Below are 231,624 nucleotides of genomic sequence, written 5' to 3' on the forward strand. Positions count from 1 at the left end.
CTACCAGCCTTTAAAGATGAATTCCATTTCTCATTGAGGGCAGGGAATGGGTCTCTGTGAGAGGTATTTTTTTAAGGCAATTCTTTTTTTTTTTTTAATTTATTTTATTTTATGTGCATTAGTGTGAAGATGTCAGATCCCTTGGAATTGGGGGCATAGACAGTTGTGAGCTGCCATGTGGGTGCTGGGAATTGAACCCCGGGTCCTTTAGGAAGAACAGACAGTGATCTTAACCACTGATCCATCTCTCCAGCCCCGTGAATGGGATTTTTACCTACTCTTTCGGAGAAAACAGAGATTGTTACAATTGTAACAGTTAAGTATCAGCAGACTAATGAGGCAGAACACTGGGTGGGCCCTGGGACAGAGAGTGCTGCTCATTTATCTGTCGCTCCCAGCCCTGCCTATCTGTGCTCCTCACTCCACCATGCATCAGAGAAAGACAAACTGTATTTTCCCAGCTCTTGCCCAACTGCCTTCTACTTAGGTTTTGCTGACAAAAAGGTTTGATATGATTTTTTTTTTTTTTTAAGGAACTTGATTCCCTTCCTGCTTCTGGATTCTGATGGCATCTTTGGTAGCAGAGATGAATGAGTGTCAAGTGTTGTCCCTAGTGACAATGGCAGCAATGGCTCTGGGTGGTGGCTGCTGGAGCAAGAGCAATGGCTTGGAAATATAGAAATTGGTAGTTCCTGTCAACACAAGCCTTAGGGACGCTGTGCCTTTAAGCTTTGGGTAACTGCCTTCCTCCTTCACCCCATGGCTGTTGTGCTTTCCACAAGTACCAACCTTTGAGTGGTTTTGAAAGGAGCAGCTTAAGGGAGGAAGGAGTCAGGTTGGCTCACAGGTAAAGAAAGTACAGTTCACTATGGCAGGACGGGTTGTCTTAGTGTTCTCTTGATGCCAAGGGACACCATCACCATGGCAACTCTTTAAAAAGAAAGCATTTCAGAGGTTTCGTCCATTATCGTGTCTGGGACCATGGTGGCACACGGGCAGATGTGGTGCTGGAGAAGTAGCTGCGAGGTCTATATACAGATCCACAGGCAACAAAAGAGCGCCCCTGGGCCTGATCTGAGCTTCTGAAACCCCAAAGCCCACCCCCAATGAACCGCTTCCTCCAACAAAGCCACACCTCCTATCCTTCTGAAGGAGTTCCACTCCCGGTGGCCTAAGCATTCAAATACATGAGCCTATGGTAGCCATTTTTCCCTGAACTAAGGTTTCTCTCTGTAGCCTTGGCTGTCCTGGACTCAATTTGTAGACCAGCCTGGATTCACAGAAATCCACCTGCCTCTGCCTCCATGAGTACTGGGGATTACAGGCCTGTGCCACCGTGTTCAACTTGGTGACCGTTCTTATTCAAACCACAACAATGGTGGTTGGAATTGCAGAGGACGTAGCTCTTCATTGTGGCTGGGGAAGCTCCGCCTGGGCTGGTGTGTAAACCTGAAGACCTGCCTCTCAGTAACTCATTTCCTTCAGTTAGGCCCAAATGAGATTCTCTGGGATCCCAGAGCAGTTCCACCTGCTGGAGATTTGAGCCTGTGGGGGACAATTAATATCCAACCTGTAACACTTAATACTCGGGCAGCCATTTCACTATTTCTCTCTACTTTTGGGAGAAAGGGTCTCACAAGGTAGTCCTGGCTGGTCTTAAAAAAAAAAAAAATTAGAGAAACCTGCTTGTCTCTGTCTTTGGAGTGCTGGGGTCAAAGGCGTGTACTCCCACACCCGGCAGCCTTCCCTTCTTGGGCATCCTAACTTCAGCATCCTAGACTTCCTCCATAGGCCTAATGAGACACCTTCCGGGACTGTCTTCCATCCCACTGTCTCCCTGGCTGAGCCACCCCTTGAACTTGACTGCAAATGTCCGAAGGGGAGGAGGGCTGTGAGGAACTTTCATTTGAGTAGCGTACGGTGATTTGGTAGGTCTGATCCTGAGCCAGTTGTGGTAGTACATGCCTATAACCTCAGCGCTCTGAAAGCCGGGGCAGGAGGAGTTCCATGAGTTCGAGGCCACAGAACAAGTTAAGTATTGGTTAAATCAGCCAGCAGTACCCAGCAAGACCCTGTCTTAGAAAATGAAATATGACAATGGCTGGAGCTTGGTTGCTATTGTGCCTGCCCAGCGTCCGTGAAGCCTTGTGTTTGACCCCTAGCATCACCCCCTAACTGGGTGTGGTGGCAAATCCCACTTGAGAGTGGAGGGAGGAGTCAAGAGGGTCAGAAATTCTAGGTCATCCTCAGCTACATAATGATGAATCTGCACCCAGCCTGGGCAACATGAAACCCTATCATGGGGTTTGCCTAGACCCTAGGTAACTTCACCAGCACTGCTTAACAAACAAATATATATATGTATGTATGTGTATATATATATATATAATATATCTTATGTAATATATATTATATATATTATGTATGTATGTGTATATGTGTGTGTGTGTGTATATATATATATATATATATTTTTTTTTTTTTTTAAGGGATGAGCGTGGTAGTAACACACACACATCTACAATCCCAGCATTTGGGAGGTGGAAACAGAAAGGTCAGGAGTTGAAGGTCATCTTTGGCTACACAGCAAGTTTAAGACCAGCATGCGCTGTATGAGATCTTGTTTGTTTGTTTTTGTTTTTGTTATTGTTATTTTAAAGGAAAATGAAAGAGCTAGGAGTTGTGGCGCATGCCTCTGGTCGCAGGACTCAGGGAGGCAGAGGCAGGAGGATCTCTGTGAGTTCCAAGACCCACCAAGACTATGCAGAGAAACTTTGTCTCAAAAAATAAGAACAAAACAAAAGGAACAATTAAATAATTTTATATCATTCTTGTAATCAGCTTCCTTCTCTCTGTTTAACGATTTATTTTGTTTTAAAATCGTGTGTGTAGGAAAAGGGGTTTGAACACCTGATTGCCTGGAGACCAGAAGAGGGTTTTGGATCCCCTGCTGTGGAAGAGCATTACAAGCCCTTAACTGCTCCAGCTGCCTTTTCTCTCTTCATAGTATTTCCGAAGCCTTTTACCATTTTTTTTTTTTTTTTGAGACAGGGTTTCTTTGTGCAGCCTTGGCTGTCCTGGACTCACTTTGTAGACCAGGCTGGCCTCGAACTCACAGAGATCCTCCTGCTTCTGCCCCCTGAGTTCTGGGATTAAAAGCATGAGCCACCATGTCTTTAAAGGGTCTTAGTAACAGTAGTATTTGCTTAGTTTAGGTGGTACTCTTACTTTATTCTTATTTTTTGTAGACCAAGCTGGCTTTGAATTTACAGATCCATCTGCTTCTGTCTCCCAGGTGCTGGGATTAAAGGTGTGTGCCCTGTCTGCCTTCAGGTGACTCTTTAAAACTCTGACTGTGACTGGTTTTCGTTTAATACCTTTCCTTAATGATGAGGGCTGCCCTCCTTCACGGCTTTTGATCTGTGTTACATGGAAGCGCTATGCTGAGCCCTCTGGGGAATGCAGTCTAGAGTTAACAGCAGGCTGCCTGCCAAATCCAACACGCCAAAAGAAAGACGGTTTTTAGTGAAAGTGTCCGTTCACCTTGAATGTTTGCCTGGTCACGCAGACAGTCTTTGTTTACTTCCCCACAATAAGGTTATTCTTCTATGCTCTCTTTGCTCTTTCCCGCTGTAGCAGATGTCAAGGTCATACTGGCTCTCCTTGCAGGAGATATGAAGATTGTTTATTCTGAGCTAAGTCTGAGTGAATGTGGATTCAAATTGCCTTGGAAGACCTACCACATAAAGGCTCGGGACATAAGGCCAGGCACCTACGGCCTTACACATGGGGGGTGAAGGTCATGAGGTAGGAGGCTGCAGGAAGACGGAGAAACCCCTAGCATTTAGGTATTGTCCTTAGCTCATTTTTAGCTGCAGGCTAAGCCAGGGGGAGACTGGCTGGCTGGCTGCGTTTGTCTGTCTATTCCAAAAGTTAAGAGGATGCTAGGTCAGATAGAGAAGGTGATGGCAAATGGCTGTCAAAGGGAACAGAAGGGGCTGGAGATGCAGTTAACTTGGTAGAGCCTGTGTTTGTGGAGCCCTGGGTTTGACCCCCAGTACCACATAAACATTTCGTGGTGGTACGTGCCTTTAATCTCAGCACTTGGGACAGGGAGGCAGGAAGATCAGACATAGTTACATAGTGAGTTCGAGGCCGTCCTGGGCTAGGCTACATGAAGCCTTATCTAAGCCATCTTATCAGTCCAAGAATATTTTAAATTAGTCGTGTCTATCAAATAAAATATTAAAAAGTAGGTGTTGAGAACCAAAAGGGAATTCACCGGAAAGGTTCTACTCATGTTTCTGTGGGTTTGAGTATAATTACATGGTTTTGGAGGAAGGCCTTCTGAGCGCCAGCACCTCCGTTACAGCGAGCCCTGGAATCCCAGAGCAGTTGACCCCGTGGGCTTTGAATTAAATTCTACTAATTCTGTCTCCCAGATCCATTTTCAGCCAACATTTCTCCTGAGTCCAGGTAGTATTACAAAATAAAGTAAAAATAAATTCTGTTGCCCAAGCCTTGCACTCTAACATGGAAGAGGACCAAGTTAGGCCCCATTTTTCTTAAGCACTTGCAAGTTGAGGCACCATAATTACGCAACACAATTCCCTGTCACCTGCCAGATGGTGGTGATCTCCCAGCACTTGCTCCTTCCTCCAACTTCTGTCCTCCATTTTCAAAGTAAGTGCTGAAGGGAACGAGCAGGAACAAGCCTGGCTGTGACCTTGAACAAATGACCCGAGATATCAGTTAGGAAACAATGCTAAGACAAAAGTTTATGAAAACAAGCAAACATTTACTCAAACTAAACCCCACAGAGTTAGTCCAGGACTGTCAGAGGCCTGGGCAGGAGTGAGTACTGACCAGCATCTCCTGTCAGGTGATAAAGGGCCCATGCACACTGCCAGCAACCTGAGTGATTTCTGTGAATGTGCCTGCCGTGATCGCTGACACAGATACTTGGCCAGAGGCTGAAGGTTCAAAAGTTTCGAAGACCTGACTACAGAGGGAGTTCACAGGCTACTTGAATTACTTACCAAAACAAAATAGTCCCCATGAACGGGGAACCTCCCCTGCCCCCAAAAACAAATAACCAAAGCTCTAACTCTCTTCATTAAGGAAATAAAATCGCCACCCCCACCCAGCCAAACGTGAGTGATTGTTGTAGCAGAAAACAGAGTCAAGTTACTGTGAATAACACATTCCACCACGGAGAAGGTTAGATAAACTTGTTTGATGAGACAGGGTCTTATTTGAGGTAGCCCAGGCTGGCCTTGACGTCCTGAACCTTCCTGTCTCCAACCCCTGAGTGCTGGGATTACAGGTGTGAGCCACCAGGCCAGGCCTTACATGAACTTTACGTGTTTACAGTAATTTAGGCAAAACCGTTCACAAGTACACACTGCTAGAGGGCAGCGGGCTGGGCGGGAGCTAGGGTACTGCCCAAGGTGATCTTTTACATCACAGAAAAGAAGACCAGGAGTCTGTGAGGAGACAGTATCCTGGGTCCAGTCACCTGAGGAATGAAGTTCCATCTTGCTGGCAGGGTCCAAAATGAGTTCATATTCCCAGGCTCTGGAGCCCAACTCCTATCCTGCTTCTTCAGGATTTCACGTTTGTCTGTTAACCAGTAGAGGATGTAGAGAGGGAAGCTGCCGTTATCCGTTATCTAAACTGAGGCACACAGGTTGTAAACGTGCTGCCTGTCTTGACTTAAAGCTTGCCCTTGATAATGTTCCCTTATCATTCAAATTCCAGGCCAAGGTCCAAGAGAGGATATGACTGCAAACTAGGACCTGAAACCTGGTAACCTGGAAAGGCCTACTCCCCCAAGTTGACTTCCTTGCTCAACCCCTTGTGTCAAAATAGGATTGGTCAGTGCAACAGCCCACCCCACCCCGGTTCCCATCCTTTGAAAATGTCATATAATCTCCCTTTGGGGACACATTCAGATCCTGAACTGGCCATCTCCCTGCTCTCACAGAACATAAAGCTTGCATTTTAAGCTTCTGTCTCTGAAGTGAGTTTTCTCAGCTTCCACCCGAACCCAACAGAATTAACATAGAATATATAGCTGGGGTCATCAAGTTGGGGGGCTACAGCAAGATGGCGACTCCTTTGTGGGGTTTTGGGGGTTGTCCCTTTAACATTCTTAGCTTCGAGATGGGTGGAGAGTGGGTGTGTCAAACTTAGCTATGCATGCCAAAACAGAACAAGGCGTTAGGTCACATCCAGAGGTAGAGAGTAAAGGGCTATTTAAAGAACTTGGAAACAGTCCAAGATGATTTTGGCAGCCAACAGTTGCGTTCCATCCCTCCACACTCAACCACAACGTTCTGCTCAGCCAAGTTCACGCAGTCCGAAGGATCTGTAGGTGCCAGGTTTTCGGAGGACGTTAGTCTGCGTAGGAAATAGCGCTCTATAGTTTCAGCTTTGGGCGGGGTTGGTGTGTGTGTGTGAGTGTGTGTGAGTGTGTGTGTGTGTGTGTGTGTGTGTGTGTGTGTGTGTGTGAATGATCCAGACTTAAGACAAATTGAGCCTAGAAACTGAATGTAGTGTAAAGTTCCATGCCACAGTGAGGCTGCTCTAGATTCTACCACCACATACCCGATGAAGCAGTATATACACTTATGAATTGATTCCACTGACAAGCATTTAGCGAGGGACCTATTGTACCCTGGAGTTGCTGAGGCGAGTAGCATGGCTTTTCTTGTCCATGGCTTTTCTTCCATGCTGACCCGGGGTGAGGCTATGTATATACTTACCTGATGCCCCTAGCCCTTGCTGACCTGTTCCTGGTGTCCTGAGTGTGTCGTGTCCCCATCCCTTGTGTTCTACAGCCAATGGAGTTCTGGGGACCAAACAGTTATCCGTAGTCACTTCACCCTGATAAAAACATCTTCCAAAGCACGCCTAGCTTAGGACAGGATGAACTTCTTCCAGAACGTCCTGCCTATCAGCATGGTGCCAGGAGAGAGTCTTTGGAAACTTTGTGGCCAACTGAACCTGTGATTCCTCACAGGCCTTCCATCTTGGTTTAACCTTCAAAACGCAGGCCTTACTGTTCTTTGTTCTCCGCATTCTCCTGTGTTGTCTCATCCGGTTGCTTGGCTGCTTCTGAGCTTGCCAGTTTTCTTTCTTTTCTTTTCTTTCTTTCTTTCTTTCTTTCTTTCTTTCTTTCTTTCTTTCTTTCTTCCTTTCTTCCTTCCTTCCTTTCTTTCTGTTTGCTTGTTTGTTTTTTGGTTTTTTTTGACACAGGGTCTCTCTGTGTAGCTTTGGATTCACTTTGTAGACCAGGCTGGCCTGAGATCCACCTGCCTCTGCCTCTCTGAGGGCTGGGATTACAGGCATGTGTGCTGCTGGGCCGGCCCCTCATTGTATCTCAAATCGTACATCCAGGAATCTCACCATGATCACTCCTACAGCCATTTTTTTGTTGTTGTTTTGAGACAGGGTTTGTCTGTTTTAGCCTTGGCTATCCTGGAACTCACTCTGAAGACCAGGCTGGCCTTGAACTCGCAGAGATCTGCCTGCCACTGCCCCTCTGAGTGCTGAGATTAAAGGCATGTGCTGCCAGGCCTGGCTCTATAGTCACTCTTTAGGATGATTAGAAATGCTAGCACCTACCCACACTGAGCTGTTTCCCCGCTCTCTCTGCACTTTCTCCAGACTGAGTTCCTTACCTGCCTAACAAATCCTGGCCACCTCTTTGCTGATTGCCCGTCCTCAGCCGCTCAGATGTTCCTGGATGCTGGCAGTGTTTGGTGCTATCACACGGTTGTGGTCCGCCTCTCAGCTGGGTCCTCGGTGTAGCTGCTGTGTCTGTTTTTACTACTGTAACAGAATACCTGACAGAAATGCAGAAGGAAAGGTTTATTTTGGCTGATTGTTTCAGAGGTTCCAACCCACGGTCGGCTGGCTTCACTGCTTTCAGACCTGGGACCTGATATAACTGTGGTGGAAGGACGTGGTAGAGGAAGGAAACTCGCCTCATGGCAGCCAGGAAGCCCAGAGCCATCAAGGGACTGCAGACAAGACCTACCTATCCCTCAAGGCTTGGTTCCGAGGGAGCCCAGCTTCGCCGGTTAGGTCTGTCTCCTAATAGTCCATGAAGCTAAGAATATAATCACAATGGCTATTTTTCTAAACCATATCTGAAACATTGGGGAGAATTTTCCCATCCGATTCTCAACCAATTTCCATTGATTATTGCCAGGGAGTTTGTCTCTATTTTCTATGAAGCATTTATTCTGTTATATTTCCTGCAGGCTGTTGCTTGGATTAATCACGATGCTGCCAACTGTTTGTTAGGTAGGGTCTCTCCTGGCCTGTATCCCCCTAACATAGCAAGTCCTCCTGAAACAAATGGAAAATACAAGACTATCAGAGGAGTTTCTTGAGACAATAATATGACCTAAACCACACCAGCAGGAGAGACTACAGTTTTCACAGGGACATCACCACAGAAAATGGCAACCTAAAGGACCGGTAAGACCTGAATACTTCTTATGCCCTGGCTTGAACAAAGAGAGGCGTTTGTGGGAATTTCACTCCTCTCCTACTTTGGGGAAGAAGCAGGAAGTTACTGCTAACAGTGGTGAACGCCTTTGGTCCCAGCACTGTGGAGGCAGAGGCAGGCATATCTCTGTGAGTTCAAGGCTGGCCTGGACTACAGACCTAATTTCAAGGCTACGTAAGGAAACCTTGTCTCGAAAAGTAAAAAAGAGAGAAATTTTTTATTTTTTAATTTTATATGTGTGGGGCTTTGCCCACATACGTCTGTGCACCATGTGCAAACAGTGGCCTAAGAGGCCAGAAGAGGGCATCAGAGCCCCTGGAGTGAGTGACACATCACTGTTACACAACATGTGGGTACTGGGAATTGAACCAGGGTCCTCTGGAAGAGCAGCCAATGCTCTTAACTCTGAACCAACTCTTTAGCTTCTTTCTTTTTTTCTTTCTTTCTTCCTTTTCTTTCTCCTCCTCCTCCTCTTCTTCCTTCAATTTTCAGTCTTGAGGCAAGGGCTCATGAATCTCACACTTGCTTCGAATTCTTCTTTTAGCCAGGAACTAACTACCTTGTAGTCCTGACCCTTCTGACTCCGCCTCCCAAATGCTGTGATTATGGGCTTAAGCCAGTTCCTCCGTCTGGTTTGTGTGACACATGAGACGAACCCCAGGCTTCACGCATGCTAGGCAAAAACTCTACGCACTGAGTAACATTACCAGCCTTCAAACCATTTTTTTAAATGATTTTGTATCCAAAATCCCCCTTGCATTCTGTAATAGGTGAGACTTCAAGCAATCTGGCTGAGTGCAGGCAAGTGCTTAGCAACCAGGATGGAGTGGGGAGGGATGGACATCCGTCTCTTCCGGGTAATCTCACGCTCGCTCCGTGTGTCTAGCCACTGCACAGAGCACATGCGCAGGCCCAGTCCAGCACACCACTCCACTTGGCACAGAACGTACATGCTGCAGGTCAGCGTGTCCTGGCGGAAAGTTCTCTGCTCTCTCTCTGGAAGGATGGCGGTGTCGGAGGCTCAGGCCTCTCGTAGCTGTTGCCAGGACCTGTCAAACTCTGGAAGAACGAGGAAGCAAACAGTTATAAATAAGATCAAAGCATCCCAAAGGAATGGCGTGCCGAAAATGCAAGACAGAAACTTCATCTAAATAGGGAGTGTTCTTGGTTATCGTATGTGGAAACCCAAATCAGCAATGACGTCTACAGAGACAAGTTAATGAAACAGAAACAGGACATCTCAAAGCCTTTCCCAGGACCAGCCAAATGGTCACCTAAATATAAAGGCGCAGGTTTTTGGATTTGTATCAACAAAACCAAGTTTTCTCACTTTGGTAGCTATACCCCCTTCTTAGTTTCAGTTGCGTTTTTATTTTTAGCATTACTCACAGAACACTCTGAACGTGCAGGCCTCTTACCGGAATGAGTATTCAGAGAACATGGGTGGGAGGGCAGGAAAAGACAAGCTCAGTCAGTTCTGGGCTCGACTACTTACTGTGGTGAGACTGAAGGCCAGGTTCCAAACTGCTCCTTTCTGCCTCAGTTTCTCCACGTTTTCTCTCTCTCTCTCGCTCGCTCTGTGTGTGTGCCTGTGATAAAACACCCTGACAAAAGCAATTTAAGGGAGAAAGGGCTTATTTGGCTTACAGTTCCACTACACTCCATCATTGTAGGGAAACGAAGGCAGCAGGAACAGGAGGGAACCAGTCATATCACATCCTCAGTTTAGAGCAAAGAACAACGAATTAACGAGTGCTTGGCAGTGCTCAGCTAGCTCTCTCCATTCATAAAGTCCAGGGGCCCTGGACTGGGGAATGTGCTACCCACAGGGGGCAGATCTTCCCAGCTCGGTGAGCATATTAAAGACAATCCAACCCAGACAGGTTCACAAAGCCAAGCTAAGTACTCCCTCAGCGGTATTGTTTCTCAGGGGCCATCCACCGTGTTTCCGGAGACAGCTTCTCTCACTGGGACCCCAGGGCTAACGAATCAGACTAGACTGGCTCACTACTGAGTCCCAGGGGTTCACCTGTCTTCACCTCTGGCACTGAGATTACGACGACAGTGGGAGATTGTCATGCCCTTGGCTTTTTAAACGAGGGTTCTGGAATCAAACTCAGGCACTCATGCTTCAATAAGAAAGCACTTTCCCATCTGAGTGATCGCCCATGTTGCCGGCTCCGCCGTTTTTTAAAGATTTATTTATTTATTTTGTCCACAATGCTTTGTCTGCATGTACGCCTGCACGTCGGAAGAGAGCATTAGAGATGGTTGTGAGCTACCGTGTGGTTGCTGGGATTTGAACTCTGGACCTATGGAAGAGCAGGCTCTCCAGCCCGCTCCACCGTTTCTTGAGAGAGCTCACTATGTAGCTCAGGCTTCCCTCCAACTTGTCAAACAGGAGTTTTTCCACCCCCTCCCTACGCTGGGACTACAGGTATAAGTCACAAGACCTTGTTGGTTTTTTCTTTGTTTGGTTGGTTTTTTTCCTACCTTTGCAAGACCTTGCATCTCTTAATGAAAAAAAAAAATCTCAGTGTCTTAACAAATACTGAGAGACAGAGAAATCTCTGTGTGTATGGAATCTCTGATTTAGTTCACCGTCACTCTGCACCCAGGGACCAGGTAGAATAAAAGTCATTGGTTTGTGGGGATGGAATCCAGGGCGTTGTGTATACTAGGCAGGTGCTCTGTCAGTCCACATCTTCAGTTCCCTGAAAGTCACTTTTGGACGGGAGCAAAGTGCTAAGGAGTGACAGGAGGGGTTCTGCTTATGGTCAGCCACGAGCTGGCTGTCTCTGAAAACGGTGCTAGGGCAGAAGCGAAGCTGCCTCCTTAACTCACAGCCCCCTTTTCAGCGTTTATATTAATCACACAGGTAGAATCATTCTCATCTTCTCCATGAGGAAACTGATGATGGTCAGAGAGACCAGGCATTCACACAGGGATGCTCCCCGTGTACCTACTGTGTGCTGGATGCTGTTCTAGGTGGCATGGAATGGACAAAAAAAATCCCAGCCTGCAGTTGAGGATAGCCTGATAGCACAGGAAAAGGAAGCAAAATACAGAGGATCTCTGGAGTGTCTTGGTTTACTTTCTCTTGCTATGATAAACACTAAGACCAAACGCAACCTGGGGAGTGAAGGGGGTATTTGGCTCAAAGAGCAAGGTTACCTTGAGGTCTCCACTCAAGACTAAAGAAAGTCAGGGCAGGAACTGAAGTAGAGGCCCTGGCGAAGGAGCCGCTTGCTGGCTTTCCCAGCTACCTTTCTTACACACCCAGGACCCCCCCTGCCCGGCGGTGGCACCGCCCCACAGCGCTGGGTCCTCCCGTGTCACCCATCAATCAAGAATACGTCCCATCCACTTGCCCACAGGCCAATCTGACCAAAGCGTTTTTTCTCAGTTGTGGCTCCCACCCCCCAGATGATGGCAGCTTTTGTCCAAAGTAAGCAAATACTAAGCAGCCTACCCAGTTCAAGGTGGAGGGGAAGCTGCGATCTGGTAAAAGGTCATAGGGGAAGGGCTCAGGAAAAGACAGTCTTGGGGCAAAGACTTGGAGGTGTGGAAGTGGGCTCCCGGAAGCGTCCTAGAGGAAGGGGGCTGGAAGGCAGGCGCCGGAGTTTCTGTCCTTCCCTTTCCTCTTCCGGGGATCGTCTGTGTGCTGTGGATGGCACCCAGGGCCTAGTGCATGCGAAACAAGGGCACCGTCCTTGAGCAGCACAAATCCGGGGCCTGTTGTGTTCAAGAAGCCCTTCCCCCAAAGCCTTTGAGTACGCTTCTGCAGGTTCGAGCGCGCGCGTCCCTTGGCGCTCAGAGAGAACCCAGCCTTCCACGGACACCTTCCTGAGGCTGAGGCCTCTCACAGGGTGGTTTTCACGGGAAACTGGCAGCTTTTCTAGTCACCCCACCCTGAGCCCCGCACCACATTCCAGCGGCTTTATTTGTGTGCCTTGGAGCCCTGCCAGGCCGGGCCCAGGACGGGTTGCCATGGTGATCGCCGCACATTCTCCAGAGACGTTTTTCAAGGATGTTGTCTTCGGGCCTGAAATAGTTCTCATTGGGGGGGGTGAACCCCGGTGTGTCCGAACAGAACCCGGGAACCTGATCATTTTCCCAGGCTCTGAATTGGCACCCCGGGATGTGGGTGAGAAAGACGGAGGGAAGGGACTCCACAGCTTCCCCCCACAGCCTCCCCCCCAACCCCCGTGTGTTAGGACCAGGACCAGTGCGGCTTTACTTTGTCATGTGGAGAGCTTGCTTTTAGTGGTTAACTTTCGAAGTTTGCTTTGAAGAGCTTGCTAAAACTTAATTTTTTTCAGTTTTATTTCTTAATTTTATTTTTTATGTTATTGGTTCTTTTTGTTTGGTTGGTTGGTTGGGTGGTTTTGGTTTTTGAGACAGGGTTTCTCTGGCTAGCCTTGGCTGTCCTGGAACTTGTTCTGTAGACCAGGCTGGCCTCAAACTCAGAGATCCGCCTGCCTTTGCCTTTGGAGGGCTGGGATCAAAGGGGTGCGCCACTACCACCCAGCCAGATTTTTTTTTTTTTTTTGTAATGGTATGTATGTGTGTTGCTGAGGGTGAAACTGTTAATATTTTGGAAGACAACCTGCTCCTGTGATGTCATCATGTGTCGCCAGCCAGGCGGCCACACCTGGAAGGCGTGGTTACCTTACCCCTTAAAGGGCCTACCCTGACAGTGGTTGCTCTCTTACACTCTTAAACTCTTTCTTTCTCTCTCTCTCTCTCTCTCTCTCTCTCTCTCTCTCTCTCGGCGCTCCCCTTCCTCTTCCCTTTCTCTCTCCCCACCATGTCCTGCTTCCCACTCCCTCCTTATCCTCCTAATAAACTTCTTGCAGAGAATATCGGTTGATACCAGCCTCATTGATTTTTAATAAATAATAACAGGAACTAAGGCCCTATGTGTGCCAGACAAACACTATACCGCTGAGCTACATTTCAGTCCAGCCTGTTGCGTAATTTTTTATGTGTGTGTGTGTGTACGTGTAACACACATGGGGTGGCATCTGCTGGTGTTTGCTCCGTCACTTCTCTCCCTCATTTCCCTGAGACAGTATCTCTCAGGGGAGCTGGAGCTAGACCGGCAGCCGGCAAGCCCCATGGTTCCTGCACAGCGCTGGAGATCTGAACTCAGGTCCTCATTCTGCGCAGCATGCGCTTGTCCTCACTCATCCATTTATTTATTTAATGTGGAGACAGGGTCTCGTGTAGCACAGGTTGGCCTTGATCATATCAGCAGACTTCAAACTTCTGGTTCTCCTGCCTCCACCTCCAGAGTGCCGGGATTATCGGTCAAACCACCAAGCCTGGCGCTAACAGCAGTTTTAAAAACCAAACATTCGTGCACAGTATCATCCCAAGATGGAGGAAGTGGAGGAAGCCCTGAATGAGTAAAGTCCTGAGTGGACTTCAGTGTGTGTAGTTGTCACAGTCATGGCCATGTTGAGGATCCCAATGCCTCAGGCCCATGGGAGTGGCCAAGCTTCCTTGGGTGAGGCCCAGCAGAGATGGCAAACTTTCTTTGGGATTCCATGCATAAAGGCCAATGATCAGTCTGGGCAGAAACTGCAATTCCAGCTTCCTTTTCCTGCATTTATATTGAAAGAATCAGACTAACTTTGTAACCTATGTTTCTTTTAATTGCCTTATAACTTATATTTGCAAGTTTTAGACCCATGTTAATTAAAGCCTCTTAGTGCTTCTCCAGAGAGCCAAGGAATGTACAAGTTCCTGACATTAGCCATCTGTGAGGGCAGAGATAAGGAAGAGAACAAGCAGAGATCTCTACTAAATGGAGAGAAAAATCACCGGCTGGTGCCGGTGAGATGGGCTTTGTTTGGAAACTGGGCCAAATGGCCCCAATCCTTCTCCTGACCTTTGATCCAAAGCCTGTAACCCCCATTCCTCAGAACAGACATGGGATGAGTTAATCATTCTCCCACCTTTAACTGCGGCTATATCTCATATGGTAGGAAATTCCAAACTGACTTGGAGATCAGATATTTACAACAGGGCTGACTGGACCTAAGGGTGACCAGAACTAACCAATTATTTTAAAAGTTAAACACCTCATCCAATCCTAAATCACCAAGAAGGCAACCCCAGGAGATTCCCGCCTTGTGTCTTTTAAAAACCTAAGGTCTTTGTCTCCCGAGGCCACTCCTAGCTGACCAGCAGGGGTGATCCCATTGCACAATGGTCAAGAGGAACCTCTTGCATTTTTTGCATCGATGGATGAATAGTTTCCTGAGTTCTCTTCATACCTTCTTATATTTAGGCTCTTGCTGGGCCTAACAATATACCCTGAGACTGCTCCCCCACAGAGACCTGCTCCTGAGACTAGCCAAGCCCTCCCTCTAGGCTGTGGTTCTGGTTGAGGAGGCAGCCGGCCCCACCTGACCCCATTGGTACCATGCATGTGCCTGTCTTTTCTTCATTCCCCTGCCTCCCCCAGCCAGGGTTCCAGGAGCCAAGCCGTGAGGGCTTGAAACACAAAGATCCAGTAAATGGACACCTACAGGCTGAGGGAATAGAGGCAGGAAATTATGAAAACTCACTATTTTCTGTATTGACGCCGTTAGGTTTCCCAAAGAGCAGATTTAGTAGGTGCAGTAAAGACCCCGCAATTCATTACACGCAACAGTCTCGGATCTCAGCTCATGTGGCTCAGGAAGCACTCCAGAGTGCTGTGATGGCAAGTGCAGTTTGTAGTGCCTGTGCTGGGTGTTTGGAACCAAGGCTGAAGTCTCAGGGTGTGATGCCGGGTGTGTGTGTGTGTGTGTGTGTGTGTGTGTGTGTGTGTGTGAAGGCTGCCGGAAACACCTTGGGGTCATTCTGTTTGCTTCTGAGTTAATTTACTTGTTGTAGAGGCATCAAAAAAACTTGTATGGTTGCCAGAGTTTTCAAGGCCCCACGTTCAATTACAGTCTGTCCTGTGGGGTTATAGCTCAAAGTTTAAGAAGCTGGGTGTTTAGCTGGGCACGGAAGCAGCAGGCACCTTGAATTCCAGTACTCAGCCAGAATTGCAGTACGCAGTCATTGCTGTGGTTTCAAAGCCAGCCTGTTTTACATAGTGAGTTCCAGGACAGCCGGGGGCAATGTAGAGAAACCCTATTTCTAAAGAAAGAAGGAGGGAGGGAGGGAAGAAAAGAGGAGGAGGAGGAAGCTGTGCATTTAAGGAAACCACGGTGAGACTGGGTGAAGAAAGTCTGGCTGGTGGTATCCACTTGTTCTCATTTTTTAAATTATGAGAGCAGATGTTTTGGAATGTCCGTGTGTGAGTGCAGTTGCCCGCAGAGTCCAGAAGAGGGCACCAGATCCCCTGGAGCTATAGTTACCAGCAGCTGTGACCGGCCAGATGTGGGTGCTGGGGACTGAAAGCAGGTCTCTGTCAGAGCAGTATGTACTCTTAACCCCTGGGCCTCCTCTCCAGCCCCATCCCTTAAAAAAAAAAAAAAAAGTGTGTGCTCTGAGTGTGGTACTGTGGAAGCCAGTGTTTTGAGGAGTGGGCCTCAGAGCCTATGCAGCTGGAGGTGGATGCTGGGATTTGAACTCCCACCTTCGTGACAGAGCAACTAGGGCTCTGAAGCACTAGGTCGTCCCGGCCCAGCAGTAGTTTCCTAACCATCTTCTAGCCCCTGTTCCTGGCCTCTCCGCAGTTTGGTGTCCAGGGCATCACTGTTTAGATCTTTCTAGTGGCCGGCCATCCAGTGTGACCTCTGCGGCTCAGCGTCTCTCTGCTGGTTGGTGCCCTGGACACATTAGCCATCCCATGGCTGTCCCCTCTGCCCTCAGCTTCCTCCCCTGGGACACTCTCTTCAAGGCTGACTCTCTCACGTTTCAAGTCTCGGGCCAGAACTTGGCCTCCTCCGAGCTCAGTGCAGACGACATGGCCTGAGACCTCCCACCTCACACAGGCTGCCTCATCCCCTCACGGTGTGTCACGGTGAGTCACAGACCTCAGAGCCACCAGGGTTCAGAATGATTGTTCCCGTTGATTTTTCTTTTTCTTTTCAAACTGTGGCAAAATGTACATAACGCCAAGCTTTAAAGTGTTTTGCAGTGACACCACTTTCTATTTCTAGAAGATGTTTATCATCCCAGGCAGAAACTCTATACCCATGCAGTGAACTTCCCCAGTCCTTCCTTCCCAGAGGCGCTGGCCACCTCAGTTCTATTCTCCCTTTGATTTTGTCTTTTTTAGGTCCCTCATTTAAGTAGAATCATACTATATGTTTTTTTGTTTTTCGAGGCAGGATTCCTCTGTGAAGCCTTGGCTGTCCTGGACTCGCTTTGTAGACTAGGCTGGCCTCGAAATCACAACGATCAGCCTGCCTCTACCTCCTTGAGTGACGGGATTAGAGGCGCGTGCCACCTCACCAGGCTTGTGTGTTTCCTTTTGTGTCTGGCTTTTAAGGTTTATCCCTGTCATATAATGTGTTGGAATTTCACTTCTTTTAGAGGCCAATTAAAATGCAATTACATGTATACATATATGTATATACATATGTCTGTCTGTCTGTATTTCACATGAGCTGCCCATTCATGCGCTGACAGACGCTGGAGTTGCTTCCTCTTTCTGGCTGTTGTGAATCATGCAGCTTCCTCTATGTTGGCCTGTGAGCCTGGGCTCGGCTCCCTGCTCACCATTCTGGGTATACTACTAGGTTTGATGGTGAGTCTTGATGGTTGGCTGGACGACAGGCTCTAGACTCGTGTAGTAGACAGAGCTCTGGATCCCCTGGGATGGAGTGTCTACGCTGAGCAGCACTGTTCTGTGGTCCAGGGCCTCCCTCTGAATAAGAAGGAGAAAGAGCTGGGCTCCAGGGCTCTGCTTCAGGCGGCGCCTACCCACGGGTGGATTGTGTCCTGGAATTGCGAGCAGAAAGAAGCTTCTTCTTCCTTACGTGGCTACCTCAGGTCTTTGTTCATGGCAGAGAGTGGCATTGACATTGCTGTGCTCAGCTGTCCATTTGGTTATCTCCCTCCCACAAGAAAATAGCCTTCAGCGCCTAGAACATGGGGAGAGCAGCAGGAGCTCGGGGTCCATTCTTGGAATGAGCTGAGCGTACATACATACATATATAATACATACATACATACATACATTATAACAGTGCCTTACACATAGTGCCCAGAGGCTTAGGCCAAGTCACCTGAGGCCTAGCAGGAAGCCCCAGGACAGCTGTCATCCCTTGGTGAACCTTCAGCCAAGTTCCTGCTGCCAATAACTGTTTTTGAGCCTTCTGCCCCCATTGTCCGCTACCAACAGAGTGCTCTCTCTCTCTCTCTCTCTCTCTCTCTCTCTCTCTCTCTCCATTCTGCAACTTTCCTGCAATGGGAAGGACACCAGTGTCAGAATGATGGGGACTCTGGTGTGGGAAGGACACGAGGTGTCAGTCACGGGGAGGGGACTCTGTATCTGTTCTCTAGTCATCCAGCGTCTAACTGAATCTGGAATTTGGGCCTAAAGGTAGAAATGAGCAAGGCGTGCCATCACATTACTGTAATCACTGCACTGGGAAAACTGAGGTACCCTGGAGGATCACCTTGTGCTCTGGGCCAGCCTGGGCTACATAGTAAGTTCCAGGACAGGCTGGTCTACAACAACAAGATCTGGATGTGGTGGTGTCTACCCATAACCATAGGGTTTGGGTGATGGGAGCTTGGGGGCCACGGATCCAGGCTTACCTCGGCCGCCTATTTCACCGGAGGCCAGCTTGAGCTGCAGCGACCTGAGAGCCAGTCTCAGAAGACCAAAACAGCACTGTGATTTTTTAATAACACATAAATGCCCAGTGAGTTCCAAAAAAACGATAGACCGTTTAACACAGCGGAAGGTGATAGTGCCCGTGGGCTTTATGTGAGGATGGAAAGAGAAGTTTGCTACTGGGCTTGAGCAAACCCAGCGCTGTGTTTGCTCCTTCCAGTGTGTTAACGGCTCAGCCTCATGAGACCACCGAGGGGAGAGTGCAGAGATTACCCGGCACTTAAGAGCCCTTGGTGCTCTTGCGAAGGACGGCGCTTCTGTTTCCAGCACCCTTGCTGGTGGCTCACAACCACCTGTACCTTTCCAACGTGGCATCCTCGTCTGGCCTTAGCAGGCACCTGCACCCCTGTGCGAGAGCACCCCACATGAACACACACAAAGGTAAACATAATTGAAAAAGAATTTTTTTTGAGAGGGCTTCTCTGTGTAGACTTGGCTGTCCTGGACTCACTTCAGAGACCAGGCTTGCCTCTCCTCCCAAAGTGCTGGGATCACAGGTGTGTGCCACCTTGCTGGGCTTAAGGTTTTTTTTGTTTTGTTTTGTTTTTTCTTGATTAAAATTGCCTTCTACCAAATTTAGCCTCTGCTCTCTGTCCGGCAAGTCTGTTACCGAAGTGAGCCGTGATGACACGTGCTATCTGATGGGCACAAAGCAATCTCTTAGCTAACTCCCTAATTAGCCACAGTTGAAACTTCCTATTGACAGAAACAAAAGACTCAAGTGGCCAACAGCTATACCCAGTCCCAGTCGGAGGGGGAAAATGCAAGGCTATTAATTAGAGCTTGCTACCTTGCCCTCAAGCTGTACGCACTCTTCAGACTAGCATTGATTATATTTAATTGGCTGTGCATACAGGAATGTACAGGCTTGAGGTTTCTCTGGAACAGATAATTACATTAAAAATAACCTAATTATGTCACAGTTCAGCCGGTCATGAAATAGTTTCCCTAAGGGGGAAGAACATGTCTTGTTCTTTGAGAACCTGGCACAGGGGCTAGGGAAATGGCTTAGTAGATAAAGTGCCTGCTTTGCAAGTCTGAGAGCCTGAGTTCATATCTGCAGTACCCATGCAAGAAGGCTGGGCACGTGGCTCGAACCCGTAGCCTCAGCATTGGGAAGACAGCGACAGGAGCATCCCTGGGGCTTGTTGGCTGGGGTCATAGAGGAACTGGTGAGTTCCAGGATCATAAAAGAACCTGTCTCAGAAAAATATGGTGGGATGCAATTGAGAAAGACAACTCCCAACTTGACCTCTGGCCCTCTGCACCCTCACTGGAACATACACACACACACACACACACACACACACACAGCATATAAGTAAAGTGTAAAATAAGTAAAACCCAGTTAAGATGAGAGGATTCAGGCTGTTTCAAACAGAGGCAGCCCTCCACGAAGGTAGGTGAGTGCCCACAGACTTTTTCATAGCCTTGGCATGTGGCTATGCTTCCCGCTTCCATTTCCAGCGATGACCCAACTGTGACGGATGCCAGGAGGCACATCAGCTGAAAGGATTGTCTGCTGCTTGTTCAGGAGAAGCCACTCTTGGGGGTGCTTGGCAAGCCCCTGGACTGTCAGAGCCACCTCGGTGGCCAGAGAAGTGTTTCTGGTAGAGCATTTGTTAGTTACGGCTACAACAACTGGGAAACAACAGGCTCTGTAAGGCACAAGAGAGGGAGCCTGCACTCGCCGGCCCAAATGCAAGACCCCAGACCAGTGGTTCTCAGCCATGGGCCGACACCCCTATGGGGGTCGCAGATCAGATCTCCTGCACATCAGATATTTACCTTATGACTTGTAACAGTAGCAGAATTACAGTTACAAAGTGTAATAAAATAACTGTATGCTTGGCAGTCGCCACAACAGAAGGAACTGGATTAAGGGTCACAGCATTAGGAAGGTTGAAAAGCATTGCCTGAAAATAATTGCTTGATATAAGTAATGTGACGCCAGATGAAAAGCCTGCTGAAGGTTCCTTTCCCCCTGGGTATTCCTTAAGTTCACTATGAAAAAAAAAAAAAAAGTCAAATTCTACCTTCCCATTATCAGGCTTTAAGAATCAGAACTAGGGGGCTGGAGGGATGGCTCAGAGGTTAAGAGCACTGCTTGCTCTTCCAGAGGTCCTGAGTTCAATTCCCGGCAACCACATGATGGCTTACAATGGTCTATAATGAAATCTGGTGCCTCTTACGGCGTTCATGTGTTCATGCAGGCACATAATAAAATAAACAACAACAACAAAAAGAATCAGAACTATGTGGAATAGTGGTGGTGCAAGCCTTTAGTCCCAGCACTCCGGAGGCAGAGGCAGGCAGATCTCTGAGTTCAAGATCAGCCTGGTCTACAGAGCAAGTTCCAAGATATCCAGGGTTACACAGTGAAACCCTGCTCCCCCCCCAAAAAAAAAATCACTATTTTACACACATACACACACACACACGTGTGTATATATATATATATATATATATATATATATATATACAAAAAGTAGATATATATACTTTTTGAGACAGGGTCTGTTCTCTGTAACCTGGCTTGGGACTCACTATGTAGCTCACATTGTCCTTACAAAGCAATCCTCCTGCCTCAGCCTCCTTGGTGCTGGGATTACTGATGTGAGTCACCACATCCCACCAAGAAATATCACTATCTTACCATCTTTCTCATTTCTCTCCTTCTACTTCAAGAAACATCAGATCACTGAAAGCAAAAGCCAAAAAAGGCTCCTTTTCTCATGGACAGTCCTCTTTGGGAATGACACGGCTTTGAGTTTCTTTTTCTGTAGGTTGGCTAGCACAGGATGTGTCATTGGAAAAGGCCCCTTGGGGGCTGGTGGGTTTCTGGGAGGCTCAGGGAGGCAGGGCAAATTCCTTACTGGCTATGTAACTTGTTTAGCTGGGTACCCAAGGCCTTCCTTTGCTTCCGACTTCCGCTGTTAGGTTTTCTCACACGCTGAAAATCGAACACCTGGCTTCCCCTGGCGGGAGACATCTGAGGAACGTCGCTCTAGAAACAATTTTTGGTGTGAAAATGTCACTAACGTTGCTTAAAGCTACTTGGAATTTTTAAAAGTCTGGGTGGGGGAAGTTGGGTATTGGAGGTACTCTCCTGAGGCCTCTGCAGTGGCTTATGCTAATTGTTACACAGGCCTGCTTCCTGTCAGTCTCCTGTACCTGTATTCTTCCTGTCAAATGCTTTAGATGCCTTGGGCCAAGAATTGCAGGCTGTTTATTCTGTGAAAGGTGACATAGCTATTGTGGAAAAAAAAAAAAAAAGAGTGTCTGAGGGGACCCTACCGGCGGGCCTGTGTTTCCTCCAACCTGCCCATCCAGCCTGGGCCTTTGGGAAGACTAACATGTTGGGAGATCTATGTCCTGGGGAATTCTTTGCTGTGTATTGCTGACGGGTTCGGTCATTTAAGACCCAAGGTTTCTTATTTTACTGGGCCCCACACAGGGTGAACTGAGCTATTCCCAGGAGAAGTCAGACAAAGAACAGTAGGAGAGGCTGATGGGAATCCGTAGAGCAAGGTGCTAGGAGGGAGCAGGCAGGAGTCAGGGGCTCCTGGAGCAAGTTGGGAAGAGAGAATGGGGAAGGCCAGGCTTCCAAGCTGCTAGATATGAATGAGGTGACATGGGGCAGACTGGCTTCATGGGACCATGGCATGCAAGGGCCACTTACCCCAGGGACAGTGACTACAGAAGCTGGAGACAGAAAGGACCTGAGGGACGCTGTTGGCTCATGTCCTTCAGAGGGGCTCTCCCCTCCCTGGGTCCTGTCCCTGCGGTCCCGCAGATCTCTTCAGGACTAAGAGAGAGAGGTCAGGGTGGCAGTGCGAGGTCCTGGGGGCCCTGTGATGGCTAGTGTTGATGACCTCTAAAATGACCCGGAAGATGGGCCTGCAAGAATGTCTGTAAGGGATTCTCTGAGCCGGGAAGATCCGCCCACTGTGGGTGGCACCAGTTCCCTAGGCGGGGTCCTGCTGAGCCCTGGCTCACACATCCATACATCCCTCCCTGTTCCTGACTGCAGGTGTGGCGTGACCAGCCAGCGTGCCTTCCCTGCGAGAATGGACTATTCTCCGGAGATGTGAGGTACATACAATGAACCTTTTCTCCTCTAAGTTGCTTTTGTCAGGGTCGCAACAACCAGAAAAGAGCCTTAGGCAGTTCTCCAGCCTTCACGGGAGAGTGGGATGGGGTGAGGGGTGACAGGGTGGTGGTGGCGGGGAGTGGTTTGGGTTTGCTGTTCAGTCTATAAGGCTAAAAGTTGTCACTCCATTCTAACAAGTAACAGACCTCTCTCTTAGGCCCATCTGTCAGAGAAGTTGAGGTTACAGGGCATTTTGCTATCCGTAGTGGTGGAGAGACAGACAGGTGAACACGGGGACCTCACGGGACTCAGGAGCCATGCTGGGGTCTGGGCACACGCTTCAACTGATGACTCACTAGAGACTTGGTCCACCTGGTCCAGGGGAGAACTCGAAGGGAGCCAGCCCTCTGGGAGTTTACCTGTAGGAGCCAGATTGTCCTCACAGTGAAGAGCTGAGAAAAATCCCCCACCCCCGACTCCAACAGGAGGAGGAAAAATTAACCAGTTTTTAATACATTAGGACCCACTAGGGCATACTAGTCCTTAAACCACCATCTTGCCAGGTCCTAATCAGCTGAGGGATAGTTTTGAGAAAAGCCTGAGGGGTGTGAGTGGAGCTTAGGGACAGGTTCTCTCGGGCCAGAGCTGCGGCTCAGCTGGCAAAGGGCTTATTTAGCATACACGAAGTCCTGAATGGACTTCAGGCCCTGTCACTTCCTAACCTGGGTATGTGTGATGAGGGAGGATCAGGAGTTCAAGATCATCCTTGGCTACATAGCCGGCTAAGGCCAGCCTGGGCTACACGAGACTGCCTTTTCCCCAAAGCTTAAGACCCAGTTACACACAGGTCATATTTCTCCTCCCCCACACTTTACACCTTCCCTTTAAAAGTTGTTTATTATTTATGGAAGTTATTTTGACCTTGTATGTCTGTCCTGTCTTTCCACAGTAAAACACAGAGGCAGGCTAAAAGGCAGACCACACCTTAGAGACAGAACAGACACCAGAGCCAGGCTCAGGGAAGCCCAGGATACCAGAATTATCATGTCAGAGATTAAAAAGAACCCCCTTAATGCACTACAGAGACTCTAAGGCAGCATCTGTCCCCAAACTGGTGATGGACAGGCCCATTTTCCCCAGGATAAGCTCTCCCATATTGGCTCCGTAGAGTGCAAACACAAACCTTGTCAACAGGGGGCGCTCACACTACGCTTCTATGTGAAACGTAGAAAATTTCTATTATGGCTAACAGGCTTTTCAAGGTCACTGAAACGGTCTATTTTTTCATAGACACAGGAAGGCAGCAAAGAGTCAAGTCTTCGAGATTTCCAGTCTATGAAGAGGGGGGTGTGCCAGGAGGGAGCTTTTTCTCTACATCACATTTTCATGGCACAGGAAAAGCAATCGAGAACAGAGTTGTGGAAATAAAATGAACATCTAGTGTCAGCTGGAAAGCCCTGGAAACTGCTTTTGATCTTGTTTTCTGTCTGTGTGTCTGTCTGTCTGTCTGTCTTCCTCTCTATCTATTATTGTGTGGCAGGGGATGTGTGTATACTGAGGCACACAGAGCCCAGAACAGAAGCCGCTGCGGGCTGCAGGAACCCGCCTTCCTCCGCTGGGCGACCAAGCTGTCAGGCTGAAGACTGCTTCGTTTTGTCCCTCAGTTCCAAGGTCATTTCAGAAGCCACAGGCAGCCGGTTGATGATGAGAATACAGAGGCTTTATTTCCTCCTTTATACTTTCCAAACCATCTAAGAGCTGACAACAAACAGCTAAAATTTTTGTAACCCCTCCCACATCTTGTTTTCAATGGAGGAAACCAGAAGGCAGAGAAACGTCCTGTACTGAGATCCACCGAGCAAGGCCAGCCGAAGGGCCTGTCACAGGCCACACAGACTCCATGTTGGGAGAAGCCCTGAAGGTCATCAACTGCAGGCCTGGCATCCCACGTCACCTAGGCAGACTCCCTTCTGTCCTTCCTTTCCATCACGTCTGCTCCTGAAGTGTCCTTCTCCCATCTCCACAGCCAAACTGGATTCAGCTCTCAGGGCCTAACTCTGTCCTACCCAGTGTGGACGGGAGATTTAAAGCCCGTGTCCCCCACTCAGATTGGCCGTTGCCCACTTCCTCTGGTCAACAAAGATACTTAACTTTTTCCCCTTTGGTGAGCTTTATGATCTCCTGCCTTGCCCTGGGGTCCCCTGCACTCCACTCCAGTTCCGGGGCCACCCCCAGCCTTGTGCGTGCTATTCCTCTAATGAATGACTCCCATAGAGAGTGGTGACAATCCTATCCTAAAAGAGGATCTACTCTATGCCACAGGAGACATGGTGCTTGCCGGCATCTGTGGCCTTAACCTACTCAATGCCAGTAAATACCTCCAGTGTGACAACCAACTCTGAGCTTTGCCAACCGTCCCCCGCTGACCTAGGTCGATAGAGTGGCTAGGAATGCCCAGCTGCTGGGTGAGAAAGGCAAGGCTTGTGGAGAGCTTTAGTGGAAGCTGAGTCCTGTACCCCAGCTTCCGATTTCAGAGGCCAGTGCTCACCCCACATCCTGGAGTCCTCTGTCACGTCCCTGTCCCTTCCTCTGTCCTACCCCCATAGCCCGTGCTACCTTGTGACCCCATGGCTGGCCTGCTGGCCCGTGCAGGGTGGATCTCAGGCCGCCTCCGAACACTCTCATTACATCTTCTTCAGCTCCTTCGGCTCCTCCCCGTGTTTGAACACGCTGATGGTGACCTGGCCGGTTTCTGAGCCATACTTGTTTTTGACGAAGACTCCATAGCGCCCGCTGTCTTCGCTGGTGACCCTGTCAATGGTGATGGTGACTTCAGTACCCTTCACCTCCATGTGGTATCGGTCAAGGAAGGAGACAGGCTGGTCGTTCTTGAGCCAAGAGATTTCAGGGGACGGGTCTCCTGAGATGACGCAGGTCAGGCACAGGGTCTGTTTTGATGGACGGGAGGGAAGAGAACCATTTTATTTCCTTGTAACCTGAACTAGCCATTCATCTTTATGCACATGGAGAGCTCCTAGTCCAGACAGCTGCCTGGAACAAAGTGTGTGTGTGTGTGTGTGTGTGTGTGTGTGTGTGTGTGTGTGTGCATGTGTATATTTTTGAGTGTGTTTTACAAACAAGGTCTCCTGTATCCTAGACTGCCTTGAACTGGCTTGGTAGCTGAGGATGACCTTAAAATCCTGTCTTCCTGTCCCCACATCCTAAGCAGGGGATACAGGCACAGCAGCAGTTAATGCGGTACTGGGGTTTGAACGTGGGGCTTTGTGGGTGCTAGGCAGGCACTCTACCAGCTGAGCCCCGCCCCAGCTCATCCGTGTGTTCTGCTGCAACCCATAAAAGGAGACACATTTTATTTTAACCCCGCCTTCTCCAACCCTCGACTCTTACAGCCAGGGCTACTAGGTAGAATTTCGGACATCCTCTAGCAAAGGCCTACCCCGAATGACCTGCACCTTGCGTTTTTGCCTTTGGGAGGATCAAGGTTGCTGTGGCATCACCACACAAGCAAGATTATAATTTTTAAACAATTTGTGTGTGATGCCAGGCAGTGGTGGCACACGCCTCTAATCCCAGCACTCAGGAGGCAGAGGCAGGCGGGATCTCTGAGTTCGAGGCCAGCCTGATCTACAGAGTGAGTTTCAGGGCAGCCAAGGCTACACAGAGAAACCCTGTCTCAAGAAAACCAAAATAAAAATAGAAGTGTATATGTTTGTCTGCATGTATGTATGTATATATGTTCAGTGTCCTCAGGAATCAGAAAAGGGCACTGGATCCCCTTAAACTGGAGTTACATATGCTTGTGAGCCACCATGTGGGTGCTGGGAATTGAACCTGGGTCCTCCTAACTGCTCAACCACCTCAGCCCCTGCTTAGACACACAGGCTTGTGAACTGAGTGAGGAAGTTCTTTTGTTTGTTTGTTCCTTAGTTTTTCGAGACAGGGTTTCTCTGTGTAGCCCTGGCTGTCCTGGACCTGCTTTGTAGACCAGGCACAGAGATCCGCCTGCCTCTGCCTCGCTGTGGGCTGGGATTACAGGAGTGCACCACCGTGCCCGGCTGGGAAGTTCTTGAGCGAGGTCTAGGGCAGCACACAGCAAATGCTGACTCTCACAGGCTCTGGAACGGGACACTAGGATACAAACCTCAGCTCTGTCCTTGTGTGACCTTCACCTGTTCCTTACCCACTCTAGGTCTCTGCTTCCTCCGCTGTCAGGTGGGACTAGAAGCAATACCCTATTTCCAGTGGTTGCCTCAGGGGCAAAATCAACGGAGACACATACGAACGTAGGTAGCCAGCACAAAGCAAACAGCAGAACGCTGCAGCTTTTAGGGGTCACCTAGTTAAACTCTTGTGGAAGCCAGAGTCACAGGTGGCAGGCTCGCCACCAAGGCCATCTAAAGATGGGATCGAGCTGGGTTGGGCACAGGGGTCTGACAGCAAGCCCTGGGCCAGCGGTGGCAGCTGCAGCCTCTGGCCAGCCTGTCGCCTTTGGCTCTTGAATCCTTAGCACTCCACTATATTGTGACCCGGAAGGGACCCTTGAGGGAACGCAAGCGTGGGACGGCTGGCTGTGGGCGGGGAGGGATGGTACCTTATCTTCCATGATGGTGGCCACGTCTGGCAGGCCCCTCACCACTTTAGCCCGATCTGGAATGGAAAGAAATGACGTGAATGGTGAAGTTCCTGCCGGCTGCCCTCCCGCTCGGGAGCTTTCCTCAGAGTGGAGGAAAGCTTCTGTCCAGTCCCTTCCTCAACATCAGGTCCCATGCTCCCATGACATGATATGTGAGCTGTTTCCGCCATGGAGTTGAGGTCACTATGATTAGCGGTACCCAGTGTCTGTCCTCAGAAGAAAGAAGGTGAGTGAAACTGCTCTGAACTGGAATTAATGATTCTACCCAAGAAACTTTGTCTCTGACCAATGGAGGGGAAGAACCAAGAAGGGACCAGGGAAGGAGGCATCTTTTGAGACACCCTGGCTCTGGCGGCCACAGGAAGGCAGTGTGGCTATAAATTACAAATTAGGGAGTCAAATGTGTTCCCCGTATTGCATTGGAGGCCTCGGGAGACCTGGAGCATGGGTCCAGTTATGCATAAAGCCTGCTGCAGATGACTGCTGTCCAGTGTAAGGGAGAAGGACCCTGGATCAGAGCGGGAAGTCCCCAGGGTCGGACATGGTCATGGGCAGGAATTTGCAGGAGCTTTCCACAGCGGAGGGAGGTGGACCCAGTTCTCTCACTAACTCCAGTTTCTCAAGTCCCAGCAGACACATGTGGCCAAGTTCAACTTTCTGGCTTCTGGCTGTGCTGTCCCCCCTTTCCCCAAGGTCAGCTGACATTGCAAGGTCACTTGGAACCGTGGATTGTCAGGACTGCAGTTACGTGTCCAATGCCTGCCCTTCATGTCCCACGTGGGGTCCGTAGGAGCAAAGCAGGGACAGGCATCAACATCTCTGTTGGTGGTCCTGCAGGGCCCCTGAAGCTAGGCCCCTCCCTTGTCAGGCAGGTAAGGCTGTGGCTGTCCTTCACTGAAGGCTCTATTGTCACTGGGCACTGCTTCCAGTCGGCTGGGTAGGGGGCTTGCAAGTGGGGCAGATCTGAACATGGATTAGTGCTGGCTTTCCGGGTATCTCAGGAGCCGTGCCACATTCCCCGTACCTGGGGCTGATTCTGGGTTAGACCCACCATCACGCCCCCATCTCCACAAGCCTCAGCTTCCAGGCCACCCCCTTCCTATGGCCACTTGGAAAGGCTGGCCCAGGCTTCCGGGTTCCCACCAAGTGTTGCGTGTGCCTGCCTGGCGCCAGACCCACACCAGGCCTGTACAACTGACTTCAGCCTGAGGTTCCTCATCCATCTCTCTTTCCACACCCAGCTCCCAGCTGTCCCCAGGGCCTGTTGGGGGAGACTGAGCAGTCTTCCAGGAGGCTGGGGTTCTAGAGAAGCCAATCCAGACTCAGGAACATGAGGAACGAGACCACCGGGGACTCACTCTTCTCAATGACGGCCAAGGCCCTGAAAGACAGAAAGGGGTACATGGTGGTCGCGTGTGTCTTCTCTCACTGTGTGAGATGAGGAGGGAGGAGCTGGCTAGGGCTCCCAGTAGGGGTCTATAAACAGTTGCTCTACCCCCAAGGGGCCCATGATTCACAAGGAGAGTGTGGGGAAACTTACTTCAGTCTCTGGTGCTCTGCCAGGGCATCGTCAAAAGCTGCAGGACAAAGAAGGCATGACAGGGCTGAGGGGAGGCTGTCTCCAGTTCCAGTTTCCCTCCCCTTTCCAGGAGCCTCCCAGGGCAGGTTCAGGTTTGGAGGAAGAGAGAGCCTCCCAACACACCTCAGGGGGTCTCATTTTTCTGTCTCTTTTTTTTTCTATGTAGATGAGTGCTCTATCTGCATTTACACCTGCGTGCCAGAAGAGGGCACCAGATCTCATCATAGATGGTGGTGAGCCACCATGTGGTTGCTGGGAATTGACCTCTGGAAGAGCAGACAGGGCTCTTAACCTGTGAGCCACCCCTCCACCCTCTTCTTTATCTTTTGGAGACAAGTTCCCACCGTATAGCCAAGGATGAGCTCACTCTGAACCTGCTACCCTCCTGCCTCCACCTCCTCCGTGTTAAGACTGCAGGGAGGTGCCACCCTCATCACGGAACGTTCCTCTAACATATTTTCTTGTTTTTAACTTGTTATTTTTGTGCATGGGTGTGAAGGCCGGAAGGACAACTTCACTTGGTTGTTGGTCGGTTCTCTTCTTCCATTTCTATGCCGGTTCTAGAGCTTGAAATCAGGGCACCCTGTTTACGCAGCAAGCGCTTTTAACCCCTGAGCCATCTTGCCACCCCTCCCCACCGTCGTGAGATGAGGTTCCAGGTGGTCTGGGCTGGTCTCAGACTCACTATGTAGCTGAGGATGACCTTGAACTCCTGATCCCCCTGTCTTAGGGTGTGGGCTGCAGATGTGTGCCTCGGGGTGCTTGACCCCATGGGATTGTCTAGACCGATAAGGCAGACAGAAAGGCGGCTCACCTTGGCCAGACAGGTCTGCTGAGAGCTGCCGGACCTCCTTCCCGGCAGTGATCTCCAGGGTGTATTTGCCCTTATCTGAGTCCTTGGGGTCCAGGATGTGGAGCCAGATCTCATCCAGGGTGGTGCCCGCCCTTACCCGGTCCCCGCTCTCCAGGCGCTTGTCTCTGAAGGCAAAGACAGAGATGGGCTAGAGTGGACTGTGGGTCTGATTCCCTGTCCACAGCCCCTCCTGTGGGGTGTGGTTTTAGGTGGGGGAGGGAGAAGTGTGACCGCCCGCCAGACGGTTGCCGTAGATCCACTCATGTATTCATTGTTTCGTGTTTCAGTCGCCACCTGACCGTCATCCATCCATTCAGCAGTCAATTGCTCCTTTCCCTCCCTCCCTCTCTCCTTTCCTTCCTCCCTCCCTCCCTTCCCTCCTTCCCTCCCTCCCTTCCCTCCTTCCTTCCTTTTTTCCTTCCTTGCTCTGTCCCTCCCTCCCCTCCTTCTTTCCCATGACAGATCAACTGCCTACGAATGCTGGGTCTCTATCTGTCATGCACACTGGGGCATTCTTGAAGCACTGACCTCCCGCTCTTGGTACTCACTCCCCACCTCTTCATTCCCACTTGAACCCTCCCAGCGTTTCTGCCCGGTCACTCTCTCCTAACGTTAGAAGCCAGCGAAGGTTCATCTCTTTTCCTTCTCTACTCAAATGTCATCCAAGAAGACACCTAGTCCTAGTGTTCTGTGGCTTAACCCCTGCTTGTCTCAGGGCTCAGATATTCTGTCCGGAAAAGGGAATCCCATCATCCTGAAGCTTTCTGCATTCCTCACTCACTCTGATTGAACAGATTTTTTTCCCAAGTCGGTCTGGGTTTCCCTATGAGACGGGTACAGCCGTGTCTGCTCCACAAGGCTGAGGCATGCTCTTGACATAGGGGAGACCCTATTTGCAAATTACCTGGGGGTGACTTGGCTGAATCTCTGTGGAAACCCCCCTGATTTCCTGTCCTGACCTTCCCACAGCTCTCTCTGCCTGGACTTGTCTACTGATCCTGGGCTACCTGGGTTTGCCAAGGCTGCAGAGGCCCACGAGCACACCATCCCTCAAATGACTGGCTCTTCCTGATTCCTGCATCCTTTCCTCCCTCAGTTTCCAGACACTGCTTGGCACCATATCCTTCCGTTGTCATGGAGACCTCTGACAAATGGCCTTACCAGCAGCATTCCCATTTTCCCTGGGGGACAATTCTTTTATTCCCTTCATTCCTGAGGACAGGATCTGTGTAAGAGCGTCACCTATGCTTATCCCTTGGGACTGGAACTTGTGCATGGGAGGAGGTAGCGGGAGGAGGAGAATCCTAAGGGCACAGGGGCTGGGACCTTCCAGCCTGCAAGGCTGGGGCAAGGCCGACCTACTTGTGGAACCAAGCGGTCTTCATGTACTCCACATTGTAGTATTTGACTTTGCTGAAGAGCCGGATCCCCTCTTCAGTGCCCTGGATTTTCAGCGGGGTTGCAGAGAGTGCTGAGGATGCAGAGGTCAAAGGTGAGTCTCCCCTGAGGACCTGTGCATGGTGTGGTTTGGGCCCAGCCTGCCTGCTGCAGCTCCATACTGCACCATACACTGGGGGGTGGGGGGTGGGGACAGGGCTTTCCATCCCCTTCACCAAGGGCAGACGCTAGATCCACCCCCACAGTGAAGCTGCTGGAGGAATCCTTGGAGGCTCCTTAGCAGCAGGCCAAGGCAAAGAGGAGGGCAGGCGTGCTCACTTACCACCGATCCTGCCCAGCTCACTGAGAACTGCGTCCAGGGCTGGAGAGAGACAGAACGGTCAGCTGCAGGGTTCCCTTAGGGATATCCAGGGGTGGAGGCAATGGCTTTGGAGGTGGGTGAGGGAGCTTAGAGCTCCTCTGAGAGAGGAGACTGGAGAATGATTTGGGATCGGGAGGCGTTCTTGGGTGGTTAGTGATAGATGGATCAGGCATAAGCCTAGAACCTGATAATTTTTTTTTTTCCAGACAGGGTCTCTCTGTGTAGCCCTGGCTGTCCTAGAACTCTGTAGAGGAGGCTGACCTTGAACTCAGAGATTCGCCTGCCTCTGTCTAGGGGTGTACTACCACCACCCTGCTCCATCTGGTAATTTTCTTTCGAGCTGGGTGAACCAGCCTCAAGAACAGCTAGGGCCCTCTGTGGGAGGAGGGGCTTCAGGCCTAGATTAACTAGGTCATACCATAGCAGCACGCATACTAGGTCCCTGCAAGTGGGTAGCTATGTAACCTTGGGCAATCCGCTTACCCTCTCTGTGCTTCTGTTTCCCCAAGTGACATGGAGATTCCATGAATCTTAGGCCCTACCCATACCACAATCTCTCGCTCCCGTGTGACCTTCCCACAGTCCTCCTGGCCCGTCTCTGATATCACTCGCTCCTACCTTCACCTGTGAGGTCCAGGATGGTGTCATCTTCCCCTCTGTCATCAGAAACCACGGCTCTGTAGAGTCCCTGGTCTTCTTTGGAAAACTACGGAAGAGGATGACTGTGTGTGCAAGTGTTTCCAGAAGGAGGGGTGAGAGGAAGTCAGGAGGTCCCAGGTCCCAGCCCCGTGTGGCCTCTGTCAGCTCTTAAGTTTGTGGGTCTAGGGAGTGTGTGCATGTGTGTCTGAGAGTGTGTTGGTGTGAATGAGAGTATGCGTGAGCGAGTGTATGTGTGTGAGGGCACTTGTGTGGGTGTACATATGTGCTTGTATGTACGCATGTGAGCAAATGTGTGAGTGATTGTGTGAGTCTATGTGAATGACTGTATGTGTGAGTGTGTGTGTCTGTGAGTGTGGTGTGTGTCTGTGTCTGTATACTGAGGGCAGAAATACTGAACACTCCCTCTGGATTTCCAAGTGGCTCCTTGGAGGCCAGCCCAGCTCATCATGTTCAGCCTAGGCAGAGCTTGTCTGTATAAGACACGAACTCTGACACGCCCCTCTCCCTGAGGCTCCCCGGAAGGAGGCGTGCTTTCCTCCAATCAAATCTGAAGAGCAATCACTTGAGATGAGAACTCAGTGGCACTTTTGAAGGTGTTTGCTTGGCTGTCTCACGTGCAAGGCATCTAAGCTCAGCCTCTGCCCAGGGCCGCGCTTTTGGGGCAAGAAGCAGAGGTCACAAGTGACATCCCATCAAAGGCAACTCCTTCAGGGCTTCTCAAAGTTCCCTCCCACCCACGCCACCTCCACGTGGTGACTTTGGGGCAGGAGCCAAGGTAGAGGTAGGTTTTTCCCTAAAAAACCTTCTGTAGCCCCTTTTCTTTTTTACCTACAGGAGGCCATAAAGTCCCAGTCATATTGGGGGTGGCACCAGAGAGAGCGAAAGTCCCTAGAGCAGGCTCTAGGGTGGACCTAAGACTAGGCATGCCTCGGCCTTGTGGAACAGACATGGCTGCACCCAGTGGGGAGTGATTTCTGACCCTACTCATGGCCTTGAGTCTCATCTGTTGGAGCCTCAGTTTACCCATCTTTGGAGCAGCTTTCATGTCCCTTGCTGCCTATGTGCCCCAAGTACTGGGGGACCCAAGGATCAACACTAGGAAAGCCAGAAAGTTTGGCCCCCATGAATATTAAATGCCCACTGAATGCCACACTCCCTTTTGCAGAGCATGATTGATTAACAGTGGCAAAAGCTGACATGGCACTGTCCCAATCATGGCGAGGGGAAGACCCTGGACCTAACACGTCCTTCCTAGGTAGGAACCCATGATCGATTGTCCAGTGTCCCCAGCTCCCACGGGAGGCTCTGGAACTCAGTAGCAGGCAGGCTCCTGGCCTTGCGTTTCTCTCCCAGCCTGCCTTAGTCCTCTGCGGCTGTGGGAAGGGACCCAGGGAAGAACCCAGCTCCAAGCCTGCTTTTCTCTGGGCCTGCCTCACTGTGGGGGTTGGGGAGGACACGTCGTTCCTGTCCTCAACCCTAGACTGGGGCAGGGAGCCCACAGAGAACACTATGATCAGAGAGGGCCAGTGACTAGCCAAGGTTGCCCACACTGGCACACCAGGCCTGGATCCTGAGACAGGAAAAAAAAAATCAGTAACAACTAATACTGGGCCTGTCTTTGTAGACCAGGCTGGCCTCGAATTCAAAGAGATCATCCTGGCTTTGACTCCTGAGTGCTGGGATTGCAGGAGTGAACTATTACACCTGGCTTTAGCTTTTTTTTTTTTTTTTTAATGCGTGTAGCCAAGGCTGGCCTCGAACTCCTTATGTAGCTTGCACACTTAGTCTATGAGGTGGTGCTGGGGATCAAACACAGGACTTTGCGCGTGCTAAGCAAGCTCTCCACCAGCTGCAACATATTCCCAGGTCCAAGCATGTATCTCCTGAAAAACTATTCACTAAAAATTTTTATGTGAACGGATCGAGTGTCTGCTTGCTTGTACGTTTGCGCACCGTGTGGGTGTAATGCCCGCGGAGGCCAGAAGAGGGCGAACTGGAGCTACAGACAGCTGTGGCGGGTGCCTGGATGCTAAGAACCGGATTTGGGTCTGCAGCAAGGGCAGCAAGGGCTCAGAACGGCCGGGCCAGCTCTCCAGGCGGGTGTGACCAGCTCTGCTTAGGCCCCGCCCAGTGCTCTTGGCACTATTCAGTTGGCAGCTGGGCAGGGTGAACCCGGAGCCCCGGCTGCGCTTACCGACTCAACGCAGAGCTGTCCATCTCCAGTCTGCGGGCTGTACTGCCCGCTGGGCGCCTCTTTCTTCTGGAAGAGCCACTGGAATCGAGTCTCCTTCTTGGTGTTGGTGACCTGAGGAGGGCAGAGCATGAGGGGCCTCCATCAGGCTTTCCATTGTAAAATAAAAGCCCATTTTCTTTTACAGGGCTCCTCCCATAGGGCCCATTGAGACGTGTGCGTGAAAGCCAGCTGCTTGCTCCCTTCCTTACGCCCTACGTCTCATCTGCTGGCCTCTGCGCCCCCGACTTCTGCTCCATTTTCCTTGTAAATACTTAGGCCTCTTAAGGAAATCAGATCTCTCTTCCTCCAGGAAGCTCTCCCGGAAATAAACACCCCAGGGTGCCTCTCCTGCCCCACAATTAATTTCCTGAATGTCTTCAGCATCCGATCAAGCGTGAGGCATGCTGTTTCGGGAATTCTGCCTCGTGCTGTGGGGTTCCACGGAGGCCCAAGGGAACTACGTATGCCCAGGACCTTGCTGAAAAGCCCTGGTGGTTTTCTCCTAAGGGGGTGTGGGAGCGGCTGGTGGGAGCGGCGTCCTCACACGCGTTCTCAAAGGAGCTGCAAGAAGCTGGAAGGGCCTGAGTTTGGGAGTCAGGGTGCCGTGGTTGGGACCTGGCCTGCTGCAACCTTTGAGTCCTCGGTTATTCCCCTACTTGTTTTCCTGTCTCTGCGGTGGCGTAGTGCGGCAGGGGTGACGGTGAGGCAGGTGAAATGAACGCCACCTCGGTGCACAGGGCAGTGTCTGGCAAGAGTTAGAGTCAGCACAGGCAGCGCCTTCCACGCAGGGAGCCGGCACCAGCGCGCAGACCCTCCGAGGCCCGGGGAGCTACTGGGAGAGCTACCGTGCGTGCGTGCGTGCGTGCGTGCGTGCACTCTTTCCCCGAGGGGCAACTTTGCAGGCCAAGCACAGGAGATAGAATTCCCAGGGAGTGGACAGGGATGGGAGCCAGGCCTGGGGACAAGTCCAGGTGTGCCTCACTGGGCTGACGGCAGAGTGGGGTGGAGACTTGCCTTGCACGTCAGGAGCACTTTGCAGTCCTCTGTCACCTTCCATTTCAAAGGCTCCTGGAAATAGGGACCTGCAGGGGGATGAGAGAGCTTTAGGCTGAGCCAGGGCGCCACCTCGTGGCCAGGCAGGAAAACCCATCTAGGCGGGAGACTGACAAAGACCCGGGTCTCTAAGACCAGGGCAAGGCTTGAGGTGAAGCGAGGGGCCTGGGGTCTCCTGAAAAGAAGGGAATTTTAAGGAGGCACTGGCTCTCGGGCCGGGAACATGAAGTTTTGTTCTGTCACCAGGCCAGGACTTGACCAGAGAGATCATGGTGAATCTCCCTGGCTGGGTTGGCGTTTTCCAGCAGGGATCCATGGCGCTCACCTTGCTTTCTCTTCCAGTCCCTCCTCTTCGCGTCCGCTTTCCTGAGGAGCTTGTCGAAATCTGTGAACACATCGGGAGGAAGCGGCGTGAGTGGAGAGAGCCGCGAGCCGCGAGCCGAGGGCTGCGGGAGGGCGCACGGGGAAGGTTCAGTGTGGCGGGGCGTGGGCTTCAGGGAGGAGCCGGGCCAGGCTGACCGTCATCCACCAGGGCGAGCGTGATCTGGTTCTTGGCTTTGCCATCTTGGAGCTGGGCGGTGTACGACCCCTTGTCATCTTCCGACAGTTGCTGGATGATAACCTCTACCAGGCCCTTCTCGCGGTCAAAGTTGATCTTGCGGTTCTGGCGGGACAAATCCCCGAGTCGTTGTTTTTTGGGGGGGCTGTTCCTGTTCTGGGAACTCTGCTGGGGGCACACCTCAGGATATGGTCAGGATTGGGGTGCTCTGTGCAGAACTGTCAACCTCCAGGACTGAGGTGGGGGTCCCTGGTAGCCTTTTCCTGCTTGAACAGACTGGGAATCCCCAGCATCCCGTGCTTGAATTAATTATAATTTAATTATAAGTTATGTACCCGTACCGGGTCACATTGTTGGTCATTTTCGACTTCTTTTGCAATTTAAATTAAAAATTACTATGTTTTAGGGCTGGAGAGATGGTTTAGTGGTTGAGAGCACTGGCTGCTCTTCCACAGGACCTGGGTTCAATTTCCAGAGCCCATGTGGGAGCTCACAGCTGTGTAACTCTGGTTCCAGGGGACCTGACACCCTCGCACGGATAAATACGCAAGCAAAACACCAATGAACAAACAAACAAACAAACAAATAAGCAAGGCTTTACAGCACAGATGGGTTATTTAAAAAATAAAAAAAATGCATTTTAATTGTGTGTGTGTGTGTGTGTGTGTGTGTGTGTTGAAGAGAATGCACAGGCCACAGCACACGTGCGGAGGTCAGTTCTGTGCTCTCCTTCCACTGTGTGGACCCTGGGGGTTCTGAATCGATGCCATCAGGCTTGGTGGCAGGTGCCACTACTCACTGGGCCATCTCTCTCCACCCCCAGGTTTTCATTTAATACATTTATCTTAATCTTACGTGTTTGGGTGTCTGCATGTCCGTGTGCCATGCGCATGCAGTGCCCGTGGAGGCCAGAAGAGGGCATCTGACCCTCTAGAACTGGAGTTACGGACGGGTGTGAGCTGCCACGTGGGTGCAGGGGAACCTGGGCTCCCTTTGCAAGCACGGCCAGTGCTCCTAACCACCGAGCAATCCATCCAGCCCCCAGGGCCCTCATATTTTTTTTGAAGCAGGGTTTCATGTACCCTAGGCTAGCCTCAAACTTGCCCTGTAGCTGAGGATGACCTTGACTTTCTGATCCTTCCACCTCCTAAGTGATGAGATTACAGGCTAGCACTACCCAGCATTCCTCTTACAGTTTAATATGCACTCATTTACAGTTCTTTCTTTCTTTCTTTCTTTCTTTCTTTCTTTCTTTCTTTCTTTCTTTCTTTCTTTCTTTCTTTCTTTCTTTCTTCCTTTCCTTTCCTTTCCCTTTCTTTCTTTCTTTCTTTCTTTCTTTCTTTCTTTCTTTCTTTCTTTCTTTCTTTCTTTCTTTCTTTCTTTTTTGAGACAGGGTTTCTCTGTGTAGTCTTGGAACTCACTCTGTAGACCAGGCTGGCCTCGAACTCTTGGAGATCCTCCTGCCTCTGTCTCCCAAGTGCTGGGATTAAAGGCACATGCTGCCATGCCCAGTCATTCATTTACATTTCTCAGAGCACTAACAGCTTAAAAGTTTTATTCTCTGCACTTAGGTCCTGACTACTCCTGGTTCTATTTGCAAGTCCGATCGAGGGAAGGACCTGCTTGTATTTTTCTGTAAGGGACCCAAACATTGTACACCGAGGCCTCCAGACCAGTGAGTGGTTCTCAACCCTCCTGATGCTGCGACCCTTTAATCCAGTTCTTCATGTTGTGGTGACCCCTGGCCATAAAATTATTTTATACTTTTATAGTTATTTGACAACTGTAATTTTGCTACTGTGTTTTCCAACGGTCTTAGGCGACCCCTGTGAAGGGGTTACTGGACCTCTAAAGGGGTCTCCGCCTACAGGTTGGGAACCCGTGCTCTCTTCACAGTTCCTCTGATAACGTGCGGAAGCTCAGTGCGTACTCTTCACACACGGCTTTCAAGTAAACTTCCTGGACTGTTCCTTTTGCTCCCAGAAATCCTGCCCTGCTATGCAGACAGAGAGGGAGGCAGAGAGGGGGACCCGGCACCTCCAGGGCCTGGTCGTGCATTCCCAGCGTCTGTCTGATATTTATTCTGACCCAAACCATCACCCCTTTCTCTGGAAGATATATTTCCTCCTCCCTCCCTTTTTCCTTCCTTCCTCCCTCCCTCCTTTTTTCCTTTCCTCTCTTCCTTCCTTCCTTCCTTCCTTCCTTCCTTCCTTCCTTCTCTCCTTTCCTCCCTTTCTGCTTTCTTCAGTTCTAACTCGGGGTCTAGCCTGTGCTGGGCATGGCCTCCATCACTGAGTTGCACAGCCAGTCCTAATCCATCAGGAGATGAGGTTCACAAATGATGACAATGTCACAGGGCTGAAATAGATACGCTTTCAGGTAAAAACAATAGAATGTCAGGAGCCCGTTCTAACAAAGTAATTTACTTCCCTCTGCATTAAGGCGAAAACAATGCATTACTCTTACATAAGTCTCATTTAAAACAAAACCCTGCGCGTCTTGGCATGTAGATGCCAAATGCACCCACCAACCTGCTGCCCCAGCCCCTTGTCCTGATTTGCAATGAGAGGGGAGAAAAGCAAAGGAGCAGAACAGGAAAATGGACAAGCGTGGGTAAAGCGGCGGAGGAAGAAACACTCTTTCCTGGTATCTGTTAACCCTGCAAGAAAGTGCTTTACGATTATACCTAAAGCAGAGGTTTAAGCTCAGAAAGATTGTCAGCCCCAACATTGGCTTTCTGTCTTAGGGATGCTGGGAAGGACATTGAAAGCGGCAGCGGGTGTGAAAAGGGCTTTGTGGAAACGTCCTTAGCACCCCCGCACTCCTCCCACCCCCTATACTGAAAGCCAGGAGTCCTCATCCGCATCCCCCACTGCTGGGACGGCCAGAGTGACAACTGTTTCTAAGATGACAGCTGGCCCCTAGCACCAGCTCACAGGTGAAGGCCTGGGGCAGGACCGCCCTCCCAGGGACTGTGGCCGCCTTTACCGGTGAGCTGAAGATCTCCTTCTCGTTGAAGATGAGGTGCAATTCTGCGGCTGGTGACAGCTTCTCCACCTCCAGCCACAGCCGCACCTCGCCCTGCTCCAGGATGTCCACGTTCCAGCCCGAGATCAGCTTGATGACTGGAGATACAGCAGCGGTGTGGGTGGGAGCCCTCTCCTCTCAGCACTGACCCCCTGTGCCCACCCTCCCAGCACCACCCAGCCCTGCCCCGAGACCTTGTCCAGGCCACCCCCCCCATTTCCCACCCAGCCCCGCCCACCCTGCTCCACTCAGCCCACCCCACCCTTGGCAGTGACTAAGGGGAAACTTGCAGGGCCTGAAGGGGCTGGGTCTGGCTGGAGGCCTTCGGGCTCTCTGTAGAATGGACTGAGTTTTTCTCTTCAGGGGACCCCAAACACTGGAGTCTGGGCTTCACCCTGCCCCTTCTGACTTGGCTGGTTGGCTGGGCATGGCCTGGGCACGAGATTTGGAAAAGTGCCCAGGGTGATTCTAATATGTGATCAGTGTTTGACTGCGCTTAAGGATTTTATCATCCAGAGACAAGGTGGGGAAGTGGGGGTTTAGATCAGCTAATGTCCAGCTGTCTCAAGAGCTGGTAAAGATGGTGATGATCCTGGTGATGGTGGTGGTGAGGATGATAATGGTAGCGGTGGTGATGATGATGATGGTGATGATCATGATAATGATGAATGGTTATGACGTTAGTGGTGGTAATGGTCATGGTGGTGACAATGGTAATGATGATGGATGGTGATGATGGTGGCAATGGTGATGATGGCAGTGGTGGTGATGGTGGCAGTGACAATGGTGTTGACAGTGATGATGATGATGATGATGGTCGTGATGCTCATGCTTATAAGAGGCATCTTGTTTCTCTCTTTTGCTCATCTCTGGCCCCCTGCTGGCTGTCCTTTCCCTCCAACACACTTCTGGTCTCTGTCCTGCCATCTCTACTTCCAGTCTCGCTCTCTGACTGACTCAGCTCCGCTCAGCACGTGTTCCCGGACCCTTAGAAACCACAGGACGCCACACCTCAGTGTTTACCTGGGTTTCTGATCTCATGACTCAACTTCTTCAGCTTGTTCAGCTCTGGGGCAAGGAAGAAAACACGCAACGTTAGGTCACAGGGTCCAGCACAGCTGTCCCAGGGCCTCCATGCCTCAGCATGTCCCGAGAGAGTGCCACATTGCCATGAACTTGAGCTCACACGCTCCACAGAGCTGGTGGCAGGCATGGTGGGTTTTGGTCCTGAGGCACCGGGGAGATGCTCTTGGCCACATATGCTCCCCACCTGCTCAGAGAAGCGCCTCGGGCGTGCCAGGTTCTGCAGTGTGAGCACATTACTGCCCAGCTCTGGGCAGGCTGAACTTCAGCATCCCTTGGTGTCTATGGGCCCCGAGGGAGGGGGGCTCGGACTCTGGGTATCTGTTTCCCTGAGGGGCTGTCGGTGAGTGAGGCCGTTACCTTCCTCTGTCAGCATGTGGCTTGCGGAGGTGTCTTCATCAGCGTCGGTGACCACCACCGAGTAGACACCCACGTCCGGAAGGTCAGGTGCTTTCAGGATGACCTTGGACCTGGCCAAGAGAGGGAGCTGATTCTGGGGGTTGTATACACAAGACCCCCTCCCAGCCTGTGGAAGAGGTGTGTGGGGAGGGGGTGGGGGAGGAGGACAAGCCGGCACCCGGAGCTGAGGGGCAGGAGCTGGGGAATCTCCGCTCTGGTGGGCCTGTGCCCTGTCCCAGGTCCTGGCCAAACGGGACAGCAGGGACAGCTGTACCCTTGCACCCTCCTGAGGTCCCACGTGGACCAGAAAATGCTCTAGAACTGGAGTGTGGCACATGGTCTGCAAGCGAGTTGCCAGAGGACTATCTGAGGATTTTAGGCAGCGGCATTCATTGGCTCCTAACCAAAAAAAAAAAAATCCCCAAAGAAAGCCTTCCTTTCTGACCCTAACGGCACCCTCCCCTGCTTCTCTCTGAGCTGGCAGCCAGCACACCCATGGCAGATGGGGCAGCCCAGGCCAACATGTGTGTCTCCCTACTAGTTCTGTCACCCCTAGGTGCTGCCCCGCCCCACCCCTGGCCCCACCCCCACCCCTCGCCCCACCCACTCACTTGTTAATTTCATCCTCCACCTGCACCCTCTGCGGGTCAGGCGGGCCCTTGTAATCCTTGGACCACTGAAACTCAGGGAAGTCGGGGGCTTCAGGGGCTTCGAAAGCCAAGTAGATTTGGCCTTCGTCGTCCACGCCAACTTCAATCTCCTGGGCGTCTGCGGTGAGATCCAGGAAGGGACAGCAGGGATTTCTACGTTATAACTCTGGTCACGTCGCTCCACGGATTAGAGCCTCAGACTTTTTGGGGCCTCCAAGGCCTTTCATAATCCTCGACTCAGAGGTCACCTCCTCTGAGATGTCCTTCTTGACTGACTTTTCTTCTTCCTCCCCTACATCCTCTTTTTCCTCCCCCTTCCTCCTTTTTCTCCCTGCCCCTCTTGACATAACTAACGTCCATAAAGTTTTGCTACATTAGTCGAGGCTGGCCTTGAATTCACTGTGTAGTCCAGGCTATCCATGATTCTACAACCGTGGCCTCTGGAGTTCTACGGTTATAGATTTAGATCGTCACACCTGGCTCCTTTCTCTAAAATTTCTTGTCTGTAAAAATTATTTTCTTTCTTTTCCTCTCTACAGTGCCATGACAAAACCCAGATGTAGGCAAGCCTTCCCCACCACTGAGCTGCATCTCGGCCTCACTCCTGGCTCTGCTAAGACTTCCTTTTGGACTAGCTTGCCTTTGCCCACTGTCCACTCCTCCCCCCACCTCCCCCATCACAACAGCAGGGATCTGCTTCCACATCCACAGCTGTGTCCTCCGTGCAATGTGGACCTCACCAAGTATCTGTTGCTTAAATACTTAATAGATTAGAAAGTGAACGTGCTTTATAGTTAGCCGTGAGGACGATTCTGCCCTCTGCTACCTGTGGGCCTTGGCGGTTGAATTGTTTTGCACTGAAAGTGAGTTCTACTGTGGAGGGGACCTAGGAGCAACTCTAACATGGATAGCTCATAGACCCTGTGAGCCCAATAGAGGCGAAGCCACATGGAGTGGCTGAGATGGAGTCACGTAAGTTCACAGAAAGCACGGAGGAGGACCTCCTCTCAGCCTGTGGAAGAGGCATGTGTGTGGGTGAGACAAGCTAGCGGGAGGGCCGAGATGGTGGAGGGTAGGGAGAATGGCAGGTGGGTGGGCTAGAGCCCAGTGGTCTTCAGGCGTCTCCCATACCCCCCCCCCCCCCCCGAGCTCCTCCTGCACCCAGACCACAGACCCTCAGTGCAGCCTGGCCCTCCCTGGGTCACCCTACCTGGCTTGTCCTCCAGGAGCACGGGGTCAGTGGGCACCGATGGTTGTCCCAGACCAGCTGAGTTCATGGCCTGGACCCTGAACATGTATTGCTTTCCTGGCTGTAAGTCAGATACCTGAGGGCAGGAGAGCAAAGCCTGAGGACAGGAAAGGAGCGCGCTTGCAGACGCTGGCTGGGGATTGAGCCCAGGCCATCATGCACCTAACCAAATACTCTGCCACTGAGGTACATTCTTAACAGCAAAAACAAACAAACAAACAAACAAACAAACAAACAAACAAAAGAGCCCAATTACCTGGATGTGGTGCATACATGCCTTTAGTCCCAGTACAGAGGCACAGATTCTGAGTTTGAGGCTAGCCTGGTCTACATACAAGTTCCAGGCCATCCACAGTTACACAGTGAGACCCTGTCTCAAAATTAATTGCGTAATAAATTTTTGGAAACAGTCTCAGGTGGGCTAGACATGCAGTCAAGAGTAACCTGCTCCTTCTGCCTCTGCCTCTGCCTCCCGGGCTCCGAGATTGCAGGCCTGCACCTCCATGCCTGGCTTCCGTGGTGCTGAGGGTCAAATCCAGGGCCTTGCATCCTGGGCAGCAGTGTACACCTGAGCTGTACCCTCAGCACTAATATTTTGTTTTAATACGTTGCCCAGGCTGGCCTTGAGCTGGCTCTGTAGCCCAGGCAGGCCCCAAACTTTTTACCTTCCTGCCTCAGCCTGCTGGGTGGGTGGAATTACAGGCTTCTGTGTCCACCATGCCCTGATGGAAACCCCAGTCTGTGTTTACCTCTGCCCATCTGACTATGCCTAAGTCTTCCATTGGTCTTCAGGGTCAGTTTCAGGTTCTGATGTTTTTGACCTACAGCCTTCCAATGTATCTCAACCTCTGCCCTCTTACTCCTGTGTTAGTGACCCTCACTCTGCAGCTCACAGAGTCCCTGGCCTTTGCCCTTGCTGAGGTCTCTGCCTAGAGCACACCAGTCCCACTTCTCTCCTGGTCTAACACACTCCAGCTCAGGCTTCCTCATTCAGCTGTGGCCTATGCAAGGATTCCAGGAAGCGGCTCCTTGACCTCCCTTGACCTCCCAGAGTCCCTCCGATCCCTCTCCATTGTAGCGTTTATCACAGAACGGTGTCACCCGACACCAATGCCCAGGGCATGTTTAGCTTAAAATGCCTGGGACCCGGTCCAGATCTGGCGCTGAGTATGTCAAGAAGTGGTTCGTGAATAGCTGAGTGGCAGCCAAGCATCCCAAGGTGGAAGCCAGTGCCAAGTTCCTGAGGCTGTCTGCCCTGGCCTGGACCAACGCACACCAAAGGGCAAGGAGGCCATCCACCGTGCGTCGGCTGACTGTTCCGTGGGGAGACTGAGTCAGAGAATGCCAAATGTCTACCCATTTATTGGTCTCACCTTATATCTACACTCCTGTGTCTAAAAGACCTGATATCATCTAAACATTTCAGCTTCAAAGCCGCTGTGCGGTAGGAACATTTGTTGGTATAAAAGACTTCCCCTGTGTGTCTTTTTTTTTAAATATTTATGTATTTATTATGTATACAATGTTGTGTCTGCACGCCAGAAGAGGGCACCATATCTAATTATGGATGGTTGTGAGCCACCATGTGGTTGCTGGGAATTGAACTCAGGACCTCTGGAAGAGCAGACAGTGCTCTGAACCTCTGAGCCATCTCTCCAGCCCCTCCCTGTGTGTCTTTATGTGTTCACGAGGGTCTTGTTTTCTTGGTGTTCTTTATTACAGTTGTTTTCCAGTCAATTAGCTCTGCAGAGCCAGAAGGTACAATTAACTAATGTTAACTTTATTAATGCCTCATTAACTGTTCTTTTTACTGTGATTCTATCTATCTATCTATCTATCTATCTATCTATCTATCTATCTATCTAGGTTTTGTCATGACAGGGTTTTTTTCTGTGTAGTCCTGGCTGTCCCGGAACTCACTCTGTAGACCAGGCTGGATTGGAACTCATAGAGACCCACCTGCCTCTGCCTCCCATGTGCTGAGATCAATTCAGGCACCACCACCATCTAGAGTGGTGATTTTATTTTTGTTGTAGGGGTTCATGTAGCCCAAGCCAGTCTCAAACTTGCTATGTAGTCCTGGCTGACCTTGAACTCTCCATCCTCCAGTTCCATCTCAAAAGTTCTGGGATTACAGGTATTTGCTGCCACACCCAGCTTAGTATCACTCTTTTTGACAACCCCAGTTTAATATTTCCTCAGGGAAATCAAGTTTGTGTGAATGTAGATTTGACCTAACATAGTCTGGTCGACATTTACTGCTTCTGATTCCTCTTGTTGTTACTGAATCTTGTTGTTACTGAATCTTTCCTATTCTATCTAAAAGTCTCCCATCACCTCCTTCCCCTGAGCCTAACTAGCAAACAGCATAATTAATCATGGCCACTGCACACAGGTTTTGCCTGTATGTGTATCTGTGTATGCCTGGTGCCCATGGAGGCAGAAGAGGCGTCAGATGCCCTGGAACTGGAGTTAGACAGTTGAGAGCTGCTGTGTGGGTGCCTGGAATTCAACCTGGGTCCTCTGGAAGAGCCGAGCCAGCGTTCTTAAGTGCCAAGCGATCTCTCTAGCCCCCTCGTTGTTTTTTTTGATGATAAGAGAAACAATATGTTGGTTGGAAGCAGTCGGAAGCAGTATAGCAGCGAGGACAGGAGCTCTACCTTCTGCCGTTATAAAGAGTGCGCACCACTGTCCTTGCGTCTCTGCACACGTGCCAGACCTACCGCCATGTGACCCTGGGCAAGCAAATCTCCCTCTGCTGCTATGAAGTAAAGAGGTGCTCGATGAGAACTGTGTAGCTTGCTGTGTGCTTGTGCCGAATGCAGTGACAGGGAGGACACGGGGGCAGGAACTCACCCTGAGGTGGGTGCCCGAGGTGGCATCCGGGGTGACCGGTTTCCACTCCTCGGAACCTTTCTCCTGGAAGCTGACGCAGTAGCCTGTGACCGGCCCGGCTCCTATATACAGTGGCGGCTCCCACTGCAGCATCAGGGAAGTGGCCTGTACCTCAGACACCCTCACATCATACGGGGGGCCTGTGGGGTGAAACAGGTTTCATCATAGGCAGAGATATGGGGTTGTTCAGCCAGGCAGCCGTTAGCCAACTGTCCGTCTACACTGCTTTTTAGCCAGATAGGTGGGCAGCGAGCTGAGCAGTCGGTGTGTAAGCTGGGCAGACGGTCAGTCATCATTGGAAGCGCCTCTCTTGGCGATAGTGGGACCTGGCCAGCCTTGGTTGCACAACACTTGACCTTGGACCTGAAGCTGGGTTAACTGTTTGAAATATGCTCAGCATTACCTCCTCCCCAGCCCTATCTGTCTTTTTTTTTTTTTAAGACAGGGTTTCTCTGTGTAGCCTTGGCTGTCCTGGACTCACTTTGTAGACCAAGCTGGCCTTGAACTCATAGCGATCGGATCCTCCTGCCTCTGCCTCCCTGAGGGCTGGGATTAAAGGCATGCGCCACCTCGTCCTGCTCCCCACCCCCATCTGAGACAGCATGGAACCCTCCCAGACTTTTGCCACTTCTATGTCAAGGATGGAGGCTGAGGTTATGAGCTACGGAGCCAGACTGCCAGGATCACATCCCAGCGCTACCCTTCTCAGTGATGGGGACTCTGGGCGGGGGAGGGGAGTTTTTAACTCTGTGTTTCTGTCTCCTTACCTCTAAAGTGAGGCAACAGTGGTTCTTATTATACGGAGCTGTAGAGAGTAACATAGAAAACACACCCACACAGCAAATACCCGGTGGATGTTGGCTGCTTGCATTTGCGCCCCAGCTTGTAAAACCCAGGGCATCCCACAGGCTGGCAGGATGCTGCCATTGCCAGCACCTGGGGAAGGTTCGGTGTGGAACTCAGAATTAAGACAAACAGGGTGATGTGGCAGAGACTGTTTCTTCCTAGGACGCTCATTGGTGAGAGAGGCAGTAAGGTTCCAGGAACAGTGTTCAGGGTGGCCGACTGTCCCGTTTGTCTAGGCCTGGGTTTGTGGACGGGGAGTTGAAAGGCCTGGGTGAGCCGGGAACTAACTGGTCTGACAAGTGCGGCCTTGGGTCTATCTAGTCAGAAAGAGTTCAGATGGTGTCAGAAGGTGGGGGGACAGCGGTGGTCTGGTTAGGGATCCCCTTGGGCTGGCTTACCATAGTCTGTGTCAGGGTTGACAGGGTCAGCTTGTGCAGAATGTGGGGTCTGGACCAACAGAGCAGGGCGGGATGCCCAGGGCAGGATGCCCAGGGCAGGCAGTGGCATCTAGGCTAATGGTGTGATGAGGGAGGGTTGGGGACCAGTCTGGGTACTGGCCCTCAGGCTCTCACCTGGCTCGGGCATTGTCCACTCTTTGCACTCAAACAGGCTGCTGGGCGCCGACAACTCGCCAGTACCTGCCCAGTTCACTGCCCGGGCTCGGAACTCATAGAAATGGCCCTCATGAAGGTTGGTGACCTACAGGGGTAGAAAGTCAGACTCTGGAAGCTGAGGCTGGGGCAGAGAAGGGGGGATTCAGCAGGACAGCCAGGGCAGGAGACCGGTAGGGGCTTCCAATATGGCTGTTCTGGGGGCTCCCGGGTGGCAGAGCCTGGGGCACCCGGGGGCTTCCGCACTGTGCTGTCTGCACCTTGCCTAGCAGTGGTGATGGAGGCCTCGGCCGCAGTCTGGCCTCACCTTGCACACCCGGCTTGGGATGCGCTGGTGGCTGACTGGGTGCCAGTCTGACTCCTCGGAATCGTGCTGGTCCAGGAAGTAGCCCAGGATCTTGCCGCCTCCACGCCGTTTGGGGGGCTTCCATCCGATGACCATTTCATTCTTTCCACAGTTTAGGAGTGCGAAGTCATATGGGGCAGAGGGGGTAGCTGTGGGAGGCAGGGACTGAGGAGAGGGCTCCCTCGGTGGTTGAATTAGGCAGTGGGGCCTCAGGGACCTTATGAGCCTCCCCTGTGGGGGCCCACCCTGATCTAGGCATCCTCTCTGAGCCAGAAGTGTCTGCATCCTTAAAGGGTGTCCGGGAGTCTGATCTCTGAGGCCCGGGGGCCTTTCCACTCCCCACCAAGACTGGTATGTGCTATGGCCTCAGGCCCCTGTTGCTTCCTCCCTGAAGTAGAGGATGCGCAGAAAGCTAAGGTTCCTCTGAAAGAGTGTTGGATGCTGCCCAGGCTAGGCTCCTCTGAAGATTGCAGGCTGGCACGACCCCGGACTCACCCAGAGCCTGCTTGACCCTGACGGGCTGTGTTGCAGCTGAGCTCTCGCCGACCCCAGCCTCGCTGACAGACCTGATGCAAAATTCATACTCCTTGCCAGTTCTCAGCCCTGGAACCGTGAACCTGGGAGGGAAAAGCTTCGTCATCAGGGCTGCCCAAACAGCTGACACTCTCTGAACTGCCTTATGGGATAAAAGGTGGCCAGCGAGATCGGGGTAGAAGGCTCTAGGCTAAAGCACCGCCCTAGTCTCACAGTGACAGATGGAATAGCACATGAAGGATGTTGTCCTTATGCTTGTGAGGAACATCCGTTCTTCTAGAGTCCATCACCCATACGCAAAGGTGAGGGGCTGGGGGGTGACGTAGTTGATAGAATGAGTGTGACACGTGTCTGAGGAAGTGAGCTCCGTCTCTAGGGTGTGTGTGTGTGTGTGTGTGTGTGTAACCTCTGCTCAGGCTGTATGTGCGTGGGCAGAGGCAGGATCCCCGCAGTTCACTGACTGCCTAGTCAATTCATGTCTACGCCAGGTTCGTTGAGAGACACTGTCTCAAAGAATAAGATGAGGTGCTGGACAGATAATTCAGACTGATCACCTAAGCTTGGTTTTCTGGGATCCGTTTGGTAGAAGGAGAGAACTAACTCCCACAGGCTGCCCGCTGATGCTCCCACACACCCAGATGACTAGATAAACACTTTAAAATAACTTTTAAAAAGGTGGGGGTTGGGAAGATGGTTCTCGGTGGGTCCAGCCCTTGCGGAGCAATCCTGAGGATGTGAGCTTGGCTCCTCGGCAGCCCCCAAAGCCGGATATGGCAGTCTGAATCCCGGCATGTCTACACAGGATGGGAGGCGAGGCGGGAGAATTACCCGGGGCCCATGGGCCAGCCAGCATGGTGAACAAGAGACCCTGCTGGAAGGTGTGGACTGACATTAAAGATTGCCTCCTGACCTTCAAACGCGCTGGATGGCGTGCACGCGCCCTCATTCACACACATGAGCACGCACGGGCACTTGAGCGTGGGCTCACGGGCACACAGGTTGACTTCGGAATACATCAGCCTCTGGCCTCCACACTCGTGTGTGCACACACGCACCCAAACATAATGCTCGCCACATCTAAAGACATCCAGAGGCTGCAAAGATGCCTGAAAGGGGGCTGCTCAAGGCCAGGGAAGCCTACACCCCGCCCAGTGCCACCGGATGCTTGCTCAGGACGCTGGCCTCCCCTTGGGAGAAGAGTGTCCTGGTACAATCTACAGTGACGCCGTGACCGAGCACCTGGAAACCCCTTCAATGACCCTCCAGAGCACTGCCATCCAGGCCCCTGTAGGATACCGGGCTCGTAGGAAACTGTCTTCCTTATCCCGTTTCGTCTGACTAAAACTGGAACCATGGGCCTCCCTTTCCTTCACTCACATTTTCTGTAGCTCTACCAGGGTGTGCCTATCTGACAGAAGTCCCTCCACCCTCTGCCTCCTGCCACCAGAGTGCTCTCAATGAGCGGATGTGTCAGAACAGACCCGGCCTTCACTTATCCTAAGAGCTTTGGCTGGGTCCCTAACTCTCCTTGCTTCAGTTTCTCCATCTTTCAAACAACAGCACTGGCCACCATCTTAAACTCGGGAACCTGATGCACAGAAGGACCTAGAGCAGTGACCAACTGGGCTGTCCTGGCCAGGACCGTGGGACACAGGCTTACTTGGTGTCCTGGATGGGCTTGTTGTTCACCGTCTGCCACTCGGATGCCCCTGCCTCCCGGGAGTAGATGTAATAACCCAGCAGTTCCTCGCCCGTGTCCACAGGATCCCAGGTAAGGGAGACAGAGGTCTGTGTGTCTCGGAAAGCTTGAACTTGAGCTGGAGGAGGGAGAGTCTCTGGAAAAGAGGAGCGGAGAGAGGACACTGAGTGCTGGTTCTGTAGGTGAGGAAGGGGAGGAGCAGCAGCTGGGGGATTTGGGAGGACTTCCGTAGCAGGCAAGGCGGTGGCTCGATTTCAGACCTGCTACAGGGCTTAGGGTGGTAGCCATCTTGTTCCTCATTCAAGAACTACATTTATCTTCTCAGTCAGTTGCTTTCTGTCCCTCTCCCCTTTCCCTCCCTCCCCCTTGTAGAATCCAAACAGCTTTACCCAGCCCTTAGCTTCAATCTTCAAAAGGAAAACAAAACCAGCTTGATTTTCTTTTCTTGAAACTTCTGTACTGATTTTCATGGTTTGCCATGACCGAGTTGCTTGAGTTGGGACTTCCATGATTTGCTAAATGGATGGACAAATGGTTGTTTGTATGTATGCATGGAGATATACATGCATGTATGGTAGATGGATGAATGCATGTGTGTGTGTGTGTGTCACAGCTGTATCCGTTGGAGTCATGAAGCCAGCAAGGCTGCCTGACACAGTTCCAGCAGAGCTGAGTGGGTTGCTACAGTTGCTGCCCTTTTATCTCTAACTTTTGGGTTTTGGTTTCTGTGTGTTGCATTTTTGGGGACTTTCTGAGATATGATTCATTTTATGTCTTTTCCTGAGAAAAATTATGTCTGAGTCTTTCTAGGAAAATCCTAACATTAACTTTATCTGGCCATTATTCAGAAGTCTTCCTTATGCCCTGGCGATCATTAAGCACAGAGAAGCACGTTGCTAGGTGAGGCCATTACTCTAGGAGTCTTTTTGACGTACCTGCCCCTCAAATAGCTAACTCAAATAGCATAACTGTTGCAGGGTAAACAGAGGCAAATGACCATCTCTGACTGGCCAGGAGACTAGGTTACAGAGTCAAGGTCTCTTTTTGTTATAGGATTAGAGCTCTCTGAAAATGTAGGTTAAAGATAGGGGGTCATACAGGGTACACTCCTGAAGAGTATAAAACCCACAAATAAGACAGATTGACTAAAATAAACTTTTCCTATGTTATAGCATAGATGATGAAACATATAGAAAAAAATTAGGACTAGTATTTGCTATTCATAACAAGCCTGGTTCAGAAATGTTCTGTTTGCCTGGAGTGCTTTCAAACAGCAAACATTGCCAGCCTAGAAGCAGGCTGTCATAGAATGAATGTGTTTGCTTTAGATGAGACATTCTTTAGATTCTTTAAATTGGAATTATAGGCCTGATAATAACACTAAAAACGGTTCTGTTTGTATTTCCTAACCATGACTGAACTTGTAACCCTGGGCATACAATGAAAAGTCAAACAGATAATCTGTCACTTGGATAATCCTTATTCTGTCTTTGTTCTGTGAAACCTGCTTAAATAAAGAGGTGCTTGAAAATCAGAGCTGCAAGGATTCCTGTGGCCATCGAGTCTGGCTTACTCTCTTCCCTTGCTGCCAACTCCTTATCTCCACAACTGGCCGACCTGTTAGCAGTGACCCTAAGCTGGGGAAGGCCCCGGGGGAGGTCCCAGCAGTTGAGTGTGTGTGTGTGTGTGTGTGTGTGTGTGTGTGTGTGTGTGTGTGAATGGGCAGAATCTTAGATGCATGAATGGGTGGTAGAATCTGATGACCCCGGTGCTCACTACAATGACCCCCAGAGGAGGAGTCATGGGGAGAGAGACATTTCCTATTGGCCTCCTTCCCTTCTTCTTTTCCTCCCTTTCTTCTCTCTTTACTTCCTTCACAAACCATTGATTGGCAAAGCCCAGAATCAAAGCGAAATGTTGATGAGACTAAGATCAACAGAAAAAACCAGTGGCCTGCTAAGCCGAGTCTCTTTCCTTGTCTGCCTTTGTGCTGCCATGTTCCCCCACCATGTGATAACAGACTAAACCTCTGGAACTGTAAGCAAGCCCCCAGTTAAATGCTTTCTTGGTGATGGTCTTCTTGTCTTCCCAGCCATAGAAGAGTGACTAAGACACATACATGTGTATAATTTACGTATAAACATATGGTTTATATATGTTTGTATATATTTGTGTATATGTATATATGGATATATGTATAAACTATTAAAGTGGGGCAAATCCAGGGCTTTAACATTCTCTCCAGCTGAGACCTGCAGCCACCAGACCTTTCTGGGACGGCAGCTCCTCAAGGGGTAATGGCTGCTCCAGGGAAGCCTCAGCTCTGATCTCTTCAGTGAGTAGAGAACCCCAGAATAGACAGGCTTTGGAAGAAGAGGGGCCTTGAGAAATTGAAGTAGGATGGACCTGCCAGAGGGGGTCTCAGGAGTAGTAAAAGTTGGGGGAGACAGTCACTAGGGCCCCCAGAAGGGTGAGCTTGGCAAGTGAGGACCCTGGGTCTTCCTGGAGAACCAGCTCTCACATGGAACTGCCCGGCCACCAGTGGAAGTATGCACCTGCACAGGAAGCCCACCCATTTAAGAGGCTCAGAGGCTCGGCAGAGACCCTAGGACTGAGGGTCTCAGGAATGACTTGCTCATACTCGGCGCCTGTGCTAACCCCAAATGGACTCTGTTGGCTGTGAACTGTTGTTCTAGGGAAAATGTCCATCCCTCCCCAAGCCTGCTGCCCTGAGAAACACCATTTCTGCCACCTCCAAACTCTACAGGATGGAGGTCAAGTTGCTTTTCAGCCTCCTTGGTAGGGAAGTGAGCAAGGCTCCTCCCTGAAGGCTGATTTCCGAGCCCAGGTTCGACAGTCTGGGTAGCCCATCTTTTTCCTTGTGGGACAGTTGCGTCACTCATTACCTGGCTTGCCCTTCAGGGCAACGGGCTCGCTGGGCTCTGAGGGGTCGCTCATGCCATACTGGTTCAAGGCTCGCACTCTGAAGACATACGATTTCCCCTTCTCCAAGTCCAGGAGGGCGAATCTTGGGGACCTGATGGGTGTTTCTGAGCTGATGGCCTCCCAGGTTCCACTGCCTATGATGGACTGAAGAACACGAGGGGCTGGAGCTGGTTCCGTGGCCGCTGGAGCTTGGGTGTGCCTGGGTCCTTCCCTGGCAGGCTCTTAGGGCAGCTGTCTGCAGCTTGGACGGTCCCCGGACACCTCATCTCTCCTCTGGCTGCTTTCTCAACCCCTTTTCTCTTATGCCTGCTAAGCTCCTCACACAGGCACAGCCAGAACAAACTGTGGGTTCCAAGGAGGCTCACACAGTTGATAATGACATTCATACCTGCAACCGCTTGGGCCCAAACCATTAGAACAAGAGGACCAAATCTATGCTTTAGCCACCTTCAGAACACAGTCAGGGTCTAGTCCTAATTCTCTACTTCCTACTTCCCACTGTAGCCTTGATACAGGCTAGCCACATAAATTACTTAACTTGTCTAACTGACTCCTGTCATATATTTTTTTTAATATAAAGATTTATTTATTATGTATAGTGTTCTGCCTGCATGTACACCTGCATGCCAGAAGAGGGCACCAGATCTCATTATAGATGGTTGTGAGCCACCATGTGGTTGCTGGGAATGGAACTCAGGACCTTTGGAAGAGCAGCCAAGTGCTCTTAACCTCTGAGCCATCTCTCCAGCCCCTACTCCTGTCATTCTAACTTTAACTTTTTAAAAAACTTTTCTTTTCTTCCCTTCTTTTTCCCTTTCTCCTTTCCTTGCTTCCTTCCTTACTCCTTCCTTTTTAAATATTATTTAAAAAAAAGATTTATACACGTCTTTAATCCCAGCACTCAGGAGGCAGAGGCAGGTGGATCTCTATGAATTTGAGGCCAGCCTGATCTATAAAGTGAGTTCCAGGACAGCCAAGGCTGTCTCAAAACAAAAGAGAGAGAGAGAATCCCTTTCTCAAAAAAATAACAAACAAACAAACATTATTATTTCTTTGTGTGTGTGTGAGTCCCAGAGGCCAGAAGGAGGCATCCAATCCTTTGGAACTGGAGTTACAGAGGTTTGTGAGGTTCCGGAATTGGAACTCTAGTCCTCTGATGGACTGTTGGGCCATATCTGCAGCACCCTTTTGATTTTTGAGACAGGGTCTCATGTAGCTCAGGCTGGCCTAAAACACAGCTGAGACTGGCCTGGAACTCTTGATCCTCCTGCCTCTGTCCTCTAAGTGCTAAGACGACAGGCATGCATCACCATGCCTCACTCTGGTCTTTTCTTCAGTGGCTGTAGAGGGATCCTTTAGAGCAACAGGCCCCTATCTCCTCAGAGCCCTTCCAAGCCCCCATGTCCTTCTGACCTCCCTGCCACTCGTCACCTACGTGGCCACGATTCACTTTCCTTTGTCTGCAATGTTAGTCTTGGGTCTTCCTGTTGCTCTCCAGAGGCCTAGATCCTGTCTCTGGGCCTTTGTACTTGCTGGAGCCTGTCCCAGGAATGCTGTAGAGTCTTCTCGGCTCCTTACTTCCTATGGGCTCTTGCTAACAGCTCGCCTTCTGGGAAGGCTTCCAGTCATGCCTGAGACTTCAGTCGCCTCCCCTGCTTCATGTCTTATTCCTTGGCATTCCCACTACACAATGGACTCTTGTCCTCATGCCTTTTTTTTTTTTTTTTTTTTTTTTAATAGCCTCAGCTTGTTTCTCAGGCCTCCCCACCTCACCATATCCCCAGGGCCAGGATGGGCCTCAGCCCAGGGGAGAATGGATGACTAAGCCAATGAATTCTCAGGAAAGCCTAGCAAGCTGGGTGTAGATTTCCACACCAGGGAGGGAACTTAGGTGTTGAGAGACTTTTTGCTAAGGTATCTAAGGTCAAGCAAGATTCAGACAGGGTCTGTAAACACTGGGCCTGCAAACACCACTCCGGCACCAGCTCAGCTCTCCCTCCGTATGAGGGACCCAGAAGGCAACCACTGCTCCCGAGCCTCCAGGAAGATGGAAGGTGAAGAGCCACAGTGAGAACCCTCTGACCCGGCCTCCCTGGCTCTTCTTCTCCAAGGCATTCATGGCTGCCGTAGCCTACCAGCTTCTCCCGTGTGCTGGGCTCCGCTCTCTGCACATTCAGATGGTAAACACATTAGACGTGTGAAGTGTGTCTCGTTATCGTGTGCCGGACAGGAAGCTGAGACACAGAAGGATGAACGCAAACAACTAGCTCCAGGTCCCGCTGTTACTGATTAGCAGAGGCAGGCTTTGTGCCAGGCAGCCTGACCCCAAGGTCAGACCTTCCTCACCACCTAAGAAGCAAATCTCTGTGGTCCATACGTTTGTGTGTGGGAACAGCATGTGCGTGTGCGTGTGTGTCTGTGTGTGTGAGAGCCTGGATGCTTCCTCAATTGTTTTCTGTCTTTTGAGACAGTCTTGCCCTGAGCCTGGAGCTCACTCATTGGCTACACAGCCTGGCCAGCAGGCCCCACGGACGTTCCTATCTCTGCTTCCAGCAGCACCGGGATTACAGGAGCCCACCGCCATGCCTGGCTTTTTATGTGGACACCGGGATCTGAATGCAGTGAGTTCTTCAGCTGTCTTCACAGCCCCACAAATTTTCAGTGATTCACAGCTCTCTCCTGACAGAGAACTACAGCTGTTCAGCTGTTAAGTGAGAAGAGGGGCTCTCTGGATAATCAGAGATAATCAGGTTCCCCCTGCACAGTTTAGCTTCATGGATTCAGTTAAGTCGATACGTTATCTGACTCGGACTCTGTCTTCAGAGAGGCTAGTGAGCCTCAGTTACTGGCCTTGGCTATGAACGGGGTTCTCCCCACCCCACACCAGGGCAGACTTTCTAAACTAGGATGGTGGACGCTGAGTCTCAGTTAGGAAACTGGCTCAGACCCATACAGCAGAGCCTGTATTTGACTGAATCCCATTCATGCTGCCTTCTGATTTGCCTTGTCGCCTTCCTTCCACCTCCTTCACAGCCTTTCCTGCTCTCTCTCTGTCCCTAGTGAGGGCCATTGCCTAATGCTGGTCATGCCCCATGCCCCCAGCCTGGCGAATACAAGACCTACTTCCCACTCAACATGGCCTCTAAGTGTGACCCTATGTCACTGACCTGGAGTTAGGGAGGTGTCCAGGAAACTCCTGGATCTCATTATAAGTTAGAACTGTCTGACCCAGTGGCAGGGGCTTTCACCATAAAAAGGTTGTGTAGTCCATTCTCCTGCCTCAGAGTAAGGCTTTGCTCAGGTTCTTCCAGACAGTAAATTCCCATCTCTGAGGATCCCAAGGCAACGCTCCCGGGGCTCTCCGGGCCCTACACTTCCTCCATCCCAGATCCCATAGCCTGCCTATGTTTAAAGCTATCCTCCTCCCCGTCTGTACCTTTTCCAGAGTGTAAGTCAGTGGGGCTCTGCCCCGGGGACATGGCTCCTCCCAGCTCAGAACTGCATAGGTCTCTCTGATCTCGCTGGCATGGACATTGGTTGGGGCTGATGGAATGGTCACAGCATCTGGAATCAAGAGTCATGAAGGGAGAGCTGAGTGGGCCCTCAAGGACCCTTAGAGTCAACCCTGAGTTCTGGGAGGGTGCCGGGAGCATGGCACAGGGCGGGGGTATTGTCCTAGCTCACTCAGCAAACCAGATAGAGTTAGCCCCAGACCCCAGGCCCCTGAGGCCCTACCCTGGAGCCAGCTCCAGGGTAGAGCTGGGGAAGCTCACGCATACCTTCAAAATCGTTCTTGCTGATGGTGATCTTGCTGCCCAGGTCAAAGGGGATATCTAGAAGGCAAGATGGAACACAAAAGCTTAGGTTAGGAGTCAGCTACTCACCTCAGGTTCTGTATCCTCTGGTCCTATGCGGCTTCAGGTATGAGCCTTCTGGGTCCTTCTTGGAGTCCAAAATGGGCCCTGTCACTCTTGGGGCAGATAGAGACGGAGACAGGAGCTGTGTGCTTAGGCTCCACATAGTTGGGATAAACCCAAGGCAAGGAGGCTTTTAAGGGCCAGGAGAGCTGTGTCGCCAGCACCCAGAGATGGGGCCCTTGAGGGCAGACTGATCGGAGCTTGGACAGGCTTCTCCTAGGGATGGTCTGGCGCCTTCTGCTAGATTAGCTGTTTCTTCTTCTTCTGAGGTGGGGTTCCTGAAGACAGGCCGTGCCTCCTCCATTGGACTGAGGGTACTTAGGCGCGAGACTATGAGCTCCCATCACACTAGGGCTGGGCAGCGTCTTCTCTGGCCAGACTAGGGCTTCCTGGAGGTTGGGCCCTGTGTCCCCGGGATGGTTAGTGTTACATGGTCAGCTTGACAGGGTTAATAATTACTGTGGAAACAAGCCTCTGAGCATGACCGGGAGGGAGTCAATGAGGCATAAATGCCCGTGCTAAGTGTGAGGGCTGGAGTCCAGGACTTGGTAAGAGGAAGCTGAGATGGCCAGTGGTAGCCATGTCTCTCTGCTTCCCGGTCATGAATGCAATATGGCCAGCTGCTTGGTGCTCCTGGGGTCTCGGCTCTCCTGCTGTGATGGACTGTGTACCCTCAAACCAGAGCCTGAACAAACACTTCCTTTCTTGTGCTATTTTTGTTAGGTGCTTTGCCACAGCAGTGACAAGGGGAAACCAGGCCACCTCTTTCTTAGGAGTGCCCTGGCTGGGTCCCTTCAGCGTCCCCTCAGGATCTCACCTGTCTTCCTGTGGACTGCATCGTGGTCACCCATGACAACGGCTTCTGAAGCCTTGGAAGGGAGACTGCTGCCGGCCTGGCTGATGGCTCGCACTCGGAATCGATAGCTCTGCCCCTCCACAAGGCCTTGGATCGGGCACCGGCAGGTTCCCCCGGGGGCCTCATGGCAGGGCACCCACTCTTCCGAGTCACCCTGGCACCTGTGGAAACCGACCCTGGCTTTCAGCCCTTCACAGTCTGAGCCCCTACAAGGGCTGTTTCCTGCATGCTGGCTGCAGCTGCCTTCTGCCCGGGCCAAGCCTTCTCCCACTTAGAAGCCTTGCTTTAGCCCGGGACCCAGGGGCCCTTTGCCATCTCCTACCACTGTGCTGACTGGAAGATGCAGCTCTCTGGAGAGCATGCTGTGCCCCTGACACCATGATGGGACCTTCACCCCCTGCTTCTCCCCCTGGCCCTGCCAATCAATCATTCCACAATGGGACACGCACACTTAGAGAGCCAGGAAACTGAGCACAGGCCCAGGTACACACAGCAGCCACTGGCCCCTCCACTCTTAGGTCTGGTTTTCTCCTTGGCTCCTGCTTTAGCACCCTCAGCACGAGCAGGAGGCACCACTCTGTCTCTCTGGCCATCCTTCCCCGCCTCCCTCTCTGGGTCTGACCTAGCCACCAAATTCACAGGTACTTGGGCTTTAAAGCACTTACTGGCTTTGTACCAGAATTCTAGGCATCAGTGAGAAAGAGATTTGGAAACCTGGACACCTTTGCACTGCCTGTAAACCGTTCCTTGCATGTAGAGAGCCCCTTGCCCTGTTCTGAGAATCAGGGATCAGAATCCTAGCACAGAGCTTGCTTTTTCCACCTCTTGGGCTGCTCCCCCCCCCCCCCCCGCCCCACCAACACACAGGCTATTCATCAATCTTGCCCAGGGGCTCTGACACACGGGAATGCGACTCACAGCTCAATGGAGTAGCCAGTGATGGCGCTACCCCGGGTGTCGCTGGGCGGGGCCCAGGTCAGGGTCAGGCAGTCTCTGTGCACATTCAGGCATCGGACATTTAGTGGGGAGCCTGGGGCTCCTGGCTTCTCGGCTGCGGCATCTGAACCCCGGGAGGGAAAAAGGGGGTTCATTTGGCAGCTAGACCTCTCCCACCCATCTGACCTCCTCTTCCCTCCAGTCCTCCAGGGCCTCAGATCTGACCTGAAGGACCAGTGCCTGGGGATTAATCTGGCCCCCGCTGGACCAGTATCATTTGCTTGGTGCCCATTTTACGCCAGGCACCTGAACAGTTGACGTCACCTGTGAGCTCCAGAGCTACCTCCATTTCGGAGGCAGGAAAGGAAGGCTCACGGAGGCACACCAACATGTTCAAGGGCGTCCAGCTCACAGAGTGACTACGCCCAGAGTGGGATTCCCACAAGGGTCAAGACATTGGAAGGCAGAACTCCAGAAGAGAGCAGAGCCCTCCCTCCTGGTCCCCCCCCCCAGTCTCCTCTTGACTGTGGGAACTCCGCTGTCTCTCTTTGGCTCCACAGGACGCCACTGCAGGGACCCTCAGAGACCAACCCAACACCCTCATCTTACAAGCAGAGGAACCCAGGCTCCGAGAGGGCAGGGGCCTTGGACGAAGCGGTCACCTTACCTCTAATGAAGACATAGGCATTCTGCTCCTGAGGCCCGAAGGGGGTGGAGACTCGGACTGTGTAGAGCCCCTCATCCTCCTTGTAGGCACAGGACACCTTCACGGTCGCCTGGCGCTCTGCGTAGAGTATCTGCCTGCGTGTCGAAGACCTCAGCAGCCTGCCTGTGGCGGGGAAGAAGGTCCGGTGTGAGCGCATGGGGGACCCTGACCTCAGCCGGGAGCCCATGGAAGCTTGGGGCTTTGGAGGCCCTGGCTAGGTGCAAGGGAGGGCTGGTGTGGCTGGAGGCTGAGGCTCAGGTTGGCTGAGGAGGTAGGTGTTGAGGGCTTTCAGGGATCTGTCAGTGTAGGCTCTGTCCTCTAAGAGATCTGGAGGACGGGACCAGGGCTCAGTGCGGTGGGGCTCAAGGACAGAGTAAAGGTTTAGGAAGGTAGTTAGCAGGCTAGTTAGGAGTTCCACAGGAAGGAGAAGGAGCCCATGTGGGGTATGGAAACTCAGCAAGGGGACTCAGCGGATGGAAGTAGTGACTTTTTTTTTTTTCTTAGATAAGTCTCATGCATGTATGTATCGCTTGGACTTCTGATCCTCCAGCCTCTGACTCCTGTGTGTTAGGACGCTAGGCATACACTTTCATGCCCCATTTATGTGGTGCTGGGGATGGAACCCGGCTTCGTGCATGATAGGCAAGCATTCTGTCATGTAGGAAGTGGGCTTTCTTGAGAGATGGGAGCTCAGTAAAGGGCCAGGGTGTCAGAGGGTGAGGAGGGCAGAGGGACAGGGGTCGGCTGAGAGACTTGGGGTCGGAGCGTAGGCCCTTGAGTGGGGCTCTGAGCTGCCTGGAAGCAGGCCCTTCTTGGGCTCCTCCCTCCTGTCATCGCTCTATTCTGAATGATGGACATGGTTGGGAAAATACTTCAGTGTTATTGCAGCTGTCCCTCAAAGCTCCTCCACTCCGCCCCGCCCAGCAGGTGCCACCTTCCTGGGCTCAAGGCAAGGGCACGGGGAGGGTGGCTGTGCTCCTCGCCCTTAGGCTGCAGGCCTGGTCACGGTCAGGACCAGAGGGCCAGCTGACCTCTGCTCTCACAGAGTAGCCTGCTTTCCCTTCTCCTGGGCCTCCCTGGAGCTCTTTATCCTGAACAGACACACATACACACACACACAATCACACAAGTGTATGCACACACATACATGCATGAATACATACACTGTCTTCAAAAGGTCTGTGGTGAGCCACATAGCCTGTCCTGCCCCCTAGCCTTGGCCTCTGTCCCTTTGTCTGGAATATCATTGCCACTCCAGGGTAGAGATGACACAAAAAGCCAGCACGTGGGCAGACCTCACTGGCAGTGGCTACAACAGTGGCCCCTCTGACACACAGCTCCTTAAACCCACCCTTTCCTCTACCCACTCATGAGTCCAAAGTGGGTCCTGTCGCTCTTGGAGACAGAGGCAGACAGGAGCTGTGTGACCAGACTTCATGGAGCTAGGGCAAATCTGAGGCAAGCTGAGGGAACTATGCCCCAGCACCCCCAGAGTGCTCTTGAGGGCAGACTGATCACCTCCCTCAGACCGAGCAGACCTTGAGAAGCAGCTATGACCCTCCCTTGGACAGCTGTCTCCCAGGCATGGGTCTGGCTTCTTCCATCAGACTACTTTTTCTTCCCTCTGTCCTAAGGACAGGACTGAACCTCCTCTGTCGGATGAAGGGGTGCTTGGGAAAAAGATTGTGAGTTCAGGGTGTGCCTATTGGGGGTGATCTTGGTTGCATTCATTGAGGGGGAAGGCCCACCCTCTGGGGGCGGCAACCCTTCCCTGACTGGATCCTGGGCTGTCTAAGTGGAGAAAGGGAGCTGAGCAGCAAGCTAGCACTCTCTGCTTGCCTGCTGCTCTCTGCTTCCCTGGCTGTGGCTGGGATGTGACCAGCCGCATCAAGCTCCTACTATCTTGACTTCCCTGCCATGGCGGACTGCATCCTTGAACAGTGAGCTGAGATCAACCCTTTCTCCTTTAAGTTGCTGTTGTCAGGGAATTGTATCATAGCAACAGGAAAATGAACCAAGATAATTCGTGGCCCTACCCAGGCGTGCCCAGCACTGTCTGAGGGAGGGCATGGCTGACTTCTGGGGTGGGGGTAAGGGTGGGGGTGGGGTTGGGGGTGGGGGTTGTCCCAGGGTTAGGAGGAGCAGGGCTCTTCCTCAGAAGGCCATGGCCTCACCATCTCTGAACCACTGGATTCTTTGCTCAGCCTCTAACACATCATCTGAGAACAAACAGGTCAGGGAGAAGGGCTCTTTCTCTCGGGCAAAGATTGGCTTCAGCACCGATGTAAACTCCACGCTGGGGCCAAACAAAGATCCTGGGTGGGAGACAGAAACATGAGATCAAAGTCTTTTAAGACAGCAGCCTGTCCCAGGGCCTAAACGGGGGCAAGGACTCTTCTGGGCTATCCCCATTCCTTTGGGTCAGGATTCACAGTTCTGTTTGCTTATTTGTTTTTTTTTTTTTTTTTTCAGACAGGCTTTCTCTGTGTAGTCCTGGCGGTCTTGGAACTCTCTCTGTAGACCTCTGCCTCCTTTGTGCTGAGAGTAAAGGTGTACACTACGCCTAACAATTTACAGGTTTTTTTTTTTTTCTCTCTTTTCTTTTTCTTTTCTTTTCTTTCTTTCTTTTTTTTTTTTTGAGACAGGGTTTCTCTGTGTGGCCTTGGCTGGACTCACTTTGTAGACCAGGCTGGCCTCTAACTCACAAAGATTCACCCTGAGTGCTGGGATTATACCGCACCTTCCTGGGTTGATTTACAGTTTTTTTTTTTTAATTTATTTATTTATTATGTATACAGTGTTCTGACTGCATGTACACCTGCATGCCAGAAGAGGGCACCAGGTCTCACTATAGATGGTTATGAGCCACCATGTGTTTGCTGGGAATGGAACTCGGGACCTTTGGAAGAGCAGCCAAGTGCTCTTAACCTCTGAGCCATCTCTCAAGCCCTGATTTACTGTTCTTAAAGGTGTATTAATAGGTAAAGTTGCCCTGGGGTGGGAAGGGGGAACCACAAGAGTCAGCATGTCAGTTGGGAGTCAGCACCTGTGACAGCCTTCCATGGATAGCATCTGTGTGTGGTGGTGACTGTTCTGAGAAGGACTGTGGGGATCCCAAATGCCCGGTCCCCAGCCCACTTACGTTTAAAGATCTCTGAATCGAAGCCAGCATCTTTCCCCAAGTAAGCTGCAAAAACAGAACAAATATAGCTGGAGAGGGCTCAGAGAGGACCCACAATCCTCCTACATTTGGGGACATGGTTGTGGGTGTGGGTTTGACTTCTGACTTGTCAGTGCCCCTGCAGAAGCTCTGGGGAAAGTCTTTTATGTTCCTGTGCCTCAGTTTCTTCATAGGCAAAATGGGAGCTGTGATCTCTCCCTGGTGGTTTTGAACAAATGAGGTTTTTTTTTTTTTTTCTTCTTTAAATAAAGCTTGTTCTTAGGACCTGGCACACAGTAGGTGCTTCATAAATGCTGATCTTCCTCCTCTGTCTGGCCTTGCTGATGGGATCATCATACACTGTCCTCAACGATGATGGTCCTGGCCAGAGACTCTGGCGGTATCATCACTGATTGGGTCAACAGAGTGAAATGGACACAACCCGCAGAACCAGCAAAGAGCAGCTGCCCCTAGCTGAACTCTGTTGACCTTCACAGATGGGGAAACTGAGGCTAGAATCAACAGCCTGAGCCATGATGTGACCCTGGTCCCCAGAGTGAGGTCTGGAAGTGTTAGGGGGAGGTTCCGGGTGGCACACAGAGCTGCTGGGGTACTCGGCATTAGAAATTGGGGTCCTGTCTCCCAGCACGGGAACATGCATAGAGATGCCCATGTCACTATGGAGACGAGACAGAAGGGCAGCTGTAGTATCTGTGGGTTCATGCCTCAGGCATGGATCCTTGAATTGCTGGCTTTGATGGAGGGAGGGAAGGGCAGAGATATGGAAGGAGGGAGGGAGGGCTAAATAGAGAGAAATAGTGTTATGACCTTGGGTCTTACTCTGGGCACAGCCTACGGGGCAGCTCAAATGTCTACACAGAGAACCTTGGCTGGGTGACAGGGACAGCTGCTTCCCAAGAGCTATCTTAGGAATGCACAGAGGGTAGAGGACTGCAAAGGACAGTTTAACAAGGATTGTGACAGGCAAGGAGGGCAGGGCTGGACAGCTGCCCTGGTTGGGCAGGAGAGATGGGGGGGCAGGGAGGGAGAGAGAGAGAGAGAGACAGTCAGAGACAGAGTCAGACAGAGACAAACAGAGACACACAAAGACACAGAGACACTCAGAGAGACAGACAGAGAGAAGACACTATGGGAGCTTCTCACTCCAGAGCCCTCGAGGCCAGGTGTGGCATTTACAGAGGGACAGAGGACAACATCCCTCTCAAGGGCAGAGGTCAAGCTTATCTGCACCATTTCACTGACCAGCCATGAACATCTGAGGCAAGACCCCACTGTAAGGAAGACCATACCTCAGCGAGGTTGGATGGCTTGTCCAGGCCCCCACGGCTAGCTGGGGCAGAGCCGGGATGGGACCCAGGTCTGGCTGAGGCCTGGGTGTCTGACCTGGTGTAAGCTGTGAGTTTTGAATATTCATGGGGCAACCTCTAGGAGGGATGAGTCCAGTAGGAAAAAATACAGAAGGAAAGCCAAGAGGAGCAGTGGTCAGGGAGGGCTTGCCTTTGCTTCTGGGTCACCCTCTTGGGTCATGCTTCAGCATGCTATGGACATGTGATGACAAGGTCACTTGGAACAGCTGGCTAGGTTCTTGATGGAGGTCTATCAAGGGCCATTGGGGCCTGAACCCCAGTTTTGTTCTCCACTTGTAGGAAAGTCCCCCTTTCTATCTGTTTCACATGGAGTTGAGCGACTGACCCATGCCTGTCACGGCCCTGCAGACAGAGCTAGGTTCAAGGCCAGCACAGGATGGAGAGAGACTGTATAGGCTCAAAGCCTTGTGAGTGCTGGGGGAAGATAGTCCCTTTCTTCTCCTGGTGGCTCTCCACATCAATCCCCAGGGGCAGAGGTTCCTCCCTTGTCAGGCTCGTGATATCGACTCCCCTAGTCGTCCTCGCTAGCCAGAGAGAAGGCTCTCTCAGTCCAAAGGCCTCCGGGTCCCCAGTCTCAGCTCAACACCCTGGCCCTTTCCTCACATGCGTCCATAGATTCATGGATATCTGCTGGTTGTGGGTTTGCAGCCTGGGCCGCTGGGGATGGCTGGCTTACTGCGGACGAGAACTTTGGCGAAGGAAGAGGCCTGGCCGTAGGCATTCTTCACCAGCACGGTGTAGGTGGCTGAGTCTTCTACTGTGCATCTGTAAGGAGGGAGGGAGAAATCCCACAGGATGTCAGGCTCCCAGGAGGAACACATCCCATCCCCGCTGGGCGGGAAGGGAGCCTGGGGAAGACCTGGGCTCTGTGTCTTTGGGCTGGCCACTGGGTTTCTCTGAAAAACTAGGGATGCAATACCAGCCTAAACCAGGTCAAGGGAAAGGGCTTTGACATCATGGACCATATCACTCCGTTACTAACCACTGCGTATCAGAGCGGTGACCTGATCCTTCCAGAATCACATAGCAATGGAAACTCAGTGCAGCTGGCTGAGCCTCGTTCCAGGCACTGCCTCCTGCCCTGTTGACAACTCTGTGTAAAAAATCAGGAGCAGGGCTTTCTGCTTTCACTCAGAGAGGCAGACTTGCTGAGGCCTGGTGCCAGTCCATGCTAGAGCCGGGTACAATGCTCAGATCTCCTATTTCAGGCTTGGGTCTCATCACTAGCCAGACCAGCCCTGTGTGTGCCCCAAAGAAGGATAACGGGTTTCTGTCCAAGGTACCCTGAGGACAGAGTAGGCCATAGGATGTGCCCAACTGGCCCCATCAGCAAGCTAAGAGCCCCCTGGTGCCCTGTCTTCCCTGGCACTTGGGGCAAGATCTCTCTTGCTTCAAAGACCAGTCTTGCTGGACCCTCAAGGCTCCCCTTGCTCCTATTGGCTTTCTGAGGATGAGTAAACCAGGGTACCAGAGCCCAGCTCTGGCCTCAGTGGAGTTGGGACCCGAGTCCTGGGGGCCAAGACATGCTGGGTCTGTGGCTTTACCTCCTGATCTCCAGGGTCAGCAGCCCATAGTTGTTGGTGATTCGGTACTTGCCGGCTGGGAAGAGGCGGGGATCAATCCGGATGTCGTTCTTGTACCTGTGGAGACACGGTAGCGGTGGTGAGCTGGGGGGACGCAGAGCCTTCAGACCTGGATTCCAGCCTCAGCAATGCGCTGCTCACCGGCTGGCCACACCCCTGCGGGAACTGTTACTGTCAGCCTCAGTTGTCCTCACCTGGGAAAGGGGAGCACACAGGGCTGACTGTGACCCTGAGGTGGGGTAACACTCCCTTGGCCCTGCTCGATGTAGAAGCTGAAAGGTCCATTCCAGTCTGGAGGAGCTGCCAGAGGCACCCCCAGGGCACACCAGGGACCAGGCCTTATACTATGACTCCTCTTTGAGGGGCGTGTATCGATGAAAGCCCCACAATATCTCTTTATAACTCCCCAGGGCAAATGCTTAAAATCACTGCTATTCATTTATCTATTTCTTTATGGTTGTGGCTCACCACGGTGAGGAATGCATTACAGGGTCTGTGCATTAGGAAGGAACCACTGCTCTAACCCTGAAGAAACAGGATTTACCCTGAGCCTCCTAACGTGCTGCCTGTTTCTGAGCCTCTGGGAGGTGAGGTCACATGACAATGGTCAACAGCAAGTGAGGACGCCGTTGCTGACACACTTTGCATCACTTTCACCTCCTCTAGGTCCTGTGGCTGGGATGCGGCGGGGAGGGTCACTAGTGCTGAGTCCCCACACCAGGGACTCCTTCTCCTGCCTCATTTAAGCTGCTCAAAGACAAAACAAAGCAACTGCATGCTCAGGACTCAGGCTGTGTCCCACTAAAATTGGGAATTCTGGGTATAGGGCCTGGATACCAGTGTGGGGTGTGCACATGCGTGTGTGTGCCAGTGTGCCTGTGCCTGTGTGTGTGTCTGGGGGTGAATGCAGAGATGCCTCTTCTCCCTAAAGTACAGGTGGTTGAGGCTGAAGAGGAGGACACCCTTGTTGCAGACAGGGGGCGCCCCAGCCTCAGGATGAGCCTGTGTTGGACCCGGCCTGTCTCTGAGTGCCCTATTTAATCTTCCTGGCCACAGAACAGAGGCACACCCACTCTTTCCCCAGGCTCTACCCGGTTAGGAAAGGGGCCCCTCTGAGTCTCCTGTTGGGAGGGCAGTGCCAAATCTGGACACGCTTGTCTCCAGGCTCGGGGGCCAGGCCCCTAACCCACACCTGTCGGAAACATTCCAGACACCTCAGGCCGTCCCAGGCTCTGCCTTCCTCTGGAGACGCAGCAGCTGGAGCTTGGGGTGCGGCCTGCACTGCCAGGCCCTCAGCCTCATCCTGCCTGCCCCTCCAGCCACTGCCAGGCCCTCAGCCTCATCCTGCCTGCCCCTCCAGCCACTGCCAGGCCCTCAGCCTCATCCTGCCTGCCCCTCCAGCCACTGCCAGGCCCTCAGCCTCATCCTGCCTGCCCCTCCAGCCAGAGAGGCCTCATGAGAGAGACTCACTACTCCCCTAAACCTTCCATTGTTCTTCGGGATAGCGTCTCGCTGGGCAGCCCAGGCCAGTCTCAGACCTGCGACTTTCACGTCCCTCCTGAAGGTGGGGACCACAGGCCTGGGTCTCTACACTTAGCTTTCCTGGTGCATTTTGCTGTTAAATTCTATTTTCTATTTATTTATTTATTTATTTATTTATCTATCTATTTTTTTATTTATTTTTGTTTTTGAGACAAGCTCTCACTCACTATGTCTCACTCACCTTGTCCTGGAACCACCACCTAGCTGTTTTTTAATTTAAAAAATTATGTGTAGGAGGTGTGTGGGGAAGCCAGAGACTTTGGCTTCTACTGAGCTGGCGTTACAGACAGTTGTGAACTAGCAACATGCATGCTGGGACTTGAACTCTGGTCTTCTGGGAGAGCAGTATTTTTTTTTAATAATTTATGTTTATTTATTTGTTTTATATGCATTGGCGTGTTGCTTGCATGTATGTCTGTGTGAGAGCATCAGATCTTGCGGCTACAAAGTTGTAAGCTGCCATGTGGTTGTTGGGAATTGAACCCGTGTCCTCTGGAAGAGCAGTCGGTGCTCTTAACCACTAAGCCGTATCTCCAACCCCACAGTACTCATTCTTAACTGTTAAGCCACCTCTCCAGGCTTTAGATTTTTATGTTTAAAAGCACTTTGTCTGAGATATTTATTTATCTGACATCAGTGAGATTCAAGGTTTTTTTTTCCTGTGGGCTAAACATGGCCAGAGTGGGCCTCCCTTCACCTCACCAGTTCTCGCCCAGAGGCCTAGCCTGGGGTTTCTCAGGCATTGTCTGCATTTTCCTGTGCCCCCCCTTAACCCCTCTCCCCCATCTATCTCATCTTGTTCCTGACATTGAAGCTCAGGGTGCAATACCTGCTATGCCTGTCCATTACCCCCCCTGTACCCGGGTGGCCGGTCACAGCACCTCATCCTTCCAGCCTGCTTTCTGGCAGTTGCTGTCCCCTCCCTCTGCCTCTCCCTGGCACTCCTCTGGGCCCTGAGCTCCCCCAGATACCCTGATCTGGGTTTCTCCTTTCTGTTCGCATACAGTCCCAAGTAGAAAGCTGGTGTGTGTGTGTGTGTGTGTGTGTGTGTGTGTGTTTGTGTGTGTGTGTGTGTGTGTGTGACACTCTGAGAGCAGGTCCCTGCCCCTGCCTACCCCATGTAGTAAATTCATCCCCAGCGACACCAGCTCCAGATCCTGGCGTGCTCTGGCGCGTGTGCCTGAGTCCTCTCAGGACTTCTGCATCTTGGAAATGCTCAAGGATGGCTGAACGAATGGGCTCCCCTGGCAAGCCTGGATCTCGAGCAGGGACACCATCCTTGGAGACTGGTCACCGGGTTCTCCTCCAGCGTGGCAGTGCCAGGAGCCCGAGGAGCCACCCGAGCCAGTGGGCCTGGCCTTGGCTTCTACCCAGTCAGGAATGCTTGGCTCTGTGGGGCTGGCCTTGTTGCCTGGAGCAGAAGCCAGCCTGGCTCCTAGAGGCTCCATGGAATGCTTTAGCCGTGGGCTTAAGGTGGGTGGGTTTGGCTGCAGGTAGACAGCCTTAACTTGGCCCAGATTTGAGGACACAGATCTCCTCCTGGGGCCAGCCACTTGCAGGTAGGACTACCTTGGTCTCCACGGTATCCCAGTGCCCAGTACACTGCCCAGTGTGTGGCTTTGAAAGTGTGCCAGCGGGATCTGGCCAGCCTGGAGGCCGGCTTCCTCCAGATGTCACTCATGGTTGTGACCCGCCTACATGTTTTCCATTCTCAACTCCTTAGCACTTGTGTGTTTGTTTGTTTTGTTTTGTTTTGTTTTAATGCAGGGTTTCTCTGTGTAGCTCTGGCTCTCCTGGACTCACTTTGTAGACCAGTCTGGCCCTGAACTCACAGAGATCTACCTGCCTCTGCCTTTGGCGAGCTGGGATTACAGGCGTGTGCCACTGCACCTGCCTCACTTGTACACTTTCAGTTAAAAACAAAACAAAACAAAACAACCTCACGTATCGCTCTCTTGCTTTGTGGTTACTGGGGGGATTCCCGAATTTGAATCCTGATCCACTTTGGCTGTTTGACCTTAGATAAGGCTCAACTCGGACAAGGGTGCTGGGTTTGTGTAAAGCAGGTCCCAGTAAGATGCTATCTTTTTCTTCAGTTTTGGGATCAAGAGGTGTCCACCCTACAGCTCCTATGCCACCTCTCCAGAGAAGCCTTCCTGATACTTCAGCCTGGGATAGCTATTTGCTCTCCTGCCACCTCCCCCTTGAGCTGAGCAGGGCCAAGAATACACTTCTCTGTGGCCAGTTCTCCCTGGGCAGAACAGTCCTTGAGGGTGAGACCCTGAGAGGGCCTGGAACGGTGATACAGATGGGCAATATTGTTGAACCCCCTTTCTTAGCCTACAGCCTACCTGGCAACAGGCCTAAGACCCAGGAAACAGGAACTCTGCTCTGTGGACAACATGCCTCCTTCTGGGAAAGGACCGTGCCCACCCCCATCTCCACCATCTTGTTCAGCGGGTCCCCCACAGCTGTAAGGCTTCTGGGGTGCTGTTATGCTCCTAGAAATGTTGTCACCTGTTTTCCCAGCTCTCCCTCTTCCTTTTCTTTTCTTTTAGAAACATGATCCCCCTGCCTTGTTCTCTTAAGTACTGGGATTGCAGGCATGAACAACCAGGTCCCGTTCTTTCCCAGCTCTTGTCAAGGTCTGTGACATTAAGCCCTTAGCATGAATCATCTGGATAAGGGGTCTTCAGCCCACCCTTCGAGCAGGAGACAGAGGCAAAAGCAGAAGCAGGTCCAGGGGCTTAAGTCAGGTTCCTGAGATCCAGGGGCTTGAGTCACGTGTCTGAGGCCACACCCTGACTCAGGGGAGAGAATGCTAGGCCTGACTTTAGGCTCACACTCTAGACCTGAGCCCGTTCTTCCAGCAGGGTCCTGCCTCCCACTCCCCACCTCCTCCCTAACTCTGGACTCTCTGCCCTGACTCCCAGAACAGTTTTTTTGGCTGAAGATGCCCAGCTCAGAGCAGCCGCCTTCTCCTGCCACCAGAATCATATTTTTACAAGGGCTGGCTCTCCAGAGGTCTAGTCTTCCCAACCCAGGCTTGCAGGGAGGTAGCTAAGAATAACCCAGGCCCAAGCAGCCCAAGGCTCCCAGGCGGCTGTCGCTGCTCTGTGTGTAGGGTGGACAGAGCTCAGAGTCTGTGGGCTGTGGCCTTGCTAAGGCAGAGGAACCTTGGGTGAAAATGGAAGACCACAAAGACCTTTAAAGGAGACGGAGGCAGAGCGAGGGCTGTCTCCAGCCCCAGGGGCTTACCAGGTGGCCTGGAATGGAAGCGAGCCCTGGACAGTGCAGGTCAGCACTACTGTGGTGTGCTCCCAGACGGCGTGCGAGCGAAGGGGGATCCAGAACCAGGGGCCCCGGCCAGAGCACAGCTCAATCAGCTCCTTGGCCTCCCGGACCTTCTTCTCTGTCTGGGGGTGAAGGGGTGTGTGACTCCTTCGGGCTGGGAATGACCTCCCCACAATGTTGTGCCCTCCCCCCCATTCAGACTCTGGCTGAGTCCTCACTTATGCCGTCTTGTGGCAGTATTGCTCAGTGGGTAGGGACTGTGCTCTAGGGCCAGGTATGGGGTCGCAAGCAGAGAGCCTCATTCTTGCCTGTAAAATGAGGATGATGGAGATATTTATTTGCTAACCCCATGAAAAACACAGGGGCTATGTAAAGAAGCCCCGGGTGGGGACGGGGGGGGGGGGGAAAGAAGTGACATCAGACCCTTCCACAACTGTGAAGGTCTTGTAGACCCTAGGAAGTCACTCTACAAGCTTGGCCCAGAGCTGTCACAGGCAGGAAACTGAGTCACAAGACAGGAAACTGAGACGTAAGAACAGCCTGACCCTTTCTCAGGTTACACAGCTGAGCGTAAGGGGCATCAGAACTGAATCCAGGCCCGAGCCTTTACCCGGATGGAGAAGGGGGTGGAGTGAGGAGGGGCATGTGGCAGGTGTCAGAGTCAAGGCTGGGGCCCCCAGCCCCTCACCCTTTGCCGCAGCGCCTTCCAGTCCCGCCTCTGCCGCAGCAGCCTCTGGGTCCGCAGGAAGGCCACCTCCATCCGCTCCAGGTCATTGCCGAAGACCACCCGCTTCTGTCCACGCTCCTCCAGCTCCACTGTGGTGGTCTGCCGTCTCAGCTTAGCCTCCCTGCGGGGGACAGGACTCAGACACGGTCCTGTAGAGGCCTTAGGGACAAGCGCAGCCTTGCTTCCTCTTCTGCCCACAGACATCTTGGAAGGGGACTAGGGGGCAGTCCAGCTGGTTAGAGTGCTTGCCTCAAATGCACAGAGCCCTGGGTTGGATCTACAGCACCACGTAAAACACACGAAATCCCAGCACTCAGGAGGCAGGAAGACCAAAAGTTCAAGGCCACCTTTGCCTGCATTGCAAGTTTGAGGCCAGCCTTAAGGCTACGTGAAACCCTATCTTTAAAAAGTGTGTATGTAGGTGTGTGTGCATGTGTGTTCGGTGGGGGATGACCTGCTTACAGCCAGAAGTTAATACGTAAGTAGGTATGAATGGCGTGTGTGAGGCGCCTCAACAAGCCGCTGTGTCCAAGTGGACAGGTGTTCCCCTTCCTGTTTCTCAGGACAGGAAACTCAGGTCCAGTGACTTGCTTAAGGACAGCAGGACTTTGTCCCAGATGTCCAAGCCCAGGGCCCTTCCCAAGCTGTGGTAGCTCAAGCCACACTCAGGCATTGAGGGACCTTCCCTTCCTTCCCTGAGGCTTTGTTATCAGTCTGTACCCCATCTGCCAGCCCTTCTCTTCCCCGTGAAGCTTTTTTTTTGTAATGAGGACAGCAGCTTGGGGACAGTCCTTTCCTGCTGTGGGGACTCTTCTGGGGGGTGGCATGAGGCGTGGCGGAAAGAACATGTTTGGTTTGCTCTCTGCCAAGCCCAAAAGGAACTTTGGGCAGGTCCACCGTGTTTCAGCAGGAGCCCATAGAGAGATGGGGCACAGGGTGCCAGGGAGCAGGGTCAAGTCAAGACAGCCCTTCCTCATCCATGGACAGTCACGTGACTTACCAGGACAATTCTGAGGAGGCCGTCAGGGCCAAGGCAGCAGCCAGGGCGTAGTCTTCGGAGCTGAACTGCTGTTCCTCCTCACTGTCAGGAGAAAGGGAGGTCACGGCTCGTCGGAGATTTCCTGGGGTTCCCAAGACTGTGGCATTCACTAGGGCACCAGAAGGCAGCCCCCGAGGTCCCTTCTTATTCCGAACCTCCCTCTTCATGCAGGGGTCTCAGGGCACAGGGATGTCTCCCCACCCCAGGCAGGTGTCCGGAGGACAGGGCTGTGCCTCTTGTTAGGGTCTGGATATGAGGTATCCCCTAAAGGGCTTGTGTTGAAAACTCAGTCCTCAGTGGCCAGATCTATTCATTGAGAAGCGGCTGAACCGCAGGGCTGTGGGCCCTTCAGTCAGTCAATCCCCTGTGGATTCGTTTGGGTGGTTTTTATTGGGAGCAGAAGAAACATCCAGAGGTAAACATTGGTTGGAGGAAATAGGTCACGGGGGCTTTGTCATGTTCCAGGCTCCTCCTTCATTTCTTCTTTTTCCCTCTGTTCCTGACTACTCTTCTAACACAATGCTTATTTTGCCTCACCTCAGGCCCAGAGAAATGAACCCACCAAAAAACAAACAAACAGGCCCACTTCTTCTCCTGATGTGTTTTTTCTCAGGTTCTTATTCATGGTGTCAAAAAGCCCCCAACACATTCCCTATCAGGCTGGGTCTCCCAAAGGAAGAAATGACGGTGTCTCCGCTCAGAGAGGGTCTGTAGTGGACTGCCCCTTGTCCCTTTTATTCAGATAGGGGTGGGTGGGGGCGGAGGGTGTCTCAGAAGGCGAGCCTGTGCTACCTGTGTAAGATGGGAGTTTCTGGACAGCTGGGCTATGCATCCCCCCAAGAGCTGAGGTGGCACCATGGCCGGGGCGGGGCCTCAGGGCCAGGGCGGGACCTCAGGGCCAGGGCGGGGCCTTGGGGCCGGGGCAGGGCCTCAGGCCCGGGGCCGGGTTCTCCCACCTGCTGCGGTAGGTCCGCCTCTGCACGGAAGAGCCCATGTGCAGGCTGTGCTGTCGCTCCTCCTTCTGTTCCTCCTCCTGCCTGTGCTCCAGCCTGTGGACCTGCACGGTCTGGGAGGCTTGGGGCTCCCCGGCACTTCCGGGACTCTGCGGCAGAGTCATGGCTGCGAGCGCAGTAACCTGTCAAAGCCGAGGTGTGCGGTTGTCCTACCAGGCATCCGCAAGCCCCCTTCCCAAGTGCTATGGGGGCTGGCTGGAGGGGTTCTTTCCCTGGAGCAGTGGTTCCAACCTTCCTGACGCTGCCAACCTTTAAATACAGCTCCTCATGTTATGGTGATGCCCCAACCATAAAATCATTTCGTTGCTACTTCAAAACTGTAATTTGGCTACTGGTGCCAATCTGTAATGTAAATATCTGATATGCGACCCCCCCTCGTCCCTGCTTCCGGGCGTGTGCCCTTGGACTTTACAACCTGGCTTCCTCATCTGTAAAGTGTTTTCCACCACACTCCTGGGACAGGGGACCGAAAGGTTAACTGAGAAGCTGGAGAAGCCTTTGTTGGACTCTACCACCCACTTCCTCTGAAGCCTTGTGAAAACACAGCGGGCCTAGAACTTTCTCTCCTTTACTCCTTTTGGCATTCCTAACCTGTACCCTACAGTTTGGTTCTCATTTAGAAAGCGGCTCCTCTTATGGCTTACTTCACATCTGTATGTGGGCTATGACTGGGTGGGGGCGGGGCTTTGGCTTCTGCGCGTCAGTCCACGAGCATGTATTTCTTCTACTTCCTTAGGGTTTGGTGTTTTTGTGCTGCCCTCAGCTGTGACCATCAGGTAGACAGTGGCTTGCGGTGGTCAGCGGCCATTAAGGGCTGCTCCGAAAGGTCCCTTGGCTCCTGACAAGCGTCTCAGCAGAGCCAAAGGACAGTTGGCCACTTTGGCCTGGCTCTGGCTCCTCCTGGCTAGAAAGCATCTCTACACCGAGAGAACTAGCCTGACCAGCTCATTCTACCCTTCTTCCTCAGCCCACACGGTTGGTCTGGGGTTGGTCTGGGGAGCGAGGCTCCAGCACTGGCTCTCTCCCCGAAGGGCTCCGCCCTAGTGAGCACAGTGGCCCACTGGAGCACGGCCTCCGGACCCCCTCCTCTGCGGTGAGCCATGGATGCTTTTTAAAGCGCTGACTGAAGCGTGGGATTAGGCGGGACAGGTTCGTGGCCTCCGTTGCCCTTTCCCGCAGGATGAGGAACAGGGCTGGCTGAGCTGGAGTGGATGTGTCCTGCCCAGTGGGTCGGCACCGGCTCCGCAGCTCCCCGGAGGAGGCTGCGATGTCTGGCCCCGGTTAGCCGAGGCTGCTCCTTTCCCAGCAGAGCCCCGTGTCCTTCCCTCTGAGGGAGGAACTGATAACCCTTGGACTTGGGATGGCCTGTGCCTTTTCTCTGCCCGTGGGGTGGAACACTCAGGGCTCAGCCGCATGCTCCATCCCCGCTGGACCTGGCGGCCCTGGCTCCCTGATTGGCTGCTCCACGCAGCAACTCCAGGTCCAAGTGTATCCCCAAGGGCCCTTTCTTTCCTTTATTTTTAGCTGTAATATCAAGGAGGACTCACACCGGAAGACCCAGGGCGACATGGAAAGTGAAATGAGGCACGGAGTTCTGGGATTCCCTGTTTTCACTTGGTGTGCCACCAAGCTCAGATCTCCCAAAGAAGCCCCCCCCCAACATACTTACATATATGCACACCATCAACTCGAACACATAGATACGTACACACACACACACACACACTCTATAGCACACACACACACACACACACACACACACGATACACACATCATACACACATACCCCCACATTGTCATACAGACACACACCCCACAGTCGCAAAAATACTACCTCTACTACACAATAGACACACACACACCATGAACACACACACACATCACGGACTTACCTGTAACCTATGCATAGACCACCCCACATCATCATCAACACATACACGAGCCCACGTACCATAGGCGCACATACACCGCAGACATGTGCTCTATATGTGCTCCATATAAAACCCCCCCCACGGGTCATTCACTTTGGAAAGACCCTCGTCCCTGCACGTGACTCACAGAAACAGCAGCGTCCACTCGGGTGTGCCTGGGACAGTAGGAAGGCCCCTGCTCTCTCCTCCTGCCCTCGGCTCAGTGAGGACGGGTGAAGACTGCGATCCTGGAGCCTTGCAACTGTCTTAAATATAGCAGCGCTGAGACAGTGTGGTGACAATGGACGGGAGGGAGTTACGGTGGGGGGTGAGGGCGGCCACTGCTCTTCCTGCCAGCGCTGCTGGGCGGCAGCAACAGGTGGGGGGCCCCCACCCCCTCACGCTGCTCCTCCCCCACCTCTCTCCTCTCCACCCACCCCGGTCCCTGCCCAGAGGGAAGAGCGACGCCCAGGGCTCCAGCCTGGCTCCGGGAAACCCGACCCACGTCTATAGCTCCCGGCTATAGACATTTGATCTATAGACAGGTGGACTCTCCTTCCAGTCGCAGGGTACCCTGGGGAAGAAGGTTTTCAGCTGCTCTCATCTGGATTCCTTCCTCAGAAACACAGCCAGCGCGCCAGGGTGCCCTGCTTCAAGCAGGTAGGTGCAGGGAGTGTGACGTAAGTGTGCAAACTGTGATTCCCTCGCTAAGGTGGACGTGTGTGGCTTCTTCCTGCCCGGCACATCAGCACTCGCTGGTGCTGCTCTGCCCATGGTTGTGTGTGGTGAGGCAGGGCGAAGGAGAAGAGGTGGGGAGCCGTGAGGAAGGGACATGCCTTCCTCCCCCCACCCCGCCCCAGCAGGTCTGGGAAGGCGGTACCAGCTCCAGGTGGGAGAACATGGCTTCTCTGCAGGCCTCTCCCTGGGACCACAGGCCCTGAGCGGGCTGCCTTTTTTTTTTTTTTTTTTCTTTTACAGTTTTGGAGGCTACTCCCTGGGGAGAGGTTGTGAGCTTTTCAGTCCTAATCTTAATCTCCTGTGTACTTGAAAAGCCTTTTCTAAGCTTCCCTGATTCCTCTCTTCCCCAGGCCAGTATCAGAGCAGCTCTGGGAGGAGGATGCTGCACCCTGCTTAACCTTTCTCTCCATTATTATTTTTTCTCTTTAGAAAAACTTACACATATGAGTGTTTTACTTGCATGTGGGTCTGCTAACCACAGAGGCCAGATAGAGGGCATCAGATTCCCTGCATCTGCAGATACAAATGGTTGTGGGCTGCCTTGAGGGTGCTAGGAATTGATCCTGGGTCCTCTGAAAGAACAGCCAGTGCTCTAACCACTGAGCAACCTCTCCAGCCCCTCAATCATCTTTTTGTTTTTTTTTTTGGGGGGTGTTGTTACTTTGAGACAAGGTTTTGATATGTAGCCCAGGCTAGCTTGCAACTGACAATCTCTCTGCCTCAGTCTCCCAGTGCCACGATTTCAAATATGTGCCACCCTGTCCTCCCCGTCTCCTGTTACCCCATCTAGAAAGAACTTCTCTGGACTCTCACGGTTGCTGTGCCCGCTAAGGGTGAGGCACTTCCGTTCGGCAGAGCCCAGCCCCTTAAATGGGCTCTGTGGGCCCTGCCCTCTGGTGCAGCCCGAGGGGACGGAGGCAGGGGCACCTCAGAGTCTGACCGTTCAGGGTCCCAGTCAGTCCCCCTGGCTTCATAGCTTAAGCAAGTCACTTGCTCAGGTTTATCTACGTTCCGGGCATCGTATGACTGCCTCACAGTCTGCCGGCCAGGGTGTGGGGGTGCAGACTGTAAACCCAGCATCCAGGAGGCTGAGGCAGGTGGAGCCAGGCATCCAGACCCAGTCTGGGCTATGCAGTGAGAGCTTTTTCTCCAATTGGACCCTCTGAAAGGGTCCACAGCCTCCCAGGCGTAGTGTAGACAGTTGGTAGACGAGGGCTCCACTCATCACTCCTCAACTCTGGGGACACTGAAGGCCTCGTGTCACCCGTCCATCTAGGCATGAGGTTCGTTGCCCTGTTTCCGTCAGCTGATCATGCATGGTGATGTAGCCCCATACCACTGGGTCCTTTGTAAGTATAGCCAAACCTCAGCCAGGCCCCTCCATTCACAAATAGAGGCCTTGGCCTCCGAAGGGCCTTGACCTCCTTTTGTTCTTTTTATTTTATTTTTTAAGAATTGGACACAAGTCTCACTATGTAGGCTGGCCTCAAATCCATGATCCTCCTGCCTCAGTACTTGGGTGCTGGGATTACAAGTGTGTGCCATCGTGCTCAGCCTTCAGCCTTTTCCTATGTCTCAGTTTCTTTTTCTTTTTTAACCTATCTGTCTATCTATCTATCTATCTATCTATCTATCTATCTATCATCTATCTATCTGCATATGAGTGCTCTGTCTGCATGTGCACCCACACGCCAGAAGAGGGCACCAGATCACATTACAGATGATGGTGAGCCACCATGTGTTTGCTGGGACTTGAGCTCAGAACCTCCGGAAGAACAGACAGCGCTCTTAACCACTGAGCCATCTCTCCAGCCCTCGTCTCAGTTTCTGTAACTGTAGACTGGAGAAGGTTTTAGATAGCAGGGGCACTCACTTGTCTTGTTCCTTCTGTCCCGACCCCCCCCCCCCCAATGAAATAATAGCTCCTGGAATACAGCCTTGTCCTCAACTTGACTTTAAGAATGGATGGAAAGCCAGGCTTGGTAGTGCATGCCAATAATCCTACCACTTGGGAGGTCAAGGCAGGAGGACCAGGAGTTCAAGACTACCCTCAACTACATAGCAAGTTTGAGGTCAACCTGGGTTACATAAGACCTTGTCTCAAAACCAAGCTAATTAATTAATTAAAATGAGTGGGTAAATACTGTCTCAACCTATACGGCGTGGTATATACTAGGTAGTTTATAAAGGAGAGAAATTTATTTCTCATCATTCTGGAGGCACAGAAGTCCACTCACTTTCCATGTATCTTAGTGTCGCTTTGCTGTGATGAAACATTGTGACCAAAGCCAGCTGGAGAGGACAGGGTTTGTTCAGCTCACACTTCCACATCACTTTCTGTCACTGAAGGATGTCAGGACAGGAACTCAGGCAAGGCAGGACCGTGGAGGCAGGAGCTCATGCAAAGGCCCCTGGGAAGTGCCCCTGCTTAGTCTTGCTTGCTGTGGCTCACTCAGCCTGCTCTCCTATAGAACCCAGGATGGCCAGCCCGGGATGATCCCACCCACAATGGGCTGGGCCCTCCCCTGTCAACTAAGAGAATGCTCTACAGACTTGCCCACAGCCTGATCTTATGGAACCATTTTCTCAACTGTGGCCCCCTTCTCTCAGATGACCTTAGTTTGTGTCAAGTTGACATAGAACTAACCAGCATTCCATAGCGCAGACCGTCCTCCTTGTGTCTTCACGTGACAGAAGAGCTGACAGGCTTAGGACATGCCCACCAACCCCTCATCATGACCTAATTGGGTAAAGACCCCAGCTCTTGACCCAGTGGCACTAGCGCTTAGGTTTCAGCATCTGAGGGCTCTGGAGACAGGGAGTGTAAAGTGTGTGACGAGGAAGCGTGAGGACCTGAGCTGGGCACATGCTTGTAATTTCTGCATTGGGAGGCACATACAGGAGGATTCTGGGAACTTGATGGTCATTTGGGTCAGCCAACCAGTGGGCTCCAGGTTCAACAAGGGATGCTCAGAAAATAAGATAGGGTGATTGAAGAAGACACCTGATGTTGATGCCTGGCTTTCTCCCAGTTGTATGTGCCCACACACACATGTATACACACACACACACACACACACACACACACACATACACGTTTTGAGGGACACCAACATTCCAACCACAGCCGCCTGTCTTGCTGAATGATTGTGAGACTAAATTGTGATCAAAATGCAAAAAATGTTTGCTTCTATTTCCATCTTTCTCCTCTTTCCTTCTCCATTTTATTTGTTCTTTATTTCCCTAGACTTATGACCAAACCAAGGGCTAATGAAGCTCTGTCACCTTTATCAACAATTCAGACTACAACTAGTTTTTTTTTTTTTTTTCCCAGAGAGCAACCCAACTGTCTGTGGCTGATGGTACCGACTTCCGGCTGCAGGGGAGACTTGCCTGCCTTGACGCCTCTTCCCTGCTGGTCTGTGGAGACTGGGTGTACTTGAGTCTCTTCCTGTGCGCCGTGGCTCCACCTTGGCTAATTCTGCTGCTGTCTTTCTTCAGTCACATCATCGGTGAATGCTTCCTGCACTCGCTCCTTTCTCCTTACATCAAAGAAAACTGGGCTGAAGCATCGGGGGCTGAGCATTTGGGACGGGGCCTCAGAGCTCCGACTCTCAGCACAGCCGGGATCTGAAGGAAACAGGACTCTCTCCTCGCCATGCCTGTCTCAGTTTAAAGATGGGGAGGCAGGGGAGGAAGTGTTGACATGAGCTCACAGCCTCTTTGCTCAGGCTGACCCCGACTCAGCAGGGACACAGAAGGACCTGGCCTTTTCGAAAGCTGCAGAAGTTTAGCCTTATTTCAGGGCAGACTCTCAGGCAAGTCCATTCCAGAGGACCTGGGTTCAGTTCCCAGCACCCATCTGGCAGCTCAAAGCTGTCTGTAACTCCAGGGGATCCTACATCTTCACACGCAGGAAAAGCACCAATGCACTGATGCACATGAAATAAAAATAAATAATTTTTTTAAAAAAGAAGAAAAAAATCCATGATGTTTTGAGTAAGTTTACCATTTGAGTTGGCTGCATTCGCAGCTCTCCTTGGCTGCATGCAGCTCGTGGGTTCCGGCGAGGCAGGGGTCTGGGGTCCTCTGGGGAATGCCACGGTCACTGTTTACTCCTGGCTCTGCCTTTCCTTGTTAAGCCTTTCTCTGGGTGGGACGGGGCGCAGTGGACGTGGCTGGAGACTGTCCAGGCTACTGGGTCAGAGCGGTTCTCAGGAAAGCCAAGCTCACCGTGCAGCCCTGGTGGGACAGCCACCAGCCACCCTTGGACAGCCGCTTTCCAGCAGGACCAGTCCAGCTATAGGCCTGGAATGCCAGCGGAGGAATGTGCGTGGTGATCTCGGGGTGGGATGGGGGTCGGGGGTGGGGAGAGTGGAGGGCGGAAGGGTGGGGATGGGGGAGCGGGCTTCTCCTAGACACTCTAGCTTCTCCCTCGTTTTTGTTATGGTTGCCACACACGCACAGCCCTGGAAACTGGCAGCCGGTTTACGGCCTTCCATAAAAGCGCTCTGTAGCCCAGGTTGTACTGACCCGGCCAGAACAGGCCATTCAATTGCTTTTTATTCATAAACAAGGTGAAGGCAGTTAACCTTTGGCCCAGGATACTGGGTCAGTGACCTTGGAGGAAGGTTAAATATTAATGACATACAGATAAGAGCCCCACCTGTCACCATGTGTCATTTAGGGGATCCAGCGGGGAAAAGAAGGGGAAAACACAGGTGAGTAGAGCGGAAGGACAGTGTTCTTCTAAAGGGCCGTGGTGACACAGACAGAGCTTGGTGTTGTGTCTCAGAAATTTGGGGCAACAAGGTGATGGGAGGGCACCTTCCCTCAGGAATCCTTTAGGGCCCCCTTTTCCTTGTGTTCTGCCAGACTCAGCCCCCTTCTCCCCACCCCGCAGAAAAGGTCCTGTGTTTGAGTGTGGCCTCCCCAGCAGGGCCTTGCATAGGCCTGGATAAGGCCCATCTCAGCAGCTGCTGCAATGGGTGCGGCTTCCTGACAGCAGAGAGTCAAAGTTCTTCTCCTTCCTCTGTGCAGGCACAGGGTTAGAGGGCTGGGGTGGTGCCTGGAGGTGGGACAGACAAAAGCCTGTGAGATGGCCTCTGTCCAGACAGCTTCCACCTACAACCTCAAGGAGAAGGCTCTGTGCCATTCCTTGCCTCCGGGCCTGTTTGTAGAAGGCCCTGTCGAGACTCCTCTCGTCTGCCCTAGATAGTCCAGTCCTTGCCTGCATGGCCTCTGTTCCATGAGAAAACACCCATGAACCTGTGTGAACAGAAGGCCCTCCTTGTCTTTCCAGATTGAAAACAACAACAACAACAACAAAAAAAAAAACCTCTCAGCAGGAGACAGTGACGGTCTATCAGACCCTGCCCTGGGTTGCAACAAAGCACTTCCCAGACATTACTGTCATGCTTGGCATAAGGATGGCATCACCTCGTAAGGTATGTGTGATGATCCCTGTTTCATCAGTGAGGTCTGAGCTAATTCACTTGCTTGCTGCCCTACAGATGGTAGAGAAAGACCAGACAGACTGAGATTCCAAAGCTTTTGGGTTCCATGGCTCCGGTGCTTTCCTCGGGACCCCTGCCTCACCTCCTGATGGGTTAACAAGTTATTCCAGGGTGAAGTCTCCCACAGTGGAGCAAAGAAGGGAGCCTTGGCAGGGGCGAACTCTGGCCACACTCTGCCCTGAAGTCTGGCTACTGTGCTACCGATGGCCTTGACGGCCTGTTATGTTTGGTCCCCTAGCTTCCTTCCGGTCCAAGCTCCTCCAGAGAAGGTGGATGAGTCACTCGTGGTTAAACTAGATTTGGGAGCTGGCCAGGAAGCAAGGGAAGAGAGGCAGTCTCCAGCCCAACGTTCTAGGAGCAGAGGGGTGGCACAGGCTCTCCAGGTTTCCCGAATTACCCCACGCTGTCTGTCTTGCCTGCTCGGCCCTGTGGCTCAGGCCATTTGTACATACTGCCTGCCTGTAACTTCTCTAGGGCAGCCCTCACCGTACATTTGTATTCCCACTCAGCGCCCAAATCTCCCTTCCTCTGGCTCTCGCCAGGGCACCCACCTGGGGTTGGGCCTTTAGAGCCTGCAGCTTGGTGGGTGTGGGGTTGTTAGCTGGGTGGGGCAGGAGGAAGCCTAGTTCTTGCTTGCTCTGACCTCCCTTCAGGATTCCCACTGCACAGTCAGGGCCAAGCCTTTGAAAAGACAGTCCAGTTCTGTGGACTGCTCCAGCTCAGAAGCTGGGGAACTGGGGCTCACGGCCTCAGCCCCTGGACCCTCATCCTTCGGACACACGAGGGAGTCCAGCAGGCTCCAGGGACTTGGTCCCTGGTCCAGGGGGGAACATGAAAGGGAATGGGTATTTAAAGGGAGGGAGACAGGGTGGCCCTCAATCTGGACAGAGGACAGGAGGGATAGTGGCTCCTTCAAGTATCGAGGTGTCTCTGGTTCCCCACTGTGCAGTGCATGAAGGTCAGGCCCTCTGTCCGTGCAAAACCCCAGAGGTAGGGGAAGGGACTTTGGTCTCTGTGCTCCCTCCTCAGCCAAGGAGGTGACTTCCTGTAGAGAAAGTTCCCCGGAGACACAGCTTCCAGCAAGTGCGTCTTCCTTGAGCTGACCTTTCGGCTTGAGGTGTTTGGGGTTGGAGAGGACCTCAGCGGTGCAGTCTTTGCCAGGGTCTTCCACACACACAGCATAGGAGGCAGGCCAGCTGTCCAGGATGCCCTGCGGGCTGTAGGTGGGAGGCCGGGTCTTCATCACCTGCTGCGGCGAGTAGACCAGAGTCTTGGCATCAGAGGCGACCTGAGGAGCATAGGAGGGGGGCTGGACCTCGGAGACAGCCTCCGGAGCATAGGACGGTGGGGACAGTGTCTGCTGAGGTGGCACATTGGTTGGCAGGAAGGAGACGTCCGACTGTCCGACGTAGGACACGTCAGGCAGGCTGGGCCGCTGTGCAGCTCTGCGTGGCTCTCTGGGCCCGGACACCACCACTTGGGAGTACTGGATAGGCTGAGCTAGACCGTGGGGGCCGCTGAGGTCCAAGACAGGGATCAGAACATGTTCCTGGATGAAGCGCAGAGGCTGGAAGGTCAGGACACGCTGGACATTCTGTGGGGAGACAAGAATCCACCCTTTAGGGCGTGTCCTGCTTTCCTTCCTTCCTTCTTACATAATGTGATCTTGTGCATGATGTGTGTGCTCATGGGTGCTCGGATGCGCGTGTGGTAAGCACATGCGTGTGCAAGCCAGAGACCAGCATCTTTGGCCATCCTCCATCTTACATATCAAGGCAGGGTGCTGATACGAGCCCAGAGCTCAGCAATTTTGTTGGTCTAACTAGCCATCTTGGCTTGAGAACCTCTGCCTTCAGGGCGCTGGGTGGACTGTCACACCCTCCCAGCGTTTACGTGGGTTCCGGGATCCCAACTCTGCTCCTCATGCTTGCATGGCAAGCGCTTTATCCATTGGGCCATTTCTCCAGCCCCATGATTCCTTCTGTGATATGGCTAGGCGAGGCCTGGCACCGGGGGTCCATTCAAGATGTATGTAACCCACCCCTGCCCATGGAGTTCCCTCCAAATGCACCAGCCTCCGAGGCAGCTCGCGCTAGGGAGGCTGATGCAGGACGATCCTGAGTCTGAGGTTAGCCTGGGCTATGTGGTGAGGCCATGTTGTGAAAAACCAAAGCAAAAAAACCAAAGTAAACAGACACTGTGGTGTCTGTGGTTACACTTGGCAGACTGACTTAGGACCCGCTTGCCCCAGGTGACTGACAGCCCAGGGAAGTAGATGGCCCAGATTTTGGGCTGCCTCAAGGTTGTGGCTTAACACTACTGTGCGGGACTGAGGTGAAAAGGGAGATAGGAAAGATCAGAAGAGGATGCGAGACAGTGGAGAGCCAGGATGGTGACCCTCTGCGAAATGTCCTCTGAGTCCTTCAGATGGGGAGTTGGCTCCAGAGCTCCACTGCTCAGCCCTCGGCGCTCCCCGGGACCTGCATTCCCACCCGGCTGTGATGCTCTCAAGCCGCAGGGCGCCCTGTTCAATCCCTCTGCCAGATCATATGCTTTCTTCAAATGGCCTGGAACCTGCCCGACCACCTTTCTCAACTCAGTCTGCTCTGAGGCAGATCTTGGCCCTGCTCAGGGGCTCCCCTACTCTCTGGGACTTGGAGGATCTCTCTAGCCCCTCTAGCCCCAGGTGTGTGACTCACCAGAGAGTTAGGAGGGACGGGTGGCTTGGTAACGTATTTGTAGCCCAGGTAGCAGAGCAAGCCAATGAGGAAACCTGTGGAGAACAGCACTGCGCCGGAGAAGGAGTAGGCCCATGTCCGATCTGCAGAAGAGGACAGGAGAAGGTGGTGTGAGCTTTGAGGCCTCTGGGCCTGTCCCCCTTGGGTCAGGGTGAATTATTTTTTTCTTCTTTACATGGTGGTCTGCCTGCATATACACCTGCACACCAGAAGAGGGCACCAGATCTCACTATAGATGGCTGTGAGCCACCATGTGGTTGCTGGGAATTGAACTCAGGACCACTGGAAGAGGAGACAGTGCTCTTAACCTCGGAGCCATCTCTCCAGCCCCAGGGTGAGTTCCTCACCATTTTCAAATACAACATGCATTGCTAGGGATGGAGCTCTCTTGGTAGTATGCTTGGCTACCAGTCACAAAGGCCTGGACTCAATAAGGCACTGCACAAATGGGGTGCAGGCCTGGGATCTCAGCACCTGGGAGGCCAGGACAGAAGGACCGGAAGCTCAAGGCAATCCTCGGGTGTAGGCTGAATTCAAGGCTATTCTTGGCTACAGGAAACCCTGCCTTCAAACAAAAGTGAGACACACGGAAAGCCTCTTGTAGGTCTTCAGCATGGTGCCAACTCACATAGTTAGGGCCTCAGCTAGCCGTGGATGACCCAGTCCACACAGCCAGCTCATTCAGACCCCACATCTAGACACTTTCTAGTCAGCCTTTGGGCCAAGAACCTGCACATTAGCCCGTCTTTGCCATCATCAGGAGGGGAGCCTGGTCAGGGAACAGGCTCTGTCACAGGCACGGGGACTCCGAGTCCCTGCTATTCAGAGTGTGGTCCAGAAGGATCTACTACAGTGGTTCTCAATGTGTGGGTCATGAACTCTTTAGAGGTCCAACGACCCTTTCACAGCGGTCACCTGAGAACACCGGAAAACACAGATATTTGCTTCACGATTCATAACAGCAGCAAAACCACAGTTATGAAGTAGCGACGAAATAATTTTATGGTTCGGGGTCCCCACAACACGAGGAACCATATTAAAGGGTTGCAGAATTAGGAGGGTTGAGAACCACTGTTCTAGTGGTCCTGACAGCTCGGTCACTGTTGCTAGGGGCTTTTCCATTAGGTGTGTCAGAGAAGGAGCTTCTGGGAAGAAGGAGGGCAGTGGGCAGGCTGGTCTCCCCATGCCCCCAGCTTGGCTCTCAGGGCCATCTTGCTTCCCTGACAGGAGTCGGAGGGTAGACTCAGGAAGACCTGTGCCCTCTCTCTCAGTGTCTAGTTGAAGGAGCCCGGGAAGGGACCAGGCCTCTGAAAAGTGAGGAAGGCAGAGTACTGACATTTCTTGTCTCTGTGCCTTTTGTTGTCTTGGGACAGGCATGGAGGTTTCCTGGCACAACCTGTCCTGTCATCAGTCTGAGTGGCACTTGTGAAACGCTGGGGAGGCAGAGGCTGGAACAGTGACCAGGTGTTTACATTATCTGTGGTTCTGTTCCCCACCCCCATGTGGAGGCAGGGTGGGGGAGTGATGATGAACCTGAAGACGAGGAACAGCGACACCAGAGTGGCGTATCCTCCCCGCCCTGCAGCCCTCCGGGTCCAACTTCTGTAGTAACAGTTGTCCCGCACGCCCAAACTCTCCCCGAGAATCAGCAGAACACACAAAAGGACAGGGATGTTTTCCTCGTCCAAGCAACAGGGCAGGTGCCCAGAGAGGTCCAGAGACTGGTCAAAGGTCACACAGCTCCTCAGAGGATAAACATGACTGCAGAGCCTATCCCCACAGGCAGTGTACCATCATGCCTCAGTTTCCTCCCTTCTAAAAGAGACAAGGTGAGCCAACTTGGAGACCTCTTCCTCCCACCTAGGTGCTGGGGTGATATTTGGTACCTCCCAGGCATCCCGAGGAAATAAAGCAGGGGATTCTGGGATCTGAGAAGAGGTAAAGCCTAGACTAAGTCTGAGGGCAGGATGGTTTACTCTGGGATGGAAGCTCAGAGTAAGCCCGCAGCAGAAGGAGCTAGCATATACAGGATTGTAAGGTGATGGCTAGAGTCTGGCTTCAGGACCAGCTAACAAAGGCAGCTGGGTTCGCCGACCAGCTGTATGGTCATGGACAAGTTACTTAACCTCTCTGAGCTGGATTTCCTCCTGTGTAAAATGAAGATGATGCTACCAACATTTTTTTTGGGGGGTGGGGGCAGGAATCGTTGTAAAAATTAACTAATATATGCAATCATAGGAATGGACACTTATAAAGCACCTGACAGGTTGGCCACAGAGTGGTGCTCTAGCAGAAGGCCTTTCCTAATGGACTTTGATCTTTAGGGAGAAAGAGCATCTTTAGATCCGTTAGCAAGAAACACCCAAGAAGAGCGAGCTTCAAGTGAAAGCAGCGGCGGCCTCAGGTGAAAAGAGGTATTCGCCTGTCACTTCAGTTCTTAGGAGGCTGAGGCAGGAGGATCAGGAGCCGGAAGCTGGCCTGGGCAACAGAGGGAGACCCTGTCTTAAAACATTACAAAGAAAAAAAAAACATTACAAAGAACCCAAACCCCAACAAAACCTAGTGTGACAGTGCAGGCCAGCTCACCTGAGGACAAGCCTACAGGAAGGAGAGTAAGGAGTGGCCTGCCTGCCTTCCAGAAGCAGGGTGCCTGGGGACAGGTGACCCGTATCTAAGGAGGTTGGGGTGAAGGTCAGAGAGTGCATTATACACGCCCAGCTTGGCACCCTGTGGGTCCAGTTCCTAGCCCGCTGCTTGTCAGGTTCTATTCTGGTGCCCAGGTCCCTCATGAAGGAAGGCCATGCTCCATGCTATCGGCCAGGGCTGGCTGTCCTCCAGCCGTGCCTCCTGCCAGATGATGCCCTGGCATTCAGGCAGAGAAGCCAGGGTCTTGTGGGTTCTGACAGGCTGAACAGGTTTCTGGGTGGAGCTGAAGACAGGGACCATTTTTCATGCAGGGCCGTGTACTGATGTCCAGTTGTCAAACTGAGTTCTGAGGGAGACTACAGTTGGCAGAAGTCAGTTGAACACCATGGTTCGGGTGGGCCCCCGGTCCTCACAGACACCCTTGTCTAATGACGTCACTGCTTTGCTCTGCCTGGCAGTTTGAAGCATCAAAACTTTTCTATGTGTTTGGGAGCATAAGCCTAACCAAAGAACAAATGCTCTCACGGGGCCGGGGCTGTTGTCAGCTTGTTTTCCATTGCTGGGGATGGAACCTCAGACCTTGCCTGCGCTCTGAGGCTGCTACCCTGAGTCCCGCGAATGTGCGAGAGGAATGGGGCATCTCCCTATCGCTATCTCCCTGACTAGATGACTCAGAACTGTTTCCACAGTAATGCGGTGGTTAGAACAGAGTACCCTGGAATTGGGCCTCGTTCCATCCTTCTCTTCCTGTGTGACCTTGGGTAAGTTACATAACCTCTGTGAACCCGAGTTTCATCTCATGGAGAATGAAGGTGATCGAAGCTCCTGCCTCTCAGTGTAGCAGAAATGTGATCCATCCCTATCACCGTTATGGTTCCTCAGCTTTGAAGATACCGAGGATCATTTTACCCTCTCTCTCCACACCCTTGCACACCTCCTCCCCCGTACATGCGCCTTCAGTCGATAATGTATATGTTTGCTTTGCCAGAGTTTACACAAAGCTGGCCAGAGAAAAGAAATTCAGCCTTTGGCCGAGAGCGGTGGTGATTAAACGTTCGCTAAGTAAACCCATTAGACAACTCAGCCGTGGATAAACAAACATCAGTCTTAATATGACACCTCGAATCTCCAAGGGTTCTCAGAGCACCGCCGAGCCTGTCCCCCTGGTTACAGGGAGGGAGGAGTGGGGTCAAGCTGTACCCTCAGGAATCCCCCCACCCCCTGGCCTCTGCTGAACTCACCAGGCAGCGTCTTCACGCGGCACACATAGGGCGCGCTCTTCTTGGACCACAGAGGAACGGAGATCATGATGGACCCAAGGAACTCTGTGTCCGGAGTCAGGCCAAGGAACTCGTATTCTCTCTGTTTGCCTTCGAGGTGCTGAAATGGACAGAGAAGCCAAGATGATTGCACAGACACAGACACACACGCAGACACACAGACACACATAGACATATACATGCACACACGTACCCATGCCCGCATGCACACAGAGCCTTCTCATAGAACCTGGTCTGTCTGTAGCAGCCCACAGATACCAGCTGCTGTGGCAACGACCTGCTTGCCACCATCACCCCGTCTCTCCCCCGCCTCCTCCGTCATTAACCCTGCCTCGACTCTGCATTCCTTTACCCTTCCTGATCTGACCTGATCTCTCCAGCCTGGGCTCTGCAATGGCCCCTTGCTGCTCACTCATCTCTGGTTTGGTTCCTGTCCACCGGCACATTCATCCTGGTGCCACCGTGATCTTTGGAAAAGCTAGATTTACAGCGCGCCTCTCCTCCAAAGCCTCGACTGCTTGGCCTGTATTCACAAGGCAACATCCTGGTCAAATGCCATAGGTTAGCTGCCTGACTCAAGGCTCTGGGGATGCAGGGTCCTGGGCCTCTGGTGAACCCCTGACTTGAGTAAATTGGGGTTCGTTGCCACCTGCTGTCCTACGATGGTGATCACTTGTTCTCTCTCCCCAGGTTTCTCTAACTCCCCTACGTTGGATCCCCCCAACTTGCCTGCCCTGTGCCATCCTTGGTGGGGGATGGGAGTGCTCCTGTCAGCTCCTGCCAACCTCTGGCTGCTTCACCTCTTTCAGCCCCTCAGTTCCATGCAGAATGAACTCTTCACCCATCTTTCTCTCTGGTCACTTTATGATCTTGTCCGGGCCTGTGGCCTCTGTAGTCATTGATGTATGACCCTAAAGGGCTTCCGATGAGCAAAACAAGCCCCTTCTGGGTGTCACCAGGCAAGTACCTCCATACCGCGTGTTCCCAAACCCAGCCCGGCACCCGCCTCCTGTCCTCAAATTCTCTTTATAGCATCCGATTTTCCTCATCTTGGCGGCCCAAGATAGCAAATTCTTCCCTTTAAGTTGCCCCGTCAGGTACATTGGTCATGGTGATGAAAAAGCAATTAATAAAATGATCAAAATGAAAAAAAAAAGGAAGATGACTAAAGATTCTTGAGAGTATATAACAGAAGGAGTGTTGGGAGATGAGGGAGGGATAACAGCTATGGAAGCTTTTAAATATCTTTTATCCTGAGGGCAGATTCCAGCCTTCACTATATGGGGTGGCTGAAGCCTAGAAGCCATGCCATCTTTCTGGCTGGAATAACCAGAGGACAGAATTTGGGGTGACCATGGAAGCTGCAAAATGAGGGGCAAGCCACAGAAGGGAGCACTGTGTGGACTCAGCCTTAAAACACGAATCACACGCACGAGGAAGCCTCTAAGCCTAAATATAAAGACCGAATGGGGATGTCAGAGGGTGACGGTCAGCCCAGTTAATGGCCTGCTAACACAGCACAGAAAGTTGGGCATGGTGGTGGAGACAGGAGAATTGCTGCCTGTCTGAGGCTAACCTTAGCTACATAATGAGTTCCAGGCTAGCCTGGGCTACCATGGGAGACTTTGTTACAAACAAATAAACAACAAAACCCAACCCCCAAAGAACGAAAGACGAATCCACACCCTTTGGAGGTTATAACACAACCCAGAGTCACTTCAACTCGGCTTTCATAACATGCAGGGTACATTACAAAACCTACAAGGAAAAGCAAAAAGTCGTGACTCCCCCAACATGACCAGAACGTTGGGCTTAACATCCAATTATTGTGAACCAGCTGTGAAACTGTGTTCAAGGAAGTAAAAGAAAATCCGTGTAATGGGTGAACGAGGGCAGGCAAGATGGCTCAGCAAGTAAAAGTGCTTGCCACCAAACCTGGGGAATCTGAGTTCAATCCTCAGGACCCACCCGGAGGAAGAAGAAGACAAACTCCTACAAGCTGTCCTCTGACCTCTGTACTTGTGCACCTTTTACACATATACACTCACAGAAAACAAAAAAATATACAAAATATAGTTCATTAATAAGAAATCTCAATAGCGTATGGTGAATATGAATATTGGAACCTTCAGAACTGAGCAATACAATCTCTGATTTAAAAAAAAATGCAGAATGGTCTTAACAGTCATTTGGGAAGGAGGGAAGGCAGAAAACCTAAAGACGAATGGATGGGATGAAGCGAGCAAAGAGGAGGCTGGTGTGCCACGCTGTGGTGTTCTGGGAACCTCTGAACTCTGCACATTAAAAGGGTGAATTTAAGGCCTCCCCTTCTCTGAGGAGAAAGGGAGGAGGCCAAGGGGAAGGGGAGGGGAGAGGGAGGAAGGAGAGGAGCGAGGGGAAGCTGCAAACGGAATGTAAAGTAAGTAAGTAAATAAATAAATAAATGGGGGGTGGTAGTGAATTTAGTGTAGCAGAGGTGGTCCACGCCTTTACTCCCAGCACTCAGGAGGCAGAGGCAGGCAGATCTCTGAGTTCAAGGCCAGCCTGGTCTTCAGAGTGAGTTCCAGGACAGCCAGGGCTACAGAGAGAAACCCTGTCTTGAAAAACAAGACAAACAATGGAACAAATGGGTGACTTTAGCTCTGGGCATGTGACCTGCTGGTAAGGTGCTCGCCCAGCGCTTGCAAGGCTCCGGGTTTGATTCCACACATTACAAAAATGGAAAGAAAAGGATGAGGTTTTATGGCATATAAATCGCCTTTCAATGAAAAAGGCCTGTCAGGTGGCTCAGTCGGTAAAGGTGCCTGCCTCCAAGGCTGACGGCCTGGGTTCAAACCCAAGGCAACCAACTCCTGCGAGACGTTCTCTGACCTCCACACATGCGCTGTGGTGCGTGGATGCTGACACACGTGCACACATACGCAAAATAAATCTTAAAAGAGAACCTCTGTCGGAAGAGTGTCTGTGGAGACGCATTTTCCAAGTAAAGACATAGGCTAAAGGGAAATGACTAAAAAGCGCCAGGGCTGGATAGATAGTTTAGACATTAAAGGCTAAGGTTTACAACCAAAACTTCAAGAGCGAGCTTCCCAGGACCGCTGTCAGAGCCCGTCTCTCCAGCGTCCCTCTGGGGGCTGAAGAGATGGTTCCGCAGTTAAGAGCACTCACTAATGGTACAGAGGATCCAGGTTCCAGTCTTAGCACCCACATGATGGCTTGCAGCCATCCGTAACCCCAGTCCCGGGGCATCTGATGCCCTCTTCTGACCTCTGAGGGCACTGAGCATGTGTGTGGCACACGGACATATATGCAATCAAAACACTCATACACATACAAATCTTTAAATATATTATATATTCAATATATAATATATTTGTGTTATATATATATATATATATATATATATATATATACACACACACACACATACACTATAGGGAAACTGGAGCGACATCAGCTAGAAGAACAGCACACACACACACACACACACACCTGCATATCAGGAAGGACACAGCTGGCAGGAACGCCACTCGCCTCCACTATCTAGGTGGTGTTTGTAGAACATGCTAACTTATCTCTACCCCACTCCTCCAAACACGCTTGCTTTATTTGGAAGCCAAGCAGATGGCAGGCCGTAAAACAAACCTTCATGAGCTTGAAAGGTCCGATTCAGATAGAGCCGGCTCACGGACCACAGGCTGAATTAAATTAAAAATAATCAAGAATCATAAAACCTTTAGTCCGATCCCAAATATTTATCAGGAGCAGCAGCTTTGATGGCCGCTCGCTGTTTCCATGACCACCGCAGCAGCTTAGAATTTCTCCACCACCAGCACCTCAGGTCTCTACAGCACGGTCCTAGCAGGGTCCTCAAGCTTGTGTCCCACGGTCCCTTCACACCTGAGGAAGGGGGAGGGAGGAGCCCCCCTGGGTGGGTCACTAAAGCCCAGGTCTCAGACAGGCAACTGTGAGCATCTGAGCCAATGGGGAGGGACCTCCTGACAGTCTCCACAGCTTGATTGACTTGAGAGCCACCTGGGTGTGTCTGCCAGGGGTGTCCAGAGAAGGTGGCTAGCTAGTGTTCTGGCCCAGTGAATACATCAGTCCCCTGATGGACTCGTAATCTGATGGCCTGGCTAGGAAGGGGTGAGGGGTTAGAGGGTGGGCTTCTGGAGGAAGTGGGTCACCGATGTGTGTCCTTGGAGCCCGACTCTTGCCATGGCCTCTTCTCTAGTTCCCTGCCTGTGTTTCCTGCTTCCATGAGCTGTACTCCTCGGCCCTGCCTCACCCCTCCTGCCTTGCCATCTGACATCTCTGAGACTCCAAGCCGAAAGGGAATCTTTCATCCCCGAAGCTGTTTCTGCCAGGCATTTGGTCATGGCGATAAGAAAACTAGCACAGAGCTCCCGGGAACCGCTTAGAGCAAATACCCTGGGAGGTTCCGATGTCACCGGTCCAAGGCAAGAAAATGGCCTCATGTGGCCTCACGATCCACCAGAGCGGCCAGCTTTGTGCATTTGGAAAACACTGGAACATGCTCCTGCTTCTTTCTCATGGTGCAACAACAGGGGCCCGCCAGGGTAAGTTAAGCTTTGAGCTCATCTGCGTGGCTGGACCGCCCCGGGGCTCCGTATTCTCATCTGGAGGATGGAGACGCCACCTCCGCCTCACGGAGCTCTGATGAAGACGTGACATCCTCGCATGCCGCAGAAAGTGGCATCGGCATCCCAGAACTTCCCACAAGGCCCTTAGGTCGAGCTGAGAGGTCACGCTGCCTCGCCTGCTTTGATTCTCGTGTTAACCCCTCCCCCACCCGCTAGGTCATAAACTCTCTGAGGGAGTTTTCAGAAGCCCGGAGGAGGAAATCGGCAGTCACCCCACTGAGTCACAGATTAATGGCACCCGCTGGGGAACGGACAAGAGCAGATCATTTGCATGTTGCTGGACAGCTGTGTCAGGCTGTAGGGACCCATCTTGAACCATGCCCGGCATGGTTTCCGCAAACACTGAGGCTTACTCTAGAGGCTGCCTCCAGGATTTTAATTCTCTCTCTCCACACACAGGCTAGAGTGGTGCCAAATCTGCCGCGTGAGAATGGTCCCGACTTCCTGATCCCCTCGCTTCCACCTCTGATCTGGGACTATAGGCATGCAGCGCCATGCTCGGTTTCTGTGGTTTCGGGAATCAAATCCGGGGCCTTGCACGAGCTAGGCAAGCACTCCACTAACAGAGCTACAGCTGCAGCCCCAGGCGCCAACACTTCCTACAGAGATGACTGGGGATAGTAACAGAGATATCTTGCTCTCTGGGATGTTGGAGGATGTTAGGCAAAAACCAATAAAGCTTGCTGAACCAGGCACAGGGACACATGCCTGTTAATACCTGCACCGAGGCAGGAGGATTGCTAGGAGTTGTAGTGAGCTCCAGACCAGCTTGGATCACGGTATTACTCTGCCTCAAACAAACAAACACCAACAAACACCAACCAATGTACTAAACAAAAAGAATCATGAAAAATTCTCATGGTATGGAAGAGAAGCTTGGCTCTGTAAGACTTGCCAGAGCCTTGAACATGCTACTGTCTCCGTGAGCCTACAGAGGGAGGTCATGGCTCATAACCACACACACCCCCCAGCATCCCGGGAGTCCCCACATTTTTTGGGGGGTGGGGGGAGTGTCACTATGTAACACATCACTTTTGCTAAAAGCAGCTCAATGTGTTTGGGAGGGAATGGGGTTCCCAAGGAGGGCTGTGGGTGTGGCCTATATTTACCATTTGGTAGGTGTGGTTGACGTGGAGTTCTAAGCGGTAGAACAGGTCGTGGAAAATCTGCTCCAGGGTCAGCCGGTGGCCATCTTCCGAGAGGACGGGCGTGAGTGCGGGGTGGATCAGCATCTGAATGGACCTCACTTTGGGGATACAGGTCACTTCAGGTGGTTTGATGGTAGCTAGAAAGGGGAGAGAGAAAAGCCCAGAATGCTTTGGGGAGCAGCAGCTAACTCAGCAAGTGAACAGAGGCCTTTGGGTGACTGGCATCCGAGAACGAGGCTGCCCAGGGCTGACAGAGGGCAGAAGGGAGGTGCTGGGTAGGAAGGGCACTAGACCTGAGTGGTGATGTCCTTAGCTCTGTCTCGTGCACCCCAGCGTGAGTGTGTCTTGAACACCCTTTTCCTTAGTCTGCTGCAGTGACAACTTTAGGGGTGTCAGTGGCTGAGGAGTCCAGACAGAGTCTAAATAACTCTGGGCCCAGTGCTATTGCTTCTGCTCCCAAGACTGCTCTCTTGAGATGGAATTTTCCAAATGACCTTCACTGATACAAATACCTTAAAAAGTGTGTGTGTGTGTGTGTGTGTTTACATGTGAAGGTCAGAGGAAGATGTTGGGTTTATTCTATGTGCATGGATGTTGTGCCTCCATGTCTGTCTGTGTACTACATGTGTGCCTGGTTGGCCAAGGAGTCAAAGAGAGCTTCCCCGGAACTGAGTTAAGATGGTTGTGAGCTGCCCTGTGGGTGCTTGGATTTGAGCCTGAGTTCTCTGCAAGAGCAAGTGCTCTTGGCTGCTGAGCTAGCCCACAGTCAGGGTGTTGGAATGTCTCCTCTCCCTGGACTGGAAGCTCACTGTGTCAGCGAGGCTGGCTTGACCACTGAGCTCCTAGGCTCTCCCTGTCTCTGCACTGCAGGGATGGGGATACAGACAAGTCTAAGCATGCTGACAACTTTTATTTTCATTTTTTTTCCCACGAGTGCAGGGATTCAAACTCCTCATAATTATACAGCAAGAGCTGATTGAGCCAGGCCCCCAGTCCCTGCATACCTTTTTGACGTTATGATGGTTGCTGAGGCTCTTTTCTCCATGACAATGTAAGCATACAAAAATCCTGCTTCCAATTTCAGGAATTTGTGCACTCTACTTGGCCCAAATCTAATTTGTACAAGTCTGACAATGATTTGTTGCCCTCTAAGATAGAACATCCTAGCCAGAGAATGTTTACTCCAATTAACTTGAAAAGTGGAGCTAGGGCTGGCGAGATGGCTCGGTGGGTAAGGGTGCTTGCCACAAGCCTAATAACTGGAGTTTAACCCATGGAACCCACACGACAGAAAGAAAGAACTAACTCCAGAAAGTTGTCTTCTGATCTAAACACACAAAGACATTCACACACAGACACACTGACACACACACACACACACACACAGACACACACACACGTATAAATAAATAATAAATGTAAAAAAGAAATCTTAAAGAAAGAAGAAAAATGGAGATAAATGTCCTCAAAAAGGAGAGGGAATTAGGATTCCACCATAGAATGAGTTGTTTCATAGCAATGGAAGATCAGGCTGCAGAAAATGCTTCATAGCATGGCAAAGTTCCCGGCAGTACTATATGAAAAAAGAAATTCTAAAACAAGAATGTGGCACCAGGTCAGGAGGCTGAGGAGAACTGGTCATCAGATTGGCCTGTGTGCACGTCTGTGGGGCGTTTTCTTGATGGCCAAGTGATGGAGGAGGGTCAGCCCACTGTGGGTAGACTCATTTCTAGGCAGGCAGGCCTGGGCTGCAAGGGAGCCTGTGAACAAGTCAGAAGGCAGCTTCCCTCCATGGCTTCTGCCCTGTGTCCCACAATGATAAACTGTGATGGAATGAGTAAGCCCTAGACAAGCCCTTCCCTGTCTTTTGGTCAGTGTTTATCACAGCAACAGAAACCAAACTAGGACATTACTATTTTGAGATTAGCCTGGGCTACAAAGTGACATCCAGGTCAGGTAAGGCTACAAACAAGAGCCTGTCTCAAAACACAGGGAATTATGACTTCATAAGTCAGTCAACACCACCACCTGCCTAGCTTGTATAGAGTCTGGCCTCTGCTATTCATTCATTCATTCATTCCTTCATTCAGCAGTCATGTATGGAGCCTCTTCTGTGTTCCAAGCATTCTGCTAATGGCTGGGAACCCAGTGGGTCCCTCAGACTATCCTGGAGCTCACGTCTTTGTCAGGGAGCTTGAGAATGCACATATTAAACAAACACAGTCTTTGACAGCTGTGAGCTGAGCTGTGACGACATGAACAGTACACAGGGTCTGTCCCTGACTGTGGGAATCCTCGCCGATGCATAAACCCATTGTCTTAGTTCACTGCGTAGAGTGGCCCAGTACTGTGCTCAACCTAAGCACGCCCTCTGTACACGGTTCTCAGAGAATGCCTGACACTGTGTAAGTGCTGGGTAAGCAGCTGTGCCTTCCATGTCACCCAGAGAGTAAGGGTAAGAAGAGTGTGGACAGACTCAATGCAGATGCAGTATCTCCCCAGATAGTTTTCATTTGTTTTTTTTGTTGAATGAGAGGACCACTGGGAATAGAGAATACATAAGGATAGAGAATAAACAACAGTCTCAGCTGGCTTTGACCGGCTGAGATCAGGTGGTCAGGGCTGGAGTCAGGGACTCTCTTTGGAATCTGTGTTGCGCTCAGCCACCAGACCTGGGGGGCAGTGCAGGCCCTGAGGCTGGGGCAGGCAGAGAATGAGACCCGCTGAATACAGAGTGTTTCTCCTGAGGACTAGGCCAGGCAGGGCCTGCAGGGCCGGCAGGGCCACGGGGAGGAACTGGATCTTCTCTAAGATTCGCCAGCAAGGGAGGAGGTGGCGGGCTTTACATCCTAAGAGGATGGGTAGGGCACCAGACAGCGGAGACATGGAGGAGGCATCCTGGCAGGGGTTGGGGGCTGGGCCACCCTCTGACCTAGGAACTTCCATGTAGACTTAGAGAAAAAGAAACGACCCCTGGCCTGGGGACACCTTCTTTCGAAAGCCACATCCCCAACTTGCCCAGATGCAGAGAGCTGCTGGGTCCCCTCCACTCCAGAAGGCCTGAGGGCTCACCCCCACCACACCCCAGAGGGGCCTGCCAGCCTCTGCCCTCCCCCTGGATGTGCAGGCCCCCTGCTTACTGTGCTGCCATGAGCTGAAGCGGTCAGTCATCTTGGTGACTGGCGGGCCCCCCGGGCTGAAAGCCGTGACCTTGGCGTAATAGAACTCGGTGTGGTTTCGGGTCTCCATCGTCAGGTTGCAGGACTTCTGGGTGATCCGCTGGCAGCCCGCCTTGGCCAGCCACGCTTTCTCCCCGTACCTACGGGCGAGGGCAGGCACGGTGCAGTGAGTGCACGGCTCTGCTGGGCCTGTGGTTTACTCAGTGTTGAAGCCCTCTGTCTGTGAGGACGCTGAGGTCGAATCTCACAATGGTCCTTCTAGGTGTGTGTGTGTGTGTGTGTGTGTGTGTGCATTGTTCTAAAGGGAGGAAGCTTTGCTCGGAGGAGGAAACTGTGCCCAGTGGTTTGAAGCGGGCACGCGATGGGCTACACAGAACCCTGTGAGCTGGAGCCTGTATTCTGTGCTCCTTGCCACCTCCCTGCCCTTTCACAACCCCGTGAGCCCTTCTTGACAGGTGAGGAGACCGAGGCTCAGAGCTGGGGAGTGGATTGCCGCATTTGCCAGTGGCAGGACGGAGAAGGATCCAGCTGGAGCCGGACGCAGGCAGAAGGCGTAGGGGCAGTGTCCGTGGACCCAACTCACCCTCGACAGTCCGTTATCACTACTTTATCGCACAGAGGGTGCATGCTAGTGACGTCATCGGACTCCGTTTGAGAGCCTGTGACGGGCATAGTGTCATTACACACACTCTACAAACGGTGAAACTGAGGTCAGGCTTCCCTGACCGCCCACGGCTATATGGTTGGATCAGGCTCTCACACTCGGAGGCTATTTAACTGTATTGTTAACTTGAATTGTATCTTCCCTCCATGAGGGCGATGTCAAAGGTCAGCGCTCTCTCTGTGTGGGGACTTTCGGAGGTGCTGGCTGCAGAGTGGGGTCGGGAGGGGGTCGGGCGGGGTGAGATACCTGCCTCTTATACTCCACGCTGTAGACCGTGCCAGGGGTGCCAGCTGGCTCACCATCCCACGTCAAGATGTTTTCAAAGTTGCTGGACTGGAATTTCACGTGTTGAAGGAGCCCAGATGTGTCCTCAGCAGTACGAGCTGCAGGAGAGAGTGAGCAGGTGAGTTTGTAGACTGTGGGCTCCCTGCCTTCAAGGAGAGGGGCACCTCATTCTCCAGCGCCCCTCTCTGCTCTCACCCACGTCTCCCTTCCCACCCAGCGAGCGTGGTTTTCGCTCCATGACATCCACCATTTAAGTGTTCTGGTTAATGTCTTCTGAGACCCTTCCCACCCCTGTGCAGCTGTCAGTACCACCCAATTCTAGAACATTTTCCGTATCCACAAAAGAAATTGTACATTGGTGGTCACAGCCCATTCCTCTTTTGCCAACCCCCAGTTCCTGGCTAGCACAAATCTGTTTTGTTTCTGTTAGGATTCCCCAATTCTGGAAGCTTTCGTTCATTTAACATCGTGGCCTCTCTCCCCCCCCCCCCCCCGCCCCGCACGTCTGGCTTCTTTCATTCAGCAGGTTTCCTAGTTTCATCCACAGCATGCATTAGTATTTGTTTCTTTTTTTTTTTTTAAGACTGGATAATATTTCACAGTATGATATACCACATTTTGCTTATCTATCATCAGTTGATGGACATTTGGATTTCAGCTTTTTCCCCCCACTATTTTGAATAATGCTGATGTGACCATTTGTGTCAAAAAAAAAAAAATAAGTGAACATGTAGTTCCAGTTCTCTTGGGTATGCATACAGAGTGGACATAATTGTGTATATAGTTCTCTTGGGTTCACATCTTGGTAGGTCAATCTTTAACTTTCTCCCTTCCTTCTCTACCTTCCTACCCCTCTTCCTCCCTCCCTCCTTCATTTCTTCCTCCCTTCCTTCCTTTCTCTAGCTCCAGTCTGCAGTGCTGAGGATGGAACCCAGGGCATTGTTTCCGTGAGTTCTCTGCTGCCGAGCTCTAGCCTCCCTTTATTCTTAACTTTCCAGGCAATTACCAAGACATTTCCTAAACTGGCTACAGTGTATAAAATCTGGCCCCGCCCCTTCTCAGCAGTGGCTGAGCTGTCAGATGTCTTTACATCCTTGTGAAAACTTAACTGCCTCCCACTCACTTTTTATTTTATTTAAAAAAAAATAATTTATTTAATTTTATTCTCTGTGCATTGGTATGAAGGTGTCAGAACTGGAGGCACAGACAGTTGTGAGCTGCCATGTGGGTGCTGGGAATTGAACCCGGGTCCTTTGGAAGAGCAGACAGTGCTCTTAACCACTGAGCCATCTCCCCAGCCCCTCCCACTCACTCTTTTAAAATACATAATTTGAAAAGAAAACACAATATAAATATATAATTTGGGCTGGAGAGATGGCTCAGCTGTTAAAGGGTGGGCTCACAACCAAAAATGTAAACCTATGTAATTTATTTTTTGTTCATTGGTGTTTCGCCTTCATGTATGTCAGTGTGACAGTGTTACGTTACTGGGGTCACAGACAGTTGTGAGCTTGACATGTGGATGCTGGGATTTGAACCTGGGTCCTCTGCAAGAGAAGCCAGGGCTCTTAACTGCTGAGCCACCTCTCTCAGCCATTCACTTTTTTAGCACTCAGGTTGGCACTCTTAATCTTATTTTAGAATTCTCCAGGAAAAAGCCCCAAGACGGCACACGTCTGGAGTCAATCGCTTCACACGGTGGTGGAAAAGGTCTGGTGGACTCTGGCGAATTCTTTCCACACCAGTCCCTGCCTCCCAGCCATTTTGCCTCCTTAGATGGCAAAGATGCCCTCTACACTCAGACCTTGCAGGGGCAGATGCTGACGTACGGCCAGGGTCAGTCACCACGGGGGAAATCCTTAGAGCAATTTGATCTTGTTTCCTCAAGTCTACAACACGGACAACTTGACTTACTTAGCAACGGACAAAGCCAACAACAGCAGCAGCTGACGGGCAGGAAGGGCGTGCCGGCTGCCAGCCACCGGCTCATCCCTCTCCACTGAACATGCACCCTGTCTAGACGGTGACAGCTGCTGTCCCCATTTCATGAATGAGAAAACCGAGGCTTGCCCGGGGCTGTTGACCAGGGCAAAAGGTAGCATTTGACAGGGTCCCAGGGCCACACGGGCTGCACGCCTGAGCAGTGTGACAAGGCCTGTGAAGGTGACCAGCACTTTGTAGGACTCCTGTCTGTCCCGAGAGGGCTGGAAAGGCAGGAGAGTGTGTGGGGAGGAGCACCCTCCTCCTCCTCGAAGGGGAGGTGTCAGTGGTCTAAGCCCTGGCAGGGGACCAGTTCAAGGAAGACAGGAGGAGAGAGGAGGACAGAAGACAGTCTTTAAGGAATTTACAACAGGGGCTGGGCATAGCTCAGAGATAAGCGTTCGGCTTAATACGCAAGAGGCCCTGGCTTCAACTCCCAGCACCCAAACCCCCAAGCCCAAAGCAAAACAGAACCTGTCTGCCAGCTGTTGCTTCTAGCCCAGACTTTTGCTCAGGCTACCTCAGCTTTAGACGAGGAGAGGGCTGGACAGGCCTGTCCCTAGGGTGACCAGGGAGGGGCTTGCTGTCTCTGAAGCAAAGCCCCTGTCAGTAAAGAGCCCAGGATTGGCAGAACCCTTCCCTCAGTCCAGACCTGGCCTGTGGTGAAGAGGAAGGGGCAGATGACAGCAGCAGAGCTGTCCCTGACTCTGAACATGCTCAGGACAGCCTGGTTGGCGAGGGTGGGAAAGAGACAGGTGCAGAGCTTTGAGGGAAGACCTTGAGCGAGAACACATGTCTTTGATGTGTTTCCACTTTCCTCCTCCACACTTGACCACAGCCCCCGGCAGACGGAGGGTCTCGGGGGAGGATAGCCATTCCTGCAGTCCAAATCTACAGGGATCTGGGGGCTGCAGGGGCGAGGGTGGGCAGAAGAGGAGAAGAGCCCACCCCTGCTGCTGCAGGTCTCTGGGCTACACCTCCCTCAATGTGGGCAATGCTCCCTCAATGCTGGGGCAGCAGCTGTGGCAATCTTCCTTAGAGCCCACGCCGTGAGGCCTTGGGGGCAGCGTTTCAGTGTCCCACTGTCTTTACCTAATGTGGTGGCTGAGACGCTGAGCCCCAAGATGTGAATACCATTCTGCTTGTTGGATCCCTGGGCAGTTCTGAGGCCGTTTCTAGAGATCTCTGCTGGGCCTGGGTCTCAAGCTGGGGAAGAAAGACCAGCAGAAGGAACACAGACTTGAGCAGTGGCTTCTGGGTGGACATGGGGGTGAGCCCCGGGGCAGGAGAGAGCAGATTTGGTTGGGGTCTGTCTGGGTGAGCTTAACCTCCACTCCTGTGGGTTAGACTCTGCTGCAGAGCAGTCCCAGGTAGGACGTCTGGGCTAGGAAGGGCTGGGGTTGAGGCTTGCGTACCCCAATAAAAGAATCGAAGGGAGGCAGGGGTGGGAGGCATTTTAGCGGGCTAGGCAAACCTGGCGGAGCCCCCCCTAACTTAGGGGACTAACGAGGCTTCTCTCTCTTCTTCTCTCCCTCCTAAAATCCATCTGCTTTTCCCGCCTGTGTCATTCCTGCACTTCCTGGTTGAAAGTCTACATTGTGAAACCCGGGAAGGAAGGAGCTGTGTGGCGGTGAGTCTGGTTGTCTGGCCACTTTATAAAAGACAGGTTTCACATCTGGGTGGAAAAACAATGTATCAGCGGCTGTGGGAGCTGGGAAAAACGGACAACCAACGTCCACCGTGACCTGGGGCCAGCCTGAGGGCTGGGCTGGGAGCCTGAGTCTTCGGCTGATGCTAGGACCTGCCTCCTCAGGGCTCCTTTCTGAGCCCCTCATCCAAATGGGTCAGGCCACCCATGGCTCCACACCACAGCCTTTGGGACCTGAAAGAACATGCTTTGGAGAATTTGGGAGCTGCAGCTGTATGTAATCTCCACAGCCTGTCACAGGCTGGATTGCGAAGGAAGCGCTGGTACTAAGGGCTGGGGCCGGAGCAGCTCTCTCTCTCTCTCTCTCTCTCTCTCTCTCTCTCTCTCTCTCTCTCTAGACAGGATTTCTCTGTGTAGCCTCGGCTGTCTTGGAACTAGCTCTGTAGACCAAGCTGGCCTCAAACTCACAGAATCCAGCTGCCTCTGCCTCCCGAGTGCTGGGATTGAAGGCATTTACAGTTGCCACCACCACCAGGCTGCAGGTCTGTCTCTTTAGGGACCCTATTCTGCACTGAGCAAGACGGTCATCCATAGACGCTTGGACCACTTCCTTCCCTCACGCCTGAGCTCTGACTTCTGAGCGAGAATCCCTGGAATCCATTCCAGGAGAACAGATGAAGCCTGCATCTCATGCGTAGGTCTCAAGGTAGGAAACCCAAAGTTCACCCGATTGCACCTCACGGCAACAGTCCTTAGTCTCATTTGCATGGGTACCTGGCGCATTAGTACAGCCCACCTTGTCCCTCTAGGAGGAAAGTTCTTTTACTGATCCAAACAGAAGGGTCTGTGGAGACACGGGTGAAGACAGTGGTCTAGCCCCAGCTTTGGCTAGCCTGTTGCCCTTCCTTCGTGAGAAGAATGAGGTGGTACCCCTTCTCCCCAGGCCAAGACTTCACCTATCAAGGGGTGAGGACTCAGCACCCCCAGTTCAGACAGCTGGTCAATGTCTGTGTACTCGAAGGTCAAGTGAGTCCCTTCGGGAAGCCGGGGTCTGGGGTACTCTATCATCTTCTCCGGCTACCTGGAGCAGCTCATCCTGTCTCCAGGAAAACCCAGCGGGCACCCAGTCTAGTGCCAGCAGGGAAGAAAATGAAACCGGCTTTTATGAGGCTCATGGGGCACGAGGAGGCAACTGTGCTCCCTGGCTGTTGGGGTGGGGGACAGGTAAAGAAGCACTCACCGGCCAGGGATCCCACAGCTAGGATGGTCAGTAGTGTCCTCATCGGCTCCCGCCAGGGCCCCTTTGGGTCTCAGCTCTGGACCCTGCACAGAGGCTGGGCTATGTGTGAAGACTTGCCGATTTGGCAGCTGGCTCCGCCCGGCGCAGGGCGGAGAGAGGAGAAGCAGAGTAAGATCTGGGCCCGTGGGGGCAGGGGTACAAAGGTGCCTAGCTGGGTGCTGAGGAATTCCAGGGCCTGGGTGAGATCCAAGGGAGGTTCCTTTCTTGAGGCTCTGCAGCAGAAGGGCTTGTTTATCTGGTCTGGTGACTGATTCATCCCAAGGCCCCTGCTGGTGGATCAGCCTGCTGAGGAGGTGGGAAAGGCAAAGCCCAAATGCAATCTTATCAGGGAGCTATTAGCACGAACCAAAGCCAGCCCCTGGTGCGTATCTTCTGTCCTAATAATTCCATTACAAGAGGATTTATCCTGAGAAGGACAGGACATGAGAGGGGACAAGTCAGAGTGTACCTTCAGCAACGACTTCTTGGCTTGATTCTGCCTGGAGGAAAGGCAGGGAGACCCGATGCCTCCTTTCCTGCACCTACCCTGTCCCCCCAGGCTGCAGAGGGTGACTGGAACAGCCTCCTCCTGGCAAGGCTGCTGAGCTAGGAAGCCCAGGCAATCTTAAGCTTGAATCTTTAGTGAAGAATCTACTAAAAAGCTGGGGGAAACTGGAGTGGAGATGACTTAGTGGGTTCGGGCCCCCAGAACCTGAGTGATGCTGGAGGGCCGTGCAGTTCCAGCATCCGGAATCCCAGCACTCCTGTGGATGGGGTGAAGGCAGAGACAGGGGCATTCCTGGAAACGGGTAGTCCTGCCAGCCTGAGTATGAAGCAGTGAGCAGCAAGCAATGTCTTCTCCAAGAAGACGGAAGCATTTTCTGATGCTGATGCTGGGATTGCCCTCTAACCTCCACGTATGTGTCTGCCCCCAGTCACGCAAACACACACAGGCCTACACACACTCACACAAACACACACAGGCCCACACACAGAGAAAGGTAGCAGAGAGGAGGCCAAAATCTGGCAGCACCACAGGACTGTAGATTGGGGCAGTGAAGATGGAAACTGCTCCCCAGCCCTCTTCACCTCTGAGGGGCTTCCTGTGACATCTGTGCTCACGGACATGAAGACGGACTTCATGCTAACAAGGGCGTGAGTGTTTAAGACATGTTTTTCTCCTTCTTGCTGGCCCCTGGAGAGGATGGGAGAAGTCTATTTGGGCTAGGTTTAGGGCGCACATGAGAAAGGACCCCGCCCTGGAGCACATTTGTCCGGCCTCGCTGTCAAATGCAGGCCAGGCCAAGGGCTCTACCCACCTCACATGAGAACATGGTCAGTTACATTGAGCCGGGCCCTTGAGGTAACCGGTGTTTTAGATGGAATGGGCTCTGATACATGAGAATTTGTGCTTAATTTTTTTCTGTGTTATAACCGTTAACAGCGGAACCGCTGCTGAGGTTCATCTAACCCCAGAGCCAGGTTTACGCTATCCATCATGCATAGAAAATGTATTTCTCAGACTTGCAAGCTGGCTTCTGATAGGCGGAGCCCACGGGAGGCATGGAGGCATGCTGGAGAGCTGGAGAAGCCGGGTATGTCTCACCTACTGTGACCCCATTGAGAGGCGGCTGTGTCTCCTCTGGGGCTCTTTCAACCTTGTTTTTATTTCCAGCCCCATCGCACGGCCAGTCCTTGTACCGTCCTGATTTGTCTTCTTTGCTGTGATAACTACCATGGCTAAAGGGAAGAAATGGATTCATTTAGCTCACAGCTTAGTTCCTCACGGAGGGAAGCAAGACGGGAACTCATTCAGGGCAGGAACCTGGAGGCAGGAGCTGACACAGACGCCGTGGAGGAGCGCTGCTTACTGATTTTCTTCACATGGCCTGCTTAGCCTGCTTTCTTATACCACCCAGGACCACCCGCCGTCCAGGGGTGACGCTGCCTACAGTGAGCTGGGCCCTCTCATCCCAGCTATTCGTGAAGAAACTGCTCTTTGGGACAATCTGATGGAGTTATTTTCTTGCCTGAGGTTGTCTCCTCTCGAATGATCCTACTTTATATCAGGTTGACAAAAACAAAGAAACAAAAACCATAACCCCCCCCCAAAAAAAATAAACCTCACACACACAAAAAAGAAAAAAAACGACTGAACAGCTCAGGTACCATTGAGCCTTCGTTTTCCCAGCAGGTGAGAGGGCTGAAGAGCGCTGTGCTGCAGGCAGGCTGGCCGCCTCCCAGTTATGACTGGGCCCACAGTCTCTCACTTGGGAACCAAGTCCTTTGTAGTACCTTTGGGAATGGAGCCTGGTGGAGAAAGGGGCTTTAATGATTTTGGTGACAAGCTAGAATGGAAAGACTCTACCTAGAGGGCTGGCTACAAGGTGCCAAGAAGAGATTCATGGTGAGAGGAGACAGGTGGACCTTGGACCAAGGTGACTGGCCCAGAGGACAAACTGCAGCCACACCAGATTTGTGGAACAGAAAGCCTTTCCTTGGGGTTTCTGGGGTGCAGGAGAGGAAGGAATCTGATGAGAGTCCTCCAGCTCTGATTGTCTAGGTCTCTGCAGGAAGGAGGGGAGGAGTCCCATCCGTTGTCAGCTTGACACAGCCTAGAATATTCCAAGGGAGTCTCAGTGGAAGGATCGCCCAGATCAGACTGGCCTGCAGCCATGCCTGTGGGAGATGGTTTTGGTTGATGATGGCCAAGCCCACGGTGGGCAGCGCCATCCCCGGTCAAGGGGGGATGGATGCTGTGGGGAAAGCTAGCTGAGCATGAGCCAGTGAGCAAGCCAATCAGGACTTTAGTGATGGACTGTGACCTGGAAGTGTAAGCTGAAACTGAAAGGGTTAGACTAACTTTGTTACCTATATGTCTTCTAAAGCCTATAGTTTTGAGTTTTAGGTCCAGGTTAAGCTAAAGCCTCTTAGTACCTTTCCAGAGAGTGAAGGAATGTGACCCTATTTGTGAGGACAGATATAAAAAAGGGCAAGCAAGCAATGACCTTCACTCAGCAAAAGAAGGACCCTTGTCCTTGAGATAGCGTTTCTTAGCAACAAACCTAGACTTCTTCTGAGTAGCTTTTGACCTCTGGCCAAGAGCCTGCAGCCCTAATCTTCAAGGATGAGCTAACCACCCCCACCTTAAAGTGCAGCTGCATCCACACTTGGCAGGACTGGCCAAGCTTGAGCACCTAAGACTAACCAATTATCTTACTTTATAGCTTCCTCATCCAATCCTAAATTGCCAAAACTAAAACTTCAAATTTCCCGCAATTTTTCTTTTAAAAACCTAAAGGCCTTTGTCTCCCGGTGCCACTCTTTGCTGACAAGCAGGGGTGACCCCGTTGTACAATGGTTAATAAACCTCTTGCTTTTGCAACAAGTCTTGGTCTGGGGGAGTTTCTGGGAAGGGCGCGATTGAACTCCTGAGCTGTGAGACCCCAGGTCTTACAAAACAAAGGCTTCCTTCCCCAAGTTGTTCTGGTCATGGTGTTCAGCATAGCAACAGAAGGCACAGTAGGACAGGAAGTGAGGCGTTGAACAATTGGGGGGCTGGCAAAACGGTTCTGCATGTGAATGCGCTTGCTGCCCATCCAAACAACCTGAGTTGAATCCCTGGGACTTACACAGTGGAAGGAAAGAACTAGCTCCTACTGAGCTCCACACTCAGGTGCCACGGCACACATGGTCCCCTACAAACAAATGAACAATGTAATCTAAAAACAAATTAGGAACATTATTTCCTGTGTGTGTGTGTGAGAGATACAGATAAAGACAGAGACAGAAACACACACAGTGACAGAGGACAAACAAACAGGCAGATGCACAGAGAAAGAGAGAGAGAGAGTGTTCCATGTCTTCCAACCCTGCTTTGGTTAAATAAATAACAGTGTTTCCATCCACAGTAAGATCTTATAGTTACTCTTGTCAACTTTATTGGATTTAGACTCACTGTGATGGCTTAATGAGAACGGCCCCCAGAGGCTCATATATTTGATGCTTAGTCATCAGGGAGTAGACCTTTTTGATAGGATTAGAAGGTTTTGGAGGTGTGGCCTTGTTGGAGGAAGTTTGTCACTGGGGGGTGGGCTTTGAGCTTTCAAAAACCCATGGTAGGCTTACACACACACTCCCTCTCCTTTCTGTCTCTTGCTCTGTCTCTTTCTCTCTGCTTGTGGATCAGGATGTAGCTCTTAGCTCCTCTTCCAGTGAGTGCCATTCTTACCTTTATGCTGTCTGCCATCATGATAGCAAACTAACCCTCTGAAACTATAAGCAAACTCCCAATGAAATGATTGTGTTTATAACAGCTGCCTTGGTCATGGTGCCTCTCGGGGCAGTGACTAATGAGCGATGAGTAAAGTAACCAACACATGAACACAGACCTTGCAATAACAGTGATGGGAGCCCTCTGCATCCTGGTAAAGATGTGCTGAACACTGAAATGAGAAGCAGCACAGACAGCACCAGCCTGGTAAAGCATGTCCTTCCATCAACAGAAATGAAAGCACGAAGGGCATGAAAATGTAAATGGAACCATCTCTGTGTGGTAATGGATTTAGAAGTCATTTTTTTTTTTTTAATTCCTGTGGCATATCTGCATTTTCTGAAATTTGTATTGGAGTGTATTGGCAACTTTTCTGTTGCAGCAATAAAATACCATCACCAGAAGCAACTCACGGAAGAAAGAGTTTATTTTGGCTCAAAGTTCCAGGGGGATAGGAGCCCATCACAGTGGGGAGGCGTGGCACAAGTAGCTGGCACCAGGGCAGGAACAGGAAGCTGAGAGATCACATCTTGGCTGTGAACATGAAGCAGAGAGAGCAAACCGGAAGTATAATCAGGCTATGAACTCTTAAAGCCCGCCCCCCCCCAGTGATGTATTTCCTCCAGCAAGACCACCTCTCCTAAACCTCCCCACCAGCCAGAGAACAAGTGTTCAGATAACTTATGGGGCATTTCTTACTCAAACCACTAGGTGAAGCCCTATTAACTTCTGTGAGGAAAAGAGAAGGCTGCTAGACAAGCAAATGGGTATCCAAGAAGGACCTTTGCCAGTGAGTGCCGAGCCCATCCTGGAATACTAGCTCCTCTCCCTTAGCCAAATTCTCACTTCTCCAAAGCCACCAGTGTGACACACTCACTACGGAAGAAAGACGCTTGGGTTGGGCTGGAGGGGGGTGACAAGAGCCATTTAGAGGCTGCTGAATGCAGGAGAACCTTTTCTGCAGAACCAGTTTCTGAGAGGAAGAGAAAGCTGGTGAGTTAAGGAGCTAGCTCTCCCTACTAAACCAGCTCAGGGTGCGCTGTCTAATGTGGTAAACAGCTCTCTCGCTGTAGGGTATGAAGCAAGATTTGAACCCACATGGGGTCCCCGTATGTTTTCACTCCCTGATCTCCAGAAGCAGACAGATCTGTAATTCCTGGAGAGGAATTCCTGAGAACAGTAAGCACCCTTTGGCTGAACTCTAGAGAGCAGGTGCCTAACGTCAGCTAGCAGGCCCGCCGTGTGGGGGTAGATTCTCCTGACGCCAGCTCGGGCCATCAGGAAAAGCTCTTGTTTTGTGTCGGATGCGTCCATCATTCCTCCCGTTAGCTTACCTCCGAGTCTTTGCATGAGGTGTTCCCACGGTCTTGGATATCCTTTCCACCCCTTTTCCCAGCCGCCCTCTTGCTCATTATCCAGATCTTCCTCCGGGAAAAGCTCTGTTGTGTGAGCCAGCTGTCTGCTGTTAAGTGCTGTTTCCTGGGCCTAGCGAGCACGCCTCTACTCTCCGTCCCCTTAGCCCCGACTTGGGTGGAGGACTGAAATGTGCTGTCCTGCACACCTTTCTGTGCGTCAGGGGCTGACACAGCCTACCATACCAGTGATGTTTGTTGATGGAAAGTGCCAGGGGAGCCAGTCCAAAGCTAGTCCCCTCTGAAACAGCCCTGCATGACAGACAAAGCTTGTTCTAGCTGGATGGCAGGTGCCCACCATCCCAGCTCTTGGGAGGCCGAGGCGACAAAATCTTGAGTTTGAGACCAGTGTGGATTATTTAGCAGGTTCCAGGGTAGTTGGCACTGTGTAACAAGACCCTGTCTCGAAAACAAAACAACAAAGAGAAAATATTTTTAAAAAATATGTCCTAAAATGACAAATACTCAAAAATTCCTCAGCTTCCAGAGACCTCAGAACTTCCTTGTCTGAAACAAGACATCAGGAGGAGCAGGACCTGGGGGATAAAAGGAGGGCATTACCGAGCCCGGGGAGCAGGAGAGGAGAGATGGCGTGGCACGATGCTTTGGTGCCCTTCCTACCTTTTCTTTGGGCATCAGAGGCCATTGATTCTGACTCATGGCCATCTGGGCATGGTCTGGGCTGCATCAGGAGGTGGACTCATGAGAGCCTCAGAGGAGAAATCCCAGCTTAGAAGCCCGGGGCTCATTCCTGCACTCTTAGTGACCATGTTCAGGCCTCAGTGTCTACAATTTGTGAGGAAGGCTTGATCTTGAAGGCCATGGAGGGCCCTTGAACAGCGTAGTTTTAGTGTTGCTTTGGGGTCAGAAACTGCCTGAAGACCCGGAATTCTCTCATTGATTGCTGTCACTAAAACACACACACATACACACACACACACACACACACACTAAAGCATAAGCAGGTTTCATGGTGCATATCTGTTTGTAATCCCAGCTGCTTTGGAGCCAGAAACAGGAGGATCTTGAGTTCATGGCTACCTGTGAGACCATGTTTCAAAATGAAAAAAGAAAGTTCGCCAGAAATATGGCCTAGAGATTAAAAGTGAGTGGTGTACAAGCCTGACTGCCTGAGTTCAAGTCCCAGAACCCTTGTTAGAAGGAGAGAGCTGACTCCTGACCTCCACACGCGCACACACACATACACACACACACACACACACACACACACACACGCATGCAACCACAATTTCTAAAAAGTTAAAATACAGCCATGCGTGGTGGCAGTGCACGCCTGTAATCCCAGCACTCAGGAGGCAGAGGCAGGTGGATCTCTGTAAATTTGGAGCCAGCCTGGTCTACAAAGTGAGCCCAGGTCAGCCAAGGATACCAGAGAAAGCCTATCTTGAAAAACTGAAAAAAAAAAAAAAAAAAGTTAAAATATATAGAAAACATTAGGCCAGTTGTGTCTGCATGTTGGCGGGAACAGCCCTGTGGGTGGCTCATGTGCGTGCCAGTGCAGGTGCCCACGCAGCCATTCAAGTCCTGGCACTCCCTCTTCTCCCACTCAACCTTCTCATCTACGCCCCAGTAGCTATGCTATTGCCTTGGGGCAGTGTTTGGGGAGGTGGGCTCATGGAGGGCAATCCCCTTCTCTCGGCTGGTTTTTGGTCAACTTGACATGAGACAGAATTGCCCTAAAGGAGGGAACCTCAACCGAGAAAAAGCTTCCATACGGTCCAGCTGTTAAGGCATTTTCTTAATCGGTGATTGATGGGGAGGGCCCAGCCTATTGTGGGTGAGGCCACTCCTGGCCTGAGTCCTAGGTTTTAGAAGAAAGGAGGCTGAGCAAGCCACGGGGAGCAAGCCAGTAAACAGCACCCCTCCACGGCCTCTGCATCAGCTCCTGCCTTCAGGTTCCTGCCCTGTTTGACTTCCCTCAGCGAAGGGCTGTGATTTGGAAGTATGAGCCTACCAAACCCTTTCTTCCACAAGTTGCTTGGTCACGGTGTTTCTCAGAGCAATAGCCACCCTAAGGAGGACATCCATGTCGCAAACAAAGACGAGGGGGACTTTCGTAAAAGCCCCAGTGAGGAGCATAGTGACACACCTTCACTCAGGAGGTCAGGTTGGCAGGTTTCTGAGGTCAAGTTCCGGGCTGGGACACTCTTGCCAAGTCCTGCTGAGCAGGTTTCCAGTGGGTTCGTTGCTTAAAAAGGTGCTTCTTAAGTTTGCCCGCCTTTGACCCCCTTCCTCTTGGTAAATGTTCATATAACCGTGTGTGTGTGTGTGTGTGTGTGTGTGTGTGTGTGTGTGTATACACAAACTGACTGTTTACTGATAAAACAATCATTGAGACATTTTAGAAAGCAATTCTCTATGTACATACCTTTTCCATTCGTTAGCATACAAAAGCGAATTTGCATACTAATGAGATGGACACGCCTGCTTATTTTTATAGACATAATTAAGTCTTGGCTGAGTGTTCACCACCGCAGGGCCCAGAGCCCCGTCAGTGTTTTTCAGAATTGACTTGCATTTCAATCTTAAAATTGTCAGTGCTGAGAACGTCACCTTTCATAAGCGCACAGAAACTAAATGGCAAATTTTTCTTTCTTTTCTTTTTTTTTTTTAAGGGCCATTTCAGGAAGTCTTGGAAATTCTTTTCTAATTCCAGGACAAGATATCTTTAACATTTTGTAAATGAACATTTTAAAAATGAAGTTCAAGTCAGCAATTCAAAGATCATTTTTTTTTTTTTTTTTTTTTTTTTTTAAGCCAAGCAGTCTGGGGCTGGAGAGGTGGCTCAGTGGTAAAGCATGCTGGCTGCTCTTGCAGAGGACCTGAGCCCATTTCCCAGCACTCACGCTGAGCGGCTCACAGCTGCCAGGAACTCTGACTCCAGGGGATCCAATGAGCTTCTCTGCTCTTGTGGGCGCCTGCACTAACATACATGTACTCACCCCCACAGACTACATATACGTCAGATCAAATCAAATCAGTCTTAAATACTGAGTATTCTAACACAACACAATCCAAAGACATAACAATTTCATACCTGCTGGGAAATGATGATAGAAAAACACTGTCAGTCTTTCCTTTTTGAAACTTTGAGTTGATTCTTTGTGAGTTTCCTATCATGCACTCTGAGCCCACTCCTCTCCCTGTCCCTCTGCATATACCCTCCACCCTTACAGCCCCAAAATAAAACAAAAACAAAAAAAAAATAAACAAAATAAAGCCTAAAAAAATCTTGTGTGTCACAGTGTGTCCCACAGTCTACCCTTTTGTCTACACGTCTTCACTTGCAAAAGTTCATTGCAGTGAGTCACTGGTCTGGTTTGAGGCCTCTGGCTTCTGCTACACCATCCATACTGGATGCTCATGGACTCCTCTCAGATAGCCTGTGTCATGGAGATCCTGCGGCTCTGGATCTACAAGACTGGCCCTTTCACATGCTCCAGCAGTTCATAGATGAGGTAGATGTTGGGCACACTCAGAGCCCTGGATCTGGGCCTGGGTGGTGGCTGAGTTGGTTAGCCTCCTGGGCTCACACTACCAGGGCCAGCTCTATAACACTCACCCAACGCTGGAGCCAGCAAGGGGCTGGGACAGCTCTCCCATGCTCACATCCTTTGCCATCAGGGCCAGCTCTACTGTGCTGCCCAGGAGAGGCACAGGGCCCACTCTCCTGGGTGCTGTAGTTGGCAAGGGATGGGGCCAGGTCTCCCACCTCTCATGACCCTGGGGCCAGCACTCCTGGTTGCCAAAGGTGGTGAGGGGCAAGGGAGAAGAGCCTCTCTCTCGTGCCCATGCCACCTCATGGCAGACAAGTGGCAGGGCCATGCCCTCAGGGGTGTCTCACCCATTCTCTCTTCTGCCAGGACCAGCTCTACTGTGCTGCCCAGGCAAGGTGTACGGCCCACTCTCCTGAGTGCCGCAGCCAGTGAGGGGCAGGGCCAGCTCTCCGCAGCCCTTGGACATCGACATGGTCCCAGGAGGCAGCCCAGATCAGGGGTGTCTGCATGGCCTTTGGTGGTAACACAGACCACAGACATCAACACGGAAGCCTGCTGCTACATGGCCGTGGACCCAGACATGTCCCTCAGTGGCAGCACGGGCCGGGACTTCACCATGGCCTCAGGCGGCAGGGCAGGCTACTCACATCAGGCTGTTTCTCTCTGCCCTTGCGTCTCCAGTTCTGCCTCCCTTCACAGTGCTAAAACCGTTCTGCTTCTCTTTCTCTCCCATCTCTCCACCGCATACTTGCACATTGTAACGGCTCCTGCTGTGGCCTCTGTGTCCTCCCCTGTCTGCACCTCCTGATCTCCAGCCCATGCCTTTTGTTGCGGCACAGCGGCAGCCAGGCCTCTGGGTGTCCCTGTAAGTCTCCCCCACCCCCCCAATTAAGCTGTCATGTTTCTCTAGAAAAAGTTCTAGTGTAAAAAATTATGTGGCCAGTGAGATGGCTTCGTAGGTAACGGCACTGGCCACCAAGCTTGGCAAACTAGGTTTGATTCCCGAGACCCATACGGTGGAAGGAGAGAACCGATTGCCTGAAGCTGTCCTTTGACTGCCACACTTCCGTCACAGCTGCACAAATAAATAAATACAATTACGACATAAAGCCCACAGTCCATCTCATACCTGACTTGATGTGTTCAGGCGGTGATCCCTGGCATCGTGTGGCATGACTGCATGCATGGTGCCAAGACAGCAGCACACGCAACACGGGTGAACGCAGCTGAAAACCCCTCAGCTCCCTCACACGTTGTTTGTCAGAAACTCCACTGTTGCCAATGCTTTCGAAACTCTCCTCATTCAACTATGCAACTCCCCCACATGGAGTCATAACCGCAGGTTAAGGCGCTGATATTTAGAAGTCGGGGGAGAGACTTTACTTAAGGTTCAGGGGTGGGAACGTGGGGCCCCAGGGCCCTGGAGGAATTTGGCTTCCCAGAAAAACTGAGGCTGGAATAATATCAGATAATTCTCTGGGAGGATGCTCCCACCTCCTGACGGTTTTGGGCACCAAGACAGAGGCTGCCCCATGCTTCCCTCCTCTTCTAATTCATAAAAACAGCAGGAGGAGAACAAACAACCAGACAGACAGACAGACAGACAGACAGACCCACACCCACACTGCACTTTATGGAGATGTGTTACGTCACGCTGCGGAGCCTGCTTTCTGGGCTGGACTGGGTCCCAAGCTGTCTTTGAGCAATGACTCATGGGGCTGACTCATCCATTTAGATATAGACAGAGCTGTGGTGTGTGTGTGTGTGTGTGTGTTTTCTTTTTAGAGGAAATGGGATCACTTTGCACACATGGGAAGAAGCTCAGAGAAGACGGTAGCATGCAGACATTGGTGGCGCTGTGGGTCATACGGACAATGCTATGTCACATGGTTCAGTCATAAGCACAGTCAGAGAATGAAGGTCTTGAGCTGTCTTCCTGCTCCCCCTACCTGTGCTGTGATCACTGAGCAGATGACATCCCTCCTCCCCACCCCCTGCCACCTAGAACAGATGTGTGTGACAAAGGACAGTCACATATGTGAGAGAGGACTTAGGGATCACAGCCTGTCTTAGATCACAACCTCAGATAAATGGTCCCCCACTCACTCATCTATTCACTTACTTTGGCATGGGTGGTGGTGGTGGTGGTGGTGGTGGTGTGTGGCCATTTACATATGTGTGGGAGCATGCGCACTTGCATGTGTGTACATGCAGAGGCCTGAAGTTGACATCAGGTGTCTTCCTCAATCTCTGTTTATGAAGCCTCTCCTTCAGCCTGGAGCTAGCGTAGCTGGCCAGCTTGCTCAGGGAATCCTCTGTCTCTGCCTCCTGAATGCTGAGATAACAGACGGGCCTCCATGTTTGCCAAGCTTATCATATGGATGCTGGGAGCAAACCCTGGTCCCTTCTGCTTTTGCCCTCTCCAGCCCTCAGCTTGCAAGAATCTTACGTGTGCACACTAGTCTTGAAGCAGGTCTGGAGTTGTGTTTCTTTCCTATCAACAAAAGTGTTGAGCAGGTCAATGGCATGGAAGAAAAAGTCAGCAAGAAAATTGAGATTTGGGGGTAAAATAGACATTTTGGAAATGAAAAATTCACTGAATCGAATAATAATAAGCCAGCGGGAAGTGCTACCCGCACACTGCGGAAAGCAGAAGGGAAGATGTCAGGGGCAGAGGAGGTACTGTGGACCTTCCTCTGGGGACCCGGAGAGGACTCGGCTGCTTGTATGTATGAATGACTCTTTCAGGTCATTCATCATTTTTACCAGGAAGCTTGTGAATCACTCACCTGACATTCGACCTAACTCAGTGTGTCTGAGTTCAGCCACTGTGGAGCTAGGAGCTCCTGGGGAAGCGGAGCGAGCTGTCTTGCTTCTCCACATTCTTGCATTTCTGCCTTGTGATGATTTTTGTATCGGGTGCTTTGGATAGACCTGGTGTTGGGCAGGAACTCATCAAGCAATCTTCTCTTGAAGGCTCAATTCCCAGCATCCCTTGGCAAGGAGAAAACGAACTGTGGAAATACACTCAGAGTTGGGGACAGCCCACCAACACGTTGCCAGGGTTTGTGGGAAACCACAGAGGATGATGTGGGGTTATAGGTTAGAGAGGGTTAGCAAGGTAAGACCCATGCAGGAGGCAGGGAACTGGAGGGAGGAGGAGACAAAGGGTTCAATGAGCCCAAGGAGGAAAGAGAAGTCAGGGAAAGAGAAGAGGGCCTGAGGTTAGAAACAGTAGGAACAACAGGGGGGAAAAAAGGGGAAAAACAAAAAGATCAGTAAATGAGGACATTCAAAAATAAAGATTAGATAAATGCAAGAAGGCGGGACAAAAAATAAAAACTAACATTTCAAAGGGGACAGTGAGGCCTGGAGAGAAAGTTCAGAGGTTAGGATGCTTCCTGCTCTTGCAGAGGACCTGGGTTCAGCACCCAGCACCCATGAGGTGGTTCACACCAGCCTGTGACTCCAGGGGCCCTGACCCTCTTCTGACCTTGCTGGTTTCACACACACACACACACACACACAAAATAAATTATTTAAAATTTAAAGACCAACAAGGTTTAAAAAACAAAACCAAACATGGGGAAAGAGGGAGAAACTACGGGGAAAATATCACTGCCAAACAGAAAAAAAATGCGTAAACAAAATTAGATGCCTGTATGAAGGAGAATGATGATAAAAACATTATATTTCAGTTTTTGAACTTTTTATCAGTTCTTAGTGAGTTTCATATCAGGCATCCCAATCCCACTTATCTCCCTTTATATCTGCCTTCTGGTCTTGCAACTCTCCCCTAAAAGAAAATAAAAAATAAAAATAAAAATGAAAAAACAAAACAAAACAAAAAAAACAGTCCACCCCTTTGTCCACACCTTCTTGCAAATGTTCATTGCCGTGAGTCGTTGGTCTAGCTTGGGGCCTCTGGCTTGTGCTACACTGTCACTACTGGATCCTCACTGGGGCTCCTCTCCGATGTCCTGTTCTTGCCCTGGGTCATGGAGATCCTGCAGCTCTGGATCTGCAGGACTGGCCCTTTCCTGTGATCCAGCAGGTCATAATGGGGTAGATGTTAGGCTGGGCCAACTCAAAGCCCTGGATCTGGGCCTGGGTGGTAGCTGAATTGGCCAGACTGCCAGCTCTCCCGCACCCATACCACCATGGCCAGCTCTTCAGCACTCACCCAGTGCCACAGCCAGCAAGGAGCAGGGCTAGCTCTCCTGACCTCGGGGCCAGATCGCTCCCCTGCCACAGGTGGGTGGTGAGGGGCGGAGGTTGGGGAGGGCATCTCTCACTTGTCCACACCACCTCATGGCAGACGAAGGGTGGGGCCAGCTCCCTGCACTCATGCCCTTGGGGCCAGCTCACCCATGTCGCCACCACCAGGGCCATCTCTACTGTTTGGTGTGTGTGTGTGTGTGTGTGTTTGTGTGTGTGAGTGTGTCTTGAGCGCTGCAGCTGGTGAGGGGCAGGCCAGCCTCTGTGCAGCCCTTGGCCATCCACATGGTCCCAGGAGGCAGCCCAGGTCAGGGGCGTCAGCATGGCCTTTGGTGGTAACACAGGCCACAGACATTGACTCGGGCCCCTGCTGCTGCATGGCTGTGGACCCAGACATGTCCCTCAGTGGCAGCGCGGGCCGGGACTTCACCATGGCCTCAGGCGGCAGCACAGGCTACTCACATCAGGCTGTTTCTCTCTGCCCTTGCGTCTCCAGTTCTGCCTCCCTTCACAGTGCTCAGACCTTTCTGCTGCTCTCTCTCCCATCTCCCCACCACATACTTGCAGGCCGTCGTGGTGGCTCCTGCTGCAGGCGGGCCCCGTGGCAGGTGGGCCTCTGGGTGCCTCAGCCACCTGTGTTGTGGCAGGCAGACGACTCAACATTTCATTTTTTAATATATGCTAAAGCCAAACTCCTGCTAAACTTCTAAGGGACGAAAAAGGAGTAACAAGGGGGAAATCAAGACTTGAAAAGGAGAGGGGCCGGGCCAGCCTCTTAGTTGGTGTTACTATCACTTTGGTGAAAAACAGCTCGGGGAGGAAAGGGTTTATTTGCTTCCATACATACCCTGAGTCATAGTCCACCAAGGGAGGGTCAGCTGAACCTTTGGACTCTTTCTCTTTAGGCTGTTACTTAAGTCTCTCTCTCTCTGTGGTATGTTTTAAACAGATTTTCTCTCAGGATGGTGTGACCAAATTCTCTGTCGCTGATTTGTAGGCCAGAGAATTGCTGTTTCACCAGGCATCACTCATGCTGGATTTGAGGTTTGTGAGGGCCCTGAGCATGTCCTGAGGTAGGGCTGCCTGGCTTTCAGGCGGCTTGCTGTAGAAGGGGCTTGTCCCCCCTCTCCCTACTGGGGATGGCAAGGCTGAGACCGCTCAGTTCACCTCTCCCCATCACTCTTCTCTTCGGCCTGCTCTTTCCCGGTATTGCTTCCTTTGTGACTTCCTGAAGCTTTCCTCTGTTTCTGTTTGGAGTAAAGTCTGCTTTTCTTATTCCGATTCTCTCCTTCCCTCCAGCCAGCATCTCACTTAGGGATCCTGTTATTTGTCTCACTTATTTACTCAGTGTCACCTGATCAGCCTGGGCCAGGTGCTGGAGCCTTGATGTGACTGTCCACTTAATCCCTTCCTTGCCAAAGCGGGGCTGAAGTGGGCGGCTGAGTGGGCAGTCCCACCATCCCACCGTCATCAGGAGGTGGCGGCACACACACAGATGCTCAGAGTGGCTGTGGGTCACCAGAAAAGGAAGATCTGGCCTGCTCCCCGGAAAACTGTGCTGTTCACTGCCTGTGAACTGGAAAGCCATTGTGTTTAAAGTGATGGCACCGGCTTAAAACCAGGACACAGGGAGATGGCTCAGGGGTTACGTGAACTAGCTGCTCTTCCAGAGGACCTAGGCTCAGCTCCCAGCACCCACACGGCAGCTGCAGTTTCAGGGGATCTGACGCCTTCATCTGGCCTCTGTGGCACCACATTGTGACATTTCACCCCAAGGACCCCGTTCTTGCTGTGGACTGAGCCATCCTGCCCCTCAGTGGAGGAAGCAAGTACTCAGTACAGAGGTGGGAAAGCACCGGAGCACTTGTCCTGGCCTGCTCACAGGTCAGGAAGACTGAGCTGCAAGGAGACTTGGATCTGCCCAGCCTGTGTCTGGGTCTGCCCGGCAGCAGTCTGTGGCGACACCTGCAGGTGCAACGCCACATAATCACCGGGTGTCGCCAGGAGTGCCACCGGAGGCTGGCGCCCTCCTGGAGAGCTGCGGCAGTGAGATTTAGGGTTGCCACACCAAGACATCCTTCTGTGAGCCACCATCTCCACCGGGTGAGCTCCCGGGGCGGTGAGTAAGCTTCAGCCTGGGGATATAGCTCAGTGGTGCCGCACTTGCCTAGCACCTGTGAGGCCCTAGGTTAGTGGTGCTCGGTGGCCGAGTCCTCCAGCTCCTGTCCTTGCAGAGGACTGAATGTGGTGGGCCAGGCACCGACATCAGAAGATTCCCCAGGGATGTGGAGGTACCAGGGACCCGTTTAGTTCTGAACCTCCCCGCCCTTCTCCCCTCAATTCCCCACAATCCTATGGTGTCATCTGGAAGCTGTGTACCCCAGACCTTTTTCTCGGGGTCTCCTTTCGGGGACTGAGTCCAAGATCCCTGCATTCCAAACTGCTGCACGCATACCAGTGTCCACCAATGATAGTTTTTTTTTCTCTAAAAATAGATCTCTTTATTTAAAGGTTTGGGGTGTCATACCAACAGATATTAAAGTGTTGTTTAAATAGAATATAAAATACAGTGCAAAACTTGGACCAAGAATACAAATATGTAAGGAGGGTGTACAGCCTCAGTGTGCTGAAACCGCACCTAACTGCAACTCAGGTTTTTGACCTTGATGTCCTTGTAGTCACCAGATGCTACCTACAGGGCTATTATGTAAGCAAAGTGCTCAGCACACGTCAGGAACTTCCGTGTTGATCATCACGCCCTCTCCTTGGGCCTCCCACAGGCTTTTTGTCAATGACGCACTGGCTGAAAGGAGCTGGGATTCGGAGTGGCTAAAGGGCGCAGGCTAGGTCAGAAAGTAAACACTGGGGAACGCTCTTTTAAACAATAAGGCAGACAATCAGAAAGGACGGACAATGCTGGCCTGCCCATCACTTCAAAGGATTTCTGGCAGAACAACTGCGGAGCAGCTCGGAAAGGACACTGGCCTCGGCTGGGAGAAAGGACACCGGCCTCGGTTTCCGGGAGCTGGTCCTCACACACACGCGTTTGTTCTTGTGGGCTCAATGATAAGGTCAAGCACCATTGCAGGGAAACCCAGGGAGGTAGGTGTGTGTGTGTGTCGAAGAGGTGGTCACAAAGGCCTCCTGTCAGTTAGATGACTCTTGGGGACACACGTAAGTCAGGTGACCTAAAAAAGCCGCCTCGCTGCCCCTGAGGCCCTTGGAAACAAGGCAGATGTATAACGAGGACAGCGCTTTAAGAACTTTTTGTTAGCTGGGGACCCTCAACACGTGTCCTATGCAAAGCCACCTCAGCAAGGCTACTGGTGCCGAAGGGGAGGATCCTGGAGCCCCAGAGGATCAGATGCCCGGAAGGCCTCATTTCTCAGTCTGTGTGTTGCAACCCCTTTGGGGGTCAAATGACCCTTTCACAGGGGTCACCTAAGACCATTGGAAAACACTACTATTGGAAAACATTACTGTTGCTAGCAGTAGCAAAATTACAGTTATGAGGTAGCAACGAGAAGATTTTACGGTTGGGGTTCGCCACAACAGGAGGGGTTCACAGTATGAGGAAGGTTGAGAACCACTGCCCTATAGGGTTTTCTCAGATGGGTTCTGTAAGGCTGTGGCCTGTCTCAAAGCCGCACAGCACCATGGGTAAAGCCGTTGTGGGCTCTTTTCTGACTCGTGGACTGTTTGGATCCTCAGCCACAAAGACTTTGGTTCTGCACGCGACAGCTCTGCTCCCCTGCAGGCCAAAGGCACACACTGAACATTCCAGAAGACACTAGTTTCTCAAACGCCAGGACCTCATCATGACCACAGCGGTAAAAGGAAACAAAACCGTCACAGTGCCATTCAAACAGGCCACCAAGCCAGGCGTGCAATGTCTGTCCTGCCCCACCAAACCTGGGTCTTGGAAGGTGGACTGTGTTTGAGAAAGAAGCAACGTTGGTTGGGTTCTGGTTTCAGGGAGGCCCTGACTAGAAGGTGTAAAGGTGACAAGGAAGAAATGGGGTGACCCAGAGGGTAAACAGGTTGGAAGGTAGGTATTTTTGTCACTCTTGTCACTCATCGTTGGTGAGAGAAGACTGGGGTCTCCCAGGAGTCTGGATAGATGACGGATCCCAATGCTCAGATGGTACAAACGACACTGGTGGCCCCCTGCCACCCTTCACCTGAAACTCCCCGATCCTCACCATGCCCATGTGACAGCTGCAGAAGAGGACACTGAGATTAGGAGTGGCTTGCTCAGGTTACCACTGGTAAACCGCAGAGTTGGGGTTTAGACCGAGGTCTGTTTTGTGAAGCGCCGTGCATGGTTTCCGGACTAGAGCGTGTCCATCCTTGGTGTCCACGGTCACCTGGCTTCCCCGGTTTACTTTTGTCCAAGAATGGTTGTTACCAGGTCTGTCATCCTGAGGACAGCGTGGGCAGACGGGAACTCAGCTAGTCCCTGCCCACAGCTCCCTCCCTCTCACAGGTCACCTTCAGCAGGTGGGTCATTGGAAACGGTGACATCTCATAGCTCAGTCCAAGTGACCAAGGGCCTGTGAGTGATCGCCAGGAATGGCCAGGACCTTGGCTATCTCAGGAAGGAACATGAGTCTTGGGACTGTCTCTGGTTCCTGGAAAGTGCACTAGAGGTAGCATGGATGGACCGCCAGGGCCAGCTCACCTGGCCATGTAGTCTCCCAGTAGCCTACCCCTGACCTCTGTCCTCTGCAGGCTTGGAGCGCCCCAGCAGTCAGCGCTGCTGCCCTTGGGCTCTGATTCCCACCCCTCCTCCTCCTCCTTCTCCACTTCCTCTTCTTCCTCCTCTTCCTCACCCTCTTCTTCCCCAGGATTGTTGTCCCAGCAGAAAGTCAGCATCTGAAGAGAAACTGGGGGCTCCCCAGGAACCAGAAATTTCGGTGGAGGTAAGGAATCCCAAATCCTCCACCCGGAGAGGTCATCTTTCAGGAGTTCTTCCACAGTGCCGGAGTCCTCAGAAAATTCCAGGCCCCCGAGAGGCTCCGGGTGCCCATCTCTGCCAGGCTCCTGGTCTGCTTCCTTCTTGTCCAAACAGCTGGAAGATTCAACTTCATCTGTGAGTGAGGAGTCCACAGTGCTGGGCCAGCTCCTGTCTGACGAGTCCCAGGCAGACGAGCCTTCACTCCCGTCTGGGGGCGTCCAAGGGCCCCCTGAGTCCACCCCGGATTCATATGCCTCCGTGTGTCCCGTAACCTGGAGCTTCTTCGTCACGAAGAGGGGCTGGTCCAGGTAGGGTTGGATGCTGTCGCTGTCATCGGTGTCCTCGTCTTCATCCTCGGTGCCGTCCTTTTCTGGTCCTGCCTGTAGTGTGTCGGGGTCTCTGACCTGGGGGACTGGTCTCATCCTTATGGTCAGTTCCTTCTGGGGACAGAGGATCAAGTCACCTGTGAACTCAGGTCCACTGGGCTGAAAGGTTGCCGTTGGGTAGCTGTACTCAGAAAAATCCTGATGTAGGAGGGAGAAGGGAGAGAAGATGATTCGGGCTTCTTGAAGAATGACTGGTTGAATCTGGGGTCCCCTAGCCACAGTCCAGATGGACTCAAGCGTTAGTTGTTTCTTTGGGAGGCATTTCCAGGGAACACCAGGGCCATGTGGGGGGGGGGGGGGAAGGGGGAGAGGAGTATTGCTTGAGGAGGCTGTTCTCTAGCAAAATCCTTAATTGGTCTGAGGAGCCTTTGCATATAGGCACCTCAGAGCTCCCCAATGAGAGGAGGCCGCTGCTTGGAGTGTTATGGGACTTAATGATGGTGTGGGAGATGCCCTCAGCTCTCGGAATGCTGCTGGCGTGGGAGCCGGTGCTGGTTGCCGTGAATAGGCAGCCTCGGGACAGAGTCAAAGCACTGACCAGATGTCACTGCCCAGGCAGATGGCCTGGGGTGAGAGGGAGGGTACTCCACAGGTCTTTGAAACTATTCCCTGCTATGACACAGGGACACGGGGAGTCTGTCCTCAAACCCTCTCACTCCCCGATATTGAGAGTACCACCTGTGGTCCAGCTCTTCTCTCACCTCTCTAGGTCTCTCTCTTTCTCCCTTCCCCCAGCTAGCTCCTGGGTCCTGACAGGATTTAGCACCCCAAGACTGACCGGGGGATGCTCAGCCTTGGTCAAGAGCCTTGAACAATGCTGTTCATCTGTACCAGCTGCCACCCCACACGCTCCGGCCCTCTCTCCTGGCTCTCAGGGCGGGATGCTCCTGTTTGCACCTGAGAGGTTTACAACCTTAGCAGAGGTAAAGGGACTGAGGCACTCCTCCCTGGCGGGCCGGCTTGCTGTTGGGTCTGCGGCTAGAGGGGAATGGACTGCCAGAGGTGGGAATTTAGACACGGAGGCAATGTGACAGCCTGGGCCAGTTCGATATTCTGTGTGCAGCACCGGAAACTCAGCCCACTTCCTGCTGCTCAAAGCCCCACTTCTATCCACCCCTCCATGCCCTCTGTCCACCCCGGACATGCCATACCAGTGCTTGAGGCGTCTTCACCCACTGAAACCAGGGGTCCCCTTCCAGTTTCTTCCAGATCACACCTGCCACAGCTGCTGCTCCCAGCAGAGGCAAGAGAAAGGGCAGTGTCAGGACAGCCCAGTTGGTCCCTAGTGGGGGAGAGAGCACAGAAACTGCAGACAAAACAATGGCTCCAGTCCCTCAGTGTAGCAGGGGCTTCGGGTGAGCATGCTAAGGGAATAAGCCCATTCTGGTGCACGCCTAGGCTCAGAGAGGTCATGTAAGCTGTCCAGAGACAGTCACTGGGCTCGAGGTGGGTTCCCATCCGTGAACCTTCCTCTCGGTTTATACTTCCAACCGTTCAACCAGGAAACTGCGGAAGTCCCAGAGGGAAGTCGCACCCACCTGGGGCCTTGAGGAAGATGCAGCTGGGTTCAGAGAAGAGGCTGTACTTGGGGACAGTGAAGGTGTAGACCGTTCGGGCGCTGAGGCAGTGGTGCCCGTGAGCTCTGTGCTGGAGAGGAATCTGCACTGGCTGGCCGTGTGGAATGTCAGGAAACAGGGTCTGTTGGGAGAAGCAAGGCTGCAAAGGGCACACGCAGAGCGGATGGGTACGCGCGGCGGGGTGGGGGCGGGGCAGCTTTCATGTCTCCTCCTTGTACAGAGCATTGGTGTTCCAAAGCAGCCTGCTACTTGGGGTCACTCCTGTGTAGCTCACCAAGGCCTGGGAGGGTCCCCACTTCAAGAGGGGTTTCTACAGGCCTCTAGTTCGGGTCTCCGAGCCCACAGGAGACAATGGTCACTCAATCACTGCAAGCTTGGAAGCTGCCTCAGCTGCCCGGTGCAGTACAGGGCAGGGGCAGGCGGCTAGTACGAATGGAGACCTGCCCCGAGGACAAAAGGCCTATCAGTTTCCAAGGACAGAGGAGAAAAAGACAGCAGAGCAGCTCACAGTCCTATTCTTCCCATGCTGACAGGGTGATATGCTATGGGAGAAAAGACAGCAAGATCCCTAGTTCAGACCCAATAAAATAAAATTAAATAAAATAATAAAATAAAAAATAAAATAAAATAAAAAATAAAATAACACCTATAATACCAACACTTCCGAGGCAGGAGGGTCAGGGGTTCAAGGGTTTAAGGCCAGCCTGGGCTACAGGAAGTCCTATCTCAACTACCTCCCCTCCCCCTAAACCTATTCACCTTTAGCTTAGTGAGGAACATTTTATGTGACTTGGGGTCAGAGTAAAACCCCTTGCTGCCAAACCCGATGACCTGAGTTCAATCCCTAAGAACCAGGAAGTGGAAGAAGGCGAGAACCAACTTCTAAAGTTGTCCTCTGACCTCCAGACACATGCCGTGGCCTACGTGCCCGCCACAGAATCACACCCAAAGTAAACATGTGCAATTAAAACAAATTAAATGACATATGTGGCTCGTATTATGTTAGGATATTCATTTTTTTTATTGACTTACAAAAATCATACATATTTAATCCCGAGCATGGTGGCCCGTGCCTATAACCCCAGCATTCATTCATTCAGGAGCCTGAGGCAGGAGGACTGAGTTTGGGCTAACCTGGACTGCATAAAGAGACCCAGACTTGAACAAATGTATGTGTTTTTGGGGTATGGTGTGATATGTTAATATTCATGAGACTCTAGAGGGCGGAAGCACTTTCCATCCGCATCTTTCAGACCACAGGTGGTGAGTAAGAGCCACTGAAGAGTGAGTAAGGGTCCCTGCTATGCCGGTCCCACCCCACCGCCCACTTTCATAAACGGGAACCCCGCAAGACCCACTTTCCGCCATATTGTCTCCAAGCGGCTACTTCTGAGTTACAGCTGCAGCACTCAGACCCTGGGGCCGCCTCGGCAAACGTGTTGGTGGTTTTCTAATCTGTCATAAAACTGGATGTGCAAGGAACCACCCCTGGTGGTCTCTGGGTGCTGCTTCTTCGCTTGGAACTCGTTGGGATTTTCAGGGCTTTCTGAAATGAAATCTGCTGACTCGGAGAACCCGTCTCCTACGGTCCGAAACCCCAGCCAAACTTTTACTGGGGTAAGAGCTGGGGAGAGACTCAGTCAGTGAAGTGCTTTCTGTGCAAGCCTGAGGACGTGAGTTCGATCCCAGGCACCCACGTAAAGAGGTGGGTGAGCGTGCCTGTTATCCCGGAGCTTGGGAGGCAGGGACAGGATCATCATTCCTAGGCTTGTGGCCAGCTAGCCTGGCTTAATCTAGAGAGCCTGGTTCCCCAAGAGACCCTGTCTCAAAAACATAAGGAAGGGTATTAATCCTAGCATTCGGATCTTTGTGAGTTTGGGGCCAGCCTGGTTTCTATAATGAGTTCAGGCCAGCCGGGGCTACATGGGGGTACCTTGGGGCTGCCACATGAACACATACACAGGTGGATATTGACTGGTACAGTCAAGCGAACATGTCCCACCCCAACCCCCGCCGCTCGAAGGCAAGGCCTATGCTTTTCACAACCACGGTGAGAACCATGGGGCGGTTGAGGCCTGTCCCTTGAAGGGCAGAGTGACTCCTGCTCCATCTCCTCAGCAGAACACTCCCATGGCCGAGGATGTCACACAGGCCAGGGGTGCTGGACACTCATCAAGGGCTGTCCAAGGCGGGGAGGAGACGGGGCTCAGGACGGCGCAGGGGTGCCTACCTTGTTTCCCGAGCCCTCCTTCCAGAACTCCACCTGGTACTTCAGGTCCACCGAAGGCATGCAAGGCGGCAGCTGGTAGGTGGCATTGACCCTCAGCATCGACTCCGTGAGGGTGAGCACAAGAGTGGGCGGGGCTAGCTCCACTGTCAGAAACAGAATTGGTCCGACCAGTTAAAATCCTCCGGGGGGGGGGGGGTGTTTCCACCATCCTGCCTCTGTCCTGCCCCATTAGCAGTTTTCAAGTATCTACTGTGCTGCAAGCTCCTGCCAGCCCTATCACCTGCCTCTCACTGACCCGGGATGGCAGCACAATCCCACTGTGTGTCAGGACACGCCAGTGCGTGCGTTATGCATGTGCGTGCACCTGTGCGTGTTGGGCGAGAGTGCCTGTGGGTACATGTGCAGAGGTCAGAGGTCAATGTGTCACCTTCTGTTGAACTCCACCTTATGCTTTGAATCAGGGTCTCTCGCTGAGCGGGGGTGGGGGGAGGGCTCACTGAAGCATTTGACCTCTGAACTCTCTCCCAAGCCTTCACCAGCTCAATTTTTATTTTTAAAGTGTATAAATGCACGTTTATTGGGAGCAGCTCTTGGCTGCCATGCAGGGGGAGAGGGAGAGAGAAAGAGAAAGAGAGAGAAGCGCACACAGAGAGAGAAAGAAGAGAGGGAGGAGAAGAGACACAAGAGAGGAGAATGAGAGAGAGAGAGCCACCCTTTGATACAGTTCCTCATGTCATGCCAATCCCCCCAACCATGAAATTATTTCTCTTGCTTCTTCATAACTGTAATTGTACCACTGTTATGAATTGTAATGTAAGCATCTGATACACAGCTCCGGTGGAGGTCAGGACCCACAGGTTGAGAACACCTTCCCTAGACGCTATCTGTTAGCAGTGGATGGATGTTGGGTGGGAGTCTGGACCCTTCTGACTTTACACAAGTCTGGGTCGCGGGGAGCTGCAAACGCCAAATAGTAACCTCACGGAACGTAGCTCTGTCTCTTGCTGTCCCGGAGAGATGAAAGATGGAGACGGGAGCTGGGTTAGTCAAAGATGTCCAGGGAAAGCAACCCAGCACGATGCACCCAGACACGACACCAGGTGCCCTACAGGGTTGGTTCTCAGGCAGCTGCAGGAGACCCATAATTCCTGAGATGCCTACATCCAGACACACTGACATCCGGCCTTCTGTGTATGAAATCGAAGAGAGCTGCTGGCTTCATCTCTGCTCACAAGAGGGAGGCTGGCAAACCTCCCTGGCTGCAGGCGCTTGTGGCCCATGGTGGAGAGGGAAGCCTGCCTTGCAGGTGGGGTCTCTGGGAGTCGGGGAGAACTGGCTCAGAATGCCGCCCGAATGGCACCTGTTGGCCTGGCTGGATCGTAAAGCTGCGTTGGCCACTGTCCCCTTTTTCCTAGTCTCCTCTACTTCTGTTAGTGTTCTTTCCCCTCCTACATCTTCCATAGGGAACAGAGATGGTTTCCTTCAGCCTGGACAGTTCAGAGGTGGCGAGGAACCGTGCCCAGAAGCCCTGCTGACTGGATTGCACCCAAGACACTGACACTCGGGTTCAGACACTGCTGGGAGATCTTGGGATGTGAATTGATGATGTAATAACAGGCAATTTGCGGGGGACCTCGACAGGAGCTGAACAATTCTACATTTGCAAAAGATGTGAGGTTTTTTTTGGGGGGGAGGGGAGACAAGAAGAAAGCCCACAGCAGGTGAGACCCCCACCAAAGATGTTCTGGTCCAGTCCCTGAGTTCGGCCAGTCTGCTGTGCCATTGTTGGGTGGAAAGAGGAATTTCTCAATAAGGTTGAGAGTCTTGGGCCAGGCAGGTGGGGCCAGGGCCTTCACAAGCAGAGGACTGTCTGCTCCTGGCAACAGACGGACGCAGAGGTGTTGAGAGGGCAGAGATGACTAGGGCGTTCGTGAGGAGAAGCAGGCATTTTCCGCAGTTTGGAGGGAGAGGCTCCTGGCTGACAAGCGAGGAGGGATCAGGGACCTCAGCCTGGCAACCAGAACGAGCTCAGAAGTTCATTCTGCCCCTGGACGTCTACAGAGAGATCCAGGCTGAAGGGCCGTGAGACCCGGACAGAGGTGGGTGAGCTCGCTGGACCTCTGGCCTAGAGAAGCCCGTCTGACCTACCTTTAATATTTATTTTATTATTCTTGTGTGTAAGTATGTGTGTGTGCAGGTAGCAAAGGATGCCAGGAGGTGTCAACTCCCACTGAACTGGTGTTGGGAGCCTGACAGGGGTACCGGGAATCAAACCCTGGTCCTCTGCAAGAGCAGCAGGTGCTTCTCCAGCTCTGGGACCTACCTTCAGAAAGGTAATCCAGGTAGCCCGACTCCACCGGTAAGGACCTGCCTCTCCCGGCAGCAGCCGCCTGCACTCGACCTTTGAACTTGTTGTACAGGTCCTGTCCCTTCAGGCACATCAGGGGACACACCAGAGCCTTGATCCCTGCACACCGCTCCACCTTTTGCCAATGGCCGGGTCTGGAAAAGCTGAGGGGGAGACAGAAGAGGGTGGGCCATGGACTTGCCTCTGGGTTGGAGGACCTACCAAATCTATAGCCCACCCTTCGGCCAGAGGCCTCTGGTCCGTCTGCCTGTCCGTCTGCCCAGCCAGGCAGCCACTGGCAGACAAAGGTGGATGAGAATCCTGCCTCTGCCTGTGGTATCTCTGGGTCCTTCCACACAGAACACTGCCCCTCAGTCTCATTCGCTAATATTAGTGGATATTTTCTGTGTATGGATTTGCTCAGGCGTCTGTAGGCCTCCTGCTGTACGCCAGGGGGCCATATTGGGTGCTGAGTGGATGGCGGCGGTGCGGGGGGAGGGAGGGACGGACACATAGGGCTTCGTATGACCGCTACATCCTCAGAACACGGAGGTCAGGGAAGTGATCTATACCCAGGCACTATTCCAGGTACCAGCAAAGCATGGCGGCTGAGGTCCTGCCTCCCCAAGCCACTCATAGCTGATGGGAGGGAACACCGGACAGTCGTCACAACCACAGTCGTAAATCCAGGAGCTGGTGGGGGCGGTGATGAAATGATCAGTGTGGCTGCTTTCAAAGCGCAGCTAAAAAATGATCTCCACCCCCCCGGGTGAGGAGGAAACTGGGTGATGGAGGGGGAGAGCAGGAGAACGAAGGCCTGAGGTGGGGCGCTGGGCAGTTTTTGTAGTACAAGCCAGGATCCTCCAGGAAGGGAGGGAACCTCAAAGGAGAAAATGTCTCCATCAGATTGGCTTGTAGGCAAGTCTTTGGGGCACTTTCTGGACCAATGATTGATGTGGGAGGGGAAAAGCTCCCTGTGGGCGGAGCCACTCCTCAGCAGGTGGTCCTGGGTTGTGTAAGGAAGCAGACTGAGACAGCCCGCAGTCTCTGCTTCAGGTCCTGCTTTGAGTCCCTGCCTTGACTTCCCTCCACGATCACCTGTGATATCCTGACGCATAGCATAAGCCAAACAAATCCTTTTCTTCTCAAGTTGCTTTTGGTCAGGGGTTTTTACCGAAGCAATGGAAACCACGCCAGGGCAGGCGAGGAGGACTCTGGCATATCCGGAGTAATGCGAGAAAGCCAGAGAGCCACAGCCCCGTGTGTAAGGGAGGGTGAGGCCCAGGTGGATTGGAGAAGAAGGGGACTGGGCGGTGGTGTCAGGTCAGGGGCCGGGAAGGTCTTGGTCAGGAGCGTGAATTTATCCAAAGTGTGACGGGAAGCCACTGAACACTTAGATGGGGTCTGCTGAGGTTTGAAGGTATGAATGCTGGAATTTAAGCCCCAAAGGGACGCCTTCTGGGTATTAAATCATGAGGACGACATGCCTAGTAAGGACACCCCTCTAAATATCGCTTCAGTAAGGGCACAGATGGAAGGCGTGATCTTAGGAGTGTCCCTCTTCATACACCACATCTGTTAGCACTTTGACCTCGGGCTCCCTAGCCTCCCCAAATATGAGAAATAGTCACTATCTCTAACTCACCCAGGCTAAGGCTCTTTGTTAGAGCTTCATGAACAGGTCGAGGCATGCTAAGGTGATTTAACTCATAATTTTAGTTAGGTCACTCTTGGAGCTGGCAAGATGGTTCCGCAGATAACCCTGGCCACATATGTCTGGTCCCTAGAACTCATGTAAGGATGGAAGTCGAGGCTGGGTGTGATGGCCCATGCCTTTAATCCCAGAACATCACAGCTGATGATCTCTGTGAGTTCAAGGCCAACCTGGTCTACATAAGTTTCAGGTAGCCAGGGCTAAATAGTGAAATCTTTTCTCTAAAATGGATGGATAGGTAGGTAGGTAGGTAGATAGATAGATAGACCCCTTGGGAGGTAGAAGCAGGGGGATCTCTGATTTTGAGGCCAGCCTGGTCTACAGAGCTAGTTCCAGGACAGCCAGAGATATACAGAGAAACCCTGTCTTGAAAAACAAACAAAAGAGAAGAAAAAAAGAAAAGAAAAAGACCCAACACACATGCGCGCGCACACACACACACACACACACACACACACACACGCATGATGGAAGGAGACCCTACAAAGTTGTTCTCTGACCTCCACACACACACTGCGACACTCACACGTGTGCACACACACATAACAATACTACGTTAAAATGCTTTTTCAAAGAGGAATCTAAAATCGGAGCAGGAGGCTGCAGCGGTGTCGAGCGTGAAAACAGGTGGACACACAGGACGTGAAGCCTGTGGACCGTGCTCAGAGCTCGGGTGTGGATCGTGAGGAAGTCAGGCACAGCTTGATGAATGAGCCATGGGAGAGTAAGAAGCTAGGGTAAGGATGATGCAGCGACAGCGCCACCAACCGGGGGCCAATTGTTCGAAGCCTGAGCCCGTGGGGGACGTTTGTCAGACCACTGCAGAGGGTGATCCTGGTGAGGTCCCGCTATGTCACTGTCAACTACAGACCCGCCTCCCTCTGCCTACCCGAGGGTTGGGGTCACAGGTGTGCGCCGCCTTGCCCAGCGCTGAAGAGATTTCTGAGCACAGCGTTGAAAGTGTGGCCTGAGAGGTTGTTAACATAAAAAGGAGCCAGAACGTGAAGATTTGTACGAGTCCTAAGCCTCAGCCTATCCATACAGCGAAAGAAAGAAAGAAAGAAAGAAAGAAAGAAAGAAAGAAAGAAAGAAAGAAAAAGTTAGTTGAATGTGGCAGTGAATGCCTGTACTTGCAGCACTTGGGAAGCAGAGGAAAGAGGATTGGGAGTTCTAGGTCATCTTCCACTACTTAGTGAGTTCAAGGCTAGCCTGAGTCACAAGAAACCCTGTTTCAAAACAAGTGTTCTGGAGAGAACATCAACATTTGTGGCTGGAAAATCCTTTGATAAAGAATTCACGAATTTTTGAGACTGGAGAAATGGCTCAGTGGTTAAGAGCACTTGTTACTCTTTATTTATTTATTTATTTATTTTCCGAGACAGGGTCTCTCTGTGTAGCGCTGGCTGTCCTAGACTCGCCTCGTAGACCAGGCTGGCCTCAAACTCAGAAATCTGCCTGCCTCTACCTCTCAAGTGCTGGGATTAAAGGCGTGCGCCACCACGCCTGGCTAGAGTACTTTCTACTCTTGCAAAGGAACCAAGTTCAGTTCCCAGCACCCACACAGCAGCTCAACCACCTGTAAGTCCAGTACCAGGGGATCTGTCACCATTTTCTGGCCTCTGAGGAGACAGCATTGGAGCACTTACACACACGCAGGCAAAACACTTACATATACGGAAATAAATAAATATTTTTAGGAAAGAATTCGCGAGTGGATGCAATACATGGATTCAATCAGCTCCCTCAGCAGAAAATAAAACGGGAGATGGAATTACCGCAGCCAAACTGCTGCCAGCTTTGACTGAAGGGCACAGAGACCAAAGAAAATGAAGTAAGTTGGCCAGAGGGAACAAAAGAGTTATTTGTGTGTTAATCTGCATTATTGTTTAGGACAAGAAAAGATGACTGTGAGATCAGCATGGGGTGAAGGCAAGGCTGTGTCCCCAACCCCTGGGACCCAGTCATTGCAAGGACAGGGCTGCTCACAGAAAAAAACGGGGGAGTCGGCCAGCAAGTGGGACTCAAAATTCAGGACTGCCAGCCCAGTGGCCACAAGGCCAGAACACTGAGCTAAAAAGGATTGTTTCCAAGGTCCTTGGATGGAGCCAGGCATTGGTGGACAGCATCTATGATCACAACACTTGGGAGTCAGAAACAGGAATATCATGAGTCCCAGGCCAGCCCTGGGCTACATAGTGAGTTCTAAGCCAGTTTAGGCTACATAGAGAGGAGACCCTGTCTAGAATATATCAACAGCTGGAAGCAGTAATCTGAGCTTTCAGGGAGGCAGAGGCAGGCGGATCTCTGTTCCAGGCCAGCCTGGTCTACAAAGTGAGTCCAAGGCTACACAGAGAAACCCTGTCTCAACCAATACCCAAAACTGTTGGTATAATGTTCTTTTGAAATGTATACACCTTACCCTTGTTCATTCAAATGCTGATTCCCCCCCCTTCTCTGGTTTCAATCCGGATATTGCATTGTGATACTTATTCTAAGCATCCTGTCTCAACTTTGTGTAAACAGGACAAAATAAAGCAACTAACCACAATGTTGTGCAATGGGAGGAGCCAGAGGACAGAAAAGATGGGAGGAGCCAGAGGGCAGGAAATGAGTGGGAGGAGAAAAGGCAAGAGAGAGCGAGGAGAGCAGAGCTAGAGGACAGATCTTGGAGGACGTGGAGCATGAACCAGACCTAAGATTTCACAAAAAGCAAGTATAATGTGGGAAATCTAAATGTTAGGAAATGATAAGGGCTTAGGGGTTTAAGAGGGAGTAACTATTGCTCAGCATTGTGTTCTAGGTTAACTAAATAAACCTAGTCTCTGTGTGGTGATTTGGTTATACAGCTGTTTAGGAGGACAGCAAGCAATTACCAAAAGATATATTAATAGCAAATATTATTCGTTACTTACAACACAAAACCAAACAAACAAAAAACCCAAAAATGCCGGGAGCCAAAGCTGTTTACTGAAGCCAAAGTCAAACAGCAAGCCAAAGCTATTTAGTGGAGACAAAGCCGTTTACTGAAGCCAAAGCCAAATAGTGAGCAAAGGTCATTTAGTGAAAGCTATTTAGTGAAAGAGTTACCTAGGACCCTAAATCATGGGTGATAGATTTGTGAGGACATCTGTCTGTTAGTTTTAGAGTATCCGTGAGATATCTTAAGAATATATCCTTACAGTATCTTGCAGGTGCAATATTTAAGCCATGAAAGCACTCTTGCTATCTCCTGCAGCAGTAATTTAGCCTTCCCCCTTTCCTGCCTTCTCCCTATATAAGTTGGGTAAAAATTTCTAACAAACGAGGCTTTGATCAGACAAACAGACTTAGCCTTCATTTCTTGCATTTCTTGTCCCCCTCCCCCCCATTCTTTCCATCCCCCTCTTTAGGAACCTCTTGAAGTCCCGGGTCAACAAAGCTGGGCAGGGTGCCAGATACCTATCATCCCAGTATTTGAGAGGTAGAATTTCTCAGGTTTGAGGCCATCCTGAGCTACAGAGTGAAACCTTGTTTCAAAAATCAAATAATCTGGGGCTGGGTTTGGGTGACTGCTGACATGTAATGAGTACTTGCTGCTGTCCGGGAACCAGAGATCAGTTCCCAGCACCCACATCAGGCAGCTCACAATCACTTACAGCTCCATCTCCAGGGTATTCAAAGCCCTCTTCTAGCCTCCATGGGTACTGCACACACACACACACACACACACACACACACACACACACACCTGTTTTTGAGGGGCTGATTTATTTGTTTATTTGTTTTCTCCGTGTAGCCGTAGCTGTCCTGGAACTCACTTTGTAGACCAGGCTGACCTTGAACTCACAGAGTTCCGACTGCTTCTGTCTCCTGAGTTCTGGGAATGAAGGCTTGTGTCATCACCCCCAGCAATAAATCTTTTTAAAAAAAATGAGTCAAACAAAAACCTTCCTGGAAGCTGCCTCACCAGGCTGGATGGCATTGATCACTCTCTCGGGAATGGATGTGGAAACGCCCCATTTCAGCTTAGATGCTCATGACTTCATCTGGTTTCTGAGAGCCACGGACGGAGACTGACTCTGCCTCAGCATGAGTCATATTCTAAATCACACTCACACCTGATTTAGATAATACTTACATGAGACTTTGGACTTACAGTGATGCTGGAGGGAGGGAAGACCTTTGAGGCTGTTGAGAAAGACACTGTAGGTGCATTTCGTCTATGAGGAGAGCATGACTTTGGGGGAGTACTGACAAGAGCATGCAACAGCCATAGCAAACTGACACCCCCCCCAAACTGAAAACAACCTGAAAACCAGTCCGGGGGCACATCACACAAATCCAGGGCCTTATACAGTAGCCCAGCCTGGTCTGGAATTCGCTCTGTAGTTTCTGCTGACCTCATGCTGAGACAACTCTCCTGCTTCCATCTCCTTAGTTGTGGGATTGCAGGCACCCCAGCTGCATGGAGCACCACGGCTGGTCACAAATCCACTGATACAAACTTTGGGCACATGCAGCAAGGCTGACCCACGTGTCAGAGGCATATGGGCAGCTGTCCAGACCTGGGGGCTGGTGACTGATTGTCAAATGGCCTGAGAGGGCCTCCGTGGCTAGTGGAGAAGTTTCCTACCTTTGCTGTGGGCGTGGTTACATGGATACACCCACGGGGAGCGTTTTGTTCTATGGGTGCACAAATTTTAACTCAAAGGTGCTGACTTAAACGGAATACACGAGCTCAACCAGAAAACAATAAAAATGTCGTTTCCACCTACAACCGTGTCAGATCGATCTTAACTAGGTGCAACCAAGATGACTCAGCCAGTGACATTCTCCCTCCACATGCCTGGCGATTCAAGCTCAGCCCACACGGAAGGGGAGAACCGACTCCTCAGAAGTGCCCTCTCACCTCCATGCACACCCACACATACAGCCCCCAACACACTGATACATAACCAGCTAAAGTGGTGAACGCACATGGAATTAAAAAGTCAGTAATGAAATCTATATTGCTTGGAGAACAGCACAAACAAACAAAAGATATATATGTAAATAACTAAATGCAGTGTTCTAGAAAAAGGCAAACACCTAAGGGAGCAAAAGACCATCAAACACAGAAACGACAGGGGTTCCCGAAGAATAAAACCAAAGCAAGAGAATGGATGCAAATGACTAAAGAACATTTCCTGAAATTAAAAAAAAAAAAAAAAAAGAAAAAGAAAAAAAGACTTAGGGACCAGAACTTTCTAGAGACTTTGAGCATCTAACGACATACATCAGCTCAGAATCAGAACTAGTGGCAGACATCAGCACCGTCCTGAGAAATGAGCAGACTCTAGAGCAGGGCTTCTCAACTTGTGAGCCTCAGCCTCTTTTGAGGGTGAGGGGGATGGTTGGGGGATGGTGTCAAATGACCCTTTCACAGCGGTCACCTAAGACCACTGGAAAACGCAGGTATTTGCATCACGAGTCATAACAGTAGCAAAATGACAGTTATGAAGTAGCAACAAAGATGATTCTATGGTTGGGGCATCACCACACCGTGAGGAACCATATTAAAGGGTCCGCAGCATGAGGTAGGTTGAGAACCACTGCTCTAGAGCAGAGGAAACACACACGGAGGCTGTCCTAAGATTGAAGTATAAGAGAAAGAAGCTCGGTCAACAGGAAAAAATAAGAAAAAATCCCAAAGAACCAAATTTAGGTGGTAAGTGTCAGGTTGAATGAATTCATCAGCCACTCTGTCTGAACAGTTACACACACGTGTGTCTGTGATTGATACCAGTGTTCACTGGAAAGGTAAAGCAAGAACTGGGAGAGACTGGCACAGCCACAACAAAGAATCTGGTCTCTAAAACCTTCCTCAGGGTTGGTGTGTAGCTCCGTGGTCACATGCTTGCCTAACATGCATGAGGCTACTGGGATTGATTTGAAAGAATCAATCCCATAGGTAACTTTGTAACCTATGTTTCTTTAATTGCCTTATAACTTATAACTTATATTTTCAAGTTTTAGGTCCATGTTAAATAAAGCTTCTTAGTGCTTCTCCAGAGAGGAATGTAAAAGTTCCTGACATTAGCCATCTGTGAGGGCAGAGATAAGGAAGAGAACAAGCAGAGATCTCTACTAAATGAAGAGTAAATCACCGATTGGCGCCTGTGAGATGAGCTTTGTTTGGAAACTGAGCCAAATGGCCCCAATCCTTCTCCTGACCTTTGATCCAAAGCCTGTAACCCCCACTCTTCAGAACAGACACGGGATGAGTTAATCACCCCCCACATTTAACTGTGGCTATAGCTCATATGGCAGGAAATTCCAAACTGACTTGAAGATCAGATATTTACGACAGGGCTGACCAGACCTAAGGGTGCCCAGAACCAACCAATTATTTTAAAAGTTAAATACCTTATCCAATCATGAATTGCCAATAAAGCAACCCCTAGAATTCCCCTCGCCTTGTCTTTTAAAAACCTAAGGTCTTTGTCTCCCGGTGCCACTCCTTGCTGGCCAGCAGGGGTGACCCCATTGTGCAATGGTCAGAATGAACCTCTTGCGATTTTGCATCGATGGATGATTAGTTTCCTGGGTTCTCTTCATACCTTCTTATATTTAGGCTCTGGCTGGGCCTAACAGATTCCCAACACAGAAGGAAGGAAGGAAGGAAGGAAGGAAGGAAGGAAGGAAGGAAGGAAGGAAGGAAGGAAGGAAAGAGTGAAGAAAGGTTTTAAGTTGGATTTGACTGAAAGAACCAGCTTCCCTTTTCAGATTCCCCCAGACTAGTGTGATGGCCGGTTGGAGGAAGGTCCAACTGTGTTTTCAAATGCTGATTTCAGTGCCTTGAGCTCTGGTTATCACCTTGCCATGGGCATTGTTACGAATGTTGAACTATCTCCTGTAACCATGGGATGATAAGGAACGCTCCCCAGTTAGCCCTAATTGGGTAAATAAAGATGCTGATGCCTGTGACTGGGCAGAAGAGAGGCAGGCGGAGTTTGAGGTTCCTGGGCTTGATTCAAGAGAGGACAGGAGAGGAAGGTAGAAGAACAGCAGGAGGAGTGAAAGCCAGAGAAAGGGGACTGGAGAAAAGGCAAGATGCTGATGAGCACGTGGCTGTAGAAACAGACTGATGGCGCAGAAGCCGCCCTGGGAGTGCTCAGATTGGCAAGTGATTGGTTTTTAATGTGGGTTTTAAAGGTACTAGGATTAGAGTAACTCAGAATCTGCCCAGCACAGTACTTGCTTGCAGCTTAAAAGTAAACCATAGTCTCTCTGTGTCAGTCACTGGGGAAACTAGCTGGTTAAAGAAAACTAACGCCCAAAGAATAATTCTTCTTTCTACACCAGCCTGAACTTCCAAGACCATAAGGACCCGGTAAACCTGTCTAGCTCAATAACCAGGCTCTACAGGGGGTGGGACCAGACCCCTGGCCGCTTGTTCGCCCTCATGCATTGGCTAGAACAACCTTTTCGATGGTTTGAGTGGAAAATGTCCCTCATCGGCTCAGACATTTGAACACGTGGTTCCCAGTTGGTGAGGCTGCGTGGTGAGGTGGTGTTGCCTTGCTGGTGGAAGGACTGCCAGGGGTGGGGGAGTTGGCTTTAAAAGTTGTCCTCACTTGCTGTTGAAGATGTAATCTTTCTGCTCCCTATTCTGGCCCCTTGCTGCCAAGCTTTCTCAACACTTCCAGAGTTGTCTTGGTGTTGGTGTCTTAGCACAGCAACAGAAAAGTGAAAAAAAATACAAACCCCAAATAATTCTGTCCCCTGGTGTCTTGGCCCTCCCCACTCCATCACCTGCCATTCTCCATCGAATCTCTCTCCCGCCACCTCTAACCTCTGTCGAAAGCCCGTCCCCAAGGACCTGCCACATGCCAACTCCCAGTGACCCAGAGAACTTCTGGGTGCTGACCACATAGAATGCAGAGACCGAAGGGAAGCCCCACCCCCACCCCTCTCCCACTCCACTCCTCCCTCTCCCCACCCACCAGCACGGAGGCTCTCCTGTACCTCTGGTATCTCACGAAATAGGTCACGTTTGGGGGGCTACTAAGCCCCGGGAGCCAGGTCAGGTACACAGTGAAGTTCTGGGAGAGCAGAGTCACGTTTCTGGGTGGGGCTAGGCGGGGCCTTCCTGTGGGAGAGAAAGAGGTCACGAAGCCTGGAGCATGACAGATGTTCAGTTCCTTGGCACCTATGAGGAGCCAGCATCTGCCAGCTGCTGTATTCAATCCCTCCCCTTCCCAAGCCCTCGGTGTCCCAACGTGTCACGAGAGCAGGTTCTAGGAACTCTGGCACTTGAGGGGATGGGCATGGTGACATTCCCTCCTGCTGGGATCCTAGCTTATCTGTGGCTTCCCAGAACAGCTGTGTCCGCCCTCTGCCCAAAGCCAAGGATTAAAATGAAAGTTACCCCATGTCTGCGTCCTGCTTAACTCTCTCAAGGTTTCCATCTTTCCTACTCCAAAGCCTGTACTGGAACCCCCAAGAGGTGTGACCCACCCCTCTCCCTGTTCCGCCTCCTCTCTAGCCATGCTGGCCAGTGCACCCCAGCACCAGGAGCACCCCAGTTTGTTCCCTGCTCTGAGCTATTGCACATGGTCTTCCCAACATCTGGACATCCCCTTGGCTTCCTTCACGTTCCTTTGATGGCGCTCTCTCGTGGCATGTTCCCTGGCTACCTTTTATTGGCTTCCATCTAGCTCCTCTTCCACAGATAGCCAGTTATACCAGTAATCACCTCAGCTGACTGGTTCCTGCCCGGCCTTCCTGCCCTTCCCTGCCTTTAGAATAAAGTTCATACTCCTCATCCGGGTATCTGAGGACTCCGTCTGGGTGGCCTGGCCACGTGGCTGAAGTCTCCAGCTCGCAGCCTCACAAAGCTGCGGGTACCATCGTTTAGACGCCTTGGAACCTTGGTGTGTTGGGTGGCCTGGAGGTCACCATCTAACCTTTGAAAGATTCTAGTCGAAGGCCACCTCCTCCAGGTAGCCTGCCTGCCTCTCGGTCTCTAAGAGGAGATGGCGACCCTTTGTATTGGGTTGTAATTTCCCATTAGCTGAGCCGAGCGCTTTGTGAGTGTTCTAGAAGCTTCCCGGGTCAGGTGGGGAAACCAAGGCCCCCTCAGATACTAGATCAAGGCAAGTCTCAGGTCGGAGCTCTGGGCTTGCCTCCTCTTCCAGTTTCTCCTGGGGCACAGTCTCAGTCTGTCTATAGATCTTTATCTTTTTTTTTTTTTTTAACCATTTTGTTTTGTTTTGGAGACAGGGTGTCTCTGTGTAGCCCTGGTCATCCCAGAACTTGTTCTGTAGACCAGGCTGGCTTCAAACTCAGGGATCTGCCTGCCTCTGCCTCCAGAGCGCTGGGACTACGGTCACCAACACTTTTCACATTTATTCACTGTGTGTTTGTGAGCACATGCTATGGCGTGCACGCAGAGGTCAAAGGACAACTGGCAGAAGCTGATTCTTTCCTTCCACCGTGCAGATTCTGGCAACCGAACGTCAAGGGCCTTTCCCCTCTGAGCCACCTTGCCAGACCCCCTTCTGCCTCCGTTGGAGACAACGGCTCCCTCTGTATCCCAGGCTAGCTCAAGTCTGTGGTGATGGTCCTGACTCAGCACCTTCCATACTACAGTCTCTAAGCGTGAGCAACCTCAGCTGTTGTTGGCCACTTTCAACTCAATTCCTATGCCCCTCCGAGGGCTCCATCGGCTCCATCTCCTGCCCCACGGGAGCTCACAGTCACAGCCGCTGGTCACCATGGAGCCCGGGCTCTGCATGGCTCAATCCTAGCCTGCGCTGCCTCCTCGCCCCAGGCATTCCAGACCCGGGTGCGGGTGCTACTTCTATCCTTTCCCGAAGAGAGTCACCGCGAGATGCTGCCACTGTCTTTAAATCGGGCTCCAGGTCGGCCAGGCAGGGACCTCGCGGTTCCCGAGACACTGGGCTCAGAGACAAATGTAAACAAAGGCTGTGTTGGGGATAGCCGCCCAAGATCCTCATTAACTCAAAACACAGCCACAGGGTTGTGACGGTGCCCGGGGAACGCAAAGCGCTGAGCACCCACGGCTCAGCCTTACTCTTTCACTCTGTGTGACCCCCCTCTGGGGTTCTTCTTCAGTGCTCTGAGCCTCAGTTTCCCTCACCTAAAAATGATGGCCATCCCCCTCATGGGACAGCTGGACTGAGAACACGGTGCCCGCACGAAGAAGCAACCAAAACCAATACAATTGTTTACTTAGTCTAAGAACCCTTTGGACTGTGAGTCTAAGACCCTGAGGCACCCCCACGGCCACCTAGAGGGGTTCTCCCCCATCCCCGGGGCAGTTGATCGGTGAAAGCTAGGGTTCCGTGCTCGGGTCCTGGCCTTCGGGATTCTGCGCCCCACTGTCTCGGTTACCAGGCGAGACGAGGCTCACCTGTTCCGAGTCTCCTAACAAGGACCGGATTATCCAGAGCCCGTTTCCGGGAAGGGGAGGGCAGCTCCCGGGAATTTTCTGTTTATGAGGGTCAATCAGGTGTGCACTCCCCGACGCCCCCGCCTCGGTCTCGGGGGCAGGGGGCGGGGAGCTACCTGCAGCTGCCTGGAGTAAGGAAACCCAGAGCTAAGTCCGTCCGGGCTCTGGACCGGTTCATTCTCGGACCCAGCAAACCCGCGGAGGGTGCCTAGGGTCCCCGAGGCCCAGCACCAGGGGCCCCTCCCAGGACCTCCCTCCGCCCCCGCTTACCTGGGGCGCTCTGCAGCAGGCACAGGAGCAGGGGCGCCCACCGGCCGACCCACCACATCTCGGTCCCGGGGCCCCCCCGGCGCCCGGCGCCCGGCTCCAGGCCCTGGGGCCGCAGGTGACCCGGGCGGCGGCCCGGGGAGGCGGAGCCTCGGGCGGTGCCACCCGCGGGGATTCACCTGGGGCCGCCCCGCGTCGCCGGCCGGGGGTGGGGGCGGGGCGCCCGCAACCTTCTCTGTGCATCGGGCGAGCGATCCAGTCCCGGGGCTCCGAGGAGGACTCAGGAGTCAGCGCCCAGGGCGGAGGTCGAGCTCACCCGCAGGTCTCCGGCTTCGCGGGCGGAGGCGGGGAAGGCAGCCTGCGCGACCCGCGGGTTCCCCAGCCGAGTTTCTGCAGGAATTCCGCGCCGGCTGCCGGCTGCCTGCTGCCCGCCCGCTCGGTTCCAGCCGCTGGGAGGAGGCTGCCCCCCCACCCCACCCCCAGCCACCGCGCGGGCTGTGCAGCCGCCTGCCACGAAGGACGTCTCTCGAGGCTTTGTCTTCGCTCCTCGGACAGGGGACGTTTCATTCCACTACACAGAATGTTCTAACTAGCCAAGCGGGAGAGGCTGGTTTTGCAAACGGAGAAGCGCGGAAGGGAAAGCCGGTTCTTTCAAAGCTACTCTCCTTATTGGTGGAGGTTAGGGTTAGGGACAGGAATATGGGGTCCTTTTGAGTGAGGGTTAAGGGTACAGGATTTTATTTTATACCTTTTGCCTGGGGGAGTGGGAATAGGGAGTTGGGGTCTTGATATCACCAAGATTCATTGATAGGTATATGGAATTGTTAAAGAATGCATACAAGATAGAAAAACAACAAAAGCCTGGTCTTTGGGAAAGCAGGCCATTAGCTCAGGTTTCTCTCCATTTCCAGAAGGTCACTGAACGGCCTAGTTTTTGTCTGGGGGCCAAAATTTAACATGAGTGGATCTATTCTGATTATTTATTTATTTATTGAGTCTGCTCTGTTCAGGCTCTACACAATGAGCGGCTGCTGGTTTTTGTTGTTGTTTGTTTGTTTGTTTTTAATTTTAACTACAGCCGAGAAGCAGAAAAACAAATCCTGAAAATATGAGCCTTTGAAGATGCACACCTATAATCCCAGCACTGAGGAGGTAGAGGCAGGGAGCCTAGGAGTTCAAGGTCGACCTTGGCTATATAAGCACTCATATGTAATTGTGATCCGTTTTCAGTATGAGGTGTGCTTAGGGCTGGTCAGATGTGTGTGTGTGTGTGTGTGTGTGTGTGTGTGTGTGTGACGCTAGGCTCCTCTCTCCTCTGCCTGGCAGCTGGTATCTGCTTGCCTAGGCACCCTCAGCGCATTCTAGGGTTGAAAAGTTAGGGGTAGTCTGCCCACCTGACTGAGCCCACGTATCCGAAAAGGAGGGGTTTGTGTCTTGAGCCATTAAGGTGAGGAATTTGGGAAAAGAGCAATACTAGACATCAGGTAGATTGGAGCTCTCTGAAGAATCCAGCCAATGAGAACTAAGGAGGGCAGAGAAATGCGATTAAGGGTATAAAAACCAGTTTTGTGTCAAATTTGGTGCCCCAAACATTTTTTGCCTTTTTTTTTCCCTAGGGCGATGTCTACTTTGCAAGTTCGTGAAACAGATTTGCTGCGTCTCCAGGACTCTCACTGTGAAGTGAAGCCCGTTGCTTCTGTCAGCTTTATAATGAGTTGAGGCTAGCCTGGTATATTCAGGCTTTGTTTCAATCAAAACAAAACAAACAAAACCTAGAGAAAGCTGTGTCTTCAAAGACACAGCACGGGGAATACCCAGACACCCACTACTATAGTAATGGCCGTTTTTGGATAAGGTGTATTCTTTCTTTAATTTTTTTTTTCTTAGTAACTGTTTAATATGAGCAGGATAGTGGTGAGGCAAACAAGAGGGCTTATAAAGACAAGAAACACAGTTAATTCCTTTTTCACCATCCTACAACAATGGTATCCTGAGGACTGAATTTGGTAATCCCCAAAGGACCCGTCCACCCTTCTCAGCAGGAAGTAGATAAAAGGGGTCTACAGCCCATTTCACAACTAATCTACTTAAGATCAGAGTTGGAAGGGCAGTAAAAGCGTTAAAGAACCTTAAAATCTAAGCCTACATCAGAGAAAGACTTGACAGAACGAGTCAGAGATTGGAGATGCCCAACTCTCCTGAGAACGGACAAGAAAAAGAAGCTCCTTAAGAGCAGTGCGGGGAGAGAGAGCCAGTCAGTTGGGAGTCCGTTGGTCAGCTGAGTTCAAGCAGTGGCGTTCATTTCGGAGCACATGAGTTTGGTGCAGTTGAGTGAGTGCAGGGCAGCGGAGCTGAGTTTGTTCCTGAGTTCATGCAGAGGCAGTTGAAACCAGAGAAAGAGAAGGAGCCAGAAGATTAGAACAAATTGCCAGAGTTAGTTTGAGGCCAAGTAGGGCAAATGTGAGAAGCTGGGAGAGCCAGTGTTGAAGACCAGCTTTGGCCACTCAGGGTAGACTGAGGCAGTGGGCACAGAGTTGGAATTGCTTGTACCCAGCAAAGATAAAAGGAAGAAAAGGGGAAAGAAGATCATAGGCTCACACACACACACACACACACACACACACATATTTACTTGATAGATGAAGCAAGCAAGCTCCAACGACTTCATACATATACTTACCTAACATACATGTATACATACATACACACACATTCACACATTGGGTGGATGGAGCAAACTCCAAAGTGCAAGCTCCAGCCACTTCACATATGTACATGCACACATCTGGTGGGTGGAGCAAACTCCAACAACTTTATTTTTTTCTCCTATAGTTTATATATCCCAGCAAAATCTTTGAAGCAGTTAAAAAATCACAATGTGGCTCCATTCTATTTTTCTTTAAGTGAATGATTACAATGAGTGTGCATATAAAGACATGTTCCCCAACACCCTCACATGATCGAATGTTTTATGTATTATGGGTGAAAAAAAATTATTCCCAAAAACCCAAATGTATTTGTAACTAAGCAACTTGTTATGAATTCACTTCTCAAGGAGTAAGCAAGCAAGGTAAAATTTTATGCCAGTTTCTCTTTACTGCCAGGCTGCAATTTGTGGTTACAAAGAAAGAATCAATTATTTTATTTTTTATCTTAAAAAGTAATCTTAACAAAAATCTTAAAAGAGTCACAAATCTAAACTTTCATATTAACCCCCCCCAAACACCCAATTTAATCCTCAAGGTACACATCTACTCGTTAACAATTTTTATTAAATTTTATCAGGAAGCTGAGGGCAACAGTGGGTACAAGAAATTAATCATCACCTTGGTCACCAGCCCAGCTTTTGCGAGAGTCATGTCAAGTGGCCATTGTTCCTGTTCCCTGACCTCAAAAAGTCCCTGGCTCACCTCAGAGTGTGTCCTTCTGAACTTCAGATTGTTCCCTAAGATTTTCTACATCGGAGCCACTGACAAAAACATACACACTTACCCTTACTAAGCAAGCTGTTTTTAAGAATTCTTTCTAAGGGTGGTGGTCATTGCTAACAGTCTGTGTCACCAAGGGTGGTGACTGGATCATTTTTCTGCTCCGGCAGTAATGCCTGAAAGGTCGAGCTTTGTTACCGAGAGCGCCTGTGGCACCGCCCAGTGAGGGGCTGGAAGCCCCTTAGAATTTTCATACAACTCATGTATTACGAGGGGTGTGGGAATCAGGAAGGCAACAAACGGAGCAATGCCCCGTGACAGCATGGAGTCCCCGGGGACTCCTGGCCTTCCAGGCAGTGTCGGCACGGGCCACTCCCACAAGTTCTGTGCCACCTCTACCCCAGCACGTCCTGCAGGCAGGACAAATTGTAGGTCAAGGGATTCGTGACTGTGTCGGTGTCCCAGTCCCTCCACTGGACAGTTCGGGCCCTGTATCACCCATCACTCGGAGACCTCCCTAGGGTCACTCTCGTAGATCCCTGGGGGTTTCCATTGCACTAGATTTCTGCCTCGCTCCCCAAATGGGGTTGTAGCATGATCATCCTTTACTTTAAGGTGACTACACACTTAGAAGTGAGTACATACGATGGTTGTCTTTCTGGGTCTAGGTTACCTCACTCAGGATATTTTTTTTCCCTAGTTGCATCTATTTGCCTGCAAATTTCATGTTTTGTTTTGTTTTTTTAACAGCCAAGTAATACTCCATTGTGTAAATGTAGCACGTTTTCTTTGTCTGTTCTTCAGCTGGGGGACATCTAGGCGGTTTTTCCAGTTTCTGGATATTGTGAATATTGCTGTTATGAAGAGAGTTGAGCAAGTGTCCTTGTGGTAAGGTGAAGCATCCTTTGGTCCAGGAGTGGTACAGCTGGGTCTTGAGGTAGATCTATTCCCAGTTGTCTGAGAACTGCCGTATTGATTTCCAAAGTGACTGTGCAAGTTTGCACTCCCACCAGCAATGGAAGAATGGTCCCCTTGCTCCACATCCTCACCAGCGTGAGCTGTCACTTGTGAGTTTGATCTTAATTATTTTGACAGGTGTAAGATGGGATCTTAGAATAATTTTGATTTGCATTTCCCTGATGACTAAAGATGTTGAACATTTCTCAGCCATTGGAGAGTCCTCTGTTGAGAATTCTCTGTTTAGATCTGTACCCCATTTTTTAATTGGGTTATTTGGTTTGTTGATGTCTAGTTTCTCGAGTTCATTTAAGTGTTTTGGATATTATCCCTCTGTTAGATGTGGAGTTGGTAAAAATCTTTTCCCATTCTGTAGGCTGCCACTTTGTCCTATTGATGGTGCCCTTTGCCTTACAGGATCTTTTCAGTTTCATGCGGTTCTGTTTATTAATTGTTGATGTTAGTGTCTGCAGTATTGGTGTACTCTTCAGGAAGCTGTCTCCTGTGCCAGTGTGTTCAAAGCTATTCCCCACTTTCTCTCTCACAGCTTCCGTGTCGATGGTTTTACGTTGAGGTCTTTGATTCTCTTGGATTTGAACAGTGTGTGTGTCCTGCCTGTGGGTATGTCTGAATACCATGTGCATGAGAAACCACAGAATCCAGAAGAAGGTATCAGGTCCTTTGGAACTGGAGTTGCAGATGGCTTTGAGCCACCAAGTGGATGCTGGGAATTGAACCCCAAGTTCTCTGGAAAAGCAGCAGGGCTCTTAACCCCTGAGCCACTTTCCAGCCCCAACAGGATTTTTAAAATTTATTTCTTTGGCAGCACTAAGGCTTGACCTCAAAGCCCCAGGCAGGCTAAGCAAGCCCTCTGCCCTCCAGCTGTACCTCCAAGTCTCTTTTTACCTTTTATTTTGAGGCCACATCTCACTAAGTAGCCCAGGTTGGGCTTGCACTCGCTCCGTCACAGGCTTTCACTTGTCTCACCCTCACAAGTAGCTTCGGTTGTTGGTCCGTGCCACCAACCCCTGTGCAGCGTTTTCTTTCGAAAGCCTCTTCTCTCTGACCATGTTTTTAAATTTTAATTAAAAATTAATAAAACCTGTCTACAAAGCAAGCAACGGGTCCTACTTTTCAGTGAGATAAATCGCTCTTATTCTAAAATTAACTATAACTGTCTTAATCCAAAACCCTCGAGGTGGAGGGACCTTCTGAATGAGAGGTTTTATTTGCCGAGTCTAGCAGGGTGGGGGGGGGGCTGGAAAAAAGCACAAGCTGGGCTGTGTGAACCAACTCAGCTATACACCAGAGGGCTGGGAGCTTGGGGAGCGGACAAGCACCGCTCCTGTAGCTTGTGGGGTCAAGCCTAGACAGTTCCTAAGTAAACAGTCCTAGTTCTCTTCAGAGACGGTGGAACAGGACGTCTCTGCGAGGTTCTGAATCGCGTCCTTCTCTTCCCACTCCATCTCATGGCCCTCGTCGTGACGGACGATTCAAATTTTCCCCTCCTTTCCCTACCCAATTCCCTCCCTGTTGGAGGCTGGGCTGATGTTTGTATATTGGTGCTGGTTACTGCCTGGGTACGCCTATCCTTGTTGTGTAAACCTACCTGATTGAATGGCTTACACCTGGGTGGGGCAGGATGGGGTAGGCGGTCTGCACGTTGGGAACTGGAGAATCACGGGAAACAGACGGATGGGAAGAGAGGAGGAAGGAGGATGCCACGACGGGTTCGTGCGGAGAAGGAATCACGTGGGCAGGCCCAGATGAAGAATACAAGCAAGCATTTATAAGATTATGGACGGTAGACAGCTCGGGGGAGGATGGTTTAGGGGGATGGCATTGGGTGGGGGCTGGGCGGTAGATGGTGAGGTTATTGAGACAGTGAAATATCTGCCCCGCCCAAGGACATCAGGCAATTATAAAATCTAACAGTGTCTGTGTCTTATTATTTGTGATAGTGGGTTAGGTAATACCACCTCGATAATTTTCGGGCTGATAATAAACATTATATAGCCCAACATCATTTTTATTTTCTGTAACACCTGCCCTTCCTCTCTTCCCCTTCCCTACTTCCTTTTCCTTCGTCTCCTTTTCCTTCTCATCCCTTCATTTTCTTTCCTCTCTCTACAGATGTGGAAACTGCCTTCTGAGTGCCCAGGGGGCTGAAGCAGCTGGAAGGCACAGGACTGAGACTCAGTCCCATTCAGACCTTGGCCTGTCTGATCACTGTGCCCCTGGGTCACCGCTCTGTTCCCTGCCTGGGTATTGCTGGCAGCTGGTCAGGTGGGACCAAACCAATGAGAGAGGGCCAGGCAGAGCAGAGGAACTCCTGAGCCTCAGTCCTGCCTCGAAGCTGGTTCTCAGCCTGGGTCCCACCCAGTTCTCAGTTCAGGTCTCACCAGCTCCTGGGAGAGATGCTTTTTCGCAGAATCTAACAGTTGCCCTGAGTTTGGCCAGGTCGGCAGATGTTTGGAAGGTGCAAACTGTTTTGGGATTTGTGCCTTCAGTCCCAGTGGCTCTTCTTCACAGAGCCACACAGACAAGGCTGGGCAGTGGTCAGCGTCTTACCCCTCCTCAGGAGATCTGACTTTGTTTCCACCCTGAAATGTGGCCCTTTTGGACCCAGAAGCTCACTGAGCTAGGAGAGCGTGTCCTGGCCGTGGGGACAGAGGTGTGTTCATTTACTGCTCTGAGTGCCCCGCCCCTGCCTCTGGCTCTTTCCCCACAAACCTCCTTCTGTGTTTCTCCCGTGCGCCCCTGCCGAAAACTCCTCACTTCAGTTAGGAAGCCGTGTCCACACATCTTGGTCTTTGAAAGGACATTTTTGTGACCACAGTTTGGATAGGTCAGAGTGCTCAGGCAGATTTGACCCGGCGGTGACCTTGAACTCCCAATCGCCCTGCCTCCTCTTCTGGAAAGCTAGGATGACAAGCTTGGGCTTTCGGGGGAGGGAGGAGACGGAGGGGAGAGGCAGCCATGCGCTCTACCCACTCAGCCATATTCCCAGCCCCTCTACCTTACTGAAAAGCATTGGTGGCTCGACAGAACGCTAGAGGACAGGTGTTTTAACGTTTGTCCCTGTCGCCCCACACAGCACAGTGGTAATATTTCCCTTTTAGCCAGTGAAACTCATGGTTTATATGTAACACGGCTAATTCTAATTAGAGCTGAATTTAAAACCCTGCCTGTCTGTCCTCAGAACCTGCGGTTTTTCAAACTTCTGCTCTTCGTCCTCTAGCCGGTTAAGGGCAACTGGGAAGGAAACCCCCCAGTCTAAACCTCTTCCTGATTCGCAGAGATCACGGCCCCGGCTGGGTCCAGCGGCCCCATGGGTACCACTACCAGCCCTCTGACAGGGTAGGGCTATCAGGTGGAAGCAATGTGCTGGGAAGTGTTCTCAGTGTCTGGGCAAGGTCACTGGCAGGCCTGTGTGGCTGGGCCAGCCGGCCTCGGTGTGATCCACCCGTCTGTGGCTTCTCTGAAGCACGAGGTCAGTGAGCGCAAGCCACTCCAGGGCTTGTGTGTGGCACACACATACACACACACACATACACACCATACACACACCACACACACTGCACACACACCACACTGCACACACACACACACACACACCACACACACACACACACCACACTGCACACACACACACACACGCACACACACACACCACACTGCACACACACCGCACACGCACACACCACACTGCACACACACACACTGCACACACACACACACACACACACCACACACACCACACACCACACTGCACACACACCGCACACACACACACCACACTGCACATACACACACACACACACACACACACCACACTGCACACACACACACACACACACACCACACTGCACACACACACACACACACACACCACACCACACTGCACACACACCGCACACACACACACCACACTGCACACACACACACACACACACCACACACACACACACACACACATACTACTGGGTCAGAGAAGCACCTTCCATCTTTGGCAGAGCCCTTTCGCCCTTTCAGCTTATCCATTTAGAACAGACTGTCTCCTGAGCCTCGAGGTCTCTGGGGCCTACGTGGAGTCTCCAGAGATTGAAGGTCACTTTCCCAGAAGCCAAAGGGCTTCAGCCTGCCCCCACAGGCTCCCCCTCCTCCGGTCCCCCCAGGTCTCTGTGTTCCAGCCACAGTCACAAAGTTCCCCTTCTCTCTCTCGTGACTTTAATCTTGTCTAATACTAGTTTCTGTGCCTAGAATTCCCTCCCTGGTTTACCTTCCCCTTTGTCTCACAGACAACACCTGTTCTTGCCTGGGGTCTAGGATTTTGTGGCACTTCCTCAGGGACCTTCCCCTTCCCTTGACCTTTGTTTGTTCTCTGTTGTCTCTGCTGTGTGTACCGAGAGCAGGATCCCACGGACTAGGTGTGTTTGTTGTTTTTCTAGTTCCCATGACAAAATATTTGGCAGAAGCAGCTTAAAGGATGGACAGTTTATCTGGGCTCCAGATTTCTGAGGCCCTTCGGTTCAGCCTAGTGGGAAGAGTGTGGCAGAACAGCAGCAGGAATGCGACATTAAGTCTGCATATGCTGGGGAGAAGGGGCAGGTCACATGGTGGCATCCCAGGAAGCAGAGAGCACGGGTTAGAAGCAGGGCCCCATGCCCTTTGACCTGTTTCTTCCAGCCAGGCCTCACACCCTCCAGACTAGCACCACGAATCCAGGGCTGAACATTTAGAACATGAACCTGAAGCCTGGGATTGGGGTTCAGGCAGTAGAGCGTGTGCCTAACACGCACGAGGCGCTGGACCAGATCCTCCAGCACGGCATGAAACACGCACAGTGGCTCACGGCTGTCACCCCAGATGTCAGGAGGCCGAGGCAGAAGGATCAGGAGTTTAAGGTTATCTGTGGCGATACAGCGAGTTAGAGGCTGGCCTAGGCTCCATGAGACCGTGTCTTAACAATTGCTACCCTCTCAAACCTAACGAAACCAACCTAAAACACCATGAAGCCCCATGGGACATTTCAGATTCAAACTATAATACCGGGTAACTTCTAAAACTGAAGTTTGTTTCTCTGTTCGGGAGGCTGGGAAATCCAAGGTCAGGATGCCGGCATCTTGCTGTAAGGTGTATACTCTGTTCTCACGTGGAGAAGAGTGAGAAAGAACCCTCCTCGTGAAAGCCATTTTCTTTTCTTTTTTTTTTTTTTTGCTGATAAGGAATCCCTTTGTGAGGGCTGAGCCCACACAGCCTGAGCACCTCCATCCAGCCTCCCTTCCCAAAGCCGTTGTATTCAGGGTTATGTGGATCCGGAGGAAAAGCTCTGACGGTCTCTTTGGTGGTGCTCAGGCACAGTTCACAGAGAGGACTTTTGCGTGTGCGTTCAATAGCTCCCTTCCTTGACGCAGCCTCATTGACAAGCCCTGGCACATAGCAGCACTCCGAGGAGCAGTGAATGAGCAAGCTTCCCATGTGTGGGGGCTCAGTCAGGAACATCCCATAACACCCCAAACGGCTCAGCCCGCTCCTGGCCCCCAGGCTGCTCAGGCACAGCCGGTCAATATTTACTAAGCTGAACCAGGCATATGACTCAACCTCAAGAGACCTCAGCGTCTGAAAGTATGACTTCACAGTCACGCTTCCTTCCGCAGCTGGGATTTTACATCAGGAGTGAGGAGTTCTACGTGAGAGCCAGGAGAGCACAGCCGGCTCAGACGGCCCTTTGGTGGGTAAACATCCTTGAAGCTGCGGTTTGCCCGCCCCCACTCTCTCAGAAACTGGTAGTGGGGGTGTTTCCCCAGCTGCCCGCCACACATGGGCACCAGGCTGAGTCAGTGTCGTGGATCCTTTCCCTGTTTCTGTGATACAACATCCTGACGAGGGCAGCCTGAGGGAGAAAGGGTTTGTTTTGGTTCCACAGTTCCGGGTAGGTCCATTCTGGCAGGAAAGTCGAGGAGCTCAGCTCAGTCTGCATCCACAGTCAGGAAGCAGAGAGAGAGTGAGAGTGAGACAGAGAGAGAGCCACACCAGTGCTCTGTTCATGGTCACCATCTTCTGCAGTTCCAGACCCCCCTCCCCCACCCAGGGAGCCATCCCCCACACAATACAGGACTGGCGAGGCTTCTCACCTCAGTTACTGTAATCAAAACAACCCTCTACAGGACATGGCGGCACCAAAATCTCCCGGGTGACCTTAGGTTAGCCCCAGCCATCACCAGTCTGTGTTGTCAGAAGACCTTGGCTTCAGGACACTAGCTGGCACTTTCGTTGCTGTTTTGCCACTTTACCTGGTGAATGTCCCCCTGTCCCCCTCCCCCCCCCCGGTCCCATAACCGGTCCACAAAACTTCTTTACGGAAACTGGCTCTGTCTCGTGGCTGGTCTAGCTAGTCAGTGAGCTCCAGATTCAGCGAGAATCTCCATCTCAGAAAATAAAGCGCAGAACAATTGAAGATGGCGTTGGACCCTGAGGTCTGGCCTCTGTATGCACTCGCACCAGCACATACACCAGCACACATGAACACACGTACCACACCCCCCCAACACACACACATACAAGGGCTTCAGGGTTTGGAGAAGAGCAAGTTTAAGGGTCAGCTAGAGGGGTGCATGCAGTTCGTACCCCAAACCAGCTTAGGCAAAACCTAAAGTCCACCACACTGGGAATTTCAAAGGTGGTGGGTAGGGGCTAAGGTAGGGGTTGGGACTTCATCCTAGCAGAGAGAGTTTCTGGTCGGCTGACTAGGATCACGTGCCCCTGAGATGCTCCGTAGACAAACAATGGCTATGTCAGAGGAGACCTTCAAGACTGTCCACGCCAACCTTATTCCCAAGTCTCCTCAGTGACCTGATGTCACACCTTTGGGGATGGCCAGACCAGTCCACGTTTTGGTTGTTGTTTTCCAGTCCACGTTTTAAGAACACTTACTGTTTGATTCTGATTTCTACATTCCTGCTTTCATGTACTATGCGTGATGGTGTAGTGTGTGTGTGTGTGTGTGTGTGTGTGTGTGTGTGTGTTTGTGTGTGTGTGTGTGTGTGTGAGGGTAGCTGGAATTTTGTTCCAAGAGTAACAATGATCTAGAGGGATTCAGGTTTAGGCAGATAGATAAATGTGAGATATAAAGAGAAGGTTCTGTTAGTCTGTGAGGGAGTGGGCAGGAAGACGCTGGGTGTCGTACAGACTCGGCGATTCTAACACCCGTCTCTGCTTCTGGCTGGCCTCTGGCTCACCCATCCCCCACGCCCTCTGTTCACGGTGCACAGCCAGGCTGGAGGTGAATCTGCACACTTCATGCTTCGCCACAGGCCGCTGAGGCTCAGAGGGATGGAAGACTCGCAGCTTCCATAGACAACATTTTTGTCCGCTTCTCTGCAAACTGAACAGGATTACCACCCAGCCTGGCCATTGCGTTCTTAGTTGTGATCCATTCCAGAGGTGTGAAAGCACGTGTGTGGGTGTTCATAGCCTCGTTATTGGCATAGCTGACAAGGGGAAACAGCCAGACTCCCGCTGACTAATGAGCGGGGAGAGGGTTGCGGTGTATCCATTCAGTGGAGCCTCATTCGGCAGTAAACAAGCAACTCCCTGACACCTCGGCACAGCACGGGCGAGCTTTGGGAACGCTGTGCCAGGGGAACAGGGCCAGTATGAAAGGCTGTCTGGGGCAGGCTTCCGCATCCACGTATGACGTGGGGAACAGGCAGGTCTATGGAGATACTAAGAACATCATCATCTGTTGCTAGGGGTCAGGGGCAGAGAAGGGAATGTGTCTGTGACTGTCCCTGGGTATATAGTTTCCTTCCTGAGATAGGAAAGCACTGTTGACTTAGACAGTAGTGATGGATTCATATACACAACTATGTTGAGTGTTCTGAAACTATTCATGACTTACAGGGCTGGAGAGATGGCTCAGTGGTTAAGAGCACTGGCTGTTCCTGCAGAGGCCCCGGGTTCAGTTCCCAGCACCCACATGACAGCTCCTGACCACCTGTAACTTCCGTTCCAGAGGACCTGACGCCCTCTTCTGGCTCCTCAGGCACCAGGCACACCTACGGTGAGTGTAGACATGCGGGCTGAACACTCTTACACACAAAAGCAAGATTACACATAAAATTCAAGGGTGACTTGTTTGGTGTGTGAATTCTCTCAGTTAAACAGGGGTCCTGTGGGCACACAGTTTGAGATCTGAACTTCAGGGCATGTGGCTGCCCAGGATTTCTTATCTCGTCTCCAATCTGACCTTGGGCCAGCATCTGGCCTCGGCCTGCTGTGTGGTGGGGTTGGGGCCTTTTAAGCCCTGGGATATGGAGGGCACTGGTGTTGATACGGAGATGGTGGGAGAGGATGGGGAGAGCCACTCTCATCGGAAACCCCCCTCCCCTTCTCTTTCCTGTAGGGAGGCCAGGCTTTCCAAACCTTATCTGTCCCCTCCAGGCTCTTGACAGAGCTGCCAGGTGTACAGGCCAAAGAATGGGCGTGCAGGGGCAGGACCCGAATGCCAAGAGCCAACTCAAAGCTCAAAGGCCTGCCAGCACCTTCTGGAAGAGCAGAGTCTGGGACACTGGCCTCCTTGAAGAAGCCCTTGTTTCTCCTTGGCTGATGTTTTGGACCTACTATGTGCTGCAGCCTTTTGAGGACCTCCCCTCTGCTCTCCTTTTATTCTTTCTTTATCTGTTCCTCCTTCCTTTCCCCAAAATGATTATATTTTAATCATTGGCAGTGTACCAGTACAATTTCTTTCAGGCTCATTAAAATACCCCTGACTCATCACTTCCCTCCCCTCACGGCAAGAGGCCTCTTTCTCTGGCCCCCGTGTGCCATAGTTGAGCCATCCCCACCGACGAATAGTTGAATATGGCCAATTCTTTCGCCACAGCCAAGACTCCATCCATCTTTCCACTCAGCCCTGTGTACCTGCTCTCGTGTTTCTCCAGGGCGGAGACGGCGCCGATCCGGATCTGTTGGGTCACAGGGTGTGGACACCTACAATTTCAACAAACACAGCCAACTGCTCTCCACCACCATGGCTCAACCACCTCAGCTCCCACCGATTCCCGCCAGGAGCACACACGAGACTCTTTCCCCAACTTCCACGCCGAGTTTGGAACTCAGCAGATTTAAAATGCCCCGTCAACAATTAGGTCTCGGGGTTTTGTTAATTGATATTCCCACTGGAGTTTCGTGGAGGCTCTGGGTTCCTGGGATCAGAGAAGAACTCAGAAATTAGGGTTTCGTGGTCTGAGCACTAAACGCAATTGTATCACTATCTACTGTGTGATCTGGGGCGCATTCGGTGACCTCTCTGGTCCCGGGCATGTTCATATTTATAATCGCTCCGTGTCCCAAATACTTGTCTGAGAAACCTGGTTGTGAACATCCTTTTAGCATCTGTTCAGTTCCCTCGGCTTGCTCCTTCTGCCTCCTGTGCCTGCAGAACGTCTGGGTAAAGCAGGGTGCTTAGAAGCCTCCGCTCACAGCGTGAGTGGACACATTTACCATCACGCAGCCCTCTGGAGGGGGCATTCCAGCTCACAGCACTACAGCCGGTACTGGGTAGGCCGGACACCAGACGGAAGAAACTTCTCCTTTAAGACGAGGCCTCGCCCTGTAGCCCAGGCTGGCCAGGCACTTGCTAAGTAGCCCAGGCTTTCTTGAGTGAGTGACCATCTCTTTTGCCTCAGCCTCCCTGGTGCTGGGATCATAGGTGTGTGTCACGGTGGCCGTAGGAGGGGCTTTTGATGGCTTTACACATTCACAAAGCTTTACTTTAGGAAGAGGGAGATGGGGCTGGAGAGACCGCATAGCCAGTCTTCCAGGGGATCTGAGTTCGGTTCCCACTGTCCGTATCTGGCAGCTCATGGCTGCCTGAACCACAGCTTGATGGGCACCTGAGTGCACGAATGTGTGTGTGCTGTTTAAAAACACCAACAAAAATGTATTCGAGCATTGGCACAGCCTGTGATCCTAGCCCTTGCAAGGCCGATCAAATGCCCTGACAAAGCCAGTCTCCAGGGACTTCTGCTACCATTTGTAGTGTTAGTTTTCAAAGACATGTAACATGGACAGTACATACCTTTTTACGGAATTCTTTCTGAACACACAGCGTTAGGATACTTACTACTCAAACCCTTGAAAGAACGCTTCAAGTTTCTAAAGCCTGCTTTCCAAGTCGGTCTCAGTTCAGGGAAGGGTCTGTATGCTGAATCAGACTGTCCCTCAAAGGCCTGGGTTGGTGCTTTGTTCCCCGAGAGGTGGACGAGTTCGGTTAGGAGGGAGCAAGCTGGAAAGTGGGTTAGACGAGTTTCCCACAGCCTCCAAACCCTAGCCCTTGCCTGGAGAGCTTGGAGATAAGAGCATGAACTTCCTAATATGAACACCAGGGGGCACCATACGCTAACAGAACGCGACCCATGCCGCAAGCTTTTTGGATCCCGAGGTCAGCTTTTTTTTTTTTTTTTTTTTTTTTTTTTTTTGGCAGTAAGACGAACAGAGTATCTTCCTGATTCTTTGACATCCTTCCTACCTGGCCTGAAGCTTAGATGTGCCTGTAGGACCGCTCTGGGAGCCAGAGGAACACATTAAGGAACAGCGCAGAAAGGAGAGTCGGGCCTGGCAGCTTCTCTGTTTGTGTCTGTGTCCTTTGTGCCAACAGTACTGTTATTCTCATCTATCAGATAGGACGGACAATTCCCTTATTGCCCCTCCCCTCTCTGTGTCTGCACCCCCTCACCCCACCTGTGTTTATTTTATGCAGAAGTGCCCTGAGAACATCAGGAGGCCGAGCCTGATGTTTAGGCTTTGAGGGCCAGGCCACCTGCAGCAAAGCTGGTGAGAAAGCCAGGCTGCAAGAGGCTCCGGAGGCGGGAAGAATGGGTTGTGTTCAGGATCTTCCTTCATAAGCAGAGCCAGTGAGAGCGGCTGGGAGTTCAGATGTGGAGCCCAGGAAGAAAACAGCAGAGACGATGCCGCTGTCCTCAGCGGATGGAGACCTTCTGCTGAGTGGGGGAGGTGGGCTTGGGGGTACGGCTCAAGAGTTTATATTTAAAGGTGACAGACTTGGGGTGCCTGTGAGGTAGTTCCGCAGATGAAGAAAGACAAGAGACGAGGAGACTCAATCTCATCCCTTTCTCAGCATCTCCTAAAGATAACGAGGCTCAATAGTTTGGACGAGGTGAGATGTTAAGACCAATCTGACATTGGTGGCTGAATCGCTGTTAGCACATCATCACCCGTTTGTTGGTGTTGGCGTATAGGCAGCTTGCCTTTAGGTTGCTTAGCAACCTGTGACATCATCGTTGGTCGCTGCCTCCAGGAGCTCCCATTTCCTTTCTCTCTCTCTCTCTCTCCTCTTCGCTCTGCCTTGGTTTCTCTCTCCTTCCCTGGTCTCTCTGACTCTCTCCCTCAGGTTTCCCCCCATACTCCTCTTTCTGTTCTACGCTCTCCCACTGTCTCTCTGTCCACCTCTGTCTCTTTCTCTCTCTCCCCTCAGGCCCTAACTACTCTCCCTTTTTCTTCCCCCAAGTAAATCACTTCTAATCAGATCTGTTGAGTGCACGTCATTGAAAAAAAACATGTATCCTAACACCATTCATGGATGAATCCCTTGCAGCACTCCTGGAAGGCATCACCCGTTCCTCACCACACTCAGCTGAGCCCTCAAGGCAGCTAGCAGGATCTGAGGCAAGGATCAAGTTTTCAGTCTTCCCTGGACTTGACAGAGGTCTAAGAGTATGTTGAAAAGCAAGCTTTTGAGCCAGGGAGATGCTGTTCGGAAGCTACTGTTGCTACCAAATAACTGGAGAACTCAGACAGGATTATTTGCCTCCCCTCACTTTCTCCAGAACAGTTCCTGTCTTTCAGCCTGTTACGAAGATTAAACATGACCATTTGAGAAAACTGTTCAGTCCAGTGCTGAGGTCATTGCAAGCACCTAATCAGTGAAAGAAGACGAAGCAGCAATCGTCACTGAACTGTTCTGTCCGCCAGAATGTTTCTTGCTGTCGCTGACCTTTCCGACGTAGTTAGTGTAAAGCCCGGGAGTGTCCAGAAGGAGGCGATCTTAACATTTACTCTTTTGCCCACAGAGATCCAGGAAGTGAGGGCTTTTCTTGATGGTGCTGGGTAAGGCCGCAACCCTTCTGGATCCCTCCAGACGGGCCTGGTCCTCTCTTCTTAGATACCGTCCTTGGGCTCCCTTTGTCCATAGATTGAGGCCAAGCTGTCAGCCTCCCAAACTCTGTGATCTGACATGTCACCCACCGCTACCTTCCTGTGCAGGCTGGGTTCCTGTGCCCTCTTCACTCTGCAGAGGCCTTCCCTGGGTTCTCTTGTGCCCAGGCTTGGGATGCAGGCAGGCTGAGAGGAACCTAGCGCTCGGAACCTCAGGCACTCAGACTTCTCAGAAGACCTACAGACGCCGACATTCCCCTGCTTGCCGGCTCACTGCAGGGTTAGACGCTTCCTGAGTGAGGCCGTGCAGCTCCTCAGTTTCCTCTGGCACGGAGGACATCCAGCCAGTCCACCAGTTGACCTCTCTCTCTTGTGGTGACCCGCGTGAGCACAGCCTCAACAAAGCGCAAGCCCGTGATTTATCTACTTGTTTTTGAAACGGGGTCTGGCTATGCAGCCCGTGCTAGCCTTGAACCCTCTAACTTTCTGCTCTAGCCTCCCCAGGGCCGGGCACCACAGGTGTGCACCGCCGGGCTACCGGCACGTTTATTCCTACGTGCTCTCTCGCCTCTCTGCCGCATTCCTCCGAGACAAGGTCTCCCGCTGAACCTGCAGCTAGACCGGCGGCCAGGAAGCTTCAGTCACCCTCATGTCTCCATCTCCACAGCGCTGGGGAGTTAAAGGCTCACGTGTGGCGCACGCCTGTAACCCCAGCACTCAGAAGGCAGACGCAGGTGGGTCGCTGTGAGTTCGAGGCCAGCCTGGTCTACAAAGAGAGTCCAGGACAGCCAAGACTACACAGAGAAACCCTGTCTCGGTTAAAAAAAAAAAAAAAAGTGTGGCCATGCCAGGCTTTTTGATAGGGCACTGGGATCCAAACTCAGCAAGTGCTGGTACCCACTGAGCCATGTCCCCAGCCCCAGCCTCGAGTTTTTGAAGGGGCTGTACAATTCTCCACCAACCAGCACTCCCAGTGCACTTCCCCACTGTCTGCTGATCTTCAGCAGGATTTTCTTGGCCAAGTATCTTCTTCCCTGCCCTCGTACGTGTGCGAGAACACGCTCACTCACGCACGCACGCACACACGCACAGGCACGGGAACAGGCCCCTGATACTTGAGGTGTGACCTCACGGGAAAGCCCTGGCAGAGGGCCAGGCACCTGGGGACACAGCTCCGCTCCCTCCTTCTGTCCCCACCCCCTCTTCGTTCGGAGCCATGGGGCATCTTCGGCCTCGGCCTCCACCAAAGCGCTGCCCTCCACCGCCGAGCCGCACAGAATTCCCCGGAGGTCTGGCGCCCCTCCTGGGGCCTCCTACGGGTGGGAACCGCACTCTTTGGCATGCGCTTCTGACACGGAGATGCCACGGGCAGGTCATCTGCCGCCAGTGCGAACAAAGGAGAAGAAAATGAAAAGCAGTCCCAAACCACAGGGACACACCTGGTGGTTTGAGAGAAGGCGGCCTGGCGTCAGCCCACGCGATGGCCTGGGGATGTCACATGAGTCAGCCAATGTGGGTAGTGGCTCCTATTGATGTTGATACAAATGTCTCTCTCCCCTGGGAGCTCACAGTTAGGTACGGAATGATCAGGGCGAGAGGCCAAGGTGTATCTCTGCCACCCACCGCCTGGAAGCCATCACCGGGGACCCCTCAGAGGGGTGGGCACAGCCGTATAGCCCTTTAAAAGTGTGCACGTGTTAAAAAAATGGGCTTTGCTGTGCACATTATTTTCGTAACCGGTCACACCCTTTTTTGTGGCGTAGAGGATAAAGCCTCCGCTCTGGAGCATGCTGGGTAGACGCCCGGCCACTGGGCCACCTCCCAGCCCCTGCAACCTGCCTTTAAAATTTTAAATTAACCTCACTTTATCCCTCTGTACACCTGTCTAATTTTTTGGGATGGGGTGTCGCTATGTAATCCAGGGTAGACTCAAACTTAGGGATCCTCCTGCCTCAAACTCTCAATTGCTGAGATTACACACTTGACAAATACCATCTCTCTCTCTCTTTCTCCATGCCTGTCTACTTCTGTTTTTTTTTTTTTTTACTTTCTTCTTGTCTCTGTGTGTCTGTGTCTCTCTTTCTGTCTCTATCTCTCTGTCTCTATCTTTGTATCTGTCTCTCTCTGTCTCTCTGTCTGTCTGTCTGTCTCTCTATAAATATCTTTTTTTTTCTCTCTCTCCAGGGTCTCATGTAGTCTGTGCCGGCCTCAAACTCACTGTGTAGCCAAGGGATGACCTAGAGCTCCTGACCCCCAAGTGCTGGGATTATAGTCTCAAGTCACCACAGCTGGTTTCTCTGGTGCTGGGGTGGAACCCAGGCTTGGCACAGGCTAGGCGAGCACTTTCCTAACTGAACTGTGTCTTGTCTCAAAGGAAACAAAATAAAACCAACCCGAACCAAAAAGAATTAAACAACAACAAAAGTCCAAGAAAACCCCCACATTCTTACAACATAAGGTGCTTTCCCAAACTGTTTCCTCCAGGTGAGGTAAAAAAACAAAAAGCATTCTGAAAGCTGAAGAGATGACTCAGTGGTTAAAGAGAACTTGCTGCTTTTGCAAAGGACCAGGGTTCAGTTCCCGGCACCCACATGACATCTCACAACTGCCTGTAACTCTGTTTCCAGAGGTTCTGATGTCATCGTCTGGCCTGTGACACAGTGCGTGCGCACACATCTGGGCACTCGCACATGCACATAAAAGAAATAAATCTTTAAGCAAACAATTCCGGCAGGGAGATGGCTCAATTGTAAAGCCCTTATCCTGAAAGCGTAAGGAGATGAGGTTAGATTCCCAGGACTTGGCTAAAACACCAGACATGGTGTGTGAATGGTGTGTGTGTGTGTGTGTTCGTGCACTCATGTGTAACAGAATGGCTCAGTACCTAACAGCATTTTCCGTGACAGCATGGCAGGCTAAGTTTGAACCTCAGGAACTGTGTAAAGATGGACGGGGAGAACTGGTTCCCAACGTTGTCCCATGACCCCTCCACCCCGACCCTGGTGCACACACAACAGCAGCAACAGCACAAATGCAGGTGTTTGTAGTCCCGGTGGTGGTGAGTGGCAGGAGGAGAGGTGGAGGTGGGTGGGCCCGTAGGTTGAGGGCCAGCTAGGCTGGCCTCTGTGGTGAAGTTCCAGGTCAATGGGAGAGGCACAGTCTCAAACAAAAGGCGGAAGAGCCCGTGGACAGAGCGTCCTCTGACCTCCAAACACACCGTGTGCACGCACCATCTTCCAATGGACACAAATAAAAGATTGTTCTGGCTGCAGCCCCCTTTGCTTCTAGAACTCTCGACAGGCCGAGCGTGTGGCTCGAGGGCAGGGCGCCTGCCTGGGACGCATAAGGCCCTGGGGTCCATCCCTAGTACCGGATGTGGGTGGGTGAGGGGAGAGACTCATGATATGGTTTGAAAAACAAACAAACAAACAAACAAACAAACAAACAAACATAATATCTAAGCGTCACTTCCCCCAGTGATCACCCATCCTTTTGTCTGTGCTGATGGTTGAACGCAGGCAGGCATGCAAAATATGTTTGCTCTTTGCCCCAGCCTTGAGTCGGGACCTTCGTCACGGGCCCAAGATGTGTTTTGTTTGCTCCTAGGCCTTCGCCAGCTCTGGAGCTGGGAACCCTTTATACAGGGGAGGGGGTGGAGGTTGGGTTAGCCAAGCGGGCGGAGACTAGCATGTGAAGCAGGCTGAGGGTCCCTGTAACACGGACTTCACAGAACAGCTGCTGTCACTTAGGGGACTGGAGCAGCTGCAGTGGCTCTTTGTCAGGTGTCCCGCCCCTCAAGCCAAGGCTTGCTCAGTTTACCCTTTGAGGAACCATGAGGAAGAGAGGCAGAAGCCCTCCGTCACGGTGGGGACCGCTGAGGTTCACTTCGTGGAGGGGCTTGGCCAAGGTCTCCGGCCTTTAAGAAGGTCGAATCTAGTCTGGGTCCCTGCTGTGAACCACACAGAGGGGAAGAATGGCACCGACAGGGAGGAACCTCTGGCCTTCTGTCTGCCCCGCCAGGGGGATATTGGGATATTAGTCTGTTTTCTGGAGGCTGAGTCCTGGGTGGGGCAGGCTCCGGGCTGCAGAACGCCGACTGGCGTCCCCGCCTGGGCGAGGGTCCCTGGTGAGCGCGCTGCCTGGTTTCGGTCCCAGGTCCCTGCATGCTCTCTAGCCCTGCCCTGTCAGCTGAGAGGGAGGGAAGGAGGCACCCTGCCGCTCCCTGCTGGGGCTGGGCCGGGAGCTGGCCAGCACCTGCCGAGGGCCTCTCCCACCTCAGCTAGCACCCTTCCTTCTCCGCTCACTCCTCTGATTGGCCAACGGGACCTCTAGAGAGGCCTGAGAAAGCCTGAGTCAGGTTCCGGCCGTGGGATCCCCCTTATCCCCATCCCCATGTTCCCAGCCCTCTGTCTTTTCCTTAGGGGGAGGGTCTCAAGGCTCCATAGTCCTTGATAGAACCCTGGGCTGGCTGTGTGCTGTCTCTCGCACCCCAGTCCCTACTCCAGAGGAAGAGAGAAAGGCCCCACAGCCCTGAAGATGGCTTTCGTTGCTAAGCAGAAAAGGGGCCGACCCCTCCCAAGCTGGAGCCCAGAGCTGACTCAGGAGAAGACTGTCGACCTGGAAGCCAGGGTGGAGAGGCCACAGCTGGCTTCCACAGTTCCGAAAGAGCCAAGTGTCCTAAGGGTGTGGCATTTTTGCCTCCACCCTCCTCCCTGCCACAGGGTACTGTTCCTCTTCAGCCAGCCCTACACCCCATTCAAGAAGCCCTCTCAATGTGACCCCCACCACCCCACTTTCCTCCATCGCTTGTGAATTAAGAGGGGAGAGAGGACCCCGAGAGAAGAGAACCATAACGGAGGTACTAATGCAGAGCAGAAGTGTTCTCCAGTCCTTGCTCAGAGCACTGGGCTCCTCTTTGTGGCTAACACACACACACACACACACACACACACACACACACACACACACACAGGCTCCCCTGTGGTCACATAGATTTAGCAGCGTAGGATCTCGGGCTCAGTGGGTGCCGATCCAATTCCTAACCTCGAAGAATAAATACACACTTGACTCTCCCGGCACCTGCCGCTTCCCAACCGTACCTGACCTGAGAAGTGTTTGTTTGTTTCTTTGTTTACTGGGATGCTCTTGTTGTGCAGCCCAGGCCAGCCTCAGACTCAGGATCCTCCAGTCTGCACTTCCCGAGTGCTGACACACAGCAGCCGGCAGGCTCGCTTTGATTTTCACAGTAAGCCGCCTCACGGGCTCGCTCGAGGTGGGCCCGAGCAAGCTTTGAGAAGCGCTGTGATGCAGAACGTTCTAGAAAAGGCAGAGGCGGCTCAGCGCTGACTTCATAACAACATAGCACCCCTGTGCGCTGCGCACTCAGCCAGAGTCAGATCTCAGAGTCCCAGGAAAAAAATGGGGGCGGTGAGTGTTATTCCGGAAGGCGAGGGGAGAGCATCTGGGTCACTGAGCGAATAAATCTCCCGGATCCTGCAGTTATGGAGTTGGGTGGGGGTGGGGCCTCTGGCGACTCGTGCAATCATCAGATGCAGCGCGCTTCGGCAGGAGTTTATTTAGGAAACCAAGGCACGTGTTCCAAGACTGGAGCAGGCTGTTCCTGAGATCCGGGGCAGCATGGTGGGTTCTGCCTTTTGGATTTTAAACACATTTTTATAAATATTTATGAGGTAGGTGGCTTATTTCTAGAGTAAGGTGGTTTATTCCCTCCCAAGTCATGGAGGCCTAGATTTCATCCTCTAGAAAAGCCTGCAGAAGGTAAGGTGTATGTCAAAACCACAGTGCAAACGGCATTGTAATACACCCAGTGTCGTTCATGTCCCTCGGGTCTCACAGAGAAAAATTCAGGCCAGCAGGACTTAGGCACCAAGATCCTGCTGCCGCTTTCCTCAGTTTTCTCCTCTGTAATCCCTCCTTCCCTAACAGAGACACTCAAATCCTCATTGCCCCCCACGGCAGAGGAAGTGCTGACGGTCTGGTACTCGCGGCCAGGGCTCTCCCACTGGGCTGGCCATGGGCTCTTTACTCAGAGGGAAGGCTGGAGGTGTAAGCAGCGGGGATGGGACCCCAAGGGTGTGAAGGAGGCTGGAAGGCTGGAGGTGTGAGCAGCGGGGATGGGACCCCAGGGGTGTGAAGGAGGCTGGCACGTGGTCCCCGGAAGCTCTTGCTGGGTTCTGAGATGCAGACTTCATTGGACTAGAGGCAGCGTCCATTCTGTCTACAGAGAGAAGAGGATGCCGTGGACAGAGCAGGGCAGTGAGCAGCGCCCCTCGGTGGCCTCTGCATCAGCTCTGCCCCCCCCCACTCCCCGACCAGCCCTGCTTGAGCTCCTGTCCTGACTTCCCCCAGTGATGGAGTGTGATCTGGAAGTGTAAGCCGAAAACGCTCTTTCCTCCGCAGCTTGCTTTTCAGTCGTGGTGTTTCATTGCAGACACAGAAACCCTGAGTTAAGTCTAAGACAAGTATAGATCAGAACACAGTCGAGGGCACCAGGCAGATCTGAGCGCAGAGCCCAACTCAGGTTCTGTCTGGCAGCCGGGTAAGCCTCCGGCCCTCCCAGAAGCTTGGGCGTCGTGGGGACTGACTAACCAACGTTGCTTGGCTCCAGGCAGCGTAGCCTCAAAGCCACAGCTGGAGTTTATCGGCACAAGATCCTAGGTTATTTTCAGCCTCCCTTTGAGGACAACTCAGCCCTGTCACCTGCCAAGGCCATTTTTTTTTTCTTCTAGATAATTGTCTGACACTAATTGAAACAATGAAACTAGATCATATCGTGAGAAAGGAACCAGGAGCAGCTTCAGTATGCTGTCGTATCAGTTTCTGCCCCAGGCCCCTGAGGTAGCCCGACACCTGGATGGAAGAAGAGTCAGCCAATCAGAACAACCAGAATTTAACAATATGTTTTTTCCGGCTGGTCATCCAGCAGGGTGTGTGTGTGTGTGTGTGTGTGTGTGTGTGTGTGTGTGTGTGTGTGTCTGTCCTACTCTCTTGCTGTCATCCAGTCAGAAGTGGTCACTGTGACTCAGCAGTGTTCAGCCGGTCCGTAAGAACCGGGATCTGTCTTCGACTGGCCAGCCACAGGTCGCTGGCAGAGCAGCCTTGTCATGCGTTAGAAAGAATCTCTGTGTGTACGTGTGTGTTTACGTGTGTGTGCTTGTGAATGTGCGTTTGTGCGTGCATGCTTGTGAATGTGGGCACCTGAAGACAATTTCTGGGGTCACCGCCCTAAATGCTGCTCACTTCCTTTGAGACAGAGTCTCTCATTGGCCGGGAGCTTGCCTATTAGGCTGGACTGTTTGGCCAGCAAGCCCCAGGGCTCTTCCGTGTCCCCAGCATGCACATCACACCCACTATCTTTCACGTGGCTTCTGGGGACTGAACTCAGGTCGATGGAGCCATAATGAAAATATTTGTGACATTTATTACAAATTATTATTATTTTCATTAACAAAATTCCATTCTATTTTTTTGTAACTCCCCTTAGATTTTTTTTTTTTGTATTTTATTTTATTTATGTGTGTGTATGGGGGTTGGGTGCATGAGTGCCATGACACGCGTGTTGTGGCCAAAGGGCAGAGGACAACCTGCGAGAGTCCGTTCTCTTCTTTACCATGTGGGTCCTCAGGCTTGGCAGCGGGCTTGTCTCTGCCCAGGAAGCCACCTCGCTGGCTCTTCGTTAGAATAGGTTGGCACTCTACAAAGGAAGACAGCGAGTGAGCGCCATAATCTCAGAAGAGGAGATGTGTTATGGGAGGACAGTTTTGGTTGGAAGAGAGAAGCAGGGTAGGTTCGGTGCCTTTGCTCTTAGAGAAAAGGCCTCTTTGGGGCTGACATTTGAGCCGAGACACAGACGAAGGAGGGTAGGAGGTTCTGCAGAAAAGGCATTCCAGAGAGGGGACAGGCCTCACGCAGAAGGCCCAGGGGCCTAGCACACAGTAGGCAAGGCTGACAGTGGGAGTGGCATAGGGGTGTCGGGGGCCGGGGGTGGGAGCAGACAGGAGGCCAAGGCTATGGTGAGGAAGACACTTTACCAGGAAACCAGCAGAGACTCCTGAGCAGGACGGCCCTAGGATCTGGTCTGACTGACATTCTCAGAATGCCACTGGGCCATTTGCAGAAGCTGCTGCACGGGGCCAGGGTAGACAGGACAGCAGGGTAGAAGCGACTGGTGACATGGATGGGTGGATAGAAGGGGAGGCTGCTGACGGGCAGGGTGAAGGGAAGAAAATGGCCCAGGAAGCATTTGGGGCTTCAGATCAGAACCCGTCATCTGGGCACACTTAGGGGAAGTCACCTTGACAGGGCTGGGAAGGTTAGGGGGACCGGCAGGGTGAGGGGTGATAATCAGAGCTGGGCTTGGGGATGGAGTACAGCGTGGAGTCCCCAGGGGTGGGATGGGGTCCTGGCTCTTCCTGCCTTTTTTAGAATGGCTTTCCGGGAACAGGTAGCTGAGGGGCGGGGGGGGGGGGCTCCTGGCAAGGTGCAGCGCTCTGTCCCTGCCTCCCAGCCTGCCTGGCTCTGCTTTGGCAGCCATCTGACAGGTAAACAAGGGAGGGGGGTGGGCTTGGCCGCCCTGGCTCAGGAAAGAGTTTGACTGGGTCCAGAGAAGCAAGCAGTGAGAAGGGTAACCCCCCCGCCCCCACAGAGCAGCGCCCGCCACCAAAGTGTTTTTGTTCTCTCTCTTTTACAGATGTTTGTAGATGGCCTCACCCCAAGAATGTGTCCTCCGTTTTCTTCTTCTGTCCCTCCCTTGTGCCAGCCCCATCCCTGGAATCTGAGACTTCCATGCATGTATTCTCCCCCACGATGGGAAACCTGTGAGGGGCTGTGAGGTCAGGTGGCTTGGTGGCCTCAGCCTCCCACAATGCACTGGGCTTCCCGTGCTCAGCACAGGTTTTGGAACAGGGCTGCTACGATCTGAGTCCCAGTGACTGCTGCTGGCTGTGTGACCTCAGGCCTGCCCTGTGCCCCCTAATATTAAAATGGGGGTAAAATGGCCCCAGCAGGCAGGTTTGCTGTGGAGAATAAACGAACGCTGAGAACACCGCCTAGCAAGTATGCATTACTCAAGAAGGGACTACAATTCCGTGTTTTCCTCTGGTTTTTCATCACCCTTATCAGGTTTATGGGGCTTCAGGGGGTCACAATCTAGTCTTTTGTCATTTATCTACCAAGGTAAAGCTGTCATTAGCTGATGGCCATGGCTTGGCATCATGCCCCTTCCCAGGGCTCTGGCATCAGACTCCACCCCCAGCCCCTTGTTGCTTGCTAAGGGGTGTTTAGGCTCCTCATCCGGCAGATATCCCTGGCTCCCAGCCCATGCCTTGCTGCACGTGCTCCTTAGAACCTCTTAGGCAGCTTAGCTTTCTCCTTCTTCTCCTTCTTCTTCTTCTACTCCTCCTCTTCCTCCTTCTGCTTCTCCTCCTCTTCCTCCTCCTCCTCTTCCTCCTCCTCCTCCTCCTCCTCTTCTTCTTCCTCCTCCTTCTCTTCCTCTTCTTCTTCTTGTCAACAGCTAGGCTTCCTGGCTACAGTGCCTTTGCGTCTCCCCTACCCCTTCTGCCTTTTCCAATGGCCCATGTCAAGGCTTCACAGCGTCTCTCCCCCAGACACCATACTGCAGCCTTCCTGCTGGCTTTGGGTGTCCCACCCTCAGCCCACGATCCACCCTCTGCCCTACAGAGGGTTGATCTGAGGCCTACAACTCCTCACACACTCCTTGACCTGACCCCCGCCCTCTCTGGCCCAGCAGACGTCATCCCCTGGCCTTGTTCCTGGACATGGCTGCAACCGTTGTCTACCTTCTGCCCCCCCCCCCGTGCTTGGCTATACCTCCGTGGCTACACCTCGGAAGCTTCACAATGCCCTGTCTCCTGTCTCCTCTTCAGGAGCCTGACTCACTCCTCACCTCCAACGCTTCCCGAGGCTCTATGTCCCTTTCTCCCACACTTTTCCTGGAACCCCAGGAGTTCTGGCTTAGGTGCAGTCCCTGCTTCCCTCGTCACTAGCCTCCCCTGATCAGCAACAGTCCTTCACGCCCTCGACCCTGTCTAGCCCACTGCTGTTACGTTAACTGAGCCAACCACAGTGCCTGGCACCCAGGAGGCACCCAGCAGAAAGCATAAACAGTAGCCGCGAAGTTTGTCCCTCTTTTCAATGTCGTTAGATGCCACCTCCTCCACGCCCTTCCTCTGAGGCACTGAGAAGCGGGTCAAGGTCATCCTCAGCTACGCAGTGGGTTCGAAGCCAGCCCAGGACATATGAGACTCTGTCTGGAAAGTTCTGACTACAGACTGGAGAGATGGTTCAGGGATTCAGAGTGAGGGCTGCTCCTCCTAGCAGTGGGTCCCAGCACCCAGCTGGCGGCTCAAACTCTCTGTGACTCCAGCCCCAGGAGGTCTGCTGACCTCTTCCGGCCTCTGAGGACACCAGATATGCAAATGATACACAGACACACACGCAGGCGAAACACACATACACACATAAAAAAAAAAAAAAAGAATGATATGATAAAAAGTTCTTTCTAAGTACAGATGGGGCTGTGGGGCCTGGGCCTGTGGAAGGGACCCCGGCAGCATTTACGGATCGCTTAAAGGGAGCACACACTCCATCTTGGCACAGATGGAACCTGTGGCTGCTACGACCAAGAATCTGTGAAAGGAGGGTCCCAGCTACCCTCAGGCCCTGCTGCAGATGGAAATCCCGGCATTTATCTTTTGTGCCTTGGGATGACTCTTAGCTGGTGAATGCCGTAGATAGAGGGGGACCCCAGCTGAGGCCAGCCTCACAGCCCTCCTCCCCCCCAAATTGCCAGGGGTGTGTGCCAATAGACCCTTCAGAGGAGCCTGCCACTAGCCCAATGCCACTTAGTAACCACTGCCACCACCCCATGCTGGATAGGATGACCTGGCCTGAATTCCTGACCTGTCAAACCAAGAGATGTGATAAAATGCTTGTTTTAAACCAGCCTTGTCATGGGGTTATTGGAACACATGTCAACTCTTATCTGCTGGAGGAGGTTGCCTGGGATGATGCCTTGGGCAGGGTTGGGATTCAGATCCCAGGCGATCGGCAGGAGTGCCTATTTAACCAAAGTGGACCTGGCCTCCAGGTTCTCCCAGCATCCCTCAGTTACAGAGCATGGCTGGCATACCCACCCTGCACCCTGAACTCTCCAGCCCAGGTCTCTGGAGTGGTGAATGGAGGGGGGAGGAGGGTTGGTGGAGAAGGGTTCTGTGATCTGTTAGGAATGTCTGCCACAGGCACAGATGGAGCTGGAAGGTTGTCTGTGCGTTCCATCTTCTGGAAGATTGTGTGTGGAGAGTAGGGCGCGGTTCTGTGTCATCTTTACAGGTGGGGCTTGTCCAACCATCTTACAAACCGGAAGATGGGAGCAGAGAGGAGCTGAGGTCCTGAGGCCCATACTTTCCCCCATGACAGCTATCAAGAACCCATGTGTGTCTCGGAGGCCAAGTGTCCCATCTGCCGCAGGTCTCCCTGTCCTGACGGCTTGTCACCACCTCTCCTCCTCCTCCCCCTCTGCCAGCTCAGCCCTCAGGATCTGGCTGTGCTACTCCTGGACTGGGGACGGCTGGGCACTGGGCCAGAGTCATCAGAGCCCCGGAACGGCCAGGCTTCCCCTTCTGTCATGGGAGGCTGGCACTTTGGTATCTCTCAAGGGTGGGGCCACACAGACTTGCCGGGAGCTTAGTGAAGTACGCAGCGAGGCTCCCAGAGCCTGGCCGTGTGCGCGCCTGCCTGCCTGGTACAGGGTCTTAAAGAGGCTTCCGTGGGGGGTGGGCGGTGGGAGGGCAGGGGCTCAGACCCTGCTCCACCCTTCCTCAAGGTGTGACTTTGAACAAGTGACTTCGCCCTTCTGAGTCTCAGTTTTGTCATCTGTCGACTGAGCATGAGTGGACCAGCCTGACGCAGTGGTTGTGAGGAGAAGGCACTAGCCTCAGAACAGTGTTCGCCACACACTCGTTAAATGCTTCCTGTCTGGGTCTGGCGGTACAGGCCCAGAATCCACACACACACACACACACACACACTCAGAAGGCAAGATAGCAGATTCAAGGTGCTAGCCTGGGCAACCTAGTGAGACCCTATTTAAAACCAACAAAAAACAAGACAAAAAACAAAACAGAAAAGCACAAAAAGACCAGGGGCAGGGAGCACAGCTCGATGATAGAATGAATAAGGCCTCGAGTTCCGTGCCCAGCACACCCCACTCCCAAAATCTTGCCGAATGAATGAAAGATTGGACAACCATTTACCGTACTGAACTGCTGCCTCACATCTAATCCCAAGGGACGATCAACTTCCTGGACCCACAATGCCTGTCATGAACTGGTCCCCTGTCTGTATTTGTTGAAAAACTTTTTTTTTTATTCAAATTCTTCAAGAAGTCATCTTTAGGCTTGATTAAAAAAAAAAAAATGGTCATAGGATACATTCCAAAGCTCGAAGACCTACCTAGGGGAGGCGGGTCGGCAGCTCAGTAGATCCAGGGTCAAGCAGCCTCGTCTTTGAACCAGGAAGTGGGTCAAAGAGGCCCCTGCACAGAGGGAACAGGGCGCAGGGTTCCCTGGCCGACAGCTACAGTGGTTCCCTAGGTGTGCCCTCTGACCCTCATTTTTAACACAGTCACTTTTGGTTTATAAACAGGGCAGCAGGCCGCACGTGCCAGCTCTCAGACTCACCTCCATCTAAGCCCTCAAGAGATGGAGGAGCACCCTGTCCTGTCTTAGCTTTCTTTTTATTTTAAACATAGGGCCTCTCTATGTAGCCCAGGCTTGCCTAGAACTCACAATCCTCCTGCCTCTGTCTCCCATGCCCTGGGATTATAGGTGGCTCCGGACACGTGTCAGGCGGAAACCCTTTCAGAAGAAAGCTGGGCTTTATGTCCGTAAGACAGGAAACGTTTTGTTGTTGTTTTTCGGTTTATTTATTTTTATTTCATGTGTGTGGGTGTTTTGCCTGCATAGAGATCTGTGCACCACACGTGTGCAATTACCAGGGTGGCCAGAAGAGGGCATTAAGTCCCTTGGTACTGGAGCGTGGTTGTGCGCTACCTCCCGGGTGCTGAAATCCAACTTGGGTCCTCTGAAAGAGCGGCCGGTGCTCTTAGGAAGAGGCATTTTGGTGGACAGATCAAGAGGATCCAAACCCACACAAGCTGCCGATGGCTCTGCCGTGAATGAAGCAGGCAGCTATGGTGATCACAGAAGCTTGCAATCCGGGGGACCTGCAGCTCTCTCGGGGTCCAGATGGGGTTTCATCTCAGCACTGCGATGTCACTGTGGCTCTCTGGGGCTCCCGAGGATCCCTGATGCTCCCAAAGATGGAGCACACGCTCCTCCGATGACCTGCTCAAAGCAGGGGTTGCGGCTCTTGCCTTCCTTCCCCAGAGTGTGACTGGAACCTTCAAATAAGGCTCTCCAGGGGAGAAGGGAGAAAGGTCAACTTGGAACAGCATGAGGAAGTTACCCGGCACAACCTGTGACGCCTGTCTCTGTACTTGGTGGAGCCCTCCTCACCCCTGACAGAGCCTTGGCGACTCCAGGCCTGCAGACAGCGAGGCCCAGAGGGAATCAAACGCTGGTCCTCGAAGGACTGAATCCACATCTCAGTCTTGCCTGTAAGATAAACTCCTGGTTACCACGAGGCAGGGAAAGGAAGGGGCGGCTGGGTCACACCTCCCTCCCCCTGCAAACCCGGATGCCACAGATTGTCACCACTGTCTCCCCTTCAGCCTGCGTTCGGAATCCTCTACACAGGGGCCAGTGGTTTGATAGGGTCTTCGGGTTCCATGAAGCCTCGCTGTGACCCCAACTTGTGCCTTAGGAGGGAAACCCACTTATAAATAGTAGATTGAAGGTGGGGGACCTGCAGACAACGAGGAGTTTGCGGTGGCGTCCTGGGGATGGGCGGACTGAAGGGCTAGGCTTCCAGTGGCTTCGGAGGCAGGTGTAGGTGCCCGCTGATGAAGGGGTGAGGAAGGCAATCAAAGAAGCCTCCAGAATTTGGCACCTGCCTGGGCTGGCCAGGTCTGGGGGAGGACCACTTCTCGATTGAGCAATGGCAATGGGGAAGGAAAAAGACCCAGTGTTCCTCTCTGTTACCCACGCAGACTCAGTGGTCACTGGCCAGTGGATCCAGAGGGAGCTGCACCCTCCCAAGCTCAGGGCCATTCAGGTACTGGGGCTGAGGGGTTGAAGAGAAATCCGAACCAGTTTCGCCAGGGCCCAGAGTGTGGCTCTGTGCACACGTCACGGGCCATTGGGAACGCTTTTCATCAGCGCTCCTGGGCTGGGCTGTGACAGGCTGCTGGGTTTTTCGAGACAACTGCTTTCAGGTTGTCCACACTGTTTTATTCCACACTGTTACCTGACAGTGGTTCTTCCAGACAGTCGGTGGCAAAGGCAACCTCTGAGCTGTATCACTCACTGATACAGGTGTGCAAGGAGAAGTTTCAAGCGTGGCAGAAAGCTGAACTCACAAAATTTCCCAATCTGGAGCAGGGGCCAGGGGGTCAAGAGGCTAGGGGCTGGGGCTGGAGTTAGGGCTGAGGGGTGGGTTTCGGGGGTTAGGGCCCAGGCCTGGGTTTTGGATGCCAGGGGTTGGGGCTGGGGCTGACTCACTCAGTAAAGGGCAAGCATGAGGGTCTGAACTCAATCCTCAGAACCTACCTAAAAGCCAGGCCTGGTGCTGCACACTTGTAACCCCAGCACTGTGGAGAGTGGAAGAGACAGGCTGATGCTCGGAGCCTCCTGGCCAGCCACTAGCCTACTTGGTGAGCTCCAGACGAAGGCATCCTGTCTCAAAAAGCAGTGCTGTGGCCCCGGAGGAGCAACAGCTGGGTGATGTTGGTAACTTTTACTGAAGGGCAGAGGCAGAGTTCTCAACAATCCAGGCTCAGTTATCTTTATTTCATCTAAAATAGAGAAGAAAAAGAGGCTGAAATGCTAGCTGGGGAAACTGAGGCCCTTCTGGGTATATTAAATGAGGGATTGAACTCACGGACTTAGGGTTCTAAGAAATTGTTGCAAGGGTTTGGGAATGGGCTCTGCTCTCGAGTCCAGGAACCAGGCCCAGAGTTTGGGCCCCAGTGGGAGCTATCCAGGCTATCTATGCTCAACAGATACACACTCCTAACTGCCAACTGGGGACAAGAAAACATCCCATTGCTGTGCCTTCCCCGGCCTCTGTGCATCTGGGCACAAGGAGTATCGAAGAGAAAGCTCTCTGACTTTGCTGTCAGATGAAACTAGTGAAAAAACTAGAACATGAGGCCAGGCGGTGTTAGTGCAGGCAGCTTTAACCCCAGGACCTGGGAGGCAGAGGTGGGGCAGATCTCTGAGTTCAAGGCTGGTCTCGTCTGTAGAGCGAGTTCCAGGACAGGCAGAGAAACGCTGTCTTGAAAACCCCAAAACAACAAACAAACAAACAGCCAGGATGCGAGTGAGCCCTGTCTCTCACCCCTTCCCCCTCAGTGCCCCTCAAAACACCTCACTGGCAAGACCTTCTTCATTCCCAGGAGCCTAGGTGCAGAGGCTTGTGGGAATGTGCTGTTAACCTCTGCGCCTTTTCGGGGCTAGCGGGGAGAGTCTGGTTCTCAGAGAATCGGGGCAGAAGACTGCAGGTGCAGAAACGTCTGTGCAGGAAAAGCAGGGAGGGACTAGGCAAGCTGCCGACCACAGCTGGCAAAGTAGCCCGATTCCAGATGCCAGGAAAGCCTTGGCGGTGGTGGGAGGAAGCCTCGGGGGAGGAGAGGGAGCTGGGGAGTTTCCTCAACGTCATAGGGAGACATTGACCCAAAGCTGGCACCCGTTGGATAGGATCATCAGAATAGGCAAGCTAGGGGGACAGTTCCATGAGGACGGGTTTCAGGGTGCGGTCAGGACCCCAGGAGGTACGTGTAGGCTATACTGCCTATGGCTGCCCAGAGAGTGAAGAACAGTAGGACAAGGATGGAAACCACCCTGTCAATGTTTCCAGCTTGCTGATGTCTGCTCCCAGGGTGGCCTGGGGGATCTATGAGACATCCCAAGAGATGCCAGACAGAGGGAGCACTCTGCCACGTTTGGAGACTCAACAAGGAGGCCGAGTCCCACACTCCAGGCCTCCCAACCCTCTGTGGGGGACCACGCTGTATGTCTTAGAAACAAACAATTACAGGATGACGAGCTGCAGGCCTCCACTGGCAGGCTGTTCTCACAGGGGGAAGCCTGTTGCGAGTCCAGCTCCAGACTCAGCCCTGAAAACCGATTAGCTGGTGCATGGGTGGATGTGCATTGAGGAACTGCAAGCTTGGGCTGTGAGGCCCTGAAGCTTAGGGTCAGGCTGTTAGAGGAGGAACTGTGGAGCAGGCGGGGCAGAGAACGGAAAACCATGGAGCCAGGCATGGTGGTGTGCCTATGGTCCCAGCTACTCGGGAGACTGAGGCAAGACGATTGCAAACTCAAAGCCAGCCTGGGCTATAATCAGCCCTTCTCCAGGAGACTTTGGGGATAAGACGCCGCATAGATAGTCTTGAGGGATGAGAAGGGGTTTAGAGCGAAGGGCAAAGGACATTCCAGAGAGAGAGAGGGTGCTGTGTACGAAGGCAGCATGGCCGCAAGAGGCTGCTTAGGAAACTTAGGGGCATCTTGGTGGGATGGGCGGAGGACTTGTTTTCCCTTGAAAAACCTTTTTATTTGGAAGAACTTTAATTCCACGCATACATGTGTGTACCCACGTGGGAATGTGCAGACGAGTGGAGGCACCTGCAGAGCCGGGAGAGAAGCGGGTCATCTGGAGCTGGGGGTGCCAGCTATTGTGAGATGCCCACTACGGGTGCTGGTTCCCAAGCTTGGATCCTTCTCGAGAGCAACGTGAACTCTTAGCCACGAGGTCATCTCTCCGGGCCCTTTTATTGAACATTTTCTTTTCCTTTTCGTGAACATTTACTAAGCCAGGCTTCCTGCCCTCCTAGGTCCCCACGACGCCCTCATGCACTCTGCTATGCAGCTGGACAACGGTGGGTCAGAGAGGCGAGGCGACTGGCTTCCCCCAAGCCACATAGTCATCCTCAGAGGAAGTCTGGTGTCGACCTGGGCCTAGGCCGTGTGTCTTTGATGTTCACGGGAGAAGACGCTGAAGGAGCAAGCAGAGACCGGTAGGAAACACGTGCATAAAGAGGTGCCCACAAGTCCCAGGAAGTGGATTCGCTCTGCCACTCAGTGGCCGTGTGGCCGTGTGGCCGTGTGGCCGTGAACACGTGGCTGACCCTCTCCGTGCTTTGCCCTCAGCATCTGTGACATGAGGGTGGTGACGTCATTTACAATGGGCAATGGAATTAAATGCATGTGACCCAAGGAGTGCCCGACCCAGGCCTGACCCACCGAGCGCATGAGAATGAACAATCTCTCCAGACAGTGTTGGGGGGGGCGGTGCTTGGGGACCTGGGGACCTGCGCAGCTGACTTTGCAGTTACCTAGGGGACCCCACATGTGTTCAAATGCCAGATCTGGCTGAGAGCAACCTGGGGAGGTCCAGGAGCTGCCCTGACTGGTTTGGAGAGGAAGCCATCTCTCTCTGTTTCCCGTATTAGGATGTTGATACCACAACCTGTTAGAGACCCCATTTCCTACACATGAGGGCGGACGCCAAGTGACTTGCACAGTAAAGCCCTAAGGGGCTCTTCCTCATTCTCACCCTGTGTTGACAATGTGATTATCTTGAGCATGTGCCAATTCTTTCGTTTTAAAAGCAAAAAGGGGAAAAAAATGTTATTTGAGAGGAATAAATAGCCTCCTCCAACTCCTGTGTATCCCACAAACAACACAGTAAGGGGCTCCCTTGAGCTGCCATGGAAACTTCGGGTTGGGGGGGGATCCGTCTGAGTCTCAAGCCCAGGATGCCTGCATGGCTGGCGTGTGGCTGAAGCATTGGCTTCTAGGCCGCTCCGACTCCAGACATTTCCTGTCCCTATAACCCACAGGGCGCTGTGGCTCACACCCATCTCTGGCTGACACATTTCTTCCTCATATCTGGGCGTGGGGGCTAACGCTCTAGTTGGTGGAAGCCAGAGCGGCCGTGAAACACCTTTCAGAGCCGAGAAAATCCCATCAGTGGATTTTCCCCGGCCAGCGTGTCACCTGTGTCAAGGCTGAGAAGCCTTGCGAGGATAACAAACTCATCCGAGGTAGCACGCCGACACATTTTATAAGACACTGTCCCGGCTGGCCTTGACCGTCACCTTGATACAGCCTAGAGTCAGTGCAGAGGAGAAGCTTCGGGTGAGGGCCAAGCCCACCGTGGGTAGCACTATCCCGGGCAGGTGAGCCTTGACTGTGGAGGAGCCAGGCAAGCGCGAGCGAGCTAGCAAGCAGCATTCCTAAGCTCGAGCGAGCTAGCAAGCAGCATTCCTCCGTGGCTTCTGCTTTGAGTCTTCCCCTCATGGAAGGACTGTCACCTGGCAAGGCAAGCCAAATAAACCCTTTCCTATCCCAAGGGAGTTCCTACCCCTACCAAGCTGCTTTGGGCCACGGTGCTCTTATCCCAGCAACAAAAAGCGAACTAGAGTAGACACCACGCTTTCTAAGTAAGTGAAAACAGAGCCCGGGTGGCTGGGTTCTCCGAGCACAGCCGGAGCTTCTGCGTTTCCTCTGTCGCAACACCCCTGCAGAGGAGTTTCTGGAAAACTCCACCGCGGAATTAGGAGTAAAGGATAGTGAAGAAGACAAATGAAGCCTGGGCATGACTATGGCTTCCTCCTCCTCTCCAGGAGCCTTTGAGATGCCCGTGGGTTTGTAGACTACTTGCTGAGAAGGGTGCTTCCAAGCAAGCCGACAGCATGAAGTGACCGGGAACACCTGTCTGCCTCCGTCCGTGGTCAGCGCGGTGCAGGATGGATGGGCAAAATGCCAGCCGCAGTTGGCAGCCTGGCACAGCCACGGATGTATTCCCTCGCTCGCCCTCTCACATCCTACTGTTAGCTTGGCAATGCTGGTATTTTCTGTGACTGACTTCGTGTTTCACGGCAGGGAGATGACTGGCCAGACGAGTGGGAATGAAAGAAGAGTGTGTGGGGAGTGGGGTGGGAGGGAGAGGTGTTCGCCCTCCACTGCCTTGGGGTCCCGTGGGTGAATGTGTGTGGGGAGGGTCCACGCCTCAGCCTTGCCCTGGAGCCCGGCCCTAGGAACAATGATCAAAGTGGCCCGCCAGCCTGAGTCACCCACAGCAGTTTGGCAGGAGGCGATAGGCTAATCTCTCACAAGGAGAGCTGGAGGCCCTGCCTTGAGGCCTCGGAGAGGAGGCTGGGAACAGACAGGGTCAGGGTGGCTGCAGGTTCCTGAGGTCTGGCCGCCTGCCCCTCCCTTTTTGCTGTCCCCAGGTTCTCAGCTGGAGGGATGGGGCAATGGGTCCTAACTGTCACTCTTTTGGAGGCTGAGAAAAGGAAGTCTGGGAAGCATTTATACAGCACCTGCTGTATGTAGCTCCGGGTCGATCCATTCCCACACCTGCCGCATTTGGACATCACAGCGACTTCGCTTTGGGAACTCTGTTGTTTCTCCATTTTTAGCTGCTGGGGGTGGCAGGGAAGGGCATGGGACACTCAGCCATCTTCTAAGCTGGGGACCTTCAAAGGTGAGATGCCAACAAGGCGAGTCAGGAGCCATAGCCCAGATTCTTTACCTCTGCCCTGCAAATACTCAGGCAGCTGACTTCCGTTCCCAGGAACCCAGGCACCTCACAGGGACCCGAGGAGTAGGGGTGAACTCCATCTTCCCGTAAGTGCCTGAGACGAAAGGAGATAAGCAGGCTTCCTGCCCTCCTTCAGGCTCTGCAGTGGGCTTGGCAGGGAGATGGGGGCTCTGGGGTGTTGAGCGAGCGCACAGGCGATTGCAATGTGTGGGGTTGAGCCCTGTGCTGGGGGAACTGGGGTGCAAGGAAGCCGGAGCCCCTCCCCCCTCAGGCCCACACACCTGCCGCCCCCATTGACACCATCACGACCCCATCCCGGAGGTCACTATCAGAGCGGTTGCGGCTAGGAGGGCAGCCCAGCCGCTGTCACAGAACAGCAGACCACCCCCGGGGGAGTGTGGTCCCAGTGCCTCACACAGGTTAGGCATGAGCTCTGCTCAACTACCATCCAGGCTCTAACTTGGGAAAGAGCAATCCTGTGTCTTATTGCATTTTTTTGAGATTCAGGATGGTGGTGGTATGTGTGTATGTGTGTATGTGTGGCGGTATGATGTGTGTGTGTGTGTGTGTGTGTGTGTACATGCATGTGTGAATGCACACACAAGGTAACACAGCACACTTGTGTGGAAGTCAGAGGACAATTTGCAGCGTGCGTCCTCTTCTCCCACCTTGCGGGCCTGGGGTGTCAGACTCTGGTTGTCAGGCCTGAAGGCAGGCAAGGCCCTTCATCTGATGAGCCATCCCACCCACTCACCCGTTTTGTTTTGTTTTGTTTGTTGTGGTTGTTTGTTTGTTTGTTTTTTGAGACAAATCTCATTATATGGTCCTGCCTAACCTGGAGCTCACCATGTAGGCGGGTGTTTTGTTTTGTTTTTGTTTGTTTGTTTGTTTTGTTTTTTTAAGGTATTAAAAATTAAACATCTTTGATTTTTAAATTTTGAGGCAGGGCCACACTGAGTGGCCAGGGCTGTCTTGGAACTCACTCTGTAGCCCAGGGAGACACTGAACTTGTGATGCTCCTGCCTCAGCCTTTTGAGCAACCACAGGCCAGGTTAAAGCCCCATGTCAGAGTGGTATGCTTACTGCTTGTCTTTTCATGTTACAGTGACCTGGGTCCTGGATATAAAGTTATCTGGTCAGTACTTTGTAACCAGGAAAGATCTTCCATCATTTCCCAGTAATGTCACTTAAGGCTAATCCCAACGAGGCTGGCAGTGTAGCTCAATGGTAGAAAACTTACTTGGCATGTATGAAGCCCTTGGTTTAATCCTAAGTAGAACAGGAGGAGGAAAAGGAAGAGAAAGGATAGGGAAGGAGGATGATGATGACGGCGGTGGTGGTGGATGGATGGAAGGAGAAGGGAAGGAGGAGAGGAAGAAGAGGAGGAGAAGGGGGAAGTGGAGGAGGCCTAACCCCAGCAAAGATGGCTCCAGCGTGTCAGCCAACAAGCGGCCTGGTGGAAAGTACTTACAAGTCACCAGGCTGCTGTCTACAGAACTATCAGGGTCTTGATGACATCCCGGCCTGGCGAGGGAGAAGTGAATATTTCACATCTACAGGATGCTTTGTTGATGTGCCCTTGTGGCGAATGACCTCCCGTGGGTGCTATCCCTGCTCCATTTTGCAGGGGAGGAAACAGTCTCTGAGGGACTATGAGTTCTCACAGCAGGTAAGTAATGGCTCTCAGAACTCAGGCAGCCTGAGGTCAAGAGGCCCAATTCCTATCTATTTCTCCTGTTCTAGAGAAATCTCTACAATTGGGTGAACCCCCTCCCTCCAGCCAACCTGAACCTTCTCTGCTCCCCTCGAGAAGAGGAAGGGAAGGAAGCTTCTGAAGCAAGGATCCAAGGTTTGCCCATGTGACTCAGGGCCAGGACCCCAGAGAAAGTCACCCTAGCATGCCCTCCCCCAACCAAAGCCACGGGCGTCACATGGGCTCGCATGTTAGAGGGGTTGGCAGCTGTGGGGCTTGGACAAGAGGGCTTAGACGATTGCCTCTAAATACTCTTGCTCCCTATTCCAAAAACAATAAAGCCGAAGGGCTCCCAAGAAGCGCAAAGAAAAGCACAGGGCCCGCAATGCCATGGCAGAGGCATAAAGGCCGCCAGCGTGCGGGGCGTGGCTCTTTGTCTTTTGTCTGTGTACCATTGCACAGACATATCTGTGTTTATGTTAGAAGATGTATTCATAATAACACTTTATTGTTGCCAAAATAACACATGTTCATTGCGAATCATCTGAGAGAGTAAGGATGAACACAAGGAGAAGGTAGAATAAATGATAACAATGGACCTGATGGCTTTGCGGGCTCCCTTCACTCTTCTGCACTGAACTAGAATAAATATGGTCGTAAAAACCCCAGCACCAAGACGGCTTGCTGAAATCCTATCTTAAAACAGTGGAGGCAGCTCAGTGGTGGAGTGCGAGCGCCTGCCTAGCACTCACGAGTCCCTGGGTTCCACCCCTAGCAGGCCTAACCCAGGCATGGTGCATCCAGTAATCCCAGCCACTTGGGAGGTGGAGACAGCAGCTCAGGAGTTCAAGATCATCCTTGGGCTATGTAACAAATTTGTGGCCAGCCTGGGCTACATAAAGACCCAGTCTCAAAACAAACAAAGAAACAAAAACTCTAAAGCGGTGGATTGAAATCTCTTCTAGGTCCCAGGCCTTCTGAGAATTGCATGAGAGCTGGAGGCGGAGGGGCTCAGAGTCCCTGGGCTGCTGGAGACAGTCACCCTGGTACCCAGACTTCCTTCCCCTTCCCTTTTTTGTCTGTGGTCTGAATAGTTTTCCGTGAGTTATTTAGACTTTAGTTTGCTGGTTAGGAGTTGATACACTTTAGTATATAATTTCTTGAAGAAAACTAAAATCAGGGCCAGGGTCCCTGGAGGGCAGCGTGCGCGTTGGTGTGCTGATAGGGGCCACAAGTGTGCCAGAGGTAAGGGAAAAGACCCCTCTCACAGGCCTCAAAGAGTGCTGGCTCTATCTAACCACCAGAAACCCTCCTATAGGCCATCTTGGGCTCATTTCTGGGCCCTAACAGTAAAGTCTGAGAATTTTTTTTTTAACTTCTTGTCGATCTTTTGTTTTCTAAGGCTCGTAGGTTCTCATGCAGGCCAGGCTAGCCTCTAATCTGCGATGTAGCCGAGAATGACCTTAAACTTCTGATCTTCCTGATTCTACCTCCCAACTCGCATTTTATTTTTTAAGTGGTATTACACCGAGCGGGCCTGTGTGCACCATGGTGTTTGTTTTGAGACAGTCTCCGTCTACAGCCCAGGCTCGATCCCCGGGCCTTGCCTCAGAACTGCCCTAAGTCCCAGAGTGCTGGGATCCCAAGCCTGTCCTACTCGGTTCAGCTGGACCCAAGATCTCTTCTAGAAGCCGATTTAAAGTGTCACCTTTAGGTCAATGCTATGGTTTGACGACGCAGTGCCCCACCCACCCCAGGCTCAAATTCCCTGCCGACGATGCTACTTTGGAAGGTGGCATGTCATTGAAGGAAGTTTGCATGTTGGGGGCTGTCACAGGACTCCCTGAAACCGTGATCCCAAAGAAATCCTTTCTCCCCGAGGGTGTTCAGGGAGCTAGCTAATCTGACAATGACCCCAAACAGTGGCTATTTCTTACCATTCATGCCCCATGAATGTATGTGGTGTGTGTTTGTTACTTTTCTCCTCGCTATCAAAAGATGCCTAAGGAGAGCAACTGAAGGTTTGTTTGGCCACGGCCGGTCACAGCAGGGAAGGCACGGCAGCAGGGACGTGAAACGGCAGCAGGGACGTGAAACGGCAGGCCCTGTTGTGTTTGCGGTCTGACGGTTTCTCAGGTTTCGGTCTCTCCTGTGTGGCTGTTGACTTGCCTGCTGTCTTTGCGGAGGAAGAGAATCCTTTCTCAGCACGTCTCCTTCACCATCTCCAGCTCGAGCCCTGCTTTAGGCATTCTTGCTGTGGGCTCAGCGTTTGTTCAGTGAAGTCCCTTCTGCCTGGATTGCCGGAATGTCAGAGCCGGGGCTGATCTCAGCAGGCAGAGCCCTCCTCCCATCGGTGCACGGATTCCCTGCCCCACAGCCCCTGGTGACAGAACTGGAACTCAGACTCGGCTCCTAACTCTTGATCTAAAATGAAGCACTTTTTCTTAACCCTGTGCTTGGCTCCTGTCCACAAGACCAATAATGAAGAAAGGGCTAGATATGCAAGGTAACCCCGTGAACTTCTCGAGTGGATGGACTGAGTCATCCTTGGCTAGAGGCAAGCGTTTGTCTACTGTGTTCGTCTAATCATCTCACGTAATGCTCGCAAGAACTCTGTGAGGACAGCTATTGATAGTCATTGTAATCTTCACCCCAGGGATGAGGAAGCAGAGGCCCAGAAAGGTTGAGTGGCTTGACAAGGGTGACACAGCACAGTGGAGAAGCCAGGGCTGGGCTGGGATTCAGGACTGCGGTGGCAAAGCCTCCCTTTTCCTGGGCTCTCCCTCCCCATCCTGTTATAAGCTGAAGGGACTGCCAGGGCAGGACAGCAGGCTTGCCCGATTCTGAACCCCACCTTGGACAAGTCACTCTTCCTTGTATGGCCTTTCCTCATCTCCAGCACAGCGGCGACAACATCGACAGCAACTGGTCATGGAGCTGCCACCCTGGGGGAGGCCTCAGAAGCCTCTGGACACAGCAAGAGGGAAGTGCGCTGCCCCAAGAGTGGCCGGCTACCTAGCTGGTGTCTGTGTGAGCTCGCCTGCCTGCAGAAGGCCAGAGGAGCCGTGCGCTGGGTGGTGGACGGCCGGCTGTGGAGGCTGGCCCTCTGCTTACGGCCTCCCCATTGAGCACTGGAGGTAGAGCCGGCCCTTGGGCCTACCCTGAGACTAGGAACGGCGAGGAGAGATGGCAGGCTCAGACACCTTCCCTGGGCTAGAGCCTGGCTCCAGGAAGACTTTCTGTACTGAGTTCTGATGGACCCTTGGGTGGGTCCCGGAGGCCTCTCCCGTGCTGTGGGAGTGATGCGAATTTGGCTCATCAGATGTGTGCATTGCTATGTCCATGCACACATACCTGACACCTGGAATGGGAAGTCAGGATTGCTAGTGGAAACGCCCCTGTGTATGCGCCCCGAGAACAGAAGAGAAGGATCCCATTTGGAGTTCGGAGTTGGATAGCACAGACCCTCTGAGTTAGAATGGACTTTAAAGGTCACCGCTGCTCCCTCACATGCTTCCCTGTCCCCTGTGGTGAGCCAGGGCGATGCGGCTTCGACAGGCTTTGTCAATATTTGCTACTGCAACAAAAAAACTTGAAATGCCTCGAGACTGAATGCAATAAAAGTTATCCCACGTACGGGTCGGGGAAGACAGTTTGAATGGTAAAGTCCTCACTGCGTGTGCACTCGAGGAACCGAGGGCAGTCCCTGGAAGCCACGTGAAAAAGTAAGGCGCGATGGTTTGTGCTTGTAACCCAACCCTATAAAGTGCTGGAGACAAGCGGGTGCCTGGGACTCATTAGCAGGCTAGCCTAGCCTACTTGGTGAGCTCCAGGCCAGTGAGAGTCTCTGTCTCAATTGGTACCTGAAGAATGACAGCAGAGGGGAAGAGGGAGGGGCTTATGGGGGGATACAAAATGAATAAAGTGTAATTAATAAAAGTTAAAAAAAAAGAATGACAGCAGAGATTGATCACATGCATGTACACACACACATACACACACATGCTTATTTGCATGTACATACATGCAGTAAACACACATATTTACATTCCTCCTCCCCCTACCTCTGTACTTAGGACCCAAAGGCTAGAAAGCAGGGAGTTGAGCAGATGCTTGCCCGCCGGTCCCCAGGACTCAGATCACTGTAACAACCCAAAGGGAGAAACGCGCACCACTGAACACTAGTCAACCTATTCATAAGGTAGAAGGTTCAGACACCTGCTGGACTATGGGTGGACCTTGGCGGGACCGCCCAACATGAATTAAACTGAACACAAAAATTACGGTTCCATTTGTGTGACAGCCGCCGTCAGCTCCACAGACGGTGAGTGAAACAGTGGCCGCCAGGGCTGGGCTGGGAGGTGATAGGAGTTGTTGGTGCAGCTCTAAACCATGCACACGGGAGGCTGAGGCAGGGGGATTAAGAATTCAGGGCTGACCTGGGCTAACACAAGGTGAACTTATCACAAACAAAGAAGAAATGGTTAAAATGGTAAAATCTGTATTACATGTATTTTACCAAAATAAAAAAAGGTTTAAAATATAAAGGTTTACTGTTCATTCCAAACCTGTGGCTCCTGGCTTCAAGTCTAGAGCAGGGTTTACAAACTCTAGCCTGCAGCAAATCCATCCAGTACCCTGGGTTTCTTTTTATTTTGGGCATGAAAATGTTCCATGATTATTGTCATTGTGCAAGGCCGTGGCTGTAGAAAACCCCACTCGGTGGCTTTCCTGGAGTATAGGAGCCGTGTGGCATATGAATTCTGTCTCAAAAAAGCTGTTTTAAAAAGTTGGTCAAAGCTGGTGGAGGTGGCTCACACCTTTAATTCCAACACTCAGGAGGCAGAAGCAGCTGGATCTGCAGATGAGGCCAGCCTGGGCTACTGAGTGAGTTCTAGGACAGCCAGGACTGCACAGAGAAACCCTGTCTGGAAAAGACAAAAACAAACAAACAAAAAAGAATGACTGTACTTTGTTAAAGACTGAAAGAGTTAGGAAGGGGGGCGTGTGACAGGAAGGAGGAGGAGAAAGCAGAGACAGAGGAGATGAAAGAGGGACAGTGAAGAGGGGGTAAGGATCAAGGAAGGAAACAGGGTGGGGAAAGATATGACTGATAAGAGGCTACAAAACTTAAAATATTCAGAGTGAGGATGCGGCTCCATAGACTTGCCCAGCATGTATGAGGCCCTGGGTTAAAAAGAAAACAATAAACACAAATAAAATGTTTACAGAAGAACACCGTAGCCCCTTGACTTTGAAACATTTGTATCGTAGAGAGTTGAGTGGCAACACTCCACTTCCGCTCATATTCCATTGTCTGGCCACGGTTAACTAACTGCAAGGAAGTCTGGGAAATGTAGTCCATCTATGTTCCCAACGGTGGGGGGAATGAGCTTGATGGTCATGGAAGCTGCCACGGCATGAGCAGCACTGATTGCCCCCCACCCCACCCATTGGATGCTTCTCCTAATGAGGAGTGTTCTGGTGCCCGAAGAAGTACAAGGCACGCTTGGCTGCCCTCTCTGCAGGGGCCAGATCAGAAACCAAGCCTTAAGCCTTTCTCAAGAGTACCAGTTACCAGCTGGTACCCGGGCAAGCTGGATGTCCAGACTGAAAGGAGGTTTTGATCAATGTGGGGGTTTCTCTCTCTCTCCTCCCCCACTCTACACAACAGCTGCAAGAGGAGGCAGCTTGGGGTCGTCCACCGTGCCTTGAGTGAAGATGGGGAGGACCCTGAGAGCCCGCAGACTCTGTGGGGTCACCACGGAACTGGCCCAGGGTCAGTCAGGCCAGGCCCCCCCAGCCTCTGACTTGCAGACATGAGCCCTATAAAAACCTCTTTCTGTTTAAACTTTGAGTCACGGTTTCGTGTACTCTCAGCCTGGACCGTCTTCTCGGATCTGATGGTGGCTTCTAGCTCAACCCCGGCAGTGGCAGCCAGCTCTCCAGGCGCACCTCGAGCCTGCAGCCTCCCTCCCCGGCAGACAGAACTGCTGAGGTTCTCCAGATGTGGAACCCACATTGGCTAATGACCCAAAGACTCAAAGAGTTGTCAGACCTACAGGTGCCAGAACCCTGTAGTTGGATTTTTTTGTTAATATTTGTGATTTACAAAGCTTTGCTTTTGAGATTGCGCTTATAATTCTAATTTTCTGAACATTTAAGCTGATTTCTGTTTTAGGTTTTTATGTATTTTGACTGCATGCATGTCTGTACACCAAGTGCATACAGTGTCCAGCAGAGGCCAGGAGGCGGCACAGGGTCCCCCGGGACTGGAGTTACAGCTGTGAGCCTCCACGTGGTTGCTGGAAACTGGAGAGCAACTGGGCCCTCTGGGAGAGCAGACGATGCTCTTAGCCACCAAGTCCCACAATCCCTGTTCTGAAAATGTAATGTTATTCTTCACGGTAATATCAGACGAGCAATGAGCTTCATGGTTTTTTTTTTTTTTTAAGACATTTAAAAATTAAAGTCTGACCTGCAGCTGTACCTTGTAGGCGTTCTAGCTCAATGCCCCTGTCTTTGTTTCCTCAGTCCTTAAGATGAAGGTGCCACAGGACCAAGCCTGGGGCCGCTCGCCCAGGCCTGGCAGGTTGTCTGTGCGGCTGGCAGCCTGTCTGCCCAAAGGTTACGCTCTTCTAATAGATGGGGCCTGGCTCACGGGCATCATAAGAACGTCCTAGGGGATGAGTGGTGGTGAGGACTGGGGAATTTCTCCATCTAGCAAAATGGAGAAGCTGGAGGGAGAACACCAGTTGATTCTCCTGTTGGGATGATGCTATGACTGGTTTCACGTCACCAAGAAGCTGCTCCCATGTGGGGTTGGAAAGGGGTGCCCACAACTGGCCCTGGAGATCCGAGACAAGCTAGCTCTGGCGCCTCACTGGGTTGGACCAATCAGAGTGAGCCTTAGTGATGATCATGACTGTCGGCCTGGATACGTGTGGGAACCAAGACAGAGGTGCCTCTGCCTGAATCTCTGAGTCTCTTGACCCAAAGCAAACTGTGATCTGAGGGGCAGAGAGAGAGGAGACTTGAGCGCCTCCAGACCAGTTTGTGGGTACCCTCAACTGCCCCACAGAGCCCTTTTTAGAAATTTAAATTATGTGTATATGTGTGTCTGAGGAGGGATGCCGGGCGCACTTCCCATGGAGGCCGGGAGTTACAGGCTGCCTCATATGGGTGCTGGGAAGGCGCTCTTAGTCACGGGGCCATCTCTCCCAGCCTCCCCACTCCCACCAACACCACCACCCCTGCCCTTTCTTAATGCATGCATTTTAAAATGTTAAAAATAAATTTTTATTCCAGCTTAAGACTCACAAAGAATTGCAGAGAAAGAGGGTTCCCATGGGCCCTTCCCTGGGTTCCCCCAAAGCCAGTGTCTAACGCTACCACAGTACTCAACACCAGCCAATTGGCTTTGGTACAATTCCATGAACTCGGAAACTATTACAGTCCCCAAGTTTCTGCTCAACACGCAGTCTGTGTGCTCAAGGGCACATGCTTCTGTGAGATTTTATCACTCCACATAATCATCACCACAATCAAGATACAGAACTGTTCCACTACCACAAAGAACATTCCAGAGTTCCCTCTAACAAAAGGGCAGACATTAGCAGGAAGTCCACACACTGGCAGGAAGAGGCAATAGGCTGTGGAGTCAGGTCTGTGATTTCTAAGTCACGGTCTTCCTCTGTGGGTTCCTGGATACCTCAAGCTGACATGAAGCCTCACCAAAGAATACATGCAGGATGCCAAGGATTATGGGAGATGCTCCGCAAATCTGAGCTCTTTCCCTGGACCCTTTTTCATTCTCAAGGGTGAGGGGCATTAATGAATTCTCCCCCCCATCCCCCGGGCAGGCTTCAGGCTTGACGTGGTACCTGCATGTAACCATGGCTGTTTCGCTGAAACTAAGATTTGTCCCTCATATACCGGAGACAAGGGCTCGCACAGGTCCTTCTAGCTAACCACCCAGAGTCCACAGGTTGGAAATGACCTTGAATGACCATGTTACTTGGGCTGGTTAAATTAAGAGAGCAAAGAAACTGAAAAAAGGTGAAGGCCCCTAAGCTTCGAATATATTATTGAATGTCAAAAGGCAGAAGGGACTTGAATCAGGTGGCCATTAATGACAGCTGAACACTGGCTATGTCCTGCTCTAGATTACAAACGCATGGATTTTCCAAAGTTCCCCTAAGTGGCCTGGGAAATAAGGAATAGCATCCATCCCAGGTTAGAGATGAGGAAAACTTGGACACAACATACCCAGGGCAATAGAAATACAGTGAGCTTTGAATCCAGAATGCCTGGGCTCAGAGTCTACATACCTGAGCTCCTTCCCTAGGACTAAGGAGAGGGGAATAAAGTTCTTCTAGACCACTTATGCAAACAAGGCATCCTGGTAAATGCTGTGTGCCCCTTAGCAAAAGGCATCCAAAAAAAAAAAAAAAAAAAAAAAACAAGGAAAAACAAAACCCATAACGGTTCAGCTATGGCCGCTCCAGTCTGTGAAAACAAGACTGTTTCCTTGTTCCTAGCACATTTATTTAGCACCTACGGTGTGCACAGCCTGTGCTAGGTGACAGGAATAGAACGGAGAGGAACAGGTGCGGCGCCCGTCTTCCTGGAGACCACCGTCCGTCAGGAGCCCTGTCAGTTAAAAGACCACAGGAATGCCTTCAAAGTGAGGACTGGCCCAGCAATGAGATGAGGCAGTGTTGGAGACTCGCTGCAGAGGTCATGGTCTAGCAGGAAGTTGGCCCTGAAGACCGGAGAGCAGAGGCCTGACAGAAAAGCAAGCACAAAGCTCTTGGGAAGAAGCGTTAGGGGAGGAAACAGAACTGAGTTAGACTCACGACAGGTTGGGGCTGAGGGGCGGAGAGCTTGCCCAGCGCGCACCAGGCCCTGGCCAGGATCCCCGGTTCCACCACAGGAGTGAATTGGGGTTCCTGAAGGAGCCTTGAAAAGATCCAGAGCTGTGTGGAAGGCGTGAATGCCTTTCAAGGATGCTCAGGTGTGAGGTGCGGGGTGTGCGCAGGGGACACACCCCAGTTTTCTACAACTTTCTGAAGGACTGGATAGCTCAGTGCTCCTCCCACGCCGGGAAGGAGGGCGGCAAGCGGGCGCTCCCGGAAGACACCAGGCCCGAGGCCTGCTGAATGCCTCGCCCTTTCCCCATCCCTCCTCACAGCCCCGCTGAATCCTGATGGAGCGGTGACCCTCCCCACCAGAAAACTACCCACAAACTCTTGAAAACTTTGCCTACCCTTTTGGGGGCAAACACATGAACTTCCAGTACTACATTAAGAAACCGTGGCCCGAGAAGGCAGCGGCGCCACGGGCCGACCTGCAGACAGCACCCTAGGCCAGATCAGTTTTCTGTTAGGATGGGAACACCCTAGGGCCTGGGGCCCAGTAAACGGAGATGGGCCCCACATACATTCACTCTTCAAATGTGGGTGGGGACGTGCCCTGTACCACCCGGGACCCAATTCTGGGAACACAAGAGGTGAATCACAGATCTGGTCCTGGGAGACCAGGATGAGTGCGGCGGGGTTGGGGTGAGAGGCCATCGGAGACGGCAGGGCAGTTTTCTTCCTACTGGAGCTCTCCAGGAGGAGCACATGGCCATGTTCAAAACTCGGCGGGCTCCCATGGGACACGGAGAGTTACCAAGAGAGACAGGCGCTTGCTCCTGAGATCCCTAGGAGAGAGAGGAGTTGAGACACGGTTAGGCATTCAGTGGCTGAGGATCTGGGTGTTGTGCCTGGCTGCCTCCTAGTGACGGGGGTCCGTGGTCAGCTTCTCCTTTCTGACCCGCTAAAGGAACGCGTCTGTCTCATGCAGAGAATTGAGGGTCAGGGCGGGAACACTGACAAGGACAGCAATCATTACCCCAGCAGATGTCTGGGTCAGGAGGAGTGTTTGCCTCAGGCTTTGGGGGAGCCTTTCTGGCCTGACCTGGAACCAGAGAACCGACTAAGGCTAGAAGGCCTTGGGTAGGTGGGTAGGTTTATCGGCTTGCTCCCTCCACTATTGTGAGTGAAATGCAGGTCACTCGGGGAAATAAGGAGAGTCTGCGGCTCCAGCTGTGTCCTCGGGGAGTCTAGAGTTCACCCTGGCTTGACCTGACGGTCCATCGGAGAAGGAAAAGCAATCTTCCTTCCTAGACCCAGAACTCTCATTAGCCCGTGTAACGCTCAGAACTTTCTCACGAGGCAGGTGGGGTGAAGCCCCGGAGCTTGGAAGCGTGAGAACCGGCATTTGCGACCATGCGGGCCTCCTCCCGGCCCCGTGCTCCTGACCAAGATGCTCCTCCACCTCCTGGGAAAGCTCTTGCGAAGGTCGCCGGTGGCCGCGCGCTCCAGCGTTTCCGAGCTGCCTGGCTCCTCCCTTCGTACCTTGCACCAGTCTTTCCTTTGCTGCTGCGATCACGGGAGCCATCCTTAAATCCCATCTCGGCCTCCAGGCATTCCTCCGGCCTCGCTTCGGTGGCTGCTGCCTGACACCTGATTTCTGTTCCTGGGCTATGAAGACACCACGCTGGCCACGGACTAACACGGGCGTGACGGAGGAGCCGAGTCAATCTGCTGAAGAAGTGGGACTTGAGCGAGAGAGTCTGCTCGAACCGTTAACTCCTCAGATCCTGGAAGTTACGGAAAACGGTCTCTTTCAGCTTGGCGGGGCAGCCGTCTCCAAGGTGATCCGAGGCGCTGTCTCAGCTGATTGGGTTAAAGTGTTAAAGGGAGGCGGGTCTGTGTGGGCTCTACCCAATAGGAGGGCGCGGTGCTGGGCCATGCGGTCACAGGAGAGCCAATCAGAGCCTTACAACTCCTCCTCCTCCTCCTCCTCCTCCTCCTCCTCCTCCTCCTCCTCCTCCTCCTCCTCCTCCTCCTCCTCCTCCACCACCACCTCCACCACCTCCACCTCCTCCACCTTCACCACCTCCACCTCCTCCACCTTCTCCTCGCTCTCCTCCTCACTCTCCTTCTCCTTCTCCCCCTTCCCTCTCCTTTTCCTCCCCCTCCTCCCGATATATTGATGGGACAGCAAATGCGCGTTGAGAAGTTTCCCAAAATGGTATTTCTGGGCCTTGGTGTTTGTGAGCGCTGGGAGTGATAGCACTTGGCTACCTTCACAGCCAGTTACTGTCTTGAGGCCCCTCGTGGGTTGTCCTTGGACTAGAAGCACTCCCAGACTGGTCACATTCTACCCCAGAAAAGATCAGAGCACGGGTCACAGGTAGCCCCCTCTTGTTTTTTAACGCTTTCTGTCTCACACAATCTAGCAAGGACTGATCAGTTGGTAGGACCGTGGGCGTCTCGCCTCCGAAGGCCCAGGGAGGTGAAGCGGCTTCCTCAGATAGCAAGCCTGAGTGTGGCAGCTCAACTTTGAAACTGGGTTTGTGTTCCAGGGGGAGCCCGAAGCAGGGAGATCGGGAATTCAAAGGCCAGCCTGAGCTACATACCAAGACCCTGTCTCACAAAACAAACAAACAACAACAACAACAAAAAAAAAATAGAGAAGTCAAACTGAGCCTCACACTAGGGTCTGGTGTGGCTATTTCCCACACTTTGCCTTGGCTCACTGCAAGCCAAGAAGCACAGGGAGGGTCTCTCTCCTGAACACAGGAGGCCCTGATATACAGGGCTGGCAAGACCATTTTCTATCGTCGGCTTGCCCGGCTGCCTGATGCCATGAGTGGGTCCCTCACCCCACTCTCTTGAGCCTAGTATGAAGCCATCTGTTCTCCAAGATGAGTACTTGAGAGAACAGAGGATGGGCAGGTGCTCCCCCGACAGACCTCCCATCCTTCGAGGCTGGGGGAAGGTGGGGGCAGTGGGCAGCAAGGAGCCGGGGGCAAATTTCTAATCTTACTCTCTCTCTGGTCAGATCTAGTCTCACCGTGTGCACATTCCAAACTCTTCAGAACAGCGATGACGGGGCTGTGGAGACGGCCCAGAGCGTCACGCGTTTGCTGTGCAAGCGTGAGGAAGCCTGTGTCTGTAACCCTGAGAAGGAAGGCAGAAGCAGGTGGAATTCTATGAGTTCCAGGCGAGCCTAATCCACATAGTTGCAGGCTAGCCAGAGCTATGCAGTGAGGCCCTGCCTCCAAAACAAGCAAGCAAGCAAGCAAGCAAGCAAGCAAATAAAAACCATAATAAATAAGGTGGAGAGCAATCCAGGAAGACATCCAATGCTGGCCTCTGGCCTTGATGTGGACACATTTGTGTGCGACTGCATACATAAGCCTACCACAAGAAGGAAGGAGAAAGGAAGGAAGGAAGAAAGGAGGGAAGGAAAAAAGGAAAGGAAAAGGGAAGGAAGGAAGGAGGGAGGAAAAGAAGGAAGGAAGGAGTTTGACAGTTTGGAGAACTGAGCTAAAAGGGGGATATTTCTAAGATACCTGACTCAGGAGCCCAGATTCCCCTCCGGGTAACTCACTTTTAAAAAGCTATCTGGGTTTAGACCTGGACTCCACGACTCTTTTGTTAGCTGGTCGTGGATAAGGGGGAATGGAATAGATTGGTGTTCAGCTCTGTTCTTCATAGTAGTATATCGCTGTGCCTTTCTGCACCTGCCTGTATGCACACTCCCCGGGGCACGGATTTTCTCTGGACATCCTATATACCCGTCCATCTCACTAGCAGTGCCCAGGCTATTCTACCGAGCCCCTGCTCTGCGACAGGCCCTGTGCTCCACAGGCGTCATTCCTCCACCCCTCACCCACATCCTGGGAATGGGGCACATTAGCTTCCGTGGACCGATGTGGCAATGGGGTTCGGGTAGATGAACTGACTAAAGTCCCCTAGTGAGAAAGCAACAGTATCGGGTCCTACCTCTGCCTGCCTGATTCAGAAACACATGTGGTGGGGTCACCCCACCTCAAAGAGCAATCGTTAGTAACCGTGATGAATGGGTGAGGCGCTGTGCAGCTGAGTCAGCCGGCAGCCAGCTCTACGCTTGTGACGTGGTTGCCTGCCCTGTCTTTCCTCCATTGTCATCAGGGCTCGGGCTTTCTCTAGCTAGACCCTCTTGCCTGTGTACCCTGCAGTCAGGCTGCCCCACCCCCCACCCCCCACCCCGTGCCGAGATCCGCTTCCTGACCTGTGTTCTTGCGCACGGGGCAAGGGGCAGGCAGAGAGAACTGGTGCTGGCCGAGTCTACAGGAGGGACTCCGGCCACTTTGTCACAGCTGATAGAGACGGCAAGTGGGTGGCTCAGAGAGCCCACGGGACCCAGCCCTTATTATGAAACCAGCCATGGTTCCGGAGCAGGGAGAATTCCTTCCTGCCTACCTTGGGAGGGAGAGGCTGCCTGAGGGCCATCTGCCTTCTCAGGAATGGAGAAGACTCTGGCCAGGGATGCAGGTGTGGCGGGTGGCCTCTAAATTTTCCAGTCCCTTCCCCTCTCCCTCTCTGTGACACCTGCGGTGTGCTGGACGTCTCAGCACGCTTTCACATGTGTGACCCCATTTTTGAGCCTCTCAGCGATGCTTTGCCGGTGGTGTGGATGGTAGGCTGTTGGCCCGGTGACAGGCCGGGGCTGCAAGCCAAGCCAGGGCTGTAAAGTCATCAGATCTGTTTTCAGATCCCAGCCTACGACCTTGGGAAATTGACTCGACCTCCCTGGATCTACCCTCCCGTGTCCCCCGTGTCTGTAAAATGTAGATTTGCTCCTTCCTTGAGGGGTAATGTGGGAATTGAGTGACGTAAGGTTGGTTTCTAAGAACCCAACCACTGAACACTTTAGAGTGAGCTGGGCTGATGGGTACGGCGCTGAGCCGAGGTCCCTTGGATTGGTCTGACACGTAGTCCCCTAGCTCACTGACAGTGTACTTAGTAGTAAATTTTGTTCCAGATGACCCAAGTAAGATGGAAGCAGTGGTCTGGGATGGCCACAGCCTGTGCTCTCAGCAGGGAAAGGCTTGGGGAGCAGTCTTGTTCTCACAAAGGGTACTGGAGCAGGATGGCAGAAGAGAGAGCAGCCCCCCCCATAGTCCTCTCAGCCTGTCAGCTCCCTGCCTTGCTGTCCTCCCTGAGAGTCCCCAGCTCCTGCTGTAACTTTCCAATGTCTTGCTAGTTTCCCAAGATGAGTGCACCACACCTCAAAATAAGCTGTTTGTCTCCATGACAGGAGGCTCTTGGTTCATCCAGAGGATGAATATTTATGAAACCTCTACACAGCTTACCAAGGCTGCAGGGTGGAGGTGCTAGACACAAAGAGATCTGGGCCCGCGAGGATCTTCCGAGAGCACGGGGCGGATGTGCTCCCGTCCCCTCCACCTCCTTTCCGTCCCTACCCGCAAAGGTTCTCTTTAAATCAACCCTGCTCCTCCTTTTAGCTCTGCATGCAGTGGGTGGAGCCCCACTTCTTTAAGTCCCTGAGGGCTGTTTGGCTGGGTGGGTTTAGAGACAGCCAAACAAATGCTGTTAAGCATTCCTGGGAGAGGAAGGAGTGAGTCATGGGTTGCCCTGGGCAGGTCAGCAGGCCCCTAGTCTATGGGCTAATCAGTCCTGGGTAGCGGGGACATGGAAAGGGACAGGAGGGCACAGGGAGAGAGTGGCTTCTGGGAGGACAAGCCGAGAGATGGAGTCAGGCTTGGATCCCATATTGGCATCTTTGTCTTAAGCTTGGAGTCTCATTCGGCCTAGGCTTCCCTCTCCTCCGGAGAACTGCTGCCTCTTGAATCTCCTGCGTTCACTTTCTTTGGGGCTCACTCTCTCCGTTTACTTCCCTCAAAAGAAACATCTTGCCTATCATTAAAAGTGTAATGTAAGTGTGAAGTACTTGGAAACAGGAAATGTAGAAGGAAATTTGAAAAGCACACACGATACTTGAAGACAACCTCGAGGTTTGCTACATTTTATTTGAACCCTAGTTTTTTTCCTTTTGTTTCCCGAATCCTTTTTCAAAACACCATACTTGGAGACGACGCTAAGCAAAATAAGCTAATTAAATAAAGACCGCAGCTGCACAATCCCACATCCGTGAGGCAGGCGGAGAAGCCAGGATGGTGGACAAGCAAGTCAATTAAAAGCTGCCCGAAGTCCTGAGGGAAGGAAGGTGGCAAGCTGTTTTGGTGGGAGCAGAGTTTTTCAGAATGAGCCATGAATGGGTTCTGGAAAACCATCATAGAGCCACGGCTAGGAGTCAACAGCACTGGCCTAAAATTGTGCCCTCGCTAAGGGCCAGAAAATTCATTCACATTGCTACATTTCTCTTCAAGACTTTTCTACACGTGCCACGTTTTGCTTTTGTAAGACTGTTGCACCCTTACACCATTTGTAGCCTGTTAGGTATGTGTAAGGCGCTAAACTTTCTTCTCCGGTGTGTGCCATTTCACCAGGTAGAGAGACCCATGGTTCATATTCCCTTTCTGGATCCTTGGGCTGTTATTTTATTGATTACGTCACGATGCAGGAAGCCCTTCACATGGGAAGGTTTTTTTTTTTTGTTTTGTTTTGTTTTTTTCTCCAGTTCCCGAGGCTCACCCCCAAAGAAGGTGATGCCGAAAGGAGACGAACATCCAGGGCCTTCAACACTCCCACTCTCTCCAGCCACGGACAAGAATGCCTGCTTCCACTGCCCCCTCAGCTGCCCCGCCCCCTCAGCGGCCCAGGGTCTTACGGTTTTCTCAGGCCTGGGCATTGGCACTCACTGCCTTTCCCCCCTTTGCTCAAGGAAGAGACAGTACATTTCCACAAGACTGTGAGTTGTTTGCTCCTCTTGACCTCTGACCCTTCCCACCCTTCATCTCTGAGCTCCAGAAGCCTTCTGGATTTTTCTTATGGAGTTGTGTAAGTTCTCCCAGTGTGGGACTTGGACGAAAATACACGCACCATCCCCCTCTTACGCCCGTGACTTCCATAGCATCTTCCTGCCTACTCTCCTCTTCCTCTCTCCAGGGCCCAGCCTGCTAGCCCCAACAGCTTAGTCTGTTTGCTGTGGTCAATAGCACAGCAGTATAGTCTGAGTAAGCTCTTTTTGTTGTTTTGTTTTGAGACAGGATCTCGCAATGTAACTCTGGCTGTCCTGAACTCACTCTGTAGAGCAGGCTGGCCTCGGACTCAGAGATCCTCCTGCCTCTGCCTCCCACATGCTGATATTAAAGGTATGCCTCATCATCCCTGGGTGAGAAAGCCATTAAAAAGAGATGTATTTTGGCTCATGGTTCTGGTCCAGAGCCGTGGACCCAGATCTAGAGATGGCTTTCCCGCTGGGTGTCCGGAGATACCTTTCCTTCTAGCAGAGTCCCCAGGGGCACAGGGCGGCAGACGCCAAAAGGCGGTGTGGGAGAGCAGTCCTCACATGGGCTCTGTAGCCCGTCATTCTCTGGGGAAGCCACTGATCCATTAGTCCACTGATCCGTTGTCCATTAACAGCATGAGCGATGCTGAGAGTCTTAGTCACCTTTGAAAGCTCCTACGTGGTCCCACCTCTTAGTAACTCATGGTGAGGCCTGTACTCCAGCAGGGACCCCAGATGAGGGGGCGTGCACTCCAGCCAGAAGTCCAGATCTGCATTTTATTTACAGTCACTTTGTAGCGTGGTCGTCTTACAGCGTCTCAGCTCTTGACGGAGCCCTCGTGGGTCTTCCCCGCCTCAGAACAACACCAGCTGCATCTGTGGGGCGCAGATCAATGCTGATCGCACATGGCAGAGACCTGCCGGCTCTCAAACCTCCACCCTCTGCCCTCCATGCACACCACCAACTTCTACTTTAGGAAAAATCGTGATGATTCAGTCGCAAGCAGCCCTGGAGCCACGTACCAGCTCCTCTGAGAACGTAAAACATGACTGAATTCCCTGCCCCGCTGGGCCTCTGTTGTTCTCAGCTGGCAAGTGGGATGATGGTCAGTGCTCTCCTTGGCTCTGTGACCATTATCTCCTTATTCATTTATGTGTAGGGATGTGTCCGTGTGGATGTGTATGCCGTGTGTGCAGTACCCACAGAGGCCAGAAGAGGGTGTCAGGGCCCCTGTGGTTGGAGTTACAGGTCATGGTGAAGAGTCCAGTGCGGGTGCTGGGAGCAAACTCTGGTCTCTACAAAAGCAGCAAGGGGTCTTAACCGCTGAGTGGCCTCTCCGACCTCTCGTGGGACAATGAAATAGATAATTTAAAACTAGAGTTTTGAACACTTCCTGGTACAATATAAATCCTAAAAGCATGGGGCTGTTATTATTTCTTCACCATCAAGTTCTCCATCCCTTTTAGAAAACTTGACCCTTCTGAGATGCTACCATCTTGGTTTTCTGCCACCGGGGAGAGAATGACCCAATTTTGGGGCCCAAAACAATGCCAAGGACCGAGTTTACTTAGCAGGAAGGGGCCCCGAGCTCTGCCCTCAGCACAGCACACAGAAAACAACAGAACAAAACAAACCCTACAGAGTTATCTTCTCTTACAGGTCAGGGGCCAGAAGTCTGAAATAGGATTCACAGGGCCAGTCCCAGCAGTGCCCACGATCCCTCCAAAGACACGGGGAGAATTTCTCTCTCTCCTCCTCCAGCTTCCATGGGAGGCCAGCGTCCCTCGGGTCACAGCCCTCCCCCCAGGGTCAAGGTGTGTCCCTTCCACCTCATCCTTCCTGAGTCCCTCTGGCTCCCCTCCTCACCTTTCTCTGTCTTTGACCTTCTGGCCCCTCTCCCATGATCACAGCCCCGCCTGTCGACCTCTCACCTCGAGGTCTCTAACCTAATCACCTCTGCAAAGTCTCTTTCACCTGGTCAAGTCAACACTGTCTCGCTTCTGAGCATCAGGACCGGGCATTTTGAAGCCTTTCGAAACACACCAGGATCTGTTTGCGGGGCTGTGACAGAATACAAGCAATTACGGAAGAAGGTAAACCTCACAGAGTGCTGCCTTCCTGTCTCCTGAGTGCCGGGCTTAGGGGTGTGCGCCCCCACTGCCCATCTTGGGCCTCTCAACGTGCTATTAGACAGCAGGCAGCATCTGCTACATGGCCGAAAAGTAGGAGCGAAAACCAAGCCACTCCTGTGACGACTAACCTCGTTCCACGATTCACATGACCCAGTCACCTTTCATTAGACCTCAGCTCCCAATACTTCTGTATCGGGGGGCCATCTTTCCAACATCTGGACCATGGGGAGACATCTGAAGCCATGGCAGCACCCAGGAGCCCACAGGCATGCGCATGAAAAGAGAGAGATGGAAAACAGAAGACAGCTGAGCAAGCCTGGCTTATTCTCCTGCAAGGAGGCTCAAGGGAGGGGAAGCCCAGTGTTCGCTCACATCACATAGGAACAAGGGATGGAGCAGGTCCACCTCGCTGCTGCAACCAGGGCAGCACGCTTCTTAGATGCCTGGTGAGGCGTCCGTCTGTTCATTCAAATTCATCCCACAGGCAGGTCTTGAGCAAGCACCATAGATAACTAACATTTTTTTTTCTGCCTTGCATGTAAATCAGTTCCCTAACTGTAGGCAAATCACTTTAGGCCTTTTAACTGTAGTCTCTTCCTGTGTGAAATGGGGAGGGAGTCACAGAAAAGAAAAAAAAAAAAAGAAAAAAAATGAAGGCTGTGAACAAGCACCTCACTGACAGGAACCCCAAACAGCCAGGAAAAGTGTGAGGTGTCTCACCTCCTTAGTAAGCAGATAGAGCCAGCGTTGGGACTCTCCAGCCTCAGGGTCTGCTCCCTCAGGGTCCTGCCTCTGCAATGATGGAAGCGCCTGTTCATCTCTTTCCAGCTCCTCCTCTTCCCCAACCCCAAGAACTTCATGTGGTTTAGGAGGAAATACCTGAGGGTTCCCAGCATCTTCCTTAAGCCAACACCTTTGAGACACAGGGAGCACTCGGGATGAAGAACGCCCAGCTAGCCGATCCAGCTTGTTCCCAAGGCAACGGTGGGTGGGCACAGCAGTTGTTGTGTTGTCTTCAGCACAACCCTGCCTTCTCTTGTTCATGTGTTTGCTTGCTTGTTTGTTTATTTGCTTATAATATCCATAGAGGGAAGGGCCTCTTCTGGGTCATTCTGGATTGTAACTGAATTCGTTATGTTGCCTTACTCATAGGTGGAACCCAGCATGTGGTGTTGAACAAAGGAAACAACCAAAAGGGCTGGAGAGGTGGCTCAGCCCCTAAGAGAACTGGCTGTTCTTATAGAGGACCAGGGTTTGAGCCTTAGCACCCACATGGTGGCTAACAGCCATCTGGAACTGAGCGAAGGATCTGAGGCTCTCTTCTGGCCTACCTGGACATGAGCACATATATGTTACATAGACATATATGCAAGCAAAACACTCATACACATAAAGTAAAAATAAATATGGTTTTTAATGTCCCAGCCTCTCTTGGAACCTCTGTCTTGTCATCTCTGAGATGACAGGTTTAGAATAAGACGAACTGATCTTATGAATGGTTTGACTCTGAGCTTACTCCCGAATCTACCGGGTTCCTTTCTCTTTTCCCTCACTCTCTCCTTCTGCAGGGCTGTGCACCTGCAGTTTCTGTGAGATCATGTTCTAGGATCTCTCCCTCAGCGTGGAACTTAAATATTTACCTCTTCAAGAGATCCAAAGCAAGCCGGGCTCGGTGGCGCACACCTGTAATTCGGGCGTCGCTCAGGGAGGCAGAGGCAGGCGGATCTCTGTGAGTTGAAGGCCAGCCTGGTCTGCAAAGTGAAGTCCAGGACAGCCAAGGCCACACAGAGAAACCCTATCTGAAAAGCAAAAAAAGAAAAAGAAAAAAGAAAGGATAGAAAAAAATCCAAAGCAGCTCACTCTCTGGGCTTCCGGAACCTTCTGGGGCCTTTATCAGGATGCCTCTCTCCTCTTGCCCTCACAGCTGAGCAGGCTGCAGCACAGGGTTCGAGCATGAGCCAGGCAGTGGGGTAAACCAAAGAAACCCCAGGGTGGCCACTTTGTAATTAGGGCAGCTCAGCAAGCTGCTTTACCTCCTTGGCCTCTGTTTTATGATGCTCTAAGAAACGAGCGTCATAAAACCTCCTCCCCAGGAAGATTGAGACAAACTGGATTCAGAAAAGAAAGTACCTAGAACAGGGTAATCCCCTTGGTCTTCTGTTCTCTACCTCCTAAGTCCCCCTGCATCGGACACTGGTTCTTCTTCACTCACAAACTTTCTAGAAAATATAAAGAAAAGGGAAGTAGAAAAACATTAATTGTTCATTTCCTATATGTCAGGCATGGCACTGAGGTTTCTTAGCTTAGCTTAGTGGGTCCCTCAGCATCCATGAAATTATCAGCTCACTGCTGTTTCCACCGTGAGACTATGTACTCTCTGAGCACAGACCCCCCCTTCTGTATTTCTGACAGCCCCAAGTGTCCATGTGTGTGCCCTGGACATAGCCATTTGCAGGATAGCTGGCTAGATGGATGGGTGGATGTATAGCTGGGTGGGTAGGGAAATGGATACACCACAGGGTAAATAGATGGATACGCGAGCAGTTGAGTGAATGGGTGGATAGTTTGATGGATATGCTAGTGGGTGATAAATGAATGGATAGGTCGATAGATGAATGGACTTGGTGGGTGATAAATGAATGGATGGATTAATGGAGGAAGGGAGTTGTGGGTAGATGGATACAAGAAAGGATGGATAGATAGACAGTTGAGTGAGATAGATGATAGATAGATAGATAGATAGATAGATAGATAGATAGATAGACAGATAGACAGATGGATAGTTGAAATGAATGAACACATGAAAGGATAAACGGATGGAAGGATAGATGAATGCATGAACAAAAGAATCCTGTGTGACGTCATCAGACATTTCTCTGTAATAGTCTTTGCTCCTGTAACTAGGCATTAGAGTCGGCTTGCAACTGAGAGGACACAGAGTCCTGTGACATCAAGCCTTGGGGCTCACCATGAGCGGACAGAGCAGTGGATCCTGGCTGCTACAGGCATGCCATCAGATGGCATCCCAGTGAGACACGCTTCTCAGTCCCCATGAAGCAAGAGGCCAAAGAGCAATTAACACTTAAGCCCTTCACGCCCTTTTCCCTCTCCAGCCCCCCCTGCCCCACCCTGAGGCAAGCCATGGGCCAAATTTTGCTGTCAAACTCTGACAAAAGGGCGGGGCCTTTGAGGATAGATTTGGCCCAGGAAATGGGTCAAAAGCCACCGGCTCATTATGAAAACGCAGCAAAGGTTTGCCATGCTTAACCACCAGCTAGGGCTGATACCATCTGGTCTCCAGGTAGATATCCCAGAAGGAAGGGCGAGGACCCAGGGAGGGAAGACAGTGGGCGTGGTGCCGCCCACACTCCCTTCGGCCCTTCTACAGGGCCCAGGCTGTAGGAAGCGCTCAGCCAGTGGGAGCTGTGACTATTAGAGTTATCAATGATCATTAAGGGCAATTAGCTGCCGTTGAGCTGGGCTTCTGCTGGCTGCAGCTGGAAAGGATTTATGACCCATGGTTCCAAGCCTGAGTCTGCGTCACACCCCAAAGCGGCAAAAATAAAGATAAAAAGTAAAGATAGTGTCTGCTGCCAAGCAGCCCGTCTCTCGGAGTCCCACAGCTACAAAATGGACGTTTGGCGCCATTGTTGCCGCTGGGTTGGAGGACGGACCTGCATGGGACTGGCATTAGATGATGATTCCAGGGCCTCGATTTCCCACACTGCAAAACGGGTGCCGGGCGGGGGCGGGGGGGAAGGGGAGGGAGGTGTGCGATGATCACCCAGATTCAAACGCCAGTGACTTTGGCAAGCTGTTCCAGCAGGCCCAACAGCATAGAACACGGCTTTGCTTTGGGGGAAGTGGAGACTTGCAAATGAGCTTAGGTCAGCCCTGGGCGTTGCTTGGTGGTCAGCAGATAATGGCCTTCACTTTTATCTTCTCTAACACGTGTGCATGCGTGTGTGTGTGCACCTGTGCATACGTGCATGCCACAGCACATATGTGGCAGTTGGACAACAGCTTGTGGAAGTCAGTCCTCTTCCTGCACTCAGATGTCAGGCAAGGGCCGCTACAAGCTGAGCCACCTCCATGTTCGCTGACTCATTTCATCAAAAACCTCAGAGCTGACTGCGACCCCCCCGTCTTTCCGCTCTCAGCACGGCTGGTTGTGTTGCTCATTCCTCTGTCGCACTAAGGGTCAAACCCTGAGCCTCACGCATGCTAAGCATGAGGCTTTACCGCTGAGCTACAGCCAAGCCCTTTTCGCGTAGTTTGAGGAATGGTTGCTCAGGCTAGCCTTGACCTTACCCTGTAACCCAGGCAGACACCGAACTTGTAATCCTCCTGCCTCAGCCTCCTGAGTGCCTGGGATGACAGGCCTGCACCTCCATTCTGTTACGTCTCACTTCAATACTAAGTTTGGGCCCACCCAGGGCTCTGCAGGTCTGTGGCAGTCTTCCTGCGGGCCACCTGGGTTCTTGTCGCTGTCCTTCTCTTGTTCCCTCCATTCGGTCTCAATATTCAGGTCTCAGGGTCAACGCTTCAGAGATGGCTTCTACGACCACCCTTTCCCCTGGGACCTCAGCCTGCTGCATGGCTTTCACTGCAGCTGTGAAATGGCCCCTTTGAGTGGCTGAAGGGCTTGGTGGTCTCTTTAGGAGGGACGCTCTCGTTCATTTTGTTCACATATGCTTTCTCAGTGCACAGGGAAAAAAGCCTAAAAAATATATGAACATATCACAAAAGTTTTGTTGCACAAATGGGGTTATTGCTATCATCACTAAAATGTTTTCAGTAGCTGAGAGAAAAGGTGGGCCTGCCCTGAGCAGACAGAAAGGTGGATCCTGGCTGCCACATAGCAGCCTCCTTTTCTGCCTTCTGTTGAGGTAGGGTCACACTAATTCTTCCGAGCTGGCCTTGAACTCGTGACCCTCCTAACTCAGCCTCCTGAATAGGTAGCATTATAGGTCTCAGGCACAAGGCTGGGCAGCGATTTTTCTTGAAAGCTTTTTTTCTAAATAATTCATAAAAACAAGGTTGCACATGTGGACGGGCTTATCATGTCCTGGTCTGCTGCGTGAACACATTGTGTAATGCTCACAGCGGGTTAAACAGCTTCCTCTCCCAGCAGCCAGCGCTCCTTTATGGTGAAACTTTCCAAATCTCTTGGCTTTGTGAAATGTACAGCATGCCGTCCTCATCTGCGGCCTCCCACCTTTGCAACAGCACCCCAGAATTTCCTGTTCCCGCCTGACTGTAACAAGGTACCCATCCATCAACCTTTCCCCATCGCTCCCCTGGGAAACTACCTCCATCAAAAAAAAAAAAAAAAAAGGTTCAAATATATAGTTTTAAAGGCATTTTGTTTGTTGATTTGTTTTGTTTTGTTTATAAAGACAGGTGGTCACTGTGTAGCCCAGGCTGGCCTTGAACTCATCCTCCTCCTGCCTCAGCTTCCTGGTCGCAGAGATTAAAAGCATGTATTTCCAACCAGCTTATGCTGGTTATTTTAAACGAGGAAAGCCACTGGTGAGGGAAGAGAGGGCTCACTGGACTTGGGCCAACACTCACTTTGTTCCATTTTCAAATTCCTCATGGCCACGAGGGACTTGAGCAGACCCCAGATTCTGTACGCCGGCCAGGGAGACACGTTCGCTCTGATGCCAGCCTCGGGAGCGGGGCCCGGGGAAAGCAGAGCTAAAGGGCGTTGTGTAAGGTGGTGAATAATACCCTTAGCCTCACCGGCCACGCTGCCACTTTCTTGGGTGGCTGCTTGTCACACCCACCATCTATAAAAACCAGGCTATAGCTCCAAATCGCAATTCAGCAAAGATGCGTGCGCCTCCAGCCAAACCAAGGGCCTTGAATACGTTAACCATCTCTGGCACGGGATGGAGGGCGCTTCTGTCACGCGTGCGGACGCAGCGCCTTGCCGTGTCAGCTGGGGTAATCCTGCGGACCTGGGGACAGGTGCTGGGAGGCTGTTCTCATCACCCATCGCCCTGCTCGGGATGAATGAGCGCAGAGAGAGAAGATGGGCCGCTTGCCTGAAGCCACACAGCTATCAATGTAAAGCTGGGATCGGAACCCAGGCAAGCTGGCTCAAGCACCCAGTGGCACGGCCCCAAAGAACTGGCAATCTGGGCCAGTTACACCCTGCTCTAGACCTGGAGGACGGCTCTCGACAATGCTGCCTCAGCCAGGCCAGGGAGCTCCGATTTTCAGCAGGCAGGGTCTGGGCTGGACGCAACCGCCTCCTGTGCCAGGGCGGGATGCTGAGAGACAGGTGCCCCGGGAGAGACAGCAGCTCTGGCACACTCTGCTGAGCGACAGGGAGCCGGGTCTCTCCAAGCCGGTGGAGAGCGGGAAGATTTGCACTGTCATCTTAGGGGTCGTGGAGGGTGGATGAAGTTTTAGCGCGCAGGTCTGTCCCAAAACCTGACTCTGCAATTGCACAGCGGCTTAGGCTCAACCCAGGCAGAAATCACTCCCGTAATCACAGCAACTGGGAGGCCGAGGCAGGAAGATTTCTGTATGTTCAAGGCCAGCCCATGCTACCCAGTAAACTCCAGACCAGCCTGGTTTACAGTGTGAAGCCCTGTCTCAAATTAGAGAGAGAGAGAGAGAGAGAAAGAGAGAGAGAGAGAGAGAGAGAGAGAGAGGAGCTGGGACAAAATAGTGGACAAATCTACTTAAAGATTACAGCTAAGGGTCTGACATGGTGGGGGACATCGTGACTGGTCACACGCCGTCTGCCATCAGAGAGGAGAGAGGAATGCCCATGCTCACTAGCTTTCTCCTTTCTTAATAAATAAATAAATATAACATTTACGTGTGTGTGTGTGTGTGTGTGTGTGTGTGTGTGTGTGTGTGTGTGCGCACACACACTCATATGTCATGGTGTGGGCATGCAGAGGTCAGAGAACAACCTGGGGGAGCTGCTTCTCTCCTGTCCCCTGGGTCCAGGATGAGTCCTCCTGTCTCCGTTAACCCACTCCTGACAGTTCCTCACAGGTGCCCCGGGGCTCATTGCCTCCACGGTTCAAGACCTGGTGACAACATGAACCGTCCCAGGGGGCCGACGGCAGCTGCCGCTTCCCGTAAGGAGGGGACAGATGATCTATATATAGTTCCGGGGACTTAAACACTGTGATGTTTGTCCTGTGCTCTGCGTGTCCGCCATGCTTGCTTGATAAAGGCAGGTGTCCTCCTGGGGTGAAAGAAAAGAGAGTAGAGGGGTCACCTGCCCAGGTTCCTGCCCCTGCATTATGGCAAGCAGCTGTGACTCTCTGGCCCTCAGTTTCCCCATCCGAGAAAGGGACTGAGGAAAATAGGTTAGTGAACACATGCCTGGGCTCTGACATGGTCCCTAGTAATAGCCCTTGGCTACTGCCCCCCCCAATGTGCACAGGACAAAAGCCCACTCGGGTTTCTGCTCTTGTCCCTCTCAGGTATGAGGTGACCTGGCTCTTCACCCAAGGGGTGCCAGGCTGGAGCCAGGGGTCTCCATTTGACGGCTGTTGGCCAGTGGACCATCCAGCCCCCCCGCAGACACAGACTCCATGCTAGAATGACCAGCTGCCCCCCAGAAATGCTGTCCGGGGACACGGGGAGAGGAGAATCTGCCGTTCTTTGGGGGGCCACTTCTCCCGGGGGGGACAAGCCACTCCTCAGGGTGACCTGACCACCTTCTGGTGGACAGCAGATGCTAGGCTGCGCTGCCTGTCTCCAGGGAGAAGGGACAAAGGGTTGTGATGAAACCTCGAGGCTCTGGAGCCATGCACATGACACCGTGGTTCCCGTGGTCCCGCACGGTAGGCTCTGGAAACTTCTGGAAGAGGGTGGTCCTCGAAAACTCATAGCCACCTTCAGGCCGACACCGTCTGGGTTCCCCTGGTCCTCACAGTAGCCCCTGACAGGCAGGGACGATAACTCTGCTGCTCGGATGAGGAAACTGAGGCTCAGAAAGGAGGGAGGTCAGGTGAACAGCTCGGGAGTACCCAGAGGGCCCCAGCGCCCTTCCCACGAGCCAGCACCGGGAAGCGGACAGCACTGTGGTCACGGGAGCCACCAGCTAGCGCACTGAAGGCATCAGCAAGCTCCGGGCCAGGCACTCCATGTGCCCAGATACATCCTCCTCAGGGGTCGGTGTCAGGGCTGGGCCTCCGGGGGGTGAGCGAGCCCAGTGCCACCGGGGCTTCTTGTCTCGGCTCCCATGGCTGTGAGCAGCAAGACCAGAGACGTGAACCGACATGTCTCCGATTTGCAAGCCAGGTCCCGCAGCCTGGATTTTTCACCCGAGGAACGTTTCGGCATGGTAGCCCCGACCCTGGGCCGAGGGGACAGAGGAAGGGTGGTGGGAGGAAGAGGGGGGACGAAGGATGTCAGGGTCCATGCCAAACCACAACCTCAAATGGGGATGTGCAAGACTCTGACATGCAGGGTTCTTAATGACCCAGGTGGACACATGACACACGTGTGCAGGCAATCATACTATGCATAATGGAAAACCGTGCCCACTCGATTTTTTTTTTTCAAAGTGGACGCTACATAAGTCTAACTCCCCAGAGACCCAGACATCCGCCTCTCCCTGGCTCCCACCCCATCCCGACCACCAGCCACCGCGGCTGGTTTGTCCTTTCACTCAGCGTGGTCACACACAGTGTGCCCTTCTGCGCCTAACGTCTTTGGCCTAATAGCGTGTGTCTCACTGGGCTAGAACTCATGATGTAACCCAAGCTGGCCTGCAGCTTGAGCTGATCCCCTTGCCCCGGCCCTTCAAGCGTGTATTGCTGAAAGCGTTTTACCCTCTATGTACCCTCAAGCTGGCCACTGAAACAGAACTGTGTGTGTGTGTGTGTGTGTGTGTGTGTAGTGGGGGGGTACCCGAGAGCTGTCTTCCTCAATGGCTTTGCCGCCCTGCTGTGAGTGTCCAACGGCATCTGACTTCTCTTCGCGCAAAGCCTTCCCTCTCCTGCAGCTGTTTTCCTTCCTCTGAAAGCACCTGCAGCCTCAGGACACTCCCGCTGAAGACTGCACGCCCGCCCCGTGCTGCATACAAATCTCCTCCACGAGGACAAAAATTGCGAGCAAGCGTTCTAGATCCTCGTCTCTTCGCGCAGACAGACCTTATCTCTGCTGGACTCTCTGGGGTGAGTCCGTGTTCACCGAGGGCTGATAACGGTGTGCACCTGTGCGGCCCGGAAGAGCACGCTACTTCCGGCTGGTTGTCACGTTGCCTCCTCTCCCGGCTGGCCGTCCTGATGTCTTACATCACCAACCGTCTTCAGCTGCCTCTCAAGCCCGACGTGGATGGCACGGAACAGCATGCACTCTTGTTCAAAGCTTCTCTGACACAACAGGATGCTTTTGGAATTACTCCCTCTCTGTCCCGCTGCGGGCTGGTGGTCAAACCCAGGACTTTGCACGTGCAAGGAAAACGCTCTGCCAATGGCTCACACCTGCGGTCCTCCCTCCTTCCCTTTTACTGCCGGGATGGGAACATAAGACTTTCCTCATCTCTTCTCCTCCAAGGGACACTGGCTGTCTCCAGTGTTGGGCTACTGTGACAAAGTGTTACGGACACTCTTACGCAAGCTCTTATGACAATAAGCTTTTATTACCCCTTTGTAAACATTTAGGAGTGTAATGACTGAGTCACAAGGCAGGAGCATGTTTCGTTTTTATAAATTATAGACACATCTTTCCCCAAAGTGGTTGCTTGATTTTATTAAACCGCATTGTATCATTTTTATCACCCCTGTGAATGAGCATTCCAGTTGCTCCACGGCCTTATCAACATTCGGTGGTGTTAGTCTTTGTGAAGCTTCTGACTAATGTGTAATGGAATCTCATTGTGGTTTTAGTTCAGATTTCTGTGGATAGGAGCCTCTCTCGCCACCAACACAGGCCCTTGCCCGTGCTCTCTTGGCACGTGGTAGGTCTGCTTCTGCTCCCTGACGATTGGGTACAATGAGCAGGAGCCACTCCTCAGAGAACCATATTTACTCTGAAGAAAAATGAATTTGCTCTTCTTTCAGATGGCCTCTTCTGTCAGACCATCTGGCTTCAGATCCAAGTCTCAGCCTGTGCCAGCGGGCTGACAGCAGATACACCAAAATATTTCTGAGTCTTCGTGTCCCCAGATCTGTGCCTAAGTTTGTTGTGCTGATTTGATTGCTCATCAGTAGTTCTGTGTATGTCTGTGTATGTCTTCAGAAAGTTATATGCTACCTTTTAAAGAAATTAATTTTTAATTATTTTTATATTTATTATGTGTACGTGTGTCTGCGTCTGCTTGCAGGTATGTTCATGTGAGCACGGGTGTCTTTGGAAGCCAGAGTCATTGGATTCCTGGGAGCTGACAATATAGACAGTTGTCAGCCGTCTGATTTGGGGGTGGGGAGACAAATTCTGTCCTCTGGAAGGGCAACAAGCACTTTTACCTGCTGAGCCATCTCTCCAGGCACCTATATTATTGTTGTTGAAAATTAAAAGTATATGGTTGCCATTACCTGCACTTAGAGAACTATTATTAATACCTGGTACATACTTCCTATAGATTTTAAATATATAGCTGATGTCATACTCAATATCCATTTGGATATTCTCTTTCCTATATTTAACTCTACAAGATTGCTGTCTTTCCATGTCCCTGTGGGTTTTTGTTTTGTTTTTAAAGTGTATACCTTTTTATTTTAACTAACTAATTAATTGAATGACTTACTTATTTGCTGTGACAGGGCTTCACTGTGTAACCCTGGCTAGCCCAGAGCTAACTTCTAGGTCGAGCTGGCCTGCAATTCACAGAGCTACACCTGCTTCTGTTTCCTGAGAGCTGGGATGAAAGGCATGCACTATTACGCTTGACGAGTTATTTTATTTGCCTTTTTGTTTTGCTCGAGAAAGTGTTACTTGTAGCCCAGGCTAGCCTTGAACTCATGATGTAGCAGAAGCAGGTCTTCAGCTCCCAAGCGCTGAGATTACAACCTGTGTTACCACACAAACTTTTATTTGTGAGCTGGGCTCTAACATAGCCAGGCTGGCCTCAGACTGGCTGGGTAGCCCAGGCAGGTCTTGAATTGGCAATCCTCCTGCCTCCGTCTCTTGAGTGCTGGAACCATGGGTGTGTGCGGCCACGCCAGGCTTGAAGCTCTGCTACTGAAGGCTGTGTCGTGCGACAGCAGCAGACGCCCCACACTTGCTCACACTCAGGAAAGGTGACACAGTATTTGGGTCTGAGAGCAGCATCTTCAGAAACTGACTCGGATCCAGGGGCTGCTGCCTACGTCTCTACCCCTCGGGACATTTGAAGGGCCTCTAATAAATACTGAAAACTAGAGCAGTGTTAAAAGCTTGTCCTCTCAATTTTCCTCGAGTAGAAGAGAAATGCATGTTCTGACAGAAAACCGAAAGCACTTTCTGGATTCAAGATTACAGGAAATGGAGGTCTGGCCATCGCCAGGGAAGGAGGAGGACTTCCAAACATACCCTAACACATGAGGGTGGGAGGGTGCTCTCTCCCACACCCATTCCAGACCCGGGTCTGCCCTGCTTGTCATGTGACCTTGGGCAAGCCTTTGCTGCTTCTTCTGATGCGCAAATGTTTTAGCCAATCTTTTTTTTTTTTTTGGGTTTTTGAGTGTGGGGGGGCATTGTTTGTTTGTTGTTTGTTTGTTTGTTTTCCAAGTCCTGTTCCTGAAGCTGGCTGCACACAGCCTCCTCCTGTGAACCCAGAGTGGTGCTGCGCGGCCTCCCTGGTGGACAGCTGGATGAGGCTGGGACCCCACGGTTCTTATCTTGCAGACAGTGACTCAGCTGGGCAGATGGGGCATTGCATGCGTGACCCATTCAGACGGGTGGCTCATGCCAGGTTACCTAACACTCACCCAGTTAGGTGTGGCTACCTGGGGACAGGTGGGTGTCTGGGTGTCGCTCACTGACTGGAGACAACAGCCAGAGTCACCAAGCCCCTGTTGAGAAGTACGGGGGTGTCTGACTAACAGACCCCTTCTCCAGCGGGGGAGGTCACATGGAGACTGTTCACCTGGGGACAGCAACAGCTGGGCTCAAGCCTTTCCCAGGAATTCCCCTCTGCCTGCTCACCAGACCCCCAGTCGCCACGGAGCTGTCCTTGGCGGGTGTGATTTTAGTCAGCGCCAAGGGGAGAAGCAATGGCCTCGGACCCTGAATCCCAAGGTGCCCTCTTCCTGTGCTTGCAGACTCTGCAGGCCTCTCTTCTCCAGGAGGAGGGGTCCGGGCCACATGTTTGGTCTATTTATTTACGTATCTGCACATCTGGCCAGGGTTGCACGGTGATTCATTTCGAGAGAGGTGTATCAGATGGGCTGGCTTCCAGGAGTAGTCAGAAAAAGGATGTCTGAATCCCAGAATTACCTGCAAAGTTACCTCAGAGGCAGGATTCTTCTCCCTCCTCCCCCCTCCTCTTATCCCCTCCCCTTTCCTTTCCTCTTCTCCTCTCCCCTCCCCTCTCCTTTCCTCTCTTCTCCTCGCCCCCAAGTTGCTTCCCCCCCCAAAAAAAAACCACCTCACTAACTCTGACTCTTTCTCACAGATAAATGAACCTGGTCTTTGGAGAGATAAGGTGACTCAGGATGCGTCCCCAGGAGCCCCCACCCCCCACCAGCTCAGCACCCTTCGTGGCACCCCAGGCACTTAGCTAACCTCCTAGAACCCTGGTTTCCTCATCAGGCGGGATGTTTCCGCTTGGGGTGTTGTCGCCGGGTTTCAATAAAATGGCATTGCACATCAGGCCTGCCCCTGGGCCCTGCACATGCCATACCCTCTGTCTGAGGCACCATTCCCCTCCTCCCGCCCACCGCAACCCCAGCTCCTCGATTTGGTTGACGCCCACGATCCTTCCTGCTCAGCTTCAATGCCATTCCTTCAGAGAACACCGCAGCCTAGTTCAATGCCCAATTAAAAGCACCCACAGTCCTTTGTAGTTTTCCTCCCGGGCCTCCTGCCAGTTGTAATTTTGGGAACTCTTCGTTTCATGTCCTCTGCCTGGGGCCAGACTGGGAGTTCCAGAATGATGGCCGAGACTCTGTGTCTCACTCTCTGCCCCAGCTCCTCGTGCAGGCCTGACACCCCACAGACTATTGGGAAACAGTAGAATCCTTTTCGTGACCCGGGAGCCGGTGGCCTGTGCTTACAGACCCTCTAACGTGCACTCACTTAGCACCTTCTGGATAAGGTTTAGGCCAATGACTCCATGGCCAAGGCCTCGGCGTTCAGGCCAAGGGGCTTCTGAGCTCCCCCGGGACAAGTTGGGGTTCAGTCAGTTCCCTGATTCAGTGGTCAGATTCGGGGTGAGCAGGCTTAGACACGCCAGTTTCAGCTCAGACCCCTGGGGCGGGCCAACCCTGTGCCTCACCCAGGTTGCCAGGGCTGCAGCACTCACAGGTCGCTACACGTCTGGCCAGAGGCAGCGGGCAGCTCCCTGGACACTGCACGCCTGCCAGCCTTCCACCATAACTGAGGAGATCCAGGCTGGGAGCACCGTTCCCTTGACTTAGGCCAGCCGGGGATGCTAGAACCTCCTGGTCCCACAGAGAGCAAAAGGAGGGCCAAGGGAAGTGGCTCACAATGGCCAGAGCTTGGAATACGCCGGGCACCTGTGCCGTAGACACCACAAAGAGCCAGCACAGAGGGAGGGCGGCTTTCATTCATGACGGTAACTCCAGGGTCTCATAATTCGGGCCTGTGCGAGTCTCTTGAGTTACAGTCATGAGTGAAAGCTCCATGCGCTGCCCCTGTGTGGCTTATGGCTAGAGACAGAGAAAGTCCAAGAGGGCAATTTGTGAAGCGGCTCGGAAGATGACAGGGTAGGGGTTGGGGTGGGGAGCAATATGGGACTGGGTGGGGTAGCCCTGAGAGTTTAGTCCGCCTGGTCAAGAAGAGCCCTGTCCCACCATCCCAGAAAGTGGGGCTATGTCACTGCTTGTAATCATCTTTGTGCCTCTGTGTGTGTGTGTGTGTGTGTGTGTGTGTGTGTACACACTTGTATGTGGCAGTCAGAGGTCAGATGTCTTTCTCGGCCACGCCCTTCCTTCCTTCCTTCCTTCCTTCCTTCCTTCCTTCCTTCCTTCCTTCCTTCCTTCCTTCCTTTCTTTCTTTCTTTCTTTCTTTCTTTCTTTCTTTTTGAGACAGGGTCTTTCACTACACCTGGGGCTCGCCAGTTAGGGGCTTTGATGGCTCATGAGCATCAGTGATCTGCTCCTCTTTACCTCAGCCCTGAGGTGACAGATGCCCACAGGTCCTAGAGGTCCAAACTAGGTCTCCTGCTTTTGTGGCGGTTTCCTTACCAGCTGAGCTATCTCCCACAGCCCTTTACGTTTACCGGTTTAACTCCCAAAGGCATTACTATTACCATCCCATCGTCTGGATGAGAGGACTGAGGCCAAGACAAGGAACAGACTTGCTTAGAGTATCTCTGCCTGTGGGGTTTGAATCGGGCCTTTCTAATTTCAAAGCCTCAACTAGCCAAAAGGCCCTGCTCCTGGCACCAGGGCCTGCCCTGACCCTAGGAACATAGAACCCCCAGGACCCAGAACTGTGTGCAACACTCCGTGTGTGTGTGTGTGTGTGTGTGTGTGTGTGTGGTGTAGGCATGGACAGTTATGAACCACTGTGGCATCTCCTGGGGCCTTGGTTTTCCAGCTGGACATAGACTCCACGTCAGACCTGTTTGGGCTGGACAGCCCAGCCCCTGAAGAAGCTCTTTTGTGCTTCTCAAAGGGCCTCACGAGAGAGAGTTAACCACCCTCACATTAGTGCTAATTTGGGGCTGACTTTCCTATTCAGCCAGGGACAAAGCCTGGTGTTTGCACAAGGCCTGAGGAAGGGGACCACACGCACCGCACCACCAGCGAACGGGTTGAATTCCCTGGCTGCCAGCCCAGCTCTCAGGCACCTATTCTTCTCACACATGGCTGGAGTTGCTCTGGGACTCCTTCCCACTGACCTTCGTCAAGTCTTGGCATCAGCCCTGGGCAAAAGCCTTCTGGGAGAAAGGGAAGCCCCAGCCATGGAAGGGTCCTCGGACCTTGACTCAATTGCAATTCCCTGCTGTCACGAAGGAGAAATATTTGCAAGGGCCTGGGAATGTAGCCGGGCAGGTAGTCAATCCCCAGCATTGGGAGAAAATAAATACATTTAGAAAAAATGCTCATAACCATGAAAACTGGAAAGGAGGTGAATGTCCATCAAACGGGGAACAATTAAATGCGTAACAAGTGCACAGCTGTAACACACGGATGTTTGGAAAGAGGAAGGCCTGTCTGTGGGACAGCGACCATAAAAGCACCACACAAGTTGCCGTTAAGGTGAAAAACAGAAACTGCAAAACGACATACCCAGAGGGATCCAATTTAGGTTATCATAAAAACAACACTTACGACTGGGGAGATGGGAAAGGGGGAGGGGAAGGAGAAAGGAGGAGGAGGAGGGACTGGAAGGAGAGGAGGTAGGGGCACTCTTGGGATGTAAAGTAAATTCACTTAAATAAAACGAAAAAAAAATTTTAAAGTTTCCTTCACCCTGGCCCCCCAAAATAAAAAAAGACCGGAGAGATGGCTCACCCGGCCAAAGAGTTTGCCACACGAGCATGAAGACCCAAATTTGTCCCCCAGAGCCCTTTAATGCCTTGACAGTAGCTTGTCTGTCATCCTAGCACTTGGGAGGCAGGGACGGGAACAGTGGCCTTTGCTGGTGACCAGTTTAACTGAATCTGTGAACCCCAGGTTCAGTGAGAGAGGCCGTCTAAGAAACCAAGATGGAGGGCCGCTGAGGAAGACTTTGCTTTGATCAGAAGAATAATAATTATCATGAGTATTTTGCAAAAAACAGTCTGAAGAGACATCATCAAATTATAAAGGGTGTGTGTGGTTATCTGAAGATGAAAGTAGAGAATGCATGTAAAATATTGCATTTTCATGTAACTGGGTTGTTGGTTGTTTTGTTTTGTTTTGTTTTGTTTTGTTTTGTTTTTTTGGCTATCCTTTTGGGTTCTTATATCTTCTACCCTTCTCTACCCCAATCCCTTCCAACCCCACAACACTGCATAGGCAAGAAAGAAGGTTAGAGGGGAAATGGGGCATAGACTTCTTTAGACTGCTTCCTGCTAATTAGGGTTGTGAGTTCCCTGGGGCAAGTCCAGTCTTCCTTGTCTGAATACTAGCAACCAGCTATCCAGAAGCCAGCAATCAGCAACCAGCAACCAGCAATGCAACAATGCAGCAATCTAGCAATGCAGCAATCCAGGAATCAGCAATCCAGTAATCCAGCAATGCAGCAATGAAGCAATGCAGCAATACAGCAATACAGCAACCAGCAACCAACAATGCAACAATACAGCAACCAGCAACCAGCAATACAGCAATCCAGGAATCAGCAACCAGCAATGCAGCAATCCATCAATAGCGGCAGCAGAAACCAGCAGCACCCGGGGGTGGGGGACAGCCCCTCTCAGGGTTCTCGCATTTATACCCTCTCAGGAGCCCCTAGAATTCCAAATGTAAATTATCTGCAGCTGACAAAAATCACGCCTTTCCTAGAGCCCAAGACAGATCATAGTTTGTGGCTGCAGACAGTCTGAAGCGGCCCCGTACCCCACACCACGCCTGGGATTAGAACAAAAGCAGATTCACATAACATTACTGGGTTTTTAAAGACACCAAAACTCTCACCATGTTTTCCTGCTTGAGACATTTTAAAGATAAAAACATGTATCTATGTTTGTGTCTTTGTTATATGTATATGGGAAGTCAGCCTTAAAACTTTTTCTTCTTGCAGTGCTGGGGATCAAACCCAGCACCCCAAGCATGCTGGGCAAGCGCTCTACCACGGACACACAGAGCCGGCCCTGGGAGAAGCACTTCTAAGAATTTCCATTCTGTCCTATGCAGGTGGTCCTTACTGGCAGCGACCCTACAAAGCTGCTGCAAATACTGAATGGGTAAATACAGCAGCATGGCTGCTTTGAGAGAAAAACAGCATTTTTGTCAGTGAAGCAATCTGTCACTTGTATTTGGGTCTGTTTGAATACATCTCTTTTTTTCCCAAAATTTCTTTTTATTTTGTGTTCATTGGTGTTTTGACTGCATGCATGTCTGTGGGAGGGTGTCAAGAGCCCTGAAACTGGAGTTACAGACAGGTGAGCTGCCATGTGGGTACCGGGATCAGAACCCAGGTCCTCTAGGAGAGCAGCTGGTGCTCTTAACCACTGGTCCATCATCTTTCTAGCACTAAATACATCTTAATAGAAATGGTGCACTCTAACTCATGTGTAAATGAAGTTTGCCCGACATAGACTTTCTTGGACCGTGGCTTTCCTATGCTTAAGAACACACGCCTGAGAGCCATTTATGTATGTGTATATGATGTTTTCATGCATGCAGATATGTGTGCATGTGAGTGCATGTTTGTGTGGGAGTCAGAGGGCAACCTCAGGCATCATGCTTCAGGCAACTTCACACTGGGTTTTTTGAGACAAGATCTCTCTCTCTCTCACTGGCCTGGTGCTGACCACTGGTGGGCTCTGGGGATGGAACTAAAAAACAAACAAACAAACAAACAAACACTTTACTGACTGAGCTATCTCCCCAGTCCACACTTGACAGTCATTGAAATGTGGCAAGTGAGGCATTGCGTAGATCTTCCGAAGGACTCTTGTTCGTGGGGCAGGAGGCAAGAAAAGGAAGAAGGAAGGGCGATGCCGCTTTGCTTGATCTCAGCGGGGCTTGAGTCAGGGCACTAAAGCCTTTGCTCTTCTGTGTGTGAATGATGTTGATCTGAGGGCCACAGGCACCCCGACAAGTTGGCAGATGTGTGCAAGTCTGGTCAAGATTTCAAAATGATTGCGTTTTGTTCATGAACACAGGTCAGCATTTCTATGAGGCCATCTGAGGAGAAGCCATCAAAGCTACGGGAAGAAACATGGCGGTGTGTGGAGTGGGAATGGAAGCTATGGGTCCAGAGATACCGTCGACTGTGTGGGCTTCAACCTTCCACTCTTGGGAAGGCTGGTGGGCTGGCATAAGCCCCTTTGTGTCCATCACTAGCTGGCCAGTGGCATTGAAGATGTCAGCATCTGCACCCCGTTTCCTCCCCTTGGCTGTTAATATCTGTAAAGTAGCTGGTACAGTGCCTGGCATGGAGGTGCTCAGAAAACAGCTTCCTAACACAGCTTCCTGATCTCCCCGTGTTCTGTGTGATGTGGGGGTGCTTGGCCAAGGGGAAGGAATGTCCCACGTTCATGCCCTCATGGTGCCCTGTCTGGTCCCTCTGTGGCTCTTCAGGCGACTATCCAAATGTCAAAAACTACAGTCAATAAAACAATGTCATGGCCTTGAGCCCGATCGGATCTTTTTTGAAAGGACAGCCCTCTCCTCCGCTCTCTGTCATCTCTGATGCGGCCCTGGGTCTCCACTCTCCCACTTCAACTCACAGGACACTCTTCCTGTGATCTTGCTGGGGATGAGGGCCCCGTAGCAGCTCACCCAGGACAGAGCTGTGGCTTCCTCCCAGCTCAGCACAGAGCCTGGCATGGATCAGCTCCAGGAATGGCTAAGCTGAGGAGAGGAGGCCCAGACCAACAAATGAACAGAAAGCACTTCCCTGACCACAGCTGGAAAGGAAAAACTGATCCACAGTGCAAGCTGGCATGGGGTGTTTCCCTTCGGGGCTGGGGTCTCTCACAACTGTCCTAGGAAATGAGTGTGATTGTCCCCATTTTACAGAGGTGCCACTGAGGCTCTGAAAAGTGAAATCACATGTCCAAGGCCACATGACTCATTGTTAGGGGCAGCTAGGCTTGTACCCACCTAGGGTCTGTCTCCAGAGGCTGCCCTCCTAGGCAGGGTCACTCTCTGGCCTGTCACATTGGGAGATGATCAACAAAGGTGGTGGAGCTCAGAGCTGCTCAGCTGGGCCGAGGCTCTCAGCTGGCCTCTTCCCAGTGCCCTCCTGCCTGGTTCCCAGGGAGCCTTTCAGCCCATCCCCTCACATTTCCTTCCTGCAGCCAATACTGTGCCCAGCCCAGCAACTCCCTCCCTCTGAGTGTGTTCCTGTTGTCAGGCCTCTGGGCAATTCCTTCTTCCCACTCAAGTCCATCCCAGGGAATGCCCTGCCCATGCCAGCCTCCTGCCCAGACCTGTGACGATGCTGTCCACCTTGACCACCTCTGGGCTTCAAAACCCAGCTCTCCATCCCAAGCTAAGAAATCCCCAGCCCAGACCCTGAGGCACCAGAGACCAGGAAGTCTGTGTTCTGGTCCCCACTGCCGAGTACATTTCCAGGCAGCAAAAGCCTGTGCCAAAGTAATCTGTTCCATGAATCCAAGCCCAGCATTCGGCAGACAGACAACAGTGTGCTCTGCACCATCCATGCTAGAAATCAAAGTCCCCGCCATCTGCATCCGTCATAGTTCATGCTTCCAACTACTGGCTCCCTCATCTAGAACATTCCTCGATGGCTCCAAGCATCCATTCCTTTAAAACACAGCTCAGGGCCAGGCATGATGGCACACACTTTTAATCCCAGCACCTGGGGAGGCAGAGGCAGGTGGATCTCTGTGAGTTGGGGGCCAGCCTGATCTACAAGGCAAGTCCAGGACAGCCAAGGCTCCACAGAGAAACCCTGTCTCAAAAACCAAAAGCCAAAACATGTGTGCACACGTGCACACATGCACGCACGCATGCACACACGCACACACACACACACACACAAAACAACATTGAAAATGCAGCTCAGAGTTCCTGCCCCTGGAAACCTCTGGTGATCCCTGATGCCAGGGACACCTCAGATCATTTCAGCGTCCCCAGGATCAACCGTGCTGATTTTAAAGCATTTGTAGGTGTGGGCATCATCCTTCAAAAGAAAAATCTGGGACTAGGGAGATGGTTCAGTGGTTAAAGTGAGGCTGACTCCCCATACCCAAGAACTCAAGTAAACACTGAGTGGCTCTAGCAGCACATTCATGATTCTTGCAAGAGACAGGAGGTCCCTAAGCAAATTCACCAGTGGGACTGGTAGCCATGTTAGTGAGCTCTGGGTTTGACTGAGAGAGCCTGGCTCATCAGTAAGGCGGAAGGGCTACCCAGGATGATTCCTCACACCAACTTTGTTGAGGCATGGTGTTATCACATAGCCCAGGCTGCCCTAAACCTCACAATCCTCCTGCCTCAGCTACTCAAAGATGGGGATTGCAGCTTGGAGGGCAGATACTGACTGAGTGGGAAGGGCCTGTGTGTTCACAGCAGACCTGCCTGAGACCCTCCCTTGGCGCTCCCAGGAATCTCCCTCGTTAGACTCAGCGTGGAGCCTCACAGAAGGTTCAACAAAGAATTACAAAATGGTCCGGAGCCAGTCACCTTCAGACCCCAGAAGAACGTGGTCCCTAGAGTGGAATCCACTAGGCTTCCCTGGAAATAGGGTGTTTTCAGGCTTTGAGTTAGGATCCTGGGGTTCATGCCTCAGCCTGGCCAGTGGGACCCCAGCAAGCAGGACATCATTGTTCTCCTCCCGACCAAGGCCCTGGGTTATGGCACAGGGTGGGGGCTGGGGGAGGCTGTCTGCCCTGTCCCCTCCCCCAAGCACACCATCCATACCCACAGAAAGATTACTAGCTGCAGACAGACACAGGCCAGCCTGCAGAGGCAGCATGAACACAGCCCCGACACTATCTGTGCATGGCTCCGAGCCCCAGTTTACTCATCTGTCAAGTGGATTAACAAACCATTGCTCAAAGGGTAGAGAAGCCACATGGCACAGGGGTTAGGGATGCCCACACTCCCCCTTGGAGACCTGGGTTCTTTACCATCTGGTTCTTGAGCAGCCTGTCTGCCCTCTTCGAGCCTCAGCTTTCCCATGTGCGAGAAGAGGGTTAATACAAGCACTTAGTAGGTCTAATAAGCTACCTGTAGTACCTGAGCAGGCCTGGACACACGGTGGGCACGGTGCAGACAGGAGAGGCAGATGCTGTCCTGCTGGGCCTTTGGGAGGGGTCTAATAAATCATGGCCAGAGCCTGGCGGCTCAGAGCAGCGCTGAGAGGAGTGGTTATTTAACATGAATTTGGCTCAAATTTAATACATCACATACGTGCTCTTGGGAAGGAACAGACAGATACCTGGACAGAAACCTCAGGGCCACCTCTCACCATACCATCTCCCCAGAAAGGGACTGTAGCCATCTCTCCCTGGGGGTGGGGGTTCTGAGTTCCAGACGCCCCCTGCTCTCCAGCTCAGCCTGCCCCCACCCAGTCCACCTCCAGATCCTGTGATTGCCCATCCATGCAGAAATATGACCTGACCCCCAGAACAGTGAGGTGCCCCCATGCCCCGGGGCCCCCAGGGTGGTAGGAGGGTCCATAATTACAGCTTTCATCAGGGAAGTTCCTGCTGGGTCCTTCCCCTGCCCCTCCCACCTAGGTGTGCCCCGAAGGCCGTGTCAAGCCACATTGACTGATGGCTTGACACATGCTAATAGCACGTATCTCATCTAATCCTCTTGCTCTCCCCCAGTTTCCAGATCAACAAAGTGAGGCTTACCGGGGCCAAATGTCTCACGCTGACTTCAGCACCAGATCCAAGGGCTCCTTGGCCCTGTGACTGGAGACCCGAACTTGTGGACCAGTTTGCACCCCAAAAGCACGAAACTCAGGTTGTAATCACGCAGTTAGGAAGCTGGGCTCAGAGAGCCAACAGGCCTGAGTTGGGCCTTGTCTGACACCGTGTTACCCTGGGCAGCAGTGTCCTCTCGCTGAGCTTGGGTTTCTTCTTCCTGGGCCTATTGTGAGTGCTAGAGATGGTAAGTGTAAGTGCCCAAAGGTGCCTGGGGCAGAAGGGGTCAGCAAAGGTCAGCCAACATCCTCTTCTGTTGCTGTTGTTAGTCTCCACTGATGAAGGGCCCAGAGGTCACTGTCCATGTAGCTACATCATGTTGGGCAGCTTGTTGGGTTTCGGAAGGCGTTGGGCATGCTGGGTGTGATCTGTGACGGCATATTTTCCGGTCTCATCCCGAATCACAGAACTGTGAAATTTCTATTCTGCTTGTGTTAAGTTTCCATAGTGCAAAAGCTATATAGAGTAAGCCACGGGATAGCTGGTGAAAAGCAAGTAGAGCAGGGCCGCTCCATGTTGTCCGAGTGGAGCTAGGCACCGGCCATCTGCGGTCCTTACTCTCTCTGGAATTAGAGGTGTAGATCGACGTGTCACACACACACACACACACACTCAAACACACACAGAGAGAGACTAATAAGAGAAGTTCTTGCTAGTCTTTTCTGGGTTTCTTTTCCCTGCCCCTAGGAAAGTCTACACTACCCTGTTACCCCTCTTCACTCTGTAGCCCAGAGCAACTACAGCTCTGATTGGTGGGTGACTGTGCGGGGGTCCCCTCCCTCACCTTACTCGCCCATACCAGTGAGGCAACTGTTGGGCCCGGTCAGGCCTCCATCAGCCCGGGTGGTGGACTCTGCTCCTGCCCACCGGCCCACCCCTCCCCAGAAGGGCTCAACGTGAGGACATGGGGGGGGGAGGTTGCTTGAGAAAAGCTCCCTTCCCCTCGAGTTGGCCCTTCTTGGGGACGTTTGTAGGTAATTTATAGTCTTACACAACGGGAGAGCGGATGGAGCAGGGAGGTTTCTTCACCGGAAAGAGAAAGGAGTGAAGACACAGAGACGCCCAGCGCTTCAGCCCTGAGGTCAGCATGGCCTTGACCGCCCAGGGCCTGGGTGGCCCTTTCTTGTTTCCAGAGGGCGGGAGCAGGAGGGGCCTGGGCACTTCAGCATACAGAACCTGGAGAATTGTCTCCGAAGAGTGCCATGTAGGGTCTTTGTCATTGTTTGTTTGTTTGTTTTCCTTTTGAGGGGCCCTCACTCACAGTTGGCAAATACTCCCTCAGAAAACTGCCTTGTCCTCCCCTCCTGCGGGCTTCCTGTCCTTGGAGGTAATCTCCGAGTTGCTTTCACAGAAAATCTTTTTCTTCCTCAGCCTCAAGCTGAGGAGGGAGAAGGGCCCCAGGGGACGGTGCATCGTTCCAGTCCGAGAAAGCTCCTTTCCTTCCACAGCGACAGTGACGACACGAGGGCACGCTCAATAAAACAGGCAACAGGCGGCGGGCCCTCGGTGCTGACTCAGCGAGGCTGCTCTTCTTTCTTCTCCGGCCCTGGCTTAACTGCAGCAGCGTTTAACGAGGAAAGATGGAGGAGTTAAGCTCCCTGGGTGGCCACCTTGAAATCACTGTGCTTCACGGAGCCCAGGAGGCTGGGGGGTGCGGATGGAGGGATGGGATCCTTTCTGGCTGTATCAGTAATATTCCAAGTATGCCTACAAGTTATTACTGTGGTCATAAAGACTAACAGAATGCCCTCGTGTGTTGGGGATGGGGAATCTGTGGATAAAACAAAAGAAAATTAGTTTGGAAGATTTTAAAGTAGTAGCATTGACTGGTGAAGATATATGGATTTTTTTGGTTTGGTTTGGGTTTTTTTGGAGATAGGGTTTTTCTGTGTAGCCTTGGCTGTCCTGGACTCTTTTTATAGACCAGGCTGGCCTTCATCTCACAGAGATCCACCTGCCTCTGCCTCCCTGAGTCCTGGGATTACAGGAGTGTATCACCACACCGGACTAGGGATATGGTTTTTACGCTTTGGTTTCCATATTGCCTTCTGTCATTTGGAGAAATTTTTGAGATACTAAATCAGTCAGTAACGGGGAAGCCTAGGGTCTCTCCTGATAAATCCAGCCCCAGCTTTGCTCCCACAGTCTGTCACATCAAGACCCCAAAGTCTGTCTGGGCCACATCCCCTCAAGCCTAAGAGGGGGCACTGAGAAAGCCTCCTTGGGGACCCTGTGTCTCATGACTCCTTGCCATAATGAGAACTGTCACAGAAGTCCACAGGGAAGGAGCAGCTGTCTTTCACAGCCACAGAAATTTTGCCCTCCCCTTGCTCCTCTCTGAACTGGGAAGCCCTGGTATTAGAATCTCTGCGGAGCTCTCAAAGAGGGTTTTGTTGATGATAATGTGCTGTTTGATCCTGTGCCTGCCCCTGGAGGCAGAGATACGACCCCAGAACAGCAAGATGCCGTCAGCATGCTCTCTTCTGGCCTTCTTGGTCCACACCTGTCCCTCAGCAGAAGCCAGAAGCCAACAAGACCCTGAACTGAGCCTTCTTCTGGTCCTCCGGGCCTCCTTCCCACCCACATGGCCCGGGCTCCTCTTTGTGTGTTGCATTTTGGATTGTGAGGCCTCAAGCTTCAAGGGGAGGGATTGACCAGGCAGGATACTTCTACCCCGAGAAAAAAAAATTGTATGAGGAAGAGGCTTGGTAACACTGGGAACATGCCCTCAGCTCACTGCTAACAAGGGCCTATGGGGAGATGTGCCAGCTTTCCTCTAGCCAAAGCTATTGTGCCTGGCGAGCTGAAGCTGGGGCAAATGGCCTATACTGTCACACCACTAAGCTGGGTGCCCAACACCTCGTGCCCTAACACCAGAGAAGAGAAAAGTTACCTACAAAACAGGCACTGGCTGGATGCCCTCACACAGGCCACTCACGGTACCTCACTAGCGCCAGTGTCAGCCGCAGGCTTTTGGTGGCTTCTAGAAATAAACGTCTTCTTGGTGCATCGGGGGTATCCCCCAGCGCTGTCACTGAGATGCGTGGCCTTGGGAAAAGACAACAAGTTACCAACCGCTGAGGATGGCGAAGAGGGTGAAGGAGCAGGCTGTGGGCAGGCGAGTCTCGAAACGATGGCTGGGCAGCGTCTGGGTTTGCGGATGACCTTCTGTACCTGCTCTGTAGCTTGGCTGCAGATCGAAACCCACCACCAAGAGGAAGCCGCAGCCTGTGTATCCAAGAAGCGATTCTCGCAAAGGTTTCCACCCGTTGAGTGGATTTCTTCACCTGGGAGACAGAACTGCTGACGGAAAGAAGCGACGAGACTGATGTGACTTCACCGTGGTGGCACGCAAAGGGCCTTTGGGAAGCAGCTTCGCTGCTTTGCCCTGGTCCGAGTGCCAGCCTATCTCTCTGCACTCGGCATTTTCCTGGTGATGGCCAGGGATGGCTACTCAGAACCTCGGAGCCCAGCCAGGCGGTACTGCCATTGGCGGTATGCCTACTCTATCTGAGGACCCTAATTTTACATTTTCCTTAAAGAATCTACATTTAAATTTGGAAATCAAATAAGCATAACACAACTTTACTGTTTTGGCAGTGCTAACTCTGCTATTTTTTTTTGTTAAGGTATAATTCAGGTCATAAAATTCACTGTTTTAAAGCACAGATAGGCTTGCAGCCACAAGATTGTGACGCCACCATCATTGCCTAATTCCAAACCCAGAGGAAACCTCACAGTTGCCAATGATCATTACACATGCTCCCCCCCCCGCCCCGCCCCAAGCTCCTGGAGCCTCCAGTCCTACTCCCAGAGCCTCCAGTCCTGCTCCCGTTTCTACAGATTCCTCTAGTCTGCCCATTGCATAGAAACGGGTTCATAGAGTCAGGCGGTGGTGGCGCACACCTTTAATCCCAGCACTTGGGAGGCAGGGGCAGCCGGATCTCAGTGAGTCTGAGGCCAGCCTGGTCTACAAAGTGAGTTCCAGGACAGCCAGGGCTACACAGAGAAACCCTGTCTGAAAAAAAAGGGTTGATGGGGAGACTCATTCAACCAGCAGTCTCGTGCTGTCTTTTTTTTTCCGCTTTGCTTTCTTTCTTAGTTTTCTTCTGCGGGGGCAGGTTCTTACGTAACACAAGCTGTCCTCTAGATCTCCAGCTGGGGATGACTGAACCTCTGGTCTTCTTGACTCCAGCTCCAGCGTGTTGGGCTTACAAGCATTCTCCATTCCTCCTGGTTTTAATGCAGTGCTGGGGAACTGAACCCAGGGCTCAGTGGATGCAAGGCAATCAGCCTACCAATAGAGCTCTACCCCCAGCCCTGATTAGTACGTTTCCAAGGTTCTGTTGAACCTTGCTCCTCTCTGTGCCTGTATTACATTTTAAAGAATGGGCGTTTCACCTTTCGTTCAGCGATCCATTCATCACCGGATGGATACCTGTTAGTGTCCATTCATGGCGGCTTCCACCTCTTAGCTCCTGTCTCTTGGAAATGCTGTATTGCAACATAAATAGCAGATTTTGGATTTATACAAAGAAAGACTATAAAGTATCCAATTGTTTGTATTCACACACTTTGGAATTCCTTTTTATCAATTAGGCTCAATTAAATTATGTCCTTTTTTAAAGAAAGAAAGAAAGAAAGAAAGAAAGAAAGAAAGAAAGAAAGAAAGAAAGAAAGAAGCAAGCCCCCAAAGAAATGCCGAGGAAGCGGTGATCCTTTCTCCTAGTGCCCTAGTTGGGCTCACCCCACCCAGAAGTGGCCCTGAAGTGAGGGGAGGGGCAGAGTCTGGGAGGGGCTGCCTTTCTGAGAGTCACTCTGGCACCCAGGAGAGCCACGGAAGGGACAAGTTCAGGCAGGAGCCGTAGATGACTTCCCCCTGGGAGGGGACCCACGGTTGGAATTATCAGACAAAAGGAATAATTGGAGCGGCCGATGACAATGCCTTCAGCTGGCACCCGGCCTGGGCTGGCTCCCCTTGGCTGAAGCACCCAGAAGCTCCTGGGCTCCACTCCCAAGGGCAGCCACAGGAGAGGTTTTGTCCCTCCCAGCCCCAGGGGCTAGTCCCTGAGCTGCTGCCCTGAGCAGCCCAGCTCTACCATCACCAACACGCTGTTCTGTGTCCCTGGGTCAAGCGAGAGAACCAGATCAGACCATCCACTCCCCAGCTGTAACATTTCAGGGTCTGCAGGGCATTCCCGAATCTCGAAGTCCCGGGACCAGAGACTTCAGGCTTTCAATTTCCTACTTATCTAACATCTCTGCCTGCTCTCTCCCCCACAAGGGGGGAAAAAGACATCCTTTGCCAAGGCCTGGGGCTCCCTGCGCACCTAGCAGGGTCCTAAGCCCTTTGTCCAGTGGCTTGGCCAGCAGTTCAGGGTCAATGCTCCGGTGACAGTGAGGATTTTGAAGTGAGGCTGTCCATCTCCTTGCCCGCCTGTCTCTAGGATGGGCAGGCGGCTTCACTAAGTCATCCAGAAATGATGGGAGGGAGACAGACGCAGAACTCCAAGATGCTCACATTTGGTGGAGGGAAGACCATGCCCAAAGATTAAAGCAGCAGGCCCTGTACCACAGCCAAAATGGCGACAGTGTAAAACCCAGTTGTTCTGTCTCAGTTTGATGTAGGCACACAAGCCACCTGACCCATTCTGGGGGCTCAGTTACCCCCGTGCTTCACCCTCTGCCTGGTAAGCTGCCACTTCTGCCAAGCCGTGGCTTCCTCCGCACAGACTCTGAGTTTCTTCTGGGAACAATTTTTGGTTGGGAGGGTTCAGGTTTACGGAGAATTGGCCAACTGGACACTGAAAAGGTCACATGTGGCTTCTGAGATGGAGCTCAGCCACTTCCCTGGTGCCCGCTGTGGGCAGAATGTCTGAGATACGGAGGGGTTAGGGAACTCCACCCGCTGCTCTGTCCCTAGGGACTTTACAGTTTCTCTGAAAGAAATTCCTTTGCTAAGAATAATTGCTTAAAATGAGCCATAATGACCAAGCTCGGTGGCGGTGATGGTACAGTGACAGAGGGAAGGAACTGGGTCCCCTCCTCCCGCAGGGCTTGGATATCGTGAACCGAAAGTATCGGTCCTTCGGAAAGAGGAGGAAGAGCAGGGAAGGGGCATGGAGATGATCAAAGCACTGCTTACCAAATGGCCAGATGCTGGATGGGATGGTGGCCACGTGGAGAACAGGTAAACGGAGGCACGGGCCTCCCCGCTGCCCGATGAGGAAACCACCGGGTACAAATGCTGGCCAGAGCACGGCAGCCCCTGGGTGACCACCAAACGTCCCTGTAGGAAGAGCAGGCCCCGGCCAAGTCATTTCATAGACTACTTCAAGCTATCATAGAGTCAAAGTCTCGCTGCCCTCCCCTGCAGGGAGACCTCTGGGTAGACAGAACGCTTTGACGGAATCAACAGACACAAGAATAAATTCTTGCCAGGGAAGTCAGGGAGGTAAGGTTTTTATTTTTTAACTTCACACTAGGATAAGTGAAGAGACCTTGGAAGTAGAGATCAACACATTTAGGCCCATGAATCCACCTTACAAGTCAGCTCCAGAACCAAGATCTAGATTCGACCCACACTCTCCAAAGTCTGCTTTATGCCCCCTTGACTTATCTGCTGCACCTCAAAAGTAACCACAGTTCTGATCTTTATCTAATGGATTGGTTTTGTGTGGTCTTTTGTTATTATTATTATTATTATTATTAATTATTATTATTATTATTTTGACAGGGTTTCACTATGTAGCCCTGGCTGGCCTGGAACTCAGGCTGGCCTTGAACTTGGCAATCCTCCTGCCTCCACTTCCTGACTGCTGAGACTGTGAGTGTGTGCTTCCATACCTAATCAGTTTCGCCTCCTCTTGGAATCATTCTGAATGGCCTCTTCCCTCTCACAGGGTGACTGGGCTGAGCCTGAAATTATGCGAGGATGGCATAAGCAGCGTTGGGAAGCCGAGAGGGAACTGAGGCAAATGGGGCAGGTTCAGAAAAGGCGGGAAGAGAGGAGACCTGGAAAGTATGCCTGTGACCAGAGAGAGGAGCACAGGACTATCATGGGCGTTCCTCAGAAGGCGCTGGTGGCTCCCCTGAAATGATCCGAGGGGATTCTCGAGTAGTTCAAGCACAGGAGAAAGCGGAGGACTCTCAGAGTGAGGACAGAGCAGGAGACCTGTCCACCTCTGCCACTTCAGCTTCCTTGGCAGAGAAAGCTTCAGCACCGGTCCAGGCATGGGCTGAACAGTGAGGAGCCTCCCAGAGCCGACTGGGAAAATGGACTGAGGGGGTCTGGGTTTGGAGAAGACACATACACATGTGTGTCCACGGGAGATGAGATAGCGTGGAGCCCAGGGAAGGTTTGGAGGCCAGTCACTTCCTTGTCCAGTTGCCTAATTCATCCGTCCGAACAATGTTTGCCGCTGGCTTCCTGTTCGTTCACTCACTGTTTCTGGGACTTGGGTTATTGGCCATTCCATTTCACCCCCAGCTTTGGTCTCTGACTAAGGGGTGGGGTGAGGGGAGGATGGTGGGGAGGGAGGGGGAGAGTTTGGCAAATGTCGCCTGCTGGTCGTTCTAAATTCTATCCTCCTCTCCAAATTCTGGAAAATTCTTTTGTTTTCTGGTAACATTCTTATCATATCTTCAGGAAAATCTTCCTCTGTGTTATAGTTTCCCTAAGGATCTTAGGTCAGACGTGATCTTATCTTGTGGGGCTGGTGACTCAAGTCTGAGAAGCGGGAAGGACAGACTTCAATTGATAAACACAAAGTCAGCTCCATGCCTTGGTGGAGAGCTGTAGACAGCATGCCCCAAATGTCCCGGAGTGGATCACTGCGTCTATGGGTTATCACAGGGATGTGAGAGTGTGAGTGTGTGTGTGTGTGTTGGGGGCTAGGGGGGATAGATGGGCAAAGTCCTGACTTAAATAAAGAAAATGGTTTCCCTGCTACAGGACTCCCCAGAGGCTTAACTGTCTTGTCCATTTCTAGGAGGGTCATGGCTTCAGAACCCTTTCTGCCTGCAGCATCTTAGGTATCTTCACGTTCCCCAGGATGCTTTGGGGCAGGGGGCAGGAGTTTCCTGGCAGGAGCTCAGAGAACCCAGGTGAAGGAAATCAAACTTCACAAGAGGTTTGGGTTGGAGCAGGAGAGAAGGGTCTGGAGTCGCAGGGACTGACAGTTCCTCGGGCAGTTACAGAAAGCGTGGCTTGAGAGGCTCTGAGGCATAAGGAGAGGAAGGCCAGCGGTCACTGGCCTGTGCCACTCTCTGGTACCTTACCACAGACAGAAGCATGAGGTAGGAGAACTCTGGGGTTCTTCTGGGAAACAAAAGTCTGGTTCCACAGAAGGCGGAAAGATCTGTGCCCCTCAGCCGGGTTGCCCTCCGGAAGGGACCTGGTCAGGTTTGTGTGTGAAAGTATGGTTGGCTGCAGCTCTGCAGAGTCCAGGGTCTCCTCCAGATCCCAGCTCCACCCTTACCTGAAGCCCTGGGCCTCACCTGACAGTGAATGAGAACACTGTAGAGAGATTCCTAAAGGGCTCTGGATGTAGTGAAAGATTCCCCTAAAGCCATTGTCTCTGTAACGGGAAGCCTGGGGCACTAAAACAGTTAAAGGACTTTTTTTTTTTTTAAACTGAAGGGGGTAAAAACTGGTAGAACAAGTTAAAAACGGCCTGTATTTTATTTTCTCTAAATCCTACCCATGTCATCCCCTGAGGGTTCAAGCCGGGCATCAGAATAACTCAGCAGGAGCCCACCACTCTTAGGGTCTGATTTTCTCTCCACTCCCATCATTTGTCCCCAGTGGGTGTGACTTGGCTGGGGCTGGGGGTGAGGAGGGTGTCAGAGGTCACCAGGACTCCCAATAAAGATGTCTTTTTCCCAGGTGAGGCCTCTTTTATGGCCACACAGAGCATCCCCAAGGCTTGCGGGCACCCCTCCTTGTCATAAATTAATGCTTGGGGCTGGCCAGTTCCTTAGCGTGGCCCCCTTAGTGCCTTTTGTGTCACAGTCTTTGCTTGCTAGCTTCTACCTCCCCTGGGGCCCCACGGTGACTCCAGAAAGCAGCTTTGGGTCTTGCAAAACGGTGTTCCCCCCCCCACCAGCTGAGAAGTTTCTTCTGATAAGCTTCTACCTAGCTGCAGTGGCTTGGGAGGATGGCAAAATGCAGAGCTAGGTCCTAAACCTCAGTGTCCCAGGCCAGAGTTTGTCACCGTTACCACTGGTAAAAGGCAGAAGAAGACATTATGTCGGAGTCTTAATTTTCAACACTCCCAATCTACCTTGCAAATTTCAGGGAACCCCCAACCAATGAAGGACAGAAGAGGGTTAAACTAGCTGGGTGGTGGAAGTACATGCCTTTAATCCGAACACTCCGGAGGCAGAAACAGACAGGACAGATCTGAGAGTTCGAGGATAGCCTGGTTTACAGTGTGAATCCCAGGACAGCCAAGGCTACACAGAGAAACCTTGATTCAAAAAAAAAAAAAAAAAGGCAAAACTGGTCCCACCCAGTCATCCAGTTTTGATTGTGTCTGTGTTGTCACGAGACCACACAGGACAGCCAGATGAAATACTGTGACCCTAGAATGGATCACTAGTCCACTCAGAGGCTGCTGAAATATGGCCAAACTGCCAAAGCCCCCAGGCTGGAGAGCCTGTCACCTGCCTATCAGGGCTCTATCTGCCCAGAGGAATCGTCGGAGCCCTTTAGTAGGTAAGAGTGCAGGCGACCTGGGAAAATACAAATGACGAGTCCCATTGTACAAGGGGACGGGACGGGAGCCGAAGGCTCGTCTCCACACCGAGTGCACCGCTTGCTGCTGGGGCACGGATCCTGATTTCTCAGGAACCCGGGCACAGAACAGCAGTCATGCTCACACCCTCAGAGGCAGGGGAAGGTGGTGACTAAACCCCATCATCAGGCAGATCTGCCCCGGGTTGAAGCGCCTGAGGTGGCAGATGCAAAAGAGACGACCACTCCCTGTTCTCCGGGGTGGCGAGGCATACCCAGCCCTGGTGATAAGAGCGATAGTCAACATTCACCAGGATGAGGCTACAGGGCTTTGCATGTGTTGCCTCACAGGATGGGAGGCATTCCTCCTTTACAGACTGAAACTGAGGTTTGGAGTGGCCCACGGGCTTGCCCCAAATCACACAGTAAATAGGTGACAGATCCAGGATTTGAACTCAGAACCTAAGCTCTCAAGCAGCTCTGCTCTGTGTGTGTGTTGGGGTCGGTGGTCTATAGTAGAGAGTTCTGGAGTTCTCGCCCCCCGCCCCCCACCAGGCTGAGGACTGAGAACTCTTATGGGTTCCCAAGCCACATGGGATTCTGTAAAATTGGATAACAAAACTGATTTAGCCGAAGTTCATGGAAGAAAGGGAAGGTTTCCTGAAGGAGCTTTGTGGAATTTCCCACCGGCTTCCAGGTGGGCAGGGGTACGCCTGACTCATTTCTCTCCCCAGCGTGTGGCAGAGGGGACAGCCTGGGCCCAGGAGCCTCTTTTGGAAACTGACCTTGGCTACTTCCCTTCTGGGGTTCCTGCAGAAAGCCCCAGCTTGACTCCTGCAGAGGGGTGTGGCTGCGCCTCCATCTTGCGATGGTGACGGCAGGATTAACCAGCGTTCCTGAGTTCAGTTTTATTTGGAAGGGGGCAGTGGCTTGTTTTAATCCTCCTTTCACAGGCACAGACTAGTGACAGACCTAGTGATAGCAGAGGCCCAAGGCCCTTGCCAAGGCCCTGGAAGAGTAGACCTCAGGGTTTCTTGGGACCCATGGTGGCTGAGATGTCTTTCCCAACAAGCCTGCTTCTTCCAGGACCCTGAGGGCCCCTCGCTCTGGCTACCTCTTGTTCTAGCCAGTTCCTGGCCACAAGGCAAAGACCCCTACGTGATCCCTGAGCATGTCTACTCTTCCCTGCTCAGCTCAGCACAAGAGCCTGATTGGCTCCTCTTTAGCAACTGTAAAATTTCCTGCTTTCTACCAACACGAGAAGTAATGTCGACAGGTGAACAAAAATAATAAAATACAAGTGGCACCTGTTCCTTCAGCTCTGGGTTCCCGGATGCCTTCCTGGCTCCCTCTGAATGGCCTCCACGAATAAGAACAGAGCCACCTAAGGAAGTGTGGCGTGAAGTGACAGACCAAAAGCCGGAGAGTTATCAGATCAAGACAGCTCTGCTCAGGTCACCTCAAGCGAGCTGTGTCCCTCTTGGGCGTCACTTCATCCGTCGCTGTGGGAGTTGAGGACTCACAGATGCTGACAACTTCGCTGTGAGCCCAGAGACCGGCATCCGAGGAACTCAAGGCACCCACCGAGGGCACGCGTCCGTGGCCTCCTTCTAGATTGCAGCCCGGCGCCTTGCTGCGTTCATTATCTTCTTCTACTTCCTCGAGCCTCGCTGAAGGGCACTTGGATAAACTGGTTTTTTCAGGATCAGAAGTAGAGCGCTGCTAGACATCCTTCAGGGCCCCCTCCACCCAGAGGTGACTAGCCTACGCCAAACATCTGTGCGTAAAATCGCCAGACCAAAGGACAGGCTGACAAGGTCCGAGTGGGGCTGCTCTGGCCCTTGCCAGTCCTGGCACTGTGTCTCCTCCATCCTTATCGAGGATGGTCAGGAAAACAACTGCTAATGTTCAAGGCCTCTCATCCCAAGGGGAGACTCTTGGGCCTTACTTGTTCCGGGAACCGCCAATGGAATGGATAAGGCTCTGTTTTATATCATGTACTGACATTGGAACCAGAAGCTGGTCAGTTGGGCCCCTTGCTAAGTGACGCTCAGCCACCAACAATGCCAGTATTCCTTTATTAGGTACCAAGGTTTTGCCACTGACTTCCATCGAGGGCCCATCTAATGCAGTCCTTGGGGATGAGGGATGATGGAGAAGCTTACTGATGTGAAATCACAGGCCCAGGGTGAAGACCCTCGATATACAAATAAAACGGGGAACAGGGATTCTAATTTCAGGGGTCTTATGGCTAAGGGGAGAGGGCCACAGCCAGCTTGTCCAGGCTGTTAAATTATACCCCTGTTCCCATTCGTTCAACAGTTATCCACCGACCATCCGTTGCACTGAAGTCTGGGGTGAGCACTGTGTAAGGCTCTGGTCTGTATCACTTCCACCCTCCGGAAGCTCCCACAACTCATTCACACAAAATGTCAACCAACTTGCCAACTTTCATTCTGCTCTTCCCCCCCCCCCCCCGCCTCCCTTTATCTGTCAGTCTATGCTGGGTCTGGACAAGCTCACAGGGCTGGTTCCAAGGCTCTGGGGCCAGGCAGACCTCAGTTTGGTTCTGCCCTGACACTGCAGAGAGTCTTAGACATGGCATCACTCTCGGCCTCTGCAAGATCAGCCCGATCATAGGAACTAATTCATAGAGTCACGCGCTGCATATATGAAGCACGAGACCCGTGCCTGGCCCGCTGGCGCCCACTACAGTGTTGCTTAATCCTCACATCAATAGCGAGGGGAAACTGAGTCCTGCAGTCAGGGAAAGTTTTTGTCCAGCGAAAGTCTCTGGCAGTTGGCTCCGGAACTCAGCCTTCGGTAAGGCAGGAATGGTCCTGCAGGAACCAGGCCCATCTGGGAAAGGAACCCTGTGCCCCCTGCTAGGTGGAGGGTCCGAGCAGGAACCACAGTTACTGCGTCATTGCTCAGTGAAGGTCAGATGTATGCACGCTGCTTCGAGCTGACATGGCCGCTGACTCTGCGTCTTCTCTCGGTGGGGGCCTGTGTGGGCATGTCTGTGTGTGCACAGGGATGTTCTCAAACACCATTTTCTAGGCTCTGTCCATCCTGGGTTTTTTGAGACAGGGTCTCTCATGGGCCTGGAATTTGCTGAGGAGCCGGTGAGTCCCAGAGAGCTGTCAGGGATCTGCCGGTCTCTAACCTTCTATGTGCATGCACCACCCCACCTGGCCTTTATTTTATTTTATTTATTTTTTAATGTGGGTTCTGGGGATAAACCCCGGCTATGTTTGCACGGCAAGCCCTTTACTGACTGAATCATCTCCTTGGCCCTCAGTCTTGTCTCTCTGTCTCCACCTCTGCCCTAGAAAGGATGGGAACAAACGGCTGTAGAGATTGTAGGTTCTAGCTTTGGCTCAATCACTCTCTGGGGTGGGTGTAGGGGGGCCAGGGATCAAACTCAGAGCCACAAAATCTGCCCCACGCAGCTACATGCTTAGCCTTGTTTAGTGATGCTGGAGCCGAGGAACTGTGTAGACCTTCTAAGTATTAAAGTGATGCAAGGGCTGGAGAGATGGCTCAGAGGTTAAGAGCACTGGCTGTTCTTCCAAAGGTCCTGAGTTCAAGTCCCAGCAACCACATGGTGGCTCACAACCATCTATAGTGAGATCTGGTGCCCAATTCTTGTGCGCAAGCACACATGCAGGTAGAATGCTGTATAAATAATAAATAAATAAATCTTTAAAAAAATAAAGTGATGCAAGCTTAACCTGCACTACCTAGAGGGTTGGGGGAGGGGGGCAAGGGAAAAAATGCAATCTTGTCATTTCAGCTCTCACAGCGCATAACTGTTGGGCACCTGCCAACCGGTGTGCAGGCCAACCGGTGTGCAGGAGGTCTGAATAGTCACGGAGACCCGGGGTGTCAGGAGGAAGGCTGTTACCAAGGCTGTCACACAGACTGTGGTTGTGTAGAGTGTGGCCTTGGGGGCTGGTGCTGCACCTCATGAGCGGGGAGCACGGTTGTGCACCCAAATATAGGTGAGGGAACCGAGGTCAGTCACTTGCCCAACCTCATGGCCCTGGGAAGTGCCGGGGCTGGTATTCGAACCTTCCAGCAATATTATCCCCCAACAGAGGTAACAGACACAGAAGAGCAGCCATCGTTAGTCAGTGTTACTGTTAGTGGACGTAATTATTATGTTACATCGGATTGGCCAGCCTGTGTTTATAATTTCTTCGACAGAGCAAGCAAGAACTGGGCTGTCCATGCAAGGGCAGTCATGCCAGCCTCCCTTGGCCCTGGGCTACAGTATACCCACAGCAGTAGGAAAGGCAGGCAGCCAGATGTGAGCAAGGTCACTTCAAATTCTTGGCCTCTTTGAGCTGCGGTGGGGAAGGCCTGTGTTGGCCTTGCCACATGGCTGGGAAGACCTGCAGGCTGGCTCCTGGCATCCTTGGCACCTTCTGGAGGCTTCCTGTGTCAAGAGGCACAGAGACCTGTGGGGTGATCTCTGACAGTGGCTGTAACCACCGAGTCAGGGCCCAGAGAGGGAGAGGACCCATTCACGAGGCCCAGCACGCACAGACATGTCACCTGAAATCCCAGTGCACCCCCCACCTCCCAAGCTCAGCCAGCATGAGTCACAGCACAACCATTGCAACACAGCTGACAGAAACTCGCCAGCCTTCCTCAAGGTGAGTTAGACAGCTGCAAAGGGAAGTGTGCCATCCTTCGGGCTGCGGTGGCCCTGCAGCCCGTGCCAGCACCGCCAGCTCTGAGAGGAACCTCTCTGATCAAGTCCACCGCTAAGGCCGCCTCGGCCTGCAACTACAGCGGGCGATTTGCCTCCCTGTTCCCTCAGCTCTCGGGGCGATCAGGAAGTGCCTGAGTCACTTTTGGTAATGACATGATGCATGTGAGGGCTTGGCACGATCCCCGCCTGATCCACACAGCATACAGAGCACCTACTGGGAGCCAGACACGGAAGCCCGTTCTGGAGAGTGACCAAGGCAGGCAAGGCGTCTGTCTGCTCCTAAGGAGCTCATATTTCAGAGGAAGGAGAGAGAGAGAGAGAGACAACTGAAGAGAAGGCTGTGAGGAAGTCCAAAGGGCTTTGCAGAGAAGAGAATGAAGCGGGGTGGCACCCAGGGCCTGGATGCCTGCTCCCGCACGTGACGGGAGAGGGCTGCCACACAGAGCTGGCTGTAGCAGCCGT

General features: G+C 52.1%; 3 protein-coding genes and 5 long non-coding RNA genes across 10 annotated transcripts; 4 read left to right on the top strand and 4 right to left on the bottom strand.

Annotated features, from left to right (window-relative positions):
- Positions 1-24,138: 24,138 nt before the first annotated feature.
- On the bottom strand, positions 24,139-72,304 carry Myom3 (myomesin 3). The gene is made up of 36 exons (XM_021631519.2): positions 72,144-72,304; positions 71,149-71,229; positions 70,110-70,269; positions 69,386-69,543; positions 64,547-64,642; positions 63,679-63,767; positions 61,597-61,641; positions 60,629-60,769; positions 58,416-58,577; positions 57,731-57,872; positions 56,774-56,973; positions 55,819-55,872; positions 55,476-55,603; positions 52,000-52,183; positions 49,055-49,229; positions 47,356-47,477; positions 46,822-47,009; positions 46,476-46,602; positions 45,019-45,197; positions 42,124-42,238; positions 40,875-41,031; positions 40,225-40,334; positions 39,805-39,849; positions 38,743-38,879; positions 35,715-35,859; positions 35,521-35,580; positions 35,157-35,224; positions 34,104-34,214; positions 31,868-31,955; positions 31,211-31,249; positions 30,853-30,961; positions 29,452-29,615; positions 28,599-28,635; positions 28,417-28,439; positions 27,017-27,072; positions 24,139-25,352 (listed from the first exon to the last, which is right to left on the bottom strand). The coding sequence occupies exons 1-36, from the start codon at positions 72,302-72,304 to the stop codon at positions 25,089-25,091; spliced, it is 4,320 nt and encodes a 1,439-aa protein (XP_021487194.1). The 3' UTR covers positions 24,139-25,088.
- Positions 72,305-79,371: 7,067 nt separating this feature from the next.
- On the bottom strand, positions 79,372-101,962 carry Il22ra1 (interleukin 22 receptor subunit alpha 1). Its single transcript, XM_021631513.2, has 7 exons — positions 101,837-101,962; positions 96,934-97,066; positions 95,981-96,159; positions 92,802-92,977; positions 86,990-87,128; positions 83,064-83,185; positions 79,372-81,958 (listed from the first exon to the last, which is right to left on the bottom strand). The coding sequence occupies exons 1-7, from the start codon at positions 101,877-101,879 to the stop codon at positions 81,014-81,016; spliced, it is 1,737 nt and encodes a 578-aa protein (XP_021487188.1). The 5' UTR covers positions 101,880-101,962; the 3' UTR covers positions 79,372-81,013.
- Positions 79,526-88,188, top strand: LOC132652966 (uncharacterized). Of its 3 annotated transcripts, none has more exons than XR_009590553.1 (5): positions 79,526-79,569; positions 80,151-80,295; positions 83,313-83,436; positions 84,476-87,589; positions 87,719-88,188. It is a non-coding gene; the product is annotated as an uncharacterized LOC132652966 (long non-coding RNA). The 3 variants fall into 3 exon arrangements; XR_009590555.1 differs by lacking the exon at positions 79,526-79,569 and having other exon boundaries at positions 80,165-80,295; positions 84,476-84,931; positions 85,427-87,589; XR_009590554.1 differs by lacking the exon at positions 79,526-79,569 and having other exon boundaries at positions 80,193-80,295; positions 83,316-83,436.
- Positions 100,959-105,263, top strand: LOC132652967 (uncharacterized). Its single transcript, XR_009590556.1, has 3 exons — positions 100,959-101,302; positions 103,320-103,470; positions 103,551-105,263. It is a non-coding gene; the product is annotated as an uncharacterized LOC132652967 (long non-coding RNA).
- Positions 105,264-106,557: 1,294 nt separating this feature from the next.
- On the bottom strand, positions 106,558-112,659 carry LOC132652726 (uncharacterized). Its single transcript, XR_009590297.1, has 3 exons — positions 112,208-112,659; positions 107,483-107,959; positions 106,558-106,682 (listed from the first exon to the last, which is right to left on the bottom strand). It is a non-coding gene; the product is annotated as an uncharacterized LOC132652726 (long non-coding RNA).
- Positions 112,660-117,768: 5,109 nt separating this feature from the next.
- On the bottom strand, positions 117,769-139,669 carry Ifnlr1 (interferon lambda receptor 1). Its single transcript, XM_021631507.2, has 7 exons — positions 139,213-139,669; positions 136,494-136,617; positions 126,770-126,957; positions 124,447-124,589; positions 122,178-122,337; positions 121,791-121,921; positions 117,769-120,777 (listed from the first exon to the last, which is right to left on the bottom strand). Exons 1-7 carry the CDS (start codon positions 139,268-139,270, stop codon positions 119,974-119,976), a joined length of 1,608 nt encoding a protein of 535 aa, XP_021487182.1. The 5' UTR covers positions 139,271-139,669; the 3' UTR covers positions 117,769-119,973.
- On the top strand, positions 120,499-123,698 carry LOC132652968 (uncharacterized). Its single transcript, XR_009590557.1, has 3 exons — positions 120,499-120,561; positions 121,375-121,562; positions 122,142-123,698. It is a non-coding gene; the product is annotated as an uncharacterized LOC132652968 (long non-coding RNA).
- Positions 139,670-161,279: 21,610 nt separating the features above from the next.
- On the top strand, positions 161,280-164,824 carry LOC132652727 (uncharacterized). Its single transcript, XR_009590298.1, has 3 exons — positions 161,280-161,414; positions 162,019-162,165; positions 164,485-164,824. It is a non-coding gene; the product is annotated as an uncharacterized LOC132652727 (long non-coding RNA).
- The last annotated feature ends 66,800 nt before the right edge of the window (positions 164,825-231,624 follow it).

This window comes from Meriones unguiculatus, chromosome 3, assembly GCF_030254825.1.
Source record: "Meriones unguiculatus strain TT.TT164.6M chromosome 3, Bangor_MerUng_6.1, whole genome shotgun sequence".
NCBI classification, from domain to species: Eukaryota; Metazoa; Chordata; class Mammalia; order Rodentia; family Muridae; genus Meriones; species Meriones unguiculatus.

Bases quoted from the DNA above. Each gene is read 5' to 3' on its own strand.
- Il22ra1 (XM_021631513.2), bottom strand. From the start codon at position 101,879: ATGAGGACACTACTGACCATCCTAGCTGTGGGATCCCTGGCCG. The intron at 96,160-96,933 runs GCAGGTATCTCA...CCTCGCCCGTAG, and splicing joins TACAGCGTGGAGTATAAGAG to GTACGGGGAGAAAGCGTGGC. The intron at 92,978-95,980 runs GTAAGCAGGGGG...TCCCCTTTCTAG, and splicing joins CTTCAGCTCATGGCAGCACA to CTACCATCAAACCACCTGAA.
- Ifnlr1 (XM_021631507.2), bottom strand. From the start codon at position 139,270: ATGTGGTGGGTCGGCCGGTGGGCGCCCCTGCTCCTGTGCCTGCTGCAG. The intron at 136,618-139,212 runs GTAAGCGGGGGC...TCTCTCCCACAG, and splicing joins CCTGCTGCAGAGCGCCCCAG to GAAGGCCCCGCCTAGCCCCA. The intron at 124,590-126,769 runs GTAGGTCCCAGA...TGTTTCTGACAG, and splicing joins CCTGGATTACCTTTCTGAAG to TGGAGCTAGCCCCGCCCACT.
- Myom3 (XM_021631519.2), bottom strand. From the start codon at position 72,304: ATGACTCTGCCGCAGAGTCCCGGAAGTGCCGGGGAGCCCCAAGCCTCC. The intron at 63,768-64,546 runs GTAAAGCCACAG...CCCTCCTTACAG, and splicing joins CTGACCCTGGAGATCAGGAG to ATGCACAGTAGAAGACTCAG. The intron at 25,353-27,016 runs GTACCATCCCTC...CCATCAAAACAG, and splicing joins CCACCATCATGGAAGATAAG to ACCCTGTGCCTGACCTGCGT.